Here is a 239102-nt window from a genome sequence, read left to right as displayed (position 1 = left end):
CTACATTTTCTGGAGAAGTGTTAATATTTGGTGAATATCAGTCTTGCCTAAGCCTAAATATTTGTAAGCCTAAAAGGATATCGGATCTAATATCTTTGAGTTCAGCTATACGCTAAGTTTAAGTACTCGTTGGTCTAGCATTCAAGTGCCAGTTAATATGGAAAAATATCAGACTCAACATCCTTGAGTCAGTGCCCAAGTACTTATAGAATTGACATTCAAGTGCATGTTGGTTTGACAAAATATCAAACTCAATATTTTTAAATTTAGAATCAATTCAAGACAAAGTACATATGGAATTGATAGTTTTTATAGGTTTTATATCGAGTCACAAGACTATTTTTATGATTATAAAAATCTAAGATAGTCATTTCTATACATCTCTAAGTGTATAAGAGTTTACCAAAAGCTTCTAATGTTTCAATCAACATTAATATTGATGTAAGAGTTATTTCCATTAACATTGTTGATGGAAATAACTCTTACATTAATATTGATGTTGATGAGAATATCTTATACAACATTAATGTTGTGAAGGGATATTTCTTATCATCAAAGCTTTTAAGAGGAAATGACTCTCTATTCATTTAACAAAATGACAAGGTTCAGGGGATATAAATATCCTCTGAACCATTCAGGTAAAAAGTTTTTATTTTTATTATTTGATCATATATTCTTAGAGTATTTATCATATAAAAAAATTAAGAATAAACACTTTGATTCTTATAATTTAATGATCAATTTTTTTTTTATTACAACCCTTTATTAAAAAGTCACCAATTTAATCATTCAAGATTGTTTTGCAGGAACTGAACTTCTACCACCAAGTATCTGCTCCACCAATACTAAATAAAGGAATATTGTTGTGAATGTGAATGATTACCCATCAGCCAGACACTTAATTAATCTTATTTTTTAGCATATTGGATTATAGAAAATCATCATATATATGAAATAAGAAAAATAGGATATTCCAATTCTAACCTTATTTCTTTGATCTCCGGAAACAAATATTATGGTGTTTAGGTTTTGGTGAAATTATGGTCAGTGAAAACAAATTCAAGGTTATTAAATGGTGAGGGGAGTAGAGGTGTTTGTTTGTAGATTTTCCACGAGGTTGTAGTATTTGGATTTTATTAACTTCCAGACATTATTGGCAATAGAATCTGCATAAAATATTAAAGTTAATAAAATTACAAAACATTATTTTAATTTGATTAGAAAAGAAAAGTGAATTGATTATGTACGTATAATTCGACGTATAGAAAATCCACTACAAGAATTTGGTGATTGAAATACCTCACTCGATTTGGATGTTACCTGAAATTAATGAGGGTTTTGTTGTTAATTTATTTGAATTAATCATGCCTGTTTAGTTATTTTTTTATTAACTAATTTACTTTCTTTATAATCATTTAATTTTCACCCCAAACTAGAAAATGTAAAAAATAAATGAGTTATTGCGGGAGTTTATGAATAAACAGTTGTCATGTATTCAACTTTATCCTTCCATAAATTGTTCTAAAGCAAATTTATTTTTACTTTCCAGTTTTTATTTCTCCATCCAAACAAGTTTTTGCTTCTTTTTTTTTATAATTGTCTTTTCTATTATACGATACTAACTAAATATGACCTAAAAAGATATTATAATCAATTTAAAAAAAAATCTTATTATACAAAATACTAAAATATATTGGGTTTTTCCCCAAGTGCTTCATTGTTTTTATGAATAGTGAAGCTCACCCCCTTTTTATTTTCATCATTTTTTTTAAATTGTCCCCATGTTTTTTTTTTCTAATCTTTTTTTGATCTAATTATATAAGATAAAGTTTTAAATTATAGTAGAGAAAACATATTTAAAGTGAGAGGATCACAATATAAAATACGAAAAAAATATATAACCAATCTCAGAGTTTTTAAATTTTTTATCCTAGTACAGAAATTTATTTTATTTACTTTCCATTCCTCGAGTTTGCGAGATGAAAGAAAAATTCACTAAAAAACGATGAGATTGTTGGTTGGCCACAATTATTTTAAGGTGTTTTCAGGGTTGACAGATGGTTTATAGAGGTTTTTATAATCTTTGGAGGGTTATTTTTGGTGAAAATGAGTTGCAAAATTGATTTTATACCAAAACCCCCTCCTCTTTTATTTTCTGGGCATCACATTGATGATTAGATTCTGAGCAGCATCCTGGTCAGTGACTTGTTGCATGCCGCTAAAGGAGACCTATCCCTTCCTTTAAAGAACACCGAAGTTATCAATAAGGTCTTTAAACTTGAGAAGGGCTTGTCTCTCCCTCTCTATGCGCCCGAAAGTTGCCCCTTTCACTCCAGAAATGAACCCAGGTGCAAGTTTCATGAGCAACAGAAGCACAATAAGCACAGAAAGATTATGAAACGACTTGTCGTTCTTTATCAGCAGCATGATCACAAAAGAAAAGATAATATCGAAGTGGGTACGGAAGTAATAATTGAGAGCAATGAGAATTTGGTGGGTGATTATTTAACTTTGAATCCATTCACTTCACAACTTCCCTATATATAGTATTAATTAAAAACACTATCAGAAAATTTAAAATCAAGTAATTAATTATATAAGTCAAGGTAGATGGATATAATTTCATTTGTTTTTATTATTTTATAATACTTAAACTGTTACTAATAATACTTCCATAAACACACAGGAAAGATGAAAAGTAGAAGATGCTACCATGTTCTACAAATCTCCTTTAGCTTATTAGTAATTATTGATAGTGCGTGCCCCTTATTTTTGAGCCAAGATTTTTCAAGTCATCAGTGTGTTTAAGAAGATTTTTGAACTAATCTTCGAAGAAATTTCTCTGAAATTTTATTTCCTACGGTGATTACATGTATAGGCTTGAATTAACATCAATTTCAATACCTGCTAATTGCTTGATTTAATGCCAATAATTCAACAAAAGCATAATTTTCTGATTTGGAGAATGAATGTGTTCCATCTTCACACTGTTAAGTAAAGAACTAAATATTTGCAAAAACATTCCAAATGAAATTCACATAAGAACCCTTTTTTGAGATTCCGTAATATATTACATAATCACTCTCATAGTTTCACATAAAACCAGCAGCTGTACCAAGAGTTCTCCAATGGAACCTTATTTCAAACTTGTAGTAGTAGACGGCGATGAAGTTGCCAAGGTAAAGGGCGATGAAGTTGCCAAGGTAAAGGGCGATGAAGTTGCCAAGGTAAAGGGCGATGTAGCTCCAGCAACCACGTGCACAAACAATACGAACTCCTTGGACAAAGAGGACCTGTTATGCACCCAGCTGCAGCTACTGGTATATAAAATGAACCATTAGTCTTCAATATAAAAAGAAAAGAAAAGATATGTGAATAACTATATTACCTTGCAATCCTTCGAAGCAAGAACGTGCTCGTGCAGCCTCTGAAATTCTCGTTGAAGTCGTGCCTTGCACACTGCTACCTTCACATAGAGCCAGTCCCATGATTCATCCAAGAACAGGAAATAGGCATGTCTCCAGGAACGTTTTAGCAGTAAAGCACCTGAAACTCCCCAAAAAGAATACACCAAAACCAATTCCCATAGCAGTACAAAACCATTTCATGAATTCATCAGCGACGACTTCTTTGCCTCGGTTGTCATCATTAGCAGGTGGACTTTGATTCGTCTCATCTCCAGGGCATTTCCGTAAGAGTGGCTGCCCGCACAATGCAAGGTTACCTGTAAATTGTGAAGCATTAAAGCCTTGCAGCTGAGTGCTTGACGGAATCCTCCCCGACAAGTGATTGTTGGAGAGGTTCAAGAAAGCCAGAAAATTTAGATCAGCCATTGTGATAGGAATTACTCCTGATAATTGGTTTCCTGACAAATCAAGTGATTCCAACTGTTTCAACTGCCCAATCTTTTGAGGGATTTCTCCAGTCAAATTATTTCCCGACAAGTTCAGTGCAACCAACAGTAAGAGTCCTGTTATTTCTTCTGGAATTTCACCTATTAATTTATTTCTTGCAAAATCAATGATCCTCAAAAGTCCTAGTGAGTTTCCATAATCATCCTCTCTTCCTTTCCATCCAACCCTCATCTTATTCTGATATGCAACAGTGTCACCTCCTGCACTCAGATACAGACTACGAACAGCATAATTCGCAAGGGAATATTCTGACTCTGTTTTTTGAACCATGGAAGTGAGGTTATTAAGGCACTTTGGAATGATTCCTGAGATATTGTTTAGAGATAGGTCCAAGATCAGAATGTTTGATAGGTGACAGAGATTTGGCGGTATGCTTCCATTGAATCTATTAGAATGTAGGGAAAGGACTTCCAGATATGGCATGCTTTCTCCTATCCAGCCTGGTATTTCTCCTCGCAACTTATTTGAGCTCAGGTCTAAAAATACTAGAGAAGTACAATTCCTCAAAGACAAAGGTAATTCTCCAACAAAGCTATTACTATGCAAACTCAATGTTTCAAGACTGAGCATTGATCCAATGGAGCTGGGAATTTTACCTGAAAAGTTGTTGCTGGCCAAATTCAGAATACCTAGACTTGTGAAATTCATTAAACAATCAGGAATCCATCCCGTCAACAGGTTATTTGAGAGGTCAAGGACACGCAAGTTATCACTTCCAATATTACATAGAAAAGAAGCTGGACCTGAAAACTTATTGTTAGAGAGAAACAAGGCTGATGTGGTATCTGATGGAAAAGGTGGTAATGGACCCTCAAACTGATTGAAACTCAAATCTATGTGTTGGAGAATGGAATATTTTGATGAGAAATCTGGCAAAATTCCACTCATCTTGTTGTGAGAAAGGTTTAAGATTTCCAAGTTGGAATTGGACAAGTTCCAAAACCAATTAGGGATTGTATCTGAAATTCCAGAACCAGAGATATCTAGACTCGCGAAATTATCGAGGGAAATAAGGACCCAAATTACAAGACGAAAGATATATAGCAAACAATTGAAAAGAAGGGGCCCAATTAGACTCAAATTTCAAAGCTAGGGAGTTATCAGTGAAATCCAATACCGTTAATTTGGAGAGATTTGAAAAGTGAGCTTCAGACATCACACCTTGCAATGAATTCCCTCCGACAAGCAATTCCTCGAGCTGAGATAGGCTTCCAATACTTTGAGAAACAGTCCCATCTAATCCATTGTTATCAATCCACAACTCTCTCAATGATGAAAGCATCGTAACATCCGTAAGTGATCCAGTGAGCTGGTTGTCATTCAAGTGCAAGGAAACAAGTTCAGAACGTTGACTAAATCGTTTCGGTAAAGATCCATTCAGTTGATTCCGAGAGAGATCCAGCTCTCTCATGGAAGTGAATCTTGTGATGTCAGGCACTGAACCGTGAAATTGATTTCCATATAGATCTAGAATCTCTAGTGAGCTCTCCACGCATCCATGCGTGTCTTGAAACAGCTGAGACAGCTCTCCGGTGAGATTGTTTCCGCTTAAATACAGTTCATTTAAATTGCACATCTGCCCAAATGAACTCAAATCTCCTTTTAATTGGTTATAGGATAGATCAAGAGTCCTAAGAGCAGTCATGTTTGCGAAAGCTTCTCGAATTGAGCCCTGTAATTCGTTATTTGAGAGGTGAAGATCAACAAGGCTGTTACTAAAGTTGGCCAACCAATTGAATGTTGAAGAAGCAATATTGTTGTAAGAGAGATCAATGACAGCTAGGGATTTAGAAGAATTTGTAGAAGAAAGAGAGGGAGGACTGCTATTTGAAAGATGACATCCACTTAACCGTAAGACTTTTAAAAGAGGAAGTTTGTTAACTGTTTGTATCCAGTGAGTGACTTGGCCAAGATTATTTTTATTTAGATCAAGATACTCAAGAAAATAAAAGATAGAGAGAAAGTTAAGACTTTTAAAATGAATATTATAATTACCACTGAGATCAAGAAATTGTAATTTGGAAAGGTTATAAAGCTGATTTAAGAGATTTCCAGTAATATCAATGCTAGAAAGATCAAGATATCTTAAATTTTCGAGGTATCCAATAAAATATGGAAAAGGACTCTCTTCAAAATTACTTCCACTTAGATTCAGGTAATTCAAATGCTGCAATTCTAATAATGATTTACTGATATTACCAGTTAAATATTGGTCATCATTCTCCCGGTAAAGGTCAAGATGAGTAACATGACCAGTTCGATTGTTGCACCCAACTCCTCTCCATTTGCAGCAATCCCTCTTCTCTTCTTCACTTCCCCAGGTTGAAAGAAGACCAAAGTCATCAATAAGGTCTTCTTTAAACTTGAGAAGGGCTTGTCTCTCCCTCTCTATGCACCCGAAAGTTGCCCCTTTCACTCCAGAAATTAACCCAGGAGCAGGTTTCATGAGCAACAGAAGCACAATAAGCACATAAAGAAGATGAAACGACTTGTCGTGCTTTATCAGCAGCATGATCACAAAAGAAAAGATAATATCGAAGTGGGTATGGAAGTAATAATTGAGAGCACTGAGAATTTGGTGGGAAATTTAACTTTGAATATCCATTCACTTCACAACTTCCCTATTTATAATATCAAAAACACTATAAGAAAATTTAAAATTAAGTCATTAATTATATAAGTCAAGGTCGGTGGATATAATTTCTTTTATTTCTTTAATTATTTTATAATACTTAAACTGTTACTAATAATACTTCCATAAACACAAAGGAGAGAGAGAGAAAATAAAATAAAAATCAAACTTTTTTTTTCTCATTCTTTTGTCATATCTCTCATGTATTACAAGTAGTGGAATAATTTAAACATCATAGCAGAAAAACAAAATAAAAAAATAAGATTTGTTGACCAAAACAGAGAAAGGATTAAAAACTTGAGGGAGCCAGAATAAAAAAATAATCATGGATATTGATTTGAGTGTTGATGAAAAGTAAAAGATGCTACCGTGTTCTACAAATCTCCTTTAGCTTATTAGTAATTATAGAAAAAATTATTGTTTTTTTTATTTTTTTTAATTTAGAAATATATTTTTATTTATAATATTTTATTTTTTTTATTTAATTAGTTTATAAATTATAAATAATTTGTCCAACCCCGTGACAGTGACAGAGCACGGGACAATACACACATCTACTAACCTTGCATGCAAAAACCATTTGCCGTTTCTCTAAATTTCTTTGGACATATACTGATAGTGTGTGCCTTAACCTCATACGCAAAAACCATTTACTGTTTCTCTATTTTTTTCATTTTAGATATTTTTTTAATGTTTCAAAAGTATTTTTAAAAACTAATTTTTTGTGATTTCATATTTATTTTAATGTGCTAATGTCAAAAATAATTTTTAAAATTAATAAATATATTATTTTAATATATTTCTAAATCAAAAATATTTTTAAAAACAATCTCTATCATTAAACATTTTCTAATTGTGCCTGCCCATACTTTTAGACAAAGACTTTTCAAGTCATTAGTATATTTAAGAAGATGCATGTGGAAAAAATAATTTCAATGGTTATATGCTTTATCTATCTTGGGCAAAAACTATTTACTATTTTTTTAATTGTTTTTATTTAGATATATTTGTTTTCGTGTTTTAAAAGTATTTTTTAAAAAAAGTTTTTTTTGTTGCTTTAAATTAATTTTTTTTATACTTTCAGATTATTTTAATATGTTAATATTAAAAATAATTTTAAAAAATAAAAAATATTTTTTTAATACTTTTCTAATAAAAAAAAATTAAAAAAACAATTTCTACTAAGTCAAACATCCTCTTAGTGTCCGTGTTTATCTTATTATGTGTTCTATGGCCTTAACCTCATAGGCAAAAACCATTTATTATTTTTCTAAATTTTTTTATTTGGGTATATTTATTTTTGTGTTTTAAATTATTATTTTTTAAAAAATAAAATTTGTTTTTGATTTAAATTTTTTTGGTTCTTTCAAATTATTTTAAAAAAAGTAATCTTTATTACACTACTACACATCCTCTAATTATGCCTGCCCATACTTTTGGGCAATAACTTTTCAAGTCATCAGTATTTTTAACAATATGCCATGTGGAAAAAGTAATTTCAATGATTCAAATGCTTTATTTATCTTATTATGTGATAGGCATTATTTGTTTTTGTGTTTTAAAAATATTTTTTTAAAAAATAAAATTTTGTAATTTTTTTCTTTGCTTTAAATGAATATTTTTTTGATGTTTTTAAATCATTTTAATATGCTGATGTCAAAAAAAAATAAAAAAATAAAAAAACTTTATTTTAAAGTATTTTCGAGCGAAAAACATTTTAAAAAAGCAACCGTTACCATATTTTCAAATATCTCTTAACCTCATAGGCAAAAACCATTTACTGTTTCCCTAATTTTTTTTATTTAGATATATTTGTTTTTGTATTTTAAAAGTATTTTAAAAAAAAATTAATTTTTTTTTTAAATTAATTTTTTTATTTCAGATCATTTTGATGTGTTAATATCAAAAATAATTTGTTATATATATATATATATTATTTTAATACAATCCTAAAAAATATATTTTTAAAAAGAATCTCTACTAAATTGCTAAACATCTCGAATTATATGGCCCCATACTTTAGAGCAAAAGGATTTCAAGTCATCAGTCTTTAAAAAAAATATGTCACCTTCCTAGTCATTTCCATTGACATCTAAGAAGATGAGCACTTCCATGTGAAGTGCTAGTCTTCCTCAAAGGAAATTATTTATATTCTGGGTGGAGAAATTATAGTCATCTTGGTCTTATTTTAATTCACTTTATATGAAAGCTTACTTGACCCGTGACATATCAATTGTTGTTTTTTTTATTAAAAAAACGGTGGACCTTTAAAACATTTAAAACAAGCATAGGCTCTCTTTTTTGTTTTTAAAATGTTAGATATAAATTTAAAAGTAAAAATTATTGAAGCTAGCAGGGTTCATGGTCAGTTTACAAGTTTGATGAGTTAAGCTATAATATTAGAGTTATTATTTTTTTCCTGATGTTGTTTTTTATTTACTGGTTTCTTCTTTTAATAATTTTTTAAAAAATAATTTTTTAATTTATTTTTAAATTAATATCCCTTATATGTAATTTTTTTCTTATTTAATATTTTTTTTATAGAGATTATTTTTAAATGGTGTTGTGTGTATTTAATTTTTGAAAAGATTATTCTTATTCATCTCTAATTTTTTTAATTTTTGTATTGAAGAACTTTATTTTTCAAAATTAAAAAATCTTATTTTCAAATAATATTTCTAATATGTAGTCTTGCATAATTGTTTTTACTTTTATTTTATTTAATCAATTTAATATGTGTGTTTATTTTGAATATCATGATTTATTAAAAAATATTTTTAATAAAAAAATTCAGTAAACACAACCATGTAAATATATTATCTTACGAGATTAAAAATCTTGATTTATACCCGACCCTTGATTTTTCAGGTTTTATTTTTAAATATCGTTAATAAATTTTTTCTCATTTATTTATCCACATATTTCTCGACTTATTTAATTATATATTTGTATGAGTTTTTTTATTTACATTTAAATACTTTTTTATGTATAAAAATACATTAAAAAGCCTACATGTATAATTTTTTTTGGATGAGAAATTCTAATGGCTAGTGTGGTCTGAAGCCTGAACCTCATATACAGAGAATCTACTGATACAATATTGTATACGCAAAAACCATTTACTGTTTCTGTAAATTTCTTTCGACATTTACTTCTGGGAAAAGACTTTAAATCATCAGTATGTTTAAAAAAATGTCTTCTGGAAGGAAATTATTAAGTAGCCCACACGTTTTCCCATTCCTTTATATGATTGACATTCTCTTCCGCGTCAACCATGTTCTGGGTGGAGACATTATAGCCTTCTCTGTCTTTTTTATTTCATTTTCTATATATGGCTGAATCTATTTCTTGGATATTTCTTGTCCCACTTTGATCATTTCTTTTTAATTGCATTTATTGTTTCCATCTGCGAAACACTTTCAATTGCTAGCCTAGCCGTATAGTTTAAGCAGATATATAAAGATTTCAGCAAATATAGTAAGGCGGAAAACGTTCAAGTTTTTTGCTTCATATGAACGGGTTCGGACTCAGGTTTGTTAGGGTTCTAACAGAAACTAGTTATCAGGTTTTGAACACACAGCAGAATCCATCCCTCAGCCTCAAACGGTCTCGGAATGGAGCTTTCTTTGAGACGAAAAGGAATAATAATAAAAAAAAGAATCCAAGTGATTTTACCAAATAAACTAGTTACTTTCCACAATCAATCTTACATTGCTCCAAATAACTGTTAATGGCTGCACAAGTGATAGCCAAATCTATGTCAAGAAGACCTCACTTGTTATTTTCAAGGATATAAATGTTTCCGGATCTCTTCAAAACATTATCAAGTTTCAAGACAGAGAGTATGTACAAGCTACATGCTTGTAGCATTTTCCCCATGATTTACAAAGTTTTTGCTATTCAAAATAGATTGGTTCATGAGATGGATCAATGGGTGAATGATTATTGATGATGAAATTTGGTTTAGCACAAAAACCTTTTATCTTATGAAGAGCAATAATATCATCAATTGCTCTCAATGCTAGAGTCAATTGTTAAGTAATATTTATCTAGTTTTATTTATTAAGGGTAGAATAATATTTTCAGTTTAACCTATATATAATTCCTTTGTATTTAGGTTAACTTAAGCACTCATAATAAACATCTTATTGAGAATTCTAGCCTCCTTTTATGTTTGATCTGAATTACTTTAACATGGTATCAGAGCCTAGTTGATCAAACCCTTGGCTTGTTAATTTTATGGAACTCGCTGCCTTTATAGAAATCATGTTCACCAATGTCAGAGTCACTGCTCGTATCAAAATTGTTTTCATCATCCACTTCATTCCCTGTAGGATGTTCCAGCACGCTCAATGCATTCCTTTGAAGCTTAACTTCAGATTCATTTTTCAAAACATCATACATGGGTTGTTTGACCTATTAAAAGATGGAGGATGAGGATCAAGTTTTGTGCTTGTGGCTGAAGAATTAATATCTGAAACTTTATTTTAGATTCTTCAGCTTCTGCAATTTGGTATTTCTATTCTGCCTCTGCAATTGTTTTGGTATTTCGTCTTCTCTTCAGTCTCTGCAATTTGGTATCAGCTTCTGCAATTTGGTATTTCTGTTCTGTCTCTGCAATTGTTTTGGTATTTCGTCTTCTCTTCAGTTTCTGCAATTTGGTATCAGCTTCTGCAATTTGGTATTTTTGTTCTGTCTCTGCAATTGTTTTGGTATTTCGTCTTTTCTTCAGTTTCTGCAATTTGTTATCAGCTTCTGCAATTTGGTATTTCTGTTCTGTCTCTGCAATTGTTTTGGTATTTCGTCTTCTCTTCAGTTTCTGCAATTTGGTATTTGAGTTAAGTTTCTACAAGAAAAATAAAAAATTTGGAGTGATATTTTGTCTTTCGCTTCTGCAAAATCTGGTATTTCGACTTTCCTTCAACTTTTGTCATGGCATCTACTACCAAAGAGATTATTTTGTTACGTTGGTTACTTGCTGATATGAGAGTTTTCTTTTCTCATTCTACTCCTATGAATTGTGACAACCAGAGTTCTATTCAGATTGCTCACAACTCGATTTTTATGAGCAAACTAAGCACATTGAGATCGATTGTCATCTTACTCGTCATCATCTCAAGCATGGCACCATTACTTTGCCTTTTGTTCATTCTTTCTTGCAGATTGCAGATTTCTTTATCAAGACGCATTCCATATCTCGTTTTTGTTTTCTAGTTGGAAAACTCTCGATGCTTGTAGATGTCGCATCGTGAGTTTGAGGGGAGATGTTAAGTAATATTTATCTAGTTTTATTTATTAAGGGTATAATAATATTTTCAGTTTAACCTATATATAATTCCTTTGTATTTAGGTTAACTTAAGCACTCATAATAAACATCTTATTGAGAATTCTAGCCTCCTTTTATGTTTGATCTGAATTACTTTAACACCAATGATAATTCGACATGGAAAAAATGACAAAATTATATGGCCGTGTAATTTTGATGGAAGCTTCTCAGTTAAGTTTCGTTGCACCCTAATTGATAGTATCTCTTCTACAAATGATAGTCTCCATTCTTTTTCTCTCCCATGGCCGGCTAGACAACATCAAAAGGGGGGGATTTCATATTTTCCTACATCACACCTAGGAGAAAACACCTAAGTTAATATACCTACACAAATCTTGGAATTATTAAGTGGAGAAATTAAAACACACTTGGGCAAAAGATTTACAAGAAGAAAAGTGAAGAATTTGTGAAGAAAAGAGGAAGAAGGGAGGGTCAGTTGCAGGTGAAGAAAAGGAGTTGAGAAACTTTAATCAAACTAGAAATTAAACCTAAATTTCCCTCAGGTATGTAGTTCTAAACAAATTATAAAAGCCAATTTAAATTCAATTAAGAATTGTGTAGTGATTTGAAGTTGAAAAATTAGGGTTCTTGAGCAAACAATTGGGGGAATGCGGAAATGATTGGAATTAAGTGGATGAGAGTTGTATAAGTTACCTAAAAGAATAAAATTATGCAAAGAATATTTAAACAAAACCCATAGCCAAAGGAGCAAGAGTGGCCAACCAAGGTGGGTTAAAGAGGAAGGGGAGAAATTATGAATTTTTCCTTGTTGTTCCATAAGAACATTGAAACATATTGTCATGAGGTAAACAACGATGAAATGTTCTGGATGAGTGTATAAAAAAGAGGAAGGGAACCAAGGGTTCCTTTAAGCCAAATTTGGCTAAGAGCCAAGTGAGGGATGGAAGAAAAAAAAACTTCTGGCATGTTGTGTGTTCATGATGCATAAATTAGGGACAGTGGAAAGCTTAATTGAAAATCATTGACGAATCTGGTCAAATTTATCATCTCCTTTTCAAAGGAGATTCGGGCTCCAAAACAACAAAATTTAGGGACAATCTCCCATAAAAGTTATAGCTGGAAGTGTTAGCTTTCCAACGAATCTGACCTTGTCTAATTTGGAGTCTTAGAACTTCAAATATGAATAAAAATCTGGAAAGAGGTCGAGTTGTATCCCCTGCTGACAGTTTTGGCCCAGGGGATAAAACTGCGAAATTTAGCCATATTAAGGGTAGAATTCGTTTTCTCACTCCTTGTAAAACGTGTAACATCATGTCTTGATCTTAAAAAAATGGTACAAAAAGATGAATATTATCACCATTGCTGCTATTGTGTTGTGATATGAGGATTAATATGAAATAATAATGGGTATTTGTGGTTTCAGGGGGAACCGCGAAAGGATTGCAACAACAACGAGGGAATGTGAGTCGAACATCCATAGCATATAGGTATTCGGTACTATATCTTCTTTAGTTCATAATTATTTTAATCATTGGTTGAGTTATAAGTTTTGGTGCCTAATGATGAAGAAAAAAAAGAAAAAAAAAGAGAGGAGAAAGGTGAAAGGAAGGGGTAAACGACAAAAAAATGAAAATGAAAATCTAGATTTAATTATGGGTCCATACGGAGGGAATGGATAATAATAATGATCTTTATGGATGATCATTCCTCAAATTTGATTAGCCATCCTAAATACAGAAGGCTAATGATGTTAGCCAAGTTGGCTAACATCGGTATAACTGGTATAAGGGAGGAGGAATATGAAACTTGATTAGCTATTCAAGTTCAGAATAGTTAATGATATTAGTGGGCAACGTCGATATCGGCAAAACTCATGGAACTTGATTAGCTTTTTGAGGTGAAAGCTAATGATGTCAATGATTCTTGTCATCGGCATACCCAAAGACCTTTTAAGGTAACATGGAACATTGATTAACTATTTCAGCCCAAAAATAGTTAATGAAACCAACGGTTATGTTAGTGTCAGCATTTCCTCGAACTTGATTAGTTGATCCTAGAATGGGCAACTAAAGGCGCTAATAAGGGTAATTAGCATCGGCAGTAACCTCCATATTTTGGGTAGAATTGGCAGGGTGGATACTCTCTATTAGAATTTGGAATACCTATATAAAAAAAAAAAAGAGAGAGAGAGAAAAGGGGAGATACAGTTATGAGAAACAATTTAGCAAATCTTTGAAATGGCTACTTATTGTGTGGAGAATTGCATATGATAGAAATAGGTGAATGTGTTGTATAAATTTTTCTTCCTTACAATTGATTGTATTCTATTTTTTTATATTTATTTATTTATATTGAAATCATGATTTGTAGGTCTCTCTCATGCACGTCAGGAGTATAAATTAGGTTATTAACCCCTTTTGTATAAGCTAGGGACTTAGGCCTATTTATGTATTTGGTTATGCAATAATCATGTAACTTGATCATAATAGTATACTTTTTGTACTATTTTGTGTTTGGAATATCAAAATTTATTAATTTGCGCTTGGAATATTATTATGTTCTGGTTATGTTTAGAATGTTAAACTGTGTTGTGTTTGTATACGAATTTTCAATATTTAGATGTTCATCTTAATTTCTAATTTATGTGTGTTATGAGATGAAAATTGAATAAAACGATTTTTCATGATCATATTTTTGAATGAATTGAATAGTTGAGTTTGATCACTTAGATGTGTTTATGGTTAGCATGTGGATGAAATGTATGCAGGGTTAATTATCGATAACTTTGAACCTCCCAGTATAGGGGAAACTCTGCTGAAATTTCTATAGAAATTTCAGGAACTTATTGTGAAATTAAAAAAAAAAAATTGTTTAACCATTCATTTATTATGTGGCATTTATATGAATAAACTGATAACCAACGAGGTTGTTACATTAACTTTTCTAGTAGTTTTGGATTGGTGGCGTATCCAATATTGCTTACCAAGCAAACAACTTGCTGCTTTTGCAGTGACCCAGAATGGTGCAAGGTAAATTCCAAAGGTTACCTTAGAGACTAATCTCCAATATTACTACTTGGAGTATTTGGTTGTTGAGGAACAAAATTATTTTTAAGGAGGGAACTATAAGCTTGTTTGATTGTTTCTCCACCATCACTCACCGAGTTGATATTTGATTGCATATTCTGGATTTAAACTTAACTTATACAAGAAATGATCTTTTAAGATCTTTTGATGGTATCAAATTGTGGTGTAATAAAAAATTTTAAATAGTTTCTTTTTTTTTGTTGTAGTAGATTCCCCCCTCCCCTAAATCTGTTCCTTTTTTCTTTCTTTTTTGGTCATGTCCTTGTATTTTGCTCTGGCTATTGACATGATAGTCTTTTCAATATACTCTAGATGATTATCCAAAAAAAAATTCATTCTTTTAACAACCTTAATAAAATCTCTATTTCTAGAGATAAAAGTCATTTTTTATATGTTTTTTTTTTAAAAGATCAATATCCAGATTTTAAAATCAAATATGGGTTACATATATCTTGCATAATATCCAAGTGTTCAATGTATCATTCTATCAAGTTTTCTAATCAAATTGATATAATTATCTATATTAAAAACAAAACCAAGTCACCAGGGAAGTTTTTATAGTTACCATGTATTTGTGTGTGCAAACACACGTGTAATCACACACACAAGTTTTGAATTTATTCTTAGGAGAAATAATTTATGAATTGTATCAATATATTTGTTGTTCATATAAATAAAATTAGAAGTCATGTTATAAGCTTTAAAAGAAATTAAGATATCTATTGCATATTTTTTTACAAAGTATAACAATCATTAAAACTTTATCAATTGTTTCATAAGTAGGGTTAGAATTTGTAAGGAACTAAATAATTGCAAAAACATTCCAAATGAAATTCACATAAAACCCAACTTTGATGATAGATGTCATAACCCAATTTTTTACCCTTTTATTTTACTTTTATGATAATAATAATGATGAAAAAAACAAGTAAAAATGAAGAATGAATTAAAATTTGGGTTAAGAGCAACATAATTGGAAGTTTAAAGATTTAATTAAATTTTTGACTAGTTTAATTAATCAAGTCAAGGGTTTAATTGGAGAATTGATAAATTTTGAGACTTAATTAAGCTTGGAATTAATTTAATTAATCCAAGCAAGGATTGAATTGAAGAATTGATAAGTTTTGAAGTTTTAAGACTTAATTGAGCTTGGAGTTAATTTAATTAATCAAATCAAGGGCTTAATTGGAGAGTTGATAAGTTTTAGACTTAATTGGACTTGGATTTAATTAAATCAGGGACTTAATTGAAGAAATAGCAAAGTTTGGGGTTGATTAGGGGCTGATTAGGGGCACGATTGCAACAGATTAAAATCCAAGGACTAACTTGTAAAAGGCACCGAAATGCAGGGGAAATTACAGTTTAAACCAGGGGCTTAATTGTAAAATGTTTGAAACTTCACAGGTCAAAACGAAAATGGCCACTGTTTATCTCCAAACGACATCGTTTTGAGGACGTTGTTCATCTTCTTCTTCTTTAAGCTAGAGACCGTTTTCAGCAGTAAAAGCTGAGAAATGGTGCAGCAGTAATCGTTGTCCATTGGCTTCAATTATGAGCACCTTAATGGTGTTCGACCTTCAGCCAACCGCCCATTACCAACCCGCCGGGCTCTATATAAACAGAGGAGCACCGAAAAACAGAGGTTGGTTGGAGAGAGAGAAGAAAACAAAACAAAAACAGGGGAAGAAAAACCAAAGAAAAAGCCAGCGTACCCCTAGCTTCACCTTCGTCTTCAGAGCACAAATTCACATACTAGAAAAAAAAAAAAGGAACGGGCAGATACAAGGGAGAGTTAGACATAGAGATATAGAGAGAGACTTAGAACAGGAGTGAACCCAGGAGACGAACACAGAGAAAACACAGGAGCGAGCAGGGAAGAGCACAGACGAAATAAGGGAAGCACAGGGAAGGAGAAGGACACAGAAACCAGAGGAACTTTTAAGATTTTTCCCAGAACCCCGTAACAGAAAACTAGCATTCCCTCATCCTGAAGGACAAACCTTACCAAAAAAAAAAACAGAGAGAAACGAAGAGGAGAGAAGGTAGTGTCGGCCAGCCAAAGCTTCACCATCGTTTTCATCGCCTCCAGTAGACCAGGTAAGCAACCTTTTCCTCTCGCATTGCTTCAGTTAATTAGCATTGTACTGTGCAAGTGAATTTTAATTCACTTGCACAGTGTAGCTACACGCGTGGATTAGCTCACGCGTGTTGCTTAGTTTGGCCCGGTCACTAGCTAGGCTGGACCCAGCCCCAAAAAATAAAAAAAATATATAAAAAATAAAAAATAAAAATAGAAATTGCATGCATTAGAAATAAGAAAATAAATGTGTTTTATTGATTTTATTCATTGATGCCAGAATAAAAAATAATAAGTTAAATGATTTTTTTTTAGCTACGAAGTTTTACCAACGTCAGAATTAAAATTATTCGTAGTTGAGTAATTACCACTGTCAGAGTTGAAATTACCTGGAATGGAATATTCACTAACACCAACGTTGGAAGTATCTGTAATTAAATATTCATTGATGGCAGAGTCAAGAATATTACCAGTGAATTGTCATAACACAAATAAACAAAAATTTTAGCAATTTAAGACAAGATTAGCAATGCAGCTTACCTCAGATAAGGTGCGCTAGGGGTGCTAATACCTTTCCCAACCACAACCAGTCCCGTATCATAGAATCTCTGATGACCAATTAAGGTTTCTAGTGACTATAATACTAGGTGGTGACTCCTTAAACAATAAATTTTCCCTTAAAAGAACCAGATGTCAGATATCTGTTCTTTTTTCATAACCAAGATTATTTTAGGGACGCTGCGATGTCGGGTGCGACAATAAATATAACTCAATATTAAGCAAAATTAGTAGAAAAATACGTGAAAAAAATCAAACTGGTCATATTACTCATCTTGATCTTCACCAGGAGACTGATGATAAATATGTAACAAGTAAGATCAGTAATTCATTATTTGAGTTGTACCATTTAAATTACATGAATATAAGTGGAATTGATTTTAAAGGAAATCCTTTTTTCTATTTTTTTGGGTTCTTAAAAAAACTAAGATACCTAGATCTCTCCTCCACTAGTGTTACTGGAACCTTCTCAGATCAGCTTTGGAATCTCTCAAGATTACGGTATCTTGATCTTAGTGGTAATGATTATGTTAATTTTAAAAGTCTTGACTTTCTCTTCAATTTTTTTTTTTCTTAAGCATCTTGACCTGAGTAGAAACAATCTCGGTTAAGCCACTGTCTGGATACAAATAGTTAACAAGTTATCTTACAATTAAGTGGATGTGATCTTTCAAATAGCAGTCCTCCCTTGTTTTCTTTTACAAATTCTTCTAAATCCCTAGCTGTCAGTGATCTCTCTCAAAACTATCTTGCTTCTTCAAAATTCAATTGGTTGTCCAATTTTAGTAACAGATCTTGATCCTAGAACTAACAGGAATATCAATTCTGTAAATATCAATTGGTTCTTTAATTTTTTGGAATATCAGTTCTGAAAACATCAATTGGCTTTCTAATCTTTTCTTCTTTAGAGCACCTTGAACTAAGTGACAATAACCTTAGTACATTGAATGGTTGCAAGTGCTTAACAACCTCCCTCGCTTAAATAAATTGGGGTTAAGTTCTTGTAGCCTCTCAAATATCAGTCCTTCATCTCCCTCTCTTGTAAACTCCTCTATATCTCTAGCCGTCATTGATTTCTCTGACTAGGAAGTGTGCATTTCCCTCAGCCTCAAACGGTCTCGGACTGCAGCTTTCTTTGAGACGGAAAGGAATAAAAAAAGAATCACTAGTTATTTTCAGGGATATAAATGTTTCTGTATCTCTTCGAAACACTATGAAGTTTCAAGACAGAGAGTATGTACAACTACATGTTTGTAGCAAGAAAAAATGAATTCTCCTGGAGTCCAAAGCACAATTCTTATCATCTATACGGTCTAATGCCCATTCTTTTAACAACCTCGATATAATCTCACTTTTTAAGAGTAAGAGTTATTTTTATACATCTTTTTTTAAAAAAAATAAAAAACTGATATCCAGAGTTTAAAATTAAATACAGGTTACATCTATTTTAGTAATTTCAATGAAATTTTTTATAGGACTTAACGTTAACATTTTTGACAAGTCTTTTATTTTTAGAAACTGATGTAATTTTTTAACATATTTAAAGACTAATATTAAAATGATTAAAAAATAAAAATAAAAATAAAAAAGCTTAGAAAATTATGATAATTAATGACAATCACAAAGATAAAATTAAAAGAAAACACATAGTAAAAATAACTTTTTGTAAAAAAAAATACTTTAAAAGTGACATTGTTTTTTTCTTAAGTATAACTAATCCCTTATTTGAATATCTGGAATCAACATATATTTGAATATCTGGAATCAACATATATTTAATGATGACTATAATGGCTTCCCCCCATAACATAAGTTGATGTGGGAGAGGATGTCCGCCAAGGAAAGGAACGAGAAAAGGTGAGGAAGTGGAGTTGCCCTGTGGCCATTAACGTACGACTGCTATACAAAAAAGAAACAAAGCCGGGCAAGAAAAATCAAGAAATCGGTTTAGCTTCAATGGAAAATGAATTAAAAAAGACCGATATGACTCTAATGTCTCTCCCCCATAACATAAGTTGATGTGGAAGAGAATCTGCCAGAGAAAGGATTGAGAGGAAGTGTGGGTTAAGTGGAGTTGCACTGTAGACACCAACGACTGCTTTAAAAACAATTTAAAATATTTTTGGAAACAACGTATCACAAAGACAATTAAAAAGAAACGAAGTGGGGCAAGAAAAATGAAGAAATACATTCAGCTTCCATGGAAAATGAATTAAAAAAAGACCAAAGGTGACTCTAATTTCTTTGAGAACACAACTTGATGTGGAAAATTAATTAAAAAAAGACCAAAATGACTATGAGTTAAACAAACATATGTTGACTTGAAAGAGAACGACAGTCAAAGAAAGGAATGAGAAAGCGTATGGGCTATTGAAGACTCCGACCAATACCTGAAGAGCTCTTAATTTCCATTCAGGAAGACCTGCACTTCGCATGGAAGTGCTGATCTTCTAAGATGTCGATGGTTTGGACCAAGAAGCCGAGGCATCTTCTTTGTTAAGAGACTGTATCATCTACTTATGCTTCTATAACAAGTTTTTAAAATTGATTACGAATCCATGATCACTATCCTCGTGATCCTTCAGTCTTTCTACTTATGCTCACAATTTTGTTAAGAGACTGTATCATCTACTTATGCTCCATACTTTTAGGCAAAGACTTTTCAAGTCATCAGCGTGTTTAAGAAGATGACACATGTAAAAGATAATTTTAATAGTTCAGATACCTTATCTATCTTATGATATTGTTTATAGCCACATTTACTATTTTTCTAAAAAAAAATTTAAATATATTTTTTTTTGTATTTTAAAAAAATAAAAAAATTATTTGCTTTAAATTAATTTTTTTATATATTTTTAGATCATTTTAATGTAATAATATCAAAAATAATTTTTAAAAATTAAAAAATTATTATTTTAATACATTTATAAACCACACACATTTTAAAAAATAATATACGGTTAACATCCTCTAACTGTGCATTATCCGTACTCTCGAACACAGACTTTTCAATTCATCAGTGTTTTTAAGAAGATGCCTCAGCTTCCATTGACATGTAAGAAGATGAGCACTTCCATTTGAAGTGCAAGCCTTCCTCAATGGAAATTATTTAGAGCTTCAGTCTTGGCCAAGGTCGCCCACACGTTTTCTCCTTCCTTTCTTTCAACCATGTGTGTTTATGTGATGTAAAAGAATTTTTAAAAAACAAATTAATTTTTTTTACTTCAAATTAATTGTTTGTTTTTAGATTATTTTAATATATTAATATCAAAAATATTTTTTAAAAATATATTATTTAGATATATTTTTAAATAAAATAATACTCATTATAGTGTCAAAAAGTTCTAATTCCTTTTTTTTAATAGACATTCTCTTCTTTTTAATTTATTTTCTATGAAAGCTGACAACACATTGTTTGACTTGATAGACGACTATTTGTTTTCAAAAAAAAATATGCTGAAGCTTTAAAAAAGTTAAAACAAGCATAGGCTTGTCAGCGCTCCTGGGCTCTTCATCACAGCACGCCTGGCTCTTGATCCTTTTTTTTACCTAAAAGATTGGATATAAATTTTTAAAAAAATATTAAACCTGAGTTCATAACTAACTTATAAGTTTAATAAGTTAAGTCAGCAGTATTAAAGTTATTATTTTTATTTGATATTAATTCTTTTTACTGGTATCTTCTTTTAATAATTTTTTTTATTAATATCCCTCATATGTAATTTTTTTTCTTATTTAATATTTTTTATAGAAATTATTTTTAAATGGTGATCTGCATCTTTAATTTTTAAAAAGATTATTCTTATTCATTTATAATTTTTTTTTATCTTTTGTATTGAAGAACTTTATTTTTCAAAATTAAAAATTTTTATTTTCAAATAATATTTCTAATATATATAATATTTTTTATTTTTATTTTATTTAATCAATTTAATATGTGTGCTTATTTTGAATATTGTCTCATTTATTAAAAAAAATTTAGTAACACATCCGCGTAACTATATTGTATTATGAGATTAAATGTTTTGATCTATATATGGTTTTTAATTTTTCCAGTTTTATTTTAGATATCGTTAAAAACATTTTCTCATTTGTTCATCCATATATTTTGACTTATTTTATTACATGTAGGAGCTTTTTGATTTATATTTAAAAAAAATTTTATGTATAAAAATACATTAAAAAGCCTACCTATATAATTTTTTTTGGATGAGAAATTCTAATGGCCAATGTGGTCTGTAGCCTGAACCTCATAGAAAATATACTGATACAATGTACACGCAAAAACCATTTACTGCTGCTCTAAATTTCTTTCGATATTTACTTGTGCTTGCCCCATTCTTCTGGGAAAAGACTCCCAAGTCTTCCAGAAAGGAAATTGTTAAGAGATTCAAGTCTTCGTCAATGTCATCAATGGCCAACACGTTTTCCCATTAAGAGCTTCTAGTCTTCTTCAAGTCTTATGGTCTGGGTGGAGACATTATAGCCATCTCTTTCGTTTTTATTTCGTTTTCTATGGAAGCTGAATCCATTACTTCGATTTTTCTTGTCCCACTTTGTTAATTTCTTTTTAATTGCATTTATTGTTTCCATCTGCGAAACGAAACACTTTAAATTGCTAGTCTAGCCGTATAGTTTAAGCAGCACATAGCTAGTAAGGAGGAAAACGTTTAAGTTTTTTGCTTCATATGAACGGGTTCGGACTCAGGATTGTTGGGGTTCTAACATAAACTAGTTATCAGATTTCGAACACACAGCAGAATCCATTTAACTAAATATGGCTTACCACATGAATCGTTGCATTAGGAATGGAGCTTTCTTTGAGACGAAAAGGAACAAAAAAAAAAAGAATCCGAGTGATTTTACCAAATAAACAAGTTACTTTCCACAATCAATCTTACATTGATCCAAATAACTGTTAATGGCTGCACAAGTGATAGCCATATCTATGTCAAGAAGACCTCACTTGTTATTTTCAGGTATATAAATGTTTCCGGATCTCTTCAAAACACTATCAAGTTTCAAGACAGAGAGTATGTACAACTACATGTTGGTAGCAAGAAAAAATGAAATAAGATTGAAAACCAGTTGATATAAATAACTCAAAACACATTAAGCTCGCCTTTTACTCAAACGCCATGAATTAGGTTCGTGGTATCTATCGTAGAGAGGTTCAATCCGTTCTTGACGCTTTCGCTTGCTCATTTTTGTAGGATCTGATACTTTAAAGAACCTGGGAGCTAGCTCCACAAGCCATTTGGGATCTATAACCGTGACCTCACGCATATACTCTTTTGTAGTCATTACCAGCTCATGGTAGATGACCCAGTCTGGTTGTCTCTGGAAAAGAGCACTGCTGGGGTGGATATAAACTGGCTGGTTCTCAACCAAAGTCCGATAACCCTCCTGTGGGTCCTTTCTAGCTGCATGGAAAAAGAATCCAGCTGTAATCGCTTTCCTTATCTTGGTAAAATTCTTCCCAGCACTAACAACATCTAGTTTATACCTGAAATCCAGCAACAGTGTTAAGTTAGAATCATGTAGACAAACACGTTTGCACTGTAAGTGAGGGTTTTCTAGATCTACTATTAGCATTTCCGTATTTTAAATATCCATCAGATAAAACTGCTGGAAGAATAATTGTATCATAAGGGGGTCAGGTAGGAAAATAACCAGAGCCAATAACTGTTGCAGTTAAATGCATGGTAGGATCAAGAAACAACAATTTTCATAAGAACACCCATCGAGTGAAAAGTTAGCAAATAAAATGAAGGGGTTAAAACTTAAAAGAGAGCATTGGGGCGGCAAAGTATTTACCAAAAACAACCAACAGCACAGGTTAGAGGGATGACAAATTCACCATATCTCAACAGGTTAGGAGAGTAATTAAAAGCATTGCGTATAAAACACAAGAAGTTTACAACTAAATGAGCCTTGACTTGGCTTGAGCAAATGGCAGTTCGTTAATAGTGACCCCCCTGCCACCCCATGAACAAGTGGAGGCATACTAATTGAATTGATGACTAACAAAAAATAATAATAATAATACAAAGCATACAATCCTAGCCTGACCATTTTTTTAAAAAAAAAACAAGAGGCAGAACATGTCATGTATATCAGGACAAACACAACAGCAGATATGCAATGAACAGGCTTTTTCATGCTAAAATGGTCAGTGACATGCAGACTAGTAGCATCCCATAATTCACGATAATAAGGATATTAATAGCACTCTACAATGCTCAACGACAAGCATATTAGCCAAGACCAAATATCATTGTTCTTAATCATGCACAAGTCTCAGAAAACTAATAATGAGCATCAATAAAGAAAACATTGAGCAAGGATGATAAAATATCATGAAAAAGACATTAGCTAAAACAAAGGAAGTTGCAGATCTTACTTATCCATGATGCTTAGAAGCTGTTTTCTGACATCCTGTGCTCTCCTCAAGGATCGGGATTGGACAAAGTTCTCAAAACACCAAGGTCCTGAAAAGTTCTTGGCTTTCCAAGCCTCGTACACAGCAAGCAAAGTCAGATGGTCTCCCTCAGGCTGGAAAAACTTGGCCCTCTTCTGATCAGCCTGAGCTTGTTTTTCTCTAGGTCTGTAAAAGATGTTACCAGTTTGGATCATGGCAATCATAGTCAAAATCTCATCACTGCACCCGAGGTCTACACTAGCCAGCAACATTTTAGACAATGGTGGATCCAGAGGAAATTCTGCCATTTTCCTCCCTAGTTTGGTCAGAAGTCCTTCCTCATCCAGAGCTCCAAGGCTGTATAGCTGTTCCATGGCAGAAATCAGGGCCTGCGGTGAAGGTGGATCCATAAAATCAAAAGACAATAGGTCATTAATTCCCATAGCCTTCATTGTAAGCGTAGTGAATCCAAGATTAATTCTTTGGATTTCTGGAATTGAGGTGGGAGACATCTCATTGCGGTATGCACTTTCTGTGTAGAGACGATAACATTTTCCAGGCCCAGTACGCCCAGCACGTCCAGCTCGTTGCTTGGCAGATGCTTGTGAAATTGGCGTTATAACTAGAGAATCAAGCCCTTGCTTTGGATTATACACGTTCTGCTTGGCAAACCCAGGATCAATAACATAAAAAATTCCATCAATTGTCAAAGAGGCTTCGGCAATATTAGTTGCCACAACCACCTTCCTCTTTCCAGGTGGGGCAGGATCAAAGATTCTTGACTGCATTTCACTAGGAAGAGCACTATAAACAGGCAAAATGATCAATTCAGGAACATTTTTTCCTAATCCTTTCATCCTCTCATAAAGAGATTGACATGCAAAATCAATCTCCTCCTGGCCTGTCAAGAATAGAAGTATGTCACCTTCAGGTTCTGTCAAGTGGATTTGCAAGACAGTAATCAGAGATGCATCTAAGTAGTCACTTTCTGGCTGTTTGGTGTACAATATCTCCACAGGAAATGTTCTCCCAGGAATCGTGAATATGTTACAGTTGAAGAAATACCCTGAAAATTTCTCCGCGTCCAGTGTGGCTGATGTGACAATCAAGCGAAGATCAGGTCTTCTCTTCACAAGTTTCTTGAGCAACCCAAAAAGGACATCAGTGTGAATGGTCCTCTCATGAGCTTCATCTAGCATTATCACCGAGTACTGAGAAAGGTTCTCATCAATCAGAATCTCCCTAAGCAGCATACCATCTGTCATATACTTGATCACAGTATCTGGTCCAGTGCAATCCTCAAAACGAATAGCATAGCCAACTTCCTCACCTAAACGACAGCCAAACTCTTCAGCCACCCTCTTGGCTACAGACATAGCAGCCACCCTACGAGGCTGAGTACATCCAATCTTACCCCTAGTGGTATAACCTGCCTCAGCAAGATACTGTGTCACCTGAGTAGTCTTACCTGAACCTGTCTCACCAATAACCACCAGAACCTGATTGTCATGGACAGCCTGAATTAACTCTTTTTTCAATTTGTAAATTGGCAAGCTCTGCCTCTGTTCCTGGATAGATAACTTGGATCGCTGCCCAAATGTCAGTGCTTTCCCAAATGCATCCTTCTTCCATTCAGGCATGTCATAAGCAGATAAGCCAACACCACGCAGCTCCTGGGCAAGATGCCTCTCGCCAGTCTCGGGCATTGGGTCTTCCCAAGGACGATTAAGATCCTTTGGTATTGAATCAAGCATAGTCCTCTGCTGCTGCTCCCTCACTTCTCTCCTCTCCTTTATAAGTGCAGACTGAAGAGCAGCTGCACGACTCAACGAACCTTCAGGATTCTTAAAAATCTTAACTGGTGACATATCAACAGAATACCTAGTCTGCCCTTGCAAAAATGCAGGCTCATCCTCATTCATCTCAATCTCAAGCTCTTCCTCAACTCCCTCTTCTTGATAAAGCAACCCATCTATTTCCTCATCATACATGGGGTACTCTTGCACACTCAAAACCCCCGAAGCAATCAACTGTTTTGCTTCCCACTTCTCTGGCGAGCTCATTCTCTTTAAAGGTCTCCGTGACGGACCAGTATCCTCCTCCTCCACAATCCTAATCCCTGACAACCCTGTCCTCATCACCGGCCCCTCCTTAGACAAACCCAAAGCATTGCTCCTAAAACCATCCTCATCATCCCTCTTCTTCAATGGAAGCAAATCTTTCCCACTATTCTGATCAACATCCCTCATCGAAAGACTCAACTTGTTCCCCGAGACTGAAATCACCTTAACATAAACTTCCTGGTCCCTCTTAACCACGTCCTTTGCATTCCCAACTCTCCTAGTTGCAATCTGTGAAACATGAACCAAACCCTCCTTCCCCCTAAAATCACTCAACTGGACAAAACAACCTGTATCCATCACCCTCGACACCCTCCCCTTATATACCCCATACAATTCCGGCTCATTACTATTAACACCACCATACCCATGTCTCCCATTCCTTCTCTCCCTCTCACCTTCACCATCCTCTATATCATGCCCATCTCTCCTTCTTCCTCTATCTCTCCTCCTATCATCTCTATCATACATATCTCTTTCTCTCTCCCTATCTCTATCCCTATCCCTCTCTCTATCCCTATCCCTCCCTCTCCTATCTCTCTCTATATGTCTGTCATCGTTATCTCTTTCTCTGTGCCTGTCTTCATTCTCTCTTCTACTTTTCTCTTCAGCTTCAATTTCCAATTCCCTATCAATTTCTTTCACTCTGTCTCTACTATCTTTAATCGAGAGAGCTTTAAATTTAGAATCTTTACCTGACCCATCATTCTCCTTATCTTTCTTCCCCTCCTTCTCCGCTTTCGGCGGCAAAATCGCGTGAATAATCGTCAGCAATGTCCGAACAAAGTAATCAGGCATTTCAGCTCCATTTTCCTTCAGCTTCGCATCGAACTCATCTACTGTTTCGCAACTCCGACCTAACTCGGTGATGAACTCAGCTAAGATCTTATCTCCAAACCCCAAGTGAGTTTCGAGTTCGCTGCAGACCTTGGAGACGAGGGAGAGGTACTCGAGCTTCTTCAATCCGGCGTCGTTTTCTGCTGCGGTTGCCATTAGAAAGAGTTGAAATGTGGAGATCGTAGAGATAAATTTTTTTATTTTAGGGTTTTTCGATTTTTTAGGGTTTTTTTTTTTTTTTTTTCGTCATCTGATGAGAATTTGATTCTTTCTTTTATTTATTTTTAAACACATGATGTTTGTTCAAGGGCTGAAGGCGGTGCTGTTGTAGGGATAAACAAAAGGCAAAGTAAAGACCCAAATAAGCCTGGATAATGATAGCCCAACCTATATTACAAATTCAGGCCCATAAATTGTAATCTAGCCTAGAGCTTTGGCCCAAAGGAGAGGATTGATTATTTTTTATTTATTTATTTAGCACATATTTGCTTATTTTTTCACAAATATCAGATAATTTCTATGTTTAGTGATTATGGAATATTTTTTTAAAATATCTTTTAATTTCTTGGGCAGGTGTGTGCCATGTGATGGTGCTGACAAATAGGTTAGAGAACTTCTTGGATTTTAAAATATAAAAAAATCAATTATTGATATTTTTAATGGAAAATGAATTTTAAAAGAAATTGTTTTCTATGATACAGCACCAATCTTCCAAAAATCATCAGTTGTATTAGCATTACTAAACTAAAAAAAATTATGAGTGATGTTGAATGACATGTATCTCACGGTGCTATTTATTTTTACATTTGTTTTCATTTTCTATAAAAGAAAATATTTCTGATAATGGAAATAGCCATGAAGTTATGGGGCTTGGGCAATGCTTTCTAGTTTGTTCTAGATCGAGAAATGTTCTCTCATAAGCTGAGGAAAATGGTAACAGCAATAGGGCTAGCAGAGTATTGCCTTTTTTTTATTTACTTTCCATATTAAAATATTTTAAAATACATTGAATATTCAGAACACTTTTTTTCCGATACCATTTGATTGATTGGCAACGAGTTCCAATAATGAGCAAAATCGTAGAAGATCCAAACTGGATCTAATGACTCGAGAACCTGAATAAAGGGTTCTTGGACCATGTCAGGGGCTTTCTTGGTGGCCTCAGCATCTAGAGAGAGACCATCTACTTGGGGCAACGGCAGCTTCACAAAGTGCAGACTGCGGAGCTGACATGTTAGCTGCCTGACATGGTTTTTGATAAAAAAAAAATTCCGGCGGTATTGCTACCAGGGTACTCTCTTTCTATACAAAATACAAGCATGACAAGACTAAATTGCCAAAAAAAAGAGGGCGGCAACAATAGACGGTGGCTGCTACCCGTTCAGAGTTCACCTTTTCCCAGCACAGATATGAACAATCTTGCATGCAATATAATCACAAGGTTATAGAAGACAGACCTCTATGCTTTCATCTTAATCATCATCTTCATCCTCGAGATCAACTACCATCCTCAACTTCCTTTTAAGTCTGGCACTTGTCACTACTGTATCAGAAGCTGCAGCATCCTCCAAATCTTCCAATGCATCATCCATTTGTTGATCTGGTATATCATCTACATAATTGACTGGTGAAACCCCTGTTGATTTTCCACTTCTGCTGTTAGTTGCTTCAGCTTCTGAAGCACCTTCCTTGCTGACATGGTCAAGAACAGTATCCTCATCAATCCCTACAACATCCTGCCCAGTGGACTCGCTGCCTCTGTCCCTGAATTAAAATAACAGGCAACTCATACTTCATATATAATCCACTGACCACTTACAGTTGATCTCTCATGTCTCAGCAACAGATGCTTAGTTCAAGCAATACAATTCTCACAGTTATTTCAACAGTTCATTGCTCATTAGAAAAGACAGGTTTTAAACCTAATTCAAGTAAATATATACCTTCGTTCTAGATCGTTAAGAGCTTCATTCCCGGCATCTTCATCAGGCATTTCACTCTCAGTGGAAGAAGTTCTGAGCTCTTTACCTTTTGCCTTCGAAAGGAGCTTCTTGGTTTTACTGAATCAAAAAAGATAAAGCTAGTAATATAGAAAACCAGAAAACACATAATAAGAGACGAAAGCATGCCACTTAAGGTGTTTTTCAACAGAGCTAGACAGCAACATTTTAGAAAAAAACGAAGGCAACGTTACTAAAAATAAGAACTTCATCTAAACACTAAGTAGCAGCACCCTGATTGTCCTTTCATGGAGAAAGATAGAGAGACTCACTTCATTTTAGAGCTCAAGATTTCTTTATCAGAATTGTCAGAAATCTCTCCTTCGTTATTCTGTTTCCCAGCAACCAATCTATCACCAGCATTGTTTTTAGGCCTAAGAAAGAATATGTAGTTTATGAGTAAACTGAGTAAGCAGTTTATGAATTAATACAAATCAATTCTGATGGAACTTAATGGAAATAGAAAATTTAGCAATGCTTAGAAAGAAAGTTCAAATGCAAATTTTTTTAACGAGCTTTGCAGCAGAGAATCTTGCATGTGTTTTTTGAAATTTCAATTCAAATGGTTTTTTTAATAACATTGTTCTTTTTTTCTAATGACTTTCACTGAAGAGATTACATTAATTAAAGAGTACTCTAATAGCATCTCTTACTAAAAGCAAAGAACTGTTTAGCAGAAGGATGTTTTATCAGGCAGCTGAAAATACATCAGCAAACGGAAAGTCATATTAGAACTGGACCAATTGATAGTGCCAGACAAAAATAACAAATAAACTAAAGAGTAAATAAATCGCAAGTTAAAACACTGGATAACAAAGTTAAATCATAAGCAATATGTCAAGTTCAAGGATACAACTCATCCTGCATTTTTCTGTTCACAGGAAGAGAGAGAGAGTTACTTGAGAATAGAGCATAGGAGTTCATCATCAGAATCACTAGATTCTCCTTCAATGTTCTGGCTTGGCAACTCATCACCAAATAATCCACCATCATCCTTGTTTTTACTCCTACAAGTTAAAAATAAATAAATTTTAAGCGCTAATAGCTTTGAGCTACAAGTAAATCTACCAACAGTTGGCAAGAAACTTTACAACCAGCTTAGAAAAACTTTTCTAGTTGCAGCTGCTTATCTTAAAGGTTTCTTTTTTATCTGTTCTCACATTGCAAAAGAAACGTGCTCACAAATAACATACCAAGTCAACGTTGCCTAAAGAGGCTATCAGTGCATAAAAGGATAAAATCAGAAACTAGTCCCATGCAATACCAAGGAATTAATCGCAGCAGGAAATTAAACATGAACTTAGATGAATTGGTGATATCTGAAGTAATCAGAGAACATTATTTCTCTGATTAACATGGTCGTATAATTAAGCAAAAGATATGCTTGAATCAATGGGGAAAAGGAAAGAACCATGTGGCCTTTAACACAGTTTACATAGCCTTAATGCTAATCTTGGTGGGGAAAACTCAGATCAGTTTGGTGAAAAAGAAAGACATCAGACCATATAATAGGTTTTGAGTTTGGCATTTAACTAAAATTTCAAACTAGCAACATTTCTCAAGATTCCAAACTTTAGCAATCCACAGCCAAATGCTAGAGTAGAACAAATGCTAAGTATGGAGCATGGTTTGCACAAGTCACAAAAACAATATTAAAAGGAATTCCCACAGCCAAGGGCACAAAAGCAGTACCTATTTTTTAACGATAACAATGTTTCATCATCAGAATCTTGTCCTCCAACAGAAAAGCCATTCAGTTCCTCGTCTCTGAGATGCATATCTGTCTCAGACTGCTTCTGCCGAGGAGCACGTAAACCAAGTTGCTTGAGTTTTCTGGACACTTGGGCAGCTGTGAATGAATTATCAGATCCCATTGCATTTGCAATCATATAGCTGCATCTTCGATGGTCTTTGAACCTGTAGAAAGTATATAAAAAAATGTCCTCAAGTTAAATATATCATTCCACAAACAAAGATCCCACTACTTCAATCAAGGCTTTTATAAGTTGGAACATGAAGAAAATAAATGCTAAAGCATAGAGCAGTAATCATTTCCTACTGCTACTACTGCATCTAATAGGTGGATGAAGATAATGTAAGAATGAACCATGAACACAGGTTAATGGATCGGATTAAATCTTAGGCTACAACATCAAACACCACTCACTGCTCAAATAACGCTTTAATCATTTCCTCCTGATCTTTGTTGAAGGCCCTCACTCTTTTCCTAGTGCTCCTGTTGAAAGGCAACGCCTCAGACAATTTGGATAGAAAAAGGAAATTATTTTGCAAGCATTTCATATTTTAAATCATGCACTAGGATATGCTTTAGATAAGAATCGAGTCTTGAGAGCTCAGAGCTTCAGCTTTGAATACAATACTGAACATTGCATTAAAAGACCCTTGAAAACAATTGCATTCAAAAGCATTTCATAAATACTTACAGCCTTGGCAAACTTCCTTCTAAATCAATTGAATTGTGAAGATTGCTTTCCTTTTCAATTATCTCTCCATTCTCACCAAGTTGATCAGGATTAGTAGAAAATGGCCTACCAACAGAGCGCTTCCTTTTCTTCGATGCAACTTTCAATCCTAGCTGCTTGAGCTTGTTGATAACTTGTGCTCGTGAAACTTGACCATCAGGATCTAAGGATTCCGCAATCAAATGACTGCAATTCTCATCATCTTTGAATCTACAAGAACCATCTTTGTCATAACAGATGCAGCGAAAACAATTTAAGAAACTCCAATGCAAGAATGAGTTAGTCAAATATGCTATCTTTCAATTTTCATGGAGAAGACAAAAATGCACACAATCAGTTCCTGATAACAAAGATTAGAAGCAAAAGACAATGAAACTTCATCAATGCATTCAGCCAAGACTATCATTTAATCTAATGAGGAAATGCTTGCAGTCCTAAAATGGCTGGGCCAAGGCACTTACTTCTCATACAGATCTTTTATTTTCATCTCCATCTCGTCTGTCAGAACAAATCTTCTCTTCCTCCTAGGAACAGTTACACTTTCATGTTCTGCAGCATCTCCTCCACTGCAACAGCCAAATACATTAAATAAGGTCGGGGAAAACCAAGAATCTTACATGCTAAAAATCATTACTTAGAGATTTTCCTCAATACTCTATATCCTATCAATATGGTTGCTTGAAATAGATGTGATAAATTTCTGCACTCCAGTCTTCACCGATTCTTCTTTTTCTTTTAACCTTTCATTCTCAACAACAAATGGTGATATAAACCATTCTCATGAAAATAAGTCGACATTGGATCCCTTGCAGACCAAGAAAATATTTTAATTAAATAGGAAAAAAATGTCATTTTCCAACAGAGCCAGACTACTCCCAGATAACAAAAGAATATTAAATTATGTTGCTAAAGCACCCATGTAAAAATTTCCAAATTCCCTTTTATATAAAAGTACAAGATACACAACAGTGAGTTTAATCAAGGTCAACAGGCATGTCTTACTTCTGATATCCCGGTTCATGAGGGATCACAACATCTGCTTCATCCTCACCCAGTGCATCTGCTATGCTTCTAGGAGCCCATCTCTTCCCCTGTGATGACCCAATATCTTCGTTTGCTGAAGCATTTCCCCAGCCTGCACTTTCTTTCTTCAAATGACCAAGCTCGTGCAACATATATTCAGCATTAATGTAATGGCATTCTTTCCTGGATTTCCAAAAGAGAACTTCTACAAAAAGAAGGGGCTGATTCTTCATTTTTCTTAGCATTCTTCTAACCAAACTCGTAAGGAAATCAACAATATTTGCATATTCCTTGCATGGACATGACTTTTGCTCTTCCAGAATCTCATAGAATGTCGTGAGCAGCGATAACTGCACATTGTTTTTTCCAAAAAATAGAACAAAAATAAGAGATGATGTTTACACTTGTGCCCAATATTCTCAAGGATAGGATTTTGAGTTTTGAACCTGATATAGCATTGGAGAGAGATCTAAATCATCAGTGATTCTCTGCAACATGCATACTATGTAGTGATTTGTGCTGACAGAATTGTTCTTATAGAACCTAAGTAACCAGCACAAATTCTGAATAATGCTGTGGTTTGCCAAAGATGATATAAAAGTAGAGACTTTAAAATCAACTTCATAATTTTCAGCAGGTTGCTCATCGCCTGAAGAATCATCAGAACTGCATGAAAGATCATCAATATCAATCTTTTTATTCTCCATCTGCAAAGTGCTGCCAAGATTCTCCATCTCTGGTACAAATATTTCAGGCTTTTCAAGAACATCAACATTCATGTTTTCTTGGTCACCAGAAGTTGCAATTTCTGGGCTTTTCTTTTGCAAAACAGTTGATTGTTCACTATTAGACAGAGCAGTGGGATCCTCAATAGTGACTTCAACATTACACTGTTCATTTCCATTTTCCTTCTTGTCACTCAATGGTTTCTTCTTTCTACTTCTCCTCGACTTCTTAGAAACCTTGATCATGAAACGACAGTTTTAATTTTGATCTTCACAAAAGAAAAACTTTCTAATACAAAAGACTAAGACATTTGGGATTTATAACAACAAAAGTATGAAACTATGGATGCAAAAAAAAAAATTCAAAGAAGCAGAAATTCTATAACTGAGGAAATGTAAATGAACCGCAATTTCTTTTACTTTTCCTTTCTTCTCTCAGCAAGTAAATGGGCCTTGGTCTTGAGTTTTTATGTTTGGCAAACAGATTCACATTTGGCTCAATGTTGGTTGTGGAAAAAACTAGTAGAAATAAGACTTTTAAGTATGACGACGCATTGAAAGTGAACTAACATCATTTCCTTTATAGCAAAATCAATGAATTGCACTCTCCAAAACTCCCATTGTTGCTTGGATCCTATTGGTGTTGTATCATACTTTGGAGTTGGCTGCAGTTTAGAGAGCGAAGAGAGATTGAGAGAGAGCAGTAAAGGGAAAAGAAAGAAAGTGGAGGGAGAAGATAGGAAAAAATCTGAAATTACAAATTTAAGAACCTATAGTTTAGTCAGCGAAAGGGGAAATTTAAGGACAGTTTTGCACTTAACCTGCTTGCAGAGGGCACATATAGCAGCCCAGATATATCTACATTTGTCGACATATGTAATGGAAAGCTACTAATTATTTGTTATTATATAACTTCTTTTTCCAGTGATAAAGAACCAAAGACAGTGAAATGATTCTATACTATCGAGACAACTATTCAAGCAAGATGTATTACAAGTTCATGAAAAGGAAAAACTAGAAAGAAGACAAATGCTGAAATTGCTACAGCTAGATCCAAAATCTTTATTTTCTGTAGGTCAGCATTACCTGATATTGCACCAAAGATACAAGACCACAAAGCTGATCTCATTAAAGGCTCACAAAAGAATCGTTAAGAGAGTTTTGAGGAAAGCAATTTCAAAAGGTTGGACATAGGTGATGGCATTGGTTGAAATTGTAGAAAGTCTTGCAGAAACATGACAATTATTATATGATTAGCAGAATGTGGCAAATATTCAAGTTAAACTATACCTACATTGAATTTACCTTTTTTTATTTTCAAAAAATAGATAAGTAAATCACCGACTTCTTTTCAGCATGGTATGATGACTGATTTAGTCAAGTTCATATGTTACAGAACTATCTTACAAACAAAGCACCATTTCAATCTGCTTAATGCATTGATAGATTCAAAAGGAATAGAAAAACAAAATACAAATACAAAAAAAAAAAACTACAGAACTGCCCTGTAAAGAAAAGTATAACTTACTCTCAAGGTGCCACGTGTTTGAAGATTCTCCATCAGCCTTACAAGTACATGAATCATTTCTACCAGATCTGAAAGATCACTGACCAGAAAAATAAAAACATAGCATCAGCAACAACATCTTGAAGCATGTTCAAACAACCACATATTTCTGCACGGGCATAGCCTTAGTAAATGCTTGTTCACAAAAACAAATAAACACATAAAATAGGCATACAGTTAAGGAGAATGTTTGTTGTCCTTTTGAAATAATCAGATATCACTAACAGAAACTAGGGAACACAAATTGAGGGCATTGAGTTTAAAATTAATAATATGCTTGATTTAAAGGAAACTAAAAATAAGCTTGATTTGAATGAAGAGATGCAAAAATAATACAAAAAATGACAATATTGAAAAACCTTTCTCACTGTTTCAGTGAAGAAAAAAAAGATTCAAAGAGCACTGATTCTCACAAAAAGAAGACGACAACTCATGAAACTAATCACATAACAATGATTGCCAGATGATTAATCTTTAAAAGCTGCACCCAAATCCTAGTATAGCCAGAAACACATGAATAGCAAGTGAGGCTCTCAAATCATTCAGACTTTTATGTTTGTAGAACTAAAGTTCCACAATCAGGACATAAATACGTTAAAAGATCCAAAAGATAAACCACAAGTTTATTTTAGGTCTTAGCATAAGAAGAAAACCTTTTGGTTTGCTTATGTGTGTCAAATGATTTGATCAGGCTCAGGAGGAATTGAGTCATTCCTTGATCAGTCTGATCATAGAACAACTTGTAAAGCAGGATGCGAGCTGTTAAAGGCTCCTTAGAATCTCCTGGCAGTAACTTAAGCACCAAATCTAACATGCGAATCTGTGGAAAAATAGAAGCTCTAACTCAAGCACCTCTTAACATGCAAATCTGTATATTTAGGGGGAAAGAATAAGGAGGGGAAGGGGGAGACATCATCAGGTTAAGTATAATTTACCATAATTCTCATAAGAGCACCAGCTGCAGACAGAAACTTATAATCATGTGTCACCTTCAAGCCTTCAAAAGCATTTTTCCATCTTGAAATGACTAGTAGAAACATTGATTCGTTCATTGATGCTGCAATGGGTCCACATATACCTCCTTTGAATGATGTGTTATCAGCATGCTCATCAGAGAAGGCTTGAGAATTGTCTTTTTCCATATTTGGCTGGTAAAATAACAAACATCCACCAACAATTGAATAGCATGATGTACCAGAAGAAAATATTGCAACCATTTGAAATATAACTTGAACAAAAAATATGAGAAGGTAGTGACAGAAAATAAACAGGACTCAGAAAACCCATGACAGTGGATTCAGTCATATATTTGAGCACCAAAATTGTAGCATCAGTCAAAAAGTTTCACCATTATCAACTTGCTCACACAGCCACAAGTCACTCCTATAACATCATTTTCAACAACTTGGAAGTAAGGAATATTTCTTTGAATATTATTCTTCACAAATGAACCATCATGTCAATGTCTCCTTCAAAATTCATTAGCAGACCATCAACTTACTGAAAATATTTATAATCGACCTTGCCAAAACAGATTGGAAGAGGCAGTTGGATTTGCATGCTATTATTGTAATGTTTCCTAACCATAACATTAGTATTTAAGCTTTGGAGGAAAAAAAAAGATGCAGATGTTTATCCAATTCTTTTTCTTATTCATTTATAAAAGAATCCATCCACTGTAGCTTACTTTCTTACTCTTGAATTGCAACAATCAAGAGCTATTTTACTGTCACTGAATGTTATGCAGAAAAACATTAATAAGCCAAAATTATTAGCAATGACAAGATCAAGTACTGCAGAATACAAAGCATATACTAATCATTGGCCAACCATGTTGATACATAAGCTACTGGAATTAAACACATAGTACAAAGGAGAGGGCAGAGCATGACAATTCTAATTCCACGAGTTCTACTCACTCTATCACAAGTAATCTGCTTACCATGTACAAGCTCAAACATATCATTAAACGAACCTAAAATTTCCCATGGTACTCTAACAAACAATTGGTTGATCTGTTTAGACTAACTTAGAGATTCAGTTATGACTGTTTTGGAATTCCAAAAGTTCATTATATGACAAAAGAAAAGGAAAAACAGCAAAAGACAAGAATGATAACTTCAAATATCAAGCCACATGACAGACACTAACTACAAAGATAAACTTCTATTTAAATTGAAGCCATCAGAGAATATAGAATGTCTATCAAAGACACAATTATAGATACAAGTACCTCATATCTCACCTTGGAAGTAATATACTTGTGATATTGAAAAGAAGTAACAAACTGAGCAACCTGAAAGAAAACAACAATGTCACTGTTTTGAATTGCATGATGCTCCTTCTCGATATCTTCACGGATCGTCTCCATCAAATCTGACATGAATTCAGTTCATCATAAATGTTAGCAGTATAATCAGTAGAAAGCAGAAGCAAGCAAATGTTTTATGTGAGATGATTTTAATTCCAGAACATATACCATTGTAACCCCCTGATAGAAACTGGTTCAGAAAATCATGCAGTAACTCCAAAATATTATCCTTCATTGAAGGTAATCTCCCATGGTCCCACAAAATCTTTTTACTGGGACCCTTTTGAGCTTTATAAGGTTTAAGTAGAATCTGAGAAGCAGAACTAGGGTTTCCTAAGCATACTGCTTTAGAACCATCCTGGAAAAGAGAAGGGGGAAAAAACCACTTACATTACAAAAAGTTTTATACAAAACCCCTCAAAAACATCATTTATAGTGAAACTTCATACCATGGTAAGCCGGGTGAAGGTTCCACTAAATTGTGAATGACGGACCACGTTTCGTTGTCTAGAAAGCTTCATTTTTCTTTGTTCTTCTTCTTTCATAATGGACTTGAGGATATCAAGAGAAGTGCTGCTTCCACAAACCTACCAAATTAAACTTATTAAATCAATTTCTACATGCACATCATGTAACAACTGGATGTCTAAAACAAGGATAAAACCAGCATAATGATACTATGCTTATCAACAACAAAAGCCAAAGGACAATAAACAATAAAAGTGCTTGATGATTCAATCTGCAGGGAATAACATTAATGGGAAGAAAGAAAAAAGGGATGGGACCCAAAGGCTTTTTGCTTTTCAGAAGTTCAGCAATTCAAGATCAAAATTACAAGATATAGGAGGCTTTGCTCAACCTTATTGCAGCTTTACTTGTTTACAAAACAAAAGATTTTCTAGTTTCCACGAAAATTTACCATTGAAGGAGAAGAAAAGAATGCTCGCTAACCTTGAAATCCTTTAGACCGGCATTAACAATCAACCCTGGCTCTTGACCAATGAAAATGTAATGGAAAATTTCTAATAAAAGCAAGTTATCATGAAGAAAATAACTGCATGAACCCTTTATATTCTGAGTTATAACTAGAATGATGTCCATTACATTCTCATGGAACAAAAGCTCCAAAAACCTATCCCTTAGAGACAAAAACTGACTTGCTGATTCCCCAACTTTCTGCAACATTGAAAAATCATGAACTGCTAGAACGTTTCTAAACAATGTCAGCACCAACTGAACCAATTTCCAGTCATCCTCAGTAAACGCCTCACTGCACCACGCCCAATCAATATTAATAGCAAAACCAATAAATTTCTCCAAATGAGCAGTTAAAGTGAAACATTATTTACCGGTCCAAATTCTCCAATGGGCCTTCAAGAAGCGAAACAACCACTGGAATCGTACCACTAAGCGTAATTGCAGCCTTCAAACCCCATAAATACTCTACTTGTAGCCATATATCACTCGAAGACGGCTCAATTGGCATAGTAAGAAAAACTAGAACCTTAACTAAGATATTTTCAAAAAACAGAAAAAAAAATAACAAAAACACAAATCAATACCGAACCTTTATCCATATATAATTAAAAATAAATAAAAATTAGCATTAACCTGCATTTAAGACCAAATTACGATCATCTTGACAATACTGAATAATCGGTATTAAATCTTTCCCCACAGTATTCCATTTACACACTTGCTTAAATACTCCTCGCGTTTGTGGATCATCGCGCCTTAAGAATCTCAACAAATCTTTTAAATTATCTACAATTACAAAAGGAAAAAGGAAAAAGAAAACTCCAATTAAAAACATCGAGCTAAAATTGTTATCATTTCAAAGAAAATATATTTATATATTTGTGTTACCTAAGCAGTTAGCGCCTTTAGTGTAACCAATTCGATTTCCGTTGTCGTCTTCTTCAGGGGTGCCTAGACCGACGCAGATACCAGCTAAACCTTGCATTTCCATTTTTTAGGGTTTCTGTGTGAGAGATTGATTTTGGGTTTCTTGTGAGAACTTGAAGAATTTAAGATTATTTGAGATTGGATCTGATGTTAAGTTGCGACGGTAAGAAAAATGGTGGAGAGAAATTAGGGGTGTGGGGTGTCGATTAGGGTTTTGTTGTTGGCGGGAATTTGGATGCGAATTTTCCCGCGCTTTTTTAGCGTGATACTTTTTATATTTTTGGAGGAGGAGAGAGCATTTGGTGTTACTAACTTACTATATATAAGGAATGTCTCATGACATATTATGTGGCAAGATCTGATTGGTTATACATTCTGATCGAGAGCTTGGCCCTCGTACGGAATCTAAAACAAGTTTTATTTAATTTGGGCTGTAAAAGGCCCAGGTTTTTAACGTGACATAACATAATATCATGATTATATTATCTATGCCCATAATCTGATCATAATTAGCTCATGTTATAAATTTGTTTTTAAAATAGTTTAAAATTAATTTTTTATATTTTTAAAAAAAGAAGCAAAGAAAAAAAATGTATTTATTATCTTTGTTTTTTTTATCTCAAAACAATAACCAAAAAAAATATTTTCATCAAAAAGAAAATTTATTTAACACGAAACATCAATTCAAGAAAAAATATTAATTGAGAGCTTTGAAGTCTTAAATGTTCTCTGGCACTAAGCTTTTTGTTAATTTTTCTCAAAATGCTCTAACGTGATTACTGAATGTGATCATACAGTATTAAAATATAATTTTATTATTCTTAAAAATAGATAAATGACATTAATTGTGGCTACAAAGCATGGCACTTTTATAAAAATCCAATGACATTGAACTTTAGACTTCGAATCAAGAGAGAATCTTTGTACCTGGGATAATTATTTGTATTATAGTTATAATTCAAACATAAGCAAGGATATAAACACACAATTACAGTATAATATTGACATTAATATATTAATTCTTGAAAGATTACAATACAAATCAGATTGATTTATTTTCTTTTTCAGGGGCTCATTTGAAATGATTTTTGTGAAGTTACCAACTGAACCAATTTCCAGTCATCCTCGGTAAAAGCCTCACTTTTTGCAATATCCCCTAGGGGCGGGGACGCCACTAGCCCCACTGGCAGCCTTCTGAACCTCTCGGGTTCGCTCCTCGAACTCGTCACTGATTTCCTTTTCTTTTTCCTCTGCTTGGGTGTTGATTTTGAAAGTGGACATGGCTGCTTACATGGTTCTTGTTGCAGACAAGGATTGGGATGGTATAAGATTCTGAGTGGAGAACAAAGTTGATTTTCATGCTGTTTCCCTCGTTAAAGATGCACAAGTAGTTCATGAATTGAAGAATTATCTACAAAGTAATATATCTATTAATATGTTCACCCAAAAAAGGAAATTTGAGTTGCATAACAATCCAGCTTACTAAACTCAAACAAAAAAAAAATCCCATTTGGCAGGCTGTGGTGCAGATATACATGTGATTGTAAGAATCGGAAGTGCAGATTCTAATACCAAATTTACATTCAATAATCACAGCATCTGGTGGGGAAGTCATCGGAATCCTTAGAGGTTCATTGAGTTGCTGATGATTTAGGTACTATCCAGATGTAGTTGATCGGATCCAGTTATCATGATTGGTCTTGAATTTTTTCTAAGTGGAGCATATTTTTTATTACTGTTCTTGAAAATGGAAAATGTTTTTTGTTTCTGCTATTGCCACCGGCCACTTGGTTTCCTTGGTGACTGGCTGCTTTTTTTCCCTTCCTTTTGTGCTACAAAATGCTGGAGCTTCGATTTTTTTTTCCTAGTTCAGATGAATCTGACATTCTCTAACCATAGTTGATTTCAGAGGGAATTTTTTTTGGATGGCAGTGATGACCAATAGGAAATGACATCATCATTGGTGGCAACTTTATACAGTTTGGACTTGAAGTTGAGTAGTTTTTATTTTGATATTGTAGGAAGAGATAATGAAGTTGTTCATACGTGGCAGATAAGAAATGTGATTGAGGCCAGAATGGCTTTACCCATTAGTACCAGAAATAGTTGACAAAGAAAGTCAACGTTGAATAAACATTACAATTCAGGAAGTGCCCGCAGAGTGATTAATGGGGACATGAGTTTTATTATCTTAGATTATCTTAAGTAGGACTAATTCAATGTTTCATACACTGCTGATAATGGAGGGACTGTACCCATTCTGATCATCCCAGTACTTTGACCAAAGCATGACACCTCCATACTTGGGTGACTTCTTTATCACCGGAAGAATCTGAGAAGTCAACACATCTGGTGGAATGTACCCGCTTCCGGCTGCCGAAGGAGCTGCCGGCAAGCCTAGAAATATCTTTCCTGCGTCTATTGATGTAGTCCAACGATTCCATGAATTTAAGAGGTTAGTTGTGTTACCTGAACTATACTGGCAAGGACGGTTGTTGTAGAATTGGACCCAGACATAGTCAAAAAGACCAGTATTAAGGGCAGTCCCTAAATTACTGTCTGGGAATGGACACTGAGGAGCTGCTGCTAAATACACTTTTCTTCCATATTTAGATAAGAAACGAGCAAGATCCTCCCAATATAGAGTTGATCCTTGCTCAATGTCAAAATCAATGCCATCCAGAACAGCATCACCTAGAGGACGAGAAGATGATTGTCCACCTAAGAAATTGTTCCACAAGTAATCTGCTACGTTTTTGGCATCGCCTTTAGAGGCTAGAGTATAGTTTCCAATGCCACCACCGAGAGAAAGCAGCACCTTAATCCCTTGCTGCTGACAACTTTTGATGCCACCGCTGACAATTGTACAGCCACCGTTTGCTGGGTTGCAATGTCCAGCAAGGTTCATTTCTGGGGTTTGACCATTGCCAAACTTGTTGAGAAAAGCTATGTTAACATAAGCATATCTTCCCGTGGCACATGTTTGTGCTAGAGTTCCTTCATTGCCATTTTGACCCCAGTAGATTGAAATCCCACCGGCAGCATGAGAGGATTTAGTTAGCAAAAGGACCAGGAGAGGAAGGAGAAGCAGGGTGGCTTGAGAATATTTGGCCATATCTGCCAAGTACCCAAAAGGTTTGGATTGTTTCTTGTGCCTCTAATGGGCAAAGGATTGCCAATTATATAAGAACCCTAGAGGGCCTCCACTAGGTAAATTTGACCCTACGAAAGCAACATCTGCTTTGCTAGCTGTATGCATTCAATTAATCGGTGAGAGGTCTCCAAGCCGAGTTGGTTGACTTCAAATAAGAAGATTTTATTCTCCAGAATCCAAATATTTTCACTCGAAAGTTTTAAAGAAATGATTTCGCACACCTCCTCGTCAAAGAGATTAGAATCAATAGTATTTTTTATTTTTATTTTTTTTTACAAGAAAGGAATGTTAAAGCTCAATTGTGCATCCTATATTAAGTGTGTATTTGGCGGAGTGGGAGTAAGGTAATTTAAAAAATATATTTTTTAATTGAAAAAATATTAAAATGATATATATTTTAGTTTTTTTTTGTAATAACATATTAAAATCATTGAAAAACATCTTAAAAAAATAGTTTAATAATATTTTAAATTAAAAACAATTTAAAAAATATTTTGAAAAACAAATTCAATCACAAAAACAAGTATTTACCAAGACTTTGTTTAACATTGTTGTCCAACCGTATTTTTAAAAAAAATTAGCTTTAAATTAATATTTTCTTATTTTTTTTTATTGTAATATTAAAAATAAATAATAAAATATTATTTTGATATATTTTTAAATAAAAAAATCCTTAAAAAATAATATCTATAATATTTTTATCAAACTCTAGTAATGCTGTTGAAGGCTTTTAACTTACCTCCATGTCTCATCAATTCTCCCTTCATAATTAAATTTTAATTTAGTCTTCTCCAAGTTCAAATAACCACATATATAACTTTTCCAACACATACAAAATAAAATAAAAATAAACCATGAAAGACTAATAATGCTGCTGAAGGCTTTTGACTTACCTCCCTGTTCTCATCACTTTTCGCTTCATAATTAAATTTTAATTTAGTCTTTTTCAAGTTTAAATAACTACATATCTAACTTTTCTCACATATATAAAATAAAATAAAAATAAATTGACAAAAGAATTATTGTATCTAAATCAATTGTCAAACAACTTTTGACTTGAAGAAATACTTGCAAGATGCAACACTCTTATAATATCCAATACACCCTTGCATGCCAATGAAAAGTTTTTTTGTTTTTAATTGAAGCATTTTGTTGTCATTTTTTTATTTTTAATTGAAAAATAATATATTTGTTGTTTATAAGTTGATGATGAAAGATTGTTAAGAGATTAATGTGTGATTTTGGAAATAAGAGTATTTGAAAATATAGTAATAATTATTTTTTAAAGTGTTTTTACTCAGAAATAAATTAAAATAATATTTTTTTTATTATAATTTATTTTTACATCAACATATCAAAAAAATCTAAAAATACAAAAAAAAAAAAATTGAATTTCAATATCAAACACCCCTGAACAGACCAATTTATTATTATTTTCTTAAAAATAGTGACTAACTTATAATTTGACCTGTTACTTTATTAATTATTCTAGCTCCCATGCCCAGGGACGGATGGTGCCCAAGTGAAAAATGTTCAAACTTCCATGAAGTTAATTAAGCAGCACCAATAAAACAAAAAAACAACTCACATTTTACAGTGGTTATGCATTAAACTCTTTTCTCTTCAAAATCAACCTTGTTTTGTACAAATTATTTTTGTGTTTAAAAATGTTTTTGAAAGATTTTTACTTTAAATTAATTTTATTTTTATGATTTTGATAATTTTAACATGATAGCATCAAAAATATTATTTTAATATTTTTTTAAATAAAAAATATTTTAAAAAGCAACTACTAGCATAATTTCTCGTTATATAAACCCATCTTGGTAACGACTCAATACAAGATTTAGTTTATAAATTTATCATATCAACTCTAAATTGACTTAAATAAATTTAAAATATTATTATTTTAAGATATTTTTTAAACTAAAACAACTTCACTGAATCAACACACAAGTTAAGTTAAGACGGGTTTAATAATATTGGTTTCCTAAAGCGCAGTGCTATGTTTTCCATTGAAATAAAAAACAATATAGGACTTCAATTATGCTAGAAAATCATCAATTAACTTAGAAAATAAAGAACAAAGCACGAGGCAGATAGGCAACTTAGCTGAGTCAAGGAGCATTTAGGTGTTGGCTGGATAAGATAGAAGTTCAAACGTCACTGTTGGGGACGAGATGAATCACTACAAGAAGAAAAGGCCAGAACATGAGCAGACATGCATGTTTAACATATATAATGAATTGACCACTTTCTCTTCTAACTTATACAGCAATAATTAACAATAACTAATTGTAATAGGGATTTGTGAGGAGGGAAACAGTGATCCCCCTTTTCAGCACTTTGTTTTAATTTTATTTTTTAATTTTAAATTTATTGAGGTTGATAATGTATTTTAGTTTATTTTCTATGAAGTTATCATAATTTTATGACCCGAGTCACTAGTTTTGTGGATTAATCTGGTTGTCTCAAGTTTTTTTATTAATTTCATCCTTCACTATTTGGGTTGATTGAGAATTAAATTTTATAATTTATTTTAATTTGTGTTTTATGATGATATCCCAGTTTCATAATATGAATCAAGAATTTGACGAGTTAAATTGAGTTGATTCGTAGTTTTTTGTTATTTTGTTTTTAATTTTATCCTTCAATATTGAACTGATTGGAAATTAAACTTCATAACTTGTTTTATTTTGCTTTTTATTAGGTTATATTGGTATCATGATCTATGTTTCACATGTTAACTCTAGTTGACTTGAGATTTTTTTTTTAATTTTATTTTTTAATATTAGATTGGTTGAGAATTGAGTTTCAATATATTATTTTATTTGCTTTCCATAATATTACTACAGTTTTAATATTTGAATCATGAATTTTACATGTTAATTCGAATTGACTTAACTCAATTCAATATTTTATCATCTTAATATTTTTTAAAAAATTATACTATATTAGAAAAAAATATTAAACAATATTTTTTTTCTAATGGTTTAGATTATCTTTTAACTTGTAAAGTTTACACGTCACTTCGTATGAGTTTTTATATATATTTTTTCTTAAAAACACGCTAACTGTAGATATTTTCTTAAGTTCATCTGGCTTTGTAAATTATCTAATAACAAGTCAGCTTTACAAGTCAGATTAGTTGGGCGGCTATGTGTTTGAATTCTCTCTCCTTTTTTGTTTTCCCCTAACTTCTAGTAGTTAGGTATTGAATATTTCAAACACATTCAACAGAATAAACCTACCATATTCCAATCAAATAGACAACAAAAGTGAAAGCCTTACAAATACACCTAACAAATTTAATTTTTCGGAAAAAAAATCTAAGTTAATCTTTCAAAAAATCTCAATAATGCTATAAAACTATAATTTCCGATGCACAGTCTCGAAGACCAACTTAGAGAAATATTAAATTTATTTCTTAAAAGCTGATCAATGGATAGTTATAATATAAGAAAATAAAAAAAAATACTAAGCTATGTATAAAATTGACATAATATAATAATAATTTTTTAAAGTCTATTATTTACTTACTAATTTTATGAGAAAAATAGGAGAGTACATTCACGATTCATCTTTTTATCTCAAAAATGTAAATTAAAATTTGGATGAATATATGTCTTTTGCTTTAAACAATTCATTGTTAATTAAAATTAACCATTTTTACCTATTTTTATAGCTAAATCTGACAATATTAAAACTATTGTCGAAATGACTGAAGCTTTGGTAACTAATAAAATTTAATACATATATAATTTTTTAAAAGCATGTGAACTATTATTTTTTCCTGTCATGCATGACGAGTGGTTGTATAATCAAATTATTTATTTTTTAATTGGTTTCCTTATTTAATATATATCTATATAGTTTCTGTTCATAATAAAATTGTTTGGGCTATAGCAATAAAAGAAGCCCCTCCAAACTGTTTGGGCTATATAATTCAATGTTCCCAAATCAATAAAAGAAGCCCCTCCAACATTTGGGCTTTAGGAAATGGTACAGACACAGAATAAAACACGTTATTTAGATTTTAGAATAGTTCTTAGTTTGATTAAAGCAAATAATTAATTTATTGCTAGATTTTAGTATCTAGTATTTTTAGGATATTAAGATGCGGGTTTTAAAGGAAATAACGCGCTGTTTAATTTAAATAAAACGGTAAGTTTTAATTTAAATAATTGATTATTACATTCCCATTTCTTGCTCATCCTCCATTAAAACGGGTTTTATTTCTGTGAGCCTTGGTCTCGTTGATTCAAAATTCATTTGTTTGACTACTTTTCTTTCTTTCACATTTTGCCTTTGAAAATGTCAGCAAATTAATATATCAAGGGATTCGCATTCATGGATCGAGTGGAAAATTTTAGACAGCCCAGTTGAGTTTTGAAGACTCTTAGAAGGCATAAAGTTACTCCACAACCACAAGACTTTTGTTGAGCTTGATGAAAAAGAAAAAAAAAACCATGCAAGGAATTCAATGGTAAATTGATTATATTTTCCTTGTCAGGGAACTATAATTTCGTTTTATTTAGCTTGAAATGTAAGTAAACATAGTATTTTGATCGCCGCATACACTCTTTAGAACAAACATGCCGTGGCATATATATATACATATATCAAATTTATTCAGGAATCAGGAGCACACAGCATGGGGAAGAGCAGGGCTGAAAAAAATCTAGACACTGCCCTTTATAGCTGCACTATACCCATTGTCATACTGCTTGCTCCAGAGCATCACGCCTCCATACTTAGGTGAACCCTTGATAGATGGAAGGACCTGAGAAATGAGCACATCAGCAGGGATGAATCCACCACTAGGGGCGGCCTCGGGAGCAGCAGGTAGTCCCAGGAATATTTGATTGGATTGAACTGTGGTCCATTGGTTCCATGCACTCAAGAGACCGGTAGCATCATTTACGTATTGACATGGAGGATTGTTATAGAATTGAACCCACACGTAATCAAACAGGCCAGTTTTGATTGCAGTGTCCAGATTAGCATCAGGGAAGATGCATTGTGGAGCTGCAGCTAAGTATACCTTCCTTTGTTGGCTAAAGCCATTAAGTGCCCTAGCAAGATCATCCCAGAACTGGCCTGAACCTGCCTCGATGTCAAAATCAACCCCATCTAAGATGGCATCGCCTAGCGGACGTGAGCTGGACTGACCACCAAGGAAGTTATTCCAGATATAGTTTGCAACTTGCCCTGCATCGTCGGCTGATGAAAGGGAGTAGCTGCCTGCGCCACCTCCAATGGAAAGTAGCACTTTGATTCCTTGATTTTGACAAGATCTAATGTCATTGCTTATGCCGGTGCAAGTACCGGCGCTGGGGTCACAATGGCCTGCTAGGTTCAGCACTGGAGATTGGCCATTGCCGAAACTAGATAGGAAAGCTACGTTCACAAATTGATAGTTTCCTGTGTTGCAAGTATCAGCTAAGCTGCCTTCATTGCCATTTTGACCCCAATAGATGGCGATGCCTGCACCATCTGAGGGTTTGCATAAGGAGACAGCTAAGATGGATAGAAGAAGGGTGATAGCTTTTGCCTGGCAAGCCATTTTGGATCTCAAGCTTGTTCTGCGTATCAACAATGTGGAGACGGAACATATTTATAGCTTCTGAGGACCATGCGTGTCTAGGTGTCTTGGTAGAAAAGTCTGATTACCGTGGTTTGTGGGCAAGAAATTGGTGCCGTTCTCATTGAAAGTATAGAAGAATTCTGCGTAAAAACAATGTAGACAAGAAAAAAGTGCCATGGTTATTAAAGATTATACTGGTCTTCTCTATTTACAAATAGTAGGACCAGGACGGTTTGGCAGATACCATTTAAGTCCCTCAGTGAGTTTCCTGGAATCAAAGGGGAATTAGGGACTGTTTTTTTGGCAGTCTGAAATTGGTTTCCACTTTGGCGATTCCATCAAAAGCAGGCTATGAAATAATTTCATAGCTAGAAGTGCTGATTTATTTCGCCGTTGAAGCCGTGTTTTATAATTTTATAATTTTTTTATTTTAAATTAAATTTTATAATATTTTGGATTGTTTTGATATGTTAATATGAAAAATATTTTTTTAAAAATAAAAAATATTATTTTCATTTATTTCCGAGTAAAAAATACTTTGAAAAAAAATCGCTACTATAATTAGAAATACAACCTTAACCCGATACAACCTAACTAGTTTACCAGGTAACTTGCTAATTTGAAATTTAACTTAGAACAAGTTTTTTTTTTAACTATTTTTGTAACATCCTCGAATTATAATGTCATGAAATCTCAAACATTTATTTACTAATGTCAAGTATTGAATAATATATCTAAGATTATGGAATTTTTTTTTGAAAATTTCGGCAGAGTTTTCTCTATTTTTGTTGGTACTAAATTATCAACAACACTTATATTATATGTCATTACAGCTTTCATCTTGATTCAATCATCTTGGATCACATCTCATTCATGGTATTTTTAAAAATTGCTCCATGGAAGCATGTGATTCAGTTTGGAATGAAAGACAAATTAGCACCTAGATATATTGAGGCATATAAAATTATAGAAAGAATTGGGACGGTTGCCTATCGAATATTATTGCCACCACATTTAGATAGGATACACAATGTGTTTCATGTTCGATGCTGCGGAAAGCAAACTTGGATCCTGCATGAATTTTGCCATAAATTCCGATGGAAGTACAGGAAGATTTAACTATGAAGGTACAACCTGTGTAAATTATGGACCGAAGTATAAAGAAATTACAAAATAAAAAGGTGTCATTAGTAAAAGTACTGTGGAGAAACTCTCAAATAGAAGAAGAAACCTAGGAGAGAGAGTCAGAAATGAAGAAGAAATATTCCGGATTATTTTCTTACATAGGTATGAATTTAAATTTCGAGGATGAAATTTTTTGATAACCCGATTGAGAGTTATAATTTTTTTTTTAATTTTGCATAAGACTAGTCAATTTTTTATTTTTCACCAAGAGGAGTTACAGTTTTAGACAATGCCTAGATACTTGACCCATGCTTCTCCGCATGTTAGATATTCTTTTTTCAAAAAAAAAAATGACATCGTTGTATTTAAAAAACTTCTTAGTGAAAATAAAAAAAGGTTAAGCCATTTTACTTACCCCTTGCTTATCACTTCTCACTTCATAATTAAATTTTAATTTAGTCCTCTCCAAATTCAAATAACCATATATCTAATTTTTCCGACTCATACAAAATAAAATCACGAAAGACTTACTTTATATAAATCAATTGTCAAGCAACTTGAAACTTGAATAAATACGTGCAAGATGTAACACTCTTATAATATCCAATACACGCTTACATGCCAATAAAATGTTTTTTTGTTTTTAATTGAATTATTTTGTTGTCATTTTTTGTTTTTAATTGAAAAATAATATATTTATTGTTTATAAGTTAATGATGAAAAATTGCCAAGAGATTAATGAATGATTTTCAAAACAAGAGTGGTTGGAAGTATAATAATAGTTGTTTTTTAAAATATTTTTTGTTTGAAAATGCATTAAAATAATATTTTTTTAATTTTTTTAAAATTCATTTTTAAAATCAGCACATAAAAATAATTTTAAAAAATTAAAAAAATTAATTTGAAGAAAAAAATATTAAATTTTAATAATAATAATAATAATAAAAAACAAGTTGAAACTCTATATCAAGTACCCCTAAATAGACCAATTAATTATTTTCTTAAAAAATTAGTGACTAACTTATAGTTTGACTGTTACTTTATTAATTATTCTAGTTGTCATGCCCAGAGACAGATGCTAGCCAAGTGAAAAATGTTAAAACTTCGATGAAGTTAATTAAGCAGCACTAGTAAAAACAATAAAACAACTCCTTTTTTTTTTTTTTTTTTTTGCACTTGAGGGCCTAGCTGCTGTGATCAACCGTGTAACTTGTTCCGTCCCTGTCCCGGGTTCGACCTTCTATGTGCACGCCTGTCACCCCCGGGGTGCCTAACCTGCCCCTGGGCTTGCAGGATGTCCAGTGGGCCGTGGGGAATAGTCGTGGTGCGCGCAAGCTGACCTGGACACCCCACATAAAAAAAAAATAAAAATAAATAAAACAACTCTTTTCACATTTTACAGTGGTTATGCATTAAACTCTTTTCTCTCTCTTTAAAATGAGCATTGTTTAGTACAAATTTAATATCAAGAGAGTACTGTTTCTGTGCCTTAAAAAGTGTTTTTAAAATATTTTTTAAATTTTTTTTATTTTTATAATTTTATATAATTTTAATGTGCTAGTATTAAAAATAAATTTTAAAAATAAAAAATATTATTTTAATATTTTTATAAATAAAAAAATACTTTAAAAAACAATCGCTATTATATTATATCGTTATATAAACTCATCTTAGTAATGACCGGTCCAAGATTTAGTTTAAAGATTCAACAAATTAATTCTAATTAACTTGAATAAATTTAAAATGACAATATTTTAAGGTTTTTTTTTTTTAAACTAAAACATCTTATCTTAACTGAGTCAACACCCCCAAGTTAAAATGGGTTTAATAATAGTATCTTATCTTAACTGAGTCAACACCCCAAGTTAAAATGGGTTTAATAATAGTATCTTATCTTAACTGAGTCAACACCCCAAGTTAAAATGGGTTTAATAATAGTAGTTTCCTAAAGCTCAGTGCTATCTTTTCCATTTACTTCAATTATGCTAGAAAATCATCAATTAACTTAGAAAAAAAAAAAAAAAAACAAAGCACGAGGCAGATAGGCAACTTAGCTGAGTCAAGGAGCATTTAGGTGTTGGCTGGAACTGGATAAGATTGAAGTTCAAACGTCACTGAGTGTCAACGAGATGATGAATCACTACTTAAAGAAAAGGCCAGAACATAGAACATGAGGCACATGCACGTTTAACAGCTATAATGAAGTAATATTATTACAGGTTATTATATGATTGTTAATTTTAAAATCTATTAGATTAATTAAGATACATATAAGATTACTTGGATATTTTTGTTAATTTAAAAAAAAACTAATTGTAATAGGAATTTGTGAGGAGGGGAGCACTGATTCCCTCTTTTCAGCACTTTTTTTATTATTTTTTAATATTAGATATATTGGGATTGATAATTTATTTTCTATAAAGTTATTATAATTTCATGATCCAAATTACTAGTTTTGCAGGTTAACTTGGTTGCTTCTATTTTTTTATAGTTAAACTTTTTATTTTTAATTTTATACTTCACTGGTTAGGTTGATTAAGAATTAAATTTTATAATTTATTTCGGTTTGCTTTCTATAATGTTATCTTAGTCTTATGATTTGAATCAAGAGTTTGACGGGTTAAATTGAGTTGACTCGTGTATTTTTTTTGTTATCCTTCAATATTAGACTGATTGATAATTGAGCTTTATAACTTGTTTTGTTTTGTTTTCTATTAGGTTATATTTGTCTCATAATCTATGTTTGACATGTTAACTCTAGTTGACTTGAGTTTTTTTTTTTTTTTTTTAATTTGTTTTTCAACATTGAGTTTTAATATGTTTTTTATTTGCTTTTCATGAAATTACAACAGTCTTATGATCCGAATTATAAATTTTATATTAAAATTTTTAGTTAAATAATGTTTTTTTTTCTATTATTTAGATTATCTTTTAACTTGTGCAGTTTACCGGTTCACTTCATTTGAGTTTTTATGTAATTTATTTTTTATCTTCTTAAAAACACGCTAACTTAGATATTTTTTTAATTTTAATTTTTTAAGTTTATCTGGCTTTGTAAATTATCTAATAACAAGGCAGCTTTATAAGTCAGATCGATTACTTGGGCGGCTACATGTATGATTTTTTTGAACTAGTTAGGTATTGAATATTTCAAACACAATCAACAAAATACACCTACCAAATTCCAATCAAATAGAAAGCAAAAGTGAATTCCTTACAAATACACCAAACAAATTTAATTTTTTGGAAAAAAAATCTAAGTTAATCTTTCAAAAAATCTCAATAATGCTATAAAACTATAATTTCCTATGCACAGTCTCGAAGACCAACTTAGAGAAATATTTAATTTATTTCTTAAAAGCTAATCAATGGATAGTTATAATATAAAAAAAATAAAAAAAATACTAAGCTATGTATAAAATTGACATAAGATAATAATTATTTTTTAAAGTTTATTATTTACTCACTAATTATATGAGAAAAATAGGACAATACATTCACGATTCATCTTTTTATCTCAAAAATATAAATTAAATTTTGGATGAATATATGTCTTTTGTTTTAAACAATTCATTGTTAATTAAAATTAACCATTTTTACCTATTTTTATAGCTAAAAATATTAAAACTATTGTTGAAATGACTAAAGCTTTGGTAATTAACTAATAAAATTTAATACATATATAATTTTTTAAAAGCGTATGAACTACTATTTTTTTCCCGTCAAGCATGACAGTGCCCCAGTTGATTATTACATTTCTATTTCTTGTTCATCCTCCTTTAAAAACGGGTTTTATTTCTGTTAACCTTAGTCTCATTGATTCAATATTATTTGTTTGGCAACTTTTCTTTCTTTCAAATTTTGCCTTTGAAAATGTCAGCAAATTAATATATCAAGGGATTCGCATTCATGGATCGAGTGGAAAATTTTAGACAGCCCAGTTGAGTTTTTAAGACTCTTAGAAGGCATAAAGTTACTCCACAACCACAAGACTTTTGTTGAGCTTGATGAAAAAGAAAAAAAAAACCATATAAGGAATTCAATGGTAAATTAATTGATTATATTTTCCTTGTCAGGGAACTATAATTTCGTTTTATTTAGCTTGAAATGTAAGTAAACATAGTATTTTGATCGCCGCATACACTCTTTAGAACAAACATGCTGTGGCATATATACATACATATATCAAATTTATTCAGGAATCAGGAGCACACAGCATGGGGAAGAGCAGGGCTGAAAAAAATCTAGACACTGCCCTTTATAGCTGCACTATACCCATTGTCATACTGCTTGCTCCAGAGCATCACGCCTCCATACTTAGGTGAACCCTTGATAGATGGAAGGACCTGAGAAATGAGCACATCAGCAGGGATGAATCCACCACTAGGGGCCGCCTCAGGAGCAGCAGGTAGTCCCAGGAATATTTGATTGGATTGAACTGTGGTCCATTGGTTCCATGCACTCAAGAGACCGGTAGCATCATTTACGTATTGACATGGAGGATTGTTATAGAATTGAACCCACACGTAATCAAACAGGCCAGTTTTGATTGCAGTGTCCAGATTAGCATCAGGGAAGATGCATTGTGGAGCTGCAGCTAAGTATACCTTCCTTTGTTGGCTAAAGCCATTAAGTGCCCTAGCAAGATCATCCCAGAACTGGCCTGAACCTGCCTCGATGTCAAAATCAACCCCATCTAAGATGGCATCGCCTAGCGGACGTGAGCTGGACTGACCACCAAGGAAGTTATTCCAGATATAGTTTGCAACTTGCCCTGCATCGTCGGCCGATGAAAGGGAGTAGCTGCCTGCGCCACCTCCAATGGAAAGCAGCACCTTGATTCCTTGATTTTGACAAGATCTAATGTCATTGCTTATGCCGGTGCAAGTACCGGCGCTGGGGTCACAATGGCCTGCTAGGTTCAGCACTGGAGATTGGCCATTGCCGAAACTAGATAGGAAAGCTACGTTCACAAATTGATAGTTTCCTGTGTTGCAAGTATCAGCTAAGCTGCCTTCATTGCCATTTTGACCCCAATAGATGGCGATGCCTGCACCATTTGAGGGTTTGCATAAGGAGACAGCTAAGATGGATAGAAGAAGGGTGATAGCTTTTGCTTGGCAAGCCATCTTGGATCTCAAGCTTGTTCTGTGTATCAACAAAGTGGAGACGGTACATATTTATAGCTTATGAGGACCATGCGTGTCTAGTTGTCTTGGTAGAAAAGTCTGATCACCGTGGTTTGTGGGCAGGAAATTGTTGCCGTTCTCATTGAAAGTATAGAAGAATTCTGCATAAAAATAATGTAGACAAGAATAAAGTGCCATGGTTATTAAAGATTATACTGATCTTCTCTATTTACAAATAGTAGGACCAGGACGGTTTGGCAGATACCATTTAAGTCCCTCAGTGAGTTTCCTGGAATCAAAGGGGAATTAGGGACTTGTTTTTTGGGCAGTCTGAAATCGGTTTCCACTTTGACGATTCCATCAAAAGCAGGCTATGAATTTCTTAGTTATTAAGTTGCTGTTTGTTTTTCCAACTGAAACCGTGTTTTATGTTTTTTTTTGTTTAAAAATAATTCTTTTAGTATTTTTAGATTGTTTTGAAATTTTGATGTGAAAAGTAATTTTTTAATTTAAAAATATTATTTTCATATATTTTTTAACGAAAAACACTTTAAAAAATAACCGCTATTTCACTTCTAAACACAATCTAAACCTTGTACGACAGTGGACCGGGTAACTTACTAACTTAAAATTTAACTTAGAATAATTTTGTTTGAACTGTTTTAGACAGTGATACAATCAAATACGAGTAACTTGACTGTCAATTCATGATCTAGTTGACCCAGCTAAACCTTTTTAGGACTTTAACTGAGTTTTTCTTTTAACTATTTCGGACATTGATATGATTAAATCTGAGTGACTTGATAGGTCAACCAGTGATCTACTTAACCCGATCAGAAACCGAGTAAAACTCAGCCGAATCAATTCTAAATTTTTTTTATCTAAAATGATGATGTATTATTAAAAACACTATAGAAAATGATTTACTAACCCAATAACTTTGTGATTGGCAGCTAAAATATTATTTTTTTAAAATTTGAATTTGTTTTAGTTTAAAATTAATTTTTTAAATGTTTTTTAATCATTTTGATATGTTATATCAAAAATAAATTTAAAAAATATAATTTTTATACATTCTAAAATAAAAACATTTTAATCTTTTAACATACTCCCATGTAATACCGTAATCCGGTCATATTTTGAACAAGGTAAGACAACTATAATTCACGCTAAAAAAAATTAACGAGGAAAAACCTCTCGCAGGCTAGCTCGCAAGAGCTGATAACGTGAAAACCTTGTCGTACTACATTACACACAAAAAGTGCTCCTCTCGACCAATGCCTTGGAGTTAATAATAATATATCCTCAAGAAACTCACTCTTTTTCCCGTACTGTAGTTTAGCTAAGCAATCTTGTGTTAAAATCATAAAAAAATTTCCCTGTTCTAGAATTTATTTTCTTTCAATAATACATCTACTAAACTAGTAATAATCAAATTAACAAAAAATCCAAATCAATCTAGATTAATTTTCTCATCAGGAAATATAATTTTGTTTCATTTAGTGTGGGATCAAGTTCAAGCATACAGTCATATTTTTTATTGCAAACAAGTGAATGCTACACTCAGAATAACATAAGATGATAGCATGAAAAGCAAGGCTGCAAGACGGAGACACTGCCCTTTGTAGCTGCACTGTACTCATTGTCAAATTACGAAGAGGATCTGACTTTGGTTTCATTGCCTCTGGCTGCTTCGGTGCCCAAACTCTCTGCAAATTTGGAACCCTGCTAGCAAAAGATGCAAATCTTCTTGCCCTCTGTCTCCTGGTTTGAGCATCAAAGAATTTTCGAGCATGCTCCTCCCGATTCATCCCTTGGGAGCTTTGACACTCCTTTTCCACCTGTCTAAGGGACTCATCTTCTGCTGAAACCGAGTCATTGATTCTATTATCATCATCCATATTCATCTCGTTCTATTTCTTCTCTCCGGGTTTGATTACTGTCCTCACTGTTGAGGACAGAATTAGGCAATTCATCTTCCTCGGAGAACAACAATAAGTCCATTTTTTTGTCGATTTTGTGAACAGCACCACCTAGACTCTGACGGTACCTGAAATCGAGTGCATTCAAACACATAATTTAGCTATGCTTATCTTCTTTCTCCATCAATGATGAAAAGCGCACATGCGAACTCAAAATAATTGATTATACATAGTATGGGGAGAGAATAGATTTCAAATGAATATTCATCTGCATTACTGTTTCAATGGCAACAATTAACAATACTCCATAGAGGGCTTCATGGGAAGGGAATTCCAGAAAACAGAGCAGTTACGTTCACTAAATTGATATGCTATGAACCATATGAATAATTTGAAAGCAGATCCCAAATTCAATGTTCCCATATCAATAAAAGAAGCCCCTCCAACATTTGGGCTTTAGGAAATGGTACAGACACAGAATAATACACGTTATTTAGATTTTAGAATAGTTCTTAGTTTGATTAAAGCAAATAATTAATTTATTGCTAGATTTTAGTATCTAGTATTTTTAGGATATTAAGATGCGGGTTTAAAAGGAAATAACGCGCTGTTTAATTTAAATAAAACGGTAAGTTTTAATCTAAATAATCGATTATTACATTCCCATTTCTTGCTCATCCTCCATTAAAACTGGTTTTATTTCTGTTAGCCTTAGTCTCGTTGATTCAAAATTCATTTGTTTGACTACTTTTCTTTCTTTCACATTTTGCCTTTGAAAATGTCAGCAAATTAATATATCAAGGGATTCGCATTCATGGATCGAGTGGAAAAATTTAGACACCCCAGTTGAGTTTTGAAGATTCTTAGAAGGCATAAAGTTACTCCACAACCACAAGACTTTTGTTGAGCTTGATGAAAAAGAAAAAAAAACCATGTAAGGAATTCACTGGTAAATTGATTATATTTTCCTTGTCAGGGAACTATAATTTCGTTTTATTTAGCTTGAAATGTAAGTAAACATAGTATTTTGATCGCCGCATACACTCTTTAGAACAAACATGCTGTGGCATATATATATACATATATCAAATTTATTCAGGAATCAGGAGCACACAGCATGGGGAAGAGCAGGGCTGAAAAAAATCTAGACACTGCCCTTTATAGCTGCACTATACCCATTGTCATACTGCTTGCTCCAGAGCATCACGCCTCCATACTTTGGTGAACCCTTGATAGATGGAAGGACCTGAGAAATGAGCACATCGGCAGGGATGAATCCACCACTAGGGGCTGCCTCGGGAGCAGCAGGTAGTCCCAGGAATATTTGATTGGATGGAACTGTGGTCCATTGGTTCCATGCACTCAAGAGACCGGTAGCATCATTTACGTATTGACATGAAGGATTGTTATAGAATTGAACCCACACGTAATCAAACAGGCCAGTTTGGATTGCAGTGTCTAGATTAGCATCAGGGAAGATGCATTGTGGAGCTGCAGCTAAGTATACCTTCCTTTGTTGGCTAAAGCCATTAAGTGCCCTAGCAAGATCATCCCAGAACTGGCCTGAACCTGACTCGATGTCAAAATCAACCCCATCTAAGATGGCATCGCCTAGCGGACGTGAGCTGGACTGACCACCAAGGAAGTTATTCCAGATATAGTTTGCAACTTGCCCTGCATCGTCGGCCGATGAAAGGGAGTAGCCGCCTGCACCACCTCCAATGGAAAGTAGAACCTTGATTCCTTGATTTTGACAAGATGTAATGTCATTGCTTATGCCGGTGCAAGTACCGGCGCTGGGGTCACAATGGCCTGCTAGGTTCAGCACTGGAGATTGGCCATTGCCGAAACTAGATAGGAAAGCTACGTTCACAAATTGATAGTTTCCTGTGTTGCAAGTATCAGCTAAGCTGCCTTCATTGCCATCTTGACCCCAATAGATGGCGATGCCTGCACCATTTGAGGGTTTGCATAAGGAGACAGCTAAGATGGATAGAAGAAGGGTGATAGCTTTTGCCTGGCAAGCCATTTTGGATCTCAAGCTTGTTCTGTGTATCAACAATGTGGAGACGGAACATATTTATAGCTTCTGAGGACCATGCGTGTCTAGTTGTCTTAGTAGAAAAGTCTGATCACCGTGGTTTGTGGGCAAGAAATTGTTGCCGTTCTCATTGAAAGTATAGAAGAGTTCTGCATAAAAATAATGTACAAAGTCTAAAGTCTTCTCTTCTTGTTTCGAGGGACCATGGTTATTAAAGATTATACTGGTCCTCTCTATTTATAAATAGGAGGACCATGACGGTTTTGACTTGGCTGTCTAGGCAGATACCATTTAAGTCCCTCAGTGAGTTTCCTGGGATCAAAGGGGACTAGGGACTGTTTTTTGGGCAGAGTATGAAATCGGTTTCCACTTTGACGATTCCATCAAAAGCAGGCTATGAATTTCATTGTTATCAAGGGGTTTTTTTTTTTTTTCTGGTTTCATGATTTTTTAGTTTTTTATTTAAAATTATTTTTTTTAGTGTTTTTAAACTGTTTTAATATGCAGATATCAAAAATAATTTTTAAAAAATAAAAAATTATTATTTTCATATATTTCCGAGTGAAAAACACTTTGAAAAGCAATCACTATCATACTTTCAAATACAACCTAAAAGGCTAAAACAACTCAAAAAAAATAGTTAAATCCAAGTGACTTGACTAATCAACTTGTAATTTAATTAACCCGATCAAAAATCGAGTGAGACTCAGCCAGGCCAACTTCAAAACAAAAAACTTCTAAACTTTTTATCCAAAATAATAATGTTTTATTTAAAAAACTACAAAAATTGATCAAATAACCCAATAACTTTAAGCGTTTGACAGTGCAACCAAAATGCTATTTACCTAAATTTTGAATTTTTTTAGTTTAAAATTAGTTTTTTAAAGGATTTTAAATTATTTTTATGTCAAAATAAATTTTAAAAAATAATAAAATATTATTTTAATGGTAAGTGCTTGAAGGATATGTAAACTTTTTTTGTTCTTCTTTCTTTTACTACCTCATGTGACAGCACACTTATCAGATGGCAAGTGCCCAGATTGAGAACCAATAAAGTCCATGGGAGCGGCTCAAATTGATTTTTGGTTTGCAACCCTCATTTTCTGTCTTCTTAAAAACTTGACCCAAACGCACACCATCAAATTTACTTGTGACTCCAGGAGGGTGAAATTCATCTCCCAAAATAAAGAGGAGAGCTGAAGAAACCATAAAAGGCTTGACATTTACATATTCATTATAAAATTATATAAATTATATTTATAAGCTTTAAATAATAGTTTAAATTTTTAGGTTAAAATAATTGTTTAACATGATATTAAAGCTTTATTGACCCAGCAGGCATAAATTCAAATCTCATCAATTTTATTCTATTTGGTAAAAAATAAATATAAAATAATATAATCATGTTCAAGTTTCAAGTTTAAAAAAAAAAATTTTAAATATATTAGAGAATTATATAAATCATATCTTTAAATTTTATTTAATAATTTAAATTTTTAAATTAAATATTTCTTTAACACGGAACAGCCATCTCGTAAGAGAATCCAAAGCCCCCACAACCTTCTTTATACAGAAAACTCAAGAGATGTTGCCAAATAGGTGTGGATTTTCTGAAGACAAACTCACCCATTTCAATCCATATCATGTCAAGAACCTTATCTTCAGACAACTCACTGCAATTTTCTTTTTGGTCTTTCTCAACTTCCCTTGAAAGCTCACGTACGTTCATAAAAGAATTGGACTGCCTTAACATGTAATTTCGCAGTTCCGCCACCAAAATCTTCCAAAACCATTTTCCTTTGTTCACAACTACCTGTCTGTGAATTCATGAATTTCTAAGTAAATCTAGAAAACATGTCCAGGTTAACTAATTCAAGATCACAACACTTACTTTCCAAAGGCTTTTTACTCACATCTAATGTCTCAAGACTCAATTGGGAAGAAACTTTCTTACAACAAACATTAAAATCAAAAACTTTTGGCGAAACATTAATCCTAGGATAAATCAAACCAAAAGGAACAAGAGCAGAACCTAAAACAACAGAATCACCAGAACAAAATCCCAAGTCTAAAACCTTGATCCCCCTCTCAAAAAGCTCAAAACGCACTTCAGACTCATCAAAATTAACACACCTAACTTCACATTTCAAATCAACCTAACTAAAGTGAATATATTTACTACCAAACCCTTCATTAACACTCTTAAGAACTCTATTAAACTTCTCATTAAACAAATTCCCATATGCTAAACACCAACCATTCAATTCCATGTTAAGAATCTTCGAAATCCACTTAAAAGATCTCATAATCGGTGAAAACATAATAACCAAATTAGAGTTAAGAACAAAAGAGTCAGAATTTTGAGACTCGCCTATTAAAGAATCACAAGAATCAGACTCCCAGGCATACTCGTGAAGTATCTCCTACAACATAGTAGCCACATTGACCGCCCTCAGAGAAAAAGAAGACTGCTCAATTTTAGGCAAGAGAGAAGAGAGTGTAGTTGAGAGAGAGTGAAGAGTGTGTAAAGTGGCTATTTGATAATAAAATTCCTCGTTGTTTTCAATTTGCGAGTTACGAGGAACTTAAATAGAGTTCATCTGAACTCATTCTATTACAAGGATTTGATTTTTACAAATAAATACATGCCTAGCTAACAGATAAGATAAGTATATGCCTAACTTACAGATAAGATAACTTTTACAGAATGGTTATTCTTTTGAAACAGGATTTGAACATGTGTTCGTGACGTGTTCTTCTACAAAGGGTATTGTTAGGGTGGTCAAAGGAGAGGGAAATAGGAGAGAAGAGGAGGTTTGAAGAGGAAAGAAGAGGGGAAAAGAAGGAGAAGAAGAGTTTGGAAGAGAAGAGAGAAGTGGAGAGGGGAGGGAAAGAGAGGAGGGGCTTGATGGAGGAGAGAAGGCAAGTGATGTAAGGTTTTGGGGAGTGGTGGAGGAGTAGAGTTAGGTCTATGAGAAGAAGGATGTGTTGGGTTTTTGTGTAGTTTGTTATTGGATCTGCCATTATTGGAGATTTGCGAGCGGATGAGGAGGAGGGAGGAAAGGGAGGGTGGAACGATGGGTTGGAGGAGAAAGGGCAAGTTTTGAGGATTTTTTGGTGGGATTTTTTTTTGTTGATCAAAGACTTTATATCTGTTTTTTTTTTTAAAAAAAAATTCTTGTTGTGTCAAATATTTTTTAAAAATAAAATAATATGATTTTAATTAAAAAAATTAATTTTTTATTGAGTTGAGCCAATAAATTTTATTAAATAAACTCTAACTTAATTTAATTTAAAATCCAAATCAAAACAATAAACTAAGTTAATATATTAAATAACTAAATCATATCAAATTTAATAACATTATCAAAAAAAATTTCAAATATAATTCAATACATGATCCAATGAGATGCTCATATTTTTAAGTTACATTAACTCACAACTTATGAAGTTGATTCAACTTATAAATTACTTAAAAAGTATTTTATATCATGTAACAATTATTTTTAAAGTATTTTTTATTTAAAAATATATTAAAATAATATTTTTTATATTTTTAAAATTACATGATAAAACAATCCAAAAATATTATGAATAACTAATTTAAAATAAAAAATAATATTTTTTTAAAAAAATACGGTACCACTGTAAAAATAAACATAACCTTCATTAATTCATAAATATGATTTTTTCACTTTTAAATAAAAATAAAAAAATAATATGTATTTTATTTATATTCATTAAAGTTTTACTTGAATCTATGATTAGATAGGTAAATTAATGAGGTTTTAATTAAGTTTCATCAAATCAATTATTTTATATAATTTGATTATAAACCCGGTCTAAATACTCACACCTTAAACTTTCTTTTTAAACTGTGTGATCAATTTTTTAAAAAATAATTTTTTTATATTTTCAAATTATTTTAAATATTAACATTAAAAATAAATTTTAAAAAATAAAAAATATATTATTTTAATATATTTATAAATAAAAATCACTTTCAAAACCTACCGCTATCACACTTCTTATCATTCGCTTAACTCCAAAGAAGAAGATGATGAATGTCTCCTTGGCTCATTCAAAACACTCTCTCTCCACCTTAATACCCTCCAAGCTTCACCAAAACCTCCCCCCTCCAATCCATCCCAACAAAAATTAAATGAATCCATAAGATTAGGACCCAAATAGAACAAAAACATGACCACCATTTCTTCCTTCCTTGCCACTAGTAACACCCCCCTCTCTTCGCACCCTTCAACTTCTACTCATGCTTCCAAAGTCTCTCACTTTCCTTCGTTGAATCCATCCCTTTTCTCTAAATCTCCTTCATGTCCTTATCCTCTATGTAAGTTTCCAAGAAAACCCAAAAGAATAGTTTCTTTAAAATCATCAGAAGCAGGGGAGATATCATCAACAGGATATGAGTGGCTACAAACACTCCCTGACAAGAAAAAGCCTCTGTACTCTCATAGTTTGCCTTGCATTGAAGCTTGGTTGAAGGGTTTGGGGTTTTACCAAAGCAAGGAGAGCCGTGCTATTTGGTTTGTTGAGAAACCTGATTGGCATGCTCAGTTATCACTTGATGTCACTGATCTTTATATAAGGTAAAGTTTGGTTCTTTATTGTTGTTTTAGCATCTGGGTTTTTGTTGTTTTGTTTGTTAGTGTATGTGAGTAATTGCTGTCAAGTTTTCAACTTTGCATACGATCATTGTGGTTTGGTGAATTGCTACTGGTGTGGTCATGATGTAGTCTGTTTGAGTTATCTTTTACTGTAAATGATTACCGTGTTTTTGTATTATGCTCATTATTTGGATTTATTTTTATTATTAGGTTGAGTGGTTTCTACATGTAATTTGGAATTTTTAGAAAAGAAGGAAACTTGAGCTGGCAAGGAAAAATTGGTGATTTGAATTAGTGAACAACAGATAATATTGTTGTTAGATGTATCATAGCTTCCATTAAATTATGCTGGAGAGTTTTAATGGCGTTTGCTGTAATCTGACAAGTCAAGTGTGCTTTGTTATAGCTATTGCTCGAAGTTTGTTTGTCAATCTTTGGCTACACAATCCCGATTGAAAATATTTGTATAATGATGGAAGTGAGATTATTCTTGTTAGTGATGGGGACTCTGCTGCTCAGAAAGAATTGATAAAAAGGATCTAGCTGATCCTAACTAGTTTGAATCTAGGGATTTAGTGAGGTTCGATGAATAGATGAGCTTCTATGATATGATAATTTTGGTTGATGTAACGAAAACCTTTCTAGACCAGCAAAAGGCTGAAGAATCAGTGTTAATACCTTTTCATTTTATCTAAAAAAAGAGCACATCCATATTTCCTCAATTAGTCATGTTGTACACTAGAGAAGTAATCTAGCAAGCGTGTCAAGAGGTTTGTGCTCATATGAGGTTTGCATTTGGGGAAGAAGAATAATATGGTGTGGAGCAATATTATCAAAATATTAGTAGTTTATGGACGACTTGAATTAATAAATTGTAGTTGGTTTGATAAGATTAGAAATGCTGCAGCTATGTATAAATTAGAGTTTCAGAATTAGCAATTGTAAGAGTATCTATTTATTTTTCAGTGGAAGTAGCTAGGGAATAATTGATGACAGAGATACATAAACGTGATGAGTTTGTGTTGCTTTGGATAAATAGTGTGTGTGGGAATTGAAAGGTACAGTGCTACTGGAGATGGTGTTAAATAGATGATTGCATGGCATATACCTACACAATGCAGAGAAGTTATGGGACCATCACAAGCTTCTTCTTCATGATCATATAGAAAAACGGTTTGATGCTAATAGATCATGTAAATAAAAGGATTTAAGCATGATCAAAAGTCAAGATGGATTAGTGATTGCGTGAAGGAAATTGGTACCAATATGTGGGAAGTTGGAGGTCGTGTGATCAATGACAATAGGAAAGTTAACAGAAAGGTTAGCCCTGTCCAGCAAATATCAATGGGTCTAATGTCATTAGTGCAGAAATTTGGGACTAGCTCATAGGCTCATAGCCTGCAGATCAATTGGTTAAGATTAATTCAGTTTGGGCTAGTCAATGCCCTTCTGAAATTTGGGACATAAGCTATGGTTTTCATATCATGTTCTGTTCTTTAAGAAGATGATTTCTCATTTTAAACAGCAGCTTCCATATTTTATGTATGTATTTTTTTTTTACTATTGTAATGGTTTGTGCAGACCTTCAATCTTCAATTGAACTATGTACAATTGAAGTTTCTCTACCATCAATCTTCTAAAATATCAAGGTGATGGCACCTATTCAAGAGTAAGACCAATGCAATGATGACATTGTGCTCATTGAATCTTGGTTGGGATTCAATAAAAGGAAAGGAATGGTGGAGAAAGCTGGATAACTTTAAGTGGGAAACAAGGTTTAGTTGGTTCTGCAGCTTGCCTGAGAGTTCACTCTTCCCTATTCTCCCTTGCTATTCAAATTTTGAATTCTCAACCTGCTAGGACTAATCGATCAATTTATCAAATTGCACAAATTAAGATATCATTGTTTATCCAGGGCAGTTAGATTTTACCATTGGAGATGGATTCTGAAATGCTAATTTGACGTAAAAGGGAGGAAATAAGTCTTCTACTCAGTTACACTATTCATCCTTTTAGATTTATTACTTGGCTAAACAGACTGTATCTTGTGATGCAGGTACTTGAAGAATGGACCAGGGAATCTTGAAAAGGATGTGGAGAGGAGATTCAGTTAAGCATTGAGCAGAGAAGATATAGAAAATGCCACTCTTGGAGGACCATAAAGAAAATGAAAGTGATCATTTTATCTTTTGAATGGTCTCACTGTTTATTCATGGGAATATCTCATAGGACTTGCATGGTGTTCATTCTATATCCTCATTCTGAGCATACGCTCTCCTTTTTTAAAAAAAATAAAATAAAATTCTTTTGATGCATCCCAAGTTGTCCAATTCCTTCTCAATGGGCTTTGATGATTGATAAATGCATCCGACTTTGGTCTCTGGTCTTGATCAAGCATGCTCTCTTTTTGCTTCACCATTCATCGTTGGAAAACAGAGGAACATGTTATTACGCTATCAGAATCTACAGCTTCTGCATCATTTTTCAGGACAAAAGCAACGGCAAAAGAGGAAGGAAGGAAGCAAAAAGCTTATAGTTCAAGTTTCAGTAGCACCACCTTTTGTATTCTTCGTAGAGCTCCTGGATTCAACTCCAGATGATGGTTATCACTGATGATTTTGACAGTGGGATTTCCCAGTATCTATCCACACTAATGAGTTAGCTGCAGGAGTGTGGATAGATACAGGGAAATCAGAGTGGAGTGGCGGCAGGCCTGCAACCTGATGCTCTTACAAAAAGTGGCCAATTTCAATGAATTGCCAAGAAGAATTTGCGGAACTCGATATTTGAATACAAGTACAGAACTGATGTTAGGAACTTCAGTTCCTCCTTCACATTTCTCCCTCCCCAGACCTACAGTATTGTTGTAATACTATACGACCTAAACGACAATTTCAGTAAAAAAAATTTTCCCTTTACCTCACCAATCCATATAAGTGGAGAATTTATTATACTTTTTAAGTTATGTTTTAGGACAATTTGGAATTTATTTTAACATTTTGGATGCAAATACTTTAACAAGCGTATACAAACATACTCTAAGAAAATTGATTAAATGTTCTCTTGCTTAAAAGATTTCTCTTATTCTCTCTAAAAGTTCTTAATTGAGAAATCAAAATACTTCAAAAATAAAATTGATATAAAAAATAATTTTAAGGTAAATTGATATTACCCTAATAGTTTATGGTATATTTGAGGTTTGCCATTATTTTTTTATGTACAGCTTATATTCCCATCTCATTTTATAATTTTCATATATTTGGTATATATTATTAACTAGCAACTTGCTACTATATATGATCATGTTGCTAAATTCATAATCCCCCTGGGCATAGGTTGATATGATAGTTAAGGAGATTAACCATGTTCCTTAATTTCTTAAGTTTAAATTTTGAGGCCAATAGCTATGAAAATTTATGAATTTTTTTTTAAATACACCAAAATAATATAAAAATGTAATTTTAAAATTACTGGAAGGGATTTCGTCTCAATTGAATCTAAAACTAATCTAAAAATACGGTTACTATTGAATAAATAAAAAGAAGAAGTTATATGTGCATATTTCTGCAGCATATCGCTTAAAAACTTCTAATAAAGAATAGATAGCATTGCCAAAGAAAAAGTTATAACTGTTAAAATAATTTGCATCCACTGATTTACATGCATCCATCATCCTGGTTACAAGTCGAGCATATTAATCTTGATAGAACTAGATTAAATCTAAAATGTCGGTTAATTGTTTTTTTAAAAGATATTATTTTAATAAAAAATTAAGAAGAAAGATCAAAGCAAGTTTTAACCGGATTGCTGGTGAAATACAACCCGAGGATGATGTAAAGAATGGATTATATTTGTTGATGATTATTTTCCCAATTTTCACCAACTAAGATTAAGAAAAACTAAGCTCTTGACACTTGTGAAAAATGGCTGACTGCACTCAATTTCCCAGTAGATATTAGCAAGCTTGATGTTTGAATACAAGTGCAAAACTAAGGATAGGAACTGATATTCCTCCTCTCCATTTCTCCTCCCTAGCCCTATAGTATTGTTGCAATATCATACATCATACATCATACTTGCTACCTGGTCTTGGCATCCTTTTCTTTGCTGCCAAGCTAGGGTGAAATGAGAAGTGGGATACACGATAAATAATATTCAGCTTTAATATGATTCTGCTGCGTGTAAATGAGACCAGTACTCCTTCACAAGTTGTCCAAAAAGTGAACCTTCCGTCTTCATTAACATCTCTGGCTCGTCGAACTCGACTAGTTTTCCTGAAATAGAACAAAAACAGCTCAGTGATACATCTTGGAATTTCTTTTGAGATTTATCTACATGAAGTTGCAGCTACAGTCGTCTCTCGTTCTTAAGTGTTAGGCTGTGTTTTTGTCGTCTTTTTTTTCAAATGGAAACCAAGGTTTGGCAATAGATCGCCTTGTAGCTCTGGTATTTTGGGGTCACTCCAGAAAAATAAGCCTCTGCTAAGATGTTGGATGGCATGGATGAATGATCAGCTACATGAGATTATCTTGGAGTGGCGACAAATCAGTGCAAATCCTCAAAGTCACGATGTGCAGGATACAGATAAGTGCATTTTTTAGATAAGAATTAAAGAAATGAAACTTACCATCGCTAATGGAAAGTACCATTGTGCAATCCATCACTGTTGGTATCCTGTGAGCTACTGTGATTACAGTGCAATCTGAAAATTCTGTCCGAATAGTCTTTTGCAAAACCAAGTCAGTTGTATTATCAATTGATGCGGTTGCTTCATCAAGCACCAGTACCCTACTCCTCCTCAAAAGGGCACGGCCCAAGCAAAATAATTGTCTCTGCCCCATACTCCAATTCGATCCATCTTCCACAACTGTGTAGCAGGTTGTTAATCATTCACTGACTATTACAATCGAAAGCATACACTCATTATTTTCCATGTAGGGGAAGAAAGCATACCTAAAGAGTCTAGACCCTGCTCTTTCTCCTGTACAGCCTCTCGAAGCTGACACTTTCTGAGAACCTTGAAAATAAAGAACAAAGTTTCAAGTTAGAAAGCACGAAGTTAGAAAACAACGGTTCTGCTGGTTTATAGACAATGATTACTAGATTAAAATGTCAAATGAACTGGAAAAGTTACCTCCCATATCTCCTGGTCAGTATGCTGGGATAAGGGGTCCAAATTGTATCTCACAGTCCCGTTAAAGAGAGTAGGATCTTGAGGTATTATTCCGAGTCGTGACCGCAGATCATGAAGTCCAATCTTAGAGATGTCAATTCCATCTACGATGATCTTTCCTCCAGCTGGTTCTACAAGTCGAAATAGAGCACCTATAAGTGTAGTCTTCCCACTGCCGGTTCGACCAACAATTCCAATCTTGTGCCCTCCTTCAAATGTGCAACTGATTCCTCGAAGAACTAGTGGTGCGTTAGGCCTGTATCTAATCTGTTTGATACTAAACTATTTCAGTCTGCTAGCTTTCACCAATTGTCTCATTAAACACCAATAAATCATAGGAGTAAGACTAACCTGCAAATCACAAATATCGACTTTACCCTTTTCCGGCCAATTCGATGGAGGTCGGTTATCTTTAATCACCTCAGGGGCTTCACTTGGTATGTGCATGTATTGATTAAGCCTTTCAACAGAAATGATGTAATTTGCTAATGTGCACTGGTTTTGAATCGAAAACACCAGCGACATATTTAATGAAAGTCCATAAGAAAGTGCCATTCCAATAAATCCTACAGTAATGGAAGTAAGTATTACAATGAGTCAGAATTGGGAAGCTCGTAATATTATGTGTTCAAAAAAAGTTGAAGAAAAGAAGCATAAATGCTCACCAGAGTTAAAAGTTCCAGTAGGTAGTAAAACCATGCAGAGTGCTGCAGAGGCAAGAACAGTTGCACTAAATATTTCAAGTCGTTGAATCAACCACTCATTTGCAGCAAAACTGTGGAAGAAAGGACTAGCATTTATGTCAATGAGGTTAAGGGTTTTTGCGAAGAAACGTTCTTCCTCCTCAAAGGCCCTTATTGTCATGGCTCCTGCTACAGATTCAGCCAGATGATTTGACACTAAAGACTTGGTTGTGCCATTGATCCGCATCAATTCCTTAGCAGAGGCAAAGTAATATGCCTGCAGATAAGAATGAGATAATCCTGAAATCCACTTTATAAATGTAAAATCATCTTCAATGGTAGTGGTCCTCAAAAGAAAGAGATCATAACAGCATACTGCCACTTCCAGCCATATAATCAATTTATGCATTATATTTGAGCAGATCACCTTTGTTAGACTAACTGAGGCGTCCATTCTTGTAGAAGTTATGCCAATACTACTGTACTCTTTAGATTTGTTCTCAGATTGAAAGCAAGATTTCCCTCATGAATTTTTACACTATAAATGCCTTGATTTGTTAAATTGTTTACCTATCATATAAACAGTACTAATACAATTGAAAGCTCATGTGATAAATTGTACACGATGATTACTTGTGTTACATTGCATTGATTCTTCACAGGTAGTAAGAAAGTTGTTCTAAAAAATCGTTGGGATGATAACCAGTTTCAGAAGAATAACAAACTCCAGGCAGTTTGGTCAATTTGAAGCTCACTGCAAGAAAACTTTTAGCCTTTTTTTAAGCCTACAATCTACATTCCTACATGTGGCAATTTAAGACATTAAATATCAAATTATTCTATAAAAAATGATTAGTTACGTTTCATTGCATTGAACTTATTACATGGTCACAAGTTGCAAGGAATTATTTTTTTTTATGTAGAGGAGACGGTATCCTGTGGTTTCAGAAGAACCAGACTCCAGGCAGTTTGGGTGAATTGAACAGCTCATTGTAAGAATTGTTTTTAGCCTTTTTTTATAGTTATTATTCTTGAAGCCTCAAGTCTGCTTTCCTGATATTTAGATTGGGTCATTGCCAAGCTTCTCACAATTCCAAAGCACTCATGTAAGAGGATAACATAATTACCTGTAAGCGAATAGCCAAATAAACCATTGGTATGGAGACAAACAGGACTTGCCAGGTCACAACAGCCAGTACTCCCAGGTTACTATAAGCATTTGTGGTTGCACCGACAGTCAAGATCAAAGCGAAAGGAACATCAAGATCAACAATGCTCAAATCTGACGTGACCTATGAGACATAAAATAAAAACAATTCCAGATCGACAGTTACACATCATTCCTCATGAAGGAAACAACATTTTCTGGGTGAGATGCTTACCCGACTCAGTATTCTTCCAAGAGGTGTGGAGTCATAGAAAGACATGGGTGCACGAAAAAGAGAATTTAGTAGCTGGGAAAATAATGACTTCGATGATTGAAGACCCAAAACAACTATAGAGATTGATCTACATAGCAAGAAAAGTGTTGAGGTAACTCCGATACACAGATAGACCGCAATTAAACGCAATGTGCTGACATGAGGATCATCAACATTAGCTGCCATCCAAGAGTTCTGTGTTATCTGACCAATGACAAACAACAGGTGACTGAAAGCAGCGATGGAGAAGTACAAGTATCCTTGGTTTTGATTTAGATACTGCACATAAGGCTTAAACCCTGTGTCTCCGACTTCCTTTTCTTCTTGCTTAATCAGTTGATCTCCTTGAGAGGTTTTAATCTGACCCTCTACGTAACTCTTCTTGATCTCCCTAACAGATGATCCCTGTCTCTGCGGAGCATCAACCTCGGTATGCCTTTCAGAACCAGCTGTTTCTTTGTGTGCATTGACAAGGTCTAGAAATTCTTGGCTTGATGACAATAGCTGATGATAAGGAGCGGCTTGTAGGATTTCTCCATCCGACATCAACTGTTTACAAAGATAAGCTGTCTCAAGGTAATTCTTTTGTGAAAGCTTTAACAAATAAATTTTATGGAAAAATTGCATTAACGTGAAAATGAAGTTTAATCAGCCATAGAATTGTAGCAAGTAACTAATTATTTCCTGCCAGTGATTGAATCAAAGGATACTAACCATAACAGAGTCAAATGCTGGCAGGAAATCAACTTGATGAGTCACAAGCAAGACTGTTTTCCTTGAAAGTGCTCCCATGATATATTCCTGTAAAGAATCAAGTTAGAATTGAGGGAAGGCTAGCAACTAAGAGTGGAGACAGAGGTTTCTATCAGGAAAATTTGATTACATTGAATAAACTTGTAGCTGTGTGTGCATCCACAGCGCTGAATGGATCATCCAAGAGATATATATCTGCATTCTGATAGAGAGCCCGGGCAAGTTGAATTCGCTGCTTTTGACCACCACTCAAATTGACTCCTCTTTCACCTATTTCAGTAAGATCACCATAAGGAAGCAACTCAAGGTCCTTTACCAAAGAGCATCGCTCAAGTGTGTCATGGTATCGTTGCCTATCCATTTCCGAACCGAATAAAATGTTCTCTTGTATCGATCCTGTCTGGATCCAAGCTGATTGCGAAACATAGGCAATCTTACCACAAACCTGTATCTGCAGGTCATAACCAAAAAAAGGCTTACTTATGAAATAGGAAATAAAATTTACATTAAGGCACATTTGTTCTTAAGAAACTCCAAAAAGTTAAGGACTGGAAGAGCATGGCAAGATACATTTAAGAAGATTAAACTGGAAGTTCTAAAAGGATATACTCACAGTTCCTTGTGTATGTGGAACTTCTCCGAGAATTGCTGCTAAAAGGGTTGACTTGCCAGAGCCAACTTCTCCACATATGGCCACCTTTTCACCAGGCCGAATTCCAAAACTCACATTTCTCAATGTAGGCTTTGAAGAATTCTCTTCCCATGAAAAATTAGCTGACTTGATTAAAACAGCATGGTCCACACTCCCCATATTGCGCTTGTGCCGAACATTTCCATTCTGCAACTCTGGCGCTTCAAGAAACTTCACAATACGTGCAAAAGCTACCTTTGCTTGAATAACCACTCCAATAACATCAGGGATTGATCTAATTGGGTCTTGAACAAGACGCAAAGTCGCCACAAAAGTGAAAACATTATTAGCATGCAGAGGAATTTTCAGGAAATAGCATGCTCCAAAGGTAGCAGCAGAGACCAAAACAGGAGAAGACCAGAAGAGAAAACCATTATATGCTTTGCGCGTTTGCACTGCTGACAACCATTTATACTCTACATTTCTCAAATTTTCTATAGCATTCTTAAAATGCGTTTCCCAAGCATATAATTTCAATACCTTCATGTTAACCAGAGCCTCATTACAAGCCTTCAATCTCGCATCTTGTGCCACCATAAGCTTAGACTGAAACTTATGCTGTAACTTTGCAAGTGGAGTGTTGCATAGCACAGTAATTATTATAACCACTAAGGCAGCAAGTGTTGCTAGCCCCACTGCACGGAAAAGAATTGCAAGAGAGAGACAAAGCTGAAAGCTTGTTGTCCATGTCTGATGAAACCAGAAGGGAAACTCTCCTATCCTGTAAGCATCCACAGTAACATAGTTCATGATCTCACCACCCGAGTGCATCAACCTACCAACATTGGATAACCTCTGTTGCTTCTTATATATTGCAGCCGTGAGCAAGGACCTGACTTTCAAACCAACAAGCCTGCTCCTAAAATACCATTGCCTTTGTGATAAGGACTCTAAGTTCTTTGAAAAGAAGAGCGTCAGAACCAGCACATAACCTTCATATTTAAAACCTGCTTTTCCTTCAGCAACCAAAATGAAGGCATTCAGAAGCAGAGGCCCAGCTGACAAAGTAAGTATCTTTAGCATGGCAAAGAATCCTGAAATTACAATGTCTTTCCAGTGGCAAAATACAATTGTCCACAAGAGAGATGGCTGAGATGATTCAGCTTGTTTTTGTTTGTTCAGTTGCTCCAAAAACTCCATATAACAGCTTTCTGCTCGTTCTGCCTCTCGCAACTTTGGTATATCCTCATCCTCTAGAGTTTTCTCCTTACCCTTTCTCATCAGTGGATTCAACCACCAAAATGACATTTTATTGAAGAATCCTGCTTTAGCAAATGGAGTAACTTGGTCAATGGAATCGATTTTACTTACACCATTGGCCTCACCATTCAATGGAGCATACAGGTCCCTTTCTTCATTCCCTTCGTGTTTATAAACCTTGTAAACACATAACAATAACAATATTGCTCCTGGAAAGGAGAGGACATCCAAAGCTATCTTAACCAACATTCCTTCACCTAAAATGGCGCTGTATATGGACAAAGCACAGACAATACCAGCAAGCAAGGAAGCAAGAATGGACAATAGCCGCAATGGCGTTCTTTGAAGATGCTTCCCTGGAAGGCTTATGGTCAAACCCACCAAAAGCCATGTAAATCCCTGAAACAGCACCACTAACCAACTTCTCAATGGTAAGGCAGTCTGGTTTTTCCTCAACTTCTCTTCCAAAATCCATGTGCCCAAGCACAAGTACACAAATCCGATACCACCATTGAGTATAACAGAGACTATCTGCAGACTCGAATAGCCTCTAAATCGAGGTGTTATTTTATATATTTTTGAAGATGCTGAAGATATTCGCATGAAAGTGCATAAGAGCACGATTAGAAGCAAAACATCGAAGCAAATGATCAGCGCGTGATTGATACATGAAGTTGGTTGAAATACCAAGCTAGAACCAGATGGCTTTCCACTTGTATCCGAGTTGACAGATTCCCCACAAAACAACGTCCACAGGTCTTCCATTAGCTTTCCCTTCCTGCTTACTTTTCAACTCCTGCTTTGGCATAAAATGCAAGAAAACAATGCTATGTGTTACAAGAAAAATCATCAATTAATCAAATCTTTAAAACCACCTAACAATATCTATTTGTCAATTATCAGGATTTTTTAATGAAGAAGAAGAACAAGCATTTTCCACATACACGTACAATGATAAGTAACATCACTCACAAAGAACTAAAGATTAAAGCAAATGTGATCATAAAAAAGCAAGAAAGGAGAAACAAAAGGTAGAGAAGTAATCCTACGAAAAGATAAAAACTTCATCATTAGTTCATTACCAATTCTTTTTGGGGCAAAAAGAAAAGTCTATACACGATAAAATAGTATTTCTTAATGACCAACAGACAATGTGAGATCCTCAAAAATATTTAACAAGCAAGTCTTGCTAAAGATATTTTAAAAAATCAAACCTTAACATCATAATTAAAATAAAAAAATAAAAAAAACAAGCTTATCAGCCAATCTTGATTTCATAAGAAATAAAAGAAATTCAGGTTTGCATTCTTTCAACCAGCAGTTTGGCACACCTGGATAACATTTAGAAGACTAACCTGAAAATTGCACCAAACCCCACATTTTATAAGCCAAAAAATAAAAATCACCCCTTTTGGTGTCAGCCAATGAACTGCCTGTATTTCTTAATGTTCCATTTCAGAGTTTTTGAGGTCTCTCCCGCTGTGTTAAGAGTTTAGACCAGAGTTTCAGAGAGAAAGACACGGAATGGAACCAGAATGGAACCAGAGTTTTAGAGAGAAAGTGATGCTTGCAGTGTTGTTGAATGCTTGGATATATTAGTGGTGTTGCGGGAAAGGAAATGGAGGGAGGAATTGTGATGTTGCTAGGCATGCGAGGGACGGAACAGAGTCCAGTGTCGTCAATCGTCATGGCTCACGTAAGATCTGTCTGTTGACATGTACCCGTCTTGTTTTGGCTTGTTTCGGCTTTCGAACAAAGAGGCCGATCTTGCTGGCCGACCAGTCTCTTTCCTTTTTATTACTCATAATCTTTATTCTACTTTTGTTTCAAATTCATATTCCAATTGGCTTCTCCATGGTTTTGTTTTGTTTGTGAAGTCAAAATGTTTAAAAAAAATTTTAATTTTTTTTAAATTAATGATTTTGATGTTTTTTTATTGCTATGATGTTTTAATATCAAAAATAAATTTTAAAAATTTTTAAAAAATATATTTTAATATAATTTTAAATAAAAAATATTATTTCATATAACAAAATAACACTTCTCGCATGCTATTATCATGAAGTTTCTAATGCATTGATGAAGAAATTGATAAAATTTATTTTTTAAACAAAATTGAGAATCTATGACAAAAATAAGTAAAAACTAATACATTATAAGAATATATTTTCTTGCGAAGACTTGTAAGACATGGAATATATGATTTAGATAGATATAGAGAGATGGCATTTTAGACTAAAAGTGTAAATTATTGAAATCTATGCATGCACATAAAAAGCACCTCCACCATTTGTTCTTACCTAATGTATTAATTCCAAAGCATGTGATTTTGACAGAATCTTAAAATAGTTTTTGCTTGTTGATTCATTAAATTAAAATTAAAACATTTACTAAATTTTTTTATATTCAATTGAAAAGGCCATTCCTTTTTAACAATCTTTTAATCTTTATCCTTGGCTATTAAAATTATTTTTTGAGAAAATGTGATTGTAATTGTATTTTTAAGAAATTTTTACTTAGAAATATATTAAAATAATAATTTTTTTATTTTTAAAAAATTATTTTTAATATCAGCGCATCAAAATGATATAAAAACATAAAAAATATTAATTTAAAGTATAAAAATAAAAATTAAATTTTTTAAAAAATATTTTTAAAACAAAAAAACAAACAATACCGATTATAACGTTTTTTGTATTGTAGTATAGGTTATGATTAATTTTTTGATATTAAAAAATCAGAAATACATTTAAAAAAATATTAATTGAATAATTTTTTAAGATAAATATATTCTTCAAAGGCACTAGAAAACAAAGAATACCGCATTCCCACGTGGTTTCAAGTGAAATAATTGTACTTAATAAATTATCAATAAAAGTAGTTGTATGATTTAGCATGTGGGGGCATCAATTTTTTATTTTTATTTTTTGTTGACTTCCACAACATGTAATAAATTTCTGTTTTTCCTTCCATACAATCAGATTTCCGAATCCAAAGAAAAAGGAAAAAATAAAAAATAATGAAGTAACCAAATCATTTCTCACCCACATCGATTATTATATTTAGAGGATGAGATTATTTAAATTCTAGGGTTAGCATTAAATATGTTTTTGTTTTTTCTTTTCCTCTGGGACCTACAGTAGATGCACAACTTTCTTGCTTAAGCATCCTCCCTGTTATAAATTCTTCCAAAGGGATCCTTCAACTTTTTTTTTCTTGGGTTACAAAGGGTCTGAAAACTTGAAAGCAAGCCTGGATTTTGGATTTGAGTGTTTTGAAGTGATAAAACTCCAAAACCCCAAGAAAAATGCAAGTTAATCATCGTAAGAATTGGTCTTAGTGCATTGCATCATGATTAACACATTCTTTGGTTAAATTCATTTCATTGTGTGTTTTTGTGATATAATTGATCATTGTCATCAAAGAATTGTGCATAAGACTCGTAAAATATGCCATCAAAGTTTGAATTGAGTCTCCTGGGGGGTCAACTTTTATCCCTGCATCATATTCTTGTATCCTTCCCGTCATATTTGGCTTTTTTTTATTATTATTAATGTTGATATCTAGATTAGCTTGCGCATACCTCGACTAATCTCACAAATCTTAAAGTTAATGAACATATAAACTTTTAGTGTCTCTGATAGAATTTAAACCCGTGATCATTGAAGAGAAAACCCAAGAAACTACCTATTAGGGTTAAATTTGGCTCCTTTACTTCTATTCAAGAGAGAGTAGTGCTATGCTTTCAACTGTGTTTTATTACTATCACAATTTTGATATTTAGTTAGTTAATATATATCATAATTTTATATAAAATTTATTAAATTTTTTTTAAAAAACTCTTGATTATAAAAAAAACTATAATTTATAACTTTTTAAAATTTATTTTTTCAAATTATAACCGCAAAAACCACCACTGTGCTAAATATACACTTAAAAAAACACTTTAACTTTAACTTGAATGCTATTCTTTTTAAGTCAAATTACTTATGATTTTTTTAATATTTAGAAGATCATGACATATTGCAAAATAGTGCAATTAATATTCAAATATAACTTAATTAATTATTAAATTGATAATAAATTAAATTATTTTATTTCTTAACTCTATTTATTTAGAATTATAATTTATATTTGAGTCAATATATTAGAAACTAATAATCATATATGTTAAAAATCATTAATAACAAATTAAACTAGAATAATTATTTTATGCGACTGAGCTGGGTAAGTAGATAACAAACAATGAATACTATTGTAACAATAACTTTGTTTATTGTAGTGTTTGTTGACACACTGTTAAAAATGCTTTTTTATTTGAAATTGTTTTAAAATATTTTTTATTTTTAGTAACTCAAAAAATTAAAAATACTTACAATAATTAATTTTAAAATAAAAATAAAATTTTAAAAAGCACAGCATAGCCTTAAAGAGACGGTTTAGGATTGTGGTAGCGGTAGCGATAGCGGTTTAAAGTACTTTTCGCTTAGAAATGCATCAAAATAGAATTTTTTTTATTTTTTTAAATTATTTTTAACATCAGAATATCAAAAAGATTTTAAAATATAAAAAAATTATTTTAAATAAAAAAATAAGATTCAAAATTTTTTAAAATACGGTTTACACCACTTTACCAATTGTAATAGCGATGATAATTTAAAGTAATTTTTATTTATAAATATATCAAAATAAAAATAAAAATATTTTTGATATCAACTTATCAAAATAATTTTAAAATATTAAAAAATTTAATTTAAAATAAAATTTTAAGAATACAATGAACATCCCGTTGCAAAAGACACCCACAAAGTAGCTAGTGCACACAGATCAAAAGCATTAAATAATGTGCACTCCATGATTAGAATGCAAAGGAAAAGGGAAAACATTATCAGCATGCAGAATACACAAACATGAAGCTTTAGAGCTCTCCCAATCAATCGAAAATGGAGACAGAAAGAGAGAGAAGCTGTGGTCTGTGGAAGAGAGTCATAGTGGCTTCTCCGATCAATTTCACTCATGAGGGTGTCTTTTGCTTCTTTTTCGCTGTCCAACGAAGCCGTGGATCTCGTGCACATATTACCCCTTTTCTCTTCTCAGTGTGTGTTTGGTGCTGTCATAATGGTTGTGGTTTAAAAAAAATTATTTTATAAAAATATTTTTAATTGAAATTGATTTAAAAAAATAGATGTTTGGTTAAAACTGTGGTTAAAATTAAGGTTGAAAAAAAATTAGTTTAATGTGTTTGGTTAAGAATACTTTTGAAATTGAGATTATAAAATAATTTAAAAATATATATTAATATTGATGGTTTTAAATTTAAATATTGTAGAATTAATTACTCCTATTATATCATAAAATAAATAATACTATATATAAAATATTTTTTATTATTCTATTAAACAATTTATAATTTTAATATGTATAAAATTCATCTGATAAGAACTACAGTTTTCATACGTGTAATAAAATTAGATAAAATATTATCAAGTATAAAATTAATATTACAGTGTGAGTAAATTTAATTCACTTTACACTAATTTTTCAAAAAAAATATTGTTAATATCATAGTGCGAGTGAATGTAATTTAATCTAAACTAGTTTTTTAAAAAATATTAAAAAAATTTACACCTTAAAAAAATTAAAAAAAAAAAAAACATGTTCACGTGAACAGTGCAATTCCGTGTCCAGTGAATTGTACTGTTTTTTGAGTGAACAGTGCAACTTTATGCACTGTTCACAGGAACAGTATAATTAGCATATACTTTCATGTTAATTGCACTGTTCAGTACAGTGCAATTAGTATGCACAGTAAATACAAAGTAGCAAAATGATGACTTTTTTTTTTTGCATGACAAACACAAAAAACACATGGATCAATACACAGTAAACTGTGTATTTTTTTTTGTTACTAAACGGCTGCAAACTGTATTTTAATTAAAATACAGTCACAACCACGTAAACAAACAGACTCTTAGTTCTTCTCCAAACATCAGCACATGTTTTTAAAATTTCAATGACAAAATTAAAAATTATTTTTATTTTCGTTGGCAAACTTATTTGTCTCGCCTGATTTTCTTAATAAAAAAAAAAGTTTGAACATATCAATCTAGTTTATAAACAGACATACTGAAGGGATACAAATAAGTTTGAACATATCAACCGCGTAAACAAACGGACTCTTAGTTCTTCTATCCTTGCATCAGATTCCTGTGCCCTTCCCATCAGATTGGCTCCGTCAACTTTTGATTTTTGCATGAAAAAAAACACTCGGCCTTGCCATAAAGGAGAACTTTGGTAAAACATTTATTGTTGCAAGTTTATTACCATCACATGAAAGCATATATACCTTGAGAGGAGGAGATTCTAAGAGAGTGGAAAGCCAATCTCCAAGCAACCAGCAGAATTAGCAGGTCAAGCAGGAGTACAAGAAGTTGCTTTGCTAGTGAGTGCGTAAGAACTTTCTGGGTTAAATTCGATCCTTCTTGTGACTGAAGTTTGCTAGAAATCACTCTCACAAAACGAATCTATGGAACGGCGTGCTATGCTTTTTAATATAAAAAAAAGCCTGACTTTATCATAGAAATTCGCCTGTGGATTGGAATGGAAAGGTCGCTTACAGGTGGTCGCCACCCCATGAAAAAAGAAGGGCACCTTGCTCCGGCGCCAAAGATGCTGGTAGTCCCCTCCCCCCAGAGTCTCACATGCCTTTGTCTTCAATGAGAAAAAGGGACATTTTTATTATTATTTTCCTCAATTATTGGGTTATAAATTATCACCACAGCAACTTTAATTTTTCAGGACATTTTTATTGATGAAATGATATTTATTATTATTCTAATATTTTAAAAAATACATGTGGCCGTGAAAGAGAGTGAGAGGAGCTGTGGTGTGGAAGAGAGTCGTATGTCGTCATGGCTCACGTATGATCTCTGATCATTTTGACTCCTGTGTGTGTCTTTTCCTTATTTTTCGTCGTCCAACGAAGCCGTGCTTCTGGTTCCCTTTTTCTAAATTATATACAAAATTCCAATTTAATAAATATATAAAGTTTTTTAATAGCAGGAAAAATTGAAATAAGTGATAAAATCTAGATTACAATTCCGTTTATTTTCGCGTTTTTTAAATATTTTTTTTTATTTTTGCTTCAAAATAAAAACTTTTTAGTGTTGTCTAATATTTTGATATTCTGATATATAAAAATGAGTTTTTTTAAAAAAAAAATTATCTTAATATATTTTTAAATAAAAATCATTTTAAAAAATAACAAATATCATAATACTAAACATTCTATACATCTATTTCTCAAATCTAATTAGAAAAAAAAATCAAAAATAACAAGAAAAATAATGTGCTTCTAAAATCTCAATTTGATCTAATAATTAAATATAAAATTATATTTATCTTTATCAGTAAATTTAATTTTTTATTCAATTTTTTATTTTTAAATTTAAACCTATTGATCGAGTTTATAAACATATATATTAGATGTTCCATGTCATTTAATGTGTTCCAGCGTCAGTGTTTGTTTTGTTTTCTTATATTATTAGTAAACTTCAAATTAATCCCTCTCTAATTTATCTATTTAATCTCGTTTAGGCACGTAGAGAGTTATCTAAAGACCTTACTACTAGTTGGGCTATATGGGCATTCGCCACGTGTTTTTTATAGAGTCATTTTATTCTTTAACTTTATCATCGAAATTGCCTTTGAGTTGAGATTACCAATCACATGAAAAAATAAATAAATTAAAAATTACATAGTATTAAAATGATGCTTTTTATGAAGAGTTCATTTGATTTGATGTTGAATGATAATTATTTTTTAAAATATTTTTTATTTAAAAATATATAAAAAAATATTATTTTTTAAAAAATTATTTTTGATATCAGTATTTGAAATCATTATAAAAAATAATTTAAAATAAAAAAATAAAATTTTTTAAAAATACTTTTAAAACATAAAAATAAATAGATCTAAAAATAAAAGGTTGCATATGGGTGCAACATCCTATCCAAACAAACCCTTATTAATTTTTTTTTCCTTAATTTTATGGTTGTGTTATATAAGGAATTAAATACTACAAATAAAAATAGGCAGGGACCGTGATTAGCAAGTTGGTAAGCTTTGTTTTAGTGTTTGATATTGGAATCTAATTATATTGTTGAAAATTTTTGAATTTTTAAAAAAGTTAGTTTTTTTATTTTAGTTTTTAATAGTTTTAAGGTATTGATGTTAAAAGTAAATTTTAAAAATAAAAAAATATTATTTATATATTTTTAAACAAAAAGAAATTAAAAAATAAAATGTAACACGAGTATCATGACAAAAGCTTTTTTTTTTGGGTGTGTCGACTTGGACAAGAATCCATGGCCTTAGAAATCTAGGAAAAGGACAATTGCCCCAATCAATCACACACGTAGTGAAAGTGATGGCACTTGAAAGTCAATTTAATGAGGCTGATGCTTTTACTTTTACCTGGAAACCCTACCAAGGCATGGGCCCTTTTTAATCATGCAATTGGTACCTTTGACTCCACATATTTATTATCATTAGGATTATTAATTTATTTTTTAAATATAATTTAGATAGCATACTTAAATTTCATTAATATCAAGCTATTTGAATAATTTTATTTTTTACTCTCATTTTGATCACCACCAAAATTATTTGTGGTAATTTTTTTTATTAAATCAGATTTCACCGAGCTTTTAAAATCCTTTGAAGATTAAATTTAATTCCAACTGGTGCATAAAAACTAATTTTAAAATATCTTTTATGATATAATAATAATAATAATAATAATAATAAAGCTATATGGAAACTCATTGAGCCTTCAATGCCAAAAAAAGAGAGGCCCAAACCACATATGCAGGCCTTGTTGGTGAAGGAGAAGAAACTTGTACGAGGTTTATGGAGCCCATGGTGCAAAGGACTTTTTTACATCAAGGGGAAATTAGAGGCAAAAATATAATTATTTTACATGTTGATTCTAGTGGATTATTCTATATATGTGTGTCTATATATATATATACTGGAATATAAATTTCGCATAAATTAATAATGATACAAGGATATGCTATATATATATATACTGGAATATAAATTTCGCATAAATTAATAATGATACAAGGATATGCTATAATAATGAAGGGAAATTAAAAAAAAAGAGGAAAAATTAAGGTAATTAAAGCCTCATTTGTTTGTTAGAAAGTAGTTTCTTTTTGAAAAGTTGTTTTCTTAGAATTCCTGAAAAGTAAATTATTTTTCAATGTTTGGTAGTGTTATGAAAAATAAACTGGAAAACACTTTCTGGTGTTTGGTTATGTTATGGAAAATGAACTGGAAAATAATTAATTAATGAATTAATTTTTTTTTCAAATTTATCTAATATATAAAATATTTAATATAAATATTTAATCACTTACAATAAAAGAATAAAATCTAAAAAGTGTAATGATAAATTTTTTTTATTATATCCTATATTTATATATAGCTTATTTTATAAAATATAACTATATATTATTCAAAAAAAATCTTATTTTCATTTTATATTTTATATTCTCATCTCCCTCATATTCATTTATCCTCCAAGTGAATAAAATTTTCACTATACTATTTGTTATTACCAAAGCACTAGGAAATAAAAAAAAAATGAAAAAACAAGGAAAATAAAAGTGAAGGAGACCGCACATGTTTTTTTGCTTGTCACAAGGAGACAGCACACGTTTTATTTTGTTTAAACAAAGAAAAGTGTTTTTTTTAATATAAAAGAAAGAAAATATTTTCCTGTCATAAAACTTTACCTTTTTTTTTATTAAAATTCAATTTTTTTTACTAACTTTTTTTATATTTACCAAACATGAGAAACTGAAAAAAATAATTTTCAGAAAAATAAATTCCTAAAAACAAATAAGTCCAGAGTATTTTGAAATTTAATCTTTTCCAACGAATTATATTAAATATTTTGGTAACTTGTACACAACAACTAACCAAGATCTTCATTGAGTCGATATCTTTTAAGGTTTAAAAATGAAAGTGCAAATTCATCCCTTTTCTTATTGAATAAATGAGTTGGAGTTTACTCATAAGTTTACGTGACCATCCAATATATCACTGCCAAAAAAAACAAATTAAAAAAATTAAAGAGGAAATATTAATTTAGCCCCTAATATCATAGTTTTTAAATTCGGTCCGGGTTTCGAGTTTTGACTGGATCACCGGGTTTTGACAGAGTTATCCTAGTCAAATTTTTTTAAGCAAACAATATTATTTTAGTAAAAAAAATCAACGGTTTACAACTAGGTTTTTGACCGGATTTTGCTGGGTTAACCCGCATGGTCACCCCAAGTTTTTTCTTGCCTTATTTTTTCTTCAACTCGGCCAGTTCCAACCCTGGATCGACTCGCAAGCCGGTTTCAAAACTATGCCTAATATATTATCCTATTATCAATCAAGTTTCAAACTTTTTTTTTATATATATCGATCTTGCTTCAAATGCAATAGACTTTAGATAATGTCATTCTTCAGACCATCAAATAATAGTGATAGTTAAATATTTCATCCAAATTTTTTATATTTCATTAATTGTTTCCATTAAAAGTATTAAAATAAACTCCAAAATGATGTAACGATAATTTTAGTGCTGAATCATAGTAAGATTTCCTATTATACGAGCCATTAAAATGGAAAAAAGGGGAAATTTACCATTATTTGATGTTAAAATTATCTTCCAAAAGTATAACCATTTCAAGAGTATAAAATTGAATAAGTTATTTAATTAGTAATGATGAATGGATTGAGTGATATTCGGCATAAAATTAATAAAATAAATAGATTCATAATTTAGAGTATAATTAGTATTATGATAGCTTCTATTTTTTTTTACCAAGTTATATAAAAAAATATTTTATTAATTAAATAGCTTTTGTTTTATTATTTCTTAGTTTTATAAAAGTTAAAATAATTTGTTTTTTTATTTATTTTTCAAGTAAAAATTTATAGTTTTAACAAAACATTTACTTTTATAAAATATTTTTTTAAATCACAATTAAAAATATATTTTTTAAAATTTTACCACAACCGCATAAAATAGTACTATGTCAAACATACACGTAATAAATAGTGGGATGATATGTCAAGGATATGTTTAAAATTATAATAAATATTACTTTTCAAAATATTTTTTTATTTGAAAAATTAAAATAATATTTTTATTTTTAAAAAATTTATTTTTGATATTAACATATCAAAAAAAATTAAAAAAATAAATAAAAATAAATTTAAAACTAAAAAAATCATTTAAAAAAATTAATCTAGTAGCAAAAACAAGTACTATCCTGGTATTAAAATGAAACTCGCACCCCTATTGGAAAAAAAAAAACATTGTTGTTTTAAAAAATAGTATTTAAAATTGTTTTTTAAAATATTTTTTATTTAAAAATATATTAAATAATAATTTTTTATTTTTTAAATTTATTTTTAATTTCATCACATTAAAATATAAAAAATAATTTAAAATAATTTTTTTAAAAAATCAAAAACATTTCCTTACCCGGAAAATCAAACATCCTCGTAGAAATGAAACTCACCCACGATACTCTAGACACTAGACAGACTCAAAAACACCAACAGCTGGCTAGTTCCAACGAACAGATCACCAACCAATCTATCAACTCAACTCCCTCACTCACTCACTCGATCTTGTCTCTAATTACAAAACCCACATTTGCATTTTTAATCTTTCCTTGCTTTACTTTGTAATAACATAAAAGTCTTTCGCAATAATCCCATCAAATCCTGATAATCAAAGGCATTAAAGATGCTTGGTGGTGGTAAAGGATTTAATACTAACAGGGCATCATCAAGTATGGTTTCTGGATCAAAAATCTCCACTTTGTTACTCTCAATGTTTGCTACTTTTGCTTCCATTTATGTTTCTGGCAGGTATGTTTTGTTTCCTCCTCTAATCTTACTATCTTGATCATTGACCGGCATTTCAATCACTAAGAAATATTGAAACTTTTTGTGTTTTGACTAATGAAAGATCGAAACTTTATTTAGTGTGTTCTTGTTTTAGTCTGAATTGTGTGCTGGGTTTGATGTGGGATTATAGGTTATGGCAGGAATCACAAAACAGGGTTTATTTGATTAAAGAGCTTGATAGGATAACTGGGCAGGTGGGTTTTCAATTTTGCTGTTATTTAGAATGTTATTTCCTTTGTGTTTTTTTTTCTTTGTAATTTGTTGATTTTGGATTCTTGATGAATTTTTTAGATTGGGTTTTGATTACAAAGTAGTGATCTTGGTGTATTGTGTTTGAAATTTATATAGAGTAATATTGATTTCCTCATTTTAGGGCCAATCTGCAATATCAGTGGATGATACATTGAAAATAATAGCCTGCAGGTAATTTGATTGATAGTTTGGTTTGATATATGATATATCTTTTGCCTGTTTTGTGGTTTATTGAATGGGGCGATGGTTTGTTTAGGGAACAACAGAAGAAGTTATCAGCTCTTGAGACAGAATTGGCCGCAGCTAAGCAAGAGGGTTTTACTTCAAAGCTCTTAACAGAGAATGATGGGGCTCATGCAAAGAAAAGGCATCTTGTTGTGATTGGGATAATGACAAGGTTTGGCAATAAGAACAATCGGGATGCAGTCCGAAAGGCGTGGATGGGAACTGGTAGGATATTGTGTGGTCTCATGGTTTTGCTTTTGTTGTACGTATTGGTTCAGTGAGATTTCGTTTGCTTAGGTTGAAAAATGGAAGTCATCTTGCTCAAGGTTCTTTTGAAGAATTATGGGTTTTTGGGGTGCACTGCAGAAAATGAATAAGAGAGGAATGATGGGAAGAATTTTCATAGTGATGCTGCAGTGCTAGGATTCATGGTAATTATATAAGTAGCTATTCTTTTTAACCAAATAAATAAAACCCTAAATGGTGTAAAATAATTTTGTATATTCATGGCAGCAATCAACCGGAGACATGTTTCCAAATATGTAAATGGCATTTGAAATGGACCAAATTGTGAACGGTAGATGGAGTCCCAGAGAGTCTAACTATAACCTTTGAATGTACTGTGGGCATCATTTGGAAAGTAGATACGTAGGAAAAAAACAATAATAACAACAAAAGCGGCAGCCATAATTTGGGTAGTTGAGGACTCGAAATGAGAAATGGAGGTATGTAGGAAAGGTATAATGCAGCAGGAAAGCAAGTAATAGACATGTCCCAATAAGAAGTACAGTACCCTTGCAGAATAATAGTGGTTGTTCATGGACCTCTGACTGCATTAGTGAATTTTGCTACGGCCACCGTCATTAAATTATTTGATTAACCTTCTCTTCTTAAGATTGATATATTGTACTAGGATTTATTAACCTGTGAATCATATTCGTATAACACAGTATGCTCTTTCTAACTTGGTTTTCTTTTCATTTATCGTTGCATGAAACATGCAATGGTATTTCTGTATTTTGATTTTCTTTGAGAATCTCAAAGTCAACCTCCATCTTTTCAGGTGCAATGTTGAAAAAAATGGAGAACGAGAAGGGAATAGTTGCACGCTTTGTCATTGGTAAAAGGTATCCATGCATAATTGTTGTTCATGTTTTCGTAATCTATTTCCTTTCAGTACTCCTTTCCACTATCATGGACCATGATGAAAACATAAAAAATGGTTTTCCTTGTTCTCTTGCAGTGCAAATCCCGGGGACAATTTGGATCGTGGTATTGACAATGAAAACAGGCAGTCTAATGACTTCATCATTCTTGTATGTTCATGAGATATGTGGTGACTTTAGAATGTCATGATTTTATGATTCTTATTCTTATTCTTGCCCTTTATAATTTAACAGACCCATTGAATTATTCATCAAAAGAGAAAAAAAGACCCATTGAATAAGGATGTTTTCAAGTCATTGTATAAGGTGCTTAACTTTTTAAATATATGATCCATAGGCCAATTGAACATTTTTATGTGAGTTAATAAGCAGAGATAAGAAGTCATAACATATAATAAAAATACCACAAGCATACAAAGTCCAAAAACGTAGAAGCAACCCTTGTATATGTGGACTCATCTCGTTGTTACATATAGCCCTTTCTTATATAGGCTCAACCACTTGGTGCTTTTTGTTCACAGGATGACCTTGTGGAGGGAACAGAGGACCTTCCAAAAAAGGCTAGATTGTTCTTCGCATATGCTTCAGATAAATGGGATGCAGAGTTTTATGCTAAAGTTAATGACAATATCTATGTGACTATTGGTTAGTATTATCAAAGATGGATTTATACATCATGGCCTTCTGAGTTTTGGTTTTCTCTGTTGCATAGTTTGCATGACCAAATAATTTATTTATTTTCTTTGTTTACTCAATAAACTTATATGCTACGCTAAACAACTTTATCCCGTCAATATCAGTCTATCATGAAGCATGTATGTTTATATATATATATTTGAATAATAATTTTAATATGGAAAACTGATTTGAGTATGGCATGGTATAGCCATTACAAAATAGAGGATGAATTTTTAATCACCAGGGTGTAGAAATGTTGTTTACCAAGATTAAGACATGTTTTCATGTTGAAAATTCTATGCTGGTACCTCGAGTTTTTAGAGGTTCAGAGATAAACTTCCTTTTGAATTGCAAATCTACAGTTTCGAAGGCGTGGATTCTAGTGCAAAACCCAACCTAGTGATTTATATCTTTTTTGGGCAGGGAAGGATGAAGTAAACCTTTTTCTCTCTCGCAAAAGTACAATATAAATCAATAACCGTTGTTGTTGAAAATGCACCTTAGGCATGCAAGGCACCTAGCCTCAGGGTTGATGTGCTTCTGAACCAGTAAATTAGGCATGCAATATGAGAAGCACTTAAGCAATTCATTTCTTTCACGGGGAAATGTCTGCCTTCTCGGTTTTTGTTTCCTTTTATTCGCTCTCTCTCTTCTGGGCAAATTTGCAGCTCTTTATGTTTTCTTTATTTTAAATTATTTTTTGGCAAATAAAAAACTGTGAAAATAGTGATCTGTTATATTTCAAATACATGCCTAATTTTGCTTAGGCATGCCTCTGTGATTTGCACCTTGCATGTAGGCTCCAAGAGATGTTGCGGATATATTGTGCCCAGTCCTTTTAGCAACACTGATTGTAGATAGTCACATGCTAAAAGTATTGTCAGCATTCTTCATTTTTAATCTGAAAAGACATTAGGAAAATTGATAAGGTCTTCTGACTAGCAGTACTACTATATTCTAGATTACATCTCTCCAACTTATTTAATGTTATGAAAGCACTTGTCTTATCACTTCTACTTCTCACAGATGCTTTAGGAACTGCACTGGCAGCTCATTTTGACAAGCCTCGTGCTTATATTGGTTGTATGAAATCAGGCCAAGTTTTCTCTGAACCGTGAGTTTCTCCTTAAAAGTCAATTAACGACATAAGTGGAATTGGATTTGTGACTCTTTATCATTTAATTTCTTATTTTCAAACTCTACTGTTGAGATTTGACAGGAGTCATAAATGGTACGAACCAGATTGGTGGAAGTTTGGTGATAAGAAATCGTAAGTTATACCATAACGAAATGTATATTCAAGTACATGGAAGTTCTCGACGTACCATGATTCTGACACCTCCAACTTATAAATCTGTTTCTTACATCTTTGCAAGATATAAATATAATGAATTTCTCTCAATTTTATTTTAGTGGGCATCAACATTGTTCATAATCTTCTTAATAAACTCGCAGCATACCTAAACCTGTGCATTGTGAACAACTGTTTGAAATGAGGAAGTGATTCTCTTCTTCTAGTAATGCAGCTTTGCCATTTGATCTGTTTCTCACCATTAACTAACCATGTGGAATCATGTCGAAAACTAAATGTCATTAAGCTTGGTTGTAGTGCATGATTATAAAAATTGAAATGTGGTACCTGGCTGCAAGTAACACCAACCTTCAAGTTGTTCGAGCACTCTTGGTTTGAAATTCACATTAATACAAGCTATTTTTTTTAATAACCAGTCTACACTCGAATAATTTGAATGCGTGCTATTGTAATCTATCTGCATCAATTACACATGCAATGCTGCAGAATTTAGGACAAGAGGCTTGTCAGTTTTTTGTTTAGTTTTACCACTCCATGCTTGTCTTTTTAAACATAACATTCTTTCTTCCACTCAACAGGTATTTTCGCCATGCTTCAGGTGAGATGTATGTCATATCACGAGCTTTAGCGAAATTTGTGTCAATAAATAGGTAAAGTCTTTTCTTCTTCTGTTGCATCTGTTACGCGACCAGTGACCAGCATGGAGCAATGTCTGAATCCAAAATTATTGAGTGCAGATCTATTCTTCGAACCTATGCACATGATGATGTCAGTGCTGGATCCTGGTTTCTTGGGCTTAATGTCCTACATGTTGATGAAGGGAAGTTTTGCTGCTCATCATGGTCATCAGGTCTCTCACTTCTCTGTCTCTCTGTCTCTCTCTCTCTCTCTCTCTCTCTCTCTCTCTCTCTCTCACACACACACACACACACACACACGGAATGTTGCCTTGGTGATGTGACCTGACCAGATTTAGCTTGCCTTTGAAGAATTTTTGGGGATTTTTTTGAAAACTAGCACAATTGAACAAAATATTGACAAAATAGCACATGTTAAAAAAATATTTAGAAAATAACACAGTTTTAACAAAGATACGATTGAGAATAATGACTTTAATAAAAACACGATTCGGAATATTGAGTTTGACTAAAAAAATTAAACCTCAAACTAACTCTAACTCTAACCCTAACCTCAAACTAACCCTAAATACAAACTCTAAACAATACACTAATCTTAAATCTAAAAAACAAACTCTAAATATTTTGGTTTTGTTTTTCAATTCCATCATTTAGTGTGGGGTTTTTATTGAATTATACTCTCCAGTATTGGGTTAATGGTAAACCCTAAACAAATCAAAAGATAAAAAAAGCTAAAAAAATTTATTATATTTAGTTAGGGTTTGTTTTTAGGGTTATTAATTAGTGTTTGTTTTTTAGATTTAGGATTATAGTTTAGAGTTCGGGTATTGTTTAGAATTTGTATTTGGGGTAAGGCCCCAAGGTTGGGCTTGGAGTTAGGGTTAGTTTGCGGTTTGATTTTTTTTTTTAATTAAAGTTGCTATTCTCAATCAATCACATCTACATCTTTGTTGAAACTATGTTATTTTCTAAATGTTTTTTTTGACACTGTTATTTGGTCAAAAGTTGTGTTGGAAAGGAAGAATCTGGATTTTTGGTGTACAAATTTGTTGGGATAAATAAATAGAACTTCGAATATTTTTTTTCCAGATTGATTTTTTTTTCTTATGGGACAGTTATTATTTCTTTTTCAGGAGCGATTTGTTCTGGGGTTTGATTTGTTTCCGGAAATGGAAGAAGCAAATATGAACAGAGCGATTTGATCTTAAGTTCACTTTCGGGCATCTAGGCCCTCAGGATTTTATGCTTGTCGGGTTTTGATAGACTTCAGATAGGGAGGACTTGAGGATCCACACAAACTGGCTACACAGAGGCTGCTGCTGCTGCTTCTTTTTCTTTGGTTTGAATCTTGTATATCATTTATACGAGTTAGTAAGAAGAGATAGTGTTCCGTACCCATATGAACAATGTAACATGCATGCTGATGATTCTTTCGTTGATGAAATAGGAGGGAGTGTGTTCATTCTTGAATGAGATTTCAGTGAAGATAAGGCTAATCGATTTGCAAAGGAATTCAACATGGGTTACTAAAATATTACAAGATACAAAGACAAAAGAGGGTACTACATACAAGCAAATGACCACCGGTCTGGTATCTTTTTTACAATCATATTGCAGTCTGGCAAACATGGCTACAACACTAGAATCGTGTAGCGTCAATTTTAACTATCAATATCACACACAAACGTCTAATTAAGGCATGCTTGTTATGAACTGTTAAGGAAATGTGCCAATGCCTCTTCCGTGTTGTTGTCATACATGAGTAAAGCTTCAGCTACCTTGTTTGATGGAAATCCCATTTCTTGTAGAAGGGCGTAGCCGTTGACAAATTCCTGAACCTGGAGGAAAGGAGCATAAAGGTATTCGTTCATTTAAACTGCTTGCAGGAAGATTTTCTATAAGCCAGTTGCAACCCTCTGCCCCCCCTCTCCCATGAGTGTGTGAATGTGTGGATGCATTGAAGCATGGAAAAAAACCATGCTCTTTGAATGGTGTTCTATAGGAATTAGCTAAGATTCCAATGATTAATAATCACAAGAAAGGAGAGGTAAATACCAAGACTAGCACACCCACACAAACATGCAGGCGCAGGGATGAATAATCTCAAGATAGAAATGAGAGGTAAAACAATTGCTATGACTAGACCCTCACAAAAAAACACGATTCACAGTTTGATATACCCTCAAAGAAGAAAGAACTCGTTATTAGTTAATAATAAAACCATAGCAGCTATCCGATTCCCTAACATCTTACTATTTGCAATTAAAGTTAACAAGCGCAAAACTAAACCCAAGAAAATACCTTTGGCGGATTATCTCCATAGTTTGCAACTGCAAGAGGAACAGCATCTCGATTGAGTCCCATTGCAATGTACTTTCTCACCACAGGATCTGCAGTTGGACCCTGCATTATCAATAATATCCATTTCACAACTCAACAGCAGAAAACTTGTCTCGTTAACTAATCAAGTCCACACATGCGTTTCTCAAATGCATAAAATAAACTAGCATACAATCATCAATCGTCACAAAAAGGATTATTTCCTGCTTCATGAGTAATAATTGCCAGTAACAACAAATTTATCTGGAGTCTAACCAAATATAACAGTGGAGTTCACTACACCATTCAATTTAATTAATCTGGTCTACATGCACCAAGCCAGCCTATAGACAACCCCTCCTACTTCATTCACATAAATCCCAAGGGAAAAACTGCTTAAATATCACAAGGTTCTCAAACGATACATTTCATTTCCAAACACATCCAAATCCACTCAATCAAATGTGAGCAAGCGAATGTCAACCACTAGGATATAGTATTAAGTCGGTACTGAAACTATAAATATCTCAAACACATATAATATCACCAACAGAGGAGTTGATGCTATCAGCTTTGGAGGTACATTTTCCAACAATGAGAGAGGAACCAAGAATTGGAGGACTAGGCAGACTATGTGCAGAGAAAACATAAAAGGAAGAGAAGACAATTCCAAGGAGGAAAGTAGCATGGATTGTGACAAAGAGAGGCTTCAAATTAGCCATCTCCTAGTACACGTTACTCCCTCCATTTCTCATCCTCCTGATTTTCTTATACTAATACCTAATCAAATGTATATAAAATTCTCAATCGCCACTCTTTGTTTTTACAGCTCCATAATTTTCCGATTTCAAGTTAAACAACAACAATTCTATCTTACCTATTTCATAGGTAATCATCACACTAATCAATCAAATTATCCAGACTCCCTCTAAACAATAATAAACAGTGAAGTCCACTGTACCAGGAAATTATACAAATTTCTCCTACTTCATCCAACATGAAAATTACTAAAAAACAACAGCATTAACAAATTACTCATCATGTTTCCAAAAACAAAAAAATTCTCTCAATCAACTCCACGTAATATATATATATAAAGAAGACTTACTATTGAAGAGGTCGGCTGTAACGGCTTGGGAGGCGAATTTTCCAAACCAAGCAGCCTACTCCAATTCGGGCTATCCTTCTCCGCTTCCGCTAAAATCTGTCTCTCAAGCTCAAAATCAAACTGAAAACTACTCCGCGGAATCTCTACTATTTGTGGTGTCAATTGTGGCTATAACGCAAATCAAGACATTAAACAACAGACTAACAAAAATATAAAAAAATAATCATCAATTAATTAAAAAAAGAATGAAAGAAAAACATTACTGGAGGAGCGATGCGGTATTCCGGTTTTATCATAACCCGAATCCCCAATCCTGCTGCAATCAATCAACAAATCAAATTTACAAATTAACTAATTGATTGATTAAAATAATCAAATACTGCTTATCAAGATCATGTGAGTTTACTTACAGGAAGGAGAGGAGGTGGCTTGTTGAGTGAAAGAATGGTGGCGGGGTGCGTGAGGGATTACGGTGTGACCAGGTTGATTCACTGTTGGATAGAGAGAAGGCGGCCCGTACATCGGATGGTTAGGTTGTGGTGCTGTTGACGGCGTCGATGATCTGTGCATCGTCGATGGTGTGTCGTACGGTGAGCTTGTTCTGTTTCTGAAATCGTAGTCCATTGTTGAGAGAGAGAAGTGAAGGGGGAGAGAGAGGAAGCGAAGAAGAAAATGGAGGAGGAAGAGGAGGAGGATGACGTGTTTGAGGCTAGTTTGTTTTGAAGGTTAAGATTATTCTAAGATGGGTTGAGAAATTATGTTATTTGTGGGCTTTTTGTGGTTCATTTCTGGGCTTATTTGCTTTTAACTTTTGAGCTTGTTGAAGCCCATTGAGCTTCACTTTTTGAAATTATCAACTAAATAAATTTAACTAAGGTCCAACATTAAAATAAAGAATATTGCTAATGTTTTTTTTTTAATTTTTGTTTACCGGTAAATTTTACCCACAAAGAGTAAATTCTCTTCTTCTCGAACATTAGATACGAAATCTCTATTATTCATGAATGAGAAATTATTATTATTATTATTATTTATCATCAATTTTTAAAATAGAAATGATAATAGGAACATAATTATTAAATCAAGCCAGATTTAATATGATTATTTAATAATGACTATGTTATTTTTTTAAAACTATTTTAAGAGATAGACTGTATTAACAATAAAAAAAATAATGTTTATTTAACTTTCTAATTAACTAGAAAATGTTTAGTCAACTAAAAAAAATAAACAAAAAAATTAGCATTCATTCAATCAAATTCAAAGGAATAGAAAATATTTATGATAAATGGCAATATTATTACTATCAATGTATTTGTAAATAAATTTAAATAATCATTGATGTAACTAAGCAATATAAATAATAAAATTAATCTAGAATTCCAATTCTAATATAACAAGTTGAAATTTTGCATTAAAATACATCCCTTAATACTCAACTTATTTTATAATTGCTTTGATTTACATTTTTTTTCCTTAAATGATTTTGTATGGATAGAAAGGCTTCAAGAACTTAGTACCGACATCATTTCTCAATAACCAAACAAAAAATAGAGAGAGAATTTTTTGAAATGGAAATTAATTATTAAATAAATAAATAAATAATGAAAAGGGAAAGGAGGAGAGAAATAAATGAATGAAGAGGAGAAACAAGAGAAGCTTACAAAGAGAGAGACAGGGGAGAGTTGACGGAGAGATAATCAGAGGTTGCAGATTTGGGATTTTTCTCTTTTCTTTTTATTTATCATGTGATATTCTGGACTTTGCTATTAGGGTCTTTTTATAAGTGTTTTTTTTTAAGGTTTTTTAAAGTATTTTTTATTTTAAAATATATTAAAATAATAATTTTTTAAATTAATTTTTTTATATTAATACTAAAACTGAAAAAAAAATAAAGCTAAAACTAAAAACAAAAATTGTTTTTAAAACACGGTTATACTAAAAGATTTAGGTTTTATCATCTTTCTTCCTTCATTTTCCTTCTCTCCTCCGGCCAAGCTGTTCGCTCCTGGTTTATCGTCTCTCTTCTCGTTTTACGACATGTTTGGTGAGAGTGTTTTTTATTTCTCGTATTGGGTTTTTTCCCTTCATTGGCGATATATCGTTGATACCGTGTTCCACCCGTATCTCGACACGTCAGTACCTATTTAAAGTTCAAGTCGTAAAAAACATGCAACGCTGGAAGCTACTCTTTTTATCAGAGCCTGGTTTCGATCCAGGGACCTGTGGGTTATGGGCCCACCACGCTTCCGCTGCGCCACTCTGATCTGTTGATAGCAGTATTCAAAATATTGTATTTAAACATTTAATACGGCGAAATTTACCACATCATAAATTTGGCCCCTGTTTACAGTTCAGGGAAGGGAAGCAAAAGAAAAGTGATGATTTAACCACTGTGGGTGACTGAGTTGGTAGGGTAAATGGGAGCAAGATATATGTCTTTCACGTGTTCATTTTGATTCTTTCAGTGATTTTTTTATAGCGTGATGATAAAAAGTCTGAGATTTATATAGTAGATTTTGAGTTCGAGTTAGAGTGTTTATTTTTTATAAAAATCTAAGATAATTAAGATTTTATTCATTTACATTTACCTGACCATTAAATATAAATTTTAGGGAATGTTGTTTTCTTGAATTTCTCAGCCTATTAATATTGATGGTCATCGTGGGCTGTAAAGTGTAAATCCTGCTTTACAAATCTTGGGTATAAAAATCTAATTTGATACATGCAGGCTGATTCAAGATACACTAAGTATTAAAAGAAAATTGATTTCATGCGGCCCAAGATTTTCACAATCCCCTTGGTGCACCATGTGGACGATTAAGAATAATGTTTTTTTTTTTTTATATTAGGGCTTGTAGCCCAGCGACATAGGCAAGATTTTCCTTGCCTCTATCACCTGGATTCGAGCCCTAGCGTGCACGTCTGTCACCCCCGCGGTGTCTTACATGTCTACTGGACTTGCAAGGTGTTCAGTGGGTCCGGGGATTAGTTGTGATGCGCGTAAGCTGGCCCGGACACCTCAGGTCATCAACAAAAAAAAAAATAATGTTTTTTTTATTATTAATTGTGAGTAAGTCAGTTAATCTTGTGAATTTTAAAATTAATAATTATATAAATTTTCAGAAGAATTCAAAATTATAATTATTAAAAAAAATTCAACCGGATTAGTTAATCTATGTAGTGTCAACATAATGTTATTATTAGAGGAGGTGTTTTATTATTATTATTATTATCCGAAAATGGGAATCAAAGTTCATCGCCAGACCCACCAAAAAGTCCAAAGGGATCGTTGATTAGTCTACCTAACTTGGTCTAGCTATTGACTTTTAAAATTTTTTTATTCTCAATCCATTCCTTGCCTCGTCTCTCGCGTCCTAGTCTATTTGTCATATTAGGCTCAGGCTGCTGGCAGCCTCAAGAGCAAGAGAATTTTACCAAATAACTAAAAAAAAAAAAACCAATTAAAACAGGAAAAAAAATATCACATCTCATTGGCCTGGGATGGTCTGTGAGTTGTCTCGTTGTATTCATGCCCTTGGAATGGCAACACGGTTGAATTTGCTTATATAATGTATTTTATAATTATTATTATTATTATATATATATAAGGGTATTCTTCACCCCTTTCGGATTAGGAGACCGATCCTTTTCATAGTACCGTCAAATATTTTAAAACATAAAAAAAAACAATTTTTATTTCAAATTAATTTTTTTAATATTTTCAAGTTATTTTAATATAATTATATTAAAAATAATTTTTAAAATATTTTAAAAAATAATTATTACTAAACTGTCAAGTAATAAATATTCAAACCGTGTTCGCTTCATTAAAAGAACTGGCCTCTTATCTCTGGACCAATCATTGTGGATACCATATTGTATAGTTGATTATATGTTAATTAAACGTTGGCAAGCATGATTCTGTCACTCTCTCATCGGTCGTCTGCAAGGCACTATGGTCGTGCTTCATGCATGCTATAATATAATAGATTACTGTGATTTCATAGAGAACCTATCACGAGGAAATATCCTTTTTCCATTATATCAATAATTTACTTTCAACTAAAAAAAACTTAGAATTAAAGGTTTTATTTTGTTTTCAGATTCAGAACTATGTGATTGCTAAATAATGATTATTGGAGATTTATATGCTTATTAATTTTAGAATTTGTATGATTAGTCGAGGTACACACAAGTTGATCCGGATACCCATATTAATTAAAAAAATTTACTTCTAAAAAATTGTCAATAATCTATATAAACCTATGGAAGTTTCTCATGTCTTCTTGTTTATTTTTGCACGGCAAGCTCCTTTTATTTTTTTCTCTTGTTTCTTCCAAGGAGAATTTAATGTCTCAATTTAAGAACTAATATACCATTAGTGTATGTATGTATTTATCTTTTTAATTTTAAAAAATATACTATTAGTGCGCGCGCGCGCGCACTAATAGTATACTTACTAATAAAGTCATCTATAGTAAATCCAATTTATTTTCCAATGAAAGTATTTCTAGTAAAGTCATATATAGTAAAAAAATTTAATTAAAAAATAATAAGAAAAAAACAAATAACAATTATAAAAATAAGAGCTAAAATTAATATAAAAATTAAATTTCAATTGATGAAATTAAAAAACAAATATTCAAAATAAAATATATATAACAATAAAAAATTTGAGAACTAAATTTGATATCAACAAATAATATGATATTTTAATTTTTTCACTATTTTCGAAAAATGTTTTCTGCTCAAAAGTAAAAGAAAATATTTTTCTGAAAATCAAGTCAAATTTTTTTAAAACCGGAAAGTGTTTTCCGTTGACTAAAAAATATTTTTTGTGATTAATTTTTTTAATAACAAACAGATATAAAAAATTTTAAAAATTAATTTTTCAAAAATTGCACCTAAGTAGCAAACGGTAGGAATTACGGGTTGATGCTTCCTTATTTCTGTATATTTATTTATTTTACATCAAAAAAGTTTCTTTACTAGTTTTTGTCTAGTATTAATTATTTTGTCTTCCAAATTACATCCTTTCATCATCAGTGTCATTAATATCGTTTAAAATTGAAATGTGTCATGATGAATTTTTTGCTAATGTATATTCTGATCCTTGTATTATGTTTTTTCTTACAGATAAGTTTTTAATTAAGGATTTGTTATCATCATATTTTACATCCATATACAATTTAATCCTTGGATGACTTTTAAAAAAAATTAAATTCCTATGTATCAAATACAAACTTAGAAAAAATTATTAAAATAATTTAAATGTTTGGTAGGTAAGATAAGAGTACAGTGGATTTATTTAAATAGGTATACCTATTTGAATTAATAAAAAAACAAGTAAATAAATATTCTCATATCACATGTAAAATATAAATGGTGAATTTTTTTAGATTTGAATTAAGAAAATGAATTAAAAAAATAAATTTTGAAAAAACATAACAATAGATATACAACGTTATAGAAAAAATAAAAAAATAGTAAACCTATTTAAATTCACCTAACTCTTACCTTATCCATCACTCCATTTTGATTATTTAACTAATTTTTTTTAAAAAAATAAAAATTTAACATAGAAACATAATTTTAAAACCCGGTTGGTTGACCCAGCTGACCTGGGACTAGAACTAGATCAGGTTTATGAAAAAATAAGAATAGTTAAAAACTCAGTCGATCCGGCTGTCCCGATAGTTTGACCTGGTGATCTAGTTGACCCGGTCAAAAACCCGGTTGCAACCCGTTCACTATATTTTTATTTTTTACCAAAACGATATTGTTTTGATTTATATAAAAAATAAGATTGCCCAGTAACCCGATCAAAACTCGTGACCCGAGCTTTGGACCGGGTTGGGTTTAAAAACACTGCATGGAAGGATTTAGTTTTAAGAGAATTGTTATGAGACTAAATTGTATAGAACTAAAAAATACGATGATAAAAGCTTTTAATTAAGGATTTATTTGTAAAAAATATATTAAATGGACCAAAATATTTTTTTAAAAAAATATAATGACAAAAATCTATATTAGAGAGCACACCACACATCAATTTTTAATCACAATAGTAATACTAGCTACTGGAAGGATACAAAAAGATGATGAAATGAAAAATAATAATAAAAGGACTTTCAAGTACAAAATAAAAAATATAAGGATGCAAGCATTAACCCGTAAAATTGACCCGTCAATGGGTCTGTGAAAGTGAAAGCAGAGAAGAGCGTGTCTGACCTGTCGCAGTGACCTGAGGAAGCTAAATTTGGAAGGTAGAGGTAATAAATGGCACGTGGTAATCATTAAATGCAATACTGTCAGGCCACCGATCTAACAGTCACCATTGATCGGTTCTTTCCTTTTTCATCGATCATTGATCAACGATATTAAAGGCTGTCACCGGTGCTTGTGTTTCAAATTTATGAAAGTTTTTTTTTTTTTTTATCAACCCAATTTAATTTTTTTTATTAACTAGATATTTTTTTTTATGTTTTAAAAATGTTTTTGAAAAATTAAAATTTTTTTTTACTTCAAATTAATATATTTTTAGTGTTTTCAGATCATTTTGATGTACTGATATAAAAAATAATTTAAAAAATAAAAAAATATTATTTTAATATATTTTAAAATAAAAAATAATCATTATCACATTTTCAAATACACTCTAAAGAGTATTGCAGTACTTTTGTATTTCAAATTTAATTTTTTTATTAACTTAATTTAATTTATGAAAAGAAATTTATCAATTTAATTAACACACATAATATGTCAGTACAATCAAGTTTATGAGAATTTTGAAAAAATCAGTATAAAGGTCTCAAAATTATTTTTTGTTATTTTTTTTAAATACATATATACATGTTAAATTAGTCTCCTTTATAAAAATATGTAAAATCTTGATCTCAATTTTCAAAAATATATTAGTATAATAGTTTTTTATATAATTTTTTATTCAGATACATACAAATATATGCAAAATAAATTCATTTATGATCAAAACAAAATATTTATAGAATTTGTAAATGGTTAAGCTGAAAACAAATAGTGCCCTTTTTTATTTTATTAATTATACGAGTGCTTAGTGTGTGTTTTTGTAATGTGATATATAATATATTAAAATATTTTTTATTTTTTATTTTTAATATTAATATTAATATATAAAATTATTAAAAAAATTAAAACACACGGAAAATAGCTTTAAAGTTTGTTGTTTTCCGTTTCAAAAACAATTTTCAAGAGATTTGAAATTTTATTTTAATATTTTCAAATCATTCTTATCTACTAATGTAAAAATAAATTTAAAAAAATAAAAAAATTATTATATTAAAATATTTTTAAATAAAAACAATTTAAACTAAAAAAATAAAAGAGTTGGGTAGAATTTAACTTGTAGCATAGCAGCATGGAATAGGGTAGGCACGGCATTTGGTGGTTTTCTCGGAGGACTGTGCGTGAGTGGATGGCTGATTTCAAATCTTGGAAGTGACAACTTTGTCGGGTTTCGCCACCGCAGGAAGCTGGCTAATAAAGGCTGGAGCAGGTGGTGGTGTCCACCCTTGGATCCTATCATCTACCGTGTCTCTGCCAATGCCTGTGGGGATATACTGTGCCAGAAATTCAGAGAGCAAATTTCTTCCAGGAATAAGCATCATTGACGGATATGCAGCAGAGGTGATGTGCCCTCTGGCCCACAAGTTTTAGTACAGTAATTAATCTACAAATATAATACCTAGCTATACAAATAAATTAATACAGATAACGAGGAAGTCTACGCAGTATAAAATACTGGATTATTGATACGCACTCTATTACAGGTAAGGTTAATTTTTTAATATAAAACAAATTGTGAAAGCATTGATAACATAATTGTTAATAAAAAAAATTAATTATGTATTCATTTAAGATGTTAAATGATATATTTTTAAAATATATATTTTTTAAAAAATAATAAAATAATAATATATTGAATCAATTTAGGTTATTTTATTAAAATCATAATTCGAGTCATGAGAATATAATAATATTATAAAAAATAAATTATAAAGACTAATTCTTAATTATTTCAATTTATAAAAAAATTGAGAAGAAAAGATAAATTAAAAAAATAACATGAATCAACATAAATTAATATGTTAAATATGCGATTTGGATTTTAAAATTGAGATAAATTATAAAAAAAAAATAAAAAAATTATAAAAAATAAATTTTAACTAATTTAATATTTTTTTTAAAAACCCAGTAGCTAACCTATTAAAAATATTTTGTCTAAAAATTAATTGAAATCCTGTATAAGAAAATCAATCTAAAAATATCATAGATGTGTGCGTGTCTCTCTCTCTCTCTCTCTCTCTCTCTCTCTCTCTCTCTCTCTCTCTCTCTCTATATATATATATATATATATATATATATATATATATATAGCAACAGTAGTGATTGGCTATGGTTACAGTGGTTGGAGTTGTGACTAGTTATTATTAGCTTATTTGCATCCTTAATGAAACGTTGTCTCTCTTTGTCTCCACATGCACCCTCCTGTTCGTGCGCATGGACTTTGCTTTCTCAATTATTATATAACTAGTTTCTTGCATGTGATGCTGCTCTCTCAAGCAAAAACAGCTCATATTCATCAGTCCTCGCCATCATTAATAATCATCTTCACTTATCATTGTCATCTAGTACTTTTGCTTTTCTCGCTGTAGTCTGATTTCCCAAGGATGTAACTGATTCTGTCTTCTTCTTCTTCTTTTGCTTCTTGGTATTGAATATTCATGGGGATTGTTAAGATTGTTTTACGGGGAAGACAGAGGGACTAAGAGTTAAGCTGACTAGTTGTAGATGTGGTGGATCTTTGGCAAGTTTTGAAGTGTTCTTCAATCAATCAGTAAGTTTCGTTTCTTTAGAACTGAACCCCCCTTTTCAATATCTTGCTTTCTGTTTTCTGTCCTTTACTGCTGCCTGCTTGGCTTCCGAGAAAAAAAAAATGAAGGAAAGCAAAGGAAAATGACAAGGGATAGTTGTGCTCGTGTTTGGGATTCTGAATCTTGATTTCTTCTATTTACACACACTTTCACAGCGTCCAAGGATGTTTGGTGAAGAGAGCTGCAAAAGTCAACAAAGAACCATGATAGTGTATAGTAGGTCTCCTAATCATGCTTTAGCTGCTAATTTTGACTAAATGTGTCCTAATACTAAAAGTCTTGGCTATTAGTCATAATATTTCGAGACAATTTGTAAGACATTTATCTGCTTCATAATTATGACAACCAGCATATCCTAGCAAAGACCATATATGTTTCTGTTTCTAATTAAAGTCCATCTCTTAACCAAATTTATGTGGATGTGACCATGATTTGTGTAGAAACTTTGCTGTTCAGTTGCAAATGTGCTCAACAGTTTGGTTCTGAGAGAGAATGAACATGAACAAGGGCCTGTTCTTCATTTTATGTGCTTTTCTCTTCTTTGGAGCAGTTTTCTTGCCAACCACCGCTGACCCGGTTGAAGATAAGAAAGCTTTATTATATTTCCTTCACAATATTCATCTCTCTCGCCCTGTCAATTGGAAGGAGAGCACTTCTGTGTGCAATAACTGGACTGGAGTGTCCTGTAGCAATGATCACTCTAGAGTTACAGCCCTCGTGTTGCCAGGAGTAGGATTTCGTGGCCCAATTCCACCCAACACTCTTAGGCGTTTGTCAGCAATTCAGATCCTGAGCCTCGGATCTAATGGTATATCAGGTTCTTTCCCTTATGATGAACTATCCAAACTCAAGAACTTAACCGTCCTTTTTCTTCAATCCAACAACTTCTCTGGCCCATTGCCTTCAGATTTCTCAGTTTGGAATAATCTCACAATTCTTAATCTTTCCAATAATGGCTTCAATGGGAGCTTTCCTCCTTCAATATCAAATTTGACCCACCTCACATCTTTGAACCTTGCTAACAACTCCCTTTCAGGCAATATTCCTGATATAAATGTCTCTAGTTTGCAACAGCTAGAATTAGCCAACAATAATTTTACTGGAAGTGTGCCCAAGTCTCTTCAAAGATTTCCAAGTTCTGCATTTTCTGGTAACAATCTTTCATCAGAAAATGCCCTTCCTCCTGCTCTTCCAGTTCATCCACCAAGTTCTCAACCATCAAAAAAATCCTCAAAACTAAGGGAACCTGCAATCCTGGGGATTGCTCTAGGTGGCTGTGTTCTTGGGTTTGTGGTTATTGCTGTGTTGATGGTTTTGTGCCGCTTTAAGAAAAATAGGGAAGGTGGGTTAGCAACAAAGAAGAAAGAATCGTCTTTGAAGAAAACAGCTTCAAAGAGCCAAGAGCAGAACAACAGGCTATTTTTCTTCGAGCATTGTAGTCTTGCATTTGACTTGGAGGACTTGTTGAGAGCATCTGCAGAGGTGCTTGGGAAGGGAACGTTTGGAATAGCTTATAAGGCCGCGCTCGAGGATGCATCCACAGTGGTGGTGAAGAGGTTGAAGGAAGTGGCTGTGCCCAAAAAGGAGTTTGAGCAGCAAATGATTGTGGCTGGGAGTATTAGGCATGCGAATGTGTCTCCACTAAGGGCATATTACTATTCCAAGGATGAGAGACTTATGGTCTACGATTTCTATGAAGAGGGCAGTGTGTCTTCAATGCTACATGGTATGTCAAAAACCTTTTACAGTGATACACTCTGTTTTCCAGCTTTCAGGGATATTACTCATAGATAAATGTTACATTTTGCAGGTAAGAGAGGGGAGGGCCACACTCCTATAGACTGGGAAACAAGGCTGAAGATCGCAATTGGTGCAGCAAGGGGCATTGCTCATGTCCACACGCAGAATGGTGGCAAACTTGTCCATGGAAACATAAAATCCTCAAACATTTTCCTCAATTCCCAAGGATATGGCTGTGTGTCCGATATCGGTTTGGCATCACTGATGAGCCCAGTGCCCCCACCAATGATGAGGGCTGCAGGCTATCGAGCCCCAGAAGTAACAGACAGTAGGAAAGCAGCCCATGCATCTGATGTCTACAGTTATGGGGTCTTGCTACTTGAGCTTCTCACAGGAAAATCTCCCATGCACGCCACAGGTGGTGATGAAGTTGTTCACTTGGTGAGGTGGGTGAATTCTGTGGTAAGAGAGGAGTGGACTGCTGAAGTATTTGATTTAGAGCTCTTAAGGTATCCCAATATTGAGGAGGAAATGGTAGAGATGTTACAAATAGGAATGGCTTGTGTGGTGAGGATGCCAGAGCAGAGACCCAAAATGCCTGATGTGGTGAAAATGGTGGAGGAAATTCGGAGACTAAGCACCGACGACGACCGGCCATCCACTGAAAGTAAATTAGAAATTGCAGTCGCAACCCCATCACCACAGACAGCTGAAGTAGCTTCCACCTCTTCAGCTCAACAGTAATATTGTTTCTTCTTGCTATTAGTTGCAATACAATTTTTGTTTTCCATTAATTGAACTGGGCTGTTTGTTTCAATTAATTGAGTTTATTTGCATACCCTCATATTTCCGTGACAAATTTTGTCATAGAATTAGTTTTTAGCCACCTGCTCTAAGCCCCCAACTAAAGGCAAAGACAAGATGGGTTCTTTTCTGCTGTATTATTTAGTCAGAATTCAATGTTATGCCTATGGGTTTATGTAGTTTTTGCGGCATGATGTAACTCAATCTCTCAATGTACATGGACGGGTCCAGGATCCTTGACTCGTGGCTCTACATTGATACCTTCATGTGCCAAAAACCTACCTAATCAGTGGTATGGAACCATATAAACTGCCTGCCCCTTTAAATAATAAGCGGATGGACCCAGCTAGATGCTTTCAAGAATCATGACCACATGCAGCTTCTCCTAATCTCCACTCCTGTGTAATTTAATATAAGAAGAATATCAGGTCAAGTTGCTTTGCAGAGACTAGTCAATGGTGAACCACTAGTTTATTATCCCTGCAGAGCCTGTTTATGCACTCAGCTGAGCAATCAACGCCTTTGAATGTGTTTGTCTGCGAGCTCAGAAATGACTATCTTCGCAAATCCAACTGCTTATTGCCGGTAGTAAGCATTGAGGGTTTACAGTTAAGCTAAATAAGTCTCTTCCATTGTTTAAGCTTCTTCCTTCCCAGACACCCTCGGGCATATAGCAAATTAATCAGCTGTGTGCCCCAAAAAAACTTGCAGAATCAAACTGAAACTGGTGATGTCTCTTGGAGAAAGCAATTTATGCTTTTGAACATAAAAAATAACCTCATTTCATACAACCGAAACCAGTTCCGCAGAGAAAAACTTCAATTCTTTTACTACAGGGATTAGACACACAAAAATCAACATCAACAAAACAATATATCAATGGGCCAATGCAATGACCTTCCCGCTTTACAATGAACAGTATGAATGTCCTGTGTAGTCTATAAACAAATGAAAACATGTGTGGACTTCTATAAACAAATGAAATCATGTGTGGACTGCTACTCATTTCCTCGTGATTCTGGTTTTAACTCCTCCTGAAATGCACATAAGAAGGGATATGAACAGAAGGCCTCACGAGCACATAACACTGATTTACCCGATTACTATGTAATAGTGGGTACCTGTATGACAGTTGTTATAGAACAATTATCCTTTAAGATAAAAAATAGTTTCAGGTTATAGAAGCACGGACCTTCAACTTCCTCGAACTGGATTTCCTTTACCAATTCAGCATCTGCATTATACTCAAAGCTGCAAAGGTAAGGGGCCTAATCAAGTCAGATTTCAGTGAGAGCATCATACAGAACAAATTTCAAAAGCAACTCAGCCTGCAAGGAGCGGGGAAAAGAAAGTGGGGGTGGAGGAGACATCAACTAACTGATAGCCTTCCTAACACTGATCTTTAAGCAATCTCATGTTTGCAGATATCTTATAATTTGCATACAATATAAGGCCAAAGCACTACTGTTCTCAGTGCTAACAGTCTTCTCTTCCTCTAAAATTAGTCAGAAAACCTCTCTGTCACCTCTGATTACAGAAGGACAAACATATCATATCCAGTCACTTGACAGTTTTTATGAGCTAAATTCCCCGGTTACGCACATGTTTGCATTTAACAAACTTGCTTTGAAAATCAATGATATAGGCATTATACAAAGGACAGTACCAAAGATTCATATATGATAAAGCAATGAGCATCTATTACAACAAACCACAATCTGGATGTCGCATGGATAAATGGATTATAAAATTAAACCTTAATTATCCTTCAATAAAGTATCTGTTTAGGATCATCTAAGAAATCAAAGGAAAAGTAAAACATTGAATACTAATGCAAGAACAGTGAAAGATATCAGTTCATCGATTTTACCTATTGGAAAAAACCACCTCAAGTTCAAAGTCAGAAGCACTCTTGGTGGCTTCAACTAACACTGCAACTATTTCAGTCTTTCTAGTGCTGGCCATGAGAAGATCATACTCTTTTGGAATGATAATTGCAAGGAAATTATCACTTAAGTCACTCAAACATGTCTTTTCTACAGCTGCCAGAGCTATTCGTCGTTTAAGCGCATTAGTCTCCGGGTCAATAATGTAAAGGGCAAAGTCAGTTATTAACAATATGCGGTGTTTCATCTTTCCTGAAGCAGTGAATTTCAAAACTTTATCAGCAAAGAGAACTTGCTTATCACCTGCAAAAATAAAGATGATGAAAGTTTAAAGATATATTAAGCTAGGAAGAGTGTTTAAAAATGTATCAGATTAACAACCTAAGTCTTCCCTGAACTCTGAGATGGGATTGAGGTTTAAAGGACACCAATGCTCCAAGTCAATTTCTGAGCATAATCCTTTCATTCCAGAATCAATGCTCGCTACTTTGTGTTGGTTTTAGGGGGTTGAGGGACTTAATTTTATCATTAATGCTTTTGAACCCCGAATGTTTCGGGCCAGTACATGGATCAGATGCAGCCAAATTAGCTGCTTATTCCTCCCCAGCCTCTACTTGAACAAAAAATAAATTGTAATTTGGTATTTGTCTCTAACCAATGATATATTCTAAGATGGTGCGTGGAATCAATATTAAGGAAAACACAAATGCATACCATATGAGTATTTTCTGATTTTCTCTTTTTATTGAAATTGAAATGAAATATAAAAATTTCCATGAAAAAAAAAATGTTTATGAACAGTAATGAAACTATTCTTGAAAAGGAGAACAGAGAAGCCCCAAGACTTGTAAATACTCAAGTCATAAACTGCAGGGAACAACTTTTACCAACAAGAAGGCTAAGACCATTCTTCAGTCTAAGAATTCCAGCATTCTAGAACGATTCTTTCCAAGTCAACAAAACAATGATGTCTCAACAAAATTTATCACTACTTTGAAACTTACAGACTTGTTGTCATAAACTGAAGGCAACAACTTTTACCAGCAAGAAAGCTAAGACCATTCTTCAATCCAAGAATTTCCAACATTCTAGAACCATTCTTTCCAAGTCAACAAAACAATGTTGTTTCAACAAAAATTATCACTATTTTGACACTTCCAGGAACCGATCCAACTAATTCGGCCCGAAAGCTTTGAATATATGGCCTTAAACATTGTGCAATCAACGAAGAATATCTGCGACTGCCCATCATCAACCTCAACTAGCTAAGCACACAAGCTTACTAAATTCACTTGAAGTATTTCTAAAACACGAAACCAATCTTGATAAACACAAGATTCAACATAGTTGATTTCTAAACTAAATGTTCTCGCATAAAATATTTTGCATTCTCTAACTATACAATATCAACAAGAAAAACAAAAAAAACAGAGCAAAATCAAATAAATAAAACAAAAAATAATCACAAACCCACTGGCCATTTACAAAGCAAGACCTCTAGGACTACTTTAAACAGATTAATGTCCAAAAACAATGAAGACTCAGAAATCAATTATCAGTTAAAAAACAAAAAAATCCAGAAAAGTTATAAGAACTTGAAAAGGACTGATAGACTGACCTTGTTTCTGAAAAATCTTCATCAAGTACGAATGAGAAGGAACATCAAGATAATCCCCTTTAATATCTCTATGACACGAAGCTTGTCTTAGAACTTTAACACCCATGACTGGTTCTTGATCGTCACTCGCATTGCTCCCTGTTGTTGTTAATCGCGCTACTCCATTATTATCACTATAATCTCCTTCTTCTTCTGCATCGTCGTATTTGGGGAGTTGTAAATCGGGGATTTGGACTCGCCGGTTGAATCTGCTCATGTTGTGATCAGTAGTTTTTTGGGGGGCGGTGAGTTCCAGTGGGTGGCTAAGTTGGTCCGGTTTATTTGGTGGGCTGCATGTGCTTTTGGTCTGTAGCTTCACGCTAGCCAAGGTCGGTTATTGGCTGAGGTTACAAAAATCAAAAAAAAAAAAAAAAGGCAACGTACGTGCTTTTCATGCATATTTTTTTTTTTTGGAGGGTTTTTTTATTTAATTGACTAAAAATCAGTTTTTAAAAAAGCTTTTTCGGATTAGTATTAAAAAAGAAACGCCATACAAATAGAAAAAACATGCAAAATGAATAAAATATTCTATTTATATAGATTTCTTCCACGTTCAATATTAAAATATTACAATTTCATCGACCCACCATATAATATATTACATTATTATTCTTACGTGTTTTATTTTATTTTATTTTTAAAAAATACCATGTTTTGTTAAAATATAAACGAGATCATAATTTCGGTCAAAACAAGTCTATTTTTCCTCTGCAATTAAAAGAATTTATTATCTAGGAAAAGGTGTCAATGACAATTTATATTATCAATTTAATAACATTATAATGACATAGAGAGGGTCAAAATCAAATTGAAATATTAATGTTAAATGGATGGTGATTCTAAGGATTTTAAATATGTATTTAATATTATTATTTTAAAAATAAATAAAATATATTTTTAGATACCTCATCTTGTGGGTGTTGTTTTATTTTAATTAAAATGATATTTTTTAATTACATGTAAAAAATATGCTAGTATTTTACTTGTTTTATTTCAAATTTTCTTTTGTATATCATTGATGTTTTTGAAATATTGACTTCATGTGTGTGTATTATCATCTTATTTTAAAAAATAAAAAATACTCTGGTAAAACAAATATATACACATGTCGTATAAATTTAAAAAACCATAAATTATTTAATATAAATGAAATATATTTTTAGAATATCTCTAATATACTATACTACTTATTAGGCATTTTATATTTTAAAAAAATAGAAAAATTAACCAAGTACTATTTAGTTGTTTTAAACATTCATAAATATAAAAAAAATAACCAATTACTAAACATTATTTTTACCCTCGCAAACATAGAGTAACACAACAACCACATCACAATATAGCATAAAAATACCAAACAATTCCTAAAAAAATAATATTTCAACTTGATATTTCCGTGTCTATAAGAGATTATGAAAAATATAGGTATTTTTGAGAAGAAAGTGTTTTATGTATCAAGATTTAATTGGACTTTTTGTATTTAATTTTTATCTATTTTTGCACAAGGAAATATATTAAATCTATATTTTTATGTATGAAATTATTTTAAAAAAACCGTACTTTCCAAATTTAAAAACATTACAAACTCATTGTTATTCTTATTTATTTCCAAGGAAATAAAGGTGAAACGACGACATATTACGGTCAAACAGTCACCGCCTCATAACGAGTTGACCATGGCACAAAAACTAGAATCGAGCCAGCCATGGAAGACTACGCGTCTGCAGGGAGCGTCGTTGACGCCGTCCGTGCCAAAAAGACCAGAGAAAACGACACGGCACGGGCAAAAATATTCGTTTCATTCAAAAACAAAAAACCTTACACGTCACCGTAATAGTAACGGAGAATTTCTATGCATTAATTTTTCCTTTTCCTTTTTCTTAAACGTCGATCCTATCCACCAATAAATATTCAAACAGTGACCACCAGCATTAATCACCACCTTCAAATATTTGAAATAAAAGGCAACTTACAACTAAGTCCTCTATTCACGATATATATCTCAGATAAGTCCTTAAACTATAATTTCTTACAATTTTACAATTCAATTTATCATATTACCGCCTCAAAACAAATTCCATCACTAGATCCACCCCCGGATTTTTAAAAATCCACTATAGCCCCTGTATTTCAGGTTCATTTTCTCATTTGTCTCTTAAAATTTATTACTAGGCCCCCTCAAAAAATTTAAATCTTAATAATGTTCTTCAAGTTTAATGATCATTCTAGCATGGCCCCTTAACAAAACTCTCACCCCGTTAGCAAGGATCTCCTTACTCCTAACGAGTGAAGGAGATGAGAGGAAGGGAGGGAAGTCACCAAAAATATAAAAATGAAAACGGAAAGAAGGATTAAGCTTTGCAGGGAGTACTTGAGAGTGTAATAATGATTGTTTTTTAAAATATTTTTAATTTAAAAATATATTAAAAAAATATTTTTTTTTTTAAATATTTTTAACATCAATATATTAAAACGATTCAAGAAAATAAAAAAATAAATTTTTTAATAAATTTTTTAATAAATTTTTTAATTTTTTTCCGTTTGAAACGTAATTCTAAATGGCGCTTCATAGCACTAGACAAGTCAAAGAGAAATTCTACATAGAGGTGCTAGGATCATTATAGGGAATCTATGGATTATATTATTTTAGATCTTTTATTTATTTTATTTTAATCTATATTTAGTTATATTTAAATAAATAACAGTAACTTCATATACTCAACACATCAATCATTAGAATACAATAAATAACATATTTCTCAAGTTTTTAAAATAACATCTCAAATATTTCTTGTAGCAAATGAAAAGTTGAATGATAATTGTTAGAAAGATGATTTTTTTTTTTGTTTCTATTTGACAGAGAAACTTTCATTAAAAAAATGTAGAAAAACCCTTCACAACCACTATAATAGAATCATGAAGCATAATAAATATAAATTTATTATACATGATCTTTTAATAAGAAAATAGATAAAAGTAAATTAGAATAGCCTATTATCATGGATAATGCATGGATTCTAGGCCATCCCAACAGATTAAGAGAATATTAATGACATCTACATGGATGATGGGTAACCACTACAAAGCCTATTAAATAGTGTTTAATAAAATTATAAGGGGAGCAGCTCAATGCCTCAACCGATCAAGTCTCAACCAATCAAGATTTATATTTGCTTATTAAAAGTTACCAGTTTGAGTTTCACTAGGGGTGTTCACGGTTCGGTTCGGTTCGGTTTTTATCAAAAAAAGTAACCAAACCGAATTTTTTTTTTTTTTAAAAAAAAACCGAAACCGAACCGAAATCGGTTCAAACCGACCGGTTTCGGTTCGGTTCGGTTCGGTTTTTTAGAGCAAAACCCGGTTCAAACCGGTTTGGCTCGGTTTTTTCGGTTTGGCTCGGTTTTGGCTCGGTTTGGCTCGGTTTTTTCGGTTTGGCTCGGTTTGGCTCGGTTTTTTTCCGGTTTCGGTTCGGTTCGGTTCGGTTTTTCCGGTTCCAGACTTAAAAAACCGAAACTGAACCGAACCGGTCGGTTTTTTCAAAATTTTAATCGGTTTAATCGGTTTTTTTTCACGGTTCGGTTTTTTCGGTTATTTTTTTTCCGGTTTTCTCGATTTAATCGGTTTTTCGGTTTTTTTGAACACCCCTAAGTTTCACAAACTTCAGAGTCATTGAAAGGTTTATATAGTCATTAACTCCAAGACTCGTGTGATTGGTCAAAGTGCATTTAACTTGGTTTGAACACCCACATTAATTAAAAAAGAGAGAGTTTATAATAGTGTATTAACTTTTATTCTTGTAAGTGTTATAAAAGTGCATTTTTTCTTGAAAAAATAATAAAAAAAATATTTTTTTTATTTTTCAATTATTTTGATGTGCTAGTGTAGAAAATAAAAAATAGATATGAAAAAAAATATTTTAATGTATTTTTAAACTAAAAAGATTTAAAAATATCTCACATTACAATACCAAACACACAGAAAAACTATAGTGTAAGTTTTGAGCAAGACTAGTCAACACACCAAAATTCTCTAAAAAGAAAACTTATACTTCAATAGAGTTTCATTTAGAAAAGACTAGTAAAATTTTCATAACCTTTCTTTTATTGTCAAGATAGAGATACCCATTTGAAAAAATAAGGTAAATTACTCTTTAAAAAAACATTTGAGATTTCTTTTAAAGTAAATCGAAAGATAGAGATAAAAAAAAAATTAAAGTAGAAAAAAATGCTAATTCTTATTAATAGGAAACTTGAATATTGATTTCTTGCAATCTTGGTGGTACATTTGCAAGGTGTCTTTAGTTGGATGACTAATTTAAAATATTCATCATATTAAGAGGACCAACATGTAATAACAATAAAAAAAACAAAAACAAAAAGGCAAGATTATATTCGGCGGCTACTTTCGGCGAAGAATAGAGGGCAAGGTAACGTATAAGGAACGCGAAGTACAATAGTAGCATGGGACCATCCCCATCCCATCCGCGGTTTGGGTGTTTCAAATAGTTTTTTCCTGAATTTTAAATTTTTTATTTTAAGTTATTTTTTAAATATTTTAATAGGCTAATATTAAAAAAATAGTTTTTTAATATATTTTGAAATAAAAATATTTTTTAAAATAATTATTACAGCACTTTTACGCAGTACAATCACAATGTACACGCACCTTATTTATTAATTAATATTAAGAATAAAAAAAAGGACGGTCCACAAATTAATATAAAGTCCTCTACCCTGCAGAATCCTTAAATTTCATTCTTTCATTTTCTTCTCTCTATCTCTATTTTTCCTCTGAACAACCAAATCTCATAAATTATTTTAAAAAAACCCGTTATTTTCCAGAAGGAGGATCAATCCGGTGCGCCTCTATTCAATTTTTTTTTTAATCTTGTGTTTATAATGGTGGTTTAGAGAGGATCGATCTTGAGTTGAGAGATTTCATTTGTTGTTGATGATGATGGTGATGAATTTTGTGTTTTTTTTTTAGGTTCTTGCAGGTGAAGAAGAAGAAGAGATGGCATCGAAACGGATCTTGAAGGAATTGAAAGATTTACAAAAGGACCCTCCTACTTCATGCAGCGCCGGTATTTCAACTTTTTTCGCATCTATATATTTTTCTTTATTTTGTTTGTTTTAGCGTTTTGGTTGATCTGATCTCTTCGTTGCGTGCTAGCTTTTTGTATATATATATTTTTTTCTGGAATTTATGACGATGATGATTTTGCTGATAGTCCAAGCATGCGTGCAATTGAATAATACTGGCGATGATTAATTCTGACCGATAAGCTTAAGTATTTAAGGCTAAAATCCGATGCTTTTAAGGGAAAGCCAAAAATAATGTTGAAATATTGGTTGATTTTTAATAATTATGGTTGAAAACCGCAGGGTAAAACATGAAGATACATATTATTTGTTTGATTTGCTTTTTCAAGGTGTACGAGTATGAGGAATTAAAAGCTAATTTTCATTGATTATTTTCATTTTATGCTTTTTTGTTGATTTGTTTGCTTTAATTATGGGAATGTTGAAGGTCCTGTTGCTGAAGACATGTTCCATTGGCAAGCAACAATTATGGGTCCTCCAGATAGCCCTTATGCTGGTGGTGTTTTCCTAGTTACTATTCATTTTCCTCCAGACTATCCATTTAAGCCTCCCAAGGTAAGTTTTTGCTTGCTACGTGCAAGGCATAATGTTTTTCGTCTGAAGAAGTTCTTTACTTGTCTATAGAATAAAGTTCATGCACATTTAAAATATACTTGAAATTGCTGACGCTTGTAAACTTGAATTACTTTCGTTGTCCCTCTGCTTTTTCTTTAATTCCTAGTGTCCCACAATCATGCTTGAAGCTTCATTGGCACCAATTTAAGATGTCTCAGGTTCCAGCCTCCTCTTTTGTATAAGAAAAGGTGTCATGCAGTCATGGAATAGCTATCTCCTAGTTCCCACCCTCACCTCTTTTCTTCCCCCCCCTCATCTCTTACTCAATTTGCAACAAAATTGAAGAAGAAGGATCAGTATTGAATTTATTCTCATCAGAAGCTGATTCATTTTGACACTAAGGCATCTCGTGTGTGAATATTTGCAATAGGTCAAACTTTTCTTAATTTTTCTTAAATCAGCAGCAGAAACAGAGGGGGCTAGATGAACTATAAGCATGGAAACCTGATTTCACAGTATAAGCACGAGCCAGTTTAATAGGACCTAACTAAAGACACAATACAATTCTATGCCAGGTCCTCATAAAATGAGATTAGATGTGAAGTTTATGTTAAATGATACAGCTCTTGCATCAAAGGCTTGTGTATCAAATCTCAACTTTTATTGTGATTTCAGAAAATAGGTTTTGTTTTTTAATCGCTCATGAAGGAATTCAAGCATTAATGAGGGTATATCACCCAAGCTAAAGTCAGCTAAATATGAAATAAATGATATTACATAAGAAGGTTGAAGATATAAACTGCCCTGATTGAATGGTTGTGCCTCTGCTAACCCTCCTTCCATGCACAATATGAAATTTAACTTTAAGTTACTTCTGTTTGTTTGGTGACTTAACCTTTGGAGTTTATATGCCATTCCATTTGTTGGTATTTGCTGAGTAGTTTTAGCTTCCTTCTTTTTGTGAACGCCTCATTGTATTCTTGGTTTCTGTTTATGCATGTCATTGTATGCTAACTATGACTTCTGCGTATGCAATTGAGAAGTCAATCTTATCCAGTTCTCTATATGTATGTGATTTTGTTAAATGTATGCATCTTTTAGGTAGCATTCAGAACAAAGGTATTCCACCCAAATATAAATAGCAATGGAAGCATTTGCCTGGACATTTTGAAGGAGCAATGGAGCCCTGCACTAACCATATCCAAGGTTCGAATTCTATAACCCTTAAAGCATCTTGGACTTGAGAAGAAAGTGTCATTTATTATTTAGAGCGTGTTTGTTTATGCGTTTAAAAAATGCTTTTGAAAATTTTTGATTTTTTTTTTGCTTTAAATTATATATTTTTTAATGATTTTGAATCGTTTTGATGTGCTGATGTCAAAAATAAATTTTAAAAAATAAAAAATTATTTTAATGCATTTTCAAGAAAAAATTACTTTGAAAAACAACCGTTACTATAATCCCAAACACTATCTTAATGGATTTGTGTTAGTCCAACATCATTTTTGTGCAAGAAAGGGACAATTGTTTCTTACCAACCATTGATGCATTAATGTATTAAAAAAATCCATCACAATAAATAGAGATAAGAGGAATGCTAGCACAACATTATTTTTTTGGGTGTTTATTTTGATATGACTTTCTAATATGAGAAGTCTATCCTATTGGTTGTATGGGTTCATGTAATTTAGTCTTTTTTATTATGCAAAACTTTAAACATTGTGCATACAAACACAATTCATGCTCTCACATTTTACTTTAGACTCATTGTGCAAAATTTTTTCTTTTCTTTAAATTTTGGTCCTCAAATTTTTTTTTTGAATGATTGTATATTTTTTGGGCCAAATTAAAGGACAATTGAATTAAATTTGTTGACTAAGAACAAAATTGAAAAAAGATGCGAGAGTAGAAAAGACAACACAAATGATTAATGATTTCAAAGTTCTCATAAAAGTTTAATTTAGTCCTCAAACTTTTCAAATTATACCTGTTCGGTCCATCAATATTTTTGCAATTTAATTTTGGTATGAAAGCTTGTTTGAGAGAGAGAGAGAGATTCTAGCGGGGCAGAGATAGAAAATCAATGTTGACACCAATTTAGTCATCAAAATAATCAATTTTGATGGTAATGAGTTCTATTTAATGATGAGAGTATCATTCAAGTATTTTTCACCTTGAAATTGCCTAAAAAATAAGATATAAGCTCAAGAAGGTTTTTTTTTCTGGGTTGATTTTAGTTTTGTGTAGTTTTTTAAGGCTATTTATGAGTTTGTAGACTCTTTTCTAGATATTTTTGGTCTATGAAAATATGAATCTTTAATTTGGTGGTTGGAGTATGGGGAAATACAACGTGTCCTCTCATTTATTTATTTTTGAAATTTTTTTAGGGCAGACGACATGTGTTTGGCCCATTAGCATTAGGGTCACTGTGTGTGGATTTTTTCTAAATGGGTCATGCGTGTTGGCTTTTTTTTTTCTGTTTTTTTTTAAGTGATATGTTATATAAGTTTTTTTAAATAATTTTTTAATTTACATTTCAATCAAGATTTTTTATTTTTTTTTATTTAGGTTTTTATAAATAGAGATTATTCTAAATGATTATTTTTGTTTTATATAGATGAATTTTATTTTTAAAAATAAAAAATATTTATTTTTGGATATTATTTCTAATATGTTCATCATTGTATAATGTATAAGTATTGTTAAATAATCTGTTAGTTTACATTCCAATTAATACCTGCTTTTTTATCTTGTTAATTTAGTTTTTTTTTAATATATATAATTAGAGATTATTCTAATTCATTTATGAATTTTGTTTTTGTTTTATAAAGAAGAATTTTATTTTTTAAAAATAAAAAAATATTTATTTTTGGATAGTATTTCTAATACGTCAATTATTGCATAATATTTTTTTATTCAATTAATTTTATACTTATCTGTTTTTATTATTATTTGATTTAATAAAAAAATAATTTTAACAAATAAATTCATCAAACACATCCGGATAAATATTTCGTGTTGTAAGATTAAATATCTTGATTTGTATTTGTTTTTTGATTTTTTCAATTTTATTTTTAATTATTATTTATGATTTTTTTTTATTAACTTAAATGGTTCTTGATATATTTACTTAGATATATGCATAGGCTTTTCAGTTTATATTTAGGGTTTCTTGTGTAAAATTACATGTCTAAAAGTCTGCCCATTCAAAAGTATCTGATTTGCAGTGGAGTGCTGTTCAAATAACTTGAGTCAAATAACTAGCTGCAATCTAATCTTTGTTTAGAGCCCCCTCTCTTTTTTCTCTTTTGACTTTTGAATTGCTAGATCTTACTGGTGATGATGCAAAGCGTTTTGTGTTTCCACGTGCAGGTGTTGCTCTCAATCTGTTCTCTGTTGACGGATCCTAACCCCGATGATCCACTGGTGCCGGAGATTGCTCACATGTACAAGACCGACAGGAACAAGTATGAGACAACTGCAAGAAGCTGGACCCAGAAGTATGCAATGGGCTAAACAACGGACCTGTGGTGTGTGCAATGGAGAGCCCCTCCCCCCCTTCTCTTTGTTTCTTTCCCCTATGTATCAATGCTTGCTGCTTGTTCTCTCTTCATTCTAAACGGGGCAAAACTGGCCCTCGACAACGTCCCAAATTAAAGAAGAAACGACTGTGTTTCTTTCCGTCCCATGGATTAATCTGACACCATGAATCGTGTCTCTAATTTAGTGTGTCTCCTTGTAACCTCTGAAATCTTAGTGGGTTCTCCCGTTTGTATGATTATTTCCTTCCTTCTTTTGTTTTGCCTCCTGACATGCCCGCATCCATCGCTTTGGTGGGGTTTTTTTATTTACTTGTCTTGGCTCCGATTAACGGCGGACCGTGGCTGAATCCAAGCGGCGTTGATGCCACCACTCGGCGTACATCAGCATGGGCTGGAGGTTTCAAAAAATAGGCTATATGCTTGTGTCAGGCCTGACCCTCAATTGGGCCTCCGGCGCGCCTGACATTGGTTGTAGAGTTAATTCACGGGTTATGAGCTCAACTCAGGACAATTATTTTCATTTCATATACTTTCAAACACATAAGTGTAGTTTCACAACCATGGATAGAAAGTAATGAATTTACGGACCATGATCTACGTAGTAATTTCCGAAGAGGGTTAATATCGGTAAATTTGAAAATGTAAGCTTGCATAATTCAAGAAAATGTTTGGCACAGGCGCGGGTACAAATAAATGTTCTTTCCATTATATCCTGCACAAGTAAATGTTGTTTCTCCCATGCTTATATAATATAGTTGATGTATGGAGTAAATATTCCATTTTACAAAACAGTACACGCTTTTTAATAAAATTGTAACGGCTCTAGTCAAAGACAAACCTACAGGCCGCATTAATGACATTTTCTTTGCTTTTAAACCCTTTTGAAGGGCACTTAATCTCACATCCTAGTGACTCTTAGCCATATATTTATTGGCTACTAAACCCTTTTTAAGGGTACTTCACCTCACATCTTATTGACTCTTAGCCATCTCTTTTGAAAGAGTTCTACAAACTTTGTTAACTCTATGTGGCTAACATTGGATCGATGGGGTTCGTTTGTTATATATATATATATATATATATATATATATATAGTTAATTATATAAAGAGTAAGAAAAAAGAAAAATATATATAGTTAATTATATAAAGAGTAAGAAAAAAAAAAGATGTCTTACTCTTTATATAATTAACTATATATATATTTTTCTTTTTTCTTACTCTTTATATAATTAACAATAAATATTCTTCTTGTGATTTTTCATGATAGATTTATCCAACATATATCATGGAAAATCACTTCTTTCTTGTGTTACATAAATTTAAAAACTAATAAAATTTAACTTTGAGAGTTGTAGTTCAACTGGTTAAGTTATGAATTTACTCCTTAAATGTTAGCAATTCGAGTCCTCCAAATCTTAAAACCACTAGAAACTTACATGGTTGTTAACTTCAGAACCCGTGAGATTAGTCAAGATACATGCAAACTGGTCCAAACACCATGTTAATAAAAAAACCTAATAAATTTAACAAAGTCAATATTCTTTCTTCTTCTTCTTCTTCTTTTTAGAATAAATATCAATAAATATGATCTTGAGTAATCTACATCGAGTTCTTAAGTGAACTTTCATCTAATGCAGATGATTTTCTAAGATTGTATTTATGATTCTTGTCCTTACATTAATAAGTGGATGATATCGAAAGGCCATGCAAGAGGTCAAATTCTGGCATGTAATTGGAATATAGCAAGTTGTTCCTTCTTCACTGTGCATGCATATCATCACCAGAGATCTTCATCTTTTTGAAGATTTTCATTATACCAAGCCCGCTTCAAGTTACCTGGCTATGAATTCATGAGATTTTGCTACGCCAAGGAACACTGTAAAAAAAAGAAGAAAAAAGAAAGTGAGAAATATTATAAATTAAACCACATATAATAAATTAATACCATATCAACTGTATAACCCATGTCAGCTAGCGGTCATTAGCAAGTCCAGAAGGCAAGAACTGAAAAACCATGCTTTGGAATTAAAAAAAAACCAATATATATATAAGTATCATATGTTCTTGTTCCCCATAAAAGACCAACCCCACATAACTTTAGGGTTTTTTTAAGCTAGGTCGCGTAGGACATGGTGATCCATGTCGTTTATTATATGTTTGTATGCATTGTTTTACATTATCAAATTATAATACGTGTCAAGTCTTCAGACCAGACAGAAGTGAAAAATCTGAGTCCAAATTAAGTCCAGCTCTAGCAACCTAGAGAAGATTAAAATAATTCCTCCATGTAGGTCGTGCCCACGAGTGGGAGAGAGCATGGCCCCTGGAAATCTGGTTTCATTTAATATAATTTTAATCAAATCTGAGTTTGAAGGGACCAAAAGAATAGAAAACAGAAAGAGGTATCTGAGCTTCCATGTACTTAGAGATTTTTCTCCAGTGAAGACAAGGCACAGAGCTGAAAATCATATATAATCTAATATATATCCCACTAAAAATGTTTTTGGCTGTGGAAAATGTTTTGAGTGTCAGATTATGAACTTAATACTTTGGTTGCAAAGAATCTTTAATTTAGCTTATAATTAGAGTTCAGGTGAGTAATCACTCACTAATTATTGTCTAAAGGTTTTCAGAATGTTCAGTCGACACATTATTTGCAGAGCGTGAGAGGCTTTAAAGCAAAAGCCATGACATTTTCACATGTATCCTGGAAATAGAATAATAATAATAATAATTGGGTTGACCCATTCGAGCTACAAAAGTAGCTTCGATTCTCAGCCTAACCGAGCCATCCTGCAAAGGTGATATGGACAAGCTACAAGTGATATGGACAAGCTACAAGTGACATGAGTGAGCTATGGGAAAAAAATGATACCTTTCATGATGAGTTGCTCTAGATTTGTTTTCAAAGAAGGCTGTATATTCTTAAGTTTAGTAAGAGAGATGAAGCTTTCTTTTTTAAATCTCCACAATACTAAATAATACTTCGATTATCTCTATATCTACTCTTCTTACACTATATTTTCTTGGAAAAACCTTAGACTAACTTAAGTATTGAAGGGTTATTTTAGAAGTAATACCCATCATCCCACCTATTATTATCCATAGAGAGAGTTAAAATTTATTTATTTTTGTTTTAAATTAATTTTTTAATATTTTTAGATCGTTTTGATGCATTAATATCAAAAGTAAATTTTTAAAAAATAATAAAAATATTATTTTGATGTATTTTTGAGTAAAAAACACTTTAAAAAAAAATTACCATCATACTTTTAAATACCCCCTTCATCATACCCAAAATAAAAAAAATAAAATTAGATTATAAGGAGGGTTCGAGTTGTTGATTAAAATATAATCACTCTCAAATCAATTGATTGTTTAGAGATGCAAGTGAGTATAAATGTGAGAAGGCAATACATGGTATTAAAATTTTAATTAATTAATATTCTTGAAAGTCTCACTAATTAAAACAATTGGATTGTTATTGATTCTGGGATTCACCTAAAACATGATTAGTAGAAGTTCATAAAGAAGTTTAAGAAAGCATTATCTACCAAAATGGAAGCTCAAAACATAATTAAAAAAGGTGGACTCTCTTAACCAATCCAACCATTCCCTATTTTTTGGGCTTTTTGGATACTTAAACTACTAATTATTACCAGCCCAACATTTATTCTCTAATCTCTCAATTGTTGTAATTAGAACTTAAAAAGAAAAGAGAGAGCATGCATAACCTCTACCAATCACCAACTTCCTCAAACCTAGTAACAAATAAGTGCATTTTAATTTCTACAAATCCCTCAATTTTAGATGAGTCCCGACCAGACTTATTAAGTCTAGCCAAATTTAAAGCTTAGATTACGTGAGAAGATTAATTTGAATTAATTCAAAATAACATTATTTCAATATTAAAAATATATTAAAACGATATTATTTTAAAGATTTTTTTTTAAAATCAAACTATATTCAAACTAGGTTTATTAAATAACAACATAATCTATTGGATCAATAAATTATAATTAGATTTTTTTAAACCCAATCTAAACTAATTCATGTTTACAAGTTATAAAACTAGAATACATTTTTAATAACTTGAGTCCTGACTAATGACCAAAAAGTGCAACTGTACTAATGTAAGCTAATAGGCATAAATAAAGTATGTCTTTTTAATTAATTTTTATATAGTTGCGGGGGTGAAGATAATGGTACTAAATAATAATAATAATAATAATAATAATAACCTTCGTAGTTCCAAAACTTGAGCCACGTCACCCCCACATTGGCAAGCACACGTGCCTCTCTTTGGTCCCCGAGTGAAGGCTTAAACGGAGCCGGGCACCGGTTATTCAATAGTGTCAGTCGGTCTAGCTATTACATCAATTCTCGAGACACCTCAACACAAAAGCTTATAAATACATATATTTACCATAGCTATATCTTATTTACTTGTTCTGCTCACAGAGTATCAGTAAAAAATCTTGGACTCATTGGTGATGGATTGAAAGGGTTATTATTTTTCTCCTTTTTTTAATTAAATACAAATTAATACGCTGACCACGCACTTTATAAAGAATATTACACCCACATATATTTAGAAGGATCGGGTAATATAACTAAGTCGAGATAGAAATTTTTGATATCTTTGTTAGTGTGATTAGTAAAACGTACGTAAATAAAATAAAGACACTATGATCGGTATCCTTAATCTACAAGTTCTTATAATATATAGTTTAAATTGAAAAATTAAAGTGGATGGAGCATAGCATGACCAATTAGATAATACCATATAATATTGGTGAATTCTTGAAAATCAGCTGAGCAAAATATGGTGAGGAGGTGTATATATCGGTTGATTAATATTTTAATTTTGTGCGATGAATCTTGTAAATGTTCTATCTATGCATGAACATGCATATTCATAGCCTCCAATATATGCTCCTATATCTTTTAAGAACACGATGCTACCACTTACCTTATAAAGAAGTGGGGAATTAACTTATATTATATTTAATTTGGAGTTATTTTGTGCTCTTCTTCTTCTTCTTCATGGTTACTCAAAACCAAGAAAGAAGAGCACGTGAGTTTCACTTTTGACTCTCTCTCCTTTTTTAAAAAAAAAAATTATTTATTGGCATTGCTGGCTGGCCTTGAATCATCAGAATGTATAAATATATATGTTTGTGTAACACAAGATGTTTAATTTAAAGATCAGTCATGTCATACGTCATAGTTTTCTTTTCTTGGTCAAATTATGTTTTTAATAATCAAGTGGTTTTAATCTTGTTTTGATGACTCTTGCGGGAAATTTTATGTTCCATCAATCAAGTAGATGATACCATATTATATTGTTAATTTCTTTGATTTCGATGTAATTAACTAGTTCTGCATATTAAATTATTTTTTTTTTTGTATTTTTCAAGTTAGATGAAAATATCATATATCGTTTCTTGGATTTTCTTGAATATTTAGTTTTTAAACCCGAGTGAGATAATTTTTTAAATTGATTCCTTTTTATTGTATGAAAAAAAAAAACCTAAAAGAAGCTTTTTTCCGCCGTATGCATAGGCGTAGCAACACCATTTTTCAGCCAGATACATTTCTCTGTATTTATCGTCACCGTATATATCTCGATCCACACACAACATACAAAGGCTCTTCCATTCTTTTGATTTGCCATAAAGTCTCACCTTTTGAATTAAAGGCACAATCTTTTACCCATACAGAAGAAGAAATTAAGAAAGAAACTCTGGAAATTTGACTGAGAAATTGACCCATCTAGTGCTCGATCACCTAGCTAAAGTCAAGCAAGAGGCTTTCATGTGATTCTTCTTTCTGCTAACTCGATCGCAGGCTAGAAACTCATGTGATATCTTCTCTTAAAGGGTAATTAATGATGATAATAAAGGGTTTCATGCGTTTAATTAAGATAAAACTAGTTTTTTTAATAATACAATGGACTTTCTACGTTAATTAGAGATGGAAAGCATGCACAAGCTAGCAAGGCAAAACGTGGCGAAGGGAAAGAAAAAGACCAACATTTCTTGCTTCAAATGGAAGCTTGCATGACGAGAGAGAGATCAGTCACTTCACTCTGAAGATTGTTTCCACTTTAGACATTAATATTTTAATATGGGTTCTGATACCATTCCTTTTAAGAAAAAAAATAAATTAAATTTCTGGGCAGTTTAAATTGTTTGTATTAATAATCACAAGCTTAAGACTGACATGGTAATTAATAAAGCTTCTGTGGTGTGGGAGGTGGCCCATCTTTTTAGAATGGATCTTGTTCCTGCTTATAATTATTTTATACTAATTTCAAGGGTTTAATTACAGAATAATGGGGATTAAGATATGGTTCTCCTCCCGCAAATCCAATCTTTTTTTTTTCAAAAGAATTTTGTTTTTTTTTTTAAAAAAAACTCAACTAATCATCCCGCATTCTGATTATTTCAAATCATTATTTATTTGAATAAAAAATGAATTTTAAAATTTGATTTCTAAACAAAAAAAGATCATAGAGTCTATCTTTTATTAATTTCCTCCGATTTTTAAGCAATCAATATATCTTTTAGCCTCTTTTGAAAAAATATTCTAATATTTTGTTTCAACGTGGATTTTCTCTTGTTGCATACCATGAGTGGAGTTTTGCATCATAAGGGGCAAAAAAAAAAAACAAATTCTAGAAATAATTTTATTGTTGCGCATTCATTTATTTTTTAAAACAAATAAGTTTTTATTTTTTCTGAATTCACGGACATTAAATATGCAAGTTTTGAATCACTCGTAGTCAAGAAAGCATGGCAGGAACTTTCTCTTGATTTTTTTTTCTTTTCCTGTTGCATGTCAATTTACATACAGTAAATTTACATACATAGAAGCCTAGCCAAAAAAAAAAAAGGGGGGGGAGGAGGAAGAGAAGAAATCTGAAGACAGACACAAATTTTCCACGAGGAAGATAATAATTTGTCTCATTGTTGACTTTTTTGTAAATGCATGACCTTTTTTCTGTAGCTTGGCATTTAGTTGTATGCATACATACATATTCATCCCGTGACAAATCTTGGCTTCAATTCTTGTCAACAGATGATTGGATTGTCGTTTCCTCACTCTCCGAATCTCTAACATCATCTTGTTCATTTTTCTCTTTAATGTTCCTTTTGTGCAAGAAAATAAAATAAAAAATCTTCTTTTATTTTTTTGATACAGAATCATTGCTTGATCTCAAGTCTTCTCAGAGATGTCTAATAAAAACTTACCCAATTAAACTCTGCTTAATAACACTTTTTGAAAGGAATTAAAGTTTTTATTTTTTAATTTCAGTTCTTAATTTTTTTAGAAAAGTTTTTAATATTTTATTTATTTATTTATATAGATGATTATTAGATATTTGGATAAACTTTTTGATTCATATTTTAAATCTTTTTATATAAACAGATCATATAAAAATAGTTTGTATGTTTAATTTTTTTTTAAAATAATTTACAACCCGTAAAAAAAATATGAGCGATCAAATAACTAATGATTAAAGACTGAATGACTACTAGAGTACGTATATGTAGAGCACCAAGCAAGGATCTTGGACTTGATGCTCATTGACTGGTATCCTTAGCTAGCTATTTTGTTTTAACAAAGCACCAAATATATATCACCAAGAACAATTTGATATGTATTTCCTTTTTCCTTTACCCAAAAAGAGAATAAAATAGAGGAAGAAGAGTGAAAGAGTTGGTGTTTTTAAGCGTTGGAGAATGCAAACAAACATCTAGCTAGGAAGATTGTTATATAATAAGAACTCAGCAGACCACTTGGAGATTTGTCGAATTCGGTGTTCTTCCCTAGCCGTCTTTCGTTCACTTGGCTCAATGGAGGGGCCAATGTCCGAGAAGTTTGCCCAACTTTGATGCTCGTCTTTGCTAATCCATATAGTTTTCGCTTTCTAAACCATATATGGGATCTTTAAACATCTATTGTCTCTCCAAAACAAATACACTCTCTTCAAAAATCAAATTAATTCTTCACAATTCTAAATTAGGCCTTCATTGTTTTGTTAATCCATCTAAACCTTGGTGACAAATGAACCGGCCGGGTTGCACATGCCATTTCGTTTCAGATACCAAGTATTAATAATAAGCTCAACGGATTCTAATGGATGATTGAGAAACGATCATCTTTAACTACAATTTTTCCCCCTAAGAAGACTTTATAAATTTTCAAACTATACCCATAATTCAATATAGATATAGATGTAATCTATTCATAGTTATCATTATATTTGGCTCAAATCACAAGATTTGAATGATAAGTTTGCCAGATCAACTCATATAATCCAAAATAATATTATTTTGTTTCTTAAATAAAATGAAGTTGTTTTAGAAAAAAAAAATTGTGAAGTTAACCTTATCTCATCTCATTTGGATTTAGTTAGTTAGGTTAACTTAATCAACTGGATTTAATTGAGTCAACTTGAGTTTGATCAAATCAATTTTCAGATCGATTTAAAATAAAATTTGATCTAATTTAGATTCCGAGTTGATGAATTACTGATGTTGACCGAGTTTAATAAAAACGATTATAATTCTTATCCTCAGATTTTAGTAGCAACCAAATTAAAGCAGAAGGTTAACTTGCTAATTAATTCAAAAAACAACATTACAATTTAATTAGTTTGCATTTGATTTTTGTGATGCAGATCCCTTGGATAATAATCCATCATAAGTGAGCTTATTAATTAAAAAAAGCTGATCACTCATCCACCAAAGCTATTCCCACTTGTGTACTAGCTAGGTGCAATATTATTCAATTCCTTGTCCTTAATCCACCATTTATTGTAGAAGACAACCATCAAACGACATCGTATAAACTCTACAGCATATATAACCATACATCATATTATATATTCTATGTTTTATTTATTACCAGAAAAAAATAAGGTTCAAATTCCCCAAGAAAATAAAGGAAGGAATTATTTTGATTTAGGTTAAACAAACTCGTCATCATTCTTTCACCACTTGATTAATCTCTTAAAAACGATCAATTTATAATTAAAAATTAGTAATCAGTTTTACCTTTCTTGGGACAGAAGTCCCTCGTGCTTCCATGTTTTAGATCAACAAACACTACTTAATAATAAGATCCACACATATGCAATTAAATTCTTGAACCTCCAAAAAATACCCAACATGTTGTGTTCCAAAGAACAAAGAATTCATGTGACAATATGTATAATTACTAGCACAGAACATCAACATCCTCATGTGAAGGCACCTTCTTCCCATGATTAGTGCCATATAGCCCTTCAAATTATTCATGCATGCAGGCGTGCTGTTCCCCTGATGACATCTAGCCATGTAAGGTTTGCCTAAAAAACGTTACACTCTTGCATGACAAAATCGAGCAGAGCTAGCTTACAATGGTCCAAACTAACCAGATGTGTCTAAGCACAAGCGGGTGATGCATACAACAAAAATATTATCATCCAATTCGGCAATTTCCACTGTTCAAATTTGGTAATATTGTTACCAACCTGTGACTGTACTGAGGGCTTCACAACGAGTCATTGGCCACCACAGCAGCAAATTAAGACATTACATAGCTATGAGGGCCAGGTCGCCACATTTTTTTGGTACCAATATTTGAGTGATTGTTCTTCAAAGATTGAATTATAATTGGGATTGTAAGCTTCTAAACATATGGCTGAAATTGTAAGGTACGGCAAGCAAGGAAATTAATTAAAGTCTTTAATTGGGTTAGCAGAAACAAAAATAGTCGGCTCTTTTGTTCGATGTAGTGTAGAATTTCAAGTTATACAAGCAAATTTGTGCCGCACTATGGCTATTATTTTTCTAATTATTCTTTCATTTTCAAACTCTTCAATCATTTGTTAATTTCTTGGCTCTTTAGGGTCTTGCTTAAGAGTCAAAAGCTTTTTTTTTTTATGAGATCATTAATCCTGTCTTCTTTGTTGTAGCCAAGAAAATAACGTAAATTTTATTATTTTTCATTTGTTAATTTCTTGGCTGTTTTTGGGGTTTTGCTTAGGGTCAAAAACTTCTTTTATGGGAGAAATCCTTTCTTCTTTATTGTAGCCAATAAAATATAATAAATTTTATCATTCTTCTTTTGGTCACTTCCTTAATTAGTCATTGGATCTCTTTACATGGAGACTTGATGTGTGGTGACAAAATGATGGAATTAACCGGGCAAGTATTAGTATGATTAGTTGCTAATTAATGATCAGACAAAGGAAAAAAAAAATAATTCGGTAAATGACATGATTAATTATATCAAAGATGAGGTGCACTTAAGGACGTGGCCTAACAGGGGAAAGGACTTGTTCGCTTCATCTGCACCCGAGTTCGATTCTCTCTGTGCATACCTGTCACCCCTGCAGTGCTTTACCCGCCTACTGGGTTTGTAGGGTGTTCAGTGGGCCCGGAGATTAGTCGTGGTACGCATAAGTTGACCCGAACACCTCGGGTTATATATATAAAAAAAAGGATGGAGGATAAATGAATGATTTTAGTTGCATGATATTGTTGCTTCTTCTTCTTCTTTTTTAATTGTTTTTTGTAGCTTTTCTATACATGGAAAAACTTTAAAAACTTTATTTGATTGTTTCTTAATTTAAAGCATTACAATGAGATTTTATAAAAAAAAAAACTTTTTACAATAAGGTGGAGCTTAAATAAAGATTATTGAGTGAATTACTAGATACTTAAATCAGAGCTTCCGATATTAATTTGGCATGGATCATGATTCCATATTGTTAATTAGTTTTAAGACTTGGAGAGGAGTGATTATGGTGGTCCAAAGATACCTACAATTACCCTAAAACTATATATTAAGTAGATATTACTTATTTAATTAATCAGAAGCACAACATTCAAATATATACTACGAATCAAATTAATAATACTGTATTATATATATATATATATATATATATATATATATATATATATATATATATATATCCCTGTTTACATTTTGCGTTTCTCAATATTTCCTGTTTCTCCTCCATCTTCTTTTTCTCGTGTTAGCACTATCGTGAAAGCAAGCTTGAAAATCGAATCCTGAGACACTCATAACAACCTTGTTTTTTTCATTTTTTATTATGATCTGCTGTCTTCTTGTTTGTTTTCCGAGAATTTTGAGACAATTAATTAGTGTTTTTCCCCGAAAAAAGAACCACAAATTGCGCCAATAACAAAGCAAAAGAAACTTCTTTTCTAATTTGTGACCACACATTGATTTGATTCAAATCTGAAAGCCGCAGTTCATGTTGTTGAATGCATGATGATCAAGGGTACAGAAATTGACCTTTGTGTTTTCACATATCAGGCTGCCAAAAATATTTGGACCCTACCCTTCTAAGAAATTTCAAAGAATTCCAGCAAAAATCACATTAATCCAAGATCAATATGGTAAGTCCAAGAACATGATGATATATAATTTACAGTCTCAAAACTAACTATTTAAGTTTTTAAATTGAGATAATTTTGTTAGGTATCTTGCTATTTTATTATAATTAAAAAAATTAAATAAAAAATATTATGTGTATGTAGACTTTAAGGACGTACCATAATTATTTAACTTGTGTATGTATAATTTATTTAAGAAAATAATTTAATTGACCTAATTTCTACTCGGCCATTTATTTTTTCCCTGTATGTTTCTTTGTATGTCTTGTGCCAGAAAAGAAACTTCTCTATAATTGCAATTTTCTAAAAAACTTGAAACACTCACCGGAGACGTTGGAATAAATTCACTGCTCAAAATAAAATTATTTTGGAAAATATGATTTGTGTTGGTTAATTTCCCAACTCATTCATTCGTTAAAAATAAATTTTTTTCTATTATAATATATAGAAAAAATGAAACTTCTTCATCATCATTATACATGTAGATATCTTTCCTTTCTTTTTTTGTGTTGCTAGGATAGTTGTTAAACTTTGTTAGGCATGTGGACAAATTTAGAAAATACATGGTATGTAATTTGATCTAAGTTGAGTTTTAAGTTGAATTAGTTTTAATATTGACCAGATAAAACTATGTTTACCGGTTATTTATTGACTCATTTAAAAGTAATGTCGTCTAGATTCGGTCGAGATAACACTACTTTTTTTTAAAAAAATTAAGATATTATTTTAAAAAATAGATATGAATTGATCCAACTAATAGGGACCGTTTGAGAACGTGGTCTAACCCGTGTTACCAAAAATTTTAATTTTTTTTGTTTAAAATTAATATTTTTTAGTGTTTTTTGATCGTTTTGATGTGTTGATATAAAAAATAATTTTTAAAAATAAAAAAATATTATTTTGAAATATTTCTAAGTAAAAATATATTTTAAAAAGTAATTACAACTACACTTTCAAACACCGACTAATAATGAAGCATTTTTATGGGTCAGACAACTAAACAAATGTGACAACTATGGTAGCAAGTAATTACCATACAGAGAGAAATAAAATAAATATTGAGATTATCTATTTTTGAAGCCCCGTGGTTGACACGTACTGGCAGGGAAAGTGAGACAAGCATATCTCGGTTGTGCAAACAGGAAGAGGAGAAAAATGCCCAGAGATGTACCACACAGAATTTATAAAAGGCGGCGAGTTCTAGGTTGCCTGCCACGTTAGTTCTGGCTGTAAAAAAAGTAATTTTCTTTTTTATTTTATTTTATTTTAAACAAATAAATAAACTCAGCCTGAAACTTTTTTAAGGGTAAAAAATTAAAAACTCACCTCAAGCAAGCCAGCACAATATAGGCTGTTAGTCATTGGTGTTAAATCTATGTTTATATGTATCTCTTATGTATATATAAGAGATATTCCTTTTATAGAGTCAAAAGGCTAATGTTTCTATATATATATATATATATATATATATATATATATATATTTTAGACACTCAAATTTTGATATCATATACCTATATATGTTGAAATCAAGCTTGGAATATTGATTAATAAATTTGGAATATTAATAAGTGAGTTTAAAATTAAAATCAAGACACCTAATTTCTCGAAGCTAGGGCTAACACCCTCAAAAAATAAAATAAATAAATTGCCTTAACAATGAATAAAAAGGCCGGTTGAAAAAACATAAAAGAAGAAGGAAAAGTTTAATTCTCATATTTTAATTTAATCATGAATTTTAATTTTGTTTTAATTTAATTTTCATCACTCAGGAGTTAATTTAATTTTCCAATAATTACCAAAATCAAATATGTGGTTATCACAACCAAATCCAATCAATAAATAATCAGATACCGAAAATCTTTGGTATTAGACAAAAAAAAAAAAACAATGCCTTCTTTAAATAGTCAAGAATTTGACCGCAAACCAAAATTAAACGGACCCGGGTATCTTGGGCCTCACGTGACTGGCATCACACTAACCGAGACAAGACTCACACCCCCTGATTCAGCACCTAATCTACGTCTCTAGTTGGGCCTGAAACTAGTTTAGGCCCACAGCACCACGTGTCAAAATCACACACGGTATTGGGGATTTGATAGGTCGGGTTACTGGAATCTTATGGCACTTACCCACCGGTAACTTATGACCTGCCCCTGGCTACTCACTACCCTGATTAATTAAAGAAATATATCAATTTGTTTTTTAAAAAAAAGAAATATAAAATGTGAAAATGAGATATTTTAATAATAAAATTTTCCAATTTCGGCTGTTGGGATCCTATAAGACAGAGATTTCAGTGTTATAGTCGCCACTGCAACGAAAACTCTGCTTCTCTCAAAGTCTGTTGTGTTTACTCATAAACCCACTGTCTCTCTCTCTATCTCTCGATATTTTTGGCTTCCAATACCTCAAGAAACCCACCATCTTCTTCTTTGCCTTCCCTCTGTTTGATCAATCAAGATTTGATTCCTTTTGTTCTCTTGACAAGAAAGATTGAGGATTTTTCAAGAAATCAGAGTGATTTCTTGTTTTTTCCTATTTTGGTTTTTATTTCTCTGTTAGTTCTGTTGATTCCTGCTTCATATTCTTGGTTTTTTCCTTTTTTCTAACCCTTGTTGATTTTAAAAGGGATTCTCTCCTCTTCTTTCATCACAGTTTGTTTTGGGGTTTGAGGGCTGTCTCTTAAATTCTTGAAAGGGTTGTTCCTGTGTCTTTTTGACAGATTTCTGAGTCATCCTTGTCTTGGGTTTATCTCTCCACAAGTAGCAATCTTTTCCTTCACAGCTGCTCACCTTTTTCTTTCTCTTTATTTGGCTCTCCTTTTCTCTCTCTCTATGCAGTTAGGGAGGCTTTGGAAGAGATAATTAGAAGAGAGAAAGGATAAATCCCAGAAAAGATGATAGACCAGAGTATCCTATGTCCCATAAAATACACTGAACACAAAAAAGTTACAAAACAATTCACAAAGCCATCCTTAAAGCCTAAAAAGTTACCCTCCGATGACCGGTGCCGCTTACTAGAACCATCAAACCCACAACCAAGGCTCGTCAGAGTAACAGTTACCGACCATGATGCCACAGACTCTTCTAGTGATGAGGAGGGAGGGTTGTTTGGCCGGCAAAGGGTGAAAAGATACGTGAACGAGATTAACATCCAAGCCAGCTGCAAAGAAACTAATGCCATTACTACTGCTGTTGCCAATAGCCGGAAAAGAGGTGTCGGTGATATTCCTCAACGGCCAGCGAAAAAATCTGCTCCTCAATCAACTAACAATGGCAGAAAGTTCCGTGGCGTTCGGCAAAGGCCTTGGGGTAAATGGGCTGCAGAGATTAGAGATCCTGCTAGACGTCAGAGGTTATGGTTAGGGACTTACGACACCGCTGAGGAGGCTGCAAGAGTGTATGATAATGCGGCCATCAAGCTTCGAGGGCCGGATGCTTTAACAAACTTCATCACACCGCCTAGTAGGGAGGAGGAGCAAGAACAAGAGAAAAGTACGGTGGAAGAACGAGAAGGAGAAGAAAAGAAGAAGCCGGAAATCAATGTCGACACAGTTTCTGGCTCCGGTTATGAATCTGCTGATGAGTCTCACAGCCTGTCATCACCAAAATCTGTGCTCACGTTCAGATTACCTTCGGCTGAATCACACAAACCACCGGCCCATCCCTTCCATGAAGTTGAAAAGGAGCCAAGTTATCAAGACAATCAAGAAGCGTTCGGGGAGAGCAACTCGACTGACTATTTACCACTAGACGCGCCGTTTCTTGATGATTTTTTCAATTTTGGAACCTCAGGGCCTACACTCTTTGATGATCAAGTTATGGCGACGGCGACAACATCGGTTTTTGAGGAGAGCTTTATGTCTAATCAAGATTTTGGTGACATATTTCTTGACCCACTTCAAGATTTTAGCTCACTATCATCGGTCTGCCAGGAGGATGATGATTTCTTCCATTTCTTAAACTCGGAACCTCTTGCGGCACTTTGACGTCGATGCCGTCGGTTAATTAAGTGCCATTTCACGGCAAATTTTGTACGGTGGTAACTGTTCTGGCCAATTTTGGTGTTAATTAGTATTAGTAGTAATATTATATTTATTTATTTAAATATCTCCGTTAAAACCAACGGAGGACCGAGTGAAAGTCATCCAAGATTTTGTACTCTGTTAGAGAAATAATTAAGAGGCCGGTTAAGTGTGTAAAATTTAAGTTAGCAATGGAAAGCTACAAGTTATTTTCCTTATTTGTTTTTGCTATTTATTTTATGTGGTCAAAGTGTAATTTCTTTCGCCGCATACAAGCATGTGTAATTTACACGTGCTGCCGGTCAATCGAGTCAAATCACCACTCGTGGGTGTGAAATCGAGATTAGATTAAGCAATTTGATTTTCTTCTAATTTCATGTCTTGCAAATAACACGGCCAAATGGAATTGATAATGATGTATTTAAGGAAACTTTTATAGTTTTCAAATTTAGCGTGGCGAGTTCACTTGTTAATATGAAATTTAATCGGAAACTTTCTTATATATATATAAACAGAATCAAATATTTTAGAAATTTTTGAAAAAATATCTAGTCCTTTTGTTTTTGTTTTCGTGTTTCAAAAGCGTTTTTTTTTTAATTTTAAAATTTTTTTACTTCAAATTAATGTTTTTTTTTATATTTTCATATTATTTTGATGTGTTAATATCAAAAATAATTTTTTAAAGTATTTTTTTTAATTTTAATATATTTAAAAAACATTTTAAAAAATAATAATTACCATAGTTGGATTAACTTTGAACTTTGTTGATACACGATGTAGAGCTTTGATATAGTTTAAAAACTATAATAATGATTATTATGAGGTAATGAACATGCATAAGCTTGGCGTATATGGCTGGTGATTAATTATAGGTAAGTGGGACGTGCAAAATGTGGACCATATAGGGTGCCAACTTTGTTTGCTATTGAAGACAGGTTTAAAAGGCATGTTAATAATTGAGTTGGAGTGGTACTGAGTTGTCCGAGGGGGGTTAGATTAGATGGAAGGTCTAGGGTCTGTTTGTTTTTGCGTTTTAAAAGTATTTTTAATAAAATTTAAATTTTTTTTATTTTTTTATTAACTTCAAATTAATATGTTTTTAGTGTTTTCAAATCATTTTGATGTGCTGATGTCAAAAATAATTTTTAAAAAATAAAAAAACATCATTAGCATGCATTTTGGCATGAAAAGCTATTTGAAAAGCAACCACAACCACACTGCCAAACAAACTCCTAGTCTCTGAACGAAGGAAGGACAAGAGAGACTAAATCAAAACTAAAATTTGAAAGAGAGTGGCTTTAGACAAGTTTTACGAAAAGGTTGTGTCCATTTTTCTTCTACTCTTTGGAAACTAGAGAGCATATGAAAGGGATATCTTCATTTGCTACCTTGTTTTTATCATGAATTTTCTACGATTTTCAACGCTAGCTTTATATATAAACTTTCACATCGTATTTGATTCTTTTACATTATTATTATTATTTTTTTATGACGAGGAGAGAATTTAAAATAAAATAATTAAAACATAATAACAAAATTACTTACAGAAAACACTTTATAGATAAAATTCGATGAAAATAAAAATATAATTTGTGATATATGAAAAAACACATTTACTATTTGTTTTTTTATAAAAAATCCATCAATAATTCTGTCAGTATAATATTATACATACTGACAGGATTTTAAATGGATATAAAATCCTATAACATTATTCTGTTGAGAATACAATTGATAATTAAAATGCCCATGAACATCAAGTATAAACACCAATTGAGGAATTCTCTAGTGGGGTAATTAGACTAGTAAACAATCGCGATCACCTTAATTAATTCAACTATAATACATATACGAGCATCACTAGTCACATTTGTTGATGAATATACCCTTAATTTCTTATATTTCCAACTATATTTGACCGAGGTCTTATTCGAACTTAAAAAACAAGAAGAAGGTCTCAATCGTTTTCCATTATTCCTTGCTGGAAAAAATGAAACGACGCCACGATAATTGGTGTGTATTTATTAAGAAGATTCAAATAGAATGTGTGTTGGGGGACCTCATGCTCTCATTGACAAGTAGTTTTACATAGGAGGGAGTCTATTTAAGCGCAGTTACTGCCATGCTTGACCAATACTCAAAGGGGGAATTCCAATAACATTGCGAAAGGTCGCCATATATAAATATATACTTCCGAAATGATCGTGATATATTACACATATGCATGCATCTCTTGCCATGCCTATTTTTCTTCCAAAATAGCAAGTTTCATCGAATTCTAAGGTGTTTGGCTTGATTAAGTTGTGGGATAAGACAAGAATTTTTTTTAAGATCAATCAAGAGATATTAATGGCGGTACTGTTTGTACGTACGTTAGTGGGAAGTATCTATCTATTTGAAGTAAGAACGGAAGCAAGACCTGCAACAGTGCTGGTTGCTTCACTGTAAATCAAATCAAGGAACATTGGGAGGGAATATGCTTGAATTCCTTATGATTATGTCTGAATCCATACATATCTTGAACTCCGACATGCATTACGCACGTTCAGCGTAGGTCAAGGACAGAGTTTTTCACAGTTATGTTTGAAATCACATGATGGCTGATCACCATTGGAGCGTCAAATTCCGTTCTTGACATGGTGATATATCAGCTACATTCATGCATGAGATGCAATGAACTCAATGATATCTGCAAACAGTGAAGTTGAAGCGGGGGAAAAAATCACAGAAATCAAAATGTACAGCCAGCTCCTAGTTAAAACGGCCCCCTTACTCTCAATAGAAAACGACATGAACACGCGCTGTAAAAGCCTACAGATAAAGCAATATATGGTCGACAATAATCTATACATTGACACCAAGCATTACGGTTTGCTCAGTAGTCACTGGTGAGGGGTCCTCTCGGTGGTGCGTGCATGCCGTATTTGGGTCAAATAAGTGTCTTGGGTAGGTTACAAGTGTGAACCATCTCACACGGATGTAAGTCCGCGCTTGAATTGTTGCTTGTGGAAAATTTGAACCACGTTCCTGTTCTTCTTTCCTTTCACACCCTTAAAATCAAATAAAACTACTCGAGGGGTTTAGATATAAGATAGAACTATTTCATGTGGTTCCCGTCATTCTTCTTCGCACATTTAGATATAATTATTTAACTTGATTTAACTCGTGATCGATCCATCCAAGAAATTTTATAAAACTTGGTTGATTTATATAAGTTTTTAGTGATTTAATTGACTAGATTAAATTCTATTCAAACATAATGGGGTTAATATTTTGTTTATAAAACAAAATAGTATCTTTTTAATTAAAATACTCAATTCAGATTTACCTATTTACCAACGTGCAGGACCAATTTTCTATTAGGGACAAAATCATGTGTTTAGAATGGAGTTTTTGCATGTATTTTAACCATAAAAAAAGAGCGAAAAGTTTTGGTGCCTTTAGAACTAGAAATCTCCATACACTTGAGAAACTCCAAGATTTCAAGCTTAGCCCCTTGCTTCACTTTTTTATTATCAGTATATATGTTGGAAACGTGGCTCAAGATTGTCCAGCTTACCCCTTTTTTCTACCATCATGAAATGACTATGCAAACTTCACTTAGCCACTGAAGATTTGGATTCATTAGAAGGGTATCCTTTTTCATTCTTGCTTTTTTTCCACATCTACTGTTTTTATCATAGAGGTAAGTTTGTTGGTACAGTGGAGCATCATCATTTACGGTCAATTATTACTTGCTACGAGAAGCAAGAGAAATCTACCGTCGGAAAAGCACAAGAAAGTTCAACAATAACGGCGCAATGTCAAGAAAGAAGCCTTCCATCTGAATAACTAAAATCTTGGCTGCAGATTTTCCCGATAATAGATTGTGTTTTTAATGAAAGACGTGTGTTGTTGTTGTCATGCCAGTGGATTGAATAAGCCTGGAGGGACATGCAGAGAGCCCTCTTATTTTTACATTTCAATGAAATGGACGTTGCTGTTTCTGACTTGTAAATTCTTACTCCATAGCTTAATGAACTTGGTTCAGGAATGGAGGGTTTCATCAGTGGACATGAAGGGCTTCACCAATGGACTAGACCTACCTTGATCATATAGCATATTTCAACGCTTAAAATTCGAGTTCTTCACTAGAAAGTTTTAGGTTTAAATCTCAATTGGTAAAAGACTGAGAATCTAGCAATCAGTGAGAAAGATCTTAGATAAAAGATATAGGATGGTAAGCCAAATTTAAAGCATTTTTGGGTTTAGGTTGTCCCTGTGACTCCTTTTCCGCCAGGCGATGAACAGAGTGGAAGAGATCTGAGATAAAAGCATTTACTTTTACCCATTTGACGCCGTTGTTGGAAAAGATACCGCAGTGAAATGAAACCACTCTCTGCTCGGTGGAAGAAAAGACATCAAGTGCGTGGTGACACGAGGAGGTCTCTACAGACTGGCAAGCTCGCAGTGTTGTTGCCTCCGCAAGACAAAAGGGCCATGAAATCATCGCAATATGATTGCAAAAGTGATCTTTATGAATTAAATATTATTATCTTTTTATGTTTGACTTCCATCCGTGTTTGGTACTATTTTCAAAAAAAAAAATTGTTTTTTTATAGGTTAATATTTTATTTTTTTGAATTATTTTGATGTAATGAAATTTAAAAACTAAATAAATTTTTTATTTTTATATTTTTTAAATAAAAATATTTTAAAAAATAATTACTACCTCAACATTTTAACTTCTCTTCTTCACGTTAGATAATAATTTTTAATCTTTCATTTGCTTTCCCTTCCCATTTCCAAATGGGTGTTTGGCTGTGTGGGATTAAATTGTACTTTTATAAATTTTTTATTTTTATTTATTGATATTAAAAATATATTATTTTAATATATTTTTAAGTAAAAAATATTTTACAAAGTAATATGTCATTTATACAGGTTGGTGTAATAATTGATAAAAGCTTTTTGCAATAATTGACAAACACAGAAATCTAAAAACAAATTAAAAAATATTCAAAAATAAATATTTTAAATTAATATAGTGTGTATTTTTAGTAGATTGCTATTTTCTTGAATTGTTTTCATTAGGTAAAAATCTCATGTTCAATTTATACTAGTTTAGGAGCAAATAATTTTATATTTAGAGTATGTTTGTTTTTATACAAAATATTTTACATATAACATGTTTTTCCATGAATGTTTTACATGTAAAATGTTTTCTCCTAAAATATTTTATATAAAAAAAACATTTCTCAATGATATGAAAGGAAAAAGAGGTAGTAATATTTTATCCAAAATAAACAGAATATTTTATCCAAAATATCCTTAACTAAGATATTTTATTCAAAATAAACAGAATTGTCTTTGAAAGTTGGTACAATTTTCTTAAGATATTTTTTAAAATAATATTTTTTCAGTTTTATTTTTATTTTTTGATATAAACACGTCGAAACCATAAAAAAATTTTAAAAATATATTTTTAGGAAGAAATACAATTGAAAAAACTTTTAAAAATATACATTTAAAAGTAGGATTATTTGCCTGGATGTTGAGCATAATCCAACCTGAGTCGAGTTCAGACTTGAAAAAACCAAGAAGGGGAGTAGTAATAATAATAATAAAATAATAATAATAATAATAATAATAATAATAATAATAGCAGCTAGCTGACCACTTTGGGGGCCAAATAAAGAGAAACTGACACATTTGGTAAATTATTTGCTTGAACAACTTATTTGATCTTTTTTACTTGCCAAAGGCACCTAAGCAGACGACACAAACAGTGTTTTGTTTTTCTTTTTATCAAAAGGTACAAGGGTCTTCTTATTCTAACATAATTTAATTATTTTATTTATTTATTTTTTCTCCTTCCACGTTACTTTCCTCCTTTTTTTTTCATTAAATTTTCAATCTTTTTGATATTATGACCCAGATTGTTTTTTGAAGTGTTTTTTGTATCGAAATAATTTAAAATAATTTTTTTTTTATTTTTTAAAAATTATTTTTGAGATCAGCACGTCAAAATGATCCAAAACATACATAAAAATTTAATTTTTATAGAAAGTGGTTTGTACCGCATTTCTAAACGGTGTCTAAATCTACTAAAATTTTGAATTGATTTTTGTTAAGATTAATTAATTTAAAAAACATACATTTTAATATATATATATATATATATTTTTTAATTTATACCATTCTTTCAATTATTTTTATCAAAGTATGTTATTTTTTTTTAAAAAAAAAACAATTCTTACATAGAACAACAGCTAACAGAGTGTAGGGTGGTCGCTATACTAGGAGTCCAGCACTTGCATATTTTTCGATAAAAAAAATAATTTATTTAACATAAATAAAAATATCTCAATGACATCCTTTTCGAATTAATGCAATCTTCTTTGCTATAAATTGGATATTCAAGGAACTTGCATTATTTCATTATTAGCCACTGCCTACCTTATTTGTACAATAATGTTTTCAAAATCTTAGGCTGTTCAATCTGCATTATTGCTAATAAAATTCCCAACTGATGTTATAAATGCCAGACATTGATGAGCGCAGCCTGATGGTATACCAGTGTGGTTGGAGAAGCTGGTCATTGAATATGGTGATCTTCTTTTATTATAAATCGGCTATTTATGGTATATGCTATCATTTGATTTGTTTTCCATGCCCAAGTTGGTGTTAATTACTGTGCAATATCAATGTTTAGAAAATTACTTAATTGCTATCATTAAATTTCTTTTATTCCGTAAAAAACAATCGGTCAAAAAACCACGCACATCAGACAAAAAAATAGCTACAAATAAAGTTATTAAAATCGACTCGAGTAATAAATTGAGTGAGTCAATCTAAATCATTTCAAGACAATATAATTTTAATAATTATTTTTTAAAAAATTAAAATAACATCGTTTTAAGAATTAAATCTCATTTTAAATTAGCTAAATCCTAAATTGACCGTTAAAAGTTAATAGTAATATAAATAAGTTATCCTATTTCTGGCTGTAAAATGGACAGCCCCATTTTGTCATTCATAAAACCTTTAATATATTTTTCTAAATCAGCAAAAAATTCACAGAAGAGCCAAAAAGTATAATTTTTTTTGGCTGCTGCCTAAACATCCATTCAAAAAAACAGAGAAAATACAAAGCATGTACACTGAATACAGTAGAAGCCTGCAATAAAATTCTAAACTCTGCTGAATGCATCATGTGCTCTGTGGACAATGTTCACTGTAGAGCATTAATGGTGGAAGACCTGAAGGCACACACTCACTTAACCCCTCACCCCTCAATATTGTTCTAATTCATTAGACTTTTAATAAGATTTCAAGAAGGTGTTAGCAATTGTTTTTAAGATATTTTTGTTAAGAAATAAATTAAAATATAGAAATAGAAAACGATGGTTTTTGAACTAAACTACCAAGGGGACTCGGTTAATAATCTCTTAAGACAATAATTAAGGACTAAGTTATAGTTTAGAATTATTTAGGGTTTAGGCCATGTAGAAAGGTGGCACAAGTTAGCCCCACCTTTTAGTTCAATTCATAAACAGAGGTTGCTGGCTAAGAAGATGAAACTAGCTAGGAGAAAGGGTTAAGAGGTAGAGTTGCAGGCTTTAAGAGGACTCAGAAGCGAGCTCGCCATCAGAGCCAACTTGCATATATATATATATATATATATATATATATATAGAGAGAGAGAGAGAGAGAGAGAGAGAGAGAGAGAGAGAGAGTCTGCAATATGTTGCAAAGAAAATTAATAAACAGTGACAGCACCTCAACCTCCTGTTTTTCACTTGTTCTTGGTTTTGGCTCTCCTCTGTTCTCAACTTTGTATTTCTCCAAAGCTCTCTGTGTTTTTTTTTTTGGTCCCCCTCTTGAGAACATCACTATCGCCTGATACTCAGTTTTTACATGCATTTCCCTAGGCTTCTTTCTCTCTTTGCTTTCTTTTTTCCTATTAAAAAAAAACGTAATTTTTGTTTTTATTTATACGCTTATGTTATTTTCTCTGGCAACGAAGATGCTTGATCTTTAATGTTGTCTTGTTACTTTCATGTAGTTATTCATAATTTACTGTTCATTCTCCGATGAGAATTGCCGAGGAGCTTTTTCACTCCTTGGTGGCCATGGGAGGATGTTTTCCCACTTTCACGTACGTGGTAATTCAATTTGAGTTCTTATTAAGATAAGAGGGAGAGAAGCCATTGCTTCCACAAAGTCATTAGATTTATTTGGGTTCATGAGTTAAAATCAATTCAAATTTTAATTTAGATAATTTTCATATAATTTAATTTAAAATTAGATATATATTAAATTTCGAATCTATAAATTGATTTATCAAGTAAAATCAACTTTAATAATATAATTAGGCATGTTTTAGAGTGTGGTTGTGGTTATTTTTCAAAAATACTTTTCACCTAGAAATATATTAAAATAATATTTTTTATTTTTTCAAAATTATTTCTAAAATCAACATATATTTAATTATTCCATCAAAACATTTAATAAAATACTCGAAAGATGGGAATTATGAAACAAAAGGGCTCAAAGTATTTATGTGAAATTATGTAGCTAGTGTTTCATTGTGTTTTTTTTTTCAATGATAGTGATCACTACAAAAGCCTAATTTTTTAATTAGATTTTCATTAAATTATTCACACTTGGACTGACATATTTCTTTTATTTTTTTTTCTCTTTAACTTTTCCTGGGCTCAACCTAGAAGATTACTTATAATGTGGATTAAACTCATGGTTTCTTGAAGACAAAGATTTTGCTATCCGTACATCAGCTTGGATTGATCATTTTCCCCCTCTTTTCAACTCAAAAAAAATAAACGAATAGGAAACAAGATTTTGATCATACGAGAAAAATCTTGGCCCCAATTATGACATTACCCAAATCATGGTCAATTAACAATCACTAATCATTACAATTTAGCTCAGAGATCTCATCAGAGGTTGACCAATCAAGTGGTTGTCGTCCGATCTCCCTTCTGGGACCCGCAAAATCAAGCCTTCGGTTTGCTACCATGAGCCCCAATGCACATGCGAAATCAGACTTTTGGCCATTACGGTGGGCCCTAGACATCTGGCCCAATATAAGGGGGGAAAAAAGAGAAGACAATCAGATGGTGGAACACGTGAAGGGTGTACGGGACTACTGTACCCCATCACAGTCGATTTTTCTTTTTCCACCGCGGCAGTCATGATTCAATGGTCAAACACGGCTAATCATGATACACGTCGCTCCTATCTATTACAGTCATAATAATCGATACTTGTACAATTTTAACATTGCTAAATTAAATTAACTTGTTGATATGGAATCAGATCAATTCTAAATTTATTTTTAAATTTTTATTAAAAAAATATTATTTTATTTTTAATTTATTTTTTAAAACAACACCGTTTAATTAAATTATCTTGTAAACATCAAAACCTAATACAGTTACTGTATATTACATATAGATCGATTCCAAGCAATAATCTCCTAAAATCATGATAATATGGGTTGAAGACTTGTTTCATTTTCTAACTAGGTTTATCAACCAATAAAAATTATAAATTTACTATCGATGTAATCACAATAAGATAAGATTATATATATATATATATATATATATATATATATATATATATATATATATATATATAAGAGGTTTTCTAATCATAATCATGGTAATTTCTTAGTTTTAGTCTTATATACACTTTATTCTTACACATGAAATGTTATTGTATTTGATATTTTCTTAAAAAATACATTTTATTACTATTTTATTTTTTTAATTCATGTGGGGTGTTTGGGTTAGTTTGCGCGCACCTCAATTAATCCATACAAATTCTGAAATTAATGACTAGGTAAGCTTCCAGTAACTATCAATATTAATAACTACAGGAGAAACAAAGCCTTTAATCTCAAATCTAATTATTCACTGAGCACCTAACAGTAAGGATCACTGTAGATATCGAACTCCAAGGACGGCCACTGCAAGGTGATCTGGTTATGGGGCCTAATTAAGATGTTCTTATAGTTTTCCTTTGACCTGCTAACAAGTAGTTGAGCTCGTAGGAGAGGATTTTGAAGATTTTTTTCCCAGGGATTTCTCTCACAGCTTTACCATCTGTCCATGAAGATTTCACTTTATAATGGTGGGAACTCGGAGCATGATTACCGGCTGAGGAGGTCCTACAAAATTGTGAAAAATCAAAATCATTCATGCTCAACGCTGTATGCAAGTTGCATCCTCCATCCATCTCTTTTCCAAAAAGAATCATTAAACAGATAAATATTGCATATAAAAGGGAGAGACGCAATCCCCTGGTGCCCACGGTGGGGCTTCCTTGACAGTGGCGTTGTTGATATATACGCTGTTTTGTCTACCAGAAAAAAAAAAGGGTCCTTGACAGCTCGTTTTCCTTTTCCTTTGAAACATCAAATATTATTTAAGAAACGTTTTTCTTATGCTGACAATAGTTTATATAAAACCATTAATGAAATTATAGTTAATATAAAGCCATTAATAAAATCTCTTTTAATAAAACATAAACTCTTTTATTACAGACAACTCATAAGAAAAGAGAAATTAAAATACAATCATCTAGTAAGTAATCTAATAGTAAAAATTTAGAATTAAAAAATTTACTTTCACTGTGATTTCAGGTTTGAGTCATGTAGTTGCTAATATAATAGTCACTAGAGGTTTATATAGTCGGTAACTACTTCAGAATCTGTGAGATTAGTCGAAGTATATATAAGTTGGCCTGAACATTCATATTAAAAAAATAAATAAATTAAAATACAAAATTATTATTTAAATTAAAAAGAACCCATTCATAGGATGAGAATCTTGAAAGTACAATTAATCAGTACAAGGAGATTAATAAAAATGTCTAAGTACGGGTTCTCACTTTTTAAAATTTTAGTGTGTGAACAAGAAATAAAATCTTATCCACAAAATTTTGCAACTTCCTAAAGGCTTTACATACTTTCATGCATGTAGATAAGCACGTAATCATATCTATATTTGAACCCAACATTAATTAACTAATTAGCCATCCAAACCCTTTTGCATTAATATTTTGCACGCAAGTATAAATCTATAGTGAAAAAAAATAAGTGTAATACATGAAATGCTGTTTATTTTTATCTTTTAAGCTGTGTTGGGTGTGTTTTAAAAGTATATTTAGCTTTAAAAAATATTAAATTAGTGTATTTTAGTATTTTTTGATGATTTTTATGTATTAATATCAAGAATTAAATTTTTTTTATTTTAATTAAAAAATACTTATAGCATACTATTAAACATTAATGAAAACAAAATGAATTCAAAACTCACACGTCGATCATCTCACCTCGGACAAGCTAGGAAGACAAGCTGGCTTTGAAGTCAATGAAGACTTGTATCAAATATTTGACACAAATATATTTACAATTTATTTTTTTATTATTATTTTTGTGTCAAAATTGACTCAGTTGAAATTCTAGAGCACCAAAAACACACAATATGGGAATGGTAGCATGTCCCACATAGGATTACATGAAGATTTCGAAGAGGGAGAAAAGTAGGACAAGAAAGGGAGCATGTTTTGCTGTTGTCCTCTAAAACTTCGAAAGTGAAATTTTCTTCTCCTTCGTCTGAAATGGAGATCTGAGTCATGCATCCAATTAGAAGTCAAAGACAGTGTTTAGGCGACAATCGTCCAAATTATAAGGCTAATTATGTGTTCATACTTTAATTTTTTTTGCCTCTAAAAAGTGTCAACACAGAACATTACTTTCCGACATTCCTTTTCATTACCGGCTCCTTGACTTTTGACATCCTATATTTTGCTTCCCGGTGTTGACTATGAATTTTAAGAAAGTGCAAACATGTCGATGTACATGTATTATACATACCCAGGTCTGTATTTTAGCTTTGTTGGGTTAAAAATAATATAAATTATAATTCGAGCATCATAACAGATAAAATATTAATATCTAATTTTAGACTTTTAGATTTCAAAACAATTTAAATTATAATAAAATTTTATCTGTAGCTTTAGAAATGATCTAATCTAGTAGATTTGCTTTAATCAATTATAGACTCACTAGAATTTTTTTTTCAAGTTGGATTTCTAAAACAATTAGGATTTTCTAAGTTATTATTAGACATAAAATATGAATAAAAGACTAAGAATAACATGCTAAAAATATATAATAATAGAAGTGTGTCAAATTCCTCTACACTTGGATCTCGCACATCCTCTAGAAAAAAAAAAGTCAAAAGATAACAAAATAATAAAAAATTACTACTTCAAATTTCATATTAAGCTCCTAGATTTGAGTGTTTCAAATTCCCCTTCATTTAGATTAACATGATATTAAGCTCTTTGATTTTTTAACTGAGACAGATGTCTTAATAATAAAAAGATTTTTACTTCAAATCTCATTATTGTTATTCTCCTTGATAATTAAAATTAATTAATAGTTATGTATACATTTTAAATTTAAAAAGCTATTACTCAAATGAATACCTTAAAAAATAATATAAATTATATATTAAAGTTTCTCCTAATAATTTAAATTCTTATAATAAAATTAATTAAAAAAAATCATTAATTCATTGTGATATCAAGAAAATAATCAATAAACATGAATGCTAGCAATTTCAAATCTAACAATATCTTTTGCCCAAGACGTTGGAGTGCCGGTGATCGTGGCCATTGTTGAATTCTTGCATGACGGCGGCATTACAATGTCGGAATCTGTGTTAACTGTTAAGCCACTTCAAATTCCAGTTTGACCTGGTCAGGGACGGAGACATAGCTATTAGCCTAAAATCCACGCAATGCATGTTGGGTTGTGAAACATCGTCATGCTACATGAGCATGTTCTCACTGGGAACTGTCCATGGCCACCGAAGATCGGTCCAATGTGGAAATCAAGTGTCCCTGCCATTGTCACGCCTTCTGAAAGGAACGCTTGGAACTTTGACCCTACAAGGTGGCTTCTCAAGTTTTTCCTGCAAAAAGTCTTTTATATAATATTCAGCATGCTGGATTAGAATTATAATAGTAACAGATTTGTTATTTTGATGCAGTAGTAAATTCTTTGATAATTTGTGCTGTATGACCCGGAAACCGGGCTGGACGCTTAGGAGGTCCGATCCTGGGTCATATAATTTCTAGGCCTGTCATAAACCTGAGCCGGGCCAGCGTGCCATAAAGAGCAAAGTGGGTGCAGAAATCCATTTATGTTCTAGGGAGAGTCTGGCTGGGAATCCAGTCATGATCATGGCGGCCATTTTTTATTTGATGATAATATTAAAAAAATGGTTACAAAAGTGATCATTTCGTGTATGCTTGGCAGTGAAGTGTTTTTTCATATAAACATGCATGAAAAAATATATTAGGATTGTTTTTTTTTTATTCAGTTGATTTTTATTTTTTTAAGTGATTTTAGGGTTGATAAATGTCTAAGAAGGTTTTTATTGTGTTTTAGTGATGTATTGAGGTAAAAAGATATACTTAAGTTTGAAAATTTAATCTTGATTTTTCAATCATAAATAAGTTATAATAGGTGACAGGTCGGCTATCATTATAAACGATATGTCACTTATTTTTTAAAAAAATAAAAAAAGAAGCCAATAAAGTTGTCTGTTCAGAAAAAAAAATTAAAACCCAAGCGCAAGTATGGTTTCCAAGACCAAATATGATTGAGATTTTTCTTATTAAAGCTAAACATGTGGCTGACCTTTTTTTTTGTTATCCTTTTTTATTATTTGTTTTTATTTAAATATTGATTTATGTCCTCTATCTTATTTTTATTTAAATAATTTAATTTACTTTGTTTTTTAAATAGTAATCAATCCTTTTACTATATTTGTTTATCAATTCATATATGAATATATTTTAATTTATTTTGTTAAATATAAATAATAGTTTTTTGTTTCTCGGTTTTCTTAAAAAATTATGATATCCAAAAACGTATTTGTTATGGTGGCATCTTTTCTTTTTATTAAATATTAACTTGGAATCCTACCACCATAGTAATGCGGGTTACACGACTAATAAATATTTAAACCATCTCATATCTTAACTGGAAAATCAATTTAAAAGTCAATTTTATTATATAGCATTATTTTTTAAGAAAAATGCTTAATGATGGCATCTTATTTATGCATCATAACTTGTTCTATGGGTAGTTATAAGAAAAATTAAAAGGCTAGGGGAATTTACTATGCATGGTTGCACTATGAATCCCCTCACGAAACACTGTAAATTCACTTTCCTATATGTTTTTTTGTCCATTTCATTTATTTATTTAGCTAGTGAGACAAAATTGTAGGCTAATTTATACTAATTTATTAGGAGATGATAAGATTAAAAGACAAAGAACTAAAGTGAAAAAAGCAGAGGAAATGAATGACTTTTTAAACTTTGGGAGAAATGTTCATTATAGTCCTCATACTTTTCTAATTATAAATATTGTGTCCCTCCAATTCATTTATTTTTTAAAGTTAATTTTAGTCCAGAACTTTATTTTTTATTTTATTCTTAAGTTCCTAGTTTGAGCGAAAAGCGAGAAGAGCCGAATTCTAACAGTAGAGAGAGACAATAGGCATTGACACAAATTCCGGCCATTAAATTGGTCGATTTTGGTGTCAACGAGATCTATTTGATAATGAGAGTCCCTCTTAGGCATTTTTTCACCTTAAAATTGTCTAAGGAACCAGGTCTAAACTTGGAAAGGTTTTTGATTTAGGGTTGATTTTATGTTTTTATGTGGTTTTTTAGGTTGTTTAAGGCTATTGATTGATTTATCAAGGTGTTTAGGCTCTTTCTATTTGTTTTGGGTAAAAAAGTACATTGAAAATGAGTTTATATACCAAAAAATCATGAACCCTAATTTTTTGGCCATCACAATAGTCAGAATATAGGAAAAAACAAATGACACTTTGTCTATTTTTTTTAAATTTTTTTTTTTAGGGCGAACAACATATTATTCACTTCATTAGCATTTTTCTAAAAAGTAAGAGCCCATGCACGCAAGTCCTTTCCAACTAGGCTAGCCATATATACCTGATCTTTTTTTTTTCTTGTCTTTTTTTAAATTGATATTTTTTTAATATGTATTTTTTAATATATTTTTTTAATTTATATTTAAATTAATACCTCTTCTCTCATATTTTTTATTTTTTTAATTTTTCCTTTTTTAAAAGTGGCTATTTTTTTTAATTATTTTTATGTATATAATTTTTAAAGAGATTATTATAATTCATATACAAGTTTTTTCTTTTGTGTATTTTATATGCATGAAATTTAATGTTTAAAATAAAAAAATATTTATTTTTGGATAGTATTTCCAATAAGTATAACCTTGTGTAATATGTTTTTCTTTGTTTTTATTCAATCAATTTCATATGAATATTTATTTCTATTATTATTTGACTAAACAAAAATATAATTTTAATAAAGAGAGTCATTAAACATAACCGAGTAAATGATTTATACTGAGAAATCAAATATCTTGATCTATATTTATTTATTGATTTTTCCAATTACATCTTTAGTTATCGCTAATGATTTTTTTTCATTTATTGACACAGATGATTTTCAATCTACATAAGTTTTTTTTTTACACTTTAAGATTTTTTATATAAAAAACATGTGGAAAACACTTGTATATTTACTTTTTTAAAAAAGAAATTGACCCAGCCGAAGCACGGATTAAATAGCTAATAGATGACTAATAAATCTACTACTATCTATCACAAACAATTTTAGTGGTTTTCTTTGGTAAAGTCATACAAGCTGGTTTTGAATTAGGATATGTTTATATATTAAATAAAAAACTTCTCTATTTTATCCATAGAAAATGAAAAAAAATCTAATAATCAAGTTTTTAAATACGAGTCCATGTAAAAAACTTGTCATGTGTGAAAATGTGAAGTCTCAAAAGCGTATTATTCATAGCCAAAGCATGAATCTTCAGCAGAGTAAAGCTTCTCACAATTCTTAATTATAATGCTATAATGGTCAACAAGAAGAACTAGCTAACTGCTAACACTCACACAAAAGGAAGATCCAAAAAAAAAAAAAAAAACCATGATTATAGCTCTTCTGATCTCTATATCAACATTATTTCAGTTCAATTGGGGCACTATAACATCTTGCAGTGCTACAAGTTGTGCTCGACCACCAAGCTCTTTGGGTAAGACCTCCTCACCAATTTTTTTTACAAACTCGATTCTTGCTTTTTCATCATTCTTCACTATCTCAGTCTGCAGTTTCTCGTCACAAATTAAGGTGGCCAAAGTTAATATAATAAGGAAAACGATCTCTGCTTATAAAAATTTATCAGGCTTTTGCATGTTATAATTAAGATTTGATTGGGATGAACATCAGAACATGAGTTGATGATCTTCGTTTCTTCAAAGTGAAATTAATTAGGGAATTCCAAGAGAAACTTTGTTTCCTATTATTCATTAATTAGGGACTTCCAAGAGAAACTTTGTTTATTTCCTATTATTTGATTTATTGAAATATAGATTGCCATTTGAAATCTATATTATTTTACCCGACCCTATCTGTTAAAATTAGATAATGTGAATATTACAAATAATAATGGGTCAAAAAAATCTAATAAATAGATATCACAAGTTAAAAGGTGGGTCTAGATTTTTGAAATCCAACCAAACCTGTATATCCTATAATAATAAATGTAATTTGTTGTTATATGTTCTTTATTTTTAGTCAATTGATTCAACTGATATATTGAGTCTAAATTGTTTGTTTCAACTTATAGCAGGTTTGTTTATACTAATTTATTGAGCTTAAATATTAGTTCTAATTAAGCCCGACTCATAGAAATTAGCAATATAAGCCCAGCCCATGAAAATCATTAATATCCACAAAAAATTCAGTCCAACATGATATATTCAATTTGCTTGGATCTAAAAAAATTAAATGAGTCAAGTTTACCATTTATGAAACATCAAAAATTGGGTTGAATACAATTATAGGTCAAAACTCGACCCAACTATATCCATGAACACTCGTAAAAAACTCTTGAAACGACGTCGTTTTGATATTAATAAAAAAACGAGTTTTTTTTCACCAACTCAATCCAAGCTACCCCAAGTTACCGGGTTGACCTAGCAAACAAAACTATTACATACTAGACTAAGGTGATAGATTACATTGGACTATAGCATTGAAAACAATTCTGCAATTAAAAAATAGTAACACACACACACACTCTCTCTTAAGAAAAAAAAAGAAAAAAAGATTGAATTACATCACATGAATATCGGGAGGTCCAATGAACTAAAAATAAATAAAATCCATACCTTTTCTCTTATTCCTTTGTCGAGGTAGTGGCAAACCATCTTCCAAACACTTTGAAAGAATCGAGGCATGAATAACATGTACATCTTTTCTAAACGCTCAGGATAGTAAGCCTGTATGATTCAGAGTGGCAGATGATGTAAATGTCTTTCTTGGAACACAAGGAAAGCAATTGGAAGGATGAAATTGAAAAATTAAAATGAAACAAAACACACTTCTTTAACACATGTTATTTTTTAGCAAGTGATTAAGATTAGGTTAAATAGTTTAACAAGTGAATTAATGTTCTTTTGTCAAATACTTTGAATTATCACTAATTAGGTCATGCTTACTTAACAATTTCCCCTTTCCCCGTTCATCACATTAATGGATTTTTCCTTTTTTTTTTGTTTTAAAAAGAAAAATCAAAGAAAGACACATAAGAAAAATTACCTGCAGAAATTGTACAGCATTGATTAATCCGCGAGGATCAAAGTTCTTATATGTTAATTGCCGAAGATCAACAAGGCAAATGAACTTCTCATTTCCTATTTCATGCTCTTTAATTGCCCTGAAACGGCATAAGCAAATATTCTTTATGAAAAATCAGAAAATGTGCTCTACATTTTACCTTTCTGATCACCAGAAATTACATTGTACGATGAATGGAAACATTATATATATATATATATATATATATATATATATATATATATTTGCAATCAAAATTGAGGAGAATCAGGTTTCAGGGGGTGCAACTCATGAACAAGTTAAACTGAAGATCAGAGGAAAACGTAAGCAACCAAAAGATACAAATGAATGGGTATATCAAATGGATCCCTCAATAGCATGAACTTATTACACGACGAATCGGTTCGATAGCATTTTGCTGTTATCAGGAGATATCACCTGGCAAAATGGACATGATAAATTCACGATCACTTAGAAGTTACAGTTTCACGTAATAGTTATTAAATCCACCCTGGTTTGGCGCATTGTCTAGGAAAAGTCATGATGTGAAGCCTAATCCATATCGAGTTTCAAGTTGAATAAAAAACATTGAAAACCCGGTTGACCCAACCACGTTTATAATGATCTAATTGACTCTATTAAATCTAGTTTAAACCTGGTGGGATTAATATCAAAGAAATTTCTTTACTAAAATAGAATGAAATTACATCATTTTAATAAAAATAATTGATCTAAGTTGATTCGGTTATGGCTAGTTAACTTATAACTCAATGATCTATGCCTTTTTTCAAGTCAATCATGTGCTGGTCTTACATCTATGGTTTTTAAAAGTTTCTTTATTTGTTTTTGCGCTTCAAAAATGTTTTTGAATCAATTTGAATTATTTTTATTTTTTTATTTATTTTAAATTATTATTTTGTATTTTCATATTGTTTTAACGTGCTCATATCATAAATAATTTTTTTAAAAAAAAACCTCTATTTTTATGCATCCTAACAAAAAATATTTTTAAAAAACAATCACTGTAATAATAATAATCAAACAGAGTTTACCAACTTCACCTAGCAACAGCTTTGTCCAACATATATACCACAAACCCTGCACCAAAAGGAAAGCAGAAGAGGAATCATATGCCTCGTGCTTGTTAGGTAATGTCACATGTCACATGAGAGTGAAAATACAGAAAAAAGAAAAAAAATACTAAAATGGGATGGGGATTTTGGATACATACTCTTGCATTGAAGGTGATCCTTGCAGGGAAAATGCCTACTTCCTTTGAAAATTAAAACTGGATAACCATCTTTTGATAAACCCTGCAAATAGGCCTTTCTTGATTCCAATTCATCAGGAATTTGAGATTCAGGAATAAACCCATTTGAAACAAAACTAGCCCTCCATGTCTGCCACTGCACAAACATTTTTGCTGCCTTTTCCGAGTCCATTGATCTTGCCTTCAAGAACCTTGTCAATGTTGGGTCTCCATACCTCTGCCAATAAAACCACCGAGTCAAAAAGAATCAAACCTGAACTCCAATAAATAGGGCACAAAGTTACATTTCTACAGGATATCGTGGTGCATATTGCGTGGAAGACATGTTCATACCTCAGTAGAACCACCGAGTTTTTGGACTGATTTTCTCATCCGGGAAAGTGCAATTTCCTCTTTTTTATCCATTTGGCAAGACAGCAAAGCTTGCTTTGTGTTGAGGATGAGGTTGAACGAGAAGGGCTGTCGACCTGTTTATTTAAAGAACAGTTTTTCTGGGGTCAGAGTAGCGTAGAGGTAAAGCAGCAAACATACAGGTACTGATATAATAAGAAAGAGAAAACCCTACTTTTCTTTTGAAGTGAATGGTCCTGGAATTATGGTGCCCCGACATGGAATCTAACATGGACATTTGCACAGGTTATAGTTATTTTAGTACTGTGATAATAAACAATCAAGTGTTAATTTTGGAATTTCAACTACAATCTTTAGAAAGATGAGATCAGGATTTGGGACAGGGCTAAGCCTGTTGGGCTTCCGATCGAACCAGAAAAGGAACCATATAGCAATATCTAACGCTTGCTATAACATAGACCAATCCTATAAATAGTTCCCTCGTGGAAAACTGTGATCGACAAAGCAATTTTGACGCGGGAGAAAAGTAAAATGGTAGCAAAGGATAGGCATTCATATCAGAAAAACTTGGATGGCATCACCCACTTGAAAGATAAACTTGGTTAGATATACACAATCGAAACAAAAAAATTATCAACAAAGAAACTACTAGCTCTATCTCAACAAGAATTGAGCTAGCTCCTTTCTCGACATCTCCAGATTTGCGTGGGAAGAAATCCGCAAAAACAACTAAGCTTTTACAATCACAACAACGGCATAGCTTCCACCATTTAACTAACTGCAAGAAAAAATTCAGCCTTTTACTTCAACCCCTTGCTAACAGCACATCCAAGTGGTTCAAACTACCATTGGATGAGGATCCTTCCAGCCCAGAAACTTTCTTCCCATTTCTATTGCTGTAGAGAAGATCTTCTTGCTTATTGGGATGGTCCTTGTAGGCTACCTGATGCAGATGGAGCATGGCAATCATGCTAACCGTGAATAAAGCAGCATTGCCCAATATGCCACCCATAAGATCCAATTTGAGGGATTTCTTTGTGAATTCAAAACTAGAAAGCAGAACTTTGATCACCATGTTAGGCCCCTTCCCTTCATGCCTAACCAGGTTCTCACCTGATGGGCTTGTAGGTGAACCATAAAGGTTTTCACGGGACACAAACCGACTTGCATCATTTACATCCCCAACAAATGCCAGAGCTTCTTCAATTACTTTGTACTTCTTACCATGGTGTTCAGCCAATCTCACAGCTAGAATAATCCTACTTTGTTCTAATCGAGCAATTGCAGCATCTCTCTCAGCCCGTTGATGTATTTGTACAGTCTGCATAACAGACAAAATGACATGTATATCCAATGATGCATAAGTTGGAAATGTGAAGCAAATAATTCCACATACATAAATTGAAGCATGAAAAACAAAGACCAATATAGTTGAAGAGCATCACTATTGGCACCTATAACAACTCAACAAAACATTGCACCAAACATTCTGTTCATTACAGGACCAGATGACTTTTGTTTACTTTAATCAATCATGTGTGATTGCCAATTCTGTTTCTCTCAGTTCTCTTTGAGACTACCAATTGATACTATGCTATCCCTAACATTAGCAGGTCTTTATCATATCTAATGACAATCAATCAGATCTGTTTACCCCCTCCTTACCGTGGTTACAGCAATTTACATAGCACAACTCACCATTTGTGAACTGAAATGAACTCAGAAAGCTTTATTGTGGCCAGGCGCTGCTCAAACAAGTCCTTTTTGTCAAAGCAATCTTCACTGTAAAACAGTTGTATCCGAACAAGTTGTACACTTGCACAATACTTGGTCTTATTTAACCTAGAAAGAATCAACAGAATACTTATCCTGTTCCTACGCAACTCACTTCCTCTAGTCCTTTGCACAACTTCCAGTAATTAAACACCCCACAATATCTAAGTGTATAAACAATTCACAAGCCTTTCAATCACCTCAATTTCATCTAATTACAATTAAAAGTGGATAACACACTGATGAAAATTAACAAGAAAACAAATATCAAAATCGAGTCAGCAAGCGAATTTATCAAACAGGCAAAACAATCAAAATCAATCAAATTAAACCTCCAAGGATAAAAATAATCTCATGAATTATCTATCAAAAAAGTAGTGACCGAAGAGTCAATAAATAAAAACCCATTTGCTTGTAAAACACACAATTAGCACCTAGTTCACCTCAATCTTTCAATTTTTTCACCTACAAACAAACAAATCCTAGATTCACGATTTCTCTTTCTTCCCATGACTTCACTAACAAATTATTTTATACCATACCCAAAAACGAAAAACCTCAAAAATTCCCACAAATTCCTCAAAATCAAAACAAAACCCACCAATCAATAAACTAAACAAATCCCATAAAACCATAGCACCAAAACTCACATGAAAGAACTCCAGCTGATCTTCAAGATTCTCAAGAGCAGTCCGAATAGAGTTAAGACTCTTAGCCTCTTGAATAGCCGACAAGTCATTGTCAACAACCCCAAAGTCCTTAACAAAAACAAACCCAGAAGCCCTACTGTTGTTGTTCTCTTCAAACCCGACATCGCTTTCGCTGTTCAGTTTCTTGTTGTTGGTTTTAAGGGATTTGATTGAGCTGAGGAAGTGAGAGCGTGAAATTGAGTGAATAGCATCGCTTAATTTGTCGTGTAAATCCCATATTTTTTCTAGCACAGCTTCTATTTCTTCGACCTCCATCTCTCATTTCATTGAAGAAGATAAGCAAGGCGACACAAAAAGGAAAGGTGTGAAGATGGAAAATGGCTTTTTGTTCGATTTTGGGTACAATTAAGTTTTGGAAAAAAGAAAATTTGCTATTTGGTAAGTTAATATGAAAAATTCGCAATTCAAAGCCTTTAATTTTTTTTTAATGATTTTGATACGTGAAAATTAAATTTAAAAAACATTATTTAAAAAAAATACATTTCACCGTATTACTCAAAATACACTTATTCTAATTAGGTTATTAATCAAATAGATTAAGTTTTTAATTTTCTAAAACTTGTTAAGTTTAGTTAATTTTTTAATAATCTAAATGACATGATAAAGTCAAATAAAAACAAAATTATAAAATCTGAAACTTGGTTTAAGGTCTAAATCATAAATTTAACAAGTTGAGTTAATTTATTTCATTTTAAAATAATATTATTTTTTTAAAAAAATTAAAATAATACTATTTTAAAATATATTTTTCTTTTATAATTTTATAGTCAAATCAAATTTTATCCAGGAAGTTAACTAGTAGAATTAATTATTTTTGACTGAATTAATTTTTACTTTATTTAATATAAAATCCGATTCCAAATCAGGTTTTAAAACATCTTAATTGAAAATGATTTTAAAATTATAAATTATTGGAGGAAAATATCATTACTCTTTTTTTGTCTCTTTTATTTCACACTTGGCTCGTGATTTACTTGAAATAATATGCAACAATTTTTGCCATGTAAATTTCGGTCCCGTTTGAGAACGCGACTGCGGCTGCGTTCCCAAAAAATTTGAATTTTTTTTTGTTAAAATTTAATATGGTCTGTACGTTTTGGATCGTTTTGATGTGCTGATGTCAAAAATAATTTTTAAAAAATGAAAAAACATCGTTGGCATGTATTTTGGTACAAAAAGTTATTTGAAAAGTACTTGCAATCACACTGCCAAACACACTCGTAGTGGTGGGATAGATGCTTTGCAAGCTTGAAGCATGTCTTTGTGCATATAGATTTCATGTTATAGACTTTAGAATTTCATTTTAACGGCAATCTACCTAACAATTATGTCTGGATTATTTTTTACCTTTTCTTGTATAAGAAAATAATCATACTTCCTATACTTTATACTGGCAATTAATCAAATTATACAATTATCATTCATAACAGTTTTTCAACTCCTTTAAATTTGCTTTTTTAAAAAAAAAACCATGTTAAATATTTTCCGAATAAGTTTGATTTTATGTTCAAAAAAAACTTTTTAAAAAATTTTATTTTTTTTTTCATCCAACAATTTTCATAGTTGTTAGGGGTGCTAGCAAGCTCGAAGGATGGCTTGTCTGTGACTAATATTAGTTTTTTTTATTATTATTAATGTGTGTATTTGAATCAGCTTGCGTGTATCTCGACTAATCTCACGAGCTCTAAAATTAAAGACCATATAAACCTTCAGTGACTATCATATTAGCAAATATAAAGCTCGAATCTAAAATTATAAAAAAACAAATTTTTTAATCTCAAATTTTTATTATTGAACCACCTACTGGATAATTGTGTTAGCTTAATATCATGTAAAGATGAGATTTAATGTTTATAGATTTAATTAAATAATTTTCTATATAATAGTAATTGAACAGATAAAGATAATACTGTTATTTTCATTTTTCTTGTATAAAAAAGTAGCATGTATTGATTTTTTATGCTGATAATCATTATGTTATTTGTTCATGTACCCATCTGTATATTCTAGACGTGATTGAGACCCTAACCCTTTTTAAATTAAATATAATCAACAATATATTAAATATTAAAAAAAAGAGAGCTGTACGGATAGTGTAATTACTGCAAAGAAACAAACAGCATGGACAGCTAATAAATGCTGATCAATTAAAATTGACAATATGGCTGGATTTATTCCATGAAAAGTAGTTTTTAAAAAAAAAATTTAAATTTTTTTATATTTGTTTGTTATTAAAAAAATTGATCAATAAAAAATACTTCTCAATCAAAATAAAATTTAGCTTGGTTTTCAGGAAAATGTTTTCCTGAAAAATTTGGAAGGAAAACATTTTTCAGAAGTTATGGAAAATTTAGAAATATCATATTATTTACTGATTATATCAAATTTGATCTTCAAACTTTTGATTGCTATATATATTTTATTTTGAATACTTATTTTTTAATTTCATCCCTTAGAATTTAATTTTTATATTAAGTTTGATCCTCATTTTTATAATTGTTATTTGCTTTTTTCTTATCATTTTTTAATTGAAATTTTTTATCTATTAAATTTGGTCTTCATTCTTTTGATTGTTACTTATTTTATTTGAAATAATTTATGAAAAGTTAATTATTATTATTTTAATTTCTTCATCTTTTATTTTTTTTTTAATTTTTAGATTTGATCTCTATTATTTTGATTATTATTTATTTTATTTGAGATAATTTATGAAATTTTATTTTTTTTTCAATTTCATTCTTATTCAACTTTTTAATTTGTAAGATTTGTTCCTCATTATTTTAATAAACTTGAAAAAAATAAAACATTAATAAATTATTTTCCAGCTCATTTTCCATGATATAACCAAATACTAGAAAGTGTTTTCTAACTTATTTTTTATTACACTACCAAATATAAAAAAATAATTTACTTTTCTAAAATTTATTTATTTTTAAAAAATATTGTTTAGCAAACAAACAGGATTTGAGATATTTTTAATTAGTGCAGCAATGAAGCTTGAAGGGACTCATGCCTAAAGAGAAACACGAGTACTATATATAGAAAAAAATGAAGAATATTCCAAGGACATTGAAGGACATCCGGTCATGGTTTCAGAAGACATCGCTTGATTTCTTGCTAGTTAATTAGCTCTGAAAAAACTTAGGAATATCCCAGAACATTAAATTTGACCCTCAGTAGAATGATTAGCATGGAGACGTACGTTACATATTGATCTCTTTCCTTGAGGCAACAGAGAGAGGGACATATTTGTTTTCTAATATAATTTAATTTGTATCTTCGTTATGAGCAAGAGTGTATGAAAGCTTAACCATACTTGTTTTCAGTCATAATTAATTTTTTTAAAATTTATTTAGTTTTCTAAAATTAGATTAATTATAATTCCAAATGGGTATATCCTCAATATTCCCTTTCTAATTTCTTGTTATTCTCCCATGGCTTAGTGTTCATCGAGCTTATTTTTTCTTTATCATATTGCTTAAAATACCAATTATATAACCATGAAATCCTAGGCATGAAAATTATCCACTCCCGCCAAAAGAACGAAAAGAAAGACATGTCCTCGTCAAATTTAGCGGTGCTTAATGCTCTTGACAATGCTAGGATACAATTGTACCATGTCACTGCGATTATCATCGCAGGCATGGGATTTTTCACCGATGCTTATGATCTTTTTTGCATCTCCACCGTGTCGAAACTCCTCGGTCGCCTCTATTACTATGATCCAATTACAGGAAATCCAGGAAAGCTTCCAACAAATGTCAACAACGTGGTTACTGGTGTAGCCCTAGTTGGTACACTAAGTGGCCAACTAGTCTTTGGTTGGGCTGGTGACAAACTAGGCCGCAAAAAGGTTTATGGTGTCACTTTGATTATCATGGTCATCTGTGCTATTGGCTCAGGCATATCCTTTGGATCATCAGCCAAATCTGTGATTGGCACACTTTGTTTCTTCAGATTTTGGCTAGGGTTTGGCATTGGTGGTGATTATCCACTTTCCGCGACGATAATGTCTGAGTATGCAAACAAGAAAACTCGTGGGAAATTTATAGCTGCTGTGTTTGCTATGCAAGGAGTAGGAATTATTTTCGCCGGGCTAGTGTCAATGATTCTTTCTAAGATTTTTCTCTCTCGTTATCATGCTGTGCCGTTTAGCAAAGATCCTATATTGTCTACGCAACCTCAGGCGGATTTTCTTTGGAGAATTGTGCTAATGCTTGGTGCTTTGCCCGCCATGTTAACATTCTTTTGGCGGATGAAGATGCCCGAAAGCGGTCGTTACACCGCTCTAATTGAAGGGAATGCTAAAAAAGCCGCAGCCGATATGGGAAGAGTTCTTGATATTGATATCCAAGAAGAATCAGACAAGTTGTCCGAGATCAGGGCCTCAAACAATTACGAGCTACTATCCTGGGAGTTCTTTGATCGGCATGGATATCACTTGATAGGTACAATGAGCACATGGTTCTTGTTGGATATAGCATTCTATAGCCAAAATTTAACACAAAAGGACATATTTCCAGCTATGGGATTAACGAAACAAGCTGCTGATCTTAGTGCTTTAGAGGAAGTCTACGAGACATCTTGTGCCATGTTCATCGTTGCATTGCTTGGCACATTCCCTGGTTACTGGTTCACCGTCTTGTTCATTGAAAGTCTAGGCCGGTTTTTTATCCAGGTCATGGGGTTTATCATGATGTCAAGCTTCATGCTGCTTATGGGAGTTTTCTATGATAGTCTTAAAGAACATAAGTGGCTATTTGCACTTCTCTACGGCCTAACATTTTTCTTTGCCAATTTCGGTCCGAATAGCACAACGTTTGTGCTTCCCGCAGAGTTGTTTCCAACCCGACTCAGATCAACTTGCCACGCATTGAGCGCCGCGGCCGGAAAGGCTGGAGCCATGATTGGGGCATTTGTGGTTCAAACATATACTTTGGATGGGGATGTTACCAAAATAAAGCGTGCTTTGTTGGCTCTGTCCTTCACCAATATTCTAGGGGCTTGTTTCACGTTCTTCCTGTCGGAGACCAAAGGGAAGTCTTTGGAGGAGATATCCGGCGAAGATGGTGGTCAGAATATATAGGACGAGAACTGCTGCTAGACGCTCAGCGAGTTGGCATGGCCAACTTAGGGAAGTTATATGAAGGGATAAATTTGCTTGCCAGCATATATATAGTTATTAAATGGGGAGAAAAGAAGGTAGTTTTTTTGGCTTGATATTCTTGTTTTTATGCATGTCCTGATAATAAAATTAACAAATTCTAATTTTCAAGCCCTAAAAAAATCGCCCCGGAAAAAAGTATAGAAAAATGTAAACATAAGTGTCGGTGTGCAGTAAATATCATTTTGTGCTAATTTGCTTTCATGTTTTCAAAATTATTATTTTTTGCTTAAAATTATTTTTTTAATGTCTTTGAATTTTTGATGTATATATCAAAAATAACTTTTTTAAAATAAAAAATATTTGAAAAATTAATTACTATAACAATACTAAACACGTTATTAAAAAGCTGCCCAGTGCACCGGCCAAAATTACAAACAATATTCCTAGGCTTATTCGACATCTCCCTTTTTTATATATCTTCAAGAAAGAAATATAATTTTATTAACAAATAAATTATTTTTAAAATATTGTTTACTGTTAAATTAAAAAAATAAAAGAAATAAGATACAATGAGATGGTTAAAAAAAAATGATCAATTTATTAATTAAAATTGAACAAGGTTTAAGTAAAATACTTACAACCTATTGCATCACAAATGTTGTGGTCTAAAAAACACCAAGAGATCGAGAGCACTCCACGAAATGCATGCCCTCTCTGAAAGCACCCCATGAGAGCTTCCCTGCCTATTTTAGTGCAGTACTGAGGGAGATAATATTATTGTCAGATTCCATACTTTGTTGATATGAATCAATTATAGGGAATTATACAATATAAAGTCAATCGGAATTTATATATATATGTATATATATTAAAAATAGATGGAATTTAAAATCCATTTCCTCTTATTTTGTTAAAACTATCAATATAGTTAATTAAGTCTTGTTCATTTCATATCAATTTTATTTATTATTACATAAGCATTTAATTTATATTGCAATAGCTCCTTTTAAAATCACATTAAGTGAAATTTTTATTTGAAAAAATAAAGAGGTTTTACTTGACGTTGGACATCAGGCTGATAGCAATAAGACTAATGATCATAATAATTATACAATAATCTAGTGTGTAATTGTCAAAAACGAACATAAAAGTATATCTTAATAAAGAAATAGTTTTTTTTTATAATGAATGAAGAAATCAATTAATAGATATTTGTTTTGTGTAAAATATTTTATGAATAAAAAATATGTCACATGTAAAATCTTTTTACAAAAAACATCTTACAAGAAAAATATTTTAAAATACTTGATACATTATAATATAAAAAGTATAGTGATACAAGAATGATAAAGATCAATAATGCATCATGGTAATGAGATAAATTTTTTTTATTAACATGGGTGTCCAGGCCAGCTTATGCGCATCTCGACTAATCTCACTAGTCCTGAAGTTAATAACCATGTAAACCTCCAATGACCTTGAGGTTTGTGAGACTCGAACTAGTAACCTTTAGAGAACAAATCTAAAACCTGATCAATTAAACTATACACTTCAAGATTATAGTAATGAGATAATCAATAATGGAGATGATGGTAATGCTAGAATAGTGGTGCTAGAGTTTTGGTAATGATGGTGATCGCGATGGAATATATTTAACAAGATTAGATATTTAAAAAACTTCTTGGGTGAGTGTATATATTTATACATTCAAACTAAACTAAATGAGATAAGTGTTCCATTGTGCATCTAAATTTATTTCACTGTTCATTGTTTTTTTTCTTTGAAGTCCCTAATTTTTTTCTTGTATTTTGGTCATTGAATTTTATTTCTTTAAACTAAATGAGATAATTTTTTTTTATTTCTTTGTTTTTTTGGTCCTTGTGAGCTGTGTTACCATGGTTTTGTGTATTGTAGTTTGTTTTATTTTGTTTGCTCTCATATATACACTATGAAAGATATTATTTTGATGATACATTACAAAATACTATTATAAAATGCAATTACAGGGTTTAAATGATATATTTTTTTAAAGGGACTAACTTGGCACAAAAGAATAAGGGTGGTTTTTTCTTCTTCTCATTTTTCATGTTTATGGGATGCAACATTCTACACTTTGGTCCCTTTTACTTTCAAATTTTACTTTTCAGTAATGTCGCACGTGAGCGACGTCGCGACGTCGCGACGATCGTCCACCCTTAAATGTGTATGAGGGGATATATATATCTGGTAAATATAGGGAGACAAGGAATTCTTTGTCTCTTAGCAGTAAAAAAAAGGAATGGGAGTCGCCACCTAATATTTTGGTCACTAGGAACCCTAACTGGTCTCAGAGATCGGGCACAGGGACTGGTTGCGTAAAGGGAAGGTATTAGCACCCCAAATACATCTTACCTAAGGTAAGCTGCATTGTTTGATTGTCTGATAAAAAAGGCTAAGGTGTTATTGTATTTCTAGTTGTTGGTCCGTTGATGGTTCAAGAAAAGTCCTCCTCAATAAGGAGGTCCTTATCTTATCGGGTAAAACCTAACCGTTCTAACGTCTATGTAAAAAAAATATTTTTAATATCAAGAAATACGTTTTACGTATAAATTCGTAACCCCATATACTAAAATAAAACAAAAAGATTTTTTAGAATTTTTGAAATATTGGCCTAGTTCTCATGGCTTGAATAAACTGGTTATTAAAGCCAAAATGCATGCTAATGCATATATTGTTTTTGAAATTTTCTTTGTTGTGTGAAAATATGATGTTATAATATATATATATATATATTTATATATATATATTGGAGAGACTAGGCTGTATGCATGAAAACAAAACTTTTTTAATTTATTTTATTTTTCTTGACGAAAACCGGGTATTTTAATATCAGATTTGTATCTTTACAGTATAAAAATACAAACCGATATTGATCAAAATACAGTAATAAAATTACAACAAAATCACATATTTTGGAAATAATTTTTTTGAATTTTTTTCTTAAATTTATATATATATATATAATACAAAATATAATATATATAATATATAATATTAAATCGGGCTGGGCCGACCCGACCCAACTAACTAGGTCGGACTCAGCCCAAAAGTGTTGGGCCGATCTCGGCCCAAAAAACTAATATCCCCTTCTGGGCCAGGCCCGCCCCAGAAGGCAAGGCTGGACCAGGATCCGCCTGCCCAGCAACCAAAACGGGGGGGGGGAATTATTTTCCCCCCACCCCTGCATGCAGAACGCTATTCGTTCTGCATGCAGAGAAAGAAAAAATAAAACGCAAGAATGAGGGAGAAGAAGGGTTACCTGGCGCGAAGGGGGCGGTGCGTCATTGGTCTGTCGGCTTCGCTGGCGGTGCTGCGGTGGAGGCCGGTGGCGGTGTCAAGTGGCGTTGTGGTTCCAACGGCAGCTCCAAGCGGTGCTACTGTCTCCCACGGTTCAGCGACATTCTTCCCGGTTCCTTGCTGTGCTTTCGTTTTCTACGTTCCCTCGCGGTTTCTAGCTTTCCTTCCTCTCAGTGTTGGGTTTTCGGTGTCTCTCTCCTCTATTTCAGTTGATTTTCTCTCCTCTTCTCTCTCTTCGGTTTTTTTTCTTTCTTCGGGTTCTCTCCTCCTTTTATTTTCTTTTTTTTTTCTAGTGTGTTTTTGTTCTATATTTATAAGAGTGAAAGGGTGCTGGGCCCTTCATTAGTGCGCCCGGGGAGCGGGTTTCGCGGCGGCTGGTCGGCCACCACCCGCGACAGCAAGGCGCCGCTCCCTTGCTTTCGGCAGGGCGAGCGGTCGGCCGGCCAGTGGCTTCGGTCGGTGGTCCAGAGTGTGGGGCTTCGGGTTGGTGGCCTTGAGGAGAGAGAGGCTGGTTTAAAGAAGAAAAACCATTTTTCTTCCTTCTTCTGCATCGCGTCCAGGGAGGAAGAAGAAAGGGGAACAGTGCCGTTCAAAACGGTATGGTTCGGTCCCTTTTTTTATGTATGAAACGGCGTTGTTTTTTATAAAACACGCCGTTTCAATTAAAAATGGCGCCAGAACTTGCCAAATTTCAAATCAGCCCTCAATTATCTTTTGTTTATTTCAATTGTGTCCCTGTCAATTTCGGTCTCTGCCCCTCTTGTTGGCCGCGTTTTTCACTTTAGTCCTTGGCCTCTGATTTATGCAATTGAGCCCTCAATTGATTGATAAACCTGCAATTTCTTCAATTAGGCCCCTGAACCGAATAATTGCAGCCCCTCCATTTATGCGCCTCTTCCAATTTGGTCCCTGGTTCCGGATTTTCTCAATTAAGTCCCCAATTGGCCCTTAAACTTCAATATTTATGCAATTAAACCCCTGATTTGACCTAATAAATTCCTAAAAAATATATTTTGGCCCCAGAACTTAAATTTCTTCTAATTAAAGCCCAAATTAACTTAAAAATCAATTTTTCTGGCAATCAAATCCCTTATAAATTCATTTCAAAATCCAATTAAGTCCCAAAACATTTGTTTGATTTTATTTTATTTTGAGTTCTTAGACAGACTATAATGTGTTTATAGTTGGAAATGGAGATTTTTTAAGACTATAGAATGTTTTTTTTTTCATGTTTTCAGGTTGAAAAAATTATATTTAAATTTTAGTTTTTGAGGTCCACAAGTTTGGACTCCCTGTTTGAAGATTGTTGTAGTAGGTAAAACATTGTCTTCTCATATGAACTACGCATTCATCTGCTCCTTTTTAAAAAATTGAGGCCTAAGCTCCAAGGCGCAAGTGTGCAGGCCTAGACTTAAAAGGCTTAAGCATGCTTGAGCTTAATACTCTATGCTCTCTTGTTTTTTTTTAAATGTTCTTTATCTTAAAGTAAAATCCTAATTAAATAAATAATCAAAATAATATTTAAAATAATATTTATTTATTTCATTTTTTTTACTTTTTATGATAATATATGCACTTTGTTTTATAACTATATGTGAAATTAATATGCATAAATTTTCAAAGAAATTGCATATGAATATTCAATGAGATTAAAATATATATTTTATTATTTTTATATTATTTACTAAAATTAATTATCCTTTTATGTTTTATATAGTCACACATAAATAATCAAAACATTATTTCTTGCTTCGATTTAAAATTGTTTTACATATCATTACTAGTTTTTATTTGAAAAATAATGTGTCACGTAGAGAAATTTTTGTCCATAAATTTTAGCCTCTATAGATCTAGTCCAACTAAATCTAGCATTTCATTATCATTTCACTCGTGTTTGTCCACAACTATGTGTTTCACTCACCCAAAGAAATTTTTACACTTTAACTTGTCCCAAACAAGCGAAATTAACACAAGCAAAGCAAAGTACACAACAATATTTACAAGAATTTTTTCTCAATCTTTTATTTATTCTTAACAGAGGATTATACATAAATCTATCTATGTATGTTATGCACCAAACTTGCATCAAGTTTGCATACTACACAAAAAAAGCTTTGAAGCCTATTTATAAACAATTTTGTGGAAGTTATAAGATAAAGTTGTCATCTTTATTTTTCAGGACACAATGAGGTAGTTTCTCTCTATGTTTTCCATAAACTTAGTGGCTTCATTCCAGCAAGTGTTGGGCAATCTCTCTTTGTGTTCCCATGAACTTAATGATTTTGCAAAGTATCCCCAACCACATCCCATGTTTGACAACCCATCACTCACGATCTAGATAGTCTTACTCTCTAACTAGTGATGTCTGAAAACAACCAAAACTTCCCACAACTATGTTGCTACTTTCCCTTATAAATTGAATGTCTAACTTCTAATTCTGCTATGTTTCATGTGTGCTTGGATTGTTTATCATCAAAGTCCTAACTTATATCAGCTTATTACCTATGTAAGCCAATATTATCAATTTTGTCATTGTTATTGATTTTGACATTGTCCCACAGGCTATCGCTGCTATTGATTTCAACATTGTCTCATGGGCTGCCATTGCCTAATGTGTCTTTCCAACAATGTTTTTGTCATTATACCCTTTATGAATCTAACCCTCTAACAAACCTCCCCCAACAGAAGAACTTGATGTCCTTGTCGGAACAAACATGAAGTACATCTACTTTAAGTCTGTCCACTTTTACAATGTGGTGCCCTAATATAAATCCTCTTGGTTATACCCATATTCACCAGAATTTAGTCCATCAAATATGTAGTAATAAGAACATTGGCAATCCCATCATCAATTTTTCCAAACCAAAACTATAACTATGTTTTTCTAACGTCCTTGTTTGTTTCCAAACAAAGTTAAATCAAATACTTTGAGATCATCCCAAAATTGTTGAGACTATACCACCACTATCACATTTTGCCTATGTCTCTAGAAATTCACATGTAACCCCCCCAAGTCATACACAACGTAACACTCATTTCTTTTACAATCATGTATGTTAAATCATTCACCCATAAACTTGTTTCATGATACTAATCACTCCCAAAGCATCCCCTAAGATTCCATCATTCTCTTTACAAACATGTCCACATAAAGTTTTAGATAATTATCATGAACCCTATAAATTCACTTGACTCTCTCAAACCCTTTATGCCAACGTACAAGTATGGAAATGATCAAACTCAATTTCATTGATCAACATTTTTCCTAACAATTTTTCCCTCAATTAGCAATATATGAAAACAAACAAAACTTTTCATAACTCTACTACCATTTTCTCTCACAAATTGAATGTCTAATTATCAACCTTTTAATGCCAATTTTGTTGTCTTTTCATATGTGTCTTGGATTGTCCGTCATCTAAATCCCAACTCACATTAGTCCACTTCTCGCGTAAGCTAGTGTTGTTGATTTTGATATTATTTCATATGTTATCATTGCCTACTATGTCTTCCATGTAGTGTTTTTTTTTTAGCTTATATTCCTAATAAATTTGATCCTCTATCACAATGCTTCTTATAAAAGAATATATTTTTGTCAAAACTAAAAAAATAAAAAATGAAAAATGAGTTTTGTCTAAAGAAATATTTTTTTCTACTAAATTCAAATTATTTTAATTTTTATAAATATTTATTTTCATTATTATAATAAAAAAAATAGTTATGAAAATTGTCTTGGCATCGCGCCCTTTGAACAGTATGTTGCTGAAAGATCAACAAGGTATAAGTGTCCAGCTGTAACTTCGGTAGCGTTGATTCTAAACGGGAATCGCGCCTCGGCTTGAGGGCCACGGAAGAAACTAGAAAACCCTGGAACTAGTTATAACATTAACGGCGCCCCTGAAGTCTCCAATAAGGCCCTGTTTGTTTCCTCACTTTTTTTTTTTTTTCAATACGAAATGCAGTCTTTTCCTTTTCGCAGCCTTTATCTTTCTTCTTAACTCAGGAAGGCAATTTAGTGAGTTATTATCGTATTACTATCACAATTTTTTTATTGTATAATTATTATTTATTTTCAAATTGTTTGTAATAATTATTTTTCTAATTGATTTGAAAATAATTGTCTCTTGTTAAAGGTCTATTTTGAAAACATGAGATATAAGAAACTATAATTGTCCAATCATTGTCATTAATGAAATCAAAATCATTTCTTATTGAAAATAAAATGAACATCTAATTTATTTGAATATTTATTTTTTCACATTTTCTAACAATCTAATTAAAATTAAAAACTATAATTAAATGTTCTGAAAAATTAAAATGGTAATTTTTATCCTCGATCATCAACCAAATTACAAATTGATATTTTATCTATTTTTTATTCTATATTTTATATAAAATAAAAGTTTTATTTTGATAATTAACCATATAAAAATTCATTAATATGAGAAATGATGTTGTATCCAATCTTTTTGTATATATCTTTTTAATTGTTATTTTTTCATGATTTTCTCTCTCTAAAAGTAAATTATAAAATAATTAATATAAAATAATTAATGCTAAATTAAAGATTCATAAATCTAAAATCAAAACCAAATGAGAAATTATTCTCAAACTTTTATAATTCAAATTAATCAAGGAGACGAATCAATCATTAAAAAAAAAAGATTTACCCCAATAATCAATTGAATTTTTTGAAGTTAGATCAACTTGTGAAATTTATATCTAATAAACCACAATAAATTAACAATACATTTTGTTTTTCTAAAAAAAGCTGATATTACAACAGCCCACGCTGAAGAAAAAAAGGTCTCAAAACCAAAGGCAAACAAAACCCTAAAATAACGCTTCTTTCGAAAGAAAAAAAACCCGTCTCCAAACGTGGCCTTAAGTATAAACACACACAGTTCTCTACCTCCCTACCCTCTACCCTCTGTTCCTTTCCCTGCTCTCCAAGGAATCGGTAAGAACACAAAAATCTCGAGAAAATGCTCTCTTTAATTAAGACCAGAAGCCCATTATTTTTTTTAGCTATAAACATCTATTTAATCTCTCAAAAAATTTTCTTTTTCTTCTTAGATGATGGGGGCAGAGATAACTCAAAATCAATGGGAAATAAATAACGATAGCAGCAGCAGAAACGGTCATGATTTGTTGGCTCTTGATGGTAATCATGATCATGGAGGATTTTCTGAGAGAGGATTCTGTGATGCGCAGGTGCAACAAGAATCGAATAGTGCAGTCACAACAACTACGACAGATGGGAGTTTAGGGATTGGAGAAAGAGCTGTGTCTGCTGCTGGTGCGGCGTTTTTGTCTGCTATTATTGTTAACCCTCTTGATGTTGTCAAGGTAATTATTTACGTTTTTTTTCTTATTTTTTTATGGGTTTCAGGTTTTTTTTTTCAGTTTCGGATATTTAGGTTATGTCAATATTGTTTAACATTTTTTTATTAGTGTGATATTTGTGCTTCATGTTGATTTTTAGGTTTTAGGTTTTTTTTTAAAATTGGAAGTGAGGTGTTCTTTTTGTTTGATTTTGTGATTTTAGGTTGTTAATTTATGCCATTTTTGTCGATAAATGATATGGGTTTTGTCTACAAGATCCATTGGTGTTACTTGAATTCGAGTTTTGATTCATTTTTTTAGTGGGTTATGATTTCTGTTTTTTATGTTGTTTTTAGTGGTTAAAAAATTTAAAAGCATGGTGATTACTGAATTATTTCATGATCTTTGATTTCAGACAAGGTTGCAAACACAGGCAGCTGGAGTTGCATACTCACACCCCTTAAGTAACATTATAAGTAGAATGGCATATTTTGGGCCAACCATGGTATGGACTTCTCTCTTTTCTTTTCTTTCCTTTTCGTTTTTATTTTGTATGTAACAGTTGTATAAATTCTTTGCACTGCCAAAGTTTGCAATTAATTGGGGATGTTTGGTGTTGGCTCAGATGTTCGCTGATTTAAGGTGCTCACCATCATGTACACATGCTGGGGTTCATGGAACAGTGTCAATTTGTCCTCCTGATTGTTTTCAGTATAAGGGAACTCTAGATGTTTTCTACAAAATCATACGGCAGGTTGGTGATTTGTTAGTAATTTGTGATAATATAGAATTGTAAATAATTCTAGGGGTGAAACAACAAAAAAGAACTGATAGAACAGCACGCAGCATGATTGGACAGTGAAATGCTTGTATTTGTATTTTGCAGTGGTCATCTCAGATGCTGATATCAAAAGTTTGGCATGGTGTTGAGTGAACCAGATGCAGGCTTGCATATTGATCTTTAGTATTGTGAAAAGATTGTGATTTGCATATTCAACTCTAGGGTTTTATCCATAGTGACTCTGGTTTTGATTTTTCTATGGGCTTGAACCACTATCAATTGTTTAACTGGAGGAAAATTTTGCAGGAAGGAATTGCGAGGCTATGGAGAGGCACAAATGCTGGTCTGGCTCTGGCTGTACCGACAGTAAGTCCCTCAATCAGCAAGGAAATTTTCAGTTGAGAGATGGCTCTATTGCAAGGTTGAAATATTTTGTATTATATTAGCTCTTAGTTATGTTTGTTTGTACTCCCTCATGCAGGTTGGGATCTACCTCCCATGCTATGATTTATTTCGAAACTGGCTGGAGGATCTAACTGCTCAAAATATTCCTGGTGCTACTCCATATGTGCCTTTGGTAGCAGGCTCATTGGCACGTTCGTTAGCTTGCGCAACTTGCTATCCTATCGAACTTGCTAGAACCCGCATGCAGGTAGATAAATGATTTCATATATATATTTTGTCTGTGTTATATTGGGAATGAATCCCCCTGTTGGCATGGTAAAGAAATGATTTCATCTTTTATACATCCCGATACAAGCATCCAGATTCCAGGCTCCCTATCCTACAACTAGTAGTAAACTGTTGATGTCATTGTTTCAACATGATGCTAGAAACGGAACTGTTGATGTCTTTGTTTCAACGTGATACTAGAAATGGAACTGTTGATGTCACCTGCTTAAGTAGATAATGATTTACCATGGCATTTTGTAATTTTTCTCTCTTCCTGTATTCTATAATTTTATTTGATCTCTAAGTCACCCAACGTGGTCTGGACTGGTGCTATCCATCGGAAACATAGAATTTGAGATAATTTCCATGTCTGTTTTTTGTGTGTGTTTATGTATATATATAGTGGATGTTCTTTCTTTTCTATGAATTACAATTTGGTGCATGGATCTTTGTTTCCAATTAATTATGCAGACAACAATTTTTTACTCACTGTTCTCCCAAATTCCATATGCAGTACAACTAACATAATAGGATGTTATTTGCAATCTTCCTTAATGCATTAATTTATTTTGTGACAGAACATGTTTGACTGGAAATTACACAATTTCAATGATTTAGTATATTTTTTACGACCCTAGACATTGTTTAAAAAATTAACTTGATCCTGGATTGTTGTTTATTTTCATGGGAGCTTCTTACTTGACTTGTTTGTTTCTTCAACCATAGGCATTTAAGGCAGCTCAAACTGTTAAACCTCCGGGAGTTTGGAAAACATTAGTGGAGGTCCTCTCCCATGTCAGAAGTACAAACAATGTTCAAAATGGTAAATGGTTCTTTTATCATTGCATAATTTTGGATCTTCCTTGGATTGGAAATTGAAGGTAGTGGAATGTGTATCCTGTTTCATGCCTCATTTGAAATTCACCTACACCAATTAATAAAAGGTTGTTGCCTTAGACTCATCTTTCTAGCTTGTCATGACCGGTGAGGATTAATTAAAGTTCACTGGATATCAGTATCCATGAAAGAAAAAATATTTTCCTGCTGATTGGAATTGGCTCATTAAAATCCATACATACCACTTATAAGAAACCTGTGAAAATATCTCAAATATAAAAGGACAACGTAGAATTCCAGTTGGAAGATAAAAAAAAAAGGCTAAAAGTGAAGGTCTAGAGCTCCAAAGTCAAAGTGTGCCTCTTTTAATGTATAGTACGGAATAATCAACTTGCTGTCTAACTAACATGGTTTCTTGCAACAGTGAGAGGCTATCGCATCTTGTGGACAGGCATGGGAGCACAACTTGCTCGTGATGTTCCATACTCGGCAATTTGTTGGTCAACCCTTGAGCCAGTAAGTAGCCATCTTCTTGCATGTCTACAAAAAAAAAAAAACTGGCTAAAGGACTTTGGATGTAGCTATTGTCTATATGCTGTATATTTTGCTGAGAAATGGAAAATTCATTTTTCTGTTGATATAGACCAGGAGAAGGCTTCTAAGTTTGGTTGGCGAGGACCCCAATGCTTTTAAAGTCTTTGGAGCAAACTTTTCTGCTGCTTTTGTCGCAGGAAGTCTTGCTGCTGCTGCCACATGCCCTCTAGATGTTGCAAAAACCCGCCGGCAGATAGAGGTTATTGCTTTCCCCTGCCCTTCTGAATGCAATTTTATGCAGATGTTAGCCTCCAATCATGTGTTAAGGTGTTCCATGTAGAATGTAATTTAGGGCTAATGAATACTGGTTTGGAATCAATATTTTGAAAAACAAATAGAAGTAGACAGTGCAATGAAATATATATATATATATATATATATATATATATATATATATTTGTCTCATGAAAATCAAATGAGAACAAAAAGAACCAACTGAATGGGATTCCAGATTGTGGCCTGAAAATTGAGATTTATGCAGTGCTAGCTTGATCTACAATGTCTGACAAATTTGATATCATCATTTGATTTTCAGAAGGATCCTGTTAGAGCATTGAGGATGACTACGCGGCAAACATTGATGGAGGTTTGGAGGTACCTTTCTAATTTCATGAATGTATTTGTTGATTAAAGCCCATCTTTTTTAATCCATGATGCCAAATGGTTGTTCAGTGTTTTTTGTAGGCTGCTGGCGTGCAAACCACTTTATTGCATTGCCATGACAGATCTTCTGAACTTCTTAATTTATGTATGATTTATTGTTTGATTGAAACAGGGATGGAGGAATGAGGGCACTTTTCACAGGTGTTGGTCCTCGTGTTGGCCGTGCCGGGCCATCTGTTGGGATTGTGGTTTCGTTTTATGAAGTCGTGAAGCATCTTCTACATCACAGATATGCAACTTCAGAATAAATGGGGATCGGTGTACTGCTACCATTTTTTTTTTATTTTTTCACAGAAGCAATGCTCGGTGATGGCCACGGGAGCAACACTTTGACATTGGAAAAACAGTCGGTAGTAACTACGTGAATAACATACAAGCAGAGAAGAAATGCAGTTTAATCATGATTAGGTGCTTTATCTCTAGGCCTGGAAGAGTAGGATAGAATCGTTTCATCATCCAATTTTGTTTTCCAGGTTGTCCATAACGTGTACTGCTCTAGAGGAACAGAAATTTTTCATACTTTTGGGGATTTTCCCTGATCAAAGTAGTTTTTTGTTTTTTTTCTTCTGTGGACCTCACAAACTCTCTTACTTCTTCCGCCAGTTTCTTACATTTCGAGCTAAATCACTGAATGGAAACAAGTAAGAACTTGGGCGTTTGAAAATTCATTAATCAACACAAATGATTAGGCCTATTAAGTGGGTCTTGCTAGAGTATAGCTCTAATGGCTAAATGGATTCTTGTCTGGCATCCAAGATATTTAGTTTCATATATTTATAGACGGCGACATGGATTTGAATTTTCTCATGCATGTTTTTGATGTGATTATTTCAAATTCTAATCAATTCTTAAGATAGTGTGTATGCATGCGAAATTGTGGTTTCAAGTTTCATGCTTCTTAGAATTATAGTCTGAAATACAGTTAATGTAGGCATTATTGTCTAGCTCTAACCTATAGTTAAGTCGTGGGATTCATGACAAATTATTGGGAAATTAGGACACATGGAATATAAATCTTGCTTATTGACTTCATGATTTTTTTTTATTCCATAACTCCATTGATCATAAGAATCATGACTGTCTATTTATCTTTTTGTTTTTTAAAAAAAATATCATAAAATTCTTCAATTTATAGATACACTCTAGATTAGGTATTCGATGCATTAATAGAGTTGTTTGTTTTTATATTTTAAAAATATATTTTTAAAAAAATAATTTTTTTTATTTGATTCAAATTAATTTGTGTTTTCATATCATTTTAATGTGTTAATGTTAAAAATAAATTTAAAAAAAAATTAAAAAAAATATTATTTTAATATATTTTTAAATTTTTATATGAAAAGTATTTTAAAAAATAATTATTACTATAATATCAAAAAATCTTCTTCTCCCATTCAATTTCAATTAACAAAATGTTAAGTGTTCATGTCAAACTTGTGATTTCTCTTTTCCACACAAAACCATGTATTCAAATTCCTTAACATCTCTCCTTTTAAATCAAATCACGTAATACTATATAAAGCAGCATAAAACCTTTTTGTTTCTTTATATAGTTTATTCTACCAATTTGGTTGAGATAAATTTTATTAAATTTATGGGATTTTTATGAAGAAAGAGAGATTACCTGAGCTCCATGTGTTATCTAGAACTATTGGAAGAACTGATACCTCATGGATCAAAAATGTTGAAAATCTAATCGAGATTGCTGGGTTGAGGATTTTCTTTCAGGTTCAAACCTTCTTTGAAACAATAGCAATTTAACTAAAACTGGATAAATTAATTTGAATGAATGAATTTTTTTGAATAATTATTTTATTTTGAGATAAAAATATTATCAAGCCCGATTTAATATATATATTATTTTTATTATTTATATAAAATAATAAATAGTTAAATATAATGTGGATATCTATGATTTTTATCCTGTAAATAATAATAATAATAATAATAATAATAAATGATCGAAACTTATTATTGTGTGAATATTCATTACCATGGCTAAATTTGTCACCCCAAAATTTGCTGTAATAAAATGAGACAACACACTACTTCTTCCAAGACAAGACAAGACAAAAAACATTCTGGATGGTCGATAGAGATTATCCTTCAAGTTTTCAACAAATTACATATGGAACTAGTTGATCTTCAAAACATATATACCAAACACAATTCTTCTTCAAAGCAGCACAACATCCAAAATCATGAGCCTCTGGTTTTTGAATCAGTGAATAAGGTATGTGAGCACCAATGCCACAAGCATCAGAATACAAGCTATTCCTTGATCTATTGCAGTGCCTGCAAACACAATATATAACAGGAAAAAGGGTGAGTAAATTTTATTTTTTATTAAATAATATCTTAAAAGGGTAGATTTTTATTCAGTTTCCCAAAATTTGAAGACCAATATCATAACACTGAGCCTTAATTTAACCCTAAAATAAGCAAGGCAAGGGAAGAAATAAAATTGTTTTTTTAAAAAAAAAGCTCTACGAAACAAGATTCAAATTGACAATATTTCACGAAGATTTTTTTTTTCTCTCTCGTAAGTTTAGCAATTTCATATCTGTCCATTCATTTATATGTCAATGAAAGAAGCTGGCAAGAAGAAGGAATAGACTCACCATCGCTTGTGGGTGATGGAGCAGGAGCTGAGGATTGGCCATGAGCCAAAGGCATAAAGATGGCGCAAATCATGGCAACAGTGGCAGCTAAAACTCCAAATGAAATGTTAGAAACAGCCATTTTTCTTCTTGATCTCTTCTTTCTTCGCTACTTCCTTAAAAAAAAAAAAAACTCCCTCTCTTCGAAAAAACAATCGAGAGGAAGTTTATGGAAATAGAAAGACAGAGAGAGAAGAAGCAGAGAATATTAGAAAACAATGGTGCTAAATGTAGAGGTGATGAGGGAATATTATTTATAGTGAGAACATGCATGGATATAGGGTTTGTGCCCATGTTTACATATATTGACCTAGTCTATAAATAAATTCTATCTAATAATTTCTCATGACAAAGAATCAATGATACTAAATTAAGGCCATTAATTTACTAAATTTCTCCCTATATTGGTGTAGTCTCCCATCTTTACTACCTGGGAGACAGTCAAATTTTGTTCTGGTCACAACATTTCAGCCCTTAAAATAGAGGTGCCCACTGCCCAAGAAAAAGTTGATGGAGTCAAGTCTAAAAGGTCCCTATTAGTTAGAATTGTCCTTCAAAAAAAAATAATAAATAATTTTAAAACGCAACAAAATTTTAAATTAGTTTTAATGAGGAAAAGATTGAATTATTAACCCATTTTTCTAAGAGATAAGTGTTTCTCACGCATGATACTATATTCTAAATTGTGGGAAATTAAATTCTTTGACAATCAAACCTATATCAATATTTGTTTGCCGTTGTTTACTCCAAGAATCAAGCCTTCCATCTAAATAATGATAATAGATACATTTAGTCTTTTCTGAATAATAGTGATGTTGCTAGTCTAAAAATTTGATTTGAAAATCAACTCAGTCTATGTTATAGATTGAAATGGTTAATCCAGGTCAATCTTGATTAACCGAATTTTTTTTAAAAAAATTAAAACGATGTTGTTTTAATTAAAAAAAATCAATGAATTGATAATTGGTTTTTTACTAGGTTAGTTAATTTTTTTTCTTTTATTTTTTTAACTTAAACTAGTCCAAATCTCGAATCAATCTATCAAGTCAATCAGCTGCTAAGATTGATTCTTGATTTATTATTTATTTGATTCCATAATGGTAATTATATGATAATGAATGTGATTCTATGAAATGATTATTTTTCCATTACATAATTGCAACTATATCAATTGAATGTGATGAGATTCCCATTTAATAATTTCAAAAATAAATACCATACCATGTAATCCTAAAATTAACATTACTTAGTAAGGTAAAAAAAAGAAGTTCGAGTTTAATTGCAGGTAACGTATGGGGCTTGATAAATTGGCTCTGTTAATTTTGTTGCTGTAGCTTATTTTATTTTGAAATTTGCTTGTATGCTCCTTCCATGGATTGAAGACCCACCTATACTCCATGTTAATTGCAATTGTATCTCCTCTTATTTAAATACAAATTAATCTCTTTTCTTAATCGTTGGAGTTTCTATGTTTTTCGAGTCATTCCTGTATAATAATAATAATAATAATGTCATTATCACTAAGCATTCATGGCATGAGAGTTTAGACCATAATTATAAAACTTGATTCGTAATATGAACAGATCTAAAACTCGGATCATGGCTTGATTGAATTAATTTATAGATCCATGAGTTAATTTATTTATTTATTTTATCAAAACAACATCATTGAGTTAACGTGAATGAATTAAGCCTAATTAACATAAACTAATTGAGGAGGAGAATTCAATGTTTCTCTCCTCTCAAAGCATTGTTCACTTGAATAATATTTTTCATGATGTCTATAAATTTTTAAACCAACATGATACAGTTCTTATAAGCATAGCGGAGCCTCGCTTCACTGTATCGCAGAACTTAGCATAGACAGTTTTGATTTTAAAAGCTTAAGAACTGAGCAGCTTCACCAGAATTTTCGCCCCGTTTTTTCTTCTCATATATACCCCAAAAAATGGCCTGCATGGAATGATTGGAGATGTTTGAAAGAGAAGACAGTTGGCCATCATCCCCACCAAACATTTGGAAACTCCCTCAATAACAGAACTGAATAACACTCGTATCATCTCATATCATCAAAGAGGAATGAAAGTTCATCGAGAATTACAAACACAGATGAGTAATGCAACAAGATGATACCCAAATACTCTCCTATACAAGTCTGACGGCCCAAACCTAATTAATTAGGACTAAATATGAACATAAATTAACAAAAGATGGAAGGAGTGGATGTTCCGCTAACACATGCAAACCTATAGAGGCACGGTGATAGAATCTATTTATGCTTACAAGTTATATATACACTTCACAAAAACCAAAAGGATTAACCTGCTAGCAGAGGATGGGGAAACAACAAAATACCATTCTCTTACCATTCTAGGTCTATCATCTATGTGAGTTCTGTTTCTACCTGTTTCATTGACTCGCCTGGTCTTGAGGGAGGAAAAGAGGATCCTCTTTGTTCTTGTAGATCTGAAACAATTGTTTAGAGTAGTGAGTAGCCAATTTTCGGCACAGTGTAACACCTTTCGAGTTGTAAGCTTGCAGCTCCAGGACAGATTTCTTTAGATCACCAGAGGGGTCTCCATCAATGAGAAACTCAGCCAACTTACTGCCCCTGTAAGATTTCTCAAAAGGATTAGCAGAATGATCAAAATTTCAAGGAACTTTTAATAATACATCCTAAGGAAACATAGAATCTGAGGGCTTATATATTGAGTTTTTATTAGCTCATTGAGACCGAAGGGAGAAGGAAAAGGCAAAGGGGAAATTTTTTAAATAGTCAATGAATAAGCAAAACTCGCAGAATTCATGAAATATTGAAGAAGATGCTATGACTTGATATGTGCATGGGCTTATATATAAATCAAGTGGAAAGACTTTCATAAGTGAGTTTTTTAAACTGCTGTTGGCCAATATAAAAAACAAATTGAAGAATCTAAATTTATACCTGGGGGCATCAAATTTGCTAAATCCTCGACCATTGTCATGCAATGTTTCCTTGTTAAGTTTTTCCTCGTCACTTTGCTGCCGATAGAGAGCGCACACAGCTTTCATACACAGTTCAGGATCTTTACCAAAGTCTGAGAGCATATCTCCCTCAAACTCCCACTTGAACTTATGATCCTTGCTCCTTTGAAATCTAGACAAAATCATCCCAAAGTCAGTGTCGTCATCTGATCCATCATCTGACAGGCCAAAAGCATCATTTACATCATTTGGTTTCTCTTCTGACTCACTTGAAGTATCATCAGCATCAGATGCATAGGTGTCATCACTCACAATAAATCCATCCAAGCTCCCACCTTCACTGTCTGATCCAGCATCATCAGATTCACTATCTTCAAGATCATCTGTTGTAGGAATTCCTCGATGGTAGTTGGTTTTAGAGGTGTTACTTGGAGAGATACTTGCCTTAACTTTTCCTTCATCATTCCTCAATGTTGCTAAACGCCGCCTTGAACGAGTTACAGGACCTTTAACATCATCACTCTTGGGAGGCACACTATCCATACTTACTACATGAGGAATTGATTCCTGAAGATGCAACTTCTTTAGTTTAGATATTGGAACATTGTCATCTACATCACTCTCAGTATCACTAGCAATAACATTAGCAGCTCTTTTTCTTTTGGGAATCGAAACATGTGGAACATTATCATAGACAGCATCCATATATTCTTTGCGAATCTGGTTGCAAACTGCCCCCTTTAAACTGATCTCTGAAATCTTTCGGTTTTTACTATCTGGAGTTCTCTCTAGTGGATGATCCATTGAAATGCAAACCTTTCCATTTCCCTGGCCGTCAGAAGTAACCGTTTGTATACCGTTGGTATCAAATTCATCGTCACTGTCACCAATGTTGATAACATTTGGAGCAGCACGACGAACATAACCTGGGGTTGATGGGGCTATCTTTTTGCTTGGGCTTTTGCTTTCTTCAAATGATAAACTCTTTCTAACTTGTCCACCACATTTCCCTTCAGAGTCTAAATAGACACTTGGCTTTCCGCAAACAGTGTGGCTACGCATAACGTCATTGAAAGGTGTGCCTACCTCAACAAAAAGAAAGTTCAGTCAAGGAAAAGTAAATAAAGCAGCTTTTCCTATTTAATCAAGGAACAGAACAGCATTGTTTCTTTTTTTCCAGAAAATAAAGGCTGTATTCTGTTATGCTAATGAAAAACTTCACTATAAGAAATAAGTTGATACAACCTTTGGGAGGGGAGCAACAGAATAAAATTGAAACAGAATCAAGAATTCTATGATAAACCTAAGAAATTGATCTGCAGGAACACCGGCTCCTCCTTTGTCATAAACAATTCTAACAATGGATATGGGACTATGCCCTTTTAGAAACTCTCATAAGAAGGATCAAATCACAGCCAAATTGCATATACGATCAAGAGTTAATTCCTCCAAACCATTGCCAAATATATAGATAAAAGACTCAAAAGATCTGGATTTTATCTAAGATATATAAATTCACCAACAAGAAAATCTAGCATATTAATTCCATCAGCCTAGATATTACATACTCTCGATGTTCAAATCAACAATGTCAATGTATAAAAGCCTTTACCTGGAGTATTGCAAGTAGCATCTGCACCATCTTGACCTCGCTTCCCACCTTTCAATACCACACCACCATTCAGTTTCAGAGCATACAACTCCAATTCCTTGTACTTTTCCTTCCAAACTTCAACTTCTCTTGCAGCGCTTTTCTTCTCGCATTCCAAAACTTTGTTCTCAATCATTAACTGCACCATCTTATCTTCCTCTTCCTCCGCGGTCAAATCAACCACACCATCCACCTCTTTAACTTCACCAATCTTTGCCCTCAAACCGTTTACTTCATTTGCAAGACCATTTTTTTCCTCTCCAAGTTCCTTAAGCTTAGCTTCAAGTTCATGATACTCGATGCTTTTCTTTTGAATATCCCATTCTAATTCTACTATCCTCTTCTCAAATTCACCACACTTACAATTCTTCAAGACTTTGATTTCCACTTCCACTGCGCTCGCCTCCATGTCTAAAAGCAAAAATCCAACACTCAAAACTCAGATACAAGATTGCACCTTACCAATTACCTCAATGAGCCCATTTCAAACCCTGCATTCAAAATTATCACACACACCCTAAAACTAACAACAATGAATGAAATTTCTAAAAAAGAAACAATTTTATTACCAAAATCAAATAACAAAGGTATTTAAAGAAAACCCCGAGAAGAAATAAATCAACTTACCATAAAAGTTGGTAGTTAATAATTAGAAAGCTTGAGTCTTGGAAGTTCGCCTCTTTCTACCTCTAGGGTTTTTCTTGCTTTCATAGATGTTGAGAGAGTGGAGAGTGTGTTGGACACGACAAAAAATTATAACTGAGCAGCTCGGTGACGTTAGGGAATCTTTCTAGATACGCCACGTGTACAATACACAAGTCAAAATACTGTTTCCAAAACGGTCAACGGATAAAATACGTGGGTCAAAATTCCATCGTTTGGGCAGATGGACCTTTTATGTTTTAGCACTTTTTTGAGGTGGGATGGAGAAGCATATTTTATAAATATATAATTGTTTTTTAAAAAGTTTTTTAAAAAAATATATGAAAATAATATTGTTTTATTTTTTAAAATTTATTTTTAATATCAACACATCAAAAAAAAATCTAAAAACATAAAAAAAATTAAAATTTAATAAATCACAATGTCTACAATAAAAACAAACATATACTAAGTTTTTGAAATAATTACCAAAACCAAAATATTTATATCCATAAAATCTAATAATAAAATATTCATGCTAAAAGAATCCCAAAATGAAACTCACTTAATATATTTGAGTTTTTTTGTGGTATAAAAGTTTTATTCACTCGTTTGGGGAAATTATTTTATAACCTTTTATATTTGGAATTATATTTGAAAAAAAACATATTTATAATTATAATATTTTTTTGTATAAAACTATTAAATTCCGTATCTTTAAAACTCCAAAAAAAAAATTCATGTAAGAAAACTCAAATGGGTAAAGGGAGTTAGGTACGTGGAGTTTTTTTTTTTAAAAAAAAAAAAAAAAACAAGTATGCCCGTGCGATGCTATTTAAAAAAAAATCGACCAGAACAAGTCACGTGATAGATTTCGATGGTTAGCTGGAAATCTTACGGAATGATAGATTAGAAACTAATAATTATATAAGGACAAAATCAACACAATTAAGTATATAAGGACGTATTAGAAAATTAGTTTTTATTATATAAGGACAAATGAAGTCACTAAACTATTAACCATATTTTAGCCCTTATAGTTTAGTAAGTATTTCATTTTCATTAATAGATATGCCGATCTTTTTTTTTATTTTATTTTATTAATATGGGTCAGTTTGTGCTTATCTCAATCAATCCCACGATTTATGAAGTTAACGACCATGTAAGCTTTCAGTGGTCCTGAAAGAACTCGAACTCGTGATCATTGAAGAACAAACCTAAAACCTAACTAGATGAACTACCTCTCAGGTTGATTTGCTCATCTTCTTACTAATATAGGTGTTAACTAGTTTGTGCATGTGTTGTGTGGGAAATTTAAAAAACAAATGTAAAAAAAATCTAAGTCTTAGTGAATTCTTGGCATTATTATTAAACTAAAAAAATACAATTATTTTGATTTTTTTCTATTAAAATAATTTTTTATATTAATGTATTTCTTGTTTATCTTAGTGAATGTAATGTTTTTAATTTTAATCATTTTTTATGTTAAAAAATATATTTTATGATTGTTAAGGCGAATTAACAAAAAATATTAAAATAATATGGTCATATGTTTACTTGTGATTGAAATATAAGAAAAATCATAAATATGATAAAATAATGTTCAAAATATATTTAATTTTTTTAAAAAATCAATCAAATTTTCATAAATGATTTATTATTAGTATTATTATTTTCATATCACATACATAATAATTGAAAAAAATATATTAAAATTCAAATAAATATTTATAATAGCATTTAAGAACCATGCAAAAACTAAAGAGTAAGTCAATCTAGTAATTTTTTTATGAATTTCTAGTTTATTTGCTGGTTTTTGCCACTCTTAAAGCTCATATATATTATTTTTACTCTATAAATTGGTATTGCTACCCTTTTTTATTTTTGTCATAATTTTTATGACTTTATTTAATACACTACTTAATTACTTAAAAACTTTATAATTTTATATTCTAAAACAACTTAATTAAATATATTTTTTTAAAAATAAAATATTAATATATCTTGATATTTCTTAGCTGAGATATAAGTATTGGTTTAAATTTATTATTGTTTTTTCAACAAGAATTAGCTTTAATTACAAAACTACAAGTGAGAACACTCCATTATGCTTGCAAAGTTAACAAATAAAATAAAAAAAATCCATGATTAATTAGTTGACCTCTTATTGTAGTTCATTACTAGTCCTTTGTCTCGGATCCAGAGCGTGAAGAATTTTTGTTGACTGTATTATGAAAATCTAGCTTAATAGGTTAATCTTGACACTTGCGACTTAGCTTTTTATTTAATTTGTATTTTTAATTAAATCGCATAAAAATTAGTCTAAATTAAATTAATTGATTTTATTGGTTCAAATACAATTTTAATAAATGATAAAAACATGATATATCTTTTAACAAAACTTCAAGATGACAACATTTTATAAAAAAAAAATTATTGAAACAATGATATATTGGATTGATTATAGTCCCTCGGTGACACGTGTCATGGATTATATTAAGTTTAATGATTTTTTTTATAAACTTCTTTTTTAATTACATGATAAAAATATATGTTTACAAAATTAAGCATTAACTTAAAAATAGATATTTATTTGAGACAACGATAACCCTATAAAAAACAATAAAAAATAAATCATGTAGTTTATTTCCCAACTAGTCTAATATTAAAGGATAAAATTGAGGATTTTTTTTTTAAAAAATTAAAGGACCAAAAACAAAAAAATCATATTCGTTCAATTGATAAACTCATCAAACTTGTGAACCAAGTTACTCAGGCTAGCATGCCAAACCTGTGAACCGGTTTATGGACTCTAGCAAGATTATAATTGGTTTTGATTTTCAAACTATCTTTTATTTAACTATATAATAATAATAAAAAATAGACGATAGTTAAATTAAACATCAATCCAATTTTAAGATGTTGAAAAAAACAAAACAAAACAAAAAATGTTAAACACATTAGACTTGTGAATCAGGTCAATTAGCCAAACCTGTGAACATATCCATGAATTTTATAAATTTTAATAATATAAATTTTCTCTTAAACTATTTTTTTTTTACTATATGAGAAAGAAATTAACGAGAAAAAAAAGTCATGTTCAATTATAATAAACGAAAAGACTGTTCACCAAACCCATAAATCAGAACAACTTAGGTTACCCTAATAAATCCGCAAGCCACACTAAACTTATAAAAATAAAAAACAAAAAGAAGGTTGGTGTTATCATTATCATGACCAATATTACTATCATTATTACAATTATTGTTATCATTATTATTGTTATTAATATTAATAATACTGTTGTTGTTGTTGTTGTTGTTATTCTTGTTATTATTATTAGCCTTGCTAGCATTAGTATTATTCACTATCATGACTATTATAATTACTACTATAAATATTATTATTATTATTATTATTAATCAAATGATGTAGTAGAATCACAAGTATAACCACCATGGTTAGCCACACGCATCGCCAGATGACGGTAAAGAAGCTAACATGCTGACGTATGTGAAACACGTGTCAACAACTTTTTTGTTTTTTTTATTTGTACAAAACTAAAAATGCTCTTTAAGACTAAATAATAATAATAAACAAAGCCTCTAAAACCAATGCTAAAAAGAGATATATTAAGAATTTTTCTGGAAATATAATTAAAAAAATAAAAAACTCAAAAAAATCCAAAGCCATTAAATTGTAATCTTCACGTGGGATTTAATGGTAGTTACCATTAATCTAATTAATCATGTGTATTCTTAATTTGTTTTCTTAACATTTAACATTAACTCATAGGGTTAATACTGCAAAATCTAATACTATAGAAACTCAAGTGAAGCGTTTCTCTATAAATATGTCCCAAGACACACTTTACCCTAGTTTAGTATTTTTAACACTCACATGAGAGTACAATAATTCAATAATTAAAATTCCGAAACAACGTTAAAAACTTTCAGTTGACTCCACTTCCCCTCACATTTTCCCGAGAAACAAACAGAAAAAGTACAAAAAGATGAGGTTTTTGCCACTCCTCAACCAAACCTCAAAACGAAACCATCCAAAAAAGCCCATAATCCATTCTCTCACTATGACAAGATTCTTCTTTTCTAAATACACAGAGGAACCAGAGCCAAAAGAGTTCATTGATTACTTGGATTCTCTTAAAAACTATGAGAAATTAGGTGTGCCTAAGGATGCTGGCACTGATTCAGATGATGGACTCGATCTGGGTCGAATGCGAAGGCTCATGGACCGGCTTGGTAACCCACAATCCAAATTCAAGGTCCAAGCTTTTATCTTTTTTCTTTCTGGGTTTCTTTCTTTCAATGGTGCTAGTCAAGTTGTTGTTTTCTCTTAGGCATTGAATGCGCTTAGCATGGAACTTGATTAAATGATTGTTTTTCTTATCTAGCTTTGCTATTAAGATAGTTTATTGAGCGTGATTAGTGCGAAACTGGATTATTTACAGGCAGTGCATGTTGCGGGGACAAAAGGGAAAGGATCAACAGCTGCATATCTGTCAAATATTTTGAGGGCAGAAGGCTATTCTGTTGGTTGTTATACTAGGTATGCTTGTGACTTATTTTATGATGTGGCGATCATGTTAAAAAAATTACTACCAATCATGTACTGGTTATTGTTGTTTTAGACTTTCAACGTTCATTTTGTTTTTGATGGAGGGTTTTTGTGTTTTTTTGAGCAGTCCACATATGATGAGTATAAGGGAAAGGATTTCTTTAGGACAATCAGGCAATCCAGTGTCAACAAAGACTTTGAACAAACTGTTTCACATGATCAAACCAAAACTTGATGAGGCGATTCAATTAGAAAATGGGTCTCTGACGCATTTTGAGGTATTGAGTTGACTATAGCATTCGGATTTGAAAGGCCCTTCTCTTTTAATTTCCTTGCCTTTCTAGTCTCTTATTGAGGATACTTTTTTATGCTTTGTGTAACCTTGTTCTGTTTCTTCATTAATGATTTTTTTTTTGTTTCAACTATTACAGCTATATTTCGTAGTTTGGTTGTCAGAATGGTATATATTCCTCTCTGTTTAAAGTTTCGTATTTGAAATTTGATCTTGCAACATTGATCAAATCTTGGGTGGAAATTGCACAGGATGTGTGTGGACCTTGCTTATTCATAATTCTTTACATCGTTGATTTGAGTGTTACCTTATTTTTCATGAAATCTCTGCGTATTAATCCTTGCCTTTTTTTATGCTTGTAACCTTTCACTCTAAATTATAGTTTCCTGTTTTTGGCACTCAACAACGAAAACTTTTCAGGTCCTCACTGCTACAGCATTCACCTTAATGGCAGAAGAGAAAGTTGACATTGCAGTCATTGAGGTTATTTCATTTTTGTCCTTCCAGTCTTTACTTGTTGCTTTGTTCCAATAAATTTTTATGCATATTTTTTGTTAATGTTTGGCACTGTGATTTTTGCTTTTCATGTGCGAAATATGTGCATATATGACGTTTTCTATTTAATGTATTTTGAGTTGGTAACTAGTTGTCTTGTTTCTTCTCATAGAAAAACTAATTTAGGGCTATACTAAAAATATTGTATTTATCTAACTTTCAATGTAACAGGCTGGGCTAGGGGGTGCACGAGATGCAACAAATATCCTTTGTAGTTCTGAACTTGCTGCTTCCGTTATAACAACAATTGGCGAGGAGCACTTGGCAGCACTTGGTGGTTCTTTGGAAAGCATTGCTGTGGCAAAGTCAGGAATCATTAAGTATGGTCGCCCAGTTAGGTGATTCTCCCTTAACTATTCGTTTTCTATTATTTTTCTCTTTTCATGCTTATATGAACTACATTCTTAAAAAATAACTTAAGTCATCTACTCTGTAATTCCACTGGATTCTATTGTTGCTTTCATCACCAAAGTTACCCTTCTCTGCAATATCTGTGCGTCTGTGTCCATATTTCATAAGGCCTTGATTTAGTCACACAGTATGTCCTGTTTGGATTGATGTTAGTAAAATTTGATTGGAGAAATAGCAGCCATTGCTGCCCTTGAGGTAGATTGTTAACCATTTTTGCTGTTGTGCAAATGAGATTGATACTTCCCTGGAGCTGGCTTTACTCGCTTTTCTTTGTGGTATTATAATTTTTTTCCACAGCTAAATGTTTTCCATGTACTTCTTTAGTGAGTTTTTAGCGGTGAAGATTTAATTAGTGAAAACTTGTTGAGAACAAATAATTCAAACCCCATCTATCACTCTATTCTTTTTTTTCTTCTTTTGGATTGAAGAAGAAAGTATTATTAGAGAAAATAGAATGGATGAACAAGATATCCTCCCAGTTAGGCCCTCTGGATATCAATATGAAAAACCTCCCTAAAAACCCCACAGGCGTACACAACAAAGAAGCGAGAAATGCTATCCTATCACACAACAATTGGCTGGAGGAGAAGTGATCCTTGAAGATTCTACCCCTCCATCCAAAACAAAATGAGCACATCACATGGTATTAAAGTGAATGGAGTAGTACAGGCATGTTAGCACAACTAGAATTTAGCTGTATTTTTTACATCTGTAAGAGTAGTTGTGCAGAATTGATGTTGCGTCCTGCAGTTGTTCCCACTTAATGATGTAGCAATCCAATTGTTTGTTGCATAGCCATGAGCACGGAAGTTTTTCCAAATACATTGATGTTTTTCCATCATTCACACTTCTGAGTGATTTAAATTCTCAGGTGGTTCTAGGCGGTCCTTTTCTTTCACATGTTGATCGTATACTACGTGATAAAGCATCAGTGATGTGTTCTCCTGTGGTGTCAGCATCTGATGCTGGAATCAGAACTTCCATTAAAGGCCTCATCATACTCGATGGTAGACCTTGCCAATTGAGTGATATAATGATACAAGTTGAGAGGGATTTTCCACTGGTATTCCAATGAAGCATTAGTCTCTGCTTAGTTTGAACCTTTCTACTTGCCTTTAATCATAGCAAATCAGATTTTTGAGTCTCACATTCTACAAATTAGTTTTCTGTTCAAATTGGATATTATTTCCGTTATTAATTTTTATGAGCTTGTAAACCAATGCAGTTCATTGAGTTATCAGATGTGAAGCTGCGCATGCTTGGAAGGCACCAACTTCACAATGCATCATCTGCAGCATGTGTGGCGCTCTGCCTTCGTGATCAAGGTCACTTGCGTTTTTTGCTTGCTCTGTTTGGTTTTAGTGCTAAATAATATTGAACCAGGCTTAAATTTTTTCGTTTAGTGGCTGTAGAATCATGTTGAGGACTAGACAATGAGTTTTTCGTAATGTGGAATATGCTTCCCATTATTTTTCTGTCACATGTCTGTCTGCTACCCTTCCCCATTGCACTGATTCATATCTTTTTTAACCCAGGACTGTCAAAGGGAAAAATCTAGCTTTTTTTTGTCCTTGATATAATTTCCATTAGTTTTATGTTTACCATTGGTTGTTTCGGGCCTTTTCTGCTTTATACCTTAACCCTCTATTAGATGCGCCCGCTCTAACTGATTGGTTAGTGCTTGTTAATTCAAATTTACTATTCACTAGCACTACTACTACTACAAGTCATTATTTCTATTAATGTGTTTCAGGATGTGGAATTTCAGACAGATCTATTAGGGCTGGTTTGGAGAATACATTCTTGCTTGGAAGAAGTCAATTTCTATCATCCAAAGAAGCTGAGGTGCTAGGACTTCCTGGAGCGACAATACTGCTTGATGGAGGTTAATTCTCATGTTAAGCAGCTTTCAATAGTTGTTATTGCTTTATGCTGCATTGTTTTTTTACTTGTGATGTTCCAGATTGGTAATCATGCCTCCTATTCGCCTTCTAAATATTGTTTTGTGGTCCATTTTTCATTTTGCTGGTTGAGCGTGCTTCAAGGAGGTATTTCTCTACAGAGGTCTACTCTTCTGTTAATTGCAATTGTAAATACTCTTTCAGCTCACACTAAAGACTCTGCTAAAGCTTTGGTGGACACAGTACGGATGGCATTTCCAGATGCACGAGTGGCTCTTGTAGTTGCAATGGCAAGTGACAAAGACCATTTAGCTTTTGCGAGAGAGTTTCTTTCAGGTGCTATCTCCTTTGTATTTTGAGTTTCTTTTGTACTGGCAGTCTATGATTAGTGTGGAGGTGGACAACATGAGAAAAATGAGAACGTGCTATTAGAATGCAGAGAACTTAGGGATTTGTGGGAGTTACTAAATCTTGAAGAGTTCTGGATACAATTCTAGTTGAGGTTATTGTTGTTGTTACAGGTTTTCTTAAATGACAAGTCATCATATATAATGAACCTAACTTGACATCCGCTTTTTTTCCTGAAAAAAAAAAAACAATTGTGGAAGGAACTATTTCTGTCTGCTATCTTAGATTCTCTATTTCGGATAACAGGTCTTAGTACATGTTCTTTAATTGAGCGATGCTCGTGAAGAGGTGCAAGCAGGAAATTCTTTGGAAGGTCTAACTAGGATTTTGTCACACTTTTCCAGGTTTGCAATTAGAGGCTGTCTTCCTTACAGAAGCCGACATTGCTGGGGGAAAATCTCGAACAACTTCAGCTTCCTTGTTAATGGATTGCTGGATTCAAGCTTCTGAAGAATTGGGCATTAATACTCTTCATGATGGAATGGAGAAGAACCGAGAATTGTTTGAGGAAAACAAAATCATATTAGCTACTGAGAAATCACCGGAGGTTGCCATGAGGGCTGCAAATGAGACTCTTAGAAGAAGAGCAGGTAACCGTTCCAGTGTTGTTGTAGTCACAGGATCGTTGCATATTGTCTCATTACTATTAGCTTCTCTGCATAGGTAAAATTGCCTGTATTTACTTGTATTTGTTCTGAACTCTTTTTTTTTTTAATGCACAAACATTGATTATTTTTCTCTCAGAGGAAATTGATACCAGAAATTCAACTTCCTCGTCTTTACAACCTACCCTTAATGTAAGGAGCAATCAAATGCTTTTAAAAGTCCTCACTAATCATTCTTATCACCATTACCACAAGTATTCAACAAATGGTGACGTAAGTTCCTTAGATTGCAATGCCAGTGCCAGCCCCTTGCAAGATTTTTCATTGATAAGCACCAAGATGAGAAGAAAACATAAATCCTTGTGATTTTGAGTAATTAAGGTCCCATATGTTCCAGACATTCCTGCAGCATGGAGTGGGCCTGAGCACAAACAATCACAAATGCATTTGGCCAACCACCTTCATATTCATTTGTCATTTTCTTCAATGACTTTTTGAAGCTCTAAATTTTGTTTTGTACTGGAGGCGAAGTATGTGGATGGCATCTTTCATTCCACATTTACAACATCTGGTTAACAGGGCAATGTGTAAGAGGGCATGTTCCATAATTCAGACGGAGGGAATAGGTACAGGCTCAACAACTCATGGCCCATTCTAATAAATCAACCATTCAAAAACTGCTAGAGAGAGACATGGAGAAGGTGGGTAGGCTGAATAACTTCGCCCCATTTTATTAAACCAGCCATATACAAAGACAGTTCTGCTGCAGAGGTAAGGTACAAGCTAGCTAGCTAGCCAAAGGGCTAAAACTATCTTGTCACTTCTGAGTTTAAAACGACAAGAAAAGAGCTAAATCTATCTATGACAAGAAGTGTGGTGTCTGATGAATTTAAACATTATTTATTAGCATCAAACCTGCTGTACTGTTACTTGCAGTCCTCCACCGCAACTCGTTTTTTAATACACAACACCCACATATTTACTGGTTTCATGTCATTTCTCACTTTTGCCATGGATGGTTTGCCTTCACTATGGTGTATGGGTGTGCTAATATTATTAATTAAACTGTTCTTAAATTCAAACTCAGAAAGTCTAGAAAACATTAAACATCTATCATGTAAGAAATTAGAGGAAGTTAAAATTATGACATGTTGCTTGATGACAACCTTTTTTTCTTGGGGCAAAGAACATATGTATCCCCCAATTAATTGAGTCCCAAGAACAAAACGATTCCCTGGACACAACCCAATTAACCCTATCTTAAGATTTTTGTAGTCTTTGAAATCATAAGAAAAATGGCATGCTTGTCTTGAGAAAAGGGGTGGCCTTTTTCTTCTTCTTCTTTTTTTTTTTTAAAAATAATCTATTAGTGAAGGTTAATTGGGAAACTTTAATTGATAGATGGGAGATCCAAATGATAATTTTTTTTTTGTTTTAATATTTGGTAGCCTCCCTGGCCCTCCTAGCATCTTTCGTTGTCTAGTAAATGTTGATTTTTCTTTTGGCATTTTACCCTATTTTGAAACAACAATATATAATAGTAGGAGTTTGCCAATAAATTCCACTAGTTGATTCCCATGGTTGACTTGGCACCACTATCCTTATAGGCAAAAAGGTGTCCTCCTCTCTATCACTTATTAGTTGACTCTCTCGGCCAAAGAAACCTGTTTTCGCCTCGACTGTCAAGAGAATTCACACACACACACACAGAGACACACGCATTTCTACTACTATTGTTAATTTGTTTTTGAAAGGAAAAATAATTAAAATTAGAGACAGTGAAGATCTTGACGAGCTAGAAATGCAATAATCAGTTTAACATTTTTTTTTTCGTTTTTTTTCCTCTGTGTAGTAGTAAACAGTATTCATTTTAATTTTAATATTAATTTCTTGCAGGTAGGACCCTTAGCTTGACGCCTGTCATGTACTGGACGGGGATACACCATTGCTTTCGATCATTTACTACAATAGCTTTTGAGATAGATACTGGAAGATTTCCTAAATTATATAACAACTGAATTTAATAGAGGGTGGTAAGGGGGAGCTGCACCAAAGTTTGGCCTCCAACGGTTCTCAGCCAGGATGGGGACATGCCATAATTAAAAATGGGGCATAGAAATCTAAATATACAATCAAGTTGGTGGGTCCCCGTTCCGGCCACCACCGACAGCCACCCGGTAGCACAATTTCCGAGGAGCACAGCCCTTGCCACCGTGGAAGGCGACGGATTTCAAGGGGTATTATGTAATGATCGTAGGAGTAATGTTTTGCTCATACATTTCGTGGTGCAAGTAAATGAGGTTTCAGAGAGGAATGTAAATGAAGCTGTGCTAGGTCCCATCTTATTAATTTTCCAAACTTTGTCTTTAAATTTTGTCCCACATTCCCATTCCCATTCCCATTCCCATTCACATGTTACATGACATAGTAGGCTATAAATGATTAAGAGTCGTGTACGTGCTTGTATTATGCTATCATGAGTAGCTTTTACACACACACACACTACGTGCAATGGAAAAAGAATAGTGATCATTGATGCATTATTCAAGCAAAGAATGTGCAAGCTCTTTGTTGAAATAAAATAATTAGGAGCACGAACTTCCTAACGCAAAATACTTTTCGATTTCAAATCCTACTGGCTGGTTTGCACCTTTTTTTTTTTTTGAGATGGGTGTTTGAGAGTGAGATAATAGTTGTTTTTTAAAATATTTTTCGTTCAAAAATATATCAAAATAATATATATTTTTTTCAAATTAAAAAATTAAAATTTTAAAAAACACGATTTCAATCTTTACATTACATGGGTTTTGTATACTAGAATTTTTTCCAATTATGTTAGCATAATGACTTGCTTTTCACCGGTTCTTATAAAATAAACAATTCAATTATTATATACATAAATTAACATCTTATGAGTTAATTACCAACACGGCAACATATATGAGTTAATTTATAAAATCTTGAATTTAATTGGATGAAATTAAGAGTATGTACAATTGGTGAAACATAGAGCATTGATCATGACCCTACAGGTGAAGCATGTGCTTTTATAGTTAACCAAAAACAATGATGTGATTTTCACAAAAAAATAAAAAAATAAAACTTAAATAACATCGTAATTATTTTAAAAAATTATTAAACTTTCTAATATCGAGCAATTATTCTACACATGTATTATTATTTTTAAATAAAAATTATCTCGTCAAAAAGAATAAAGAGTGAATTTGACACAATAAATTCCAATTTTTAAATAAATTTGAAATAATATTGTTACGATAAAAAAGTGACAAGGCCATCGTTTCTCTTTACAAGTCAACACTTATTGTACGAAGAAAATCACCCATGCATAGAACATATATAATGTTGTCCAAAATGACCAGATTAATTAGAAAAGTTGGTATTTAGTTTATAATTATACAATATTATAAGGGCATGGTAATTTAATAATCATTATAAAGCAAATATAAAAATTTACATAATATATTAAAATACAATCCTAGGATGCATACTAAACATACATATAATTAATCCTTAAATAAAAACTAGTGTAGGATACTTGTTAAAATTCTTAAAAAATAACTAAGTTGAAATTTTATTATTGTAAAGATTAATCGTTTATTTTTTAAGATTTTATAGCTTATTACTTGGTATAAAATAACTAATTTTAATAAATCTTTAAGAATTTCAATATCATCATCTTATTTAGAGCATTTCTAAACAACACCTAGTTTAGAGTCCATCTCTAAACAAGATTAGGTTCACCAAACTAAGAAAACTATACTCAATTATTTATCTATGAGAATCGAACTTAATCTCTAGGTTATGAGAAAAATAAAGATCTTAAATAAAGCTTAAGACAAGGAGTATGATGGACAATTAAATGGAGGAAAAGTAAATAATCAAGTAGAAATATTGTCCAAAACAGTGAAAAAAAAACCCAATTAGAAACACTTTTTTTAGCCCCATTTTATAGAGAATTTCACGGACCAAAACGGATAGAATTCCTCCAATTATCTTACTTTATTATCCTTTATAAAATCACAAGTAAACATGAATATTTGTGGCTTTAAATCAGATTTTTTTTAGTTAAAAAAAATTGTTCAAATTTTAAAGAAACTAATCTAGAAATAAATTTATCAGATTCTTACATTCATGGGTTGAATAAACTAATGAGCTGAAAGAAATAATAATTATTCATAAATCAGATCCAAGTATAAATTTTAGTTGATAATTTTTTTTGTAGCTCAAAAAATTATTCTCGTAAAAATTATTTAAACATAGCTAGGTTTAGGCACACTTTGCTTATGTCATTTCTTATCTAAAAGCTTGGGTGTCATTTAAGTTCAATTTTAATTTTTTATATTTCCACTAAATGAACCACTAGAAAAATTTGTTTCTTTTCTATGTGAATTTCTCTAAAACATGCCAACCAAAAGTTCTTCAAAAATATATATTTTTTTATTCACTTATAATTTATTTAAATCATGTTAATGTTTCATACTACAGAACTTATATCTACGATTAAACTCCAATAATTTTTTAACCCTAAAAGTAAATAGACTCTACTTTTAAATTAGCTTTAAATATTCCCATTAGCTATGTTATAAAATTTTCTAGGCATACAAGGAGAGCTTGAGTGATACAAAATAAATAACAAAAGTGTGTGTGTGTATATATTTGTTTTTGTCTATGTCTCTGTAAAACTTCAATGTTACTTAATTTCTCTTGAAATTGTTGTCTCCTTTGAATTTATCTCTAACTTTTTAGTGCATTAATAAGCTATGATATAATGTTATTGTATTACAAGAGAAAATTATTCAATGTGAATGCTGCTTTGAATGTATTTTTGCTCGAGTCGGGCTCAAATACAAAACTATCATTTTTAACTTTATATTATTTGATATTTTTCATAATGTTCTTAATAATTTGCTTGTCATTCAACAATTCTAAAATGACCTTATTTTCTACTAGATAGTTCAAAAGGTAATTAAACATCCATTATACCATGATAATTTAACTATTTGATTATAACATCCAATTGTTAAATGCCTTCATTTGAGTGTTAGTCTAGATTTTCTGAAGCCACATTATCCATAGAATACCTAATTTTACAATGTCAAAAACAATTTGTGGTTATATATATTTGCTTGAACATCTATTGTCCAAGCCGAGATGCAAGATTCGTTGTATCTAAAATATTTATGTATTTTTGATTTTTTTTTTAGTCAAATTACATTTTTACTTGTCGTCCAGATTATCTTTGAACCTGTCATATCAAACGGGTCATATTTGATATCAATCCTTATATAATTTTTTTTATCTACGACAAAAATATTAGCAATGTTTTAACATTAAATTTATTGTTGATTCGACCAACAGTGCAACGCAAGCCAACAATTTATTTATTCTATACTATGTTTCCACATACTTAGGAACTTAAAGTTTAGATTAGTAGGGCTTTTTTTTTTTTTAATTATAAAAGAGAGGTTTGAATTCGAGATTTCTTAAAGAGAAGGGAGATACAAACCCCAGTTAGCTACAATTCATTGACAATTTACCACATTAAGACAAGAAGCAAGGTTGCCAAAAGGAAAACAGAAAGTAGTAGATTAGAGCTAACACCATCGATCAGCACATCCAAAAAGATCACAGCCACTATAGGGAAACATTGGATTCAAAGCTTTGAACTGCACAACTAGCTAGCTAGATTTATGAAACAGGTGAATTGAAAGTTATTCCAGATTATCAGATTCGAATCATGCACCAAACTATTGTGATCAAGCCATATACAAGGAATCTATTTCCACATCGTTCCTTGGATTTTACCCAGAATCAAGTATTTATATTCCTCATGCAGGTGGCTAGAGATCATTGAACATAGAAATTTATGCTAAAAAAATATTTGAAAAAAAGTGTTTTTTTAAAAAAACCTGAAGTCAACTCGGGTTAATCTTTCAGATTTAAAACCCGGGTCATGAGACCAATATAATATCATTAAAGGCAAATAAAAAAATAAAATAAAAAAAGTAAGATTCTTAATCAAATAAATATTGAGGAATGAAATAAAAAAAAAAATTAACGCAAAACAAAATAAATAGTAATTAAAAGAATTAAGACTAAATTCAACATAAAAAATAAAACAAATAGCAAAATAATTTTTTTTATTTTTTATTATTTTGACAAAAATGAAAATGCTGAATAAACAATAATTAATTACACTATTCATTGTAAAATACAACTACTATAAGGTTACTCGATCAAAGGTTAGATTAGTTTTTTAACTTTTGAAGTGAATATAATAATTACATTGTTATAAAAAAATTTAAAAATATTATTACTCCAAACAAATAAAAAACGAAAAATTAACCTCGAAACCCTAATGCAAGCTCATTTAATTTTGCAGCGAAGAGTAATTCCACTGTTATAATCAAAGGTGGTCCAAAACATATCCACAGTAGTTAACATGTTCTCCATTCATTTGCTTCAAGCCTTTGATCAGTACGTTAAATGATGGCTAAACTAGCTAGCATCTCCTTTTGGGATAAGATTCCTGTTGAAGGATATAAGGTCAACGATGTACATAACAACGGCATCCTAAAAGAATCTCTCTGACATCGGAAAACTTGAACCTTGGGTTTTAGCCTGTTCATAAAAAAGCACCAGCAGCAGAATAACTACGTTACAGCGAGAATCTACACTGTTACATAATTTTCACGGTTGTTATAGCTTCTGGTTCAGCCAACGAGAATCCCATCTGCACTAGATCTCCATCTAGAGACTAGAGAGAGAGAGAGAGAGAGAGAGAAGGGTTTTGGTTGTTGAGGATGGTAAATGTTGAAAATTGACGGGTTAGAGAAAATGTTTGTATCTACTCGGAAGAAATATTAATTGATTGTGATGACACAAGTTCATGAATGATAAAGACACGTTTACCTTTAAATGAAACCGCAATCCCATACTGAATTTGCATTTACTCCTCCCCTACAATCTCTGCCATATCGTATGTGACCCCTCAATCACAGAGAAACATCTTCTTCTTCTTCTTCTTCTTTTCTTTTTATTGTCTATGATCTTCAGATCAGTTTTTATACATTAAAATCTAATTTAATTAATACTTAAACAACATAAAATTGATTTTTACCGATGAAATACTCTGTGTCAACGATTAAGCTATGTATTTTTATCTATATATAAACCATGTATATATAGATTTCTTGATGGAAACCTGCAATCGGCAAGTTTCTTGTCAAAAATATCATGTTTATTGGTAATTTAATCTGTAAAATTACTTGTTGATAAATACATTGACATAATATTCACTTAAAAGAAATATTTGAGAACCTTTTTTAGTTGATCAATCCATCGATAAATATTATTAATAAATCAATGACAAAATACATGTTAGTAATGGATTGTGTATCAATAATGAAATCATCAACAAAAAAATTATGTCGATGAATTTATCCGTTTATGTCAAAACAGTTCATAATTAATTCCATGTAATTATTTTTTTAATAAATGTAAAAACCCACCATTAAATCTTCCAAGAATATTGTACATAAAAAAAATTAAAAATGATAAAAAAACTATATAATATATTTTGGACATTGATAAAGAAAATCATATCAATATCATAGTAGGCACGGAGATGCCGTGTCTGCGCATTGAAAGCTAAGTCTCCATCTTTGTAATATATCAAATATTTTCAGCAGACAAGTTGCTGACTTTGTTCAGCACTCGTCTTCATCATCATCTTCTCCTCTCATTTATTTCTTGTTCTTATTTCTTTTAACAAGTTCATCCTTATGTTCACTTTGTCGTGTTTATAAAATGTTGTTGTTAATATTAAAGCTAGAGCCAACCAAACATGTTTTTTTTTGGTACAATTCATTGAAACAATCGTTTGAATTTTGTAATTTCCATTGCCTCCATATCATGGCAGTCAAGCTGTTTACAATTTTTTTTCTCTCTTTCCTGAGCAGTGATAATTTTACTAAAAATAATTTTCCCCAATCACTACTCTAAAAATTCCAACTATTTGCACCATAAATTATTATTATTATTAACATTTATTAAAAGACATTTACATTTCACTGTCGCAAATGAAGAGTGTGAAATGCCAAGGTTAATTTTTTTTTATTGGCTAACAAGATTGTTTTTTTTTAAAAAAAATTTCAAGCTCTTTTTATTTTTTATCATCCAATATAGGATTTTTTGGGTATAAAACTTTATAATATATATATAATTTTATCTCTATCTCATGACCTAAATTGCGAGTTTTGTAAATTAGTTGTGTTGACTTGAGAATTTTTTTTATCATTTTTTAAATTAATTTTTTCTCAAATTCATCTTTCAACATTGGATTGATTAAAAATTGAGCTTCATAATTTTTTTTTGATTTGTTTTTTATGGGATTATCACGATTTTATAACCTGAGTCACGAGTTTTGTAAGTTAACTATGTTGACTCAGTTTTATTTTTTCTTTTTTAATTGAATATATATATATATATATATATATATATATATATATATTCAATTTTATCCTTCAAAATCAGATTGATTGGAAATTAAAATTTATAATTTTTTTCGATTTGCTTTTTATGAAGTTATTCTAATCTTCTAATCTAGATTTAACAAATTAACTTATGTTGACTCAAGTCTTTTATTATTATTATTATTTTAATCCTTCAACTTTGAATTAATTAGAAATTTAGCTTCATAATATTTTTTTACTTGCTTTCTATATGGTTATAACGATTTTATGACTTAGATTGCAGGTTAGGCCAGTTGACACATGGTTTTTTTTTATCTATTTATTTTATTTTATCCTTCAATATTAGGTTGATTGATAATTAAATTTTATAATTTATTTAGATTTGCATTCTATAAGCTTATCCTGATTTCATGACTTGGGCTATGGTTTTAGTCGGTTGACTTGAGTGGCTTTTTGTAATTGATTTTTTTAATATCATCCTTCAACTTTAAATTGATTGAGAATTGAGTTTCATAATTTATTTTTATTTGCTTTTTATGGGGTGATCTTGCTCTCATGACTTAGGTTTGGTAGGTTAATTTATTTTTTTAATTGAATTTTATTTTCAATTTCATCCTTCAATATTGAGTTGATTGAGAATTGTGTTTGATATTTTTTTTATAGTGTTATTAGGATCTCATTTTCATAATATGAGTAGTGGATTTGATAGGTTAACTCAAGTTAATCCGAGTTAATTTAATATATTATCGTTTTAATATTTTAAAAAATATGTCGTCTAAATATTTTTTTTAAATCAAATTATATTTTTATTGATTGTGTGGTTCTCTTTAAACTTATCTAGTTAACTAGCTAGGTCATATTAGGGTCAATCTCTACTTAGTTTTTTTTCCTGCTAACACACACACACACACACACACACAATTTTTATTTATCTAGCGCTAGAAATTATTTAGCTGTTTTCTAAACAATGAATCAGTAGTCTAGTTATCAACACTACGGCTTTGGAAGTTTTTATGTTTATTTATCTTTTTTATACAGAGTCTTTGAAAGTTGGAATGTCAAGATTTAAAATCACCTCCACTCGAAATGTTAGGGAAAAAAGGAAATTCATTCTTCAGTTAATTATATCTCAGTCCCTATATTGTGACAACTAATTAAGTCATCCTCATATTTTTCAAAACTATATTATATTCAAATATTCCTATTTTCTTAAATATGTTTATAAGATAGCCCTCTAGTCAATTTCACGCATTTTTCCAAATTACTCTGTTTTTGCTTTTTGAGAAATAGATAAAAAGAAAAGAGAAGTACTTCTGAACTGGGGATGCATATATGGTTAATGATAATCAAGGAATATTTATATATTTAACTATTTTTGATACTATAATGATTAATTATTAATTGGTTGTGATACACTATAGTAACGACTAATTGAGTTATAATCAACTAGTTCATAATTAATTAACATGACAATTTGACTTTTTTTTTTAAAAAATAAATTTAATCCAAGAAAGTGCATGCATGGTGCTTGCTTGCAGTCTAAAGTATGAACCTTGCAACTTCATAATACATATGAAAGTACAACTATAGATTGCTTTCTGTGCTACAGTGAATGAGAGATTTTCTGGAAATTCCCTCAACTGTGTGTAAAATAAAAGAGAATATATAGGGTTTGTAAGGCACTCTTTTTTTGGACCTAGGATATTATATTTCTGTGAAACATTTTTCACATCCCTGGCTTCGCAGCACCCACCCACCCACCCACACACACACACACACACACACACACACACACACACACATATATGGCTTTGATTTTCTAATAAAGCCACGGCATTCATGGTTCCTCAGAGAAGAAGTTATTCCGATCCCCTCTTTTAAAAGAGCTCTCACTGCCTTCTCTGACCCCTGCATTTTAAGGAAATTCGTCTTAGCCGTTTGTCCTTTCAAGATAACATGTAACTGCACAAATTATGAATCGTCTCTGTGCAAATAAAATAAGACAAAGTGAAGAAATTAATGAAAGTTAATTGGGGCATGCAACCTATAAGACGCTTGTGATTCTCCTGACATGCATATCCTCGTTTCTTCTTCCTCGAAAGATATGGGATTTGAGCCTTTCAAGACCAGAAAAAAAAAGAAGAAAAGAAGAAGAAGAAGGTATCCATTACAATCTCTAAGCATGTCTCCATGCACAGATGTATACACATTAGCAATTGCAATGCCATTAAAGCATTCAGCAAAAGAAGCTGTAAATCCAGAGAAGTATCCTAGCTAACTTGCTTGATCAGTGAATCTACATACATTGCAATAATCAAAGCACATAGATCCTACGCATACACTACAAATTCTGTTCTGTTTTAAACACTAACAAGTAATATTATCCCTAAATTTGTCAAAATACGCTCTCTTTTGCCTTCATATCCGGCTTTATCCTAAGTATTAATTAACACGTCAGTGTGTTTTAATCCATTTTTATTTTTTTACGAGGATAGATTGGACAACAATTTTTGAAATGATTTAAAATAAGAATGGTGATATTGCAATCTTTAAGAATCTTGAAGACCAAGTTATTACATGGTCCATCAATATATATATATATGTAACTTATCCTAATTCTTTTTCTCAGGATTACAATAAATGTTTTTATAATAGAAAAAAATTACCCGAACTCCGAACATCTTTGATGAGCATGCTTGAATCTTAAGTCTCAAGGTGCAAGGCATTTCATATTTCACATTCAAAGAAAACAGGCATTCAACCTTTTATTATTATTATTATTTATTATTATTATTATTATTCTTATTGTTATCACTACCACAATCTTTAGATTTACCGATATAATTTTCTATCGATATTTATACTATCATTTCATTGGTAATTAATTTACCAGTGAAATTACCAACGAAAATGCTCTGTCATTAAATCTTTCGTTGATAATTTTTTTCGGTTGGTAATAAAAAAATATTATTACCGATGGATTTACTAACGGAAAAGACGCACAAAAAAAAATTATCCGCTTTATTCTGTCGGTATTTCCCTCGGAAAAATACCGTATGTAATTCTGTCGGTAATTATTTAAAAATATCCATTTTACAAAACTATAAAATAATTAAATTAATATAAATTAACACTCTATAATACTCAAAACGCTTAGAAAAAAGAAGAAGAAAATCATATGAAAAAAAAAATCCTACAACAATATTCATACAATTATTAAGAACAAAAACAATTAAAAATAAAATAAAATAAAAATATAGTGAAAAAAAACAGGAAAAAAGAAAAATCTTACCTTAATGTGGTTGCAAGTGAAGCTAAGAAGAGAAAAAAAGATTCGTAAAGTATATTAATTAAAAAAACTAAGATGAAAAGATAAGAATAAATTCTTGAGCATGGAGGAGAAGAGAAGGAGTTGAAGAGAGAAGAGAAGAAGAAGAAGAAAGGAGCCCTGTTTGTTGCGAAATTATGGATTCTAGACTTTATATTAGGGTATTTTACCAACGGATAATTAATTATTAATATTTTTAATTATTCTGTCTGTAATATTTAATTAAAATTTTTAATTTAATCAAAAATTTTCAGAAACCGTAAAATATCACCGACGACTTTTCAATCCGTCTGTAATATTTAATTTAAAATTTTAATTTAATCAAAATATTTTAGAAAACCGCCAAATAACACTGATGACTTTTCAATTTGTCGGTGATTTTATCTGCAAAGAACAATAATTAACAGTGCAATTGAGAAGTAAACAGTTTCAGAGCGCTTTGGAAAATACCGACGAGATTTTTCGTAAGTGATTCCCTTTGTAATTGACATGAAGTAGTATTCATAGTTTACTAACTAATTTATCGATGGATTTTACCGATGGAATAAATTCCGTGGTAAAAATGACACGTCATTGTTTTTTTTTGCTTTGTTTTAATTATTTTTTCAATGTAATTCCCTTTGTATTTAACGAGAGAATATTTTCTTCAGTAAAATCCATTGACAATTTACCAACGGAAATATTCTCTTGGTATTTCCATTTGTATTTATCGATTTTCTAGCAGTGTATTATTATTATTATTATTATTATTATTATTATTATTATTATTATATAAAGAATAGTGTTACAATAAATATTAAAACAATGTGAGAAATAAATTCATGTACTGTGTAGAGGGTACTCCTTTTGATGTCATGAAATATAGTTTTAGAGTTACTCCATGACCGGGATGGTTCCATCTTAACTAGTAATCGACAAGCCAAGTTCGGGAACCTGACAAGTACCAGATTAAAAAATGGCAGTCCATATATCTTCAATTTAAACCAACCAACGTCTCACAAGAATCGATTCAGGGAAATACCATTTTATAGCCCATGTGTTTATGTTGAATATATATATATATATATATATTTTGTTTTACATGAATATGGTGATTAATTGTGACTGAAGAAGTTCTTTAAGTGGCAAGCATGAGGATTGGTTGTATGAACTAAATGCAATTTGGGTTTTTATCATTGTGTATGTAGGTACTAATGCGGGATAAAATTTTGGCTATAACTCCTTGCATGGGAAACTCTATCAAAACTTAATTAAAGTGGATAAAATCCTTTGTTTTAATGAAAAATCCCTTATATTACTAATACACATGCGAAATATATATGTATGTGTGTGGGTGTTATGCGTTGATTATGAAGGAAATTTATAGTGTGCAAATTGCGTTTGTGTGTTGGTTGGAAGAGTCTTTATATAGAGTATGCTCTGTCCAAGGATATATAAACAAGAATTTCCCTATTTTATGTTGTATATGATTGTTTAATGTTTTTTAAATGATATAAAATATTAGGTTGATAAATGCTCACACGATTTAAAGCATGATAATTTGTTTCGGTTATTTTGATACATCGTATTGTTTTTGTGTCAAAACATGTTCTACCATTAAATCAATGCTAAATTTTGTAAAATAAAAATGGATTTTTTTATCCATTGAAAAAATATTATAACACTAGAGATGAAATTTAACACATAAACTAAGAAACTATCTTTCTTTTCCTTTCTTATTATTCATGGCACACAGAAAAGTACAATTTAGTTCCTACAAGTGTTTATCTTTTCATTGTTGTTCCTTGATTTATAAGGGCTTCACATTTTAGTTCTCAATTTCATTTGTTTTATATTTTAATCCTTGAAATTTTAAAAGATTGAGAGAAGCTCTAAAAAATAGGAAGGGAGAGAGAAAGTGGTAGATTAATTACTTTCTAGCCATCAAAAGGCTAATCTTTATGTCAATGAGTTTATATTGAAAAGAAAGGTTTAATGGAGGTAAGATTTTCCTTTGAACATGATATAAAAGTATAAGAGGACCTATAAAGTCTTTTTTTTATTCGACTGGATTTTGGTTTTTAAGGTTACTTAAGGCATTTTTTTTTAGATTTAAAATGAATTTATTTTTTTTAGATTTAAAATGAATTTGTTGAGGGTTTTATGATGTGTTTTGGTATGTTTTTAGGTGAAAACAAGTTAGAAATTTGGTTTATAAAAGTCTACAACTCGAAGTTGAATTTTTAGTGATTGAAAACTGAACTAGAAGATGACATGTCATTTGCTCATGTATGCAGGCATCACATTATTTACTATTCTTTAAAAAATAAATCTAGACGAATGACACGTTGTCTGCCCGTTAAAAAACCAACCAAGTGTGTAGGCCTAACCTCTTAGGCACATGTGTGGCTTGCTTTTTTCTTAGATATCCATCTGCATTTTTTTTTTAATTTTTGACAAAAAGATCTCTTTGAATCAATTTATTAAAATAATATTTAAAGAATTGTATAATTATGTCATTATTTTTTATAAATATTAGGGCTTTTTTATGATGATATTAGTGATTGCTTATAAATAATTATGTATTAGCCTAACAAGTAAAATTGTTTAAATAATTTGTTCATTAATATTTAATGAAAATGAAATATCTATTTTTTTAAAAAAAAATTATTGAAGGTTTGTGTATAATTTTCTCAAATTTATTATTCTTATATTTTATTCATATAGGTGCATAAAAATAATCAATTTATAATTTTTTTTATTGAAACTTGTTTTGTAATGTCGACATTTTTTTTATTAGTAGCATAATTCACTGAATTTATAAATTTAAATTTTTAATTTCGATGGAATTGTGTATGGATATATTAGATCGATTAGGTCACATCTGATCAACTTATACTCAAATTAATTTAAAACCCTTCCTGAACAGCGGCCATATCAGCAAGTCATAAGGTTAACTTACCAAGCTGGTTTGAGTGTAATAATATTAAAAAAATATTTCGACAACTAAATAATAACAACTGATTAAACTAATTAATAAAGTTGTTGCTCAATTATACTAGTGCCTCTCTCCTTTCAAATAAATAAATAAATCTTGAATTCAAGCCTATTCTTCACACACACACACACACACACACACACACACACACACACACACACACACACACACACACACACACACACACACACCACTCTAACAAACAACAATTGAATTTATAAATTTCTTCAAATAAAAACAATCTAATATTTATATTGCAATATATAGTTTTTTTTAATTAGTTATACTATTATGCTGCCTTCAAATATATGAAAAACAATCTTATCTTGTTTTAGTATTTATATTGCAATATATAGTTTTAGTTATAATAACAAATTTATTTATATTTTAATTTTTGTCCGTTAAATTAAATAGATTTCTACTATTTCCAAAATCATGAACTAACACGCACTTTAACCCCATCTACGTACCAAGTACACTTTTAATCCCCTTTCGAGGGGACATCATGCTTGTCATTCTCCTTGGATGCAATGGAGAACATTTTTCAAATCTTTATAATATATAATCAGCTTCAAGAATGACCACGAAGCCTTGATTAAAAAAAAAAAAAAATCTTTTAATACAATCTCAACAGCTTTTCATTGACATCCTCATCTTATTTAACCCCTCTCTCCCCATCGCTCTCGCTCGCTCTCTCTCCCCCTCTCTCTCCCCCTCCCTCTCTCTCAAGGGCACCTCGTCTTCGTTTCTGAGTTTTCAGTCCTTCGGCTTTGCATGCGTTTTCTTGGGATTCTGTGCTCAGTTTCTGCCCTGCAGCTCCTTGAATCCCCGTTAGATCGATCCCCAGAAACAGACGGCAAAGATCAACGTACCTTTCATATAAGAAACTTAAAAAGATAGCAATGATGGTGATAGTTTAGTACCTTTCACATCACCTCTTATATTTTCTCCTTTTGGCATCCTTTTGTTGATCTTGACAATCTTATAAAATACAAATACTATACTACTCACAATTTTCATGGCTGCTATCATCGGCGCCCTCTTATTATTCCACTTCATGACTCTCTTCTTTGCCCTTTAGCCCTTCATTTTTTTTCCCATCACTTTCCCTGGAAAATCCAAGAAAACGAAAACTCTTTTCAAGAAAGGAAAAGCCGAACGTTCGTTCAAAATGAGTGAGAGTTTGTCTGATTTTCTTGAAGAAGTACAACCTGAATTTGGCGACACTACCTTTGATGGAGATGATCTGTTTGCTATTTTTGAGAGCTTAGACAGTGTAACAGATTTTACGCCAGTGATTCCATTAGATGAAGTTGTTGCTAGCTCAAAAGAAAGCGAAGAAACGAGGCGGTTAGTCTCACAAAAGTCTTCATCTTCTAGTGCTTTGCAAGATTTTGATGAGACCAATAATGAGCTTGAAACTTCACCAAAAAGTAAGAGACAAAAGATTGCAGCTTCAGCAGCAGCCATAGCTTCTTCAGATCAGGAAGTGAACCCAGATGGGCAGCAGCGTATATCTCATATTACAGTGGAACGGAACCGGCGAAAGCAAATGAATGAGCACTTGTCCGTGTTAAGGTCCCTCATGCCTTGCTTCTATGTCAAAAGAGTAAGTTTTTCACTCTTAGTATTGTTATTCTCTTTTGATGTTCTGCTTCATCTTCGTTTACTCCTAGTGTTTTTTTTTTTTCCTGACTTAATTTCTATCTTCTTGTTCTACTATGTTTAGGGAGACCAAGCATCAATAATTGGAGGAGTTGTTGATTACATCAATGAGTTGCAACAAGTTCTACAATCTCTTGAAGCCAAGAAGCAAAGGAAAGTTTATAGTGAAGTTCTTAGCCCTAGGATCGTTTCAAGTCCAAGACCTCCACTTAGCCCTAGAAAACCACCACTAAGTCCTAGACTTAATTTGCCCAATAGCCCAAGAACGCCACAACCATGTAGCCCTTACAAGCCAAGATTGCAACAAGGTTACATTTCTCCTACCATGGCCAACTCACTCGAACCATCTCCAACTTCTTCTTCTTCCTCCTCCATTAATGACAACATTAACGAACTCATCGCGAATTCTAAGTCAGCAATTGCTGATGTTGAGGTTAAGTTCTCTGGTCCAAATGTTCTATTGAAGACTGTATCTCCTCGGATTCCTGGTCAAGCTGTGAAAATAGTCTCTGCCCTTGAAGACCTTGCCCTCGAGATTCTACATGTGAGCATTAGCACAGTAGATCATGAAACCATGCTTAATTCCTTCACAATCAAGGTAATAGACGTCACCTCCTCCAAATTTAATTTCTCGCACCATTTTAATTATCATTTGATAGATAAGTTCAAATTAATAATGGAGAGAAAAAAAAACGAATTTATGCACCAAGAAGGTCTCTTAAATTAGATGTACGAAGACAGACATACCAATTCCTCTCATCAAGTTTCGATCTCTCCCCCCCCCCCCCCCCCCCCTCTCTGTCTTCGTTAGCGGAAAAAGTGGGAAAATATTTGTGAGCAGAAGTACATAGAATGTCACCTGTGAAGTGATTATTTATGTTTTTTTTTTCGAAGAAATTATTATCTCATGTCCATGAATGGAAAGCTAATTTTATTTTCTTCTTTTTAATATTTCAACTTTCTTGGAAGAAAAAATAATTAAACAGTATTACGAATCAGCTACGCCTCAAAATGGTAGGATTGAATTGAAAAGGACATGACAATTCACTAATTAAATGTGGGATTTATTGTCGTAAAAATAGTAAATATACAATTGCCATAGTTGTATAGTAGTAATTTCATGTCTATTTGTGAGAAAGAACCTTATTGTACCATACACTTGTACTGACTTTGAAGTTAATTATTGCATGTCTCTCGAAACCCACAACATTAATTCAGCTGAAAACTAGGGTATCTTTGCAGCTAGCGCGCCATTTGTCTTCATCGAGTTTGAATCGACTAAAAATTTTGTTTATGTCTCCTTGTGCTAAATTAAATTTATATTTAGAGTAGCAGTAATTTATTGAAGCTAATGATTGCAAGTTACTGCTTTTCTTAACAGATTGGAATTGAATGCCAGCTTAGTGCCGAGGATCTTGCTCAACAAATCCAGCAAACATTCTGCTAGCTAGCGTCCCCCCAGCCCCGACCTAGAAACTCTTCATCTCCTTCTTTAGAAGGGCAGCCATGAAGAAGTCGAGGAAGGCATTTAGCAGCATTCCTGCATAATTAACTAATGTAATTGTAGAGAGGAGACATGACTTGTTGTAGCTGGCTAGCTAGGATATGACCTTTGTATTGCTCGAGTAGTGTTGTCAATTTCAAACTTAATTTATTTCATTGTGCGAATTCAATTTCCATTTCATGGTCAAATCAAATTTCTTGTCTTTCTAGTAGTGTCTACTCACTAGTGTCTGCCTATCTCCTCTTGCCCCTCGTGCTTTCATAATTGACTGGTAGAGATGAAGAATTTTAGAATTTTAGTACTCAAATGGTTTGATTTTCTCGAAACCAAAAATCCAATCGTCAACATATATAGATTAATTCTTGATATGAATAAGATGATGTACGTAAATTTTTATAATCAGAATATATATATATATATATATATATATATATATATATATATATATATATATAAAACTTAAAATTGAGAGTACTTTGCAATATTGAGATTTCAATTTTCAAATTAGAATTCAATTCTTTCATATCTTGAAAAAGGTGAGAAATTTAAACAAGAGAGATGATTCTCTAAGTATATAATCTAAACATTCAATATTGCATAGGCCCAGAAGTAAGGTCCTCTCTCTTTCTCTCACCAAAACATTTCATCTTAAAGCTCAATTTGTGCAAACCTTTTTAATGATTTTTTCCTAGTTTTCGTTTATATGGATGAGATTTTTATCATTGTTTTGTTTATTTTGTACTGTTAGAACTTGATTCTTTCAGATCTGATTTGTAAGTATGATTATTTTTTGAACGAAAGTCTTATGTCTTAGGTTTTTTAAATAAAGATTTTGAGGTTTTATTTGTTAATGAGAGGGTTTGACATTTATTAATAGTGTTGGGAAACCAAAATCCTCCATTATTATTGAGAGGAATTGACATACATCAAATGATCACTTTTCTATAGTATGTTTATGATCATTTTTTCTATAGTATGTTTGACAGTGTGATATTGATTACTTTTCGAATAACTTTTTATGTTGAAATATATATCAATGATATTTTTTTAATTTTTAAAACAATTTAAAACATATAAATCATATTAAATTTTAGTAAAAAAAAAAAAATTGGTAACACAACAATTTCTTAGAAGAGTACTTAATTTAGAATTTATATGGGTTACTTAACAAGAATATAACTCTTGAGGAATAAAAATAAATAAATAGTTTCTTGAAGATTAACCTTTTCAGACACAAATACATTTAATTAAATTAACCTAATATATCTTTTCAAACGCAACCGTCACAAACACGCGCATGGACGAACACTCACCCACCATATAACATCAATGGAGTAGACCAAATTCTTCAAAATCTTCCTGGAAAAAAGAAAAGGTTAGTGCTTGACATACTATTTCTTTTGTATATGAAATGTCCATTCACTATTTTTCATTTTAATATCAACCATTTACTTTCTATTTTTTTTCATTTTTTTTATCCTCGTATCAGTTAATCTCATTAAAGCCGTTGGAAATTGACACGTCATGTGCTCACAACATATATTTTTATGCTAATGTATATTTTGGTTCTTAGATTTTTTTTTTAAAAAATCTTATTTTGGTCACTATATTCTTTCATCTTACAAATCATTCAAGGACTAAATTGTATATGACTGTAAATTATGATGACCAAAAAATCTTAACTAAGAAATTATTTGCAAGAACAAAATAAGATTTTCAAAAAAATCTAAAGACCAAAGTATACATTAGCAAAAAATATACGTTGTGGACATGAGACACTCGTTAATGACACTAAGTGATTGGAGGATGTAAAAATGAAAAAAATTATAAAGTTGGTATTTTAGATAATAGATAATAAATGGATTTTTCAAGACAAAATATTAAAAAAATACATGGATATATATTTAGCCCTAAAATTAGATGTGTCCTTCGAAGTTACGAAGCGGCATGTTTGAGGGATGGAAACATGAATGGACCACTGGCCAAGACTTAGCGGGCAATTCTAAAATTTATTTGTTTTGGAAGTATTATGAATTAAAGATATGAACAGAAAGTACCTTTTTCTTTTAATCATATGAGAAAAATAGGTATTTATTAGATTTATATTTAATATTTATGGGAACATATACTTTTGCTATATATAGTTTCAATTAATTCTCAACTCATCCCGAACTTATATATTGACAAAAAACTTAGCTTAAGAGCTTGGATCGCATCAAATATATATGTAGGGTATTGGTCCCCTATAATCTTGGATAGAGATAGCACCAGGGGAGCTTGCCAGAAACTGCACGAATGCCTTAAAGGGTCATGGACCACAGGAAATGGCTCGCTTGCATTTGGAATTGAATTTGAAGGAGAGAATTATTGTTCTTGTTCATGTTTGTTTGAAAGAACTGTATACGGCTGTGCTGTCATCGGAGTGTAACCAGACCACCTTGGTGGCTCTGCATCATTGAGGCCAACCAGACCAGCTCGGTGGCTCTAACTAGGCATCATTGAGGCACCCCAAGCTGCAAGCTTGGGGCCTGGTCAGGCCTTGCACAAATTCTCTTTAATGGCCAGTCCAAGGGGATGAAGAAAAGGCTAGTTGGACCCAAGTTCGTTTTGTCCTGTAAGCTGGGGGGGTTTAACTCCCAGACAAAAAAAGAAAATGATGGGGTTTTGAATTTAAGAGTAAATTATAGTTGTTATAGTTTAACAAAACTAATTGATGAATTAATCCTCATAGTATTGGAAACTATATATTTAGTCCCTATGTTGCTCAATCTGTTTATAGCTTAGTCCCTATATCGATTCCATGTTCTTTTTCAAGTTACTCTTCTATTTTTTTTTTTGAGAAATAGAGCAGAGGAAAGAGAAGAAGATATATAAGATGGGAAATTTGACTAGGAAAAGGGTGTTTTTTTTTAAAAAAAAAATTAAAACAACTAAGTTAAAGATAGTCAATGCTGGCCTCCTCAGTAATATATATTTAATGCAGGGAGTAATTGATTAGTTTTACAAAACTAAAGCGATTAATTTATAATTAACTGCAAATTTAATTTGTGAATAAATTGTATATAAGGGTACCAAATAAAATAACAAAAAATAGATTAGTTATGGATTCTTATAGTTAAATACCATAGAATAAAGGCCAAGTTATTTAGACCGCACAGAATTAAAATCTTGAAACTACAGTCTTAAACCACCGAAAATTAATATACCGAGTGCAGTATACAAATAATTCAATTTAAATTACAATTAATTAACCAAAGGATGCACTTGCACACCCTTAATAATGGCTGTGGATACTTAAGAAGTAAATCACGCAATTTAAATCGTGTTCTCAAAAATTTAAATTTTTTAAATTTTTTATTTTTATTAAAATTTAAAAAGTTTTGTATGTTTTGGATTGTTTTGATGTGCTGATGTAAAAAATAATTTTTAAAAAATAAAAAAAATTATTTATATACATTTCAATATAAAAAGTTATTTAAAAAACAACTGCTAGCACACTGCCATAAGTGAAACAATATAATTACTAGAATCCATAAGTGAAACAATATAATTACTAGAATCCTAAGGAAATTAATACCGAAATGATAAGACTCAGACTTATATTGCAAGTCAACACCAATTTAGTGTCTGGCTGACGAGTCATTAGGATGTTCAATTGACTCAGAGCCTAACTTGATTCGAATCATTGAAAAAATTCAATTTTTTTAATCAAAATATATAACAGCAGTTTCGAGGTTGTTTCTAAAAAGAATTTCAAAACTTGGGTTAACTTGCTGACTAGCAGGTCAACCCAGCAATATTGTCTTAGAACTACTATTGCAAAATTTGTTTCAAACGTTTTTCCTGAACACCTAGCTTTAGCTAATTAATGAATGAAATCAAAGTTATCCTTTTCACTCTCTTGAATTAATAATTAGTACAAATTGTGATCACTCACCATGTTGCCTAAAGTAACCGAAGATGTTTAAGCTATCTTCACTTTATTTGATGCCTACTTTAATGGACTTAAGAGAGGAATCCTGAGTTATCAAATGTAAAGTTTGGATCAAATTCAACATTCCCAAATGGGAAATCTAATCCAACAGTAGGAGAGGTAGTAGTTGAAGTAGCAGCAGAGATGATATCAGAGAGCTCAGACTCAGAACTTTGAAAATTCTGGTTCCCTCCAAACCTATGTTGCTTAGAATTTGGAGACACAGAGTAATTAGTAGTTTGTTGCAGAACCTGAAGGGGATATAAATGATGGTGAAAAAGGCCCCATGAAACTTTTTTCCACCACAGAAGGAGAAAACACAAAATTATTTTTAATTAGGCCTGACATGCATTGGATGTTGAAGGGAGCTGGAATGAGTTGGCTGGAAATGTTTGTTGATCGTGAGAGTCTAAGTCTTCAGCTGTGACTTTAAGTTCTCTGCGAAAGTTCAAGAGTAGCTCTTGTGAACGTGGATTATTTTCTTTGTGGGGTTGAAGTTCTACTATTACATATTCTTGATTTTCTTGGGGTCGTGAAAGGGGAAGCTGCAAATGAGAGGCTTGAGTGCAAGCGTGCCTTCCGCGGCTGGATCTTTATCGGATCTTTGCACTTGCTTTGTGGCTAAACAGCCACGGACATTCTGACGAGTGCATCTATAATATCCTGTGCAAGCACAAATAATCCTTTTGTTATGAGAAAATACAAACCGTTTGAGTGTTGCGAGCTATTAGAAATTAAAGAAAGAAGCCTAGGGGGCCACAGTTAGGAATTTCCAATTAACAAAGGGTTCCCTCAACTATTTCGAAGAAGAAAAATGCAAAACTACTTTGGAGCTTTATTACAAGTCCTACACGGACGAAGGGAGGGAGCTATACTGTCAGGTGGTCATCATAGAAGGTACTCTCCACAAAGCATGGGCTTGACCTGAAGAAGGAAAGGGAAAGCGGGATTGTTTGCCCCATTACTAGGACATAGTCACAGATGTGTATGAGAAAGGGACAGCTATGTTTTGCAAGTGAATCTAGGTAGAGAATGTCATTTAATTAGCACTCTTTCTATATTCAAAAAAAAAAAAAAGGAAACCATTTTAGATCAATTACATGATTCTAAATGGGACAAAGGATGGCACCTTTGATATTTGGCTCTTAGAATAACTTTATGCCCATGCCTTTTCATGCTAGTTCGAAGCAGTAAATATGAGTTACTATGTCTGATTCAAGCTAGATTTATTGTTGAACTATCAAGATATTGATTTGATAAAACTCAATTGATTTGGTTAGATTTTTAATGGTTTATTTAACCTGATCCAACCTGATTGAGTCAACAATCAAGGAAAAAAAAACAAAATGTTGTTATTAATTTTCGCATGTTTTTGATAGATTTTCAGTTCTAACTTGAAACACGTTATTTTTTTTTTTATGGATGAATTACTAGGCCTATCATATATAGATAAAAAGCTTGAGATATTTAGTTTCCATCCAAGCTTGAATTGCAAAAAAATTTCATATGTAGCTACATATATGTCATAAACACTACACAAAGATTTAGTTTGATACATTTAATAAGATTTATATAATAACTTCAACCATCTGAAATAATATTTTCTTGAACCCTATTTAACTTGAAAATTTATCAAAATATACTTTCATATATTTAATATTTCTTTGTAAAATTTCAACTCATTTTAATATATAATTTAAAAAATATGCTTAATCCCACAAAACTGATCAACAAACATTTTAAAATTATATTCAGATCTCCATGCTTTCTCCGACTTAAATCCATAAGCAAGAGGCCCTTCCAGTCCCATTCCTGGGTTAACTCTCACTTGTCCTGCCCACCTGGTCATGCTTTTTCTGCAATCAATTAACATTCCAAAAATCTCGAACTTATACAGCAAAAACATTTTTGTAGACAAACACTACCTTGAACCAGAGCCATGATCTACCGGTCAGAGTCTTCACTCCGAGGACTGCCGCTGCGTGAAGGCGTTGATCGAGAATTTCAACGGAAACTCTTCCTACTGGATGCAGCTCTCCCCCAAAGCTTCTACTAGGATTTAGCGTCGAAAGCGCCTTTTCGCAGGAAGTCAAGATCTCTTGGACCAACCTTTCACGGGTTTCTCTTAAAAACAAAATAGCACGTTGAGATGGACCTGAAGTGGTTTAGCCATCTCCATCGACCCCTAGTGTTTGTTGGGAAAACTCGGGACAATTAACCGGATTAATTAAGCGGAATACATTCACAATTCACAAGTCCCAATCTTTTTTCCCTCTTTATGCAGTAAAAAACAGATTCAAACAATGATTAAATATAATGCAAATAATCACACAAATTAACACCAAGATTTTTACGTGGAAAACCCGATGCGGGAAAAACCACGGGACCGGAGTCCACCTAAAAACTTCCACTATCACAAATAATGGGTTCACAACTGTTCTTCCTCAGATTTAACTAAGGGATACAACATATATATCATCAAGAACTACTTATTCTCGGATTACAACAAGATTAAAGGAGAATTATTTGAGAAAAACTCACAAAACTGACAGCCCCGTTTTCTGTCAAAACGGCCAGCTTCCACACCACCAATCTTCGATCCAACCGTCCAGAATGAAGAGGAATGTGTCTAGAAGCTGCTGTCAAAATCTCAGCCCGATCCAACGGTGAACGAGCTGGAAATCGAAGAAAGAACACAGGCTGCTCTGCTGCCTCTTCTTCTCTTTTCTCTTGTTTTTCTCCCGCTACTGCCATCTACAGTGGCAGCTCCTATATTAATTCAAAGAGACAGCCTTGCCTTGCTGTCTCTTACTAATTAATGTGGTGGTCCCACCATCACATGGTGCGGGACCACACACAACAAATCTCCCCCTCACGCACCATGTGAGGAATTCGCCATACTGGCGATCAACATGTAAGCTTCAATTTAGGAGGCTCTGATAAGCCTGCTTCCCTTCTGCAAAACTCAAACTTCTCTCTCGGTAGAGGTTTGGTCATCATATCTGACACGTTGTCATCAGTATGGATCTTCTCAACAACAAATGACTTCATCTCCATAGCATCTCGAATCCATTGATATCTAACCTCAATGTGCTTTGACCGAGAGTGAAAAGTAGGATGCTTACTGAGATGGATTGCACTTTGACTATCACAGTGCAACACAAAGTTCTCTTGAACTAGGCCAAGTTCATGTAAGAACTTCTTCATCCATAACAACTCTTTGCCCCCTTCAGTAAGAGCAATATATTCAGCCTCTGTAGTGGATAATGCCACACATTTTTGCAACCTTGATTGCCATGAGACTGCTCCCCCTGCAAACTTCATCAAGTATCCTGATGTGGACTTTCTAGAATCAACATCACCAGCCATATCTGCATCTGTGTATCCATCCAACACAGGTTTATCATTACCAAAACATAAGCTGAAACTAGAAGTACCTTTGAGATACCTGAGTATCCATTTCACTGTTGACCAGTGTTCTTTACCAGGATTGGAGAGGAATCGACTAACCACACCAACTGCATGAGCTATATCCGGCCTTGTGCAAACCATGACATACATCAAGCTACCAACTGCGGATGCATAAGGAACCTTTTCCATCTCATCTCTTTCTTCATCACTTGAAGGACACTGCTTAGAACTTAGTTTAAAGTGGCTTGCAAGTGGAGAACAAACTGGTTTGGAGTTGCTCATGTTGAATCTCTCAAGTACCTTTTGGACATATCTCTCTTGAGATAGCCAAAGTTTCTCCTTCTTCCTGTCACGTGTGATCTTCATGCCAAGAATCTGTTTTGTCGGTCCTAAGTCTTTCATTGCAAAAGACTTGCTTAACTCTTCCTTCAACATCTGAATCTTCTTAGCATTATGGCCAACAATCAACATATCATCCACATACAACAGGAGAATAATAAAGTTTCCATCTGGAAACCTTTTCATAAATACACAATGATCAGAAGTGGTCCTGTCATAACCATGATCCATCATGAAAGAATCAAACTTCTTGTACCATTGTCTTGGAGCTTGCTTTAACCCATATAGGCTCTTTTTCAACTTGCAAACTAACTGCTCTTTACCTTTTGCTTCAAACCCTTCAGGCTGCTCCATGTAGATTTCCTCATCTAAATCACCATGGAGAAAGGAAGTTTTCACATCAAGTTGCTCAACTTCAAGGTTCAAACTAGCAGCTAAGCCAAGCACAACTCGGATTGAAGACATCTTGACCACTGGTGAAAAGATTTCTTCAAAATCAATACCCTTCTTCTGACCGAAACCTTTCACAACCAATCTTGCCTTGTACCTTGGCTGTGAGCAATGTTCATCAATCTTCAACCTAAACACCCATTTGTTCTTAAGTGCTCTCTTACCTTTAGGAAGCTTCACTAAATCAAATGTATGATTTTCATGCAAGGATTTCATCTCTTCTTGCATTGCTTTCAACCACTCACTTTTCTTCTCATGTGACATAGCTTCATCAAAGCATTCTGGCTCTCCCCCGTCAGTAACCAGCACATACTCATGAGGAGAGTATTTGGTGGAAGGTTGGCGAGGTCTAGTTGACCTCCTCAATTGTGGCTCATCTGGAGCTTCCTGCATAACCTGTTCAGGAATAACATCAATATCATCATTAGCTGATTCAGGATCACCAACTAATGGCTCATTAAGAAAACCACCATTTTCATCATTTTGCAAGTCTCCCCCATGATTAGCAGGCATCAAAGATAACTGTGGAGTAGGTGCTGGATTTGAATTAGATGGAATAAAAGTAGTAGACTCTGTTTTCTCCTTCAGTTCAAAGTCTTCAATGGTTTGATCTTCAAAGAAGATAACATCTCTGCTTCTCACAATTTTCTTCTCCTTTGGATCCCATAACCTATAACCAAACTCATCATCTTCAGAGCCCAAGAAAATACACTGATTTGTCTTGCTATCAAGCTTAGACCTTTCATCCCTTGGAACATGTACAAATGCTCTACATCCAAACACTCTCAAGTGTGCATAAGAAACATCCTTTCCTTTCCAAACTCTATCCGGAACATCAAACTCAAGAGGAACTGATGGAGAAAGGTTGATCATGGCAACTGCAGTCTTCATTGCCTCACCCCAAAAGGACTTAGGCAGCTTTGCATGAGAGAGCATACATCTAATTCTTTCAACAATTGTTCTATTCATTCTCTCAGCCACTCCATTCTGTTGTGGAGTCTTAGGAACTGTCTTCTCTAACTTGATGCCATGTTCCCTGCAGTACTTCTCAAAAGGACCCCTGTATTCACCACCATTATCTGCTCGAACACATTTCAGCTTTCTACGAGTTTCTCTTTCAACTCTGGCATGGAAATCCTTAAAGACATCAAACACCTGATCTTTGGATTTCAAACAAGTGGCCCAAATCTTCCTGGAGTGATCATCAATAAAACTAACAAAGTACAATGCACCTCCAAGAGACTTATCAATCATTGATCAAACATCAGTATGAACTAAATCAAGAACATGTGACCTTCTATGTGAAGGTGATCTTTGAAATGCAACTCTACATTGTTTACCAACTAAACAATGAGTACATGTGTTCAAGTTCATACCTTTTAAAGGAAGGTAATTCTTCTTGGCAAGGATTCCAAGGCCTTTCTCACTCAAATGTCCAAGCCGCTTATGCCATAAATCAGTAGAGCAATCTTCAATTGCATTTACCTCCCCTTTGATCACCTTGGCTTGTGACATGTAGAGACCCATCTTCTTCCCTTTAGCAACAATTAGGGAATTTTTGGAGAGCTTCCATTTACCATCTCCAAAGTAACTGTGATAGCCTTCTTCATCAAGAGTACCAGTAGAGATCAAATGTAGGCGCATATCAGGCACATGCCTAACATCTTTGAGTAGCAACTTGCACCCAGTATTGGTTTCCAACCAAATATCTCCAATGCCCACAACACTAGCCATCCCTTGATTTCCCATCCTAACTTGACCAAAGTCACCAGCAGTGTAGGATGTGTAAAAATCACGTCGGGGTGTAACATGGTAAGAAGCTGCTGAATCTGCAACCCAGGTGGTATCTTGACATGCAAGATTAACACAACCATCATCACACACAATGACAACATCACCATCAGATACAACTGCAGCTGTACCATTCTCTTCATTCTTGTCTTCATCTCTACCCTTTTTATCTCTTTTATACTTTCTGCAATCTTTTTGCATATGCCCAGGCTTGTCACAATAATAACACTTAAAACCCTTCCTTGACTGAGATCTTCCTCTTGGCTTCCATTTGCCTTTTCTATTGCTGGATTCTCCATCTTGCTTGCCGTGAGAGAACCTGCTTTGACTTCTCCCTCGACTTTCTGTAACAAGTGCATGAGACTCGGAAGTGCTTGTCCCTTTCCTCCTCTTCTCTTCATTGAGGATACAATCCTTCACTGTTTTCAAAGTGAGCTTTCCATTCGGAGTAGAATTGCTAAGTGACACTACCAAAGTCTCCCAACTATCCGGCAATGAACTCAATAGGATTAATGCTTGCATTTCATCGGCTAACTCAAGGTTCATCAATGACAGCTGATTCAAGAACCCTTGGAATACATTTATATGCACTGAAGCATCTTCACCATCTCTATACTTCAAATTCACAAGGTCTCTAATTACAAAAACCTTGTTTTGTGCACTCTCCTTGGCAAATGTTTCTTCCAACATCTTCCAAACTTTATAGCAATCATGTTCTTGAGAAATATGATTAATGGACTTAGAAGATACCCATTTTCTAACATTAGCGGTAGCCTTTCTATTTAGTCCATTCCATTTTGCATCATCCATGTCATCAGGCTTTATTCCTTTACATTCAATCGGCAAAGCCAAATCATTGCAATATAAGTGATCCTCCATCATTGTTTTCCACAGAAAATAATTTGAGGAAGTGAGCTTTATCATGCCCGAATCTTCCTTTTCCATTTTAACTGCACAAGAACTCAATCTACACAACCAAATGCTCTGATACCACTTTGTTGGGAAAACTCGGGACAACTAACCGGATCAATTAAGCGGAATACATTCACAATTCACAAGTCCCAATCCTTTTCCCCTCTTTGTGCAGTAAAAAACAGATTCAAACAATGATCAAATATAATGCAAATAATCACACAAATTAACACCAAGATTTTTACGTGGAAAACCCGATGCGGGAAAAACCACGGGACCGGAGTCCACCTAAAAACTTCCACTATCACAAATAATGGGTTCACAACTGTTCTTCCTCAGATTTAACTAAGGGATACAACATATATATCATCAAGAACTACTTATTCTCGGATTACAACAAGATTAAAGGAGAATTATTTGAGAAAAACTCACAAAACTGACAGCCCCGTTTTCTGTCAAAACGGCCAGCTTCCACACCACCAATCTTCGATCCAACCGTCCAGAATGAAGAGGAATGTGTCTAGAAGCTGCTGTCAAAATCTCAGTCCGATCCAACGGTGAACGAGCTGGAAATCGAAGAAAGAACACAGGCTGCTCTGCTGCCTCTTCTTCTCTTTTCTCTTGTTTTTCTCCCGCTACTGCCATCTACAGTGGCAGCTCCTATATTAATTCAAAGAGACAGCCTTGCCTTGCTGTCTCTTACTAATTAATGTGGTGGTCCCACCATCACATGGTGCGGGACCACACACAATGGCCGCAAAATGTTATGCAGAGATGACTTGCCTAACCGGGGACTAACTCGAAGAATTGCCTGGGGACATGAACCCTAATACTGCAGCAGTATCCATACGAAAATTCTAGCCATTGATTTCTCTCTGCATTTGTATTCATGGTTTCATACGTCTGCACGACACCCCAATAATTCTTTGAAGGAACAGGATAATGACTTTCATATTCCTACATAAGTAAACGAATCTCACTGAACCATTAAGTAAAAGAAAAGCAAAATCTCACTTTCATGTTCCACTGATATTACAGATTGGCCTTAAAACTATCAGTCCATTTCAATAGCACAGCAACTTCATCTCTTTCTAATCAAATCCAATCTCAACAAATTACTGTATATAAACCTACAAAGGCCATAAACATTGAGAGCTACTAAATATAAACAAAACAGAAAACTTCCTGCCCAGTTATCCTATCAAGCTATTAATCAAAGAAAACCCTGTTTTTGAATCCTGAAATAACCGATAATCCCACATCAAACCTAATACATATTCCGGACCAAAACAAGCGGAAACAAAATAAAAGTAGCCAACATTGAGTGTGACAAAGTGCAGATTTTGTTTTTTATTTTTTCGTTTTGTCTAAAAACCATAATTTTAAATTAACAAAAAACTAAAACTCCTTGTAAACTCATGAAATTATTCATTGTAAGAATGTAATGATGAATTTACCTATTTAATCATGAAACATTTGAGCTTGGCATTTGTGCTCAGCATGGTCTTTTCACAATAATTTAATTGTTATTTTCAAACTATGGGAGGCTAGATTAGTTTTTTTCCTACTTTTTTTTTTGCTTGGTTAAATAACTTAGTTACTCCTAGATAAAATAAAATAAACTTTCATTTAGAGGCTTTTTAGTCTTTTAAGATTTTTAGCAAAATAAAATTACTTAATTATCTTTTTTTTAAAAACCTACTAAACTATCTTTCACGTGCTTTTTGTCATTTCATCGTGGTTTGTTGGTTAATATCAAGTTGATTTAAGGATATTTTTTTTTATTTGAATAATAAAAAAAACTTGATCGCGTGTTCGTGACATTTAACATTTTTCATTATAATGGTGTAATGATGGATTTGCCGCGTGCGTGGCATATAAAATTTTTCGTTATAATGATGTAATGATGGGTTTGCCCTTCAATAAAAAAAACCTTGGAACTTCAAAATGTGGGTAATATTGTCTTTTCATCATGATTCAATTGTCTTTTTCAAATTATACAGACAAATTAGTCCTTTTGTTTTTTTTCACAATTAAATGACTTAGTTACTCATAAAATGAAAAACAAATTAAACTTATATTCAGAGGCTTTTTAGCGTTTTCAATTTTTTTAGCACCATAAAATTACTTAATTACCCTTAAAGAAAAAATCTACTAAACTATCTTCCAGGAGCTTTTTCGTCCTTTCATAATGTTTTTTCAGTAAATATCAAGTTGACTCAAGAATTTTTTTTCTAGTAAATATTAAATATTATTAAAAAACAAACTGGTATGTGCAGTAACCAAACACTGCATTCTACAATAGCATTTAAATCATCTCGGTGTCCTTTTCTTTCTTTCTTTTGCTTTTTTTTCCTTTTCCTTTTCTTTATTTCTCTCTTCTCCTTGATTTATGCACCTACCTTTCAAAGTTTCAATACAATCCTTCAGTTTTTTATTCTTTTAGTTTGGTCCATATTCTTTTTATTACTATTTGTTTTATTTTAAATAATTTATAAAATTGAAATTATTTTTTAATTTTATCCCCTTTAATTTTTTTCATCATTTAAATTTGATCACTATTTGTTTTATTTGACATATTTTTATAAATGTTTTTTTTACAATTTCATCCTCAATTTTTTTCCCTAACAAATTTAATCTTTGTTTTTTTGATTGCTACCTTTTTTTACTTTGACAAATTTTGTAAATTGGTATTTTTTTTCTTATTTTATCATTCAACATTAAATTGGTTAGGAATTGAGTTTCTTTGTTGAGCTTAGGTTTAAGATTTTACTGGTTGAGAGTTTTAGAGATAAATTCAAGTTTAGAAGATTTGTTCGGGTTTGCTTGTTTTTTTTTAAACAAAAACTCATGTTTTTCAGTTTCATTCCTTAATATTTATTCAATTAGAGATTGAGTCATGTTATTTTTATTTATTTGCTTTTTATAGGATTTTTCACTAATTTTAAAAATAATCTGGGTTATCTCGGTTCTTTTTATTTATAGTTCTTTGTTGAATTTGTTTTGGAAAAATTTTTAAATTGATTTTTTTTCGATTTCATCATTTAAGATTAGATTAGTTGAGAATTATTTTTTTTTCTAGTTCCATCCTTCAAGGTTGGAGTTTTTTTTTTATATGGGTTTCATGATTTTCTTAAATTTTCTTTTTATTCTTTTATCCTGGTCCCATCACTTCGATCACGAGTTTGACATGTTAACTTAAGTTCACTCGAGTTTTTTTAAGGTAATTTTTTAAAATTTAATATTTGTTATATTTTATTTTTCAACATAGAATTGTTTTAGAATCGAGTTTTATAATCTTTTCAGGTTTTGTTTCTATTGAGTTATCTTTTTATTATGGTAGGAGTCATAAAGTTTGGTTGACTTGCTTGTTGTTTCTTTGGTACTTTTTTTAATTGATTTTTTTTTGTTCAAATTCATCTTTCTATGTTAGATTTGTTTGAAATTAGATTTTGATTTTTTTTTATTTGTTGATCCTGATTTGATGACTTAGCTTGCATATATGACTTGTTTATTTAGGTTTCATTGTCTTTGTTGTTTCTGTAATTGTTCTAATTTTTATAGGTTTTCATGATTATTTTTTGTTTAATGTAGTTAATTTACTATCATTGTCTATTCTTTTATTATTTGATTAAATTATACCAGTGTTTTTTGTCTAAATGATTTTTTTATTCAATTAAAAAAAATATTTCGGTGCATAACATAGCACATGCCCACAAATCTAGTTGATTAACTATAAGAATTTGCTTGTTGTTATCTCAAAAAAAACATGTAAGGAAATTGATTATGAGGTAAACATTCATATATATTTTTTGGAATTTACAAAATCAGATTAATGACAAGGATTCATTGTCTCTCAGAGGCCATTTGGCTCTGCAGCTGCGGTTGCGTTTTATTTAAAACGCAGTTTGCAGCCGTTTGGTTAAGGAAAAATTTGATATACTATTCACTGGGCACTGGGCCCACTTAATTTCTGCGTTAGAAACGCAGTAAAAGGAAAGCAGCGATTTCTTACTTTTTTTCACTATTCATGTTAATTGCACTGTTCAATGAACAGTGCAATTAACATGAATAGTGTATAGTGTACATTGTTCATGAGAACAGTGCAAGAGAATTGCACTGTTCACTTAAAAAAGTAAACAGTGCAATTCTCTTGCACTGTTCACTTGCCTGCGTGAACCCTTTTTTTTTATTTTTAAGTAGCGTGTTAATTTTTTTAACATTTATTTTAAAAAAAAACTAGTTTAGAGTGAATTTTATACCTGATAATATTTTATCTAATTTTATTACATGCTAAAAATATTATGGAAACTGTAGTTTTTGTCGGATGTATTTCGTACATAATGGAATTATAAATGGTTTCATAGAATAATAAAAAATATTTTATATAAAGTATGATTTATTTCATGATATAATAGCAATAATTAAATCTATAATATTTAAATTAAAAATCATCAATATTAATATATATTTTTAAAATTATTTTATAACCTCAATTTTAAAAACATTATTAATCGAACACATTAAACTACTTTTTCTTCAACCTCAATTTTAACCACATTTTTAACCAAACATCTATTTTTTCAAACCAATCTCAACTAAAAATATTTTTATAAAATAATTTTTTTCAAATCACAACCACAACAGCTACCACAATACCAAACACACTCTTAATTTTCACACAAATTAATTTGCTTCTAAATTTTGAAATATAACACTTTTAAATGGTCACAAAGAAGAAACGTGTAGAGTCCCCCTAGACCACCACAAATCGTCAACATCTTCCATCCAATCAAAACCACTTACGTGTAACAAACATCATCCAAGAATTTCTTACAAAATTTCTTCTCTTCCACTCCATACTTCCACATAGGTCCACCATAGATTCCTGCTTCACCTCACGCCACGTCACCCCTTGACTTAAATGACCATGTCCACTAACATACCTGGATACTCCCTAACCGTTGGTTAGAATGACCCCAATTTTCTAGCCGTTGATTATTAGGAAAAGTAACTAGTGGACACCATAATTGATGTGCTAATGTTAAAATTTGCTAGTTTTTGAATATTTCTGTTACTTGTGTTTCTAACAAGACTTGCCAGTAACTAGACGGGAAGATTTTGTGCCAGCCAACTCTTACAGGATACTGCTGCTCTGTTCACATAGGTAACTTCGATTTTTATGTATTAGAATGTTTTGATCCTTGTAGTTTCTTTATGAGATTTCTTGTTTCTTGTGTTTTATCCTCGCATAGTTATTGCAAATTAAAATGTTGTTGCTGTGTTTGATGTTTTATTGGTGATGGCATTGATGATATTTTGTATATACTATAATTATCCTAGAATGCTTAGCCCGGGGGTAAGTGGGGTGTTCTTTGAGGTTTTTTTTACTGATGTTGTAATGGTGATTCGGAACATTTTGTTGGAAATTCTGAGACCTTTCAGCTGGGGTTATATTTCTTGATTTGCATCCGTTTATTTACTACTAAATTTGAATGATCAGAATTTGTTGAAGGTTACATAGATGTCAATGGAAATTTAGTTTTTGATGGTTCATATTCTTCTGGATGTTTGTGATCAAAACAGAACTAGCCATTATGCATACAAATAATTGGTCGGTTCACTCAAATTGATGATTTTGTTTTTGTTGAGACTATGCTGGCACCGTTTGTTTATCAGAAATTTGAACAATTTATCGTAAATCAAGGACCTGGGTATCCGAATTATGTGTTTGTGTGTGAATTATGTGTTTGTGTGTGTGTTGCAGTGAGTGAAGAAAAGAAATCTTGCTAAATGCAAATTTTTTGTTTGCAGTGTTTGGGGAGTGAAAAAGTTCTCGTACACTTCCATAATCTTGTAATAATACAACTTGGCATGGGAATTGTAAGTGTTTCGAGCTCAGCTTCTTGGACACCACTAGGATTCGGCACGAAATTTTCAACTTGTAGATCTACGGCAAAGAGGCCATTGATTGTGGCATTTAAAGCAGACAAATCCAACAAAACAGCTTTGGTTGCACCCCACGAGCAAATCCCATTGCCCATGGAAACAACGAAGGAGAAGAAGAGACATGGTAAAAGCAAAAAATCTTCTAATCGATTAAAAGCTGTCCGTACTGAAGTTTCTCCGTGCACCTTGGGAGTGGATTACAATGAAGCTGCTGCGAAACTTGAAAACATATACAAGCTTAGCCCTGGAACTGACACTTCTGATGTGGAAGATGTAAATGGTGTGATTAGGAGATGTAGGCAACGGAAAAGGAAGACTAGTGAAAGTGAAAAGGAAGATGACGATAGAACTAGCAAAATAATCGTAAAGAACCAGGCAAAGAAGGCTAAACGATTGAGTCTTCAGAAAAGAATTGCACTGAGGATCAAGAGTGATGAAAAATTGGTGACTTCAGTTGGGAAGAGAAAAGGTCGAAAGAATGAAAATGAAAAGATTGATGAACTTGTGAGGGAGTATTCTTCTTCAACTGATTTGGCCAGCTTGGACTGGAAAAAAATGAAGATCCCCCCAGTCCTTACTTCAGCAGAGCATGCCTGGTTATTTAAGTTGATGCAGCCTATGAAAGTCAGCACTAAACCTTCCCCTTGATGTCTTTAGCTTTTGTAAATAGGTTGTGTTTTATTGCTGCTAGAATGGTAGTTTTCTGGTGCTCAGTTCCATTTCTTTTATATTAGGCATCCCTTCAAGTGAAAGAGCATTTGCAAGAAAATTCGGGGAGAGAACCAACCGAGGGTGAATTAGCTGAGGCAACAGATATGGATGTGCTCCAAGTGAGAAAACAAATAGAGGTTGGTCGAGCTGCAAGGAACAAACTTATTAAGGTAATGATTTATTTTCTACTGGTGGCATTGAAGTAACTCAATTTCTGAGGAAACATGGTCTCACACGGTTATGATAGATTGAAAAAATTACACAGGATTGTAATGCTTGTTGAGTGCTTTTGTTCCCTTTCATCTTCAAGTCAGAAGGCATTGTTAGTATCCTTTTTGATGCCCGAGGACTTGTTTAATTTGGAGGAGAAAAATTTACAGCAAATTCTCAATGTTGTTGCAGCACAATCTCCGGCTTGTATTGTTTGTGATCAACAAATATTTTCAAGACTATGCAAATGGGCCAAGATATCAAGATCTTTGTCAGGCAGGAGTGAAGGGACTTATGACAGCAATTGATCGCTTCGAACCCAAAAGGAGATTCCGGCTCTCCACTTATGGGCTGTTTTGGATTAGACATGCCATCATAAGGTCCATGACACTCTCAAGCTTTGCACGTGTTTCGTTCGGCCTGGAATCGGTATGTTCTCTTTGTACATAAACTCGGTTTTCTTCCCTTCTGAATGGCGCAATGATTTACGCTTATCCCTTTGATTCTTGCTGCAAGGAAGCACCAGATAAATGTTGAAGCTCTTTCCCTCCTTGGAGTTGGTAGAGTGGTTAGAAATTCATCATTCAATGATACAGGGCACTGCAAACAATTTAAAATTGGGAACTAGGCAGTTGCTATGCAATGCAAGAAAGGAATAGAAAGCTTAGGATAGCACCATATATTTGGATTTTCTAAAAGCCAGAAATTTAGTGGTGATTGTATAGGGAATGTTTTAAATTGCCATGTTTCAGTTCTTCATTTTTAACTCTGCATCTAATGTTGCTGTGTTTAGTGAGTGTTGAATGGAAAAGGTTGCATATATTCAATCCAGAACTAGGACTTCCGTTGACTTCAATTTAAAAAGCTTGTGTTGGATGCTTGGCAGGAGCATGCTATAACAGCTTCAACTTGTGCAGATAAGATCAGAAATCCAGAAAGCAAAACTTGAATTGTGGTTTCAACTGCTAAGGAAACCAACGGGGGAAGAGATTATTGAAAAAGTAGGGATCTCCATCGAGAGGTACCATGAAGTGATGAGGGCCTCAAAACCTGTTTTGTCTCTCCATTCGAGACACAAAACAACGCAAGAAGAGTTGATTAGTGGAGTTGCTGATGTCAATGGAGGTGATGACCGGAGGCAATCAGCTCTTCTCAGGCTTGCTCTTGATGATGTGGTAAGCACTCATTTTTTCCTTTCTTGGAGTTTGTATAGCATTGCTTTCTCTCTTTAATTGTTTACCCTTGTTTAAATCTTATGAGGATCAAAATCCTTTCATAAATAGTCCTGTTGAGAAACTTTCTTTCACCAGCATTATTGTTTCCTTGATCTTTCAACTTGCATTTTATACCAAAAGAATTATAATTTATGTCATATAGAAGCGAATTTAACACTTCATGTTCTTGCACTTTATAGAAGGGCTTCTAGGAGCATCACTTAATTGAAAGGACCTCTGAAGCAGAAAGTTCAACTAGCATAGTTTCTTTGTATTGTTATTTCAATTCTTTGTCAGAAACAAATTTTTTATCTCCGAAAACCCTCTCCAGCTAGATTCATTAAAACCAAAGGAGAGCCTGGTGGTCCGTCAGAGATTCGGACTGGATGGTAAAGGGGATAGAACATTAGGAGAGATTGCTGGGAACTTAAATATCTCAAGAGAAATGGTCCGGAAGCACGAAGCTAAAGCGCTCATGAAGCTCAAGCATCCAACGAGAGTGGATTATCTTTGCCGCTATGTTATCTGAATTGATCAGCATCATAAGAAGTCTCTGCCTCTTGATGACTCCTCATCACCAGCCATTGTTGCATACTAATGATCTGTATCATGGACATTTTTTAACCACGTGAAAACAGACAAGATCTCATATCATGTAATATGTATTTTTTACAGAACTTGAGATTTCAAATCACCACATATACATGTAATCTTGTCTCTCCTATATAATACAATGATGTCTTACACAGTTCACAAATGTACTCAACCTTTTAGACAATATACTGTATTCTGCTCGTGCAAACCTGTACTGCAATGCTCAACGTTCGTTGGCTCTATGGCTTGATGGTGTAACTCCAATCACTCAAGCAGAGGTCAAGCTTAGGTAACAGTACAAAACATGAACGATGATGTAGCGAGCGCTGTCATCCATCATACTCTCACAAGCATGGATGGTCCAAGCCAGGCACCTTGTTAGACTGCCAGGGGCGCATAAGCAAACTGGGTCCAGGTTTCTGGCACCATATCCAAAATCCTAAGATTTATTATGTGTGCTGTGTGCATGTTCAGTTGACCATTAGCTCAACTACTGTCTCGTCTGGAGAAATTGTGATCCAATAATTCAGTTCATTAAACATGCCAAAGGTTGTCAGAAACCAATATATTTTTCTATATCTTTCAGCAGATTTCCTTGCTGGCAAAACTTGCCAAAGGTTATCACTTCAGTATTTAGCTCATGTTTTGAACAGTCATTACAAAATCTGCTGTCAAGATTTATTAGTAGAAAGGTTCTGAGGGCTTTGTCAGAGTGAGCACATGGCAATTTGTTGGGCCGGTTGCGAGTTGGGAAGGGAAACCCCCTGAAGAAAGTGATTATGGAAAACTCAATTTAGCCCTTAATGTATTACCTCATTGCTAATTAAGTCCTAAATCCTCTGATTTTTATCAAATCTTCCCCAAACATAATCAAAATTAGACAATATCACCACTCGATCCATAAAAAAAGAGTCATAAATCTTTTGATTTTATCAAATTTTGCCTATACTTAAATCAAAAGTAGACAGCATCACCATTCAATCCATCAAAAAAGATGGAGCAAGATTGATAAAATTAAAAGGTTTATGACTCAATTGATAATGAGGTAATATGTTAAGGGTAAATTGAAGTTTTTCCAAAAAGATTTATGCTGAAAATGGTTTGGTGATGGGATAGCATTTTCTTTACAGACCTAGGACAATGATTCTTGCCAGGTTATCATGGCTTCAACTACTCGTCATACATTTTTATGTTGATAGGAAAAGTTGGATGAGCCCAGTGAAAATTTGCACCATTGAACAGCTCTGGATAGCATGAATATGATTATTTACAAATTAAATATAAACTCTTCAATCCTGAGATGGGAGCCATCCATCGTATTGCAGTTTTTTCCTCAATTTAAAATTCTGAGCAGCATTTAAAGAACATGTGTCTTGGAGTTGAAGGCAATGGCTGCCTCAATATGCTCCTACTTAAATGAGCAAGCCAATACAAGGATTGATCCTTAAGAAGATTAGTTTTGTTAATTAATTTCATTGGCAAAGAAACTAAACAAAACCCTGCACAAATTTCAGAAGCCAAACAACCACAAACGAATACAGAAGGAAACAATCAACAAAATTAAGTAAAAAACTGTTTAAAACCATTACAAGTTAATGCTCAACTAGAAGTCCTAGACTTCACTTCGTTATACAATTTTCCGTTTTCAGCAAACCCTTCGCGGTGTTTCATTATCCAAAACCTCTCTATTTCTTCTGCTTTTCGGCCTGGAATCCTTCCAGCTATCAAATCCCACCTGCAAATTAGTCCCATTTTATGATATTAAGAATCAATCAATGTAAGCATCAATATGACTATACATATGTTGATGTGCATTGTTGAAAGACCGGACAAATTTTGAGTATGAAACGGTGAAATGCTAGGAACTTTTTGTCTGCAAGAAAGTGCAGAAGGCATCTTCTTGTTAATCCACCAGTTGGCCTGGTCTGGTCATTTAATAATTAGTAGTGGCGTGGTCTTAGGATAAGGGCATCCATCCATAAATGCTACACTAGCAGAATGAATTCATTTTTGCAGAATTAAGGAGCAACAACTCGGAGTTGTCTTTCTTGTTTTCCTTTTTCTTTTTCTTTTTGGATAGGAGCAAATTAGAGAACTCTTGCTTCTGCATAAACCACCCTTTGAAGGCCAAAACGATAGAATAATTGATTGCTCACATACCAAAAAGATAAACTAGTTGAAGATCATAATAGAAAAGATAGCCATCAGCAGAATGTGTTAGCATACCTTTCACCAACAAGTCTATGCATTCTGTAAATGAGGTCTTCCTCTTGCTCGCTCATGTTTATGAACTCCCATTCAATACTACTGACCTCTGCATAATAAAGAACATGAAGAAATTAACAGCCAGCTATATCTCAGTACATATAGACTCTACAAAGAAAGGCACCTGTAAAAGAACAGAATTAACTGCTTTAAGGGCTAGAAAAAACAGCTGAAAGCCAGAGCTTTTTACCAAGAATATAAAATTCTTAACTAACCTTCAGACTCAGAACTGTTAATTTTAGGTTGTTTCCGGCGGCGGCGGCGGTTCATACTCTCCATCCAAAGAAGCAGAATAAGGAAAAAGATAGTAGAGAAAGCTAGTAGTTTGCCAAAGTTGATGAGGTACTATTTGATGCAAAGTGAGCTTGGAAGCAATCCTGCCCAACCTCTAGTCCAGAAGACTAAATTTATGTTGAAGTGAATACCACATATGCATCCCAACCAACCAAGAAAATTTCTGTTTGTTGACTTTTAGGCATGCAGTAGACTTGTAGTTGACAACCTAAAGTAAATAGAGAGATCCTCTTTCAAAATTGGAGGGGAAGAGGGGCGGGGTATTTCAGGAACTTTGCCCTTTCAAATCCTGTATATCTACAGTACTTAACATGTTGGCAAGCTGTTGCTGATTATCAACTAGTAATGTTTTGTGCAGTGTTATTAAACGCAATCTATCTTGACGGGTCATTTCGAAACAAGATAAATTTAGAAACTGATTCTAGCAGTTGTGAATATGCGATGCCATCAACTTATTCAAAATTTAATTTAATTTAATTTTCAAAAAATTTAATTTTCAAAACAATGTTCTTATATTTATTTTTTAAAAAATCTTAATACAATGGTATTTTAAATGAACCTGAGCTCACATAACTTAAGATGGATTTAATTATTTTTTTTAGTTTAACGTGGATGTTCAGGCCAGCTTGCGCGCACCTCGACTAATCCCACGAGCCCTGAAGTTAACGACCATGTAAATCTCCAGTGACCATTATATGAGCAACCGCATGGTTCGAACTTGAAACCATAAAATAAAAAAACCTCTTAGTCTCAAGCTCTTACCAATAAATTTAATAACTTTAGTTTTATGTAAAGGAATGGCAACAAAAGAATAAGCACAAAACAATGACTGCTTATAACAATGAGATTATTATTGTAATTTACAATGCTAACGAGTGTAGAGAAACAATGTTTTCTATACACTTTTTAGCTTAATACTTAAGATATATAAATTAATGTTATATAAAAAATATGATGTGTTTATTGGGATTTAGAGTTAATAATTTATTTTAATTTAGTTCTTATATGATGTGTTTATAGGAATTTAGAGTTGATAATTTATTTTAATTTGCCTTTTATATGGTTATTGCAGTATTAAAAAAATATCTCAATATCGGGTTGGTATTGGAAAAATATCTCAGTATCGCAGTATGGTCTATTTTTTAAAAAAAATTAGGTAAATAAAATTTTATTAAAATTTTTAAAAACAGGCTATTAAATTTTATGGAGCAATGACCCGGTTTACGAGTTTGGCGAGGTAACCTTGATTGTCCCAGTTTATGGGTTTAGCGGGGTACTTTTCTTTTCTAATTAAATTAGATTATGTGATCGTCTATTTTTTTTTCTATCATATAGTAAAAAAATAATTTTGAAAAAAAATCTATTATTAAATTTTAGAAAGTCTATGAGTCTATTTTTCTTAAATTTATTTTTTTCGATTTCATCTTTCGATATTGGGCTGATTGAGAATTTAGTTTCATAATTTGTTTCGTTTTGTTTTCTATGAATTATCATAATCTTAAAAAAAAAAGAGTCTCAATATTTATTTGATACTTAATTTTGTGATTGTTTATTTTTGTTATCATATAGTTAAATAAACAATAGTTTAGAAAAAAAAAAACAAGTTATTAATTAATGGAGTCCATTACTTAGTTTGCGGATTTGACGTGTTGACTCGAGTTACCCGATTCACGGATTTAGCATGGTAAACCTTATATATATATATATATATATATATAGTTTTTGCTCCTTTAATTTTTTTTAATTGTTTTTTTATTTCACTCTTCTTTAATATTGGATTGGTTGGGAAATATTGAAATTCATGATTTATTTATTTTTTATTTTCTATAAAGTTATTATGATCTTAAATAAAAGTTTTTTTATATAGTTGATGCTTGATTTTACAAGTATTTAATTTTATCATAAAATTAAATAAAAATAATTTTCAAAAACAACAAAATTATTAAATTCATTGAAATCCATGATCCAGGTTGTAAGGTGACTAAAATCGATCCAATCTAACTTCATCTTAATATTAAAATTTGAGTTTTTTTTTTAAATCTAACCCATAGTGGAGCGCGAGCTAATATTATACTAGTAATATATATATATATATATATATATATATTCTTGCTAGATAAAAAGATGAAATATATGACATGAAATAGTGTGTGTGTCTTGTGTGTGTGTGTGTGTGTGTGTGTGTTATATGCAATATAAAAACAATAAACGGATCAAATTCATCAGTCCCATTATTTATTTTACGTTTGTCTTCAGCTGTTGTCACTGCATGAGGAATAATACAGTCATCAACTCATCATAGTGGGACAAGTTCTGATGCTTAAAATAAACAGGATGCATGGCTCTTTCTTCCCAGTGGTCCAGAACTCCTGAAGCCAGAAGGTAACCCATTGTCATAGATTAAGTTTTCATGATTAATTTATATTATTTTTTAATATATTTTTTCAAATAAAATTTTTTTAGATTTGAAACTTATACAGATCCATATTATCTTGTACTTAAGTTTTATCAAATAAATAAAAACGATGAGATTTGAACTCGTGACTGCTTGATTATCAAAGCTCTGATACCATATCAAAAAACTATCTCGATCTAATAGCTTAAACTGTTAAGTGAAATCTCATAATATAATTTATATTATTCTCTAATACCCATGAACTCAAATTTAAAGATGTAGCGTGCCATGAACACCAAATGTCTCTGGTAAATTACATTAGGTGGTCCTCCCAAGTCTTACAATTTTTTTCAATTTTACCCTCATTCTACATCTTCGAGCCTGCCAGCCCTCGCATTTTCAAAGTCTCAGTCACCCATTATTCCCTCATCCATTTATTTATATCCATATCGTCACATAGTTGTATGGGGCGACACGTGTGGCCAAGGATCAGAATCGTGGGGGTTTCTCTGTCAAAAACTAAAGTAGAAGGCTTAAAAAGAAAAACAAATAAAACTTTATGGGCCATGTAAAAATGTACTCAACCCCCATTGTGCCTCTGTATGCATGGGGTTAGATTGTGCTAGACCTACAAATAGGTAGATAGAGCGGTCCTTCGTCGAGGGCTAGGGTCCAACATTATCTAGGAAAACGATATACAGAATATTTTTAAACAAATATATCCAACAGAATAGAAAGATATATCACATTACTTTTCTGTTTGCTAACTATATATATATATATATATATATATATATATATATATATATATATATATATATTTCAAAGTTCAAAGTTCAAACAAATTGAAACCCAAGAAAAAAAAAAAGGGTCCAACCTAACATTTTGGTTGAACACAAGTTTTTGTCCAATTCTTATATATGTGCCATGATTTGAGTTGCCTGGCTTGTCTTAACGACAAGCACGACTCGGAAACACATGGACTAGGGAAAATAATGTGAGTGTAGAGATTCGTGACAAGAAATGTTAAACCTTACATTAGCCCAAGAAAGTGAGTACGCAAATACTATTGTTAAAAGAAATACTACAATCTTGGGAATTTGGGAGGCATGGGATAAATGGTACGGTCAATAGTAATTAAACCCTGAATCGAGGTAAGTTCTACCTGGATACATCAACCAAGGTTGATTAAAAGAAATTTTTTAAAAAATCAAACAATATTATTTTAAAAAAAAATCAATGTATTTTAATTGGGTTTTGATCGGTCAACATGATCAATTCTCCCCCTGTTTTTTGTGTAAACTGGCTAGCATCATACACCGAGTTGACCTGTGGAGCCGTTCCGGTTTTCTTACATACGGTATGGTATGGTTTGGTTAGTGAGGGGCTTCCACAACTACCACCAGAATTTCAAGTACAATGGGATCGGTTAGGATTTTGTTGATCCAGGGTTCGTTGTGTGGATAGGATGAAATTATGTTTGATTGAAGGATTAGATTTGTTAAGAGATAATCATTGGAACATTAAAAGGTAATCATACATGAACCATTGAATTTTGACCACAGCCAATGGTTTTTCGTCTAACTCTGTGGATCTGTTTTGAACCGGAAAATTTGTTAGATCTATACGGTTGACTCGAGAATGATTCACCTGACGTTTGGTTGGACTGATTTTTATTATTATTATTTAAATTTTGTGATCAAATCAACTGTGGACATCTATCGTAATTAGTTTTTTTTTTTAAGTAAAGATACCAGAATTAAAATTTTTAAAAAATAAGATATAAAATAGATTATTCAAATCTAAATTAACATATTAAAAAAAATATTTCTCAAAGGGATAATAAGGTGGGGGAACAAATCTATTTATTACTAATTCTCTTAAATCATTAGCATTTTTAATCAAATAATTATTAAATAAACCAATGGCTTTCAATGAGGTTCATCACTCACAAATGCAAATGTATACCTTGATATTAATCAAATAAAAAGAATTAAAAGAAGATGTCCCATAATTTATGCCGTTAAATCATCTATTTTTTAATATTCCGATTTTCGCAAAATTTCTTCAATGATGCAGACAAGACCTTCAAGAACCGTAATCACTTGAGTCGTGATTGAAATGAAAGACACCGATGTGATGTTCATGTGATACAGTTGTTGTGCGTATAAAGATTAAACACGTAACTTCATAGTCATAACACTTGAAATGATTTCCTTTTCTTTTGATAAAGATATATTTAAAGTTTCGAGTCGTAACGTGATAATAAAAAGTTTGAAATCTCCATGATAAGTATTGAATTCAAATTAAAACATGTAACTTTTATAAAAATTTCGAAGAGTTAGATTTTACTTATCCGAACCTATAAAATATATTTTTTGAGAGATAGAATTTTCTCAAATCCTAAAATTATATATATATATATATATATATATATATATATATATATTTTAAAGTCACACCACTGTATTGTTCTTGTATATTTAATAAAATAAATAAATTTTAATATAATGTTTGAACTTTTTTAACCACCAAATCAACCCTTTAACACTACATTCCTTTCCATTTTATTTAAACTTATATTTCTTGAAATAGCTGAACTGAGCAAATAATGCAGAACTGACAAAACCCAATAATTAAAGGTGAATTATTTGTTATACAAGAACATTACGAGAGTTTTTTTTATTATTATTAATGTGGATGTCCGAGTCAGTTTGTATATATCTCGACTAATTTCATGTACTCTAAAGTTAACGACCATGTAAACCTCCAGTGGTCATTATATTGGCAACTACATGACTTGAACCTGAGACTACAAAGAAAGTATACTTCTTAATCTCAAGTTCTTACTACTGAACTATCTACTAAATAATTATATAATTTTAAAATCACGGGAGGAGCAAACCATATTATGCGAGTTTTTAGTTCAAAATGTAATGGAAATTACTAATTATACTTAAATGGAGCCTTTTAATTTCATCATGAATTTGAGATTTGTCATTCATCATTAAAAGGGTTATATTTTTTTTAATAGTCGGGATTTTATTTAAAAAAAACTAGATCACTAATAAGTTAATGGCAATTTGGTTGTAGAGAAAAAAATTATAAATATATTTATATCCGATAATATTGTATATAAAAAATCTTTATTTATATATTCTCTTGTTTCTTTGTTTTGAAAAATAAACAAAATAATTTATTTATATTTAAAATTCTTATAAAAAAATAATTTTTTATTAAAAAATAACAGAATCAAACTACATTGTAGTGTTCTTAAATTAAACAAATCTTTATATATCTTAACAATTAAATAAATGTTATAATCAAAATAAACATGTCATAATAGCGTTCAACACCAACATTTACCAAAACTCACCCCCCACATGCATGTTGGACTGTCAACTATGATCAACGGGCCTTAATAGTATTCAAATAAATCTAAATTATAAGAAGAAACTATAAAGTTTTGACCAAATGCAGAGTAATTGATCAGTCTGTCTGTCTTCACACCCATTTTTCATATCAAAGAAAAAAACAAATACATGAAGGGACCCCTAATTCATCTTTGCCAATTCATAGCTTATCTATTTTCACAGTAAATTATTACTTAATCCTCACGCCTCTGTGACCTGTAAATTTGTACAGGAGGAGCGATCTCATTCAAGGATTTATTTGTTGATTGCGTGGGGGTGCGGGTGATTAAAGATGATTTTTAAAAATAATATTTGTTTGAAAATATATTAAAAAATTATTTTTTTATTTGAGAATAGCAAATCATTAAAAAAATATTGAAATATTTTAAAAAACAAAAATTAGTTTATTGTGGAGCATTAACTTTAATTAGCTTCGATGATTCCAAAATCGAATAAGAGACTTAATTTAATGTAAAGTGAAATTAAAAAAGATACACGTTTGCAATGTTGGCAATTATGAAGAACTCTAACTTTAAAATAAAATAAAATAAAAACCACCAAACTATGATTACTCCATTTGTATACGTTTATCTTTTTACTTTTGCGACATTATTTCTCAATGTGCTCGTGGTTTTTTTTTTTTTTTTGAGTTTTATAATAATTTTTTTGTTAACTTTTATTAAGAAAGTTATTATAGTACGTTGTAAACTTCGAAATCTTGATTGTTTAATTTTTTACTCCATGGCCCAACTTCTCACCCAGGATCTTTTTACTTTTGTGACATTAACTATAATCAAAACTAATCAAGTGGGATTGTATAGTGTAATTCATAGTAAATGTTTAGTTATAGGTTTTTTTTGTCTTTTTCTTTATTTTTTTAAAATATTTTTATTTTGTTTTTTCTTTATTTTTTTAATTGATATTTTTGTTTGATTTAATTCGTTAACATTAAAAAACATTTCTATTTAGTTATCACACTCACATGACATGAATCCCAAGTTTAACAGATTAACCCAGTTGATTCAGATTTTTTTTATTTTTCTTAATTGGTTTTTCCTTTCAATTTCATCTTTTAATTTTGATTTTATTGAGAATTAATTTTCATGATTTTTTTTGTTTACTTTTCATTAGATTATCATAATCTTATGAGAGAATTTTATTGTATCCCTCCTCGCAAGCATTATTCATCGATTGAAATAGTGTTTTGCTTTGTTTTTTTATTTTGAATTAATTTTTTAAATTTTATTCTTTAATATTAAAATTTTTTATATTTAATTATCATATTTTTATGACATAACCTTGCAGTTAGACACACACCCAACCAAGGCTTTAAGGCCAGGCGTTGCAGCCAGACCTACTTAAACTTGAGTCATGCAAATTTAATATTATTATTAATATTAAAATTATTATTATTATTATTAATATTAATATTGCTAATATGATAATTAATGAATTTGAAAAAAATATATATAATTAGTTATAGGGTTTTTTTTTCATTATGAATTGCACTATGCAAATCCATAGTGAAAGGCGAATGCCTTTTAGTTATAGTTTTTTTTTTGCTTTTTAATTGTTATTTTTTATTTAGTTCGTTAGTATTAATTTTTTTGCTATTTAGTTATCACATTCTCATTATATGAATTTCAGGTTTGACATGTTAACTTGATTTGATAGATTAACCCAGTTAATTTAGATTTTTTTTTTAATTAAGAAAGTTATTCTAGTGTTGTTGTAAACTTTGAAATCTTGATTGTTTAATTTTTCCATCATGGCCCAACTTCTCACCCGAGGATCTTTTTACTTTTTGTGACATTATTTCTCAATCTGCTCATGGGTTTTTTTTTTTTGAGTTTTCTAATAATTTTTTTTGTTAACTTTTATTAAGAAAGTTATTCTAGTACGTTGTAAACTTCAAAATCTTGATTGTTTAATTTTTCCTCCATTGCCCAACTTCTCACCCAAGGATTTTTTACTTTTGTGACATTATTTTTTATTATTATTAATATGGGTGTTCAGATTAGTTTGCGTGTACCTTAACTAATTCAACAGGCCCTGAAGTTAACAACCATATAAGTTTCCAGTGTCCCTGAGATTTGTGAGACTCAAACTAGTAATATCCGTGGAGCAAACTCAAGATATTATTTCTTAATGTGCTTATAGTTTTTTTTTTTTGGTTTTCCAATAATTTTTTATGTTAACTTTTGTTAAGAAAGTTATTCTAGTGTTGTAAACTTCGAAATCTTGATTGTTTAATTTTTCCTTCATGGCCCAACTTCTCACCCAGGGATGTTGCTCAATCTCTACGCAATGATTCTTTGACTTTTGTGACATTATTTTCTTTTAAGCTCAAGCATTATAGATTTGATTTTTTTTTCAAAAATAATTTCTAATATAACTTTATTATAGAAGTTTTAGATATTTATGGATTTTGATTATTTGATTTCCTCCGTGGCTAAGATTTTCTACTTTGTTAGAAAATTCATGAGCAAAATAAATTCTTTGATTGCAGACAGGGATGGAGCAAGAAAAAATAATTAAGGAGGGCTAAATTAAAAAAAAAATAAATTAAAAAAATTTAAATTTTAATTATTTTATACAAGGAAGGGGTTGGGAAAAATTTCCTTGCAAGAACGGGGTCCTGCCAACCCCCTCTGCCTCGAGATATTTTTTCAAGAAACTTGACATTTGAGCATATAATATTTAACTTATAATCATGTAAAATTATAAGTTTAGTTGTAAATTTACAATCATAGCATAAAACTAGTATACATATAGAATAAATATATTGAAATATTAAAAAAAACAAAACTAATTTATTTCCAAACATTAAAAGTGTGGAGCATTAACTTTAGCTTTGATGATTACAAAATCGAATAAGAGACTTAATTTGATGAATTCTTTGATTGTTTAATGTAAAGTGAAATTAAGAAAGATACACGTTTGTAATGTTGGCAATTATGAAAAACTCTAACTTTAAAATAAAATAAAATAAAAATCACCAAACTATGATTACGTACTTAATTTGTACACGTTCATCTTTTTACTTTTGTGACATTATTTCTCAATGTGCTCATGTTTTTTTTCTTTTTTTTTGGGTTTTTTAATAATGTTTTTGTTAACTTTTATTAAGAAAGTTATTCTAGTTGTAAACTTCAAAATCTTGATTGTTTAATATTTCCTCCATGGCCAACTTCTCACCCAAGGATGTTGCTCAATCTCTACGCAATGATTCTTTGACTTTTGTGACATCATTTTCTTTTAAGCTCAAGCATGATAGATTTGATTAAAAAAAAAATTCCAATATAACTTTATTATAGAAGTTTTAGATATTTATGGATTTTGATTATTTGATTTCCTCCATGGCCAAGATTCTCTACTTTGTTAGAAAATTCATGAGCAAAATAAATTCTTTGATTGTAGAGATATTTTTTCAAGAAACTTGACATTTGAGCATATAATATTTAATATATAATCATGTAAAATTATAAGTTTAGTTGTAAATTTGCAATCATAGCATCAAACTAGTATAAATACTAGTTACATGACCAGCGTGATGCCACGGGTTAATGGTTTTTGTATAAAAAATACATAAAAAAAATTAAGACCTAAAAGTATTAAGTCTTTTTGCAAAGCTACACCCAAGAGTCTTGGGTGTGACTGCAACGCCTGACCCAAGAGTAATATTTATAATATTAATAATAATATTAAACTTGCATGACTCAAGTTTAAGTGGGTCTGACTGCAATACCAGACCCAATAGTCTTGGATGTGGGTCTGGCTGCAAGGTCATGTCATAAAAGTGTGATAATTAAATAGATTAATTAAAAAGAAAAAAAACCAAAAGGAAGAAAAAAATTAATGAAAAAAAAATATATGAATTAATTGGATTAACCCTTCAAACCAGGTTAACCCATCAAACCTTGGATTCATGTCGTGAAAGTTTGATAATTAAATAGAAAAAAAAATTTTGACGGGTTAACACAAAATTAACTGAGCTAACCTATCAAACCCGAGATTCGTGTCATGAAAATTTGATAACTAAATAGAAAAAAAATTAAACATTAACAAACTAAATTAAACAAAAAAAATTAATTAAAAAGGAAAAAAACAAACAAAAAGACACCAGTTTTTTCACTGTGGACTCCAGTGTGCAGTCCACAGTTAAAGGCATAAAAAACAGTAAAAAAACAAAAAGAGAAAAAAAACTAAAGTCATCAGTCGATAACTAAATAGAAAAAAATTAATATTGATGAACTAAATTAAATAAAAAAATATTAAATAAAAAGAAACAATAAAAGAAAAAAAACTTATAAGAAGAAAAAAACTAATGAAGAAAAATAAAAAAAAATCTAAATTAACTGGATTAACCCGTCAAACCTGAGATCCGTGTCATGAAAGTCTGATAATTAAATAGAAAAAAAATAATATTAACAAACTAAATTAAAAAATTAATTAAAAAGAAAAAAAAAGAAGGCATCAACCTTTTTACCGTAGATTGCACTGTGCAGTCTACAGTGAAAGGTATAAAAAAAACTAAAGGCTTTAGCCTTTTCACTGTGAACTGTATACAATATTAAAAGATAAAATCGGAAGAACAAAACTAATGAGAAAAAATAAAAAAAATCTGAATCAACTTGGTTAACCCGCGAAACCAGGTTAACCCATCAAACCTGGAATTCATGTCATGAAAGTGTAATAACTAAATAGAAAAATGATTTATTATTAATAAAATAAATTAAAAAAAGATTAATATCGAAACTGGGATCCATGTCATGAAAGTCTAATAATTAAGTAGAAAAAATTTAATATTAAGAAACTAAATTAAAAAAAATAATAAAAAAAAGACAAAAAAAAAACTAAAGGCATCAGCTTTTTCACAGTGAACTGTATTGTGCAATCCACAGTAAAAGGCTTAAAAAGAAAAAGAGAGAAAAAAAAATAAAGGCACACGCCACGGGTTAATTTTTTTTCTTGCATAAAAAATATCAAAAAAGGTTAAGATCTAAGAGTGTTGGGTCTTTTTGCAAAGATATGCCCAAGAGCTTTTGGTTTAGCTGCAACGCTTGACCCAAGAGTAATATTTATAATATTAATAATAATATTAAACTTACATGACTCAAGTTTAAGTGAGTCTGGCTACAACACCAGACCCAAGAGTCTTAAATATAGGTCTGACTGTAAGGTCGTGTAATAAAAGTGTGATAATTAAATAGATTAATTAAAAAAAAACAAAGAAAAAAAACCAATAGGAAGAAAAAAACTAATGAAGAAAAAAAAATCTGAATTAACTGGGTTAACCCTTGAAACCAGATTAACCGTCAAACCTGAAATTCGCGTCATGAAAGTTTCATAAGTAAATAGAAAAAAAATTGACGGGTTAACCCGTCAAGCCCGGGATACAACGCATGAAAGTCTGATAATTAAATAGAAAGAAATTTAACATTAAAAAACTAAAATAAATGAAAAAAAATAATTAAAAAGAAAAAAACCAAAAAATAAATTCCGGGTTAACTCGTCAAACTTTAAAAAAAGCAAAAAAAAAATCCAGTTTAACTCGCCAAACCCGGGATCCGTGTCATGAAAG

At 32.1% G+C, this 239102-nt stretch overlaps 25 protein-coding genes, 1 long non-coding RNA gene, 1 other non-coding gene and 3 pseudogenes across 34 annotated transcripts; 10 read left to right on the top strand and 20 right to left on the bottom strand.

The window, feature by feature from the left end:
* Positions 1-2933: 2933 nt before the first annotated feature.
* LOC133675689 (receptor-like protein EIX2) lies at positions 2934-4819 on the bottom strand (annotated as a pseudogene).
* A 92-nt stretch (positions 4820-4911) lies between these two features.
* LOC133675998 (receptor-like protein EIX1) lies at positions 4912-6426 on the bottom strand. The gene is made up of 2 exons (XM_062097573.1): positions 6114-6426; positions 4912-5693 (listed from the first exon to the last, which is right to left on the bottom strand). Exons 1-2 carry the CDS (start codon positions 6424-6426, stop codon positions 4912-4914), a joined length of 1095 nt encoding a protein of 364 aa, XP_061953557.1.
* Positions 6427-22415: 15989 nt separating this feature from the next.
* LOC133675686 (probable pre-mRNA-splicing factor ATP-dependent RNA helicase DEAH5) lies at positions 22416-27223 on the bottom strand. Its single transcript, XM_062097138.1, has 2 exons — positions 23959-27223; positions 22416-23061 (listed from the first exon to the last, which is right to left on the bottom strand). Exons 1-2 carry the CDS (start codon positions 27087-27089, stop codon positions 22668-22670), a joined length of 3525 nt encoding a protein of 1174 aa, XP_061953122.1. The 5' UTR covers positions 27090-27223; the 3' UTR covers positions 22416-22667.
* A 659-nt stretch (positions 27224-27882) lies between these two features.
* On the bottom strand, positions 27883-39222 carry LOC133675685 (uncharacterized). The gene is made up of 20 exons (XM_062097137.1): positions 38909-39222; positions 38654-38806; positions 38392-38551; positions 37994-38312; positions 37492-37629; positions 37211-37400; positions 36977-37107; positions 35667-35879; positions 35385-35551; positions 34693-34771; positions 32886-33401; positions 32419-32789; positions 31878-31982; positions 31378-31626; positions 31101-31169; positions 30626-30850; positions 29833-29940; positions 29206-29307; positions 28877-28993; positions 27883-28697 (listed from the first exon to the last, which is right to left on the bottom strand). Exons 1-20 carry the CDS (start codon positions 39009-39011, stop codon positions 28406-28408), a joined length of 3807 nt encoding a protein of 1268 aa, XP_061953121.1. The 5' UTR covers positions 39012-39222; the 3' UTR covers positions 27883-28405.
* A 1779-nt stretch (positions 39223-41001) lies between these two features.
* Positions 41002-42116, bottom strand: LOC133675690 (hevamine-A-like). Its single transcript, XM_062097143.1, has one exon. It carries the CDS (start codon positions 42060-42062, stop codon positions 41172-41174), a length of 891 nt encoding a protein of 296 aa, XP_061953127.1. The 5' UTR covers positions 42063-42116; the 3' UTR covers positions 41002-41171.
* Positions 42117-46580: 4464 nt separating this feature from the next.
* LOC133675691 (acidic endochitinase-like) lies at positions 46581-47682 on the bottom strand. The gene has a single exon (XM_062097144.1). It carries the CDS (start codon positions 47665-47667, stop codon positions 46783-46785), a length of 885 nt encoding a protein of 294 aa, XP_061953128.1. The 5' UTR covers positions 47668-47682; the 3' UTR covers positions 46581-46782.
* A 5185-nt stretch (positions 47683-52867) lies between these two features.
* LOC133675693 (acidic endochitinase-like) lies at positions 52868-53981 on the bottom strand. The gene has a single exon (XM_062097146.1). The coding sequence runs from the start codon at positions 53940-53942 to the stop codon at positions 53058-53060; it is 885 nt and encodes a 294-aa protein (XP_061953130.1). The 5' UTR covers positions 53943-53981; the 3' UTR covers positions 52868-53057.
* Positions 53982-56806: 2825 nt separating this feature from the next.
* On the bottom strand, positions 56807-57930 carry LOC133675692 (acidic endochitinase-like). Its single transcript, XM_062097145.1, has one exon. It carries the CDS (start codon positions 57891-57893, stop codon positions 57009-57011), a length of 885 nt encoding a protein of 294 aa, XP_061953129.1. The 5' UTR covers positions 57894-57930; the 3' UTR covers positions 56807-57008.
* A 1450-nt stretch (positions 57931-59380) lies between these two features.
* Positions 59381-61008, bottom strand: LOC133675997 (uncharacterized; annotated as a pseudogene).
* A 934-nt stretch (positions 61009-61942) lies between these two features.
* Positions 61943-65457, top strand: LOC133675694 (uncharacterized). Of its 2 annotated transcripts, XR_009835455.1 has the most exons (3): positions 61943-62512; positions 64112-64305; positions 64587-65457. XR_009835455.1 is itself a non-coding variant. In XM_062097147.1 (2 exons), exons 1-2 carry the CDS (start codon positions 62106-62108, stop codon positions 64642-64644), a joined length of 465 nt encoding a protein of 154 aa, XP_061953131.1. In that variant the 5' UTR covers positions 61946-62105; the 3' UTR covers positions 64645-65457. The 2 variants fall into 2 exon arrangements, 1 of the variants encoding a protein (XP_061953131.1); XM_062097147.1 differs by lacking the exon at positions 64112-64305 and having other exon boundaries at positions 61946-62512.
* Positions 65458-66444: 987 nt separating this feature from the next.
* LOC133675684 (ABC transporter C family member 10-like) lies at positions 66445-74138 on the bottom strand. Its single transcript, XM_062097136.1, has 12 exons — positions 73807-74138; positions 71174-73247; positions 70691-71011; positions 70522-70608; positions 69769-70356; positions 69514-69678; positions 68369-68663; positions 68055-68269; positions 67665-67970; positions 67484-67547; positions 67158-67397; positions 66445-66804 (listed from the first exon to the last, which is right to left on the bottom strand). Exons 2-12 carry the CDS (start codon positions 73214-73216, stop codon positions 66692-66694), a joined length of 4437 nt encoding a protein of 1478 aa, XP_061953120.1. The 5' UTR covers positions 73217-73247; positions 73807-74138; the 3' UTR covers positions 66445-66691.
* Positions 74139-78465: 4327 nt separating this feature from the next.
* On the bottom strand, positions 78466-79214 carry LOC133675075 (uncharacterized). The gene is made up of 2 exons (XR_009835335.1): positions 78798-79214; positions 78466-78723 (listed from the first exon to the last, which is right to left on the bottom strand). It is a non-coding gene; the product is annotated as an uncharacterized LOC133675075 (long non-coding RNA).
* Positions 79215-84009: 4795 nt separating this feature from the next.
* LOC133675879 (hydroxyproline O-galactosyltransferase HPGT1) lies at positions 84010-90174 on the top strand. 2 transcript variants are annotated; one of them, XM_062097413.1, is made up of 12 exons: positions 84010-84394; positions 84564-84627; positions 84807-84856; positions 84942-85135; positions 85974-86037; positions 86154-86226; positions 86598-86721; positions 87781-87868; positions 87974-88024; positions 88645-88716; positions 88804-88916; positions 89838-90174. In XM_062097413.1, the coding sequence occupies exons 1-12, from the start codon at positions 84270-84272 to the stop codon at positions 89858-89860; spliced, it is 1041 nt and encodes a 346-aa protein (XP_061953397.1). In that variant the 5' UTR covers positions 84010-84269; the 3' UTR covers positions 89861-90174. The 2 variants fall into 2 exon arrangements, with proteins under 2 accessions (XP_061953397.1, XP_061953396.1); XM_062097412.1 differs by having other exon boundaries at positions 87965-88024.
* An 11-nt stretch (positions 90175-90185) lies between these two features.
* LOC133675880 (uncharacterized) lies at positions 90186-92857 on the bottom strand. Its single transcript, XM_062097414.1, has 5 exons — positions 92542-92857; positions 92395-92447; positions 92132-92299; positions 91006-91107; positions 90186-90542 (listed from the first exon to the last, which is right to left on the bottom strand). The coding sequence occupies exons 1-5, from the start codon at positions 92753-92755 to the stop codon at positions 90411-90413; spliced, it is 669 nt and encodes a 222-aa protein (XP_061953398.1). The 5' UTR covers positions 92756-92857; the 3' UTR covers positions 90186-90410.
* Positions 92858-94326: 1469 nt separating this feature from the next.
* TRNAM-CAU (transfer RNA methionine (anticodon CAU)) lies at positions 94327-94398 on the bottom strand. The gene has a single exon. It is a non-coding gene; the product is annotated as a tRNA-Met (tRNA).
* A 6191-nt stretch (positions 94399-100589) lies between these two features.
* LOC133676187 (probable inactive receptor kinase At4g23740) lies at positions 100590-103769 on the top strand. The gene is made up of 3 exons (XM_062097796.1): positions 100590-101009; positions 101487-102772; positions 102857-103769. Exons 2-3 carry the CDS (start codon positions 101539-101541, stop codon positions 103528-103530), a joined length of 1908 nt encoding a protein of 635 aa, XP_061953780.1. The 5' UTR covers positions 100590-101009; positions 101487-101538; the 3' UTR covers positions 103531-103769.
* Positions 103770-104356: 587 nt separating this feature from the next.
* On the bottom strand, positions 104357-107450 carry LOC133675658 (uncharacterized). Of its 2 annotated transcripts, none has more exons than XM_062097109.1 (4): positions 107095-107450; positions 105461-105728; positions 104783-104841; positions 104357-104624 (listed from the first exon to the last, which is right to left on the bottom strand). In XM_062097109.1, the coding sequence occupies exons 1-4, from the start codon at positions 107348-107350 to the stop codon at positions 104593-104595; spliced, it is 615 nt and encodes a 204-aa protein (XP_061953093.1). In that variant the 5' UTR covers positions 107351-107450; the 3' UTR covers positions 104357-104592. The 2 variants fall into 2 exon arrangements, with proteins under 2 accessions (XP_061953093.1, XP_061953092.1); XM_062097108.1 differs by having other exon boundaries at positions 105461-105779; positions 107095-107449.
* A 4380-nt stretch (positions 107451-111830) lies between these two features.
* Positions 111831-116583, top strand: LOC133676113 (ubiquitin-conjugating enzyme E2 10). Its single transcript, XM_062097693.1, has 5 exons — positions 111831-111990; positions 112120-112216; positions 112663-112790; positions 113892-113996; positions 116163-116583. Exons 2-5 carry the CDS (start codon positions 112147-112149, stop codon positions 116304-116306), a joined length of 447 nt encoding a protein of 148 aa, XP_061953677.1. The 5' UTR covers positions 111831-111990; positions 112120-112146; the 3' UTR covers positions 116307-116583.
* Positions 116584-130054: 13471 nt separating this feature from the next.
* On the top strand, positions 130055-131997 carry LOC133675435 (ethylene-responsive transcription factor CRF4-like). Its single transcript, XM_062096804.1, has one exon. The coding sequence runs from the start codon at positions 130652-130654 to the stop codon at positions 131741-131743; it is 1092 nt and encodes a 363-aa protein (XP_061952788.1). The 5' UTR covers positions 130055-130651; the 3' UTR covers positions 131744-131997.
* Positions 131998-147683: 15686 nt separating this feature from the next.
* Positions 147684-151587, bottom strand: LOC133675991 (CRAL-TRIO domain-containing protein C3H8.02-like). Of its 2 annotated transcripts, XM_062097568.1 has the most exons (7): positions 151381-151587; positions 151149-151282; positions 150777-151032; positions 150607-150643; positions 149528-149645; positions 149098-149208; positions 147684-148029 (listed from the first exon to the last, which is right to left on the bottom strand). In XM_062097568.1, exons 2-7 carry the CDS (start codon positions 151218-151220, stop codon positions 147892-147894), a joined length of 732 nt encoding a protein of 243 aa, XP_061953552.1. In that variant the 5' UTR covers positions 151221-151282; positions 151381-151587; the 3' UTR covers positions 147684-147891. The 2 variants fall into 2 exon arrangements, with proteins under 2 accessions (XP_061953552.1, XP_061953553.1); XM_062097569.1 differs by lacking the exon at positions 151381-151587 and having other exon boundaries at positions 150777-151068; positions 151149-151353.
* A 136-nt stretch (positions 151588-151723) lies between these two features.
* LOC133675990 (plastid division protein PDV1-like) lies at positions 151724-154005 on the bottom strand. Its single transcript, XM_062097567.1, has 2 exons — positions 153590-154005; positions 151724-152487 (listed from the first exon to the last, which is right to left on the bottom strand). Exons 1-2 carry the CDS (start codon positions 153902-153904, stop codon positions 151972-151974), a joined length of 831 nt encoding a protein of 276 aa, XP_061953551.1. The 5' UTR covers positions 153905-154005; the 3' UTR covers positions 151724-151971.
* A 3200-nt stretch (positions 154006-157205) lies between these two features.
* On the top strand, positions 157206-158735 carry LOC133675996 (low affinity inorganic phosphate transporter 4-like). The gene has a single exon (XM_062097572.1). It carries the CDS (start codon positions 157206-157208, stop codon positions 158733-158735), a length of 1530 nt encoding a protein of 509 aa, XP_061953556.1.
* Positions 158736-166893: 8158 nt separating this feature from the next.
* On the top strand, positions 166894-171528 carry LOC133675169 (mitochondrial carrier protein MTM1-like). Of its 2 annotated transcripts, XM_062096458.1 has the most exons (11): positions 166894-167052; positions 167169-167441; positions 167833-167922; positions 168043-168171; positions 168505-168564; positions 168680-168850; positions 169597-169693; positions 170132-170223; positions 170351-170500; positions 170837-170895; positions 171077-171528. In XM_062096458.1, exons 2-11 carry the CDS (start codon positions 167169-167171, stop codon positions 171210-171212), a joined length of 1257 nt encoding a protein of 418 aa, XP_061952442.1. In that variant the 5' UTR covers positions 166894-167052; the 3' UTR covers positions 171213-171528. The 2 variants fall into 2 exon arrangements, with proteins under 2 accessions (XP_061952442.1, XP_061952444.1); XM_062096460.1 differs by lacking the exons at positions 166894-167052; positions 167169-167441; positions 167833-167922 and having other exon boundaries at positions 168304-168564.
* Positions 171529-173060: 1532 nt separating this feature from the next.
* Positions 173061-173706, bottom strand: LOC133675521 (arabinogalactan protein 41-like). Its single transcript, XM_062096927.1, has 2 exons — positions 173586-173706; positions 173061-173259 (listed from the first exon to the last, which is right to left on the bottom strand). Exons 1-2 carry the CDS (start codon positions 173704-173706, stop codon positions 173186-173188), a joined length of 195 nt encoding a protein of 64 aa, XP_061952911.1. The 3' UTR covers positions 173061-173185.
* A 1959-nt stretch (positions 173707-175665) lies between these two features.
* LOC133675289 (uncharacterized) lies at positions 175666-178981 on the bottom strand. Of its 3 annotated transcripts, none has more exons than XM_062096627.1 (4): positions 178867-178981; positions 178201-178650; positions 176569-177670; positions 175666-176235 (listed from the first exon to the last, which is right to left on the bottom strand). In XM_062096627.1, exons 2-4 carry the CDS (start codon positions 178646-178648, stop codon positions 176034-176036), a joined length of 1752 nt encoding a protein of 583 aa, XP_061952611.1. In that variant the 5' UTR covers positions 178649-178650; positions 178867-178981; the 3' UTR covers positions 175666-176033. The 3 variants fall into 3 exon arrangements, with proteins under 3 accessions (XP_061952611.1, XP_061952613.1, XP_061952610.1); XM_062096629.1 differs by having other exon boundaries at positions 178201-178730; positions 178867-178979; XM_062096626.1 differs by having other exon boundaries at positions 178201-178756; positions 178867-178973.
* Positions 178982-182775: 3794 nt separating this feature from the next.
* Positions 182776-187755, top strand: LOC133675331 (dihydrofolate synthetase). Its single transcript, XM_062096680.1, has 10 exons — positions 182776-183163; positions 183350-183447; positions 183584-183734; positions 184169-184231; positions 184475-184636; positions 185586-185777; positions 185940-186039; positions 186468-186599; positions 186820-186951; positions 187368-187755. The coding sequence occupies exons 1-10, from the start codon at positions 182894-182896 to the stop codon at positions 187688-187690; spliced, it is 1623 nt and encodes a 540-aa protein (XP_061952664.1). The 5' UTR covers positions 182776-182893; the 3' UTR covers positions 187691-187755.
* A 15844-nt stretch (positions 187756-203599) lies between these two features.
* LOC133675354 (transcription factor SPEECHLESS-like) lies at positions 203600-205540 on the top strand. The gene is made up of 3 exons (XM_062096708.1): positions 203600-204037; positions 204158-204691; positions 205475-205540. Exons 1-3 carry the CDS (start codon positions 203600-203602, stop codon positions 205538-205540), a joined length of 1038 nt encoding a protein of 345 aa, XP_061952692.1.
* A 4062-nt stretch (positions 205541-209602) lies between these two features.
* LOC133675334 (probable WRKY transcription factor 30) lies at positions 209603-211749 on the bottom strand (annotated as a pseudogene).
* A 9731-nt stretch (positions 211750-221480) lies between these two features.
* LOC133675470 (RNA polymerase sigma factor sigE, chloroplastic/mitochondrial-like) lies at positions 221481-225314 on the top strand. The gene is made up of 6 exons (XM_062096859.1): positions 221481-221640; positions 222288-223046; positions 223157-223303; positions 223536-223772; positions 224261-224518; positions 224889-225314. The coding sequence occupies exons 2-6, from the start codon at positions 222348-222350 to the stop codon at positions 225084-225086; spliced, it is 1539 nt and encodes a 512-aa protein (XP_061952843.1). The 5' UTR covers positions 221481-221640; positions 222288-222347; the 3' UTR covers positions 225087-225314.
* Positions 225315-226687: 1373 nt separating this feature from the next.
* Positions 226688-227884, bottom strand: LOC133676241 (MYB-like transcription factor ETC3). The gene is made up of 3 exons (XM_062097885.1): positions 227632-227884; positions 227378-227465; positions 226688-226886 (listed from the first exon to the last, which is right to left on the bottom strand). Exons 1-3 carry the CDS (start codon positions 227693-227695, stop codon positions 226751-226753), a joined length of 288 nt encoding a protein of 95 aa, XP_061953869.1. The 5' UTR covers positions 227696-227884; the 3' UTR covers positions 226688-226750.
* Positions 227885-239102: the final 11218 nt, after the last annotated feature.

Source organism: Populus nigra, chromosome 16, assembly GCF_951802175.1.
Source record: "Populus nigra chromosome 16, ddPopNigr1.1, whole genome shotgun sequence".
In the NCBI taxonomy this organism is placed as follows: domain Eukaryota; kingdom Viridiplantae; phylum Streptophyta; class Magnoliopsida; order Malpighiales; family Salicaceae; genus Populus; species Populus nigra.
This window is presented reverse-complemented; position numbering and strand designations above follow the sequence as displayed.

Bases quoted from the DNA above. Each gene is read 5' to 3' on its own strand.
- LOC133675998 (XM_062097573.1), bottom strand. From the start codon at position 6,426: ATGCTGCTGATAAAGCACGACAAGTCGTTTCATCTTCTTTATGTGCTT. The intron at 5,694-6,113 runs GTAATATCAGTA...CTAAATCCCTAG, and splicing joins TGATGACCAATATTTAACTG to CTGTCATTGATCTCTCTTAC.
- LOC133675686 (XM_062097138.1), bottom strand. From the start codon at position 27,089: ATGGCAACCGCAGCAGAAAACGACGCCGGATTGAAGAAGCTCGAGTAC. The intron at 23,062-23,958 runs GTAAGATCTGCA...GCTGGATTTCAG, and splicing joins CTTCTAAGCATCATGGATAA to GTATAAACTAGATGTTGTTA.
- LOC133675685 (XM_062097137.1), bottom strand. From the start codon at position 39,011: ATGGAAATGCAAGGTTTAGCTGGTATCTGCGTCGGTCTAGGCACCCCT. The intron at 37,630-37,993 runs GTTAGCGAGCAT...TTAATTTGGTAG, and splicing joins CCGGTCTAAAGGATTTCAAG to GTTTGTGGAAGCAGCACTTC. The intron at 37,401-37,491 runs GTATGAAGTTTC...TCTCTTTTCCAG, and splicing joins CCTTCACCCGGCTTACCATG to GATGGTTCTAAAGCAGTATG.
- LOC133675690 (XM_062097143.1), bottom strand. From the start codon at position 42,062: ATGGCCAAATATTCTCAAGCCACCCTGCTTCTCCTTCCTCTCCTGGTC.
- LOC133675691 (XM_062097144.1), bottom strand. From the start codon at position 47,667: ATGGCTTGCCAGGCAAAAGCTATCACCCTTCTTCTATCCATCTTAGCT.
- LOC133675693 (XM_062097146.1), bottom strand. From the start codon at position 53,942: ATGGCTTGCCAAGCAAAAGCTATCACCCTTCTTCTATCCATCTTAGCT.
- LOC133675692 (XM_062097145.1), bottom strand. From the start codon at position 57,893: ATGGCTTGCCAGGCAAAAGCTATCACCCTTCTTCTATCCATCTTAGCT.
- LOC133675694 (XM_062097147.1), top strand. From the start codon at position 62,106: ATGACCACCATTTCTTCCTTCCTTGCCACTAGTAACACCCCCCTCTCT. The intron at 62,513-64,586 runs GTAAAGTTTGGT...CTTGTGATGCAG, and splicing joins GTCACTGATCTTTATATAAG to GTACTTGAAGAATGGACCAG.
- LOC133675684 (XM_062097136.1), bottom strand. From the start codon at position 73,216: ATGGAAGACCTGTGGACGTTGTTTTGTGGGGAATCTGTCAACTCGGAT. The intron at 70,357-70,521 runs GTTAGTATCCTT...CTTTGTAAACAG, and splicing joins CAGCATTTGACTCTGTTATG to TTGATGTCGGATGGAGAAAT. The intron at 68,270-68,368 runs GTGAGCATTTAT...CCATTACTGTAG, and splicing joins TACTGGAACTTTTAACTCTG to GATTTATTGGAATGGCACTT.
- LOC133675879 (XM_062097412.1), top strand. From the start codon at position 84,270: ATGCTTGGTGGTGGTAAAGGATTTAATACTAACAGGGCATCATCAAGT. The intron at 84,628-84,806 runs GTGGGTTTTCAA...TCCTCATTTTAG, and splicing joins TTGATAGGATAACTGGGCAG to GGCCAATCTGCAATATCAGT. The intron at 88,917-89,837 runs GTCTCTCACTTC...TTTCTTTTTCAG, and splicing joins CTGCTCATCATGGTCATCAG to GAGCGATTTGTTCTGGGGTT.
- LOC133675880 (XM_062097414.1), bottom strand. From the start codon at position 92,755: ATGGACTACGATTTCAGAAACAGAACAAGCTCACCGTACGACACACCA. The intron at 92,300-92,394 runs GTAATGTTTTTC...TTTGCGTTATAG, and splicing joins AATACCGCATCGCTCCTCCA to CCACAATTGACACCACAAAT. The intron at 90,543-91,005 runs GTATTTTCTTGG...CCTTTCCTCCAG, and splicing joins ATGGAGATAATCCGCCAAAG to GTTCAGGAATTTGTCAACGG.
- LOC133676187 (XM_062097796.1), top strand. From the start codon at position 101,539: ATGAACATGAACAAGGGCCTGTTCTTCATTTTATGTGCTTTTCTCTTC. The intron at 102,773-102,856 runs GTATGTCAAAAA...TACATTTTGCAG, and splicing joins TGTGTCTTCAATGCTACATG to GTAAGAGAGGGGAGGGCCAC.
- LOC133675658 (XM_062097108.1), bottom strand. From the start codon at position 107,350: ATGAGCAGATTCAACCGGCGAGTCCAAATCCCCGATTTACAACTCCCC. The intron at 104,842-105,460 runs GTAAAATCGATG...TTACCTTTGCAG, and splicing joins GAGGTGGTTTTTTCCAATAG to CTTTGAGTATAATGCAGATG. The intron at 104,625-104,782 runs GTCCGTGCTTCT...TGTGCATTTCAG, and splicing joins CCAGTTCGAGGAAGTTGAAG to GAGGAGTTAAAACCAGAATC.
- LOC133676113 (XM_062097693.1), top strand. From the start codon at position 112,147: ATGGCATCGAAACGGATCTTGAAGGAATTGAAAGATTTACAAAAGGAC. The intron at 112,217-112,662 runs GTATTTCAACTT...GGAATGTTGAAG, and splicing joins TCCTACTTCATGCAGCGCCG to GTCCTGTTGCTGAAGACATG. The intron at 113,997-116,162 runs GTTCGAATTCTA...TTCCACGTGCAG, and splicing joins CTGCACTAACCATATCCAAG to GTGTTGCTCTCAATCTGTTC.
- LOC133675435 (XM_062096804.1), top strand. From the start codon at position 130,652: ATGATAGACCAGAGTATCCTATGTCCCATAAAATACACTGAACACAAA.
- LOC133675991 (XM_062097568.1), bottom strand. From the start codon at position 151,220: ATGGATAAAAAAGAGGAAATTGCACTTTCCCGGATGAGAAAATCAGTC. The intron at 151,033-151,148 runs GTATGAACATGT...TTTTATTGGCAG, and splicing joins AACTCGGTGGTTCTACTGAG to AGGTATGGAGACCCAACATT. The intron at 150,644-150,776 runs GTATGTATCCAA...CTTTTGGTGCAG, and splicing joins GGATCACCTTCAATGCAAGA to GGTTTGTGGTATATATGTTG.
- LOC133675990 (XM_062097567.1), bottom strand. From the start codon at position 153,904: ATGGAGGTCGAAGAAATAGAAGCTGTGCTAGAAAAAATATGGGATTTA. The intron at 152,488-153,589 runs GTGAGTTTTGGT...TCTGTTATGCAG, and splicing joins ATCAGCTGGAGTTCTTTCAT to ACTGTACAAATACATCAACG.
- LOC133675996 (XM_062097572.1), top strand. From the start codon at position 157,206: ATGTCCTCGTCAAATTTAGCGGTGCTTAATGCTCTTGACAATGCTAGG.
- LOC133675169 (XM_062096458.1), top strand. From the start codon at position 167,169: ATGATGGGGGCAGAGATAACTCAAAATCAATGGGAAATAAATAACGAT. The intron at 168,851-169,596 runs GTAGATAAATGA...CTTCAACCATAG, and splicing joins TTGCTAGAACCCGCATGCAG to GCATTTAAGGCAGCTCAAAC. The intron at 170,224-170,350 runs GTAAGTAGCCAT...CTGTTGATATAG, and splicing joins GTTGGTCAACCCTTGAGCCA to ACCAGGAGAAGGCTTCTAAG.
- LOC133675521 (XM_062096927.1), bottom strand. From the start codon at position 173,706: ATGGCTGTTTCTAACATTTCATTTGGAGTTTTAGCTGCCACTGTTGCC. The intron at 173,260-173,585 runs GTGAGTCTATTC...TTGTGTTTGCAG, and splicing joins TCCATCACCCACAAGCGATG to GCACTGCAATAGATCAAGGA.
- LOC133675289 (XM_062096627.1), bottom strand. From the start codon at position 178,648: ATGGAGGCGAGCGCAGTGGAAGTGGAAATCAAAGTCTTGAAGAATTGT. The intron at 177,671-178,200 runs GTAAAGGCTTTT...TTGTTGAGGTAG, and splicing joins TGCTACTTGCAATACTCCAG to GCACACCTTTCAATGACGTT. The intron at 176,236-176,568 runs GTATAAATTTAG...GAAATCTTACAG, and splicing joins AGCAAATTTGATGCCCCCAG to GGGCAGTAAGTTGGCTGAGT.
- LOC133675331 (XM_062096680.1), top strand. From the start codon at position 182,894: ATGAGGTTTTTGCCACTCCTCAACCAAACCTCAAAACGAAACCATCCA. The intron at 183,448-183,583 runs GTATGCTTGTGA...TTTTTTGAGCAG, and splicing joins TCTGTTGGTTGTTATACTAG to TCCACATATGATGAGTATAA. The intron at 184,637-185,585 runs GTTAGGTGATTC...TTAAATTCTCAG, and splicing joins TCATTAAGTATGGTCGCCCA to GTGGTTCTAGGCGGTCCTTT.
- LOC133675354 (XM_062096708.1), top strand. From the start codon at position 203,600: ATGAGTGAGAGTTTGTCTGATTTTCTTGAAGAAGTACAACCTGAATTT. The intron at 204,038-204,157 runs GTAAGTTTTTCA...TACTATGTTTAG, and splicing joins CTTGCTTCTATGTCAAAAGA to GGAGACCAAGCATCAATAAT. The intron at 204,692-205,474 runs GTAATAGACGTC...TTTTCTTAACAG, and splicing joins TTAATTCCTTCACAATCAAG to ATTGGAATTGAATGCCAGCT.
- LOC133675470 (XM_062096859.1), top strand. From the start codon at position 222,348: ATGGGAATTGTAAGTGTTTCGAGCTCAGCTTCTTGGACACCACTAGGA. The intron at 223,773-224,260 runs GTATGTTCTCTT...CAACTTGTGCAG, and splicing joins TTTCGTTCGGCCTGGAATCG to ATAAGATCAGAAATCCAGAA. The intron at 224,519-224,888 runs GTAAGCACTCAT...AACCCTCTCCAG, and splicing joins GGCTTGCTCTTGATGATGTG to CTAGATTCATTAAAACCAAA.
- LOC133676241 (XM_062097885.1), bottom strand. From the start codon at position 227,695: ATGGAGAGTATGAACCGCCGCCGCCGCCGGAAACAACCTAAAATTAAC. The intron at 227,466-227,631 runs GTTAGTTAAGAA...TTTATTATGCAG, and splicing joins TAACAGTTCTGAGTCTGAAG to AGGTCAGTAGTATTGAATGG. The intron at 226,887-227,377 runs GTATGCTAACAC...ACTAATTTGCAG, and splicing joins CATAGACTTGTTGGTGAAAG to GTGGGATTTGATAGCTGGAA.